Source organism: Mercenaria mercenaria, chromosome 13, assembly GCF_021730395.1.
Source record: "Mercenaria mercenaria strain notata chromosome 13, MADL_Memer_1, whole genome shotgun sequence".
Lineage (NCBI taxonomy): Eukaryota > Metazoa > Mollusca > Bivalvia > Venerida > Veneridae > Mercenaria > Mercenaria mercenaria.
This window is the reverse complement of record NC_069373.1, coordinates 76,773,378-77,053,466: the sequence shown is the minus strand read 5'-3', so window position 1 is coordinate 77,053,466 and position 280,089 is coordinate 76,773,378. Positions and strand designations below refer to the sequence as shown.

At 35.0% G+C, this 280,089-nt stretch overlaps 5 protein-coding genes across 6 annotated transcripts; 2 read left to right on the top strand and 3 right to left on the bottom strand.

The window, feature by feature from the left end:
• The first annotated feature begins 10,189 nt into the window (after positions 1 to 10,189).
• LOC123529272 (uncharacterized) lies at positions 10,190 to 14,385 on the top strand. Its single transcript, XM_045309530.2, has 2 exons — positions 10,190 to 10,325; positions 10,897 to 14,385. The coding sequence occupies exon 2, from the start codon at positions 10,924 to 10,926 to the stop codon at positions 13,978 to 13,980; it is 3,057 nt and encodes a 1,018-aa protein (XP_045165465.2). The 5' UTR covers positions 10,190 to 10,325; positions 10,897 to 10,923; the 3' UTR covers positions 13,981 to 14,385.
• Positions 14,386 to 44,555: 30,170 nt separating this feature from the next.
• Positions 44,556 to 55,357, top strand: LOC123528804 (uncharacterized). The gene is made up of 2 exons (XM_045308810.2): positions 44,556 to 44,803; positions 47,346 to 55,357. The coding sequence occupies exon 2, from the start codon at positions 47,376 to 47,378 to the stop codon at positions 50,463 to 50,465; it is 3,090 nt and encodes a 1,029-aa protein (XP_045164745.2). The 5' UTR covers positions 44,556 to 44,803; positions 47,346 to 47,375; the 3' UTR covers positions 50,466 to 55,357.
• Positions 55,358 to 56,324: 967 nt separating this feature from the next.
• Positions 56,325 to 60,182, bottom strand: LOC123530167 (uncharacterized). The gene is made up of 2 exons (XM_045310907.2): positions 58,541 to 60,182; positions 56,325 to 58,042 (listed from the first exon to the last, which is right to left on the bottom strand). The coding sequence occupies exons 1-2, from the start codon at positions 58,770 to 58,772 to the stop codon at positions 57,426 to 57,428; spliced, it is 849 nt and encodes a 282-aa protein (XP_045166842.1). The 5' UTR covers positions 58,773 to 60,182; the 3' UTR covers positions 56,325 to 57,425.
• A 2,468-nt stretch (positions 60,183 to 62,650) lies between these two features.
• LOC123530210 (uncharacterized) lies at positions 62,651 to 80,053 on the bottom strand. 2 transcript variants are annotated; one of them, XM_045310955.2, is made up of 9 exons: positions 77,709 to 78,273; positions 76,649 to 76,984; positions 72,592 to 72,717; positions 72,005 to 72,162; positions 71,595 to 71,741; positions 70,173 to 70,835; positions 67,728 to 69,206; positions 64,614 to 64,887; positions 62,651 to 64,115 (listed from the first exon to the last, which is right to left on the bottom strand). In XM_045310955.2, exons 1-9 carry the CDS (start codon positions 78,136 to 78,138, stop codon positions 63,286 to 63,288), a joined length of 4,443 nt encoding a protein of 1,480 aa, XP_045166890.2. In that variant the 5' UTR covers positions 78,139 to 78,273; the 3' UTR covers positions 62,651 to 63,285. The 2 variants fall into 2 exon arrangements, with proteins under 2 accessions (XP_045166890.2, XP_053378341.1); XM_053522366.1 differs by lacking the exons at positions 76,649 to 76,984; positions 77,709 to 78,273 and adding an exon at positions 78,970 to 80,053.
• Positions 80,054 to 88,536: 8,483 nt separating this feature from the next.
• LOC123529197 (plexin-A1-like) lies at positions 88,537 to 264,040 on the bottom strand. Its single transcript, XM_053520997.1, has 40 exons — positions 263,750 to 264,040; positions 227,865 to 227,961; positions 201,795 to 201,879; positions 194,937 to 195,046; positions 180,779 to 182,717; positions 176,497 to 176,691; positions 160,019 to 160,141; positions 149,682 to 149,782; positions 144,151 to 144,277; positions 142,359 to 142,506; positions 141,516 to 141,612; positions 140,873 to 140,984; positions 137,888 to 137,914; positions 135,117 to 135,248; positions 134,131 to 134,238; positions 129,039 to 129,135; positions 124,470 to 124,639; positions 123,800 to 124,057; positions 123,104 to 123,240; positions 122,208 to 122,387; positions 119,609 to 119,720; positions 116,588 to 116,728; positions 115,855 to 116,121; positions 114,096 to 114,269; positions 113,120 to 113,360; positions 110,053 to 110,201; positions 107,707 to 107,837; positions 107,043 to 107,102; positions 106,591 to 106,665; positions 105,689 to 105,755; positions 104,748 to 104,894; positions 104,179 to 104,326; positions 103,091 to 103,341; positions 99,734 to 99,817; positions 99,426 to 99,586; positions 98,960 to 99,107; positions 96,602 to 96,766; positions 95,970 to 95,987; positions 94,253 to 94,327; positions 88,537 to 92,395 (listed from the first exon to the last, which is right to left on the bottom strand). Exons 5-40 carry the CDS (start codon positions 182,003 to 182,005, stop codon positions 92,279 to 92,281), a joined length of 5,970 nt encoding a protein of 1,989 aa, XP_053376972.1. The 5' UTR covers positions 182,006 to 182,717; positions 194,937 to 195,046; positions 201,795 to 201,879; positions 227,865 to 227,961; positions 263,750 to 264,040; the 3' UTR covers positions 88,537 to 92,278.
• Positions 264,041 to 280,089: the final 16,049 nt, after the last annotated feature.

Genomic DNA, 280,089 nt, shown 5'->3' with positions numbered 1-280,089 from the left:
TTGAAAAGATGTTTTGAGAAAAACTGTGTAAAATTTATGTCATCTTACACGAGAGAAATCATCAAAAAATAGAAAAGATGATACTGGTGAGCAGTTTTGGTACACTGTTACCAATTATTCCTGAGGCATTTGTTTATTAGCGAGCTAAAATTAAACTTTAGTTGTGGCTAGATCTGGTGCTTTTTAGTTTACTACACATTTTCGCGTAGCGTGGCATACTCGGTTACCCGGCCGAGTAACATTTAAAATCCAAAAATATAAAAGGCTAAAAACTCCACAGAAGCAATTAAAAAAACTGACCAGGAGCGGGTATGGAGGTGGGGACAATGTCATAACATACGAGTATGTTGTTGTCTTGGTCCTTGACTTTGTTATAATTTTTGTGACGGCAGACTGTTGTTGCTCTTTTATCAAAATTTCTATCAAAATTTCTTTTTTTTTTCTTGCTCCACTTGCACTTGTTATTGTAAATACTTATTTAAATCTAAATAAATCTAAAATTCTAAATACATATATGATTTCAGATGCATATATACTACAGCTGTTATTGACCATAAGAACAATTTGCTTAATGGCAATTGTCCATCACTAGTAACATTTAGAAGGATAAACAACTGTGTCTGTAACAACTATGTATTCCCAAGCATTATTTCATAATTCGCCACGCTCAAACAAAAACATAAAAAAAATAAAAATAAATAAATAAAAACAAATTCAAGGGGAGCGGTGGTCTAGTAGATAAGGTGTCGGCCGCTCAATCCAGGGGTCGTGGGTTCGAGCCCGACTGGGGTCACGCCCATGACTTCTCATATGACACCAGTACTGGATTTTCCAGGAAGCGGACTCGAGAGTGGTTCCAATAAGCTTGAAACTTTCGTCACAATCGAGCTATTAAAACAAATTAGTATAAACTAAACAAAAATAAATTATCTGTCCCATAATCAAAGAGAATCAACGGGAGCAAAAAGAACAGAGTCAGAAATTAACATTTAGTCTTTGTTATCTGCATTGCCACTTCAGTCATATAAACTATCAATTCATTAATTTCTACGTGGGAAACATACGGTTATGAATATACTTTCCGCGTCATTATGCTGCGAGGCACCTACTCAGCCCTGCTTCATTCCGTCGTGGGAGGGGATAGTATAAACTTTTTTGCGAAACCAAGTTTCAACACCAGTCACCTTCTACGTATGCCCTGACACTCATTTCCAAAAATTTATTGTAATCAAAATTATTTAACGGTACGAAATAATTATACATCATACACTTCAATACCTTTGAAATACGGTAATACTTCGATTTCTTTAACCTAGGATACGCATATGTAAAAAAAAATACTCGTAACCAGCAAATATTTAATTACTAATGTCGTCTACAGTGATACGAGACTTTTAGAATTTTCTAAGAATTTTGAGAGAGCAATAAATGCCAGACTTAAGTCAAGAAATCCAAAATCTGTCATATTTGTATCTTTTGACGTGTTCAGATATGTATTTGGCTGTGAGACATTGATATTTTGTGGCGTTGAAAATATTGAAAAACTCAATCTTCCGTGTCACTGGTACTACGATATACAGAAAGACGGGACTGGTAGAAAAATCAAATTTCTAATAAAGATCACTGTTCGTCTCTGCCTAAGTAAAATGTACGTGAAACAGGATGGTGAGAGAACTACCTATTGAACGCTGTTAGTTTTTTCCTGCACTGAGGCTATATTGAAGTGATAAATGATTCATTAAGGCATATGAAATTACGCAGGAATGAAAACTTAGAAAGAAGGATTGCATTTGAATCTAACACTGCTGTAAGTTCCTATAGAAAGATTAAAGGGGGAAATAACAAAAACAAATTTGACTAAAAACTAAAGAAAATTGCAATATCCGAACTTGAATGATTTTGAGGAAAGTTCTATAGTTTTCACACCAGACAGGAATAAATCTGTGATGCGGATCGATAATTCCTCAATGGTACACCAGAAAAGACTAAAAATGCAATTGGAGGCAAATACCGAGAAGGCTCTCGATTTTGTAGAAACCTACGGGGTCATACCAAAAAAGGTAGTTTGTGAAACATTCAATGGTAAACCATGTGTACTTTAAATTCATTCTATAATAGTTCAATTACCTTTTTTTATTGAACATTATATAGATACTTTTATGTAAAGGAGTTATATGAAAAGAGTGCTATATAAATGTGGTATATAATAATAATAATAATAATAATGATAATAATAATAGAAGTATTAAAGCAGAGATACACATACTGGATGCAGTTATACTTAAAAGTATTTCTTACTGCAAAAGAGATTGTAATAGCTGTGCAATTACCGCAGTAAATGTTCTTTAAAACCAGACATAATGAAAAAAAATAAATAAATATTTACGCTGACAACGGTTTCAGATACCACGCCACTAATCTTTCAATCACTGTGTATCTTTGACAGTATATCTCCCGATTCAAAAACTTAACACGTGACGCTGTTTTTCAATCGATTTCTGTTGAACATCATGTTGTCAACAATTATAAATTGACTTTACGTATCACTAAACGTTACGTCAACGTTAATGTCGCGTGGATGATACACTAGCCGATGATCCGGGATATGTTAAAGTGTTATGTCTATTCTTTCTTTAAATGCATTTTTTCCCTGTCGATTCTAATGCACTAAACAAAACCACTCAATCGGCCAGTTTCAAATGTATAATCAAAGCTGTGAGAACAGTATGATCACCATACCTTAAGCCAAGATTTAAGCATTATATATAGTCTTAAGTTTTTAACTGTTTTTCATAATTTAAAATTTTAGGTACTATCTCTAATTGGTGTGTTACAAAATGTAATGAGTTTCCTTTGATATTTTGAAAAATTGATAAAAAATATTATAAATTTTGTGATCACAAATTAGAAAGCTTTTTGCCAGCTTATCATGCAGCTGCTTCTTAAACACCTGCGGTTTTGGGGAGTAGAACATAACATGTAATCGTATTAATGTGTGTGTAGCTGAGTTTTTTTTATACCCGCCGCCGGTTGATACCATACGGAACAACGCACTGCTGGCATCTGGAAGTCCTCATCCCATTCTCGACAAGTCCGGTCGGTAGCCCAGAAATGTTGCTCCAATGTTGATTCAGGGTTGTGTCAACCAGATCCCGACACCCGTGCCCCGGTTCCTGGAGAGATGTCGACATCAACGATACATCGGTGAAATAAAGCCCAGTCGGTGAATTTCCCCTTTTTAGGGTCACTCTTCTTGTTTTCGTCATGACGCTAACTAAGCCAGACGCTGACTTAATTAGGGCACTGACCCAGTTGGAGAAGCGTATTGATTTAAGTCACAGTCCCATTAACATATGTACAAGTAAACCATTAACACGTCCGTTTTCACATAGCTCTTCCTTTTTTAAACAGCTGTAGACATTGTTCTAGGACTCCAAGGTGTCCTGTTTGGGCATCGTGTTATCACTGTCACGTCAGGTACACGTGATATCACAGCAGTACGTTGATGACAACACATTACGACAGCACGATTGTGATAGTGCAAAGTCACGAAGACGCGACAGAAAGATGCTGCGACAGCAGGATGACATAAGACGCGATATTTCTATAATATAAAAATAAGCGCCTTCATCATCGTGCCTTTGCTCCGTGACAAGTATGTTGTCGTGCATTAACTCTGTACTGTTGTGTACGGCGTTCTATTTGGCCCATCGAGATTTTTATTCTTCAACTCCATACTTCGAATGTCGAAATCACAAAACTACGATGATGAAAGTCGAAACCACGATGGTGAAAGTCGAAATCACGACGGCTAAAACACGCCATACGATGGTGAAAGTCGAAATCATAAAACCACGATGATGAAAACGCGATATCATTTCGCACTTTCACCATCGTGGTTTCGTGTTTTCATCATTGTGGTTTCGATTTTCACCATCGAACTTTCAACTTTCGACTGTCATCATCCTAGTTTTTCGACTTTCATCATCATGCTTTCGACTTTCGACTTTGATCATAGTTGATGAAAGTCGAAAGCCCGATGGTGAAAGTCGAAACCACGATGATGAATGTTGAAAGTATATTTCTATGAAAATACATTAAACTACTGTTTTCTCTGTTTAAGCAAAAAAGATGAACGTAAAAATATAGTATTTCCAACATCCCGTGATGATGTACACACTTAATTGAACGTTTTCATGCATGTCCTTTTCTTAACAACATTTTCAAATGAAATCATTTACAAGAAAACCGAATCGCAAAATAAGATACAACTCAGCGTCCTTGAATCTATGCGCATAACAAAATTACCGTCTTAAATATGTATAGTGCAAAGCATGGATGTCGCGCCAACATGAACTTGAAATGAAATGAAAATCAAGTACCAAGACAAGATCATTCAGTCTCATACAATGGTCGCTAGTACCAAGAAATGATCTTTCTAAAGATTGGCTGTTAATACCTAGAAATGATCATTCAACATAACGGCTGCTAGTACCAAGAAATTATCATTCTACAGAATGGCCGCAAGTATGAAGAAATGATCAAAATATATCTGGAAATCACCTACCACAACCCAAACCCGCGTTCATTTTTGCATTACAACCTCATCCTCTGTTTGTGCTCTTTACCTCCATATTCAATAATTAATAAATATAGACATTTTACTTTCAACAATCCGATTTAATTGGAAAAGTTTGCAATTCTCAGAATTCAAACAAGGCTATTTCGCCTTTAATTCATTGTATATGTTCCGTTTGGACTATCGGTATTTTTATTTCTGAAACCCATATCTCGAAAGTCAAAATCACGAAACGACGGCGATGAAAGTCGAATCTACGATAGTGAAAGTCGAAATCACGACGGCGAAAACATGCCCTATGATGGTGAAGTCGAAATCACAAAATCACGATGATGAAAACGCGATATCATTTAGCATTTTCACCATCGTGGTTTCGTGTTTTCATCATTGTGGTTTCGACTTTCACCATCGAACTTTCGACTTTCGACTGTCATCATCCTAGTTTTTCGACTTTCATCATCATGCTTTCGACTTTTATCATAGTTGATGAAAGTCGAAAGCCCGATGGTGAAAGTCGAAACCACGATGATGAAAGTCGAAACTACGGTGTTGAAAGTCGAAAGAACGAGGATGAAAACACGAAACCATGATGGTGAAAATGCTAAATGATATCGCGTTTTCATCATCTTGGTTTCGTGATTTCGATTTTCATAGTTTCGAGTTTTCACCATCGTGATTTCGTCTTTCACGATAGTGTTTTCGACCTTCGTCACCGTCGTTTCGTGATTTTGACTTTCGAGATATGGGGTTCAGAAATAAAAATACCGATAGTCCAAACGGAATAATCACCTTATTGTCTGACAAGCGCAAACAAAAGACTCTAGTAGAAGACCGGTATTTAGACAGTATTTAGAAAATATCTAGACTACTAGGACTGGCAGTTTGAGACAAGTTCCGTTGTATGTTTACTATGAACATTAATTAAATAATATAATTGCGTTCCATTTTAAACCTAATACATACATAGTACTGTTGAAATGAAGGTTTATATATTAAATCAAAATGTTCATATTCTCAAATATGTAGCTTGAGGATGGTATACCTTAAAAATCCCATTTCGCATGATATACAAGAACATACAATGTACAATAAAATAATATCACATATATACAGTCATACAGACCTTTCTTCTCAGAAATGTGAGAGACTATAAGAATGTATAGCTAAATCAGTATTTATAATTATTTATTAACAGACTACATGATTAAAACTAAGAATGGGCGTATATTTATATGAAAATACATTTAACTACTGTTTTCTCAGTTTAAGCAAAGAAGATGAACGTAACAGTATAGTATTTCCAGCATCCGGTAATGATGTACACACTTAATTGAACGTTTTCATGCATGTCCTTTTCTTAACAGGTATTTATAGGTACTCATGTAATAAAAGGTGTTTATTATATACGTTACTATAAATAGTAACAAACAGCCGTTTAAAACAATCATTACGGCCTCTATTGACGAATCCATAATGGCGCAGTGCGCCTCACGCGCCATAATCATAATGGCCCCGGGTAACCGGAATGTCAGCGCGTTCTGACGTTGACGTCATGTAGCAACGTCAGTATGGCGGGTGAAAGGGTGCTGAATCATTTTCAGATATTTTGTCAAATACTGATGGCACTTTTGATGAAAAAAATAATACAAATGATGTTTAGACCATACAAGTTTACAAGTCTACAAGTTGAAAATACCAAGATGAATATGAAGCGAAGGTATATAATAAAAAGGTCAATAAACGGCGTGTTGTGCCTTCTAGCCATAATGGCACACTAAGTTTCATAATGGCCCTCGGGCTAAAGCCCTCGGGCAATTATGACACTAGGTGTGCCGTTATGGCAAGAAGGCACAACCAAGCCGTATATTAACCTCTTAATAATATAAATACATTTAGTCTGTTACAGAGACATAGATAATTGGCTCACTGGCAGAAATCGTTTTATTGAAACTTATCTTTGTTTTACTCAGTTTTTCTAATAAGAAAAAGAAAACAGTTTAGACTTCATTGGGGCTCGTTGGTTCAAGGTTAAGCTCAGCGTTACCAAAAATAACGCTTAAATAGCTGTATAGTTTGGACTGATACATTTATTAAAATGAACCCCGTCCCTTCGGTCACACTCATGTAAAATATTTTAATATTCAGAGCAGTTTCTTGATACATTGTTTCTCTTTTAACCCCTATGTTAATTTTCTTGAAGTTTCAGTTGAGTTATTCCTAAAATCTGTATGAAGGCTTCAATACATATGATGCAGAAACAAGCGCCTACAAATGTAGGCTTTAACATTAAATTTAGAGTTATTCATCCGAGAAAAAGTAATATGTATAATTATATACGTTCAGTAGACTAAGGAAGCACTGGAGGGCTGCTGATTACAGTTTAGTTATTCAGTTTTACTGCTCAGTCATTTTTTACACGTTTGACATTATTCGACACAGTTTGAATACTTTTAGACAGAATATGAAGTATCTTCTTTATGTTTTGTTAAGTAGGCCTACTGTGTTATGTACTAATTTGTCACAGAGACGTATTATTTTGTTAAACGACCATCCTCCTATTTTCTTTAAGCAACATCTTCTCAGAATGACGTACTATTTTGTTAAACGACCCTCCTATTTTCTCAAAGAAACATATTTTCATGTCCAGTGTATTTATTATCTTGTCAGAGTGACGTTCTATTTTGTTAAACGACCACCCTATACTATCACGGCCAATGTATATACTATCTTGTCAGGGTGACATACTATGTTGTTAAATGACCCTCATATTTTCTTAAAGTAACATGCTATCATGTGCAGTCACTCTGACCAGAGAGTATGTTCATTGGACATGATAGCAAGTTACTTTGAGAAAAGAGGACAACCGTTTAACAAAATGGTATACACACAAGACATGACAGCATATTACTTTAGTCGCTTAACAAAATAGTACGTCGTCTTGACAACAAAGCATGCTATTTTGAGAAAATAGGATGGTCGTTTAACAAAATGGTACGTCATTCTGACAAGAGAGTATGTTCACTGGACATGACAGCATCTTACTTTGAAATAGGATGGTCGTTTAACAAAGGACTTCGGACACTATCATATGCTTCTAGCCTATATTTTAAATGCAAATTTCTCCTTAAGTATTTAAACAATACCCAAAGCGTTTCGAGTCAGTGATAAACCAATGTATTAGTTAATTTATTAAGCAGAAATGATTTTATCTGTTCTATCAAGATGTTTTCTTATTTATCTGGCCAGGTATATTTTCTTGAAAAAATAAATGTTTAATTTCCGTAAAAATAAATCTCATCACTTTTACGGAAGTTTTAAATATTTGAATTCAGTCGAAAAAAGTGACAAATTCGTTTATTTAAGAAAAAATAACATTTTAAGATTAAATCCTATAAATAAATAAAAAGGGAACGATATTTTTGCAAAAAACCTGTACTTGATTTATCTATACACTGTTCATAATGTAAAGTTATTGACGCATTACATGTGTGAATAGGTATACATGTATAAGTGACCGGTCAGTTTTTTACAGTGGTTCAGGTAGTTATTTAAGTACATGTAATGTCTGTATAGCTCTGTTATAAGTGATGGCAGGTATTTGTGTGATGTATAACATTAAAATAAGAATAGTCAGTAATCTTATCAAGCCTTTAGGTGGGTTCTTGCTTAGGATAGGTACCAGTGGCACACATAATATTTGAGCCGCGCATGAGAAAAGCAACATAGTGCAATTGCCACCAGATTGATCGATCCTGACCAGCCTGCACATCTGCGCAGTCTAGTCAGGATCCATGCTGTTCGCTAACGGTTTGTCTTATTCCAGTAGGCTTTGAAAGCAAACAGCATGGATCCTGACCAGACTGCGCAGATGCTCAGGCTGGTCTGGATCCATGCTGGTCGCAAAGCCACTATGTTGGTTTTCTCATAGCACGGCTTATTTCGCTTAAACAATAAGAATGTAATAAAAATGTATCCGAAATGACAGTTCTTTCTGAGGCTTGCCTAAGGAAGCTGGATCGGAAAAAGTTAAATCCGGATAAGTCTGACAACAACCCATCTATAGATAATGTTGTCTATTCAGGGCTGAAGTTGTGGGCAAAACGTATTCGAAAAGTTGAAGCAGGTCGCTGCATAAAAATTCCACCTGAAACTCGGCTGGACCGTTTAGTTCCTTTTCGCGTCTAGCCGTATTTGTATATGCCATCTGCATGGAAAGCGACTTGACACATCACTTTCGTGGCTTCACACTGAATGTGAAACCGTCACTGATATGACCTGCCAAGAAGCTACTGTTCTTGACCTATGCATCACAGGCATATCAATGCCAAGCTTGTTTCTGTTGGATAGACTATAGTCAGGATCAGATTAACTGCTGTGCACATATTGCCCCTTTTTTGTTGTGTTTAGGCCTAGTCCGCCGCAAAGAACACTATTCAATTCAGTTTTTACTGAAGGAAGAACATGAAGTAATGAATGCGTGTCACATGTAGTATGTGTCTAAAAGAAATAAATATAAATGCACAGAAAAAGATGAAGAAATAAAGAAATGAAATATATATATAAAATACAAAATAAATAATAAAAACAAAATGGAAAACAAATTACATCCTCATCGCTAGTGGTGTGCGCGTCGCGAGGAGGGCATGCAGAAGATTACCTGGTGTGTTGCTAGTATTTTACAGCACACATTTGCCAATCTACTACAACAAACAAATAGGATATGCCAATGAAAATTTAACCCAATAAATAATAATGAATTAACAGTTTTTGCTTCTCTCACTACTCTACATGTATAACATGCCTATATGTGCCCATTCAAACATTTGTATAGTATTTTAGTTACAAACAGATGTAAAAATATGTGACTATCAAATTATTAAAAATGAATATAAAAAGTATTGGTTACTTTACATTTGGGAACACGCTGTAGTTATATTTTTTGTTTATAAGTACTGCTCCACCCCTTGCATCAACACAATAGTCACAGAAAATGTGTATAAATTAATATCTACATAAGCTGGCCAAATTTGGTTTTGATGCACGGGGGGCAACAATGTTCTTTAAAGCAAAATAGTTTATATATGTATATTACAGGGTACGTAATTCTATTTAGAGCAAAAATAACCATTTTATGAAACAAATATTGAAAAATTTGACTTTAAGAAATAATCTCAAATAAGTATTTTGATGGTATATGTAATTAAATACTTATTTCTTAGTGGTTTATTTTTCACTCTTGGAGTAGGCAAATTCATATAGAAAGTGTCCGAAGTCCTTAATACGTCACTCTGACGAAATAGTATGTATGTCAGACACGATAGCATTGCAAGTCAACATCAAGAACATGACAAAACAGTAATTAACACGACATGAAGAAGATACCTCGTATTCATCTGACATAAGACAGCTCCGTCGTTCCATACATTTAAGCTTAAATTTTCATGGAAATGTTCAAACCTAACACGCTTTTGCTTCATACTCATGAGTCTTTTACCAAAATATCCTAACAATGTCCCTGAAAGGCGTCCGTATATGTTATTATATGCCATAGTTGAGCACTCTTGTATATGAATGATTTTACAGCGGTTGAAACTGGTTGCAATTTAAAACCCGAATAAGAGTTTTTGGTGTGAATGTAAAGAGATCGCTCAGCGTAACTTCATATACTTTTATGATATCATTTTAAATTTGAATCGACTGGGGATAGAGAAGGAAGGAAAATTATATAAAGGACATTTTTCAATAGGTATGTAAATTTATCTATTTCAGCTTGTATCAGTTTCTTTAAAGTATGAACTTTGCAATAAGGTCTAATATTTCTGTCCTCGATTCAATGCTTTAAAAGTAACAGAACTGCTAGTACTGTATTTCTGTTTTCGAAAAGTCATTTCGTGATTTTTCATCGTCTTATGTAGTTCTTACTTTCAATAATAAATATAAAACTTTACTCTTAAATAACTGCCGTTTTTAACGTATAAACAGTTGTTTTCTTGTTGCTAAATAACACTTACTTCGTTTAGATACAACAATCAGTTGTGTTGTATCTGTTATTTCACTGAACTAGATTTCGAAGTTTTAACTTGAAGGCTTGGTGTTTAAAACAACAAAATATTGCTTAAACTGCTTGAAATTATTTCAATATCAATAACGTTTAAACCAAAACTACATAAAATTGGGGCGTTGTTCTACGTTCGAGCGGATTACCTTGATTCCTGCATACAGCCCGTACATCTAAAGAAAAAACACTCGCAATTCAATTTTCTTTTAACATGCGTGTATGTTTTGTTTTAATAAATTGAAGTTTGTCTACATTTCAGGCCACATGTCCTGCTAGAACATACAGGATGAAGACGTCACTGACATTGTTATTCCTTTTGCTGGCTAGGACCATCTCCTTGCCGACAAGGAATAGTGGTGATATTGTAACACAACCAAGTGCCAAACATACAAACACGTCTACCATTACAAAACCTGCGACGAAATCAGCTTTGTCTAAGACAGAAGACGAACTACTCGCACTAACAAACCTTACGCCAAAGGCCGCAGCTTCCATCAAACCGGATGTAAACGTTACACCACACAATACAACACTCACCAAACCGGAAGCAATGCCAGGGTTACCTACCGTAAAACCACTTACTCCGGATAATCAGTCAACGTTTGATGTACCTTATGTCGCTGCCTCAGTACTGAAAAACTGCCAGCTTATACCTGAAGATAAGGAAACAACATCGCTCATAAGTGAAGCTCTTATAAGCGGAACAAAGATGATCAAATTCCATCTACATATCAAGCGCCCAGAAAGGAAGTTCCATGGGTACAACGAAAGCAACTTATACAAACCGTTCTTTTGGGTTCGTTCCACAGGCCGCCACGGAACTGGATTGTTGCTTCTGAGACCGGCATACGACATGCTATCTTTAACAACTCTTGAACTTGGTGTAGAAACAATGCACGTGAATATTACTGAGCATCCAAGTTACTGCCTTAGCCAGCTGTCATATTCGGATATTGAGGTACTTGTCCGGGAACTGGTCATGAACGACTTTCAAAATACAAGCTCAGGGGTGATTGTGAAACTGAAACCAACAGATAATGTTTGTAACATGCACGTGACTGACGCCGATGGTGTTGCAGATTTTAGGTATCTGTGTTGCCAGAGAAGCGAAACCCATCATGTAAGGTGCAGTTATTTGCAATCTGACGCTTGGCTCAATGTATTATTTACTGTAATTGTAGTTTTGAAAGTTCTTGTGGTTTTGTTCAGTCCAAGATTAATACCAGATTCGTTTTATCGTCTGAAACATGTAGCTGCTCCATATATACACAGGTTGCAGCAGCCTCTGTCGGTGAAAGCTGTCGTCACAACAAATCCTGAACAATTTACAAATGTGAAGAACAAGTTTGAGTTAACAGAATTCAGAGAAATGAAAAAATTTAAGACAACATTGCAGAATATGACTCTTGATGTACCTTATACCCTTATAATGAAGCAAGTACATCTTCGTATTAAATATGGACGTCTGTTGCCAGAAGATTTCGCACCAGTTGGATTGTTTCGGACAATGTATGACTCATTCTTCAAATGCAAAATTCGCGAAAGAGTAGCTGTTGCAGAATGTTGTAAATCAAATTTCTTCTTGTTTTCAAAATGTCATTCTGAGACAATGTCCTGGTACACAGTTTTGAAGCGTTTTATGACAGCTATTCTACTTCTTCTACTAGCGACACCATGGATAATCCGAATTTATGTCTACTTTCAATACGAGCACTCTGAAATGCACATGCGCAAAGATGCTGCATACAGAAAATCTCTACGTTTCTACTTCCCTGGGAACTTCACGCTATTGCTTACACCGTTGCATGTTTTGTTTGTTTTAATTTATTTACTTTTGTCTTTCGAGTCGTGTGTCTTTGGTGTTATGAGCCGGAAGATGAAGGAACGTTTCAAATTTGTTCTCCGGAAGTGCTTTCGGGACATGCGCGAAACGAAGCAAATGGACGTGGTTGGCTGGGTAGTTAAAGTAGCAGTAAAACCATGTACCTTGTTCGGTGGCGTAGGAATTTGTATTGGACTTGTTACATGGACACTAGGTCTACCATTTCTGCTTCTTATCCTATCATTCTACATATTCCCGACTTTGAATATCACTTTACGCCTACTAGCTCATTTTGCGGTGTATCTTTTTCCCAGAAATGCTTGCAACGAAATAAGGATACTTGCCAAACTGTCCAGACTTGTAGACAACATTGAACAGAAGTTAGAAATGAAAGATATATCCAGAGCGGAATCATTAGAAAAGAAAGAATCCGTCTTAAATTCAGGCTCGAAAAGACTTCAGCAGTTAGTCGTTATATTACTATGCCTCTTATCCATGTATTCAGTTATATTTCTGATGACTGAGTTCGCATCATTCATTGTCGAAATATTCGTCTACACATTAATGGGGCTTATTCTAAATGCTTCAATGACATTAACTTATATTTCACTTATTTTTCTTCTAGGCGTTTACGGAAGTGACTGTTTTGGTATTGTCAGTAAAAAGTTTCTGGCTTTCAACAAAACAATGATATCGGCTATTCTACAACTCGGTAAAGACAAAGTTGAAAATGAAATTTATTGCGATGAAGAAAAGCAGGAAAACATTGCGTTTAGAATAAAGACGGAAAGAGCAGAGACAGTTGAAAATCCAGTGCAGCTTGCAACGAACGAGGACGGTCTTCCAAGGTGGCAAGTTTCTAGAGTAGTGCTTTTTCTGAGCAAGAATGACCGACCAATGATTCCAAAGAGTTTTTACTTCAAGTCATGTAAGATGCCATTTTACAGTGTTCCCGGAGAGTTGCTTGTTAATTACTTGAGAGCAACAGCGGAATTCGGGATGATATTGTTATTTCTAATGTTTGTTCTCGTTGTTGTTCTCGCATTTGGTGACACGTACGAGATTTCAGCAACAAATAAATTGTTGGCAACAGTCGCAGGTGGATTTTTACCATTTATACTGAAAAAGGCCGTTTTTAAATCCCACGAAGTTCCGGAAATAGATATAAAGAACATGAATTTCCAAGTTTGTTTGCACGAGTTGATGGAGGACTATCAGCAGACGTGGCCAATTTACGACATTGATGTGATTAACAAACAAATTTTGGATAATAACAGTAATTTGGATACTCCAGAGGAATTTAATGAAACTGAAATACCAGTTTTTGATGAAACAAACAGTGAACACAAAGATAGTGTCAAAACTAAAAATCAGCCAATTGATTTATTAATACATATTGCTGGAGAAATAGACAGCGATGATTTCCCTGGTATGTCCACGGAAAGACCTGGATACAATGGTTCTACCACTTTTCTAGAACCAGATGAAAATGAATTGAAAGAAATTCTGAATACTTCATAGGTAATGTGACACATTTCTGAAAATAATTGAAAGTTTATTAATGTATAGCAGTATCATTCATTTGAAGTACAAACATTTGTAGTGATTTGTTCTGGGGCTATAGCTAAAAATGTTACTGAAGTTTTCAAAACATTCTAAAACATTCAGATGAAAAACGATCCAAGACATAATTATATCTAAATTTCTTCGTAAATAGTTGCAAATTATCATTATTACAACAAACAAGGGGAACATAGATATCAGGAAATCAATGCTATTCTTGGTAAGAAAGTTTTGAAAGACTATATGTTATGGAAACACAGGCTGAGAATTAATTGTTTTCACTAATTTTTACACAGAAAATTGAAAAGCGTTTGTAAGACTTTACTCTAGCTAAACTGCTTTAATCATAAATATGTATATTTAGCGGTCGTTAAATACGTATTGCTCTGTGGTATACTGATAAAGACTGTGAGAAAGTTTTTATTGCCGCGGTGGCCCGTGTTCAATTCCCGACACGGGCATCGTTTTTTTTTTTTTTTTTTGACTTGGCATTTGCAAGATAGTTTAGAAACAAAAATTCATATTCTAATGTTCATAATATGACTTCAATTTTTAAGAAAGATCATTCAGCGCCTTTAAAAGAATGTTATACATTTATACTGGTATAATTACACAGCTTTAAAACTTTAATTAATGTCTTATTATCCCTCGCCTAAGGCTGAGGGAAATTGTTTTGGCGTTATCTGTCCGGCTATTCGTCCGGCTGTTCGTCCGTCCGTGCGTCCGTCCGTCCGAAATTGAAAATGCTTATACAATTGTAATGCAAAGTGTTTCAGCTAGAATCACCAAGCACCACATAATTATTGATTAGCACATGACCTTTGTTCGCTTTTAGTATTATCCCCCTTGACCCAGTAAAAGCAGCATTTTCCCCCTCAATTTTGTAAAAAAATAAGGATTTTTTGACTGCATCAAAGTAACCTTTTGATGGACCTTTGTGAAACTTTACACAGATGTAGATCCCTATAAGGCGTTGATGCACACGTAGCTGTTGTCAGGATCACTTTAGTAACCAAAGTTATTGCCCTTTAATTTCTTGCAATTCCACATAGCAAAGAAATCCGTGGATCTTCCTGAAATTCAACACAAATATAGATCACTATAAGGCAATGGTGCATGCACGTCTTTCATCAGGATCTCTGTAATTACTGCAGAATGATTTCCTTTTATTGTTTTAAAACTCATAAATTCCCATGAAACAAAGTAACCCATTGATGGATCTTCATGAAACTTAATTACAAATATAGATCACTATAAGGCAGAGTTTTTCGCCTTGATGTGGTAGAAAATAGGAACCAAGAAACCATGACACAGTCCTATTATACATAACCTACTTACATCTGGAAATAAATATAAATTCACTTTAAGCGCCGCAGTGCGAAAACCAACGTTAGGGTTTTGCAGCATCAGCCTGCCCATACTGCTTTTCAGTTCCATATAAGTGCTGAAATTGATATACAAACAGTATGAATGTGGGAATAAACAAGTAATAGATAAAGCGAAGAACTAACTCCAGAAATATACTTTTTACTTCAAAACTAACATGTTTCGTCCATTGGACTTCATCAGAGTATAATAACAAAATAGTATGACGTCACAGGAAAGTGCGACGTCAATGACGACGTCAAAAGACGTTACCCATTTTGGCGTAATATTCACATATAGTATAGGATCAAAAATAGATACTTATTCCCTGCAAAAATTGCAAAGCAAAAATAATATTAATACAGGCAAGGAAAACTAACTTATATGCAAAAATACATTAGGAAGAATCTGTGTGAAAAATGAAAGACTAAAATAATATTTTAGCATTCATGCCATGAGGCCAGGCTGTATTCAATGTATGAATCCAACGAGTCTCTTTCAAGAGCCTAAGCCAGTCATTTTTTACCAAGTCGATTGGCATGAAAGAAAAATCACTAACAGAGTGATTTTCAGAATTGAAATGTTCAGATACATTTGTAGGAGTATCAGGAAAATGTCTGATATCAAATTTATGGCTGTTCATTCTTTGAGAACATTTCTGATGTGTTTGTCCCACATATTGTAACTTACACTTTTTGCATGTGATTAAATAGATAACATTTTCAGACATGCAGTTAAGATTTTGTTTAACATCGTAAGTTTTTAAAGTTTGAGAGCTTGTAAACTGTACAGATTCAGTGATATTAGCGCAATGAGAACACCGTGTTCTATTACATTTAAGAACACCACCATTTACATCCGAAGACATCAGGCTACTGTGAACCAAGATATCACTAAGATTTGTAGGTCGCTTGTAAGCAATAATTGGTTTGCATTTAACCAGGTTGCGTACACTGCTTTTCTCAGATAGTTCAAAAAGCCCCCAATATTTATTAAGGATCTGACCAATGTTCGGTAGGGATGGGTTGTATACGCAAACAAAGGGGATAATATCATCTGTGTTCTGCCTGTGATTGATTCATAGCTTCTTCGGTTGACAATGCTGATGCTTTATCTAAAGCATCATCAAGGATATGACTTGGATAATTACGATTTTGGAAATACGTTCGCAATTTCTCACATTCATTTGTGAACAAATCATCATTAGAAGTGAGACGCCTGTATCGCTTAGCTTGGCTATACGGGATCCCTTTCTTGCATGAAAGAGGGTGACAGGATGAAAATTCAATGTATTGATGTGTATTGGTTGCTTTTTCATGAACAGAAAAATCAAAATTACCATCTCCTGTTCTACCAATATTAACATCAAGAAATGTAGCTGTATCTCTTGAATAACTGTGGGTGAATTTTATATTGGGATGGACATTGTTTAAACTGTCAATAAATTTAAGTAGGTCTGCTTCACTGTGTTCCCATATAAAGAAAATGTCATCGAGGAAACGTAACCAAAGCGATGGCTTAACAGTAGTATTAGCTAGGAAATCGCTTTCCAGTTTACCCATAAAAAGTGAAGCATAAGTAGGAGCCATACGTGTACCCATAGCAGTACCTAAAATTTGAACATAATTTTCATTATTGAACTGAAAATGGTTTTTAGTCAAGACTAGTTCAATAAGCTGGCAAATATCATTGACTGACTGATGTGACAAGTATGAATGAGCTTTGTCCAAATATTCCCGGCAAGCCTCTATCCCGTCATCATGCGGAATATTAGTGTATAAGGATGAAACATCCATAGTAACCCCAAAAATGCATTAGGGGAGATATTAGGCATAGACCCTAGCTTTTTAATGAAGTCAGTAGAGTCTTTAACATATGAGGGCAGGGCTTCCATGTGTGGCTTCAAGATATTATCAATGTATTCAGATATGCCTTCAGTAACAGAGTTATACCCAGTTACAATTGGCCGTCCCGGGTAACCAAGTGGTAGTTCTGAGTTAATATCTTTATGAATTTTGGGCAAGATGTAAAACTGTGGCGTTCTGGCATCACTAGGTACAACTAAAGTATCATTAGAATCACCATTAACATTCCTACAAATAACATCTAAAACATCAGTAACATCTTTTGAAAACTGTTCAACAGGGTTATGATCAAGTTTTTTGTAGTAAGCAGTATTATTCAGCTGTCTGTTGACTTCAGCAATATAATCAGTTCTGTTCATTACCACAATAACCGAGCCTTTGTCAGATTTCTTAAGGATTATACTATCATCATTTCGAAGATTTTTCAGGGCAGAAAGTTCATCAGTAGATAGGTTAGGTCGAAACCTGTACTTACTGTTCTTTTGAAGAAGTTCATGCGTTATAGCATCAATGTAAAAATCAAGTGTAGAGTCTCTTCCAGAAGGTGGAGTAAATATTGAATGTTTTTTCTTATATTTCTGTTTATTTTTCCCACCTTCAGCACTATCACAATCATTTTCGCCATCAGAATCCTCTTCCGGCATGTAAAATATTCTTTCAACCGTAAACGTCTCGTGAACTCAAAAATCTCTTGTTTTAACTGTATTCATTATGGTGCTTAGGTTTAAGACAAAATTTTAGTCCTTACCTAAAAGTCTGTACTCACAGTTTGTAAGTTCCCTTGAAGAAAGATTTTTCACTGTCTCCTTGCCCCTTTGTATTTCTTTCTGTATTTTCTTTTGTTGTTGCCATTTTCTCCTACTTTGAATTCGGATGAATCTCCTATTCCTTTTTATTTCTCCAGACACTTGATGAGGTGATCTATTGACTCCTTGAGGCAGCTCTGTGAATCCCGAGGTTTGATTCTCGGAGACTGATTCTCGTCTCTCTTCTGTTGTTTTTCCCCCATTTTGTGACATTCGCGTAGGTCATATTCTGTGCGTTGCCTGGGGGCATCCCGTTTTTTGACTGATTTAAGTTAGGGCGCGAAGAAATTGGATTTTTTTCTGCGTTTTCTTGATTTTTTCCAGATGATGTTTTTTGTTGTGTGGCAGCAGTAGTTTTCTCTGGATCATCTCGTCTCTTTTTCTCTCTATTTTTATTGTTGTTGTTTTTCTTTTTGTTGTTTTCCTTGTTGTTGTTTTTCTTCATGTTGTTGTTCTTCTTGTTCTGAATGTTATTTTCATTTATCTCAGGACAGGAAGTGTTGTTGACTGGAACATTTAACATCCTTTTCTGCAAAACTTCAATTTTGTTGTTTTGCTTTTGTAGAATTTTATTCTTTTTGGTTTCTGTTTTTTCAAAGATGTCCTGTGTGACAGTTATCCATCTTGTTTCATTCTTTAGTTTTGCCTTCAGCCTGTTTTCCTGTTCAGTCATTTTAGGTTTTGATTCATGCAGTTGCTGTCTATGTTCTTCACAAACCAGACGAGTTACTTCAATATGAAGAAACCATCCAGCTGGCTTACGGAAGGTCGTTGCTACTGCCCGGGTGTCCGCCCGTGATAAAATAATGCAAGGAGGAATAAACAAGTGTCTGTTGACGTTGTTTTTTTTGCGAAGTGGCGCTCAGATATATGTATCCATGGCATGGCTATTTATTACTATATATAGCGTATACATGAGGAAGAATTGACCTCATGACCGATATCGCAGAAAATCGATATCAGGGGAGACAACAGCTATATGGTATTGGTAACGGGTGACCGGCATTGCGATGTCGATATCTGTTGCCTCCGGCAGGGGCGTACCTGCATGATTTTGAACTGTTCGCCAGAAAGACGAACAGCATAACTATGAGCCAAACAGCGAAGCTGCGACTGGTACGGAGTATTCGATTGGATTGTGTTTACAAGGATGTTCTAGTTTTTCTTGTTATCGTTTTTGAAATCATCGTAATGTTTACATTTCATGCATGACTTCTGCATCCGCATTTTGACAGTTTTTCATAAATGCGTCTACCCATACATTGCGAAATGTCAGGTTTTATCCAAGAATCATTGATATATCTTTCTCACACGAAAGTAAACATTTTCTAGAAAACGTAAACAACATCTAATTTTTGCACACGAAAATTCAAACTGCGTAAAAGCGAGTTATTTCGGTATCCTGATCTGGATGTAGATTGATATATTTAATTGTGACCTCGGATGACTGAAGCATTTTTGTTCACCCTTTGCATGCTTGAGTACCAATGTTTTACTTGGGGCCTCTATGGCCGACTGGTTAAGGTCGCTAACATTGAACCACTTGCACCTCAACGATGTGGGTTCGAGCCTCGCTCAGTGCGTTGAATTTTTCATATGAAGAAACCATCCAGCTGGCTTACGGAAGGTCGTTGCTACTGCCCGGGTGTCCGCCCGTGATAAAATAATGCAAGGAGGAGCACCTGGGGAAAACAAACTAAATGAAATACTGCCAATAGGACCAGCTTTCTTCAAGAGCCTAAACCAGTCATTTTTTACCAAGTCGATTGGCATGAAAGAAAAATCACTAACAGAGTGATTTTCAGAATTGAAATGTTCAGATACATTTGTAGGAGTATCAGGAAAATGTCTGATATCAAATTTATGGCTGTTCATTCTTTGAGAACATTTCTGATGTGTTTGTCCCACATATTGTAACTTACACTTTTTGCATGTGATTAAATAGATAACAGTTTCAGACATGCAGTTAAGATTTTGTTTAACATCGTAAGTTTTTAAAGTTTGAGAGCTTGTAAACTGTACAGATTCAGTGATATTAGCGCAATGAGAACACCGTGTTCTATTACATTTAAGAACACCACCATTTACATCCGAAGACATCAGGCTACTGTGAACCAAGATATCACTAAGATTTGTAGGTCGCTTGTAAGCAATAATTGGTTTGCATTTAACCAGGTTGCGTACACTGCTTTTCTCAGATAGTTCAAAAAGCCCCCAATATTTATTAAGGATCTGACCAATGTTTGGTAGGGATGGGTTGTATACGCAAACAAAGGGGATAATATCATCTGTGTTCTGCCTGTGATTGATTCATAGCTTCTTCGGTTGACAATGCTGATGCTTTATCTAAAGCATCATCAAGGATATGACTTGGATAATTACGATTTTGGAAATACGTTCGCAATTTCTCACATTCATTTGTGAACAAATCATCATTAGAAGTGAGACGCCTGTATCGCTTAGCTTGGCTATACGGGATCCCTTTCTTGCATGAAAGAGGGTGACAGGATGAAAATTCAATGTATTGATGTGTATTGGTTGCTTTTTCATGAACAGAAAAATCAAAATTACCATCTCCTGTTCTACCAATATTAACATCAAGAAATGTAGCTGTATCTCTTGAATAACTGTGGGTGAATTTTATATTGGGATGGACATTGTTTAAACTGTCAATAAATTTAAGTAGGTCTGCTTCACTGTGTTCCCATATAAAGAAAATGTCATCGAGGAAACGTAACCAAAGCGATGGCTTAACAGTAGTATTAGCTAGGAAATCGCTTTCCAGTTTACCCATAAAAAGTGAAGCATAAGTAGGAGCCATACGTGTACCCATAGCAGTACCTAAAATTTGAACATAATTTTCATTATTGAACTGAAAATGGTTTTTAGTCAAGACTAGTTCAATAAGCTGGCAAATATCATTGGACTGACTGATGTGACAGATATGATGAGCTTTGTCCAAATATTCCCGGCAAGCCTCTATCCCGTCATCATGCGGAATATAGTGTATAAGGATGAAACATCCATAGTAACCAAAAATGCATTAGGGGAGATATTAGGCATAGACCCTAGCTTTTTAATGAAGTCAGTAGAGTCTTTAACATTATGAGGCAGGGCTTCCATGTGTGGCTTCAAGATATTATCAATGTATTCAGATATGCCTTCAGTAACAGAGTTATACCCAGTTACAATTGGCCGTCCCGGGTAACCAAGTGGTAGTTCTGAGTTAATTATCTTATGAATTTTGGGCAAGATGTAAAACTGTGGCGTTCTGGCATCACTAGGTACAACTAAAGTATCATTAGAATCACCATTAACATTCCTACAAATAACATCTAAAACATCAGTAACATCTTTTGAAAAACTGTTCAACAGGGTTATGATCAAGTTTTTTGTAGTAAGCAGTATTATTCAGCTGTCTGTTGACTTCAGCAATATAATCAGTTCTGTTCATTACCACAATAACCGAGCCTTTGTCAGATTTCTTAAGGATTATACTATCATCATTTCGAAGATTTTTCAGGGCAGAAAGTTCATCAGTAGATAGGTTAGGTCGAAACCTGTACTTACTGTTCTTTTGAAGAAGTTCATGCGTTATAGCATCAATGTAAAAATCAAGTGTAGAGTCTCTTCCAGAAGGTGGAGTAAATATTGAATGTTTTTTCTTATATTTCTGTTTATTTTTCCCACCTTCAGCACTATCACAATCATTTTCGCCATCAGAATCCTCTTCCGGCATGTAAAAATATTCTTTCAACCGTAAACGTCTCGTGAACTCAAAAATCTCTTGTTTTAACTGTATCTCATTATGGTGCTTAGGTTTAAGACAAAATTTTAGTCCCTTACCTAAAAGTCTGTACTCACAGTTTGTAAGTTCCCTTGAAGAAAGATTTTTCACTGTCTCCTTGCCCCTTTGTATTTCTTTCTGTATTTTCTTTTGGTTGTTGCCATTTTCTCCTACTTTGAATTCGGATGAATCTCCTATTCCTTTTATTTCCCCCAGACACTTGATGAGGTGATCTATTGACCCCTTGAGGCAGCTCTGTGAATCCCGAGGTTTGATTCTCGGAGACTGATTCTCGTCTCTCTTCTGTTGTTTTTTCCCCCATTTTGTGACATTCGCGTAGGTCATATTCTGTGCGTTGCCTGGGGGCATCCCGTTTTTTGACTGATTTAAGTTAGGGCGCGAAGAAATTGGATTTTTTTCTGCGTTTTCTTGATTTTTTCCAGATGATGTTTTTTGTTGTGTGGCAGCAGTAGTTTTCTCTGGATCATCTCGTCTCTTTTTCTCTCTATTTTTATTGTTGTTGTTTTTCTTTTTGTTGTTTTCCTTGTTGTTGTTTTTCTTCATGTTGTTGTTCTTCTTGTTCTGAATGTTATTTTCATTTATCTCAGGACAGGAAGTGTTGTTGACTGGAACATTTAACATCCTTTTCTGCAAAACTTCAATTTTGTTGTTTTGCTTTTGTAGAATTTTATTCTTTTTGGTTTCTGTTTTTTCAAAGATGTCCTGTGTGACAGTTATCCATCTTGTTTCATTCTTTAGTTTTGCCTTCAGCCTGTTTTCCTGTTCAGTCATTTTAGGTTTTGATTCATGCAGTTGCTGTCTATGTTCTTCACAAACCAGACGAGTTACTTCAATATGAAGAAACCATCCAGCTGGCTTACGGAAGGTCGTTGCTACTGCCCGGGTGTCCGCCCGTGATAAAATAATGCAAGGAGGAATAAACAAGTGTCTGTTGACGTTGTTTTTTTTGCGAAGTGGCGCTCAGATATATGTATCCATGGCATGGCTATTTATTACTATATATAGCGTATACATGAGGAAGAATTGACCTCATGACCGATATCGCAGAAAATCGATATCAGGGGAGACAACAGCTATATGGTATTGGTAACGGGTGACCGGCATTGCGATGTCGATATCTGTTGCCTCCGGCAGGGGCGTACCTGCATGATTTTGAACTGTTCGCCAGAAAGACGAACAGCATAACTATGAGCCAAACAGCGAAGCTGCGACTGGTACGGAGTATTCGATTGGATTGTGTTTACAAGGATGTTCTAGTTTTTCTTGTTATCGTTTTTGAAATCATCGTAATGTTTACATTTCATGCATGACTTCTGCATCCGCATTTTGACAGTTTTTCATAAATGCGTCTACCCATACATTGCGAAATGTCAGGTTTTATCCAAGAATCATTGATATATCTTTCTCACACGAAAGTAAACATTTTCTAGAAAACGTAAACAACATCTAATTTTTGCACACGAAAATTCAAACTGCGTAAAAGCGAGTTATTTCGGTATCCTGATCTGGATGTAGATTGATATATTTAATTGTGACCTCGGATGACTGAAGCATTTTTGTTCACCCTTTGCATGCTTGAGTACCAATGTTTTACTTGGGGCCTCTATGGCCGACTGGTTAAGGTCGCTAACATTGAACCACTTGCACCTCAACGATGTGGGTTCGAGCCTCGCTCAGTGCGTTGAATTTTTCATATGAAGAAACCATCCAGCTGGCTTACGGAAGGTCGTTGCTACTGCCCGGGTGTCTGCCCGTGATAAAATAATGCAAGGAGGAGCACCTGGGGAAAACAAACTAAATGAAATACTGCCAATAGGACCAGCTTTCATCAATAAAACTGTTTCTTTGGAAAAAATATACATGTATGATATAAAATGAAGAAAAATATCGAATGTGTTACCACTACCCGTTCCTGGGCGGTGCTAACAGTGTTTTTTTTTTGACATCGCTGTCTGTTTGTATGCGTGCGTACAGGAGTGCGTATGTGTTTCTACTTAAGGCGGGCCTGTTTGGCGATGAGTGGCTCTGGCTGTATTTGCCTTATGATTGCAAGGAATCTACCCGTACCTTTTCCAAGATAATTACAGGAACAAATAAATCTATTTCGAAAACGAATTTGATAAATCTCATGCAGATGATATTGTTAAACGAAGAACTTGAAATAGCCGCCTAACTCCCTTTAGGCTTTACATTTTATTGTTTTTTTTTCACACTTTAAGTAAGCTTTTTCATTTTCCCGGTGTTGAATTTGATTGTACGCACAGGCGTATCGGCGTATGCCCAGGTACGCCCCTGTCCGGGTATTATCACCTGGATGTTTATTTCAATTTCAAGAGGTTTTCCAAACTGGGCATGCACTTTTAGTTACAAGGTATGTTAAAGAAGCAGCTTTTCGTAAGAAATTAAAAAGTCATTTTTACCATTTCATTACTTAATATGTAGTTTCTTAAATGTTATTTTGTATTTTTGTCTTTCAAGTCACAAAATATCAATAAATAAAACAAATAAATTTTAGAATTGACATTGTAAAATCATGTCGATTTATAATAGTTAATACTGCTCTTTCTTTTCTGTGTGACATGTTGTATATGTTATCAAATGTTTCAGACCCCAGGTTAAAATCCTGATAATGACCTTGTTAGATTTTTAAAACCACGTCCATTTTTTAATCACAAAAGTACATATACACGATCTGTAAACACTGGCTCGTCCTCTTTGAGGAGATGAGTTGAAAAACGAGCCAATGATACTTCCGAGGAGGCGCTAATGACCGGAATTTTATGCAGAATGTAAACAAAGAAGAAGGGTGAGTTGATTGTTTCCTTTCTCAGATAAATGTAAGGCCCTATTTAAAAAAATAGCCAATGTAGTTCCACTCAGAAATGATTATACTTTTTATATATGCAGGCCATTTTGCAAGGTAAATGCATTCCTTGACGTGAGAACTTTTATATTTCGCCCCAGCTTCCACAAATAAGGGTAAACATACATTGTGCCATTTTTTCCCATAATGGTATGTTAAATCTGAATTATTTATGTGCTTTAACGGCGGGTTTTACCCCTCTATGCTCAATTTTGGCTAAGAGGAGGAGCCAAAGCCTTAGAGGAGGCGCAAAAGTCCAGAGTCGGAGCCACTGACCAGTTCTTTTCCTGGGTGATTAACACTCGTATAAAGCGTTTTCGTTCTCGCAATGTAATATCTATTTCGTTTTAATGTTTGTAATTTGATGCTTGAAATTGTATTATACTACCCAAATGCACATAATCTACCTAAAATAACAAGAGCTTTCCATAAGACAGCACACTCTACTTTTCTCAGTGCGTGACTCTGAATTAGAGCTTTGCCAGTAAAAACTTTATAAAACTTAAAAATCTAAGTTAAAAAGGGGCATAACTCTGTCAAAATTCAAATCAGAGTTATAGGGATTATTTCTCCTGGTGTAGACTTTGATAGTAAATAACTGTTTTAAGTTTCAAGTCAATAGCTTTGATAGTAACAACGATATTTGATGCTATCAAAAGGGTTAACCAAAAGAGTTAACCAAAAATTCCAAGTTAAAGAGGGGCATAATTCCATCAAAATTAAAATCAGAGTTATAGTGATTGATTCCCCTTTTGTAGACTTTGATATTAAATAACTATTTTAAGCTTTGATAGTAACAGAGATATTTGACTTTATAAAAAAATTAACCAACGGCGACGCCGACTACGACGCCGACGCCGGTGCGAGTGCAATAGCTCTACTTTTTCTTCGAAAAATCGAGCTAAAAATATATGTGTATGTATCAACGCAACGGCTACAAAGTTTAATGTTAAATGGTCAATTTTATTTTAAAGGAAAGAGAAAATGAACTGAAGTGTGCAATGAACTAATTTACTTGTAAGCTAAATGCAGCTGTATTTAATGTTATTTTTGTTGTGTTTTATATGTATTGATTTACGATTTTTATGTACAGAATGTGCATTGAACTACTTTGCTATTTGATATTTGAATACATGTAGTAAATATAAATATTTTAATGTGTTTCTCAAAGTTTCATTTTAACATAATGAAATGCATAGAGCCGTGAATCTCTTTAAAACTGTAGTTGATTTTTGTTAACACAGGTAAAATTCTTGCATTTAGATTTGAAGATTTCAAATATGAAATTACTCCATATTATCTGTGTAAAAATAAAATAAACAGACTGGTGTATATATAAACAATACTGTGTATTAGGTTGGTTTGTTTCTTTTGTTGGGTTTAACGTCGCACCGATACAGCAATAGGTCATATGGTGAATTTCTAACTTTACTGGTGGAGGAAAACCCCAGGTGTCCTCCATGCGCTGTTTCATCACGGGCGGGCACCTAGGTAGAACCACCGACCTTCTGTAAGCCAGCTGGATGACTAAGGCACATTAAGAATTCAGTTTATACTAATTTGTTTTAGCTCGATTGTGATGAAAGCTTCAAGCTTATTGGAACCACTCTCGAGTCCGCTTCCTTGAAAAACCAGTACTTGTGTCAGATGAGAAGTCATGGTCGTGACCCCAGTGGGGCTCGAACCCACGACCCATGGATTGAGCGGCCGACACCTTATCCACTAGAACACCGCTCTCCTTACATTAAGAATTCAACGACCAGGGTGAGGCTCGAACCTACATCAGTTAGGGGCAAGCGATTTGAAGTTAGCAACCTTATTCACTTGGCCGTGGAGGCCCCCTTTAAATAATACAACCTGATGCACACAGCCTGTAAACACTGGCTCCCTCTTTTTATGGAGGTGAGTTGAAGAAGAGCCAATGATATTTCCGAGGCGGCGCTAATGACCGGAACTATAAAAGAAATATGAACAAAGAAACATGCTGAGTTGATGGTTTACTTTCTGTAACAAATTTAAGACCTTATTTCAAAAAACGGGCAATGCAGTTCTATTTAGAAATAATTATACCGTGGCTTGTAGATATGCAGTTCGATTTGCAGAGCGAAATCATTTCTTGACGTGAAGACTTTTGAAAGTTGGGAAATTGGACGGGTTCAAATCAAAAATGCACATGTGTCTATATACTTGGCACTAACTAACAAAAATTAAAGATTTAAAAGTTACCATACGGATCTTTTTTGAAAGAATGTCTTAAATTTGTTACAGAAAGTAAAAAAATCAACCCACTCTCTTTTTTTGTTTACATTTCTCGTATAGTTCCAGTCTTTAGCGCAACCTCGGAAGTATCATTGGTTCTTTTTCCAACTCATCTCCAACAAAGAGAGGGAGCCAGTGTTTACAGGCCGTGAATACATGTATAGCAAACACAGTGGAAATATGTACGTCACAAAAAAAAACAACCTAAAGTACATTCATAAAGAAAAAAATCACGCGGCTGCATAAGTAAATATGGCTACAAACACGCATGTGGTAATAATTCTATGTTTTCTTTTTATTAATGATATTTTTAGCTATTTTACCATCTGATTTAGTCAAGTTGAAAAAGAAAATTTTTTAAATTTCTCAGTAAATTACGCAGACGGCAGAAAAATATATGGAAGCTTTAAATTGCCCCCCGGTTGACGTAAAAAATGACGAAAGTCAGGTAGTTTATTCAACTTCATGTAATTCGTGGCCATCGGATATTTTTAAGACGTCACGCCAGAACTGATTTGGTCTTGTTGAAAAGTTTCTACCAATTCAAAATTTTTGCTCGCTTACCTAAATTTACTATGTGGAGTCTTTAGTAGTCCCCCAGTAAGGGGGCTCCATTATGAAAGTATCTGTTACTTAAAATAAGTCGTTTGCCATTTTTTTAACATGGTTTTCCCTTCCCAAAAATTTTAAAACGGGGGAAAATTACAGTAAAAACGTAAAAAACCCTTACCAAACACAAAGGTAACATAAGTCGGTTTTTTTGAATCCGGGGGTTTTCCCAGGCGACGGCGTGTCTTTTTTGGGTACGTTTATACATTTTTATATAAATTGAAATAATAATTCCGATTTTTTTTATTAAATTTTAATTTTGTAACCATGTAGGAAAAATTAAACACTTAAGGGGGGTGTAGTTTAGTAACATTGGTATTTGTAAGAAAGCAGGGGCCCTTTTCCCTTTTGGTACGTATTCAGATTTCTGCCGGGGTTAAAAGGGGCGTTCCCGGACACTGGGCCCCCTACATGTATTTTTTCAAGTAGGCTTGTAGTTTGTTTATCTGATAAAATTGCACACCCTTTGTAAGTTCGGTGTGGGTTCGGGGGCCCCTTGGTGGGGCCCATGGTTCTCAGGTGGCACGTACGTACCAGCTGGTAGGAACTACTTTTTTGGACTATTTTTACTACGCTTGTTTATCAGTTTTTCCTCCCTTTGCAGACGTTTTCCTTTGATCGTGAGGGGAGAATGACGGTGGAAGGCCCTTGTGAAAATTTAGTAAAGGTTCTTGTGCTGAATTTAGAAAAACAGAGGTATATTTTCAGATTGTTTTGTGTTTTTATTTTGGGATAAAATTTAGAAATATATCTCTAAAAAAAGTGAAGTTATTGTAGTTAAATTTAATCCCTGAAAATGGGCGTTTGCATCCTCGGGTTTAAATGAATTGAATTTAGATTTTTAAATAAAATGGAGTGAAATAAAAACGTCAGTCGCCATAACAGATGAAAGTTATTTACGTGCAAACGCACCTGCCACAAGCTCTTTGCGACAAAAAAAGATATTCAGAAATATACTTTGGACGGGCTTATTTTACCCCCTGTTAAGTCCTTTAAAATGTGACTTTGGTAAAATTTTTTCTTTGGTCAAGCAAAAGGGATAGACCCCCACCCCCTATTTATACCCGACACTTCAACGAGCATTGAACATTGATCTTTTTTAATGAATAACCTCTTTTGAAAACAATTGTCATTTTTATTCAGACCACCTCGGAAGTGGGGAGAACTGTCAATGATGTACTAAAACGAGCCGGGGGAAAAAACAACTAGTCCGGGGGGAATTTCAAATTCTTATACATTTTCTTTGTAAAATAAATTAGATTGCTAAAAAAGCGTTAAAATAATTTGTGAGGAATTTTGTGGTTATTTTTTTTTAAACCCCTTTGATAAAATAAAAGGGGGAAAATGATTATTTTTATAAAAAATTTTATTTTGTATGAATTTTTTGTTGAAGCTTTGTGTTGATTTTTTGTTCAGGGATATTTTAATTACATTTTATTTTTTTTTTTTTTTTTTGTTTTCGGTTTTGTCTAAGCCTAATTGGCTTTGTTGAGAGCCTAAGGTTTTTTTTCTTCAATTTTACCTTCCCCTGTTCCTTGTACACTAGACCCGCGCTTAGCTCAGTGGGTAGGCGCGGGTCTACGGATCGCGGGGTTTGTGAGTTCGTTCGGGGGGGGCGTTTTTTCCCCGGGGGATATTTGAAAAAACGACTTGTGTCAAAAATCGTTATCCCCCCTCTGTTCTTGGGGGGAAGTTGGCGGTATTGCGGAGAAAGTTTGTATGGTACGAATCCAGGAACACTGGTTGGGTTAACTGCCCGCCTTTACATGAAAAAATACTGTTGAAAACGGCTTTTTTAACCCAAAAACAAACAAAAACCTTGTACACTAATGTTTTTAAAAAACAATGTAGGAAAAAATACCCTTAAATGTGGGGGTAAAATTGAAGCTGTCAGAAACTTTTACACTAGAAAGTATTTGATAATAAATAGAAATTTCTGACATGATTACAATCGGTAGTATTAAGAGGGGAAAAGCTTTTAAAGTTAAAACTGTTTATTCTTTCATTTGTAGGACCAATTGAAAATTTGATAACAGCTTCTTAAATTTTGAATATTAAAATCCACGCGTCTCTGAATTTTATTTATACTGTGAACAGTACTGGATAAAAAGGCAACATCAATGTTTAAGTTATGACATTCTTTTTGCTCGACTATTCGAAGAAAAGGGGAGCTGCCCCCCTCTCCCCCCGGCGTCGGGTGGCGTGCGTTGGGTTTTGCGTGAGCGTCCACAAATGTTAAGTTTGCGTACCCCCTAAAATATTTTAAAGTCCATTGGATATTGCTTTTATTTTGCAACTTGTTTACCATTTTGTCCCAGTCTGAAAAAGGAAAAGGAACTTTATCAAGCATTTTTGACTGATATGGTTTTTTCAAATTAGAAATAAATGTTAAAGCGGGTTACCCCCCCAAATATTTCAAAGTCCATTGAGATATTTTTTTTCATTTTTTGCATCTTGTTTACATCATGACCAGTCTGTAAAAGGGGTGGGCAACTCTATCGGCATTTTGATGAATTGGGCCCCCCTGTTCGATTGAATTGCTATTGAAATTGTTAAAGTTTTATCTTGCTTATATTAATAAGCATGAGAATAGTCAGGCCTGCCCCCTTGACAGCTCTTGTTATAAACGTTAAACCCAGTAAAAGTTCAACCATGGTACATTTGTTTTACAAAATTTCAGGACTTTTTTTCTTTGTTTATATTGTACATAGTGCCACGTACGGGAAAACCTGAAAAGAAAAATAAAAAGATTTGTATTTGTTTCAATATTTGCTGTATTAGGTAAGGCAATATCTATAATGTTAAGTTTTTTTTGTCATAATTATCGGGGAAACGAGAAAAAGTTGGGTAAAAGTTCCTGTAAGGACGTGGGTTTTGTTATTTTTTTGGGGCTTTTCGTCATTGAGAACTTCCCTTTTTCACTTTTAAAAGAATTTTTTAGCGGTGCTAGGAGATTAAGGGGAACTACCATTTCATTCTCTCCATAAACAAAAAAAAATGAAAAGTTTTGGGTTTTGTGATTTTCTAATTCTTAAATAGTTTTTAACCTAATTCATTAAAAAGTTGTTTGTTCTTATAAAAATTATAAAGAAATTAAATTGTTCATTTTCTGTCGGTGTTATACCTGTAGATTTTTGCCCTTTAAACATTTCCGTTCTTTTGTCTGTAAAGCACTGTTTCTTTGTAAGTAATATGCATACAATCAAAACCAAAAAAAATCCCTTTTTTATTTAAAATGAATTTTGTGAATTTCTGAAAAGGTTTTATGTGTATTTTTTTAATTAAACAGTTAACAAAAGAATAGTCCCCCCCTTCCCCAAACCGGTCAGATGCCGGACCCAGTTTCTTTTGGTTGTATTTTGTTGCAAAGCATTATAACCCATTACCTACGTAAATTTTTTTTATGGGGTTTTTTAACTTTAAATTATACAACAACAGAGATTATTCAGGGGAAAGTCATTTAAGCAAATGTGTTTTACTGCTTTTTGTTGCGGGATGGGGTTTCAAGGCTAAAAACTTTATCAAAAAAGGGTTGGGGTATTTCTTTTTGGTTTCCCCCAGTTATTACTTTTGGTAGGATAAGACCTTTCTAGGGGACACATATCAAAAATAGAAAATTCTTAAAACGAGTCTCCCTTGAACCGTTTAATGGTTTTTAAATTAAAACCTCATTATGCATCTTAAGGCCTCTCCATTTTTTTAAACGGTGAGCTTGGTTCTTTTTTTGGTAATGGTGCTAAAATAAAAATTTTTTCAAACGATTTCTCCCCTGAACGGCTTGTGGTTATTTTTCAAACTTGGTGAGATCATTGTACGGTCTTTCCAACATTTGCAACTGGTGGTCTATGCCCCTATTAAGGGGCAAGTTAAAGTAATATGAAATATCTTTGAAACTTCTTTGAATTTGCAGGATGCAGAGATAGTTTATAAAACCTTGGAAAAAAATAGGCCTAGCCCAATTATTGTGTGTAAATTTCCCCCAGTATTGTAAAGGCGAAGAAGTTTAAATTTCTACGGGAGTGCAGTCTAATCTCCCTTAATGACTATTTAAATTTCTCCCTTTTATTGATTTACGTAAAAAAAGTTTTGCGGCTATCTCAAAAACAAAAAAAGAGCTTGATAGAAATTTAACATTGAAGATAGAATGGGGTGATTGTCGAAAAAGCCCCGTGATCAGCTTTATTTACTTTTTGAAAAAAACTCCATTAGATATACCTCTTCTCCGAAAGTAATTGTAAAATTCTCCAAATGAATCACAGATGGGGAAAAATGATGTCAGACAAAATGTCTGTTCCCAAAATCTTTCCAGGATAAACCCCCCCCCGGGGATTTTTGCCCCCGCGTTCTGTATTACCTTTTTTTTGAATACTTGAGTGAAATAGCTTTAAAACTAACACAGGATTATTGAAATTTAAATTGGTTTGTTATGCCCTTTTTTATACTTAAGAACATCGAATTTTTTTTTCTGTTTTACTTCTCTATGTAATAATGAAAACATGTTTTAAATTTCCCACATCATCTTAGGGTTTTGCCGGACCCAAAACCCTGCGCAATTTTTTCGTTTTTAGGGTCTTTTCTGTCTATTTTTTAAAAATAATTTTTTTTACGTTCGATTGTGAAGGAAGTTCTAAAAAATTCTTAAATCATCCGACCCTCATTCCTGAGGAAGAGGGTAGAACCCCTTTTTCCCCTTTTCTTGCTTGCGAAAAGAAAGGGGGCTACGGAACGATTTTTCATGTTTTTGGGGAGGAGCGGCCGGGGGTCGGCCCGACCCCCCGCCCTGGTGTTGACGCTCTCCCCCGGTTATTGAATTTCCTAATTAAAACTTTTGTTTACGGGCTCTTTACTTTAATACATATGGATCATTGTTTAAAATGTTTCATTTTAGCATGTGCAGGCAAGAACATAAATTTTGTGGGAATTGTGCCTTTTTTTTTCAAAAAAAAAAAATTGGGAAAAATTTTTTAAAGGCTCACTTTTTTAATACTGTAATAGTTTGCGCTTTTAAATGTCTTTGCCTAAGCATAAGTGAAGAGGAATTTTATTTTCTTGCTAAAAAAAGAGGACTTTTTGGGAAAAGTTTCAAGAACGGCCCCCACAGTTGATTTTAAATCAATGCGTTTTTTTATTCATACACGGGCATATTTACTTGAAGTTTTTAGGAATTTTTTTTTTATATGTAATACCCGCTTTAATGATGCAATTGTTATTACCAATTGATCTGATTTTTCGTAAAGTTTTCATTAGGGGCTAATTACTCAAAAGCGTTTTTGCTATTTGGTGTAACTTTTTTTGAGTCATTTGTTCGATTTTTCAGTTCTGCTATATAATAAATCTGTAAAAAGTTAGCATTTTAAAACATTTTGGGGAGTTTTTAGCCTTTAATATTTACAAAGACAACTCTAAAATTTATAATTGATAAATTTATGTATTTTAAATTTTTCTCAATTTTTGTTTTTTAAAAAAATTGGGTGCAGTTGATGCCTAAAGACGGCCAAGGGTGCTCAAAATGTAGGTTGTTTAAGCTATTTTTTCGATTTTTGTAACTTGGGACAATAAGACATTGTAAAAAGCTCTCTTCTTAACAAAATTGAACGAAACATTTTCTTTTTTTCTTCCATTGAAACCCCTATTTAGTGAACTGAGAAAGCAAAATTCTATTTTTTATTTACTAAAAACATTTCAGTATAAGCGGTGGGTCTTTTTTTCTGCCTTATACAGTTTTGTGAACTGAACAAATTTTATTCAAGCCACATTTAAAGAAAAAAACAAAGCCATTTAAAAGGGATTCCGGATATTTTTTGCGCAAAAAATTTCTCGCTCCCCAACCCTCTTGGAAAAAAGAAGTGAAATAACTTTTTGAACAGTTACAAAAATCGTAAAAATGGGATCTTGAATAAAATAACTTTTTTTAAGTTTTTTCAGTAATCAAAGTTGATATGGTTAGGTATTGAAAAAATAAGCCGGGGGTGTTCTTGCATTTTTGAGGGTGTATTTTTACAGCGCATTTGTGCAAAGAAGTGCTGTTTATAGGCATCAACACTAAATAAAAATGGCGCGAAAAAAAAAATTGCATAATGGGGATTCGAATACTCCCCGTTTTTTTTGCTTTATAGAGTATTTTCCCTTTTTTTCTTTGAATTTTTTTGGTAAAATACATGCGATTTTGCTTGTGGATGCATTTTGTCATGAAAAAACACCCTGCAAAAATTTTTCATGGAAAATTTGATCATACACCCCGTAATTTTGGGGGTTTTTTATTATGATTTTTTCGTTTGTGTGTTTTTAGTGAAATTTTTTTTTTGCATCAAAAAAATGCCCCCCCTTTTCTTTTGTTTTTATTTAGCACTGACAATATTCTTCAAGAAAATGTAGTTTTCAGCATTTAAAAAGGGGCCCGATGTGTGCTGCGGCTTGGTTTATTTATTTATTTATTTGTTGGGTTTTTGTGCACCACACAAATTTTTGGTTATGGCGTTTCCAGTTTTTTGGTGGAGGAAAAACCCCCGGTGCCCCCCCGTGATATTTCTCACGGCGGGCACGGGTAGAACCCCGACTTCCCCAAGCCGTGGATGGCTTTCCCCCGTGAAGAATTCTAGCCCAAAAGAGGTTTCGAACCCAATCGAGGGGGGCAATGTTTGAGTCAACGATTAAACCCCTCGGCACGGAGGCCCCCCTGCGGCATGGAAAAAGGTCAATTTTATAAGAATAAAAAACAATAACTATTTTTGTGGTTTTTAAATTATTAAGTTGGCATTTAAGTTAATTTTGTATTGATGACAAAATCCCCTTCAGATTTTTCAGTATTTTTTATAGTAAAAATTTGGATTTTTTAAATTTCTTTAGTTTGGCAGATTCTGTAATCAATTTGTCAGGTTGCGTGAGGAGGCCATCCCCGCTGGTGACGGAAAGTCGGGGGTTCTACCCCGGTGCCCGTCCCGATGAAATAAGCTGGAGGGGCACTTGTGGGCTTCCCCCACTATTAAAGCTTGAAAGTGCCATAGACCTTCATGTGTCGGTGCGACGAAAAAAAATAACAAAAGACAATACTCGGTTCGCCATTTTTTGTCCCCAAAGGTGTTGATTCAAGCGGCCTTAACTAAATTTAGCCCCCCGGGGACCCCCAACCTTTTTTTCCCTTTTTTTTTCACAATTTTAAATTTTTTTTCACAATTAAAAAACAGGAAAAGAATTTTAGAAAAAGCTTTTTCAAAAAAAAAAAAATAGTTCTTTATAAGGTATTTTCCATTAAAAAAAATTACAAAAAATGAATATGGAACCAGATTTTTTTTTTTTTTTGTCGCTGATTTTGATATTGTATTAAAAATGACTTGATATGAAATAAGTTATAATGAAACTGAAAAGAAATTAACTTTTTTGTCTGTCTTTATCATTTTTGGGTTGGTTTAGAAAAACAAACAATCAGAAAAAAGTTGAAAAATCGCTATCAGTTTCTGCAAAAGGGGTGTTTTCAAAACTTTTTTACAAAAACAAGCTGGGGCCCTTTTTTTTATTTTTCATTTTTTTCGCACAAATTTTCTAATTATTGTGATTTGAAAAATTTTTGTGAAAGAAAAAAAATACCAACTTTCTTTTTACAAAAAAAACCCGTTTTTTATAATTAGATTTTTCACCTTTTTTTAATTTTTATTTGTTTGCATTCTTTTCAAGTTAGTGTAAGTGTTTAAGGAAAAAACTATTCGCACTAAACGGTTTTTCTTGATTTTCCCAAAAAAAGATTCATATATGTCTTTTTTACCATTAAAGGTACTTTTTTTGCACGAACAAATGTGTTACTTGGGCTATTTAAATTTTGTCCAAATGAATCCCCGTTTTTTTTCGCATTGCAAAAAGTATCCCCTTTTGTTCCTTTAGTATGTTAGGGGGTTTACCTGTGGATAATTTTATTTACATGTGTGTGATTGGGGTAAGGTGGGTAATCGGTTTTTTAAAACCCAAAAGGGTGGTTTTTACCCTGACAGTCCCAAAGGGGGTGCCCCATTGGTTCCCGATTTTTTTGTTTTGTCCTTGTGTGTTTATTTTTTTGTTTGAGTGTGGGTTTGGGGTGCGAGTGTTTTTCCCCTTTTTTTTGGTCTCCGTCTAAAATGCTGTTCTTTCCGAAATTCTTCACCTAAAATTTTTCTTAAAATCATTGAAAATCGGGGCAAAAACTGCACGAACAAACCTCGGAAATTAAAAGTATAGACTTAATTTGTAAGCCATCTTTGGCGGATTTTTTAAGATACTGTTCCTCAGAATTTTCTGACTTTATTATTGTATGAAAAAAAGCACTGAAATTCCAAAAGTTTAAATTTTGGTGATCGTCTAATGCATGTCATTTTAATTTTGTAGTCTGTGTAACAGACATTTTGAAATCCATCTATGTATCCATGGTCTTAAAAATATGCCTGGGTATTTTTTGCGATTTTTTCTCTGTTGATGAATTAAAAATGTTTTCCTTTTTATGCCATCTGTTGCAAAGCTTTTAAATTTTTTTTATTAATAGGGGAGTAACGCCTATTTCCCACCCCAAGGCGTCCGAAGTTTTTCTTGCATGCGAAGGTTTCCGATGTTTTGTGTAAAAAATAAAATAAATGTAATTTCCCAAATAAACATCAGCCGGAAAATATAAGTAACAAAAACATCTTTGAAACTTGTTTACACCAAACGGCAACACGCTTTTACAAAAAAAACAGGGAAAAAATAAATGAAATGACAAAACAGATTTTTTTTTTTTATCAATTTTAATAATTTTTCTTTTATATAAGGTACTTCTTGTACTTAGGGGGTGAAAAAAAAAGGAAGAACGCCTACCACGCGTTGTAAACTGGATAATAAACTAACCACTCAGCACTTTTTGCTTTAAACAGAAAAATTTCAAACGAATGGCAGTTTTACTTTAAAAAAAATGGCTTCAAAAGGAGGGAAAGTTTTTGTTTGTTTGTTTTTTTTTGGGTTTACACGTTTTAAAAAGTATTTCGTCTGTAAGGCGGGCAGGTAACCTAAAAAAGTGTTCCTGGGTTCTGTACCAGTACAAAAACCCGTTCTTGTAAGAAAATGCCACTTCCCTAGTGAATCAGAGGTGGAGGCTAATGATTTCAGCACAATGTCGTTTATTAAATGTCACGGGAACATAGGGGAAAGCCCGGGATCGAAATCGCGACCCCGCGATCCGTAGACCGCGTTACCCACTGAGTGGGGGGGAGCAGTTTCAAAATGTTATTACTTTTCGATGCCAGATGAAAAAAAAATCTCCCAATGTCAAAAAATCCTTCGTGAATAGCAATTTGACTAAATTGGTTATTTTGATTAACATTTTTCAAAAAACTTGAGAAATATCAAACTTTTTTTTTCATTTATTTTAAAAATAAAATCAAATTGGGGAATTCTTATTGGGGCAGCATTTTTTTTAGAAAAAACGTTGATTTCCAAACACTTTGGGCTTGAAAAGTATTCAAGAGACTAATATTTCTATATTCGAAAGTCTGAATTTTTAAATTTTTGGAACAATTTTCATAAAAATCGGATTACACAATTTTCAAATAAAAACTTTACGGGGGTCAGTGAATGCCAGCTGAAATTTGTTAGGGTATTGCCAACGAAAAACTGAAAAAGGGTGGCATTCCTGTTTAGTCAGAAGACTTATGAGAAATCAGAACATTGAAATAAAGAAAGATCGCCTTTAAAACTAGTCGCATCCTGCGGTATAGCCCTTTGCCAGAAACCCAAAAAAATTATTTAATGGGGGTTATGGTCTTTACAGCTTTGAATAAATTATAAAATGAAACTATGGGAATAAGAACTTAACAACAACAACGCAATAAACAACAAAAATAGTACAAGCATGAAAAATTACCGTAGTTTTTGCAGCCCTTTTTTCAACGAAAACGGCATAATTCCCGCTAAAAACAAAATACCGACTTTTTGCTTTTTTTTCTTTAAATAAACCCTTTAACGGCTCCTGTGTAAATTTTTTTACAAGAAAACAAAGGGTTCACAGTATTTTAAAATAAACTAGAAAATTTTTTCATTTCTCATAAATTTTTGGATGATGTCATTTGTTATGTAGCTGCCGTCCCATTTTTCCTGTGTGAAAAAATTTTGTATGACGCCCGTTAGTCAACAATCGAGTAAAAATTGGTAAGGTAGCTAATTTTAAAGAGGTTAAAAACTTTGTCAAAAACAAAACCGTTCTGGCGTGGGGTCTTAAAAATTTTCGAGATGCCCGTTTCACGTATGTGGGTTTCTTATCCTGCATGTCCCTCATTTTCACGTCAATCGGGGGTCAATTAACGCTTCCTACTTTTTGATGACGAGTGGTAATGCCCGACAGTACACTAGTAAATGACCGATGTTAATAGGGTGAAAACCCGATTTAGAGGGCGAAGGCACGATAGTGGGGTCACGGAGAAAAAAAAAGGTCTTTTGTGTTGTCGTGATATTGCTTTATATCGTATCATCATTTCCCCTTCCACCGCCATGTCTGCGATCACCCTCCCTTGTATCGGTATTCGTGTGATAAAACCCTGTACTGTTTTTAGTATTGACATTTTGGCGATACGAAACACCGAATGTACGTATAAAATTGTTTTGATGTGTCTATTTATGACAAATTTTCGCATGCGCAGCTTTTTCAGAAAATAAACTGTTTACACGTAAATCGCGTAAAATTAGATACAGCTAAGCAAGAGTCCTTGAACTTTTCTACTTGCTTTTTAAGCGCATATACATTACATGTACACACGGAAATAAAATTTTATTAAAGCTGCTAGCTCAAAGATGTGGTTGAAACTTTCAGTTGCACATTTGACATAACATTTATATTTTATTATGTGATAAAACATAATCCGGTATAAGTTTAGTTTAAAAAAAAATGGCACAGCCAAAATAAAAGTCATTTGACCTTGCATGCAACATGAAATATTTTATTTCATTCCTTAATATTTTTAAAGATTTACACGCGCAATGTCATGACGACAGTCACAATTATGCTATGTTCAAAATAGTTTTATACCAGCTGAATCATAATTAAGTTGCCGACGGAATTATTCATAAAATCAACATAATTCATAAATGTAATAACATTTTAAATAATTTGTCTAAAAAGATCTGCTAATCCGCAGATTAAAAGTTAAAACTTGGTCATAAAAATTGCACTAATACACTTACTTTTTATTAGACGAGCCAAAGAGCTATAAAAATATTTTATAAATACTTCCGTGGACAACTGGGGAACTATTTAGCTGGCGTCTCTTGGTAGCAACAAAACTGCAACTGACAGAGTAAATAAAACATAACAATTTTGATATCACTTATCGAAACTGAAAGATGGATATGAAGATAAAAGTCTCTGCTAAGGTATACAAACAGTTTTTAGTTGTATACTAAACAAAATTACATCGAAGGTAAGTATATTTGTTTCTTTATTTGAGTTTATCCTATGTACAATACAATATTACAACATATGAGATAACAATATGTACATAGCCATTCTTATGTTAGAATTATAAGAGATTTTTCACAGATACAAATATATACATGTTAAAAAACTCTCTATGTTTTAAATCATAAAATACCGTGTACATTATGTAATAGTCTTGTATATATAGACAACGACGTAAATTGACGTCTTGATATAGATTACCGCCCCTCATTGGAAATAAGTTGCAAAATTTTCGTGGACCATCCTTTCATTTAATTTGTATCAGCTATATCATGTCTAAAATGATAATTTGGCTTCATCTGTGATATCCTTTTCTGCTAATAAAGCAGAACAAAGCAAAATAGAACATTTTCTTCCTTTCAATACTTGACATGACATACTCTCAGAAAAAATCAAAGTACTGAGAGGACTGATGGGGGCAATGCTTTGCAGTTTCAAGACTTGATGTAACCCATTCATGTCAGGGAAGTACATGCAGGCATTATGTAATGCACTTGTGTGTGGAAAGAAATGGAGTGGTCACAACTTTAAGAGTGCACAACAATAAAATTTATTAACTTTGTGTTCAATACGCTTCTATATTTTGTTCAAAAGGTAAAGATAAAAAATCTAGTCTTGTTCAATGGCAGTTGTTCATCGACAAACAAAATTGCCAGGTTTGATAAATGAAAAAGATAAAGCTATACAATGTATTTCAATTTCTTCAATTACTTCTGTTTGCCCCTTTTATGTCCTGACATCATGTGTTCTTGAACTCTAACAAAAACAGGCAAACTTTGTAACACTTTATGAAAGTTTGGAAAGAAAGTCAAAATATTCCAATATGTGAAAGTTTAAAGGAACAGGATTTCCTTGAACTGACATTGAAAAAATCTGGCTATGTTTTCTAATGTGTACAATACTTATCAATTAAAGAGGTCAGGAATGTTTTTTGTTACAAATAAGCATCATTTTATTAAGGAGTCGTCATTAGGTAACACACAAACACCTGTAAAAAATATTTTTATAGATCTACCTTTTTTCCATTCCAACTATTGCTAAAATTCAGTAACTGTTTTCTTAAAAACATACATGATATATGATGATATTATTATTCATATTGTTTGTTATGTTTGTTGATCAAAATACATTGTCTTTTTCAATTTTAGGTTATTTAATGTACACCTGTATTTCAAACTATCAATATCATGATATAAGAAATACATTAAACACTATGAAAACCGTGATTCGTCATATCAATGAACCTACCGAACTGGCGTATACAGTTAGGTTCGAGTAAATTAGGATACGAAACGCCCGTGGAAAAAGGACAAGATTTCTGGTGTTCTGCCTTCGAATATAACCATCAGAAACCATTTGCATCCTCAGATAGATGAAATACATTAAACTGGTAACATAAATGTATATCTGCAGGGATAATTACCAAGAAAATGAGGCCAAAATATAACGGGCACCTCTGGCAAGTTATCATCGCGGAGTGGTGGATTACCTCCCATAGCAAAAATTACTCAGTCTAAAAAATGATGAAATACGTATATGTACGCGCAATTATAACAGTATTTAGCGCACTTTTTACGTTAAACGATAATTTTCCTGCAGATAAATACCAGTTTGATCAGCGTATATGGCGTTTTTTTTTTAAAAATCAAAATCTGGGAATGAATGTTTTCCTCGGTCCTTTTTCAAGGATTTCCCGAACATTATAATTATGTTAAACAAGTCATATACATAATGTTCTGATCTTTAGACTAAAGAATCGGGCACATGTTCAGTTTGGGATATGCTGTACTTTTCCAGAAAAAGCGTGTTTCTATTGGCCCTATTGTGAGGTCGGATTTCAGGAAAAAGTAAAAAAAAATATCTCTCCTGATTTGCGGTGGCGTGGTGGTTCCAATTGAAATTACTGCATGCCCGCAAGATTCTGATGCCATAACTTTTGACAACATACCATGGATTCAAACCTTCCCTAGATGACATGCATATTCTGGATGCTCTCTCCAATTCACAGTACATATCCATATCGATGCACTCTTTGCGAAATCTGCTATATCGACGGTTTCTCTGCGTCGGCACCGGCTATTTTTTGCTATAAACAGTGCCCAGGTTGGTATGGGAGGCGAAAAATCGAGCTGCCATCCATGATCATAGGTATGCTGCTCAAAATAAGTAGAGCACGGAACATTAGAATGTCTTTTCTATATTTTATAGTGTTTACTTTTTAATTAGCAGCGATTTTGCTCGCAACTCGATGACATTTGTTGATGGTGTACTGACATGGAACACTAGCTCGACTTTTTCCACAGTCTTTAACCAGTTTTTAATTTGATATCATAAATATCAAGCGCACTATTTGTATTCATTTATCAATATTCTTCTAAATAATAAAGATAAATAGGCCGAAATGTAAATGGAATTTTTCAAAACTACTTACTTTCGGTTTTGTCGTGGCACCGGCGGTCTCTCTGCATACCAGTTTTTTTTTTTTATGATGCACAGGCAGGCTTCTGCATTACGCACAGAGAGGCTCTAGGCTAATGACTATCTGGAAACATTATAGCTTAATTAATTTGGTGTGTTTATCTGACTTTTTATAACTGCCAACCTGTTTATAGCAAAGAATCGCCGGTGCCGACGCAAGAAACCGCCGATAAAGCATATTTCGCAAAGAGTCTGCCAATATGGATATGCACCGTGCAATTGTGTATTAAATTTTAGTAACTATTTGAAATTCAATTCATTTTTATGCAACTTCTGTGGACAAGACATTTTGATTAACGATTTACAGCTGATTTCGAGATCAAAATATATAATTATACATAATAAACAATCACGAATAAGGACGGTCCGACCAAGTACATAAATATGCCTTTAAGCTTTAAAATGTTCTTAATAGTTGGTGTAAAACAGAAGTAATCTGTTCATAGTTGATTTTACGAATTCGAAATGAGAGAAAAAAAATCTACTGACGCTTATTAGATTAGATTATAATTACAAAAAATCAAACTGTCAAATTAATCCCCCCACCCCCACCCCACGAACCAAATAAGTCATAAATTCAAACTGACGAATAAGTAATGAATTTTTTCTACCTATTCTATTTCAAGTAAACCACTGTTTTTTATTTTATTTTTATTATTATTATTTTTTATATAGTATTAATTTTTATAAATAACATATCTCTTGAAAATATTTTCTTAGACATGCGAAAAGTATTTCATTTCAGCACTCTATTTTCTGAAATAATATTTTAGAAATAACACCTGCACAGAAAAGATATTTTAACAGATTGCGAATCGGGATCTATAGGATGTTGCCGCATATTTATAGATTCGCCTAGCCTGGGAATCCAGTCTGACAATTTCTAATCTTTTATTTACCTGCAAATTGACACACACATGATAATATCAGAAACTCAATGATTGCCAATTAACACTAATTAGCGCACATTAGCAGCATCTATAATGCATAAATATTAAGTATGATTTCTTCTGACAAAGCACAAATATTATCAACGGCTTCCCAGGCTAAGATTCGCCTACTGATAAACGGTACTGATCGCCACAAACTGATAAAGTTTCTCCGTAATACACATCCACAACAGTGTCGAGGCACAGTGATGAAAAAATCAATAATCTGTCGGCTTATCAGTGGCGTTAGTAGTTGCTATTTTCACGCAGAATCATGAACACATTTTTTTGAGCGTATTGAAACTAGTTATTGGATTTCAGAATAGGTCACATGATCAAAACAAGTCTCGGTTTCAGAATCGATCACGTGATCAAATCAAGCGTCTTTATTATTCTTACGCTTAAGAAGATCTATTATAATTTATATTTACAATGCAGTTTAGTTTTCTTCACACACTGTTGTTGATATAAAATGTGTAGATCTATTTAATCATACCTGGATCAAAAATATAATTGCAAAATGCAATATGAAAGTTATGTTTGGTAAATACTTTGGAACTTGTTTTCTGTGTGTTGTGAATTTCTCTGTCATGTAATAAAACATTTATTGAATGGATTGCCGGTCAATAGTCAAAACTATTGTCCGAGCTTCTAATGTATAGTTTGGGCATGTTATTCAATAAGAGTACAATATATCAATTATATATTAATTTAAAAACGAATTAATAAAAAGGCTTTGATTAACAAAACAGGTTTCAAAAAAAAAAATGTCAAAAGCAATTAGCACGGTGATGCCTTTGGCTATATAACTTTTTTTACTCAAAAGCTGCCACAGACCCTTACCAAAATATCAGGCTTCCGGCGAACGTTGCGGCAAATTTGCCGCAAACGTTTTGGTGAATTTGCCGCAAACTTTCTTTTGGCAAACTTTTACCATGCAAATTAGTTTGCGGCAAATTTGCGGCAAACAATTTATGCAAATGAAGTTTGCAGCAAGTTTGCGGCAAACCTAATTTGCATGGTAAAAGTTTGCCGCAAGTTCGCCAAAACCTTTCTGGCGAACTTCTGGCAATGTTCTGCCGAGCTTTTGGCAAACTATTTATGCAAATTAGTTTGCGGTGACTTTGCAGCAAACAATTATGCAACATTGTTTGCCGCAAATTTGCTGCAAACTTTTGGCGCTAAAGTAACAGACCTTTCGTTTTTGAAGAACAAAGGATATATTTTCAAGAAAATTAAGAAAGGACTATTAAATTAGCAAAATATCATCTGCTAATAAATTAGATGATTTATCTTTTCTAAAGAATTATAAAGAAAATATACAAATGCACGAGATCATTATGATAAAGTATGTCGTTAGTAAATATATTTTATGCTTACATGTGTAAATGTCTTAATAAATTTGCAGATTCACTAAATTAATTATTGCAATCTATTGTATCTAATGGTCTTTAGGTGACACATGTCTGAAATAAACAAAGGCACCGTATAAAAATCATTCTGCTTTTGCATGCGTAAGAATGTGAAAACTAACCTTACATCGCATAACATTTATCCACGGAATTAAACACAGTATACTTCGGTGATTTATCCATCTTTTTGTGGAAGTTTTTGTTTAGTAAAGAAACAAATAATTCATGTTAATACAACTTTGTTCAACTACTGTTTGGCAGTTTGAAAATGGAGCCAAACACTATGCAGCCAATAAAAACAAAGAAAAAGTCATGTGATACTGTTCTGGCAATCCTCTGGCGAACTTTCACATCTGGTCAGATAATTGAAAGATCGTATGGCGAATGTTTTGGAGAAGAAAGTATAGATAAAAGATTCTGGTGACGTTTTGGTGAACAAAATTTCTGGCGATGTTATGGCAAACTCTTAATTCAGTAAAATCTGTGGTTAGTTTGCAGCAAAGTCACCGAAACGTTTGCCGAAAGTTCGCCGCTACCGGCGAACTCCTGCAAACATTTATTATTCTGTTCTGGTGAACTAAAATGTTTGCGGCAAATTTACCGCAACTTTGCCGCAAACTTTTCATTTCGATAAGGGGAGTCGCTTTAAAATGTGTTACCATTAAATGAATTTACTCATGCGCGTTATTTACATGCCAGATAATTGTAGTCAATGACAAAGTTCTCATGTCATACTTGAGTAATTGTTATTGTTAGGTATTAAAAGGGATAGAGTAAAAACTGGTAGTACCCTAGTTGAAATGTGTGTGTAAATCACTTGTTCACAACTTGTAATGTATTATTCTTTTATGATACAGTAGTTCGGTAGAAGAGGACGTAAACTTCAAACGGATCGATAAAAGTGAATACGAGGAAAAATACAAAGGGACACTTTTTTGCGACAGGTATGTAATCTTTCCTATTTCACTGTATCACTTATAGGATCTGCCCGACCGTGAGGGGTCACGACCATGGCTTTGTAACTGGTAACATAAGGCCAACTTTGTCCGTCAGTTTTAAGAGGAGGAGGACGTCCAACAATCCAGACGTGACGTTGGGCATGTGTGGTAGCTTCACTCATTCGGCTAATCGGTATAAATTATTTCATGATCTGATATTTCATATAGTCGCCATCCCGCTAGTCAAAAGTTATCACGCTGTCCTTAAACGTTATACTATGGGAACTACCGCTCCCTGAGCTATAAAGCTTTGTTGTTGTTGTTTTGTTTTTGTTTGAGGCCCCGTGTGGGGTAACCCCGTTTTATATCCCCTTAACTGGTATAACAGGCGTCGGAAAACCATCCGCCTATTAACCTTATAATATTCAAAGTTTTTTTTATATAAATAATAAAAACAACTACATGCATATGCAGTACCATACATAATATCTTATCAACATACAATTGGTGATATTTCAAATATTGAAAAAAAAAGAAAATAAACGAACCTCAAACAGCTTTAAAGTTAAGATTAAGAGTCTGGTGTAAGGGTGCTTTATAACTGGGGAAATCGAATACCTACTTGAATGAGTTTGACACCTGCTCGAACCCGCAGTGGTGTGAGGGGGACAAGCTATTTGAAGTTGACAAGCTCCCATATTTCTAGCTGCATGGATATTAAAGGGACAGTTAAAGCAGCATTTTGTAATGTTTTATATTATATCAGGTCAAAGAAATATTCATTTAGATAATGAATTGATTAACATAATATTGCAGCTTTGTTGAACAGTTGAAATAAACATGCAAATTAATTTTCTTATCTATCAGCAATATTCAGACACAGACCGCAACAGCTGTTTTTTAGCTCATCTGATTTTTTGAAAAAAAATGATGAGTTATTGTCATCACTTGAGCGGTTGTCGGTGTCGGCGTCGGCGTCGGCGTTGCCTGGTTAAGTTTTATGTTTAGGTCAGCTTTTCTCCTAAACTATCAAAGCTATTGCTTTGAAACTTGGAATACTTGTTCACCATCATAAGCTGACCCTGTATAGCAAGAAACATAACTTCATCTTGCTTTTTGCAAGATTTATGGCCCCTTTTGTACTTAGAAAATATCAGATTTCTTGGTTAAGTTTTATGTTTAGGTCAACTTTTCTCCTAAACTATCAAAGCTATTGCTTTGAAACTTGGAATACTTGTTCACCATCATAAGCAGACCCTGTACATCAAGAAACATAACTCCATCTTGCTTTTTGCAAGAATTATGGCCCCTTTTGGACTTAGAAAATCAGTTTTCTTGGTTAAGTTTTATGATTAGGTCAGCTTTTATCCTAAACTATCAAAGCTATTCATTTAAAACTTGCAACACTTGTTCACCATCATAAGCTGACCCTGTACAGCAAGAAACATAACTCCATCCTGCTTTTTGCAAGATTTATGGCCCCTTTTGAACTTAGAAAATATCAGATTTCTTGGTTAAGTTTTATGTTTAGGTCAACTTTTTCTCTTAAACTATCAAAGCTCTTGCTTTAAAACTTGCAACTCTTGTTCACCATCATAAGCTGACCCTGTACAGCAAGCAACTTAACTCCATCCTGCTTTTTGCAATAATTATTGCCCTTTTTGGACTTAGAAAAATCACTTTCTAGGTTGAATATTATGTTTAAGTCAACTTTTCTCATAAACTATCAAAGCTATTGCTTTAAAACTTGCAACAGTTTTTCACCATCATAAGTGGACACTGTACATCAAGAAACATAACTCTATCCTGCTTTTTGCAAGAGTGATGGCCCTTTTTAGACTTAGAAAATCATGGGTAGGACAATATTTCTATTATACAAAAAAAAATCAGATGAGCGTCAGCACCCGCAAGGCGGTGCTCTTGTTTCTATATTTTGTCGAGAGTGTCGATCTTTTGTCTTTTGTATTGTTTAAATTTTGCGCTGCAAAGGTTGATTCCTGCCATATTGTTCTGATGTGTTGGTGCGTGTGAAGGGTACCAAGGTGTGGATTTTCTACAGAGAATTTGGCATGTCGGCGCGCTTTTTTGTCGTCTCTGGCGTAGTTGATGCCTTTCAAATGCACCAAAACGGCAGGTCGAGAGGGCACAAATCAGCCACCATAGTAGTTTCATAAAAATGCCCGCCAATGACTGCAAACATGTCAGAAAGCAGCCTCTTGGGCTCTCCTGGTATTATATATACAGATATATAGTGCCTGCATTTCGGTTATCGGCTACGTTAAGTTATGACGACAGCGTGAATAATATGTGGTGAATATAATGGTGGTAGCCACACAGTTAATGACAGACCTACTTTTAATATTTTCATTGACCTAAGCTTTGTTCAGTATTGCTGCAAAGTAGTAAAAACGCTCCCAACAAAACTACATATTTTTGTCCGCAGTAATGTATTCTCCTTATTAATTATATAATCGGTGCATTGTTTTATTAGAGGTACTATACTATTGTTTCTTACATAAGTAATTATTGCATTTTGTCTATATTTCAGGACACATGTCAAACTACTAGAACGTACAGGATGAAAACTTCACTGACATTATTGTTGGTTTTGCTGGTGCGAACCGTCGCCCTGCCGACACTAAGTGGAGGCGATAATGTGACACAACCAAGTGTCACACAACCACGGACAGCTACCATCATTAAACTTCCAGCGGCACCAGCTTTGCCTACGGTTAAGAAAGACCTCCCTCCATTACCAACCATTAAAACAAGGACCTCAACCGTCATCAAAACTGAGTTGCCACCGGGAAATCGAGGTGCTTTACATACGAACAATATCACAAAATTTGTTCCACTCGAACATGCTGACAATCCGTCAAAATCTGATGTACCGTATGTTGCTGCTTCAGTACTGAAAAACTGCGAGATTATGCCAGAAGACAAGGGATTAACGTCTCGCATCGGTGCTGCTCTTAACAGTGGATCAAAAATGATAAAATTTCATCTGCATATCAAACGCCCAGAACGACAGTTTTACGGATATAACGAAAGCAACGTATACAAACCATTCTTTTGGGTTCGATCCACAGGTCGCCATGGAACAGGACTGTTGCTATTGAGGCCGGAATATGACGTGTTGTCTTTAACAACCCTTGAACTTGGTGTAGAAACAATGCACGTGAATATTACTGAGAATCCAAGTTACTGTCTTAGCCAGCTGTCATATTCGGATATTGAGGTACTTTTCCGGGAACTGGTTATGAATGATTTTCAAAATACAAGCTCAGGGGTGATTGTGAAACTGAAACCAACAGATCATGTTTGTAACATGCACGTGACGGATAACGATGGTGTTGCAGAGTTTAGGTTTCTGTGTTGCCAGAGAAGTGAAACTAATCATATAAGTTGCAGTTATTTGCAGTCCGACACTTGGCTGAATGTACTATTTGTTGTTATAGTAGTTTTAAAAGTTCTCGTAGTTTTGTTTAGTCCAAGATTAATACCAGATTCTTTTTATCGTCTGAAACATGTAGCTGCTCCATATATACACAGGTTGCAGCAGCCTCTATCGGTGAAAGCAGTCGCCACAACAAATCCTGAACAGTTCACAAATGTGAAGAACAAGTTTAAGTTAACGAAGTTTAGAGAAATGAAAAAGTTTAAAACAACACTACAAAATATGACTCTTGATGTACCTTATACTCTTACAATGAAGCAAGTGTTTCTACGAGTAAAATGTGGTCGTCTGCTGCCAGAAGATTCCGCTCCAGTTGGATTGTTTCGGACAATGTATGACTCATTCTTCAAGTGCAAAATCCGTGAAAGATCATCAGTTACAGAATGTTGCAACTCTAATTTCTTCACGTTTTCAACATTCCACAATAAGAGACTATCTTGGTACACAGTTTTAAAGCGTTTTATGATATCGATTCTACTAATACTGATAGCGACTCCTTGGATTATCCGGATTTATGTCTACTTTCAGTACGAACACGGTGAAATGCACATGCGCAAAGATGCTGCATACAGGAAATCTCTAGGTTTCTACTTCCCAGGGAATTTCACGTTATTGCTTACGCCGTTGCATGTTCTGTTCGTTTTAATCTACATACTTTTGTCTTTTGAGTCGTGTATCTTTGGTGTTATGAGCCGGAAGATGAAGGAACAGTTCAAATTTGTTCTCCGGAAGTGCTTTCGGGACATGCGCGAAATGAAACAAATGGACGTAATTGGCTGGGTAGTAAAGGTTGCAGTAAAACCATGTACTTTGTTCGGCGGAATAGGAATTTGTGTTGGACTTGTAACCTGGACATTAAGTCTGCCGTTTCTGCTCCTTATTCTATCGTTCTACTTGTTTCCGACTTTGAATGTAACTTTACGTCTACTAGCTCATTTTGCGGTGTATCTCTTCCCCAAAAACGCTTGTAGTGAAATAAGAATATTTGCCAGGCTCTCCAGAATTATAGACAGTATTGAACAGAAGTTGGAAATGCAAGATATCGCCAGATTGGAATCATTAGAAAAACATGATTCAGTCCTTATGTCGGGCTGGAAAAGACTTCAGCAGCTAGTCATTATTTCACTGTGCCTCCTGTCCATGTATTCAGTAATATTTCTGATGACTGAGTTTGTATCTTTCATTGTCGAAATATTCGTCTATACATTAATGGGGCTTATTCTCAATGCTTCAATGACATTAACATACGTTTCACTTATTTTCCTTCTTGGGGTCTACGGAAATGACTGTTTTGGTGTTGTCAGTAAGAAATTCCTTGCATTTAACAAAACAATGAATTCCGCTGTACTAGAACTTGGTAAAGAGAAAGTTGAAAATGAAATTTATTCTGATGACGAAAAACAAGAAAATATTGCATTCAGAGTAAAAACGGAAAGAGCAGAGACAGTTGAAAATCCTGTGCAACTTGCAAAGAATGCGGACGGTCTTCCACGGTGGCAAGTTTCTAGAATGGTGCTTTTTCTTAGTAAGAATGACCGACCAATGATTCCAAAGAGTTTTTACTTCAAGTCATGTAAGATGCCATTCTACAGTGTTCCCGGAGAATTGCTTGTTAATTACTTGAGAGCAGCAGTGGAATTCGGAATGATTTTGTTATTCCTAATGTTCGTTCTCGTTGTAGTTCTCGCATTTGGGGACACGTACGAGATTTCAGCAACCAATAAAATGCTTGCAACTATTGCTGGTGGATTTTTGCCATTCATGCTGAGAAACATTGTTTTTAAATCGCACGCGTTTCCAGTGGTGGATAAAAGCAACATGCATTTCCAGGTTTGTTTGCACGACTTGTTAGAGGACCACCAGCAGACATGGCCGATTTACGACATTGATGTCGTTAACAGACAGATGTCGATCGATGACAGTAATTCGGATACCCACAATGAACGTGAAAACGAAAATAAAAATGCAACAGAAATACCGGTATTTGAAGAGACAAATCCATTCCTAAACAACGGAGAGCGCAGGAATGGTGTTAAAACTAACAATGAAGTCATTGACTTATTAATTCATATTGCTGGAGATATAGACCATGAAGACTTTCCCGGAATGACTGCCGAAAAACATGGCAGAAATTACAACGGTTCTACCTCTTTACTAGACGATCTGGATCCAGAAGAAAAAGAAATGCAAGAAATTCTTAAATCTATTTAGATGTAATGAAATCTTTATGAAAACAGGAGAACTAACAATATGTATGTTTAGCAAAAACAAGCTGATTTTGATATTGTCACAGTAATTTAGCCTACAAGTAGGAGTATATTGTTCTACTGGCATATCAGAATTATTGCTGTTTTAAAGTCACATGCACATTTTAGACAATCCGGTGAAATGAGATAAAAGGGATTTTATACGTATATTCTTTATAAGGTATATGCCCATTTTAATATCAGTACATTTTTATGGAACTATATTTACAGGGTTTCTTTTTTATATTTTATCATGTATATAAGTTGTATTTTAACATGACTGTTTATTGTTTTTAAACGTTACGGACATGTTACACCATGTTAACTGATTTATTTAATTTATTTTTTTAACATTTCAGCACAATTTCAAGCATTTAATGCGTTTTCTCGAATTTTTAGCTTTAACATTTTAACAGTGCGTATGTATCATTCCGATGTAAACGCATGTAACATTTGTTTTAGTGTACCAAGGGCATGTAGAATATGAATCATTGTTTCTGTTAAAAGAGAAAGGCGGTGTTGATGTTGGGCAATATTAATGTTTTGTTTAGTTATACGCTTAGGTTTTTAGCCATTTAAAGCAGTGAAGGGATTTTTAAAATCGATATAAACATGCAAAATATACAGATATTTCAAAAGTAGATATCAAATTACTTATAGCTACACTAAATTCTTGCGTACATGTGCACACTATGAAATTTTTTGATCACCATTTTTCTTTCAAAACTTCTCTGTAAGATCACAAATATGGTTTTGTAAGATAGTAATTGAAAACAGTAAACACTTAAAGGTTGGACAAAGGTCGCTTTTTATGGTTCTTTTCAAGTCGTCTATCAAAAAGAATGGTCTTTTGCCATACTTTAGCTGTCTTAATACTATTTTTAGCTCGACTATTTGAAGAATAAGTAGAGCTATCCTACTCACCACGGCGTTGGCGTCGGCGTCACACCTTGGTTAAGTTTTTCGTACCAGTCCACATTTTGACAAAGTCTTTTGAGATAAGGCTTTGAAACTTTCAACACTTGTTTACCACCACCATGGCCAGTTATAGGCAAGAGCACATAACTTCATCAAGGATTTTGGCTGAATTATGGCCTCCTTTGACTTAGAAATCATGGTTAAGTTTTTCGTACCAGTTCATATTTTGACAAAGTTTTTTAAGATAAAGCTTTGAAACTTTCAACACTTGTTTACCATCACCATGGCCAGTTATAGGCAAGAGCACATAACTCCATCAAGGATTTTGGCTGAATTATGGCCCCTTTCGACTTAGAAATCTTGTTTAAGTTTTTCGTACCAGTTCGTATTTTGACAAAGTCTTTTGAGATAAAGCTTTGAAACTTTCAACACTTGTTTACCATCACCATGTCCAGTTATAAGCAAGAGCACATAACTCCATCAAGGATTTTGGCTGAATTTTGGCCCCTTTCGACTTAGAAATCTTGTTTAAGTTTTTCGTACCAGTTCGTATTTTGACAAAGTCTTTTGAGATAAAGGTTTGAAACTTTCAACACTTGTTTACTATCACCATATCCAGTTATAAGCAAGAGCACATAACTCCATCAAGGATTTTGGCTGAATTTTGGCCCTTTTTGACTTAGAAATCTGGGTTAATATTTCGTACCAGTTCATATTTTGACAAAGTCTTTTGAGATAAAGCTTTGAAACTTTCAACACCTGTTTACCATCACCATATCCAGTTATAGGCAAGAGTACATAACTCCATCATGGATTTTGGCTGAATTATGGCCCTTCTTGACTTAGAAATTTTGGTTAAGTTTTCGTACCAGTTCATATTTTTTGTAAAGTGTTTGACGTATGGCTTTGAAACATTTATCACTTGTTTAATATTATAGTCTCTATCTGTGGGAAAGAGTACATAACTCCATCATGGATTTTGGCTGAACTATGGCCCTTTTTGGACTTCGAAATTGGTTCTGTTTTCATACAAGTCCACGTTTTGTCAAAACTATTTGACATATGGCTTTTAAACTTTGAACACTTGTTTATCATTATGATTTCCATCTGTAGGCAAGAGTACATAACTATGTTGACTGAATTATGGCCCTTTTTAGACTTTGAAATTGGTTCATACATTGCCATTTAGTGCAAGACTTATCGAAATCAAAGAAATACAGGAACATTGTTTGTCTAATCTATTTATTTCTTTTGTCTGAATATCTGTGGAAATATTTTGACCCCATTCTTCAATCAATTCTTCGAATAGTCGAGCGCGCTGTCATCAGACAGCTCTTGTTGTAACATATCTTTATTTATTCCACAGCCATAAAGGCCAGTAGATCAAGATTGCCTGTGCGTTTTTATTCTTTATATCAAAAAGCTAAACTAATTCAAAGTTCTGCTATAAAGTCCCCACACGTTCGTATTTCGTGGGCTATTTTACACATTGCATTTCTAAAAAATACGTTATTAAAATATTATAAATGCTTATATGAGCCGCGCCAAGGGAAAACCAACATAATGGCATTGCGACCAGCAGGGATCCAGACCAGGGGAAGGGGCTATTCTACTCGCCCCGGCGTCGGCGTCGGCGTGACCTTTTTTGTTTAAGTTTTTCGGCAACCTTTGTTTTTCTTGTTACTAATGCTTATATCTTACTGTAACTTCACATAAACATTGTCCAGCATACAAACAAAGTATGTGCAGAGAATGGGCCCATTATACCCAAGGTCAAGGTCACCACAATCTGACTAAAGTACATCTCCTATTACGCTACGCTTAGGATCTTCGTTTAGAAGATCAAGTACTTTAGTCAGATTGAGGTCACCAAGGTGTTGCACTTAGGTAATTTTTAAGGTTTAAGTTTTTCGGCAACCCTTGTTTTTATGTCATATCTTTCTTACTATTGCTTATATCTTACTGTAACTTCACATAAACATTGTCCAGCATACAAACAAAGTATTGCAGGGGCTGGGCCCATTATACCCAACGTCAACGTCACCAAGGTGTTATACTTACGTTATTTTTAAGGTTTACATTTTTCGGCAACCTTTGTTTTTTTCTGTAATATCTTTGTTACTATTGCTTATATCCAACTGTAACTTCACATAAACATTGTCCAGCATACAAACAAAGTATGTACAGGGGCTGGGCCAATTATACCCAAAGTCAAGGTCACCAAGGAGTTATACTTGAAATTATTTTCATGTTAATTTTTCGAAAGCTTTATTTATAGACATATCTTTGGTGCTTTAAAAGATAATGACTTGAAATTAAAAATATTTCTTTGTAATCATCATCTGCATGTGTGGTTACAATCCCCAGAACTCTAATTGTATTTTTGATAGAATTATGCCCCTTTCATACTTAAAGTCTTTTTGGCAATCTTTACTTTGTGGATATAACTCTAGTACAATATAAGATAATGACTTGAAACTTAAAATGTATCTTTGTAATCATCATCTGCATGTGTGGTAACAATCCCCATAACTCTGATTTGTATTTTTGACCAAATTATACCCATTTAATACTTAAATTTTTTGACAAACTTCGTTTTTAGCTCATCTGATTTTTTGAAAAAAAATGATGAGTTATTGTCATCACTTGAGCGGTTGTCGGCGTCGGCGTCGGCGTCGGCGTCTGCGTCGGCGTTGCTTGGTTAAGTTTTATGTTTAGGTCAGTTTTTCTCCAAAACTATCAAAGCTATTGCTTTGAAACTTGGAATACTTGTTCACCATCATAAGCTGACCCTGTATAGCAAGAAACATAACTCCATCTTGCATTTTGCAAGATTTATGGCCCCTTTTGTACTTAGAAAATATCAGATTTCTTGGTTAAGTTTTATGTTTAGGTCAACTTTTCTCCTAAACTATCAAAGCTATTGCTTTGAAACTTGGGATACTTGGTCACCATCATAAGCAGACCCTGTACATCAAGAAACATAACTCCATCTTGCTTTTTGCAAGAATTATTGCCCCTTTTGGACTTAGAAAATCAGTTTTCTTGGTTAAATTTTATGTTTAGGTCAACTTTTATCCTAAACTATCAAAGCTATTGCTTTAAAACTTGCAACAGTTTTTCACCATCATAAGTGGACCCTGTACAGCAAGAAACATAACTCCATCCTGCTTTTTGCAAGAATGATGGCCCCTTTTGGACTTAGAAAATATCAGATTTCTTGGTTAAGTTTTATGTTTAGGTCAACTTCTTCTCTTAAACCATCAAAGCTATTGCTTTAAAACTTGCAACTGTTGTTCACCATCATAAGCTGACCCTGTAAAGCAAGCAACATAACTCCATCCTGCTTTTTGCAATAATTATTGCCCCTTTTGGACTTAGAAAAATCATTTTCTTGGTTGAAGATTATGTTTAAGTCAACTTTTCTCATAAACTATCAAAGCTATTGCTTTAAAACTTGCAACAGTTTTTCACCATCATAAGTGGACACTGTACATCAAGAAACATAACTCTATCCTGCTTTTTGCAAGAATGATGGCCCTTTTTAGACTTAGAAAATCATGGGTAGGACAATATTTCTATTATACAAAAAAAATCAGATGAGCGTCAGCACCCGCAAGGCGGTGCTCTTGTTTGGACATGACATTGGAACTATATAAGATAATGAATTGAAACTCAAAATATATCTTTACCATCATCATCATTACCCCTTCCATGCTTGACCTTTAACCCCTCTGAGTAGTAGGGTCTTTAAAGTAGAGGTCTTTTATTGAGACATAAATTCATTTTTCTGTCAAATCGCCGAATAGTGGAGCGCGCTGTCTTACGGACAGCTCTTGTTGTATTTTAAAATTGAAATACTTATTCTGTATTTTAAAATTAAACGAGCTATTTTTTTGCCAAATTTTACATTCAAAATAAATATGTATGTAAATATTATTGCCTTTATGTTTGTTTATTATCCCCGACGAAATCGTAGGGATTAGGGTTTGACGGGCGTTGGTTATGTGTCCGTTAGTCAGTCCGGCTTTTTGTCCGTGGCTCTATCTTTATAATAACTCGTGATCCCGTGTTGATATTTTGTGTGAGTGTCCGTATTCCTTTATTGCTATCACACTTTAAATGTTGTCAAAATAAACATAGGACGAGCAGAGTTATATATACGCAAAATTGTTCAGTATGAGTGTCTGCTCAATTACTACTGCATTTTTCTTTGAACTAAAAGGAATTTATACAGAATGTGCATCGGACATTAGATCGGATTCGTTTCTCTAGATTTATATCCTTAAAATTACTGTGACAAGATGAATAGTTCTACCTAAGTCTACCTAAGTATGCCTCACTTTGGTTGAGGTTTTTGCAATGTTCTAATATCTTCTTCATTACTTAATATAGTCAACGGAAACTTGCTGTTCTTGCTTATAGTGGCACTGTACATAGTGTGTCAAGACTCTTAACTGCATTTCTAGGGTTACGCCGTTTTTTAATTTGGATAAACCTTTACAGTTACTATATCAAAGCTATTCAGATCCATAAGCCATGATGAAAAGTGCATGTCCCGTAACTCTGCATTGTATTTTGGCAATGCTGTCCCCTTTTGGACTTGAAAATGCAGGTTAAAGTGTTGCACGAAAATTACTACATGTATCTCCAAAACTAATGCAGTTACTTGGCTAAAACTTCACACATATGTTGTATGCAACTGAAAACGATCGCAGCATCAAGTCGCATTTCATGACTTCGGACAACATATCTATTTCTTAGATGGAAAATAAATTTTACTGACAAGCCTTCGAATATTCGAGCATTTTGTCATGTGGCAGCTCTTGATATCGGATAATCTCCATAGAATATCAACACATTGCAATTCAATCATATTCAAGAAATCTTTTAAATAGTGATTTAATTATTCTTTTTTAATCGTTATGTATACATTATTATAATTTGCCTCTCGAAGCAATCGAATGCTGATATGACAAAAATGTTTAGGAGTTGTTTCCCTTACATAATGGATCAGTCGATTTCGTACAAATCACTGCACTGACTCCACGGAAAGAGAAATGTTTAGAAGAATAGCGCCAAAGCAATGTAACGAGTTCGAATCCCACTAAGAATGAACTCGAGATGAGTCCTCCCAAAATCACTTAAATAGTTTTAAAAGTTGTAAGAACATTCATAACAATGATTATAAAGAGTGCGAACAGTAAATTCAATAGTTATATTATTTTAATATATATAAAGCTATAATGTACTTTTAAATATTTCATAAAATACACAGAAACAATAACGGTAATAACAATTTATATAAATGTTATCATAAATCGTACAGAGTACAATAATATGGCAGTCAATCGGGACAGTGTTTTCAATCGCCGAGATACACAAACCTCGGTGTCCGTAGTGAACAATTTTATTTTCGACCCCAACACAAGGAGCAAAATACACTTAAAGACTGGCTGCAGTAGAATAGTTGGACACGAAGTCTTCAATATCTTTCAACATTTTCAAATACTATACAAGTGAGTCTTCTTTCTGCAAAAACTTATATATCACTTTGCAGTAGGAATATTATACGCAAGCATCAGGGTCTTCCATTATGAACACGTACTGCGTATAATGTCAGATGAGAAAAGCACATTTTAATGCCTTGTCAAGTTTTTTTTTTTTTGGTACGCACCGGGGTATCACCATTTATTGTTATCACATTCTAAACTCCTGTGATAAACTTTCACGTGACCAATCACAAAACACCTATAAAATGAGATTCATATTAATTAACCAGAATCTGTGTACTCTACACACGCGATATTTTTTCAATGGAACCTGCCAAATTTACCATATCTGGTGAAGCCATTTTAGAATCTGAGAAAGTCATATTCGCGGGAGACCCATTGTATTTTGAGCTGTCTGCATAATTTGTATCTCTGTACCGTGAGTTTTCACCCGTGGATGGGTTGTGTTTAAATGACGGTGGTGACACAGTCCTTCGCGGACTACTTCGGACTTTTCACACTTTTTCCTTTGGCACTGCTGAAGACAAATGGTCAAATTTGTCTGTAAACCCGTTTGGTCTTTGAGCATGCGCGCGCTGCTGTTCCGGGTCACGTGGCGGAAGTTCCGGTCTACAAGGAGGAACAGCAAGCTGAGTACGCGGCTGCTTTTTTATTTGGCCATTATGATTATAATCCGCGGGCTTTTTGAAACTGCTGTGAGATGTTAGTCCATAACTGCTGGAAGGAGGTCTATAAGTAGGTGAATCTGAAACTGAATTTAATTGATCTGAATTGGACACGTGTCCTCGCGGACTTGCACTGTAATTTCCTGATGAAGAACGTTGCAGATTTTCGTCGTCATCATGGGTCGCATGCAGATACATTTCACTGCCGACAAATCCTTGATTTATCACTCCACCGTTAGATTGTGAATACTTGCTATTCCCACCATATGGAACGTTTTGTGCTTTTCTCCATTCATTCATGGTATCACCACTGGGGCTTGTGTTTGCGAGTTTAAGGTCCGGGTAGGTTAACGACGTTGTGTTAGCATGTGAAAAAGCCGATCCATTGTGCAAAGCATAACTAGTCCTTATTTCATATTTTGTCTCCTTCAGCTGTCTTTCTAATTCTTGAAAAAGAAATAAACACTCATATAATATAACATTCTTCTGTCTCAATAACAAATCATTTAGTTAGTCCTTTATATCATGTTTTTAATATATGCTAAATTCAGCTAAATGTTTCAGAAAGTTTGAATGTCATAAAAAGCTGTTTAAGCAGACATATTTTGACATAACTATATCTAAATAGTGGCGCAAAATGTGTATTAGCTACTATTCAGGCCTATGCTAACACAGTAAAATGATTAGCTGCATTATTTCTCTGACCTGGAAAAATACAGTCAAACCTGTATTACGCAGCCAATCAAGGAAACAAAACTGTCTGCTTAAAGCATTTGGCTACTGAAGAAAAGTAAGACAGCTTAAAATTAGAACACGCAGTCAATTTAGGGAGTTACCAAACTGGTTACTTAAGGCAAGTGGCTGTTAGATATAGGTGGCCGCTAAAGCACGTTCAACTGTACTAGCTAAAGAAAGATCACGCGGTGGAAGAAAATGAAACCTACCCACTATTCGTCGTTTGAAGTAACAGATTATGATTATACTCATAACCATTATCACGACAAACAGAAACCCTAGGATCCCTATGATAGTATAGTCAGGAACCGAGAACTCCTCCGTCTCAGGGTGCATGTGTGTTGTTGTTGCTATGGTAACTGGTCGTGTGAAGGAGGAGTTTGTACAGTGTCCACAGAGAGAACTGGAGCAAGCACCGTCGATATTTTGATAAAATTTCATTTTGTCTACCTGTAGTGTCAGCTGACCTTCTTCGTAGGAACCAACCTAAGAACACAGAAAAGACGGAAGTCAAGAAACTAAAAATTTGGAAATATTTAAGTACTCACGTTGAAAGTGGCAATATTACTTTATACACTCATGTTTAAACTCTTCGTTTTGACAGTGTCTTACGTCTGATGGCGCTCTATTGGGCGATATGCTCGGTAGATAGATTGATTTTGGCTTCAAGTTCAGAAAAACGCCATTAAGACATGGTTCAAATTAATAATAAATCTATGAAATAAATATGTACGTGAGTAATAATCAGTGTCAGTTCCGTCAACACCAAGGATAACACAAAAATGGAAACATCTATTTTTACAATGCGGTATTAAAATACTACAATCAATTTATAACGAAGTATCTATGCTATATGGTGTTCGTATCGAGCGTATAAGAATGAGTTTTATTTTGTGATTTAAAATGATGATTTTAAAGTACATTTTGGTATCTTGTAACAGAACATGGAGACAAAATAACAAATAAACAACACCATAATTGTCGGCAGACATGTTTGACCATGTGTAGGCCGGAGAGTTGCCTTTATTTTCCAATGCTTTTGAGTCACAGGTTGAAATACAACGATTTATTTTTAATCTTGAAAAAAAATGTTCTCTGGAGAAAGGTGGCATGGCATTACTGCACAGGTAGGCTTTGATACAGGTCTGATTATACAAATGAAGCGGCATTTGAAACAGATCTGACTGTACAAATGAAGTGGCCTTTGATACAGGTGAAGCGGCCATTTAAACTGGTTTGATTTTGCGAATGGACAGATCAGACTCTACAAACGAAGTAGCCTTTAATACAGACATTACTAAATAAATGAAGTGACCTTTATAACAGGTTTGACTGTACAAGTGAAGCGGCCTTTGAAACAGGTTTGATTGTACAAATGACGCGGCCTTTGAAACAGGTTTGAGTAACAAAATGAAGCTGCCTATGATACAGGTTTGACAATACACAAAGCAGTCTTGGAATCAGGTTTGACTGTACAAATGAAGTGGCCTTTGAAACATGTTTGACTATACAGATGAAGTATTTGAGTAGTCATTTTACTGGTATTCTTTCAGTTTAGACAGAAATGTTATAGCACAGGGTTCAAGGGTATAAGACATGACCTGGAAACCAGTCTCAAAGGTCCAGCATCTGATTTGTTGATTGACGATGACTGTGCTGTATTACCAGCTCAGTTAAATATCTATTTGGGCCAAGAAAATATACTGATCATCTAAAACAGAGACTGCATGTAAACTTCTCCTTCGTTTGAGCAAAGCAAAGAGCTAACAAAAAAGTATGACATGAGAGAGCAAAGTCATGTCTGCATATGGTAACTAAAGTTTTAAACTGCAGTCCAAAGAAATGATGTTACTGCATACTCTTTTCTATCCCCCTCTTTCTTTCGCGGAAGAATATTGCGCTCCTAAAGTCGCGCATATCTCTATATAGCGCGTATGCTATCTACACATACGCCATTGGCTTTGCTAATTTCTTTCAGTTTCATCGCACTGTATCTCCCATAATCATCATCAGTAGTATGCACAACAGCAACGTAGGCCAGTCCAAGCTGATGAAGAAGCTTGGCTGTCGCCTGAAAATAAACATTCTTTTTTATATTTTATAATTAGCAGTTTGCAAGACCTTAAACTCAACTGTGGTCTCCATGGCGTTTTAACAACAGCCAATACGTCCGATGTTTTGGAAATGTAAACTGAACATGAAATCTTTTTTAAACGAAAATAAAAACACGTAAATCTTAGTTTTTCTTGTTACTAATGCTTATATCTTACTGTAACTTCACATAAACATTGTTCAGCATACAAAGTATTGCAGTGGCTGGGCCCATTATACCCAACGTCAAGGTCACCAAGGTGTTATACTTACGTTATTTTTAAGGTTAAAGTTTTTTGGCAACCTTTGTTTTTCTGTCATATCTTTGTTACTATTGCTTATATCTAACTGTAACTTGACATAAACATTGTCCAGCATACAAGCAAAGTATGTACAGGGGCTGGACCCATTATACCAAAGGTCAAGGTCACCAAGGATTATACTTGAAATTATTTTCATGCTAATTTTTCGAAAGCTTTATTTATAGACATATCTTTTGTGCTTTAAAAGATAATGACTTGAAATTAAAAGTATTTCTTTGTAATCGTCATCTGCATATGTGGTTACAATCCCCATAACTATTTTTGACAGAATTATGCCCCTTTCATAATTAAATTTTTTTGACAATCTTTACTTTCTGGATATAACTCTAGTACAATATAAGATAATGACTTGAAACTTAAAATGTATCTTTGTAATCATCATCTGCATGTGTGGTAACAATCCTTATACCTCTGATTTGTATTTTTGACTAAATTATACCCCTTTAATACTTAATTTTTTTGACAAACTTCGTTTTCTGGACATGACATTGGAACTATATAAGATAATGAATAGAAACTCAAAATATATCTTTACTATCATCATCATTACCCCTTCCATACTTATTCTGTATTTTAAAATTAAACGAGCTATATTTTTTGCCAAATTTTACATTCAAAATAAATATGTATGTAAATATTATTGCCTTTATGTTTGTTTATTATCCCCGACGAAATCGTAGGGGTAAAGGTTTGACGGGCGTTGGTTATGTGTCCGTTAGTCAGTCCGGCTTTTTGTCCGTGGCTCTATCTTTATAACAACTCGTGATCCCGTTTTGATATTTTGTGTGAGTGTCTGTATTCCTTTATTGCTCACACTTTAAATGTTGTCAAAGTCAACATAGGACGACCAGAGTTATATATAAGTTTATATATTATAGATTACGCAAAATTGTACAATATGAGCGTCTGCTCAATTACTACTGCATTTTTCTTTGAACTAAAAGGCATTTATACAGAATGTGCATCTAGGCAATTAGATCGGATTCGTTTCTCTAGATTTATATCCTTAAAATTACTGTGACAAGATGCGTAGTTCTACCTAAGTATGCCTCACTTTGGTTGAGGTTTTAGCAATCATTACTTAATATAGTCAACGGAAACTTGCTGTTCTTGCTTATAGTGGCACTGTACATAGTGTGTCAAGACTCTAACTGTATTTCTAGAGTTACGCCCTTTTTTAATTTGGATAAACCTTTACAGATACTATATCAAAGCTATTGAGATCCATAAGCCATGATGAAAAGTGCATGTCCCGTAACTCTGCACTGTATTTTGGCGATGCTATGTCCCCTTTTGGACTTGAAAATGCAGGTTAAAGTGTTGCACGAAAATTGCTACATGTATCTCTAAAACTAATGCAGATACTTGGCTAAAACTTCACACATATGTTGTATGCAACTGAAAACGATCGCAGCATCAAGTCGCAATTCTTGACTTCGGACAACATACCTATTTCTTAGATAGAAAATCAATTTTACTGACAAGTCTTCGAATATTCGAGCATTTTGTCACGTGGCAGCTCTTGATATCGGATAATCTCCATAGAATATAGACACATTGCAATTCTATCATATTCAAGAAATCTTTTTACATAGTGATTTAATCATTCATTTTTAATCGTTATGTATACATTATTGTAATTTGCCTCTCGAAGCAATCGAATGCCGATATGACAAAAATGTTTAGGAGTTGTTTCCCTTACATAATGGATCAGTCGATTTCGTACAAATCACTGCACTGACTACACGGAAAGAGAAATGTTTAGAAGAGTAGCGCCAAAGCAATGTAACGAGTTCGAATCCCACTAAGAATGAACTCGGAGTGCGTCCTCCCAAAATCACTTAAATATTTTTAAAAGTTGTAAGAACATTTATAACGATCATAATAAAGAGTGCGAACAGTAAATTCAGTAGTTATATTATTTTAATATATATAAAGCTATAATGTACTTTTAAATATTTCATAAAATACACAGAAACAATAACGGTAATAACAATTTATATAAATGTTATCATAAATCGTACAGAGTACAATAATATGGCAGTCAATCGGGACAGTGTTTTTATTCGCCGAGATACACAAACCTCGGTATGCGCTGTGAACATTTTTTACATCCCAACATTTAAAAACTGGCATTCTCATCCATTAGAGGCTCGTCAAAATCGCAGGAACCATGGAAGACCTCTGGTATGCAAGAATGGACGACTGGCTGCAGTAGAATAGTTGGACACGAAATCGTCAATATCTTTCAACCTTTTCAAATAAAAGTGAGTCTCCTTTCTGCACCAACTATAAAACACTTTGCAGTAGGAATATTATATGCAAGTATCAGGGTCTTTCATACGAACACGTACTGCGTACAATGTCAGATGAGAAAAGCACATTTTAATGCCTTATCAAGTTTTTTTTTTTTTGGTACGCACCGGGGTATCACCATTTATTGTTATCACATTCTAAACTCCTGTGATAAACTTTCACGTGACCAATCACAAAACACCTATAAAATGAGATTCATATTAATTAACCAGATACTGTGTACTCTACACACGCGATATTTTTTCAATGGAACCTGCCAAATTAGCCATATCTGGTGAAGCCATTTTAGAATCTGAGAAAGTCATATTCGCGGGAGACCCATTGTATTTTGAGCTGTCTGCAATGTTTGTATCCCTGTACCGTGAGTTTTCACCCGTGGATGGGTTGTGTTTAAATGACGGTGGTGACACAGTCCTTCGCGGACTACTTCGGACTTTTCGCACTTTTTCCTTTGGCACTGCTGAAGACAAATGGTCAAATTTGTCTGTAAACCCGTTTGGTCTTTGAGCATGCGCGCGCTGCTGTTCCGGGTCACGTGGCGGAAGTTCCGGTCTACAAGGAGGAACAGCAAGCTGAGTACGCGGCTGCTTTTTTATTTGGCCATTGTGATTATAATCCGCGGGCTTTTTGAAACTGCTGTGAGATGTTAATCCATAACTGCTGGAAGGAGGTCTATAAGTAGGTGAATCTGAAACTGAATTTAATTGATCTGAATTGGACACGTGTCCACGCGGACTTGCATTGTAATTTCCTGATGAAGAACTTTGCAGATTTTCGTCGTCATCATGGGTCGCATGCAGATACATTTCACTGCCGACAAATCCTTGATTTATAACTCCACCGTTAGATTGTGAATACTTGCTATTCCCACCATTTAGAACGTTTTGTGCTTTTCTCCATTCATACATGGTATCACCACTGGGGCTTGTGTTTGCGAATTTAAGGTCCGGGTAGGTTAACGACGTTGTGTTAGCATGTGAAAAAGCCGATCCATTGTGCAAAGCATAACCAGTCCTTATTTCATATTTTGTCTCCTTCAGCTGTCTTTCTAATTCTTGAAAAAGAAATAAACACTCATATAATATAACATTCTTCTGTCTTAATAACAAATCATTTAGTTAGTCCTTTATATCATGTTTTTAATATATGCTAAATTCAGCTAAATGTTTCAGAAAGTTTGAATGTCATAAAAAGCTTTTCAAGCAGACATATTTTGACATAACATTATCTAAATAGTGGCGCAAAATGTGAGTTAGATACTATTCAGGCCTATGCTAACACAGTAAAATGATTAGCTGCATTATTTCTCCGACCTGAAAAATACAGTCAAACCTGTATTACGCAGCCAATCAAGGAAACGAAACTGTCTGCTTAAAGCATGTGGCTGCTGGAGAAAAGTAAGACAGCTTAAAATTAGAACACAAAGTCAACTTAGGGAGTTACCAAACTGGTTACTTAAGGCAAGTGGCTGTTAAAATATAGGTGGCCGCTAAAGCACGTTCAACTGTACTAGCTAAAGAAAGATCACGCGGTGGAAGAAAATGAAACCTACCCACTATTCGTCGTTTGAAGTAACAGATTATGATTATACTCATAACCATTATCACGACAAACAGAAACCCTAGGATCCCTATGATAGTATAGTCAGGGACCGAGAACTCCTCCGTCTCAGGGTGCATGTGTGTTGTCGTTGCTATGGTAACTGGTCGTGTGAAGGAGGAGTTTGTACAGTGTCCACAGAGAGTACTGAAGCAAGCACCGTCGATATTTTGATAAAATTTCATTTTGTCTACCTGTAGTGTCAGCTGACCTTCGTAGGAACCAACCTAAAATCACAGAAAAGAAGAAAATAAAAAAAACCCCAACAAATTCAAGGTTTTAGAGATATTTAAGTACCCATGTTGAAAGTGGCAATTTTACGTAATTCGCTCATGTTTAAAATAGTTCATTTTGACCGTGTATTGCATATGGCGTTCTATTATAGCATCAAGTACATAAAATCGTCAATAAAATATGGTTCAAATTAAAAATAAAACTATGAAATAAATATGTACGTGAGTAATAATCAGTTTCGTCAATCAACACCAAGGATAACACAAAAATGGAAACATCAATTTTCCCATTGCGGTATGTAAAATACTACAATCAATTTATAACGTATTTTCTATGTTGTATAACGGTGTTAAGAATGAGTTTTATTTTGTGGTTTAAAATGATGATCTTAAAGTACATTTTGGTATCTTGTAACAGAACATGGAGACAAAATAACAAATAAACAACACCATAATTGTCGGCAGACATGTTTGACCATGTGTAGGCCGGAGAGTTGCCTTTATTTTCCAATGCTTTTGACTCACAGGTTGAAATACAACGATTTTTTTTAATCTTGAAATTTCTCTACAGAAAGGTGGCATGGCATTACTGCACAGGCAGGCTTTGATACAGGTTTGATTATACAAATGAAGCGGCACTTGAAACAGATCTTGTGGCCTTTGATACAGGTGAAGCGGCCATTTAAACTGGTTTGATTTTGCGAATGAAGCGGCCTTTGAAACAGATCAGACTCTACAAACGAAGTAGCCTTTAATACAGGTATTACTAAATAAATGAAGTGACCTTTATAACATGTTTGACTGTACAAGTGAAGCGGCCTTTGAAAAAGGTTTGATTGTACAAATGACGCGGCCTTTGAAACAGGTCTGAGTAACAAAATGAAGCTGCCTATGATACAGGTTTAACAATACATGAAGCAGTCTTGGAATCAGGTTTGACTGTACAAATGAAGTGGCCTTTGAAACATGTTTGACTATACAAATGAGGTATTTGAGTAGTCATTTTTATTGGTATTCTTTCAGTTTAGACAGAAATGTTATAGCACAGGGTTCAAGGGTATAAGACATTACCTGGAAACCAGTCTCAAAGGTCCAGCATCTGATTTGTTGATTGACGATGACTGTGCTGTATTACTGGACTGGTTTCCAGCTCAGTTAAATATGACTTTGGGCCAAGAAAATATACTGAGCATCTAAAACAGTCTACATGTAAACTTCCGCATTGTTTGAGCAAAGCACAAGCTAACAAAAAAGGATGACATGAGAGAGCAAAGTCATGTCTGCATAATTATGGTAACTAAAGTTTTAAACTGCGGCCCAAAGAAATGATATTATTACATACTCCTAAAGTCGCGCAATATTTCCGCTACAGAACTCGTGCATACTAGTATTTCCCGATACAAAGCTAACAAGAGCTCGTAAAACACGAAATGCCCCCCCCCCCCCCACCTTGATGTATTCAGTAATTGCACAAGGAACAGAAATTATTTGGTCACTGTACACAAAAGTTCTACTGTTCTGAGTCAATGTAACCTTGACCTTTGACCAATTGACCTCAAAATAAATAGGGGTCATCTGCTGGTCATGATCAAGTTCCCTATCAAGTTTCATGATCCTAGGCCCAAGCGTTCCAAGTTATCATCCGGAAACTGTTTAACTGTTCCGAGTCAATGTGACCTTGACCTTTGGCCTACTGATCTCAAAATCAATAGGGATCATTTGTTGGTCATGATCAACCTCCCTATCAACTTTCATGATCCTAGGCCCAAGCGTTCTTCAGTTATCTTTCGGGAACTGTTTAACTGTTCAAGGTCACTGTGACCTTGACCTTTGACCTACTTAGCTCAAAATCAGTAGGGGTCATCTGCTGATCATAACCAACCTCCTATCAAGTTTTGTGATCGTAGGCCAAAGCGTTCTCAAGTTATCGCCCAGAAACGATTTAACTGTTCCGGGTCACTGTGACCTTGATATTTGACCTACTGACCTCAAAATCAATAGGGGTCATTTGCTAGTCATGATCAACCTCCCTATTAAGTTTCGTGATCCCAAGCCCAAACGTTCTCAAGTTATTGTCCAGAAATCGTTTAACTGTTCCGAGTCACTGTGACCTTGACCTTTAACCTACTGAATTCAAAATCAATAAGAGTCATCTGCTGGTCACGATCAATCTCCCTATTAAGTTTCGTGATCCTAGGCCTAAGCGTTCTCAAGTTACTGTCCAGAAACCGTTTAACTATTCCGGGTCACTGTGCCCTTGATCGTTGACCTACTAATCTCAAAATAAATAGGGTTTATTTGCTGGTCATGATTAACCACCCTATTAAGTTTCGTGACCCTAGGCCCAAGCGTTCTCAAGGTATTGTCCAGAAACCGTTTAACTGTTCCGGGTCACTGTAACCTTGACCTTTAACCTACTAACCTCAAAATGTATAGGAATTATCTGCTGGTCATGACCAACACTCCTATTAAATTTCATGATTCTAGACCCAAGCGTTCTTGGGTTATCATCCCGAAGCCGTTTAACTGTTCCGGGATACTGTAACCTTGACCTTTGGTCTACTGACCTCAAAATCAATAGGGGTCATCTGCTGGTCATAACCTCTATATCAACTTTCATGATCCTAGGCCTAAGCGTTCTTGAGTTATCATCCGGAAACGGATTGGTCTACGGGCAGACCGACATACCGACCGACCGACATCTGCAAAATAATGTACCCCTCCTTCGAAACGGGGAGGGAGGGGGGGGCATAATAACCTATAGATACTAGTAATCAGAACATAAGCTTGAGTCAATACATAGAATAAGACTGTGAATCTGATGGCTACGATACCGTTTTATATTCCAGGTTGTTTTCAGACTCTTCTTGGACGTTGTTGATCTTAAAGCCAATGTTGCCATTTCCGTCATCTCTGAACACTCTGACATTACTTCCGGCACGTGGTATCTCAACTTCCCGGATGTATTTCACAACATCCGGTATATACTGGAAATATTTCTGACACGGAAATGTATTCCCTTGTGGTAAGTTCGGATTACAGAATTCCTCCTGGGACATTTTAAGTCCATGTGCTAACGCCTGAACAGCTACCACAGTATGAACTATCCTATGGTCTTCCACAAAGTCAGTTATATCGTCGTTTGAAAATTTGACTGTGTTGTCACATATCTTATTATATTTATGCCTAAAACTAAGTGGAAGATCACACTCAAAGTTTTCTTCCCAATATTCTACAAACCATGGATTTCTGTAGCTTGAAATGCTATCTGGACTTAAACTCCGTATGTGGTTTGCTAACGGTCCGTCTGCTAAACTTTCTACTTCATTCTTTAAAGTAACACTACCAAGAGTCCGGCGTTGTCCAATATTTAGGATGTACTGTCTATCGCCCCAGTCTTCACTTGCAAGAAAAATAAATTCATCCCTTTCATTTCTGCTATTCATCACTTTTAAAAAGTGTGCTATCCTAGATTCCGTTCCAAAATAAACTACGATGTCCGCCCTTTGATTTATCATCCTTGAAAACACACTTATAAGTTCACTGTCCGAATTGTCGTCGTTGACGTCACTAATTCCTTCCGGAGGATCAGCAATACAAATACCACTTTCATTTGCAAGTCTTACAAACACTTCTTTCCCTTTGCTACCGTAATTGTTCTCTACGTATAACAGACTGACATAACTCCAACCCATTCGTTTAATGATGCTTATCATAGCCCGGGCTTGTTCGACATCACTCGGAACTGTCCGTAGAAAATACGGAAAATTTATTCTATCGTCTAAATCCGGGGATGATGCTGAAGCAGAAATCACTGGAATTTTTTTCTCGGTCATGAGTAAACCGACTGGTATTGTGACAGAGCTGCTGACTGTCATAACCGCAGCAGCGATTCTTTCAACTTCAATTCTACTTCCGGTATAAGGGTTTGTTAGAGTTACTTCCCCTGATAATATCTGACTTAGAACCAGCTCAGTTTGCGCAGAGCTGTAACAATCATCGATAGCAATGGCACCAAACTTTATACCAGTGTCGTTTCGCATTTGTTGCACACTGTATAGAAACGATTCAATAATGACAACGTCCATTTGGGATGTGCGAAAATTGGAACACTTGAAAGGATCATTTGGGTCGGTCTCGTGGACGGCGAACACACCAAGTATGAACGTATCACCATCCAGGAAGGCGAAGGAGATGTCTGGTTTGTTCTCACATATTTCACATTCTGTGTTGCATATTGACGATGGCATCGTGTCTAAACTGTTCCTGTGTGAACTTCTCAAGCTAACAGAATTGTTGCGAAAATCCCCAATCTGCGAGGAAAAACAAAGAAATATTTAGTAAAGATTATTCATGTATGTGCTAAGAATACAGTGCATCATAACAAAAATAAGGCTACATATCCAACTCAAAGAACGCAGATCCTTCATATCATTCCTCATAGCAGCTTATGCTGCATGCATTGATATGAACATCATCAAAACATATACAAAAAGTGCAGAAGCAAACGGTAAAGCCATACACTAGAAACAACGAAAACAAACCAAACAAATGATAATTCACCAATTACTTAAAAATCAATATGATGCCATGTAAAGATGGAATATTAATAACGAAGTCAGTATATTAAGGCACTCGATATAAGCCACAAACATTCAAAATAATACACAGTCAAACTGTACTACTTTATTCAGTTAGTTCTAGAACTACTCTTAGGGTTGTAGTTAGGATGATCTTAAGCATTAGCTGATACCACAAACTTAGCATACTTTTCACACTGGTGTCAGCTGCCACTTGTGTCAGACTAGAAAAAAATGCCATTGCACATGATACCCTCTCCCACAGACAGACATAGTCTAGCCTATATATTTCAACCACGCATTTCTAGGGGACTTTGTACAAGAAAAATCTTTGAAGAAAACTTAAAACACGCGGAGTGTTTATAACATTGAGTAAGAATGTTTGAAAATAAACGACTGAAGATAAATGATCAGTTCTTCAGTATGCATAGTTCCCATTAACAGGAATGGGCTAGTATTTCTCCCAATACATGATCATGTCTATAATACTATAAATAGGGGTCTGGTACCGTGCACAACGAGATTTTATTTATGGTCTGGAGCCAGCGCCAGCCTCCACCGCAAACGGGTCCAAGAAACCGAAATATTGATATTCATCTCGGTCTTAAATACAGAGTTGTCGTTCGTATATATCCGCTTCAGGAATGATAACTCATTCTAACTAGTATTTGAAAAAAAGAAGCTTTGGAAAAAAAATACCTTTGTGTAATTATTCTGGCTTGCAACAAATATGATATCATACAATGACATTTCTTCATTTGGAAGAAAGTCCCCATTGTTATTAAAATTTGTCTGCCTGTCACCATCAGAGAACTCCTCCACTGTTATATTCACATTAATATCTTTGTACGTTACAGGGTAGCGCTGAACATCGTTTAATTTGAAATTTTCTCTTAAAACATCACAAATCGAACTTGTACAGTACAATTTGGTTTTTCTCTGCAGAGCTGAGGCAAACACAAACACGGAGTCAATAGTTGATGCAATGTCTTTATGAAAGACGTTAGGCACTTCCCTTTCCCCTGAACAGTTTATCAACCGTTCTAGATCGTCTGTCGGCTGTTTAGCTTTACTCCACTTATCTGCCAAATATTCATTTACAACTTGCACGTTATTTACTAAAGGCGATATTATGTATGTCCCGTTTTCTAGTCCGCTTGCTGAATCAAATGGCGTTGAAACGTCTTCTGGGTGTTCGACAACGATCCAGCTGATGTTGAACATCTCTGACTGCGAGTAGCTAAGCTCTATTTGCATACTGTGGTAGATGTCTCTTCTACCGAAATATACAACACGCAAAGAATTATGTTTTGTTTTCTTTCGTTGTTGTTTGAGCATGGATTGATTAATACGCCGTCCTTCCTGGAAAATAACAAAACCTTCATTCAAATCAACAATAATTACATGAGATTTAAAAAGTCTTGGTTATTTCTAACAACAAGCCATGGCCTTTGAAATCCTTATAAAAATTGCCGTAGTTTGTGGTATTGATCGGACTAGAGTTCAACACAGGTTTGCTTGGCTATAGTAAAAAAAAAAAAAACTGAGAAAAAATCTTCGAAACATATTTCTGCTGTAATGTTATAAAACACTTATTGAATTGCTTATCAGTCAAGACTCAAATCTATTTTCTGTCAGTCCTTCGAACCTAGGGCAATAGTTTTGACTACTGACCGACAAGACATACCGTAAGTGTAAACAATCTTGTAACTTAACAGGAAATTGTGGAACGCTTTAGAGAAGGTATCAAAAACTAAAGAGAAAATTGTGAAATGGTTTGTAGAAATTATCACAAAAAAATAAGTGGAACGAGGAATGCAGAAAAATCAAGAACTTAAAAGAAAACTGTGGAATATTTTGCAGATTTTGTCAAAAACTAATTAAAAAAAACATTGAGGAGTGATTTGGAGAAATTATTAAAAAGCCTATAAAATAACAAAAAATAATTAAAGAATATTGCGGTCTAATTAGCATGGAGGCATTGTAATCAAACCATAAATGAATACTATTCTAATTATGAGGAATGTTTTGCCAAAATTAATAAAAGCTAAAAATGATATGAAAATCTATGAAGAAACATATATACATTTGTATATAGCCTAGGTATACGCCTTTACTTACTGTTATCGCCTGTATGCTATCTACACATACGCCACTGGCTTTGCTAATTTCTTTCAGTTTCATCGCACTGTATCTCCCATAATCATCATCAGTATGCACAACAGCAACGTAGGTCAGTCCAAGCTGATGAAGAACCTTGGCTGTCGCCTGAAAATAAACATTCGTTTTTATATTTTATAAAAGCAGTTTGCAAGACTTTTAACTCAGCATCTGCGTGGCAAATGCGGTCTCCATGACGTTTTAACAACAGCCAATACGTCCGATGTTTTGGAAATGTAAACTGAACATGAAATTTCAAAGATATTCCCTATTTGCTTAAATGCAAATAAAAACATGTAGATTTAGTCTCGTTTTTTGAAATTACCACAAATTTAACTTTTTGATTAATTCTTAAAAACTTAGAAACAAACCTGAATTTGTTGAAGATCTGTAGGCACTGTCCTGTAGTAGTTAGAGTATCTCGTCAAGTTATAATAAGTTGCAAAAGGTCCAATGACAGGGAGCTGGCTTCCACGAAGGGCGTAAAGCATGGCTTCGGTCGTAATGCTGTTTGACGCTCCAATTATACCTGTAGTGGAAAATAAACAACGATTTTATTTATTTATCTACTGCTACTACTTGCGTGCTGTTAAATATATCAGTGGAAACTTTATGGAATGTATATGTTGTAAAAACAAGTCAAAATTTTTGGTTAAGAAGATACAAATGTAATTAACCTTTAAAAACTTGCACAGCACGGGATATAGGCTGCAAGTATCTTCATATAATACAAGGCATATTGCTGCCGATTATTCATACAATATTAAATATATCGTATTTCAATCATAGGCACCTATTTTTTAGTGTTGTTGAAAGTTTGTTGTAGCCAAAAGCGTGCGCGGCGTGTTTCTGACTTTATTTTCCTAGCGTAATATGCAAACCGTACACTTTTCTCCCTGCACGACATTTCTGTGCACGTGCGCAGTATCAGAAATTTAAAATGTTAAATTTAACTTACCGATATTGCATGTTGTTGTACGACTATTTTTACATTCTTCTGTACCGAGAATAGGCCCATCTAGGATATCTAGGGCCCGGGCCATCGTGTTTCTAGGGATACCACAGTCATCGAAAACATCGAAACCTGCAAAATATAACACAGATCTAGTCACATCAGAATTCCTAAAATCGCCTTGATATCATTATAAATACAGTAAATAAAGGTAGAAAGAGTACCAAAATCAAAGTCAATAAATGTAAAAGTCACTTATAACTAAAGCTTTGCTGCAAATAGATCGCAATCTATATGTGCGATATTCGTAAAGCGCGTGTATGGTTTATTTCATTGTGAGGTTGTATTTATATCTTTTCCTTCATTTTTCCTTCATCTCATACGTTCTTTCGTTTCTTTTCTTCAGATAAAATGTGTCAAGTGAAAAAAGTTTTAGTACGCAGTATTTTGTACAAGTGACAAACAAAGAGTACACTCACATTTTTCCGGAGTGAATTATTGCAAATAACAATGAAGTGTTTTGCAATACCGGTATGTGATATAAAGGTCAGATCCCCACCTTTAATGATGAGTATGAAATGTTAATATTTGTCTCCTCTTGACAAAACTAGTGACATATTACAAAATGAATGTATGATGTACAAGAAGCATTTATTGTTTATTGTGTTTTCAAATTCCTTATTAAGATATTAAATGAAAGATTTCAATCAAAAGTATTGTGCTTTTAAAATTACTTTATCGATATACGCCTTCGTTTTATATTGAGCACTACTACTCCAGAGCTTGCATAAATGCTGTTATTCTCTGCTTTATCCAACAGTAAACGAGTAGCATTAATGCAGGCAGGCAGTGACAGAAAAAAAACCCCTACAAAAATCCCAACCTACCAGCCTTTTCAAGGCTTTGATTTATTACAGAGAATTGTGAAGTCATTTTCTGTCCTATCATAGTGGGGTTTTTTGTAAATCGTTGTTAAATATACGTTTAACTATTGTTTCTCCATTCCGTTTTACGTCTAAAGATAGCAATCTAGTCAACAGGTAATGTGGTCCATCCGCTTCAGATATATTGTTAATTGACATTAAAAAATAGGGCTTGTCAAAAGTTATTTCATCAAGGGAAACTATTATTTAATGCTGATTGATATGGATTAATGTGTAATGCAGTTAATGTAATTCATTAACAAATAGCTACAACCTGTTATTTCTATGTCATTCATAAATTGCAAAATGATAAGAGTAACATATATTCTTTTGAAATAACAAACATATTTCCCCATTTTTAGAAGCTATTATAGATGAACAATATCATACTTCCCGTCTACTAAAATGTTATGAAATGGAGTCAGGTTATTCAAACTTCCCCTATATCAATAATTTTCAACTTTTTTTTCTAAACAAACAAAAGTTGTAATAGTTTTTCGTCTAGCAATTTCATGTCATAATAACAATGGTTTATTTATTAAGTACAACAAAACTGATGCACAAGGTTACATTATACACTAACATCCAATCACAAAGAAATATTTTATTTCATAAAAATAACAAGATAATGATCAGTCATAAAGAAATACCTTTATTCGTAAAATAATAAATGAGCAAGGCTATCAATGAAAACATTTATGAGCAGTTATGCATCAAACTGAACTAACATGTAATAATACTGAACATTTATTCATTAAAATGAAATATATTTGATGTCGGAATTGCTTATCTTTTTCCGATTGTTTTTCTTGGTCCGTTAATAAAAAACTTGGCATCAAAGCGGCTGGTTGCGAATGTTTGAAAGTATTTTACAGACTAAAAAATCTAATGTTAACATTCCCTTAACGACAGGGGCATACATACGTACATACAACTTTGGATAATTGTAATAACTATAATATTAAGTTATTTCCATTTTACATATTTTATCGCAAATACAGCAGTGTTTCTAGAACCGAACGAAGCAGTTGTGCGGGTCTAAATCCGACCTCTGCACAACACATACCTGTCGCAGGTAGTGGTCAACTATCCTCCCTTGCTGAAACACTGGTGCTGTCTGCTCACGGGCCAATATCATACGCAATACCACGCTGTTATAACTATGGCCACTCCGGTATTGCCCTGACCGGACAAGAGTCATACTTCAGAAGGTATACAGACAATATGTTTACAAGTTTCAAAATTTCCAAGTTTTATTATTAACATCTCAGTATGTATATAACATAAACATGAGATCACATTCCAATAATAATTACGACACAGGAAATGGCGCGACCATAATGGCGAACTCAAATTTTTTTTTTTTGCTCTGTAGAGCTTATTTTCTGATTTTGGCTGAAACCACATGACCGAATTATGCTTGATAATTAAGTAGCATTTTCAAATGAAATGGTCGTATTACAGAATTTGTCATGGAAACTTAGGCCACACACCACCACTACATTTTGGCTAATTTACTGTTGTTTGCTTAACTGAAAATATTTCCCTTGCATCAAAACATAACCCCCATTTTTTCTGATTCTCATTCAGCACTGAAATATTCTTCAAGAAAATGCAAGTTACAGAACATTTAAAATTGGCCCTGGTGTGCGCTGCAGCCACTGGAAGTTTCCCTAATTCATACAGAAAACAAAGACCAGCTATTTAGTGTGTTTATGCCTAGAATCATGCATGACATATGATCATCCCCTTCTACACAAGTATAGCTTTCGGTTTCTGCATACATTCCTGTCGTCTGCGTCAGTTTTCAAAGAACGCTTGTTTTGCCCTAATACATCGGAACATTTCGCCAAGCTAGGAAGAAGGCAGACCGGCACTGGATATATGCCTCCTTGGTCAACTCGAATGTAGTTCATGTCAGCATAAAGTGTACTTTTCCCACCTTGGAAAGGCCATTTTCATGCCAGGTATAAGGTTTGTTGCGGATTCTTGATTGTACAGAGGAATGTCTGTAAATGATTTTTAGCAACTTTTATATGATTGTAAGTTTGTGTTGTACTGGTGTAACATGGGAGGTCATACCACAGGTTTAAAACGCTGTGAAAAAACGACCGTTTATTTGTTAAGACCTAAGTTTAATCTGATGTCTTATTTCTGTTCAAACACATTTTACCTGATGTAAAGGGGTTTACTTTTCCTTAAAAAAGAGCAAATAAACCTGCTTAATGAGGTTTTATAATAGATAGACTCTATCTGAACTCTTAAAAAACCAACTGTTTGTTAAGTAAACACTCGCGCACGTACACTACGCTTAAATTGTTTGCCAAATATACTACAAAAATAAAAACACGATAATTGAATTTGCAACTTACCTGTGCAATACATTATAAAAACTAACCGTTTATAAATCAGCCCATTTCAACTGTGGGCATAATTTATACGTTCAAAACGTTTCGTCAATGAAAGAAAGTTTTTAGATAGCTAAAATGTATGGTAAATAGTAAAATGAGATACTATTATACAAGATGCGTGTCAGGAATGCGTAGAGGGTTTATCTTGATGAAAATCTATATAGCTTGTATTTCACAGCAGAGGATGGAAATTTGTCTTTATGTGATATATAATAACACTAGTGTGGTTGAGTAACAAAGAAATGAGAAATTTAAAGCCATATTTAAGGGGAAATATATGACAATAATTTGCGACATCCGGTCGCTAAATAACAAAATAAAATTGTCATGAAATTGGGGGAAATACAACTCCAATGTTACATAGCAATTATATCCTCAACTAACTAAGATTAAAAATCATATTTGATGTCTTCGGAGCAGAAAAAAACCCATACGAAACGGCCGGAATACATACACGTAGGCCATGGCTAAAACAGAAACCTAGAGAAAGTCCGACTCTTCACAATATTTCCGTATATTTTAACATTTTGCAATAGACATTTTGCTTTTATTTCAAACAATGTTTTCTTAAAAAGAAAGTATATTTTGCCCTCCATCCTTAACATCAACGGAATTCTAGCCTAAATTTTAGAATACCTCTTCTAAAACATGACACTTAGTACTTTCACTAAAACAGATAGTGTTCATTTAATAAAGATTCCATTAGAAACTCAGAATGGAGCAGTTTACCAGGCTTATATTTCGCAACAGCGCTGCACATTATCAAGGGAAGAAAATGTTCAATTCTTGGATGAGCTTTGTCCATATAAGGAGCCGTTTCTAAGCACGACAGAATTTTCTGTTTCCTTTCTTCAGCCGACAAACTACTACTTGTAAGTGTCTCATTTAACCATTCTTTAAACGTGGTTGCCCATCCAGGTGGAGGCGTGCCCGGTTTACCCCCCTTGTGTGTGGCGAAGCCGCTGCCGATGATGAGCACCCCTTGTTTACTAAGATCAGACAGAGATTCTGCAATCTGTAGATGTTCCTTCATATTCATGTTTTTCAGCAGAGAAAGTTGGCATACTGAAATAAAAAACAACAACACAGTGCAAGAGGATTACTAGTAGGTTTATCATTTGAATACTGCTTACAACGAAGATTTGAAATGACGATGTTTATATCAGAAAATTTCAACGTAGCCATGACTACTAAAGGCTAAGCTGACGCTATTTGTTTTATTTTCTGACGGCCGCGTCAATTAACAAGGATTCTCGTGACAGTATCATACATGCTTGCGCTGTTTTTAGATATTAGCCTAAGATCATAAACTCACTTTCAAAACTGCTACTTCTACTACTTTAATAAAAATGATGATAATAATAGTAATAATAATGACGATGATGATGATGATGATCATCATCATCATCATTATTATCATCACCATAATGTTTATAATAATAACAATAATGAAGATGATGATAATAATAATAATAATAATGATCATCATAATGTTAATAATAATAATGACGATGATGATGATGATGATGATGATGATAAAAACAATAATAGCAATAATAATAAATAATAATAGATTTTCTAATTGAGATAATAAACGCTTAACATGTATTTCATGAAGATTAAACATGCATATGAAGGCTGACACTATGGGCTTCAATTTATCAACAGTACTTAAAAAGGTCACTGGCAGAAGACACTAGACTATGTACCCTGACCACTGTCCCAAAGTTAGACTGAACTGACAAAATTTTGAAGGTCTAACGAAAAAATACGCGTGATTTTAACTAACCTGGAATGTCTGCTTCAGGATAAACCAGCTTTAATGGAACAAATACACCATGGTCTAGTCCTCTTTCAGAATTCTCTTTGCAAGTTATACCGCTCTCATGTAGGAGATATTTCACCTTTCTCGCTATTTCCGGTGCTCCTTTTGCTGGCCAAGAAAGTTTGTACATTTCTGGCGGGAAATTATAGTAATCATAGTAAAGCGAATGCTTGGAACTGGTATTCACTGTACACACTGATTCCTCCCAATGAGCGCTAATGACCAGGATCGTTTCCGGTTTCTTCAGGTCGAATGTTTTCACGAGAGTTCTTAGGAAATCAGCTGCTTTTGAGCCCTTGTCTAAACCCGCGAATACTGGCATGGCTTTAGAGTCAAGGTAATACGAAGGTCCGGCGCCATGTGATAGAAATATAATTGGCTGAGAGTGTTCCATATTGAAATGCACGAGCCCAATCCCAAACAGAAATCTGTTTCTGACAAAACTTTAGATTTTGAAAGTCTTTATAGTAAACAACGAAGGCATACGTCCTAGTTTATATCGTATTGTCATGAATAAAATATACTGAAAATTGTTTCGATATATTGACTTTTCTGTTTATATTGTGTGTCCTAAATGTTGACCTCATAGAGAACACATTTAAATATAGTTTTATAGGTTTAAGTTATATGATATTGTAAGATTAAAACAATCTGTACTACATTGTATCTTAAATACTTTGACAGTCTTCAAATGTACGTTACTTTTTGACAGCTTTTGTGCATGTTGTATTCCCTTATGTTTACCATATTTCTATAAACGTTACGAATATTATCGATCTGAAGAGATAAATCGATCAGTTTTGACGCTAAAACTGCCAGGCAAATACCTATCAGTCAATCATGCAGTTCTAACACAGAAAGCGTCAAATAGATCAATACAATTTTATGACAATAGGGGAATATTTTATTGTAATTACAAAATGTTATTTTGTATTAGTGTTACGTGACGCTCTACTTAGTCAAACAAAAACAAATGAACCCCATTCTTTATGTCACCAACAAACAAAAGATCAGTGAACATGTCAAAAGCGCAGGAAGATATCGTTCGTCTGGCTAGAATGTTAATACTGCACGGTTAGACTTTTAAATTCCTTCATGTAACAAAATATGCATTTGTGTACTGCTTTTGAATATAATAATATGCTCAAGGAGCCATAAAAAAGACACTATGACCTGTTGATGATTCTTGTACATGTATTACAGATGTAAATATATATGGACCTACCTATTTTGACTCCTTCTGTGAAATTGTTTGCGTTCATTCTATCAACTACCCACTTCATAGCGGCTATATTTTGAATTGCCGACGGTGAGATTTTACTGCCACATTTTTCTTCGACAGGTTGTCTTATTGTGATTATCACAGAGAATTTTACGTCGGCATCGGGATTTATAGACAAAGTCAATCCCGGGCACTGGTCGACGTCACCGTCGGCGGAAAAGCAATGTAACAGAAGTGAAACTACATAAATCCAAAAATTGTGAGAAGACATTTTTTTCCTGTCTTGCTGCAAGAAACGCGAATCACATGCTTTAAAGATGTGAAACTTCTAACAGCTATTTAAGAACGCCAATAAATTAGCAAGATCGCGGATATTTAACTATCCTTATTCGCACGTTTTGTAATTATTCATTGTCATACACATGTATATTTCCTCGAATTGCGTACATCTTTTTTTTGTGGTTCATACTTAAACGAACATCCATGTGTTTACCGTGTGAAACTACACGATTATTATCAAACTTCTTTTTAAAAAAAGTTCATGCTTATATGATCACGTATAAATCATAACCTTGAATATAAATCCAGCTTTGCACATCAAAACGAAAACATGCATAAAGTAGGTTTGTTTAACAAATCCCATTACAAATAATCCATGTCGAAAAGTATATACTAATCCGTCAACTTAATGACTTATTAACGAAAATACCTGTACACCATCTTATTATATTAACGTTAACCTCTTTTGTCCCTTTAATTCATGCAGCTTTATGTCCAACACTGTTTTCATACAACTATATACAGAGGATTGGCTTTATTTGGCCAAAATGTAAACAATTCGAAATTCCTTTTTACAGGTAAATTGAATAGGTAGAAGTTATTTAAGCCTATATTTTACCTAACTGATGTACTTATAACAAGCGCGTAAATCTCTACTCCGCTAGCATTTTTTCGCTTGTCAACTGTAGATATTTCATGCTTTTTATCTTATTTCCCGACCTTATTCTACCGTTTTTATTGAATTCTATTTTCATTTAATGAATGCGACAGTGCACACAGGTATGCTAGTACCTATTTAAACTTCTCATTAATGTTTTCGACGAGTTGTTTTCTGTGTATACACTTTATCTGTGTCAACCTCAAGATATCGCGGTGAATTTGGGACAAAATTAAAATTTCAAGTAGTTTAATGAATTTCAATGCATTGATACACGCATCTAGAGTTTACGCTTTTATTAGCCGGTCGCTGAACGAAATAACTAGGTATTTCACCCGTGATTATCTTTGTCAGTAGGATACTTTAACAAACTAATTGAAATCTTAAGGGCATTGTTTGCTTTATGGTTATAGTTAAATGCTACAATATTTGTACAAGACAATAATTTAAGACGAAACGCATCTTTATTTCAATAAAATTGTTGTCCTCTGTCTAAGTTTAGAGGTCAATACGAACACGTGTATATTCTTGTTTGGACATTCAAAGGATGCCGCCTTAGAATTCCTACTTTTAAACCACCCACTGAGAAGCAAAAGCACCGTACACATTAAAAGAAGTGAAAATGGGGAGGAAGTGGGGAAAGGTGCTAGCTAGTTTTGTAAAACATTTTGTCATATTTTTAATATCCATCAGAACAAGGATTTAAAATATCTAGTATCTTAACAAACTGTTTCCGTAAAAAGAAAAAAAAAAACTGCCATTTGTCCCGTCATCATCCAACAATATGGGAACCATACCACGCATCACAACTTACTAGCTAAATGGTAAAATAGTATGCGAGTGCGCACGTTTTCGTTGGGGGAGGGGGTGGGGGGGGGGGGGGGGGGGGTGGTGAGGTCTAGGTAGATAGAGGAAAATAATCTGAAAATGGTTGCAAGGAAATTCAAGACGACAGTAAGCTCGAAGCAACGTTCTGAACGTGCATTCAAGTAATTCAGTCAGTTGAGCATGGTAAAAATACGGCTGCACAAATTAGTTTAGCTCGGTGATGGCGGTAATACCGTATGATAGTGAAGGCGGACGTAGTGTATAAGTCCTGTGTATAGGTGCTTTACACCTGCACGTTAAACAGCCAGGACTGCTTCTGGAACTGGAGCGTCACGCTCCCATAACAAGTACCACAGAAGATGGTCTTTTCCCCGCGCATGCGAGACACGTGTCACATGTCAGCTTTTTTTATTGGAGTTATTTTTTCGACCCTCTTCAGAAAAGCACTATTGTTGGAGTAAACTAGAAAGGTGCACATAGGACACGAATCGCTTATCTCAGAATGCCGGCTACCCCAAAGACATTTCAAGTCCCGTCCCGAAAATACGTGCACAAAATAAATATCATTTTAAATCGAATATCGGCTATCTCAAAGGAATTCAAGATACCGTGTTTTAACTGTATTTCACCTTTAATTTAATGTCACCTCGTCTTGTTACGATAACTTCAAAGTTTGTACCAAGGTATTTGAATGCCCTTCTATGCATAATAAATGTATTGACCACTATGGAATATTTGAGACATGCATAAGGGGATACGCCAGTTATGATGGCTTCACGATTGAGCAGACCCTTAAATAAATTGAACTAAACAAAATGCAAAAACTGTGTTATTGACCTTAAGCCAAGGGTCAAAAGCTTGCACTTGACAGATCGTCTTATAGTAAATGCCTGTGTACAGTTATTTGAATATCCATTTATTTAGTTATAGCTTGGATAAGAGATGAGAAGTAAAACCTTCGACCTCTAAGTGTGAGCGTGACCTTTGAGTTTGGGATCTAGGTCTTGCAAGTGATAATTATCTGGTTATGATGCATGTTTGTACCAAGTTAAATGAATATCTATCCATTCATACTGAAGTTATAGACGTAAACTCTTTGACCTCTAAGGGTGACCTTTCACCTGCTAGCTAGGGATCTAGGTCTTGCATGCTACACATTGTTTAGTTAAGGTGAATGCTGTGTCAAATTAATTGAATATCAATCCATTAATACAAGTTGTAGACTTGACACTTAGTTGATGTAAAAGTTTAACCTCAGTGTGACCTTGACCTTTAAAGTAGGGGTATGGGTCTTGACCGTGCTGTTTGTCTTGTTATGGTGGATGATTCTGCAGTTATTTAAATAATAAATATCTCTGCATACATGAAATGAAGAATAACCTTTAAATTTTGACCTCTCAGTGTGACCTTGACCTTCAAGTTGGCATCTGGCTCTTGCACGCGGCAAGTTGACTTGTTAAATTTGTTATTTGTGCAATGTTATTTGAAAATCAGACAGTTATAGGCCAGAAACTATTTTGAGTGTTGATGTCTTCAGTGTAAAGGAACAAGTCAGACTGAGCTGAAATCTGCGGAGAAAGTGTATTTTAAACTCCTATATTTTGAAAAACACGGGAGGGGAACATTCTCCAGCCAGCCATGCAATTGGCAGGCACTCCACACTTTCAATGTTCTTCTACAACAATACACTGAAAATACTCCAGAGAATGGGTAAAAAACTAGAAGATGCTTTTGTAAAAAAGCGCATGTCTCCCCCAGTGCATAGTCGTATAGGCAATAGGTGACAGGAGCGAAAGTCAAAGAGACACTGATGGTTGGCTGCAATAGGGATCATCTACTTAGCATGTCCAATCATACCACTAAATTTCAACATTTTTCGACCTGGTGGTTCTCAAGTTATGAATTGGAAACAGTTTTCCATGTTCAGGCACCTGAGACCTTGACCTTTGATCGAGTGACCCCAATATCAGCAGTGGTCATCTGCCCTGCATGTCCAATCATCCTAATAAGTTTCAACATTCTGGGTCAAGTGGTTCTCAAGTTATTGATTGGAAAGAGTTTTCTATGTTCAGCCCTCTGTGGCCTTGACCTTCGATGGAGTGACCCCAAAGACATAAAGGGTCATCTACTCTGTAAGTCCTATCACCCTGTGAAGTTTGAAGGTTCTAGGTCAAATAGTTCTCAAGCTATTGACCGGAAATGGATTTCCATGTTCTGTCTGCTGCAACCTTGACCCTTAATAAAGTGACCCAAAATCAATAGGAATCATCTACTCTGCATGTCCAATCATCCTATGAAGTTTCAACATTCTTGGTCAAGTGGTTCTCAAGTTATTGATCCGATATAGTTTTCCATGTTCAAGCCCCTGTTACCTTGACCTTTAACAGAGATACCCCAAAAACAATAGGGGTCATCTACTCTGCATGTCCAATCATCTTATGAAGTTTCAACATTCTGGGTCAAGTGGTTCTCAAGTTATTGATCAGAAATGACTTTCCATGTTCAAGTCCCTGTGACCTTGACCTTTATCAGAGTGACTCCAAAATCAATAGGGGTCATCTACTCTGCATGTCCAATCATCCTATGAAGTTTCAACATTCTGGGTCAACTGGTTCTCATCTTATTGATTGGAAAGAGTTTTCTATGTTAAGGCCCCTGTGACCTTGACCTTTGACGGAGTGACCCCAAAAACATTTGGGGTCATCTACTCTGTAAGTCCTATCACCCTATAAAGTTTGAAGGTTCTAGGTCAAATAGTTCTCAAATTATTGACCGAAAATGAATTTCCATGTTCTGTACGCTGTGACCTTGACCTCTAATAGAGTGACCACAAAATCAATAGGAATCATCTACTCTGCATGTCCAATCATCCTATGAAGTTTCAACATTCTGGGTCAAGTGGTTCTCATGTTATTGATCGGAAATGGTTTTCAATGTTCCGACCTCTGTGACCTAGACCTTTAAAAAAGTGACCCCAAAAACAATAGGGGTCATCTACTCTGCATGACCAATCATCCTATGAAGTTTCAACATTCTGGGTCAAGTGGTTCTCAAGTTATTGATCGGAAATGGTTTTCCATGTTCAGGCTCCTGTGACCTTGACCTTTGATGGAGTGACCCCAAAAACAATAGCAGTCGTCTACTCCATAAGCCCTACCATCCTATGAAGTTTGAAGGTTCTAGGTCAAATGGTCCACCAGTTATTGACTGGAAATGAAGTGTGACGTACGGACGGACGGACAGGGCAAAAACAATATGATGTTTTTGGGGTCATCTACTCTGTAAGTCCTATCACCTTATGAAATTTGAAGGTTCTAGGTCAAATAGTTCTCAAATTATTGACCGAAAATGAATTTCCATGTTCTGTCCACTGTGACCTTGACCTCTAATGGAGTGACCACAAAATCAATAGGAATCATCTACTCTGCATGTCCGATCATCCTATGAAGTTTCAACATTCTTGGTCAAGTGGTTCTCATGTCATTGATCGTAAATGGTTTTCCATGTTCCGGCTCCTGTTACCTAGACCTTTAACAAAGTGACCCCAAAAACAATAGGGGTCATCTAATCTGCATGACCAATCATCCTATGAAGTTTCAACATTCTGGGTCAAGTGGTTCTTAAGTTATTGATCAGAAATGGTTTTCCATGTTCAGGCTCCTGTGACCTTGACCTTTGATGGAGTGACCCCAAAAACAATAGCAGCCGTCTACTCCATAAGCCCTACCATCCTATGAAGTTTGAAGGTTCTAGGTCAAATGGTTCTCCAGTTATTGACTGGAAATGAAGTGTGACGTACGGACGGACAGGCAAAAACAATATGTCTCCCCCAGAGGGTGTGGTGGGGTGGGGAGACATAACTAGAGCTATCACTAAAGGTGATGAATGTACCCCCCACATGCACTGACACAGTACATTGCAATTTTACGCACACAAGATTGCATAATTTATGTGGACTGTATGTATACAGTATAGTAACAAAAAACAAAGTCCCATAACTATGCAGAATATTTATCTAAAAGAACGTAACATGCACCATGCACAACTAGGGTTGGTACTGATCACTTGTGTGAAGTTTCATCAGATTGTGTGCAAGGGTTTGGAAGATTAGGCACGCACAAGATTGCATATTATGCAGACTGTATGTACATAGTATGTTAACAAGAAACAAAGTCCCATAACTCTGCAATTTTTGTTGTTGAAAGAACCTAACATGCCCCATGCACAACTACTGTTGTTACTGATCACTTGTGTGAAGTGTCATTAAATTGTGTCAAGAGGATGAGGAGAGATGGTGCGCACAAGATTGTGTCTGTGTATATAGTATAGTAACAAAAAACTAAGTCCCGTAACTCTGCAATTTTTTTTTCTGAAAAAACCTAACATGCTCCATGCACAACTACTGTTGTTACTAATCACTTGTGTGAAGTTTCATTAAATTGTGTCAAGGGGATGAGGAGAGATGGTGCGCACAAGATTGTGTTTATGTATATAGTATAGTAACAAAAAACAAAGTCCCGTAACTCTGCATTTTTTTTTCTGAAAGAACCTAACATGCTCCATGCACAGCTACTGTTGTTACTGATCACTTGTGTGAAGTTTCATTAAATTGTGTCAAGGGGATGAGGAGAGATAGTGCGCACAAGATTGTGTCTATGTATATAGTATAGTAACAAAAAACAAAGTCCCGTAACTCTGCATTTTTTTTTTCTGAAAGAACCTAACATACCCATGCACAACTACTATTGTTACTGATCACTTGTGTGAAGTTTCATTAAATTGTGTCAAGGGGATGAGGAGAGATGGTGCGCACAAGATTTTGTCTACGGACAGACAGACGGACGGACAGACAACCTGAAACCAGTATAACCCACTTACAACTTTGTTGTCCAGGGGTACAATTAACTCTTTCACTTGATGTGGAGTACATATCCAGTTTCAATATTGTATGTCATGCAGATATAATAAAGGAAGACTAGTTTGATTTAATATTTTATTTATATAATCTTGCGTCAGTGCATATTTCATTACAAATGTTTTCTATAGGCAACAGACAGGATGATGATGTGCATTCAAACAATAAATTTTCTCTCAACACATAAATATACTATGTATACTTTAACATACAAAAACAATTGCCATTATAAAACTCATTACAAAACTGACTTTTTTACAATAATTTCTAATGTACTAAGTGACAGTAATGTTTTTTCCCTTTTTACAAAAGAGGCATTCATTTTCTGTTTCTTTTTTCTACAAATACGGTACATGTAGTTTTAATTGATATATATGAAAATTGTGCTTTCTTCCTTAAATTTAACAAATTACTTTAAGGTATTAGATCACTAATAGAGAACCTCCTTTTTGAAGAGTATTCAATTCCTACCATAAGCCTACTTTTCCTGCAATTCTTAGGGGTGTGTAGGTTCAAGCCCTACTGGGACCAATTTTTTCTTCTTCTTATTTTCCTTTTTTTCTAGTAAGTTTTTACTTCTTTCAAGACTTATGACTGATTTCTTGTACAAAAATGGAAAAAGATGAATCTTATAAGCGATTTCTTGGTGTTAGAAGTGAATTTACTACTTAAACAGAAGGAGTAGAGTTACACATCTTTAAAAATATTGAGTTACATGCGGTGAAAGTTCTCTATTTTGCTTTCACTCTTAGATTATATATTGTGGAAGAAATTTAGGTAGGTTTTACTTCTACCCTAAGGTTATTTTTTAATGCAGTAAGCAAAATTCAAAACAGAAACACAGCATTCGACCTTATTTTTTCAATGTTGAAGTATGAATTCTGTCTCATTAAATCCGTTTACTTGAGGCACCATAGAAAAAAATGATATTTACATTCTTATTTTGTGTTTAATAATTGTTTACCAATAGTTTGATGTTTCTTTTATTAAAATTAATGGTAAAATCAGTTCTCTGCAAACGTTTTGGATAGTGGCCACCACTTTGAAATTTGTTTCTACTTGAGCTTGAGGAGATACCACAAGTTATACAAAATTTATAAAAAACAGCACGGAAAAAGTTGTTTAAAAATTGCAAAATAGTGCAAAACACGGTTACCTTTCAGAATATACCAAGCAAAGGCTATTTTGAAAACATTACTATTAGTGATCTAATACCTTAATGAGATGTAACGGAATTAGATTTCAGAACCAGCACAAAAAGTTCTGCCATATCAGATTTTCTAATGATTTTTGTTAATTCTTAAAATAATGTTTTCTTTTCTTTGGTGTTTATAATGGCCTTGTGATAACTTTACTTATCCCTAATCAAATCTCAGACAGAAGTCAAAGTTGTAGCGCAAATTTAGTTTTAAGCTTAGGCTAAACCTCAAAAATTAATTGTGTCTCTGGTCACCTTAGCAGTTGCAAAAATATGCTTTCTAACAAAATAAAGTTCAAAATAACTTGTAATAATGGTTTGAGATTTGAGACAAACCTGCATTATCTAACTCCTTCAAAAAATGAGCACATGGCATTTATAAAATATTCCCTAACAAAATTTATCTAAATATTTTTGTAAAAAATATTTTTGCTTACAAGTAAGATACAAAGCATCCTGAGACACCAGCGACTGTCTTTATGTATCCTAGTCGTAAAATAAAACACTTTTCCAAAATCTCCCTCAATAGTGTGAAAAGAGATTTTTATTATCTACCTTTGTACATTAATCTCTTATGCATATTGCACATATATATGTAATAAAAACATTTACCCAGGTGAAAAATGTACATGTACATATAATATAACAGATTAACAATATACTCTCAATTTCATTTTGCATATATACTAGGAAAAGAATGAATTTTAAATCATTTCGATTTAGGTGATTTCACATATACAGAATAATAAATCTTAAATATTGTTTCGGTTAGTTTTATTTGAGCTTTAACTTCTTAATTATATTGTTGGGATATATAGTAGTATTCATTTTTTAATGCGTAGCAAATTCAAACGAAAACAGTGCCATAATAAGTATGATTTGTCTCATTAAATCCGTACTACAATAGCAAAAAATGTACATTCTTATGGTTTTATACTTTCCATAGTTTGTGTCATTAATAATTATGAAAATATTTAACTATTGCACATTGTTTTTTAGCTTATGAGATGATACCAAAATTAAACGAATTTATAATAAACAGCACGGCAAAGTTTTTAAATATTCAAGATAGTCCCAAAACACGGTACGCTTTGATTACCGCAAGGCCATTTTGAAAACATTCTATTAGGGTTACTTAGAAATGTACGGTTGTTAAAAGCAAAAAGGCCAGACTAGATTTTCAATGATTTTTGAATTCATTAAAAAAGTCTTTTCTCTTGGTGTTTATAAGGCTGTAAACTATATGTCCCTAATCAAATCGACAAAGTCAATTGTACCAATTTGGGTTTTAAGTTTTAAAAAAAATTTACAATTGTTTGTCACCTACATCAAAAAAGCTCAAAAAATAAAGTCAAAAATGTAATACATGTTTAGACTTTGAACAAACCTGCTATTAATCCTGCATGAGCCCAGGTATTATATAATTTCCTAGTTATTAAATATTTATTGTAATAAACATTTTTGCAAACGTAGTATCAAGATGCCCTGCACACAGCATGCTATTTCCTAGTTAAATAAAACACTTTTAACAATTAACTAATATTGAAAAGGTTTTATTCTGCTTAGAATTAATACTCTATGCCATATGAACTTATTTTGTAAAAAATACATTTTACCGTGAAAATGTAATGATTTCATATAATATCAACGATTATCAATATTCAATATTCATATTCTTCCATCCTAATATATACAAATATTTACATGGAATCAATACAGCACAGAAATTAAATATTAATGACACACATATATTCCCTTTTTAATGTGCCCAATGGGGCATTTATAAGGCCCTATAACATTTTTAGTATATATGAATTATAAATCTAACTTCTAATGAATGAATTTTAGCAACTATAGCATTACCATAGTGCTGGTATCCACTTACAATTAACTTTAAAAAAATACTTCTTTTTAAAAAGAAAACATTATGTTCCTTTATTAAAGCTAGGGTATTAACTAGGGAATATACGGTAGTCATTATTCCACAGAAAGCAGCATGTGTACTTTTAACAGTCTCTGCATTACAATTATAACCCTACAATTATTCAACATTTTCTTATTTCTGCATAGCGAATCTCTATTTAGCACTGTCATTAGGCTTAAAAAACAAACTATTTGTTTCTGATTAGATACTTTAGTCAACAAACCATGTTTTTTAATAACGCAAGTCCAAAAGGAAAAGTTCACCTGATAGAAAAATGTTGTTTTTTTTATCTGCATTACTAAGACTGTATACCAGTTTAAAAATGTATCAATCACAGCCTGAAAGGACTATTTTATAATCTAAAATCTGTCCTTCTAACTTCAGTACATGTGTCTATGTACCATACAGATGCTTGGGTGTAACAGGCTTATCAGTGATTCAACAAAACAGTGAAAACAGTAGTGTGGCAGGGAGATCTTACATGATCCACAACAGTATCTGGGGGAGATCCAGTAACCAAAAACAAACAGTTTTTCATTTAAAGCCTTACTAAAGTCTAATGTACATTACCACTAGTCCTAACTTTTGAATTTACAAACACTAGAACAAATATTGTTTGTGTAAAATTTCCCCAAAAGTATGTTTTGCAAAATTTTCAAGGTTGCATTTTGCAAATATTTTAGGCGACATTTATGTTAAATTTTATAGACAATCTTACAGTATCAAATTAAATCCATAAAACATTATATATTCAAGAAACACACTGGCTGTATAAGTAAGAAACAGAAAGGAATGCCCTTATTTAAAAAAGAGTTCAGTAAGCAAGCTATCAATAAGTACACATTGTTTACTAAGTGTATTTTAAAACAGCCTGAAAATACTATAAATACTTAAACACATACTTAACACAGTTCAGTAAAACACATATAAAAAAAAATCAATAATACATACAAAAAACTTTGGTTTTTTAAATGAACACATGTTTATATCAATCAACACCTTATAAAGGCTAACTTCAAAAAATGACATGTCTGTTTTTCCTAAAATGAGTTTTAAGACCAAAACTCCAACAAGGAATTCTCTTTGGCCTGTCATTAACCAGTTTCTCTCTTTTTCATGGAACATAAAACACATAACCTCCTGCTAAAAAATGAAAATGTAGCTTCTTTTGTACAGTAAATCTGGTTGAAAAAAAAAAACATTGTGAAAACTGGTATATTCAAAGTTAAAATATGATATCTTTATTAGCTGATGCCTTATTTGAAATAAAATAACCCGGCATACCACAATTCAAGGTAGCTACCTGTCTGTGTACAAGTGTGGATATATAATACTGATGATTTTTTCATGACAATAAGAACAGCATTTCACAGATGTAAATTTTTCACTACGGTATACTATAGTATCGTACAGCTAAAATAATACCTACACAAACACTATATAAAAAATTATGAGTTACAGTATTGAACCACAGAATGATAAACCTGTGTGAGATGTGCATATACAGTATGAAACATAAATACAGTCAGACCTGTATATAAAGATCACCCCTGGGAAATGAAATTATGTGGTCTTTGTTGGAAGAATGATGGTCTTTCAAAACAAGTAAATCTACACCGAGTTAGACAGGAAGAGAAAATAGTGGCCTTAATAAACAGGTTTTATAGTAGTGGCCTTTATTCAGAGGTGATCTTTATCACAGGTTTTACTGTAATCTTAGTCCTACAGAGATCTTTTGGAAAGTGATGGAGATATGAGGTTGTGAAAACTCTCTCTTTGAAGGGAATTGTACAATTAATATTCAATTAAACCACATTAGTTAAACCAATTAGATATATTCATCTTAAAGTACAACCTCAGAAGAGTAAACTCTACAAGAGCAGATTTTTAATTCTTATTAAGTAATGGATTATGTTATTACTGATTCCTTATATAAATTGCTGGTCTGTAGATACAGACTTGTCTATAGTTCAACACTTAATTTTTCTGAGCTGAAGCCAAAAGGGGGAGAAAAATATATGAAAATTTATTTCTGATGTCATGTCATAAAACACTTCTTGATTGTTTTCGACCCATGGGTGATAATTTTTACTATTGACTGGCAGGCCATTCTATTGGTATATCAGTAAATTAAAGTCTCCAAAATAAATAAAAAACAAAAAAACAACTCCAGACAACAAACACATTCCAATGTTCCAAGCAGTGTTTGACACATGGTTTGTTCTTCCGAGGTTGCACTGTAAAGGCAAACTACACAGCTCCACTCATTGTTCTCAGTGTGGACAAAATCATAAATATCACTGTGTTTCCAATTTTCATCTTTTTTACATTTCATACTACAGATGAAACAGCATTGTATTGAAAATGAAAATAATAATGGACCCTTCTTTCCATGTATTTTACTTACTACAAGAAGAATACCTTACTGTGGTGAAGATTTTATACAGTATAGCACATAACCTGCAACATGACAACCTAATAACCATGTCTGCATTTTTTTCCATTGCTTAAAGCAAATTAAATTTCAAATAATTCTGCATAAAATGAAACCAAACTTGTAAATTAACTGGTAAAAATACACCAATATAAGTATAAAATTAATTGCACTTTTTCTACTCTGGAAACATTAGTTTGATTTCAGATCAAATGATAAAAATCTTTTTTCCATGATTGAATAGTTTCTAACTTGGAAATTTTCCTAGACCTCTGACCAAAACACTTGGCAGCAGACATATTAGTATCTGCCTTACACTACTGTGACATGAACACAATAATATTTTACCCTTTTGTATCAGTCTTTGATTGTCCTTTTATTTGCATGTTCAACACAAAAAGTGTTCAATGTTTTAGTACAACTTAGAGAGAAAGTCTTTGACCAATGTCTTGGAAAAAATCACACAGCACAGACCAGTTGTTTCATTAATCTGTTTTCAAAGGGATCAAATTACATAACTATCACATTTCATGTTATACGTTTGTGCATTTAAAGCACGACCGTCATGTGAAACACTTGGCAATTGGGGGGTGGGGGACTAGAGTATATTTTTCATGCTGTAGTAGACACATTTTCATTCTCTAGAGTACCGCACTTAAAATTTTCACACAGTATAAAACTGTTACTATGCATGGTTATGTAAGTCTGTATCACAAAGATGCTTGTTTTGCCGAAAATTATGTACATTTTTCATATCACACAAATGAGCATCTGCCTAACATGATCATCTGAATCATGCAAATGACTGTCAATCAGACAAAGGTCACCTGTAACACACAAATGCTTGCTTTCCATGAAGGTCTTGCAGATGATGGAAAAAATCTGTATTAACACAACTGTTTTCTGCAAAAAACTGGTCTTCTGTATCACTCAAATGCTCAAGTTCCAGAACTTTGTGATCTGTATCACACAAATGCTTAGTTTGTGGTCTGTTTCACACACTATTTGCATTTTCAGATTTGTGTGATATATATATTACACAAATACTTGTTGTTTTTTTCCAGACTTCTGTGATATCACACAAATGCTTGTCTGCCAGGTGTGGGACCTTCCATGGCTGTTATCACAGTACCTAGTTTGGCTGAAAGCTGCATGCGTATGCTGACTGGATCCTGTTCCAAAACTTCCAACAACTGAAAAACAGAACAGGAGAAAAAGTTTCATCAAAACTGATTAATGTCAAATGCAGAATATAATGGTAACATTGCTACTGCTTCACTTGTTTTACAGTCTTCTGGTATCTGGACCCCAAAGGCCATGCAGCAAAAATCAAACAAGAGCATAGGCAACTAGATGGTGATCAGTAACTGTAGCCCCTATACATAAAGGCTATACCATTTTCTGTCAAAGCATTAGATTATTAACTGTGCAACATGTGCTCTACCAATTAAGCTCGAACTTGCAGCCAGTGCTCTACCAATGAAGCTTGAGCTTGCAAACAGAGCTCTATCAATTCAGCTTGAACTTACAGCCAGTGTTCAACCAAGTAAGCTTGAATTTGCAATCAGTGTCCTACCAATTAATCTTGAACTTGCAATCAGTGCTCTACCAATTAAGATCAAACTTGCAATCAGTGCTCTACCAATTAAGCTTGAACTTGCAGCCAGTGTACGACAAATTAAGCTTGAATTTGCAATCAGTGCTTTACCAATTAAGCTTGAACTTACAAACAGTGCTCTATCAATTAAGCCTGAACTTGCAGTCAGTACTCTACCAGTTAAGATTGAACTTGCAATCAATGCTCTACAAATTAAGCTTGAACTTGCAGCTGGTATTCAACCAATTCAGCTTGAACTTGCAATCAGTGCTCTACCAATTAAGCTTGAACTTGCAAACAGTGCTCTACCAATTAAGCTTGAACTTGCAAACAGTGTTCTACCAATTCAGCTTGAGCTTGCAACACAGTGCTCTACCAATTCAGCTTAAACTTGCAAACTGTGCTCTACCAATTCAGCTTGAACTTGCAACACAGTGCTCTACCAGTTCAGCTTGAACTTGCAAACAGTGCTCTATCAATTAAGCTTGAACTTGCAAACAGTGTTTTACCAATTAAGCTGAACTTGCAAACAGTGCTCTACCAATTAAGGTTGAACTTGCAATCAGTGTTCTACTAATTAAGCTTGAACTTACAATCAGTACCCTACCAATTAAGCTTGAACTTGCAAACAGTGTTCTACCAATTAAGCTAGAACTTGCAATCAGTGTTCTACCAATTTTAAAAGCTTCAACTTGCAATCAATGTTCTACCAATTAAGCTTGAATTTGCAAACAGTACTCTACCAATTAAGCTTGACCTTGCAATCAAGAGTTCCACCAATTAAGCTTGAACTTGCAGTCAGAGCTCTACCAATTAAGATTGAACTTGCAGTCAGTGTTCTACAAATTAAGCTTGAACTTGCAATCAGTGCCCTACCAATTAAGCTTGAACTTGTAACTGGTGTTCAACCAATTAAGCTTGAACTTGCAATCACTGCTTTACCAATTAAGATTGAACTTGCAGTGTTCTACCAATTCAGCTTGAACTTGCAGTGCACTACCAATTAAGCTTGAACTTGCAGCCAGTGATCTTCCAATTAGGATTGAACTTGCAGCCAGTGCTCTACCAATTAAGCTTGAATTTGCAATTAGTGTTTTACCAATTAAGTTTGAACCTGCAGCCAGTGCTCTACCAATTAAGCCTGAACTTTCAATCAGTGTTCCACCAATTAAGCTTGAACTTGCAACCATTTTCTCTACCAATTAAGCTTGAACTTGCAACCATTTCTCTACCAATTAAGCTTGAAATTGCAATCAGTGCTCTACCTATTAAGCTTGAACATGAAGTCAGTGCTCTGCCAATTAAGCTTGAACTGCTTTCTATAATTTACTGATTAAGCTAACCAAGTGGGGGCTCATCATTAAAAAGAATGAAACAGTTCTACTTTTTCTTACTTCCAATATGAAATGGCTACAAAGTTATAGCATGAAACAAAAAAACACTTAAAGCTCACCTCAGTGCTGTACTTGTGTACATATGTATACAGTTCCTTCAATGCACTTGATTTGTACACCTTTCCGGGGTATGCCTGTAATATAAGAATTATTGTTAAATCTTTGGTTTTTGGAAGTTATACAAAAACACAGAATGAACAGACATGTATTTTTTTGTCTCAGAGTTTTTTATTAACGAACCAAACCGTGTCATATTTTTTACCTATTGCGATCATGTTATCAAAAAATGATGTAACAAGGAAAAGATTGCGTAAAAACCTTTTTACAAACAACCCATTGATCATAAAAAAACATGCAATTTTTGTTCTTTGTATGAATAAATGTTTTTATCCACTCTAATTTCAGTGCTCTTTACTGACTGCATATGCTTAATGAGGCAAAATGTCAAATACATAAAACAGAGAATGTCAATGATATATTATATATCAAGTCTATAACTCATTAGTAATAACTTTAGCATTCTGATAAGTCATATTTGCATTAGTATAGTTTTTTATTTTCATAAAAGTGCTTTCCATAGACATAACTAGAAATGTGTCATCTGACCTAGGTACCCCTTGAAATTAACAGTTTGCTGATAAAAGAGTTGTTAAGAAGAATTGAAGGGCCTTGAATTCTGGCCTGTTCAAAAGTATGGTTTTTATTTGTACATGTCATGGGTGAAAGTTTTAACCAATTCTGTCTATCTCTGATGACAAATAGGGTATGACAAACAAAGTTATGGACAAGGGTAAGGCAATGCTCCTCCCTAATTCCACTCTCTTACCCCACCTACTGCTCCTCCCTCTATACAAGACATCGTTCTTCCCTATCCAACCTCCATCTAAGACATTTCTCCTCCACCATCCAACGCCAACAAGGACACTGTCCCTCCCCACCTTAAGACATTGCACCGAACCTATCACACCACAGCCAAGACATTACCCCTCCTCAAAGATACTCCTTACTCCTGCACCCACCCCGCCCCCCTCTGCCCAACATAGCCCACATAGTCCAATCATCTTACGGAAATCACAAAGGAGATTTTTATCAGAGTACAGTTTTTCTCAAATCACTAAGTTTGAGTATCCATTAATAATTCTTAATATATGTGGTTTCACAGAGTGTTCCAAACTAATAAAACAGCCATTTTTCAAACAGAAATTTGTGCTTGAAATATTTTCAATTTTATATTTTTTGGTAATTTGATAACATTATTTCATTATAGAAGTAGAGAGTCATGTTACAATATACTGCAGTCAGTCATGCACATCATCTAAAATCACTACTTGATATTCAGGTCATTTAACTGTCCTACTGCTAGAAAACAGGCGTGACTAGAGTATATATAACATGCACATTCAATAAGGAGAAAGTAACTCTTGTTAGTATTCCTTTTTAGCCAAACATCTCACAGTGATTCCCTCCCCTAGCATTTGCATTTAATGTTAGGGGAGGCCACTGCACAAGAGACTGTCATTCAGCTTATGCAGAGTTACATTTTCTTACTAAAATGAACCGAGCATGAATTTGATAAAATGCACTGCAGTTTCATACACATAACCAAGAACTATGTTTAAATGATTCAGCACATTTGAAATATAAATTCTAAGAATGTGATTAACAGAAAGAAACTGCATTATCTCTGCACAATGAGTTTGCACAAAACCATTTAAATGCAGCCATTGCAAAACAAATAACAAACAAAGTTTGTATAAAGCAAGCTTGTAACTTTACCTTCCGATAAACTGCTTTCTGGGAAATTCATTAAAATTGAAAGTTTAATCAGTCAAGACTTACCATATGTGTCTGCAAATTATTTCTCATTTATACCGGAATGAAATTAATTTGAAAATAACTTGAACTCATCACAAAACCCTTTATTACTGGAAAATGTTTTACAAAGCAAAACATCTTACATTTAAAGTGAGCTTGTGTGACTACATTTGTGAAAGATACCATGTTTTGCATTATTCCACATCAAATGAACACTGACAACTTCCCTTTATAAAGCCAGACATATGACCCTTACATAATTATAATACCTTGGTCTATTAAATCAGGAGATCAAAAAGTCTCATTCAAGATCAAAGGCACGACCTCTGGATCTGAGTTCAAATTGTTTCAGAAATAACTGTCATCTTTATAGTTGTGGAAGTTATCAATCTAAGTTTGTCATGTGTGCAAATCTTAAGCATCCGGCAGTAGAACAAAAACCACTGGACAAGTAGCCTTTGAAATTGATTACATTACTGAAACACTTTTTAATTTGATAATTTTGCGTGTGCACATATTTAAAGACAACTATATATAGGAAAGTATGCTTGCTCATTACTGAAATGTGTTAGTAAACAAGCCCATGCACTTACTATGAAATAATTATCATGGCATACCCTCGACACAGCATTCAGGTAACTATTCAAATCCTGGTCGCTTATCGGCTTCATATCGTGTATCTCACGAAAATAACGGTCCACCATCTTGCGGTAATTCGGAATATCCTTGGCAAATAATAATTTGTTTGATGGTGAGTCCTGCAACAAAAATAATATGTTATTTACATGATAAACATGTTATACAGTTGTCCCCCCTGCCATTTTCCTTACATTTCCTATGTAACCTAGGATAGCTGTGCAATATTTTCATCCTCTTGCAACTTCTAGCAATCATTGTTTTACAGTAACTCTAAATTAAGCAACGTAACCACCATCTGCAGACTTACTTAAAATACAACATCATTCTGTTTTCCTTGTACATTTTTGTTTAGTTAATGCTGAATTTTTGTAAACCTGACTGTGAAAAGAAGTTTGAGGCCTACATTTTGACTAATTATCTAGGAAAATCTGGGATCATATATGAAGGTAATATCACAACCTCATCTGATTTCTAACACTCAACATTTGTGTTCAACAGCTCATTTCTTTTTTTGGTTGGGTTTACCGGTAACGTCGCAACAACACAATTATTGGTCATATGGGGGATTTCGAGCTATGATGGTGGAAGAAGACCCCAGGTGCCCCTCCATGCATTATTTCATCACGCATAGGCACCTGGGTAGAATCACCAACCTTCCATAAGCCAGCTGGATGGCTTCCTCACATGAAAAATTCTACGCCCCTAGGATGAGCTGGCTCCAACCCAACATCTGTGGGAGGCAAGTGATTCAGACTCAGTGACCTTAACCACTCAGCCATAGAGGCCATGCTCACCTTTTACAATTTTAGAACAAGATATAGTCAAAATGCATACAGCTGAGCATGTCTTAGTGGCCACTGATATTAAGCAGCCACTTGCCTTAAGAAGCCACTTGCCCTAAGAAGCCAGTCAGCTTCATCCCAAATTTACATCTGTTTCTTATTTCAACCTGCGTTAAGCAGTCATATTGTGTCACTCCCTTGACCGGCTGCTAAATAAAGGTTTGACCGTATTTAAACTACTGTATGTTTCTTGCTGAAGCTTAGTGACTTTATGATGACTTTACGACGACAATACATATATTTCAAGAGAAATAACATTTTGCCAATAACAGAAACATAATGTGGCAAACATAACGTGCCGAAAAGACATGTATTACTTGCATAAAAGAAGCAGTATCATATCTGTAAGTAAAATCTGTAATAAAAGTCTCTCGTAGAAAACTTACATGTTTTTATTGCTAATAAGTCTGCAGCAGAAGACAAGTTAAATGCTGTAGCTAACCCTTTAATTGCACATAAAATGTTCTTGAACATCGACTGAGCAAACACAACCATAAAAGATTCAATAAATCACTCTTGTGTACTTACTGTAAACTGTATTGTTTTTGTGTAACTTATTTTCAGTGTCCATATTTAGCATTGCAAACTTTATGTTACTGTAAACTGGACTGTTATTGTGTTACTTATTTTCAGTGTCCATATTTGGCATTGCAAACTTTATGTTACTGTAAACTGGACTGTTATTGTGTTACTTATTTTCAGTGTCCATATTTGGCATTGCAAACTTTATGTTACTGTAAACTGGACTGTTATTGTGTTACTTATTTTCAGTGTCCATATTTGGCATTGCAAACTTTGTTACTGTAAACTGGATTGTTTTTATGTTACTTATTTTCAGTGTCCATATTTGGCATTACAAACTTTATGTTACTGTAAACTGGATTGTTTAAGTATAACTTATTTTCAGTGTCCATATTTGGCATTGCAAACTTTAACTTATTTTTAATTTCCTTGCTAATGTGTTCACTGTAAACTGTACATTATTTGTTTCTTATATTTTAATGTACTTAATCCACAAAGCAAATAAGACAGTAAAAGCTTTAATAAATCACTTATGTGTAAATTATACATATTTTGCATCTCCTATTTCCTTATTTGGCAAAGAAAATTGGACCACAACATCTTCATTAAAACCACTTCTTCTGTCAGTTGAAATATTTTGCGAAACTTTTATTTCAGAACTTTTTATTGTGCAGCATTATTTACCCAATAAATAAATCATGCCATGCAGCTGGTTATATCATTTTGGCATTTTGAAATTTTGTGGTTCCAGATAAAATGGCCATTCCAAGGGAACACGAGTTCATGGATTACACACTAAAGATAAAATTTCATTTGGTTCAAATTCAGGAGTGTTCTAGTTGCCCCTTGGTTTCATCACAATATAACAGTTACACCATCACAATATTTATTCAGTTAACAGTAAAATCAACTCAAGAAATATAAAACAATAAATGAAATGGTGTATACCTTCCCAAGTCTGTGCTCCGATGTGGAACAACTGTCCATAAATGTCTGAGCAACGACAGACAAGCACGAGTCTACGATCAATGGCTTGTGGATATCAAACACAAAGTCTGGGTTCTTGATAATGTTCACCCAAAATCTCAGTGGCAGACTGTAAACAATATGAAAATGAAACTGAATTATACCGTAAAACAAGAAACAGGACATAAGAAATATGAAATAAGTGTGGTAAAATATATGATTTACCTGCTTTTGTTATGTGAATATTACTAAAATACTGTGTTTCAAAAAGACTACCAAAAATGAAGAAACAAAAATTAAGCCATTAACTGTGCAACAGAACCTAAAAAATTCCTCAGCATCTCAGTTTATTCTGCTTTACACATATGAAAAATGTCATAGATTCCAAAGTCAAATGTCGCTTCAATGAGATAGAATTATAGCAAATATACGAAACTGTATACAGTACCTGTTACATTTCCATGTATGAAGTACGTCAGGATCATGAATTCCATATTTGAATGCCGCTTCGTCGAGATAATCGAACAAGTACTTGATCACAGGGGGCATCATGGGATTCACCGACAAAATTGTGTGAAATAAATCATCTATATACTTTTGCAGCGTACCCTGAAACATTCAATAATGTTATCAAAACATAACCATCCAACAGTAGCTACTTATGCAACTTTTTATTGAAAAAATAAACGAATATATGACACATTAGTATTTATCAAATCAGTTTGCATGTCCTGCAAGAAGGATAGTAATTCATACCTTTGTTGCGAGCAATCGTGGAAGAAAGACCTCCGGTACCATCTTTACACCACCATCTTTGGTCTGTATATCATCATGTTTTACCTGTAATCACATTTAATTCAGTGTCATCTTTAATTTCTCTTTTATCACTGCTCAAATGTTTTTTGTTTTTTTATACATCAATGAACCTTACACAGACATCAAACGCAAAAGAAAGTCATTTCATTATTTCAAACTGAGAAATTAGAATATCACTTGAGGCAAATTGCTTTCTATGAGGAGTAAACTCGCATGCCCTTGATTGGTATACAGCCTATGTATCAAGTTTGTCCTTTTACATTAGCTGGATTAGTATGGTGGTTCTTAACTTTATTTTGTAATTTGATAGATGACGATCAGAAATATGAGCTTTGCCGTCCGATATACTTTTGGAAATGTTCTTGTTGAATAATCATGACTGTAGGGACAACATAAATCTATTTACATTAAAACATCGGCAGAATCCTGATGTATTAGTTGGTACCTGAACCCAAAACCTAGGTACTGCAAAGAATTCTACAGCTGGAACATACATGCGCTATTGCAATTCAAGCATAAAAACATGTAAAAAGCTAATAAAAAATACCATTTATATTGTCCATCAATGTCACTAAATATTCATGAAATGTGTAAGAATGTCAGCACTGCTTGACCACGTTGGCATCATTTCAGTTTTAATTACCGGTATCCATTACTGGGCCATAATATGCTTAGATTGGCCTTGGAACATGCTTATGTAAAAAGGTGTGTTAAGCGTGCACAAGTACAAAAACCTCCATGTTAAATGTTTACCCTCTGTTAAAATACCCCATGAAAACAACAGAAAAACAAGAGGACCATGATGGTCCTGAATCGCTCACCTCTTCCCACATGATCCAGTTTTGAGTATGACGTCGTTTTTTCTATTATTTGACATAGTGACCTAGTTTTTGAGCTCATGTGACCCAGTTTTGAACTTGACCTAGATATTATAAAGATAAAAATTCTGACCAATTTTCATGAAGATCCATTGAAAAATATGGTCTCTAGAGAGGTCACAAGGTTTTTCTATTATTTGACCTATTGACCTAGTTTTTTAAGGCACGTGACCCAGTTTCAAACTTGACCTAGATATCATCAAGGTGAACATTCTGACCAATTTTCATGAAGATCCATTCAAGGGTATGGCCTCTAGAGAGGTCACAAGGTTTTTCTATTTCAAGACCTACTGACCTAGTTTTTGATCACAGTTGACCCAGTTTCAAACTTGACCTAATTATCATCAAGATAAACATTCAGACCAACTTTCATACAGATCCCATGAAAAATATGGCCTTTAGAGAGGTCACAACGTTTTTTCATTATTTGACCTACTGACCTACTTTTTGAAGGCACGTGACCCACTTTCGAACTTGACTTAGATATCATCAAGGTGAACATTCTGACCAATTTTTATGAATATCCATTCACAAGTATGGCCTCTAGAGAGGTCACAAGGTTTTTCTATTTTTAGACCTACTGACCTAGTTTTTGACCGCACATGACCCTGTTTCGAATTTGACCTAGATATCATCAAGATGAACATTCAGACCATCTTTCATGAAGATCCATTGAAAAATATGGCCTTTAGAGAGGTCACAAGGTTTTTCTATTATTTGACCTACTGACCTAGTTTTTGACGGCACGTGACCCACTTTCAAATTTGACCTAGATATCATCAAGATGAACATTCAGACCAACTTTCATACAGATCCCATGGAAAATATGGCCTCTAGTTAGGTCACAAGGTTTCTCTATTATTTGACCTACTGACCTAGTTTTTGATGGCACGTGACCCACTTTCGAACTTGACTTAGATATCATCAAGGTGAACATTCTGACAAATTTTCATGAAGATTTCATGAAATATATGGCCTCTAGAGAGGTCACAAGGTTTTTCTATTTTTAGACCTACTGACCTAGTTTTTGACCGCACGTGACCCAGTTTCGAACTTGACCTAGATATCATCAAAATGACCATTCAGACCAACTTTCACACAGATCCCATGAAAAATATGGCCTTTAGAGAGGTCACAAGGTTTTTCTATTATTTGACCTACTGACCTAGTTTTTGACGGCACGTGACCCAGTTTCGAACTTGACCTAGATATCATCAAGGTGAACGTCCTGACCAATTTTCATGAAGATCTTGTGAAATATATGGCCTCTAGAAAGGTCACAAGGTTTTTCTATTTTTAGACCTACTGACCTAGTTTTTGATGGCACGTGACCCAGTTTCGAACTTGACCTAGAAATCATCAAGATGAACATTCAGACCAACTTTCATACAGATCCCATGAAAAATATGGCCTTTAGAGAGGTCACAAGGTTTTTCTATTATTTGACCTACTGACCTACTTTTTGAAGGCACGTGACCCAGTTTCGAACTTGATCTAGATATCATCAAGGTGAACGTTCTGACCAACTTTCATGAAGATCTTGTGAAATATATGGCCTCTAGAGAGGTCACAAGGTTTTTCTATTTTTAGACCTACTGACCTAGTTTTTGACCGCACGTGACCCAGTTTCAAACTTGACCTAGATATCATCAAGATGAACATTCTGACCAATTTTCATGAAGATCCATTGAAAATTATGGCCTCTAGAGAGGTCACAAGGTTTTTCTATTTTTAGACCTACTGACCTAGTTTTTGATGGCACGTGACCCAGTTTCGAACTTGACCTAGATATCATCAAGATGAACACTCTGACCAACTTTCATAAAGATCCCATGAAAAATGTGACCTCTAGAGTGGTCACAAGCAAAAGTTTACGGACGGACGGACGGACGCACGGATGGATGACGGACGACGGACACCGCGCGATCACAAAAGCTCACCTTGTCACTTTGTGACAGGTGAGCTAAAAACAAGTTATGCTAGAATGGTTTGAACATAGCATTTACTATTGGCAAATATATGCAAAAATAAAATCATTCCGAGTAGCACTCAATCTACAGAAACCCCTTCGGTGAAAGATTTTATCTTAGTCATTCTTCAAATATTCAAGAAATGTGCTAGCAAACAAATAGAAAGTGAGGACTGATTTATAACCTCCAGGAATTTACAAAATACTGTGTAATCATTTCATTTCATTGACATAAAATTTTGTTGTTTCTGTGAAAATGGCTCTATCACGGGGACTTAATTTCATGGATTTTAAATTCTAAAATTCAAAATAATTGGGAATTTTCTTTGTTTGTTGAGGAATAGTTTTGCAGATAAACACAACAATGATATCGACAAGAATTAAGATGAGAACAAATATTCATAATACTGTAAACAACATGATGTATGACTAGATAAGTAAAAGTTTTACCAGGTGAAAGAACTTTGTTCCGGTATCACTTTCTGACCGCAGTATAGGCATGGAAGAATTAACCGACACAACAGATGTGTCCAGTGACCCGTTTGGTGACTTTATAGTCTGATACCTCCGGACAAGAGCACACTCTGACCCATCAAATACCCGATAATGCTGTAACGTGTTGATTTTCTTCCAGCCTTCCCATTTCTGCGTCGAGGTGTCATCGTCTTGCAGAGTTACAGGAATACTCCCCTTTTTCCACTCTGAAATGCCACGAAAATTCTTTTGTTTTATTGATGCCTTAAGTCTAGCAGATTGATAGTTCACATTGCGTTACACAACATACGGAAAAGCCTTCCAAATTCCGTGATGATGTGCTATCTTTTCACAGGGTGGCCATAATATTGCTCTTTTCCAGTCTAAAATGTGGCGGAAGTTTTGTAATTGTGCTGCACAGTTTATGAGTTCAGTCTAGAACAATGATAGTTCACACAGTTGTAAGTAGCATATGCAATATTCATGAAAACTTGTTGCTTTATGTAGACAATAAAATATGACAGAACTGGACTGTTCTATTATCCATCATCTAAATGTCTGTCACCCTTAGAAAGGAAGCTATTATATTTTACATAAGGAAGTTTTCTGGTGTGTTCTTTAGAACATACTAGCATACTGGCTGCAAACATGTACAAGAACATTTTCTCTCTCAGACACAAGACACTTGCAACACATTCAGGGAAACTTTACTTATGGAATTCAATCGTACCAGCAACCACATAAGGAAACACATCAACCATACTTCAACAGAAACTTGCATGCAAGCCTTATTTTACTCCTTGCATAAAAACTAGAAATGCACCTGAAGAGAATATTCACATGATCTGTCCAGCCAAGCCCTGCTTCAGCTTTCTCTTTGAAGGCCGATAATCAGATAGAATAAAATTAAAAGTTACTAAAAAGGATGCAGATGCCCTGGGCTGGTCTGAATGTGGACTTTTAAATTGTCTACAAATTCAATTTATCAAAATCCAGGGCACATGACCAAGGTAAATTAGAAATTGATATACTTTTTTTAAAGCTGGTATAGAAACAAAAGTTACCTAAATCAAGGTCACACGCCCAGGGTCGGTTAGAAAATGGAATGTTTTTATAAAGCTGGTCTATAATTTTCTCCTTTGCTTGTGTTATTGTATCACAGTTCAACACTTTGCATTGCGTAACTTCTCCTTCGTAAAACACGTTCAACGTCTGAAAAATAACCGGAGAAAAATGAAAGTAAAATGCTAAGAACACTGAAATTTAAAAAAACACAAAAAAAACTCACAAAAACCTTAAATTTGTCTGTTTTTGAAAGATCATTTGATATAAGATTTGTATATTTAAAACTGAACATTATGTGATGGATAAACTTCCCAATACAAACAGCTATTAACCTTTAACCTGATGGCGGCAAGTGATTTTTCCTTTGCGATCAGTGCAGACCAAGATCAGCCTGCACATCATGGTCTGCACTGTTCGCTATTCAGTCAGTAAATTTTCAGTGAATGCCCCTTTGAATAATAAGTGGTACTGCTCAAATTGAATGATGGAACAGTCCATTTTAGAAATATAGCAGGGTAAAGGTTAAGTGCAAAAATAACTTTCTTCAAACAAAATGTAAAAAACATACCAGCAGTCTCGCTTCCACCTTATCCCTCAAAAGTTTATCTTCAGACAGCGTGTACCTCGCATCTCCAGTCATACAGTCGACCGGTCCCTTCTCTACATGTAATTTTAAAGCTCTGTATAATACATAGAGACTGGAACCTGCCAGATCCTGAAAAAAAATCATAGGGAATTAAATCCGTTAAAATGTGAATTAACAAACGTACATTTGAATTATGCAGAAAGTTGCAGATATTGATTACATTACAACTATATAGAGAAACATCCACTGTATATCCAGAAACACAGAAATGCGACAGTAACAGATCATTTGCAGGAAATGTAACACTTAGAATGCGTAACTAAATGACAAAAATTGGGACAATAGTAACCAATGGTCAGTGACTGGACAATATCTTTTGTGCAAAACAGTGATAAAACAATTGAATATAATATGTGCTAATGGCATTGTACTTTAATAGTCACTCAGTCGATGGTTTGGAAAATCTTTGATTTTCAAGATTATTTGTGTATGGAGACAGAAGAGGTTGTTGCTCTGGGGGAGGCTGATCCAGTCTGAACTGGTCTTTGCCATTAATAGGTGTTGTTTACAGATGAAACTGTACATTACATATGTTACAATTCAGAATGACATTAAAAAAAACTTTAGTATATTTCTTCTAATTCACAAACATATAACCAAACCTGCACTCAGCAGCCAGTCATAAAGTTTCATATCCTGGCTACTTAGGGCAAGTGCCTGCTTTACACAGGTGGTCATTAAAGTAGATTGAACTGTAGGTTTGATCAGCTGTCTTATAGGTACCCCCATATCTCCTTGCATAACTATTATAATTATCATTATCATTTCATACTGTAATCTCGCTTGATTTTGTGGATTGAAGCAACCATAAAATTCATGAAAGTTAGTCCCTAACAAATATTGACAACTTCACAGTAGCTTACCCTCAAATATTTGTACATGCATAAAGACATCCAGTTTGTCAACATCTTTTCAACCACTGACTCAGTTCTGTAAAACACATTAGAAATCATGATGTAAAATTCATATATTGTGAATATGCATTGTAACAGGATTTTAAAACAACAACATAAACTAATATCAAACACAAACTAAAAATCTGATTTTGGTAAAACCCCTTCTTTATTAAAAACTAATACATAGAGGATATTTGTTTGTTTCGAGTGAATATGGAATATATCTCACTGAAAAGTGAGAAAATTTTAAATATTTTCACGAGCGCGTATATTCCATATTCATGAAAAACAAAAAAAAATTCTTTTTAGTTGATGCTTAATTATGTTGAGATGTGCATTTTGCAACAAATTTTAATCTCAGCGTGGAAAACAGGTGCGCATAAACAGAATGATGTCAGACATGTTGTGACGTTAGAAAGACGCACACAACATACAGTTCCATTTTAATTTATTTTTTGCTGCCTAACGTTATGAAATTCTCATTAAGTAAAATAATTTGAATCGAGAAATACACTATAATGAACAAAGTGCGACTACAATTTTCATCCTGTTTTAAGCAAATAATTTAAAATTCATATACAATGTACAAGTAGATTTCATATTTTCACTGTGTGAGTGATGAGATATAAAAATATTTAACTGATAGAATACAGTATTTCATTTGTTAGCATAAAATAAAAGTGTATTTTACTGAAGAATAAGACTCACAGGCCTGGATTCTGTTAAAAATGAGAAACCTAAATTTTTTTTCCTCAAAAATATGAAGTTTTGTACAGGAAATTATAGCAGTGAACAGAGAAAACAAAGTGTTTTGTTAAAATATCAGACTGATTTATGACACTGATTTATGACACTGATTTACGACATACCTTCTCAACATCAATTTTGGATGTTTTCCTAATACTGACTTCTCCACAAGCTCATTCAATAAGGCCTTTAATATTCTGAAATACACAAAAGAATCTAGTGTCTTAATAGTCAAACACTACTTATTCATTATTCTTTAAAACTGCTGTATATATATATATATATATATATAGCCTTATTAATGACCCCTCCCTAATAAACAAACCCTCCCTATATTTTCCATAATAAGTTTTTTTCTATATATAGCCAACAGGTTAAACAGTTTACATTTTAGCACTTTAAGTCAACTGTAATGGGGAACATTTCCCTCATCTTGGGACCAAACAAATGACTTCTTGATTCCTTATCCACTACTTTACCAATTAAGCAGGTAGGGCAAGCACTTACGAAAACACTGACGTTAATTATTAATAATTCTAAACATCAAACTGTACAAAAGGTTATATATACTTACTCAGTTGCATATTCAAGATTATCTTGGTAGATCACCATTAATAACGATGCCACATTCACTCTGTAAAAAGAGATCCGTAACAATAATGGTACAATAAAAATGCTTAAAGTAACTTTTACTCATGAATAATTAATTTTCTGTAATTCATTAACGTCATTGATTCCACTATCTCCACAATAATGATGCTGAATACAAAGCTTAAATTGGAGCGTAGGTGCAAAAACTCTATTAAGTCACCTCCTCCTGAGAGTTGGCCTCTTTTATGCTATACTTTTAAAACAAAATGTCAAATGCTCTGAAATGTACATCTATAAATGGCAAGTAAATGTCAAACATTAACGTATATTGCCACTATTCTTGGAAACCTTGGATTTATCAGTTTTAACATAAAAAACTTTTGTCCACGTATTTCAATCAGAAACTCGATATATTATGCAAAATTAGTCGGAATACCTCTTTTTCTTATTTTACTGTTTCCAAAACAAAATAAAAAGAAATTGATAATTTACATTTTTGTATCGCTAAAAAAATGACTAAAGCAATTTCTGTAAAATATCAAAATATTGTCAAAATATTCAATTGGTACTTGCTAATATTTTGGTAATTTCTTTTAATCAAGGGAATTAACTCTAAAGCCCCATGCAGTAGGAGTTGCTTAACTTACTTGTCTCTGATACTAAATGTTTTCTGATGTTCCAGTGTTCTAATCAAGGTCAATAAGAAGTACTTGTGACTTAGCAGATGATAGAAATGTTGCAATCCATGTTCTGTAAAGCCCACACTACTGTGTTTCTGCTGAAATAACAAACAAAGCAAGGTAATTATAAGCATATCATTTTTTGCCGCAAGAACAAATAAGGATATTATAAGCTTAGTGTTTCTGTTGCAAGAACAAAGAGTATAGTGTTTTGCACAGTATTGAGAACTCAACATCAAACAAAGAATATTTATTATAAGCATGGTGTTTCTCTCTAGGTAAAAACAAAGGGAGGTTATTATAAACACTGTTCTGCTGCAGGAAGTAAAAAAAGGGAAGTTATTATAAGAAGTTCTATTTGTACATGCAAAGAGAGGTTATTCTAAACACAGTGCATCTGCTGCAACAACAAGGCGTTAATGATGAGTATCTCTAACAGAGTAATGATTAATTGCTGTAATCTAGATACTTTAAACAAGACACAACTGTGTTTCTGCTATATGAACAAACAAAAGGGAAGTAATTCTATATTCTGCAAATAAGACACAGCTCTGTTTCTGCTAGACTAACAAAAGGGACTTAAATCTGTAAACAAGACACAAGCGTTTCTGCTGCACCAACAATAAAAGGGAGATAATTCTGTGAACAAGACACGACTGTAAAAGGAAATCTTTGATGTTACAAAAATACATACATTTGAAGTAACAAAACAACAGTTGTGGAAGTCTCACAGAAAATTAATCACTGACAGTCAGGACAAAAGACCAGTAATGAGTTACAATTTATAAGAAAATCAGGAGAATACAAGTTTGAAATTAAATCTATGGCTGACAATCATATCAGATTGAATCTTATTTTACCCAGTATTTAAAACAAAAGGAAAATCCTGGGTAACATGCCAGCTTTTATTCTCCCATGAACATTTCATTTCTGGTATCATATTATCAGTTCCGTAATGGAAAGATTATTATAAAACCTGCTCTTAAACAAATACTAAACCTTGCAATCAATTCATAATAGCTGCAGGACACTGTTGTAAATTTGAGCCTGGATTTCATCTGAGACTGGAAAATCTTGATGAAAACCTGTAGCCGACAGCAGCTATCAAGTTGCAGACAATATGACAAAAAACAGATTAGCCAATATGGCATCTTAAATACTGTAAATTCGTTTAGTTTCACAGGCATCCAATCTGATTTTTTTGGTCAAAATGATTATTTCATGAATTTGTCAATTTTCAAATATTAAAGATAAATTAAATAAAACTAGAAATACATTCTGCATTCCCATGGGCAGAATGTCGAGCCCACCAGCACCTTTGGCCTCTAAGTGTGACCTTGACCTTAGACCTAAGGACCTGGTTCTTGCGCATGACATTCTGTCTCATAATGGTGAACATTCATGCCAAGTTACATCAAAATCCTACCATGCATGAAGAAGAAATGCTCCGGACAAACTTCAATTTGACCTTTGACCTCCAACTGTAACCTTGACCTTTGAGATAGGAACATGGAGTTTGGGCAGGACACTCCTTCTCATTGAGGTAAACATTCATGCCAAATATAAACAAGATTGGTCCATGCATGTCAAAGTTATGGTCCGGACAAAATCGGACGAACTGACGCATGCACATACATACACCGACCTGCCAAAAGTGATGACTATATCGAGCTCAACTCAAGCGGGCTCGACAAAAATATATTATAATTAGATTTCAACTTTGTAGACTGGCCAAGCAAAGGAGTCCACACAAATTAGTTCCCAATAATTATGAAATATTTCACAGTGCAAAGTATTAGACGTCAGTTTGTCTACCTCAGGCTATCACAAATTATTTCCAAGATTAAACCTCATCTTTGCTGCAGAGTATGGGCTTACAGCGACAGCTTTGTCAAGAGTTAATACATTTTTCCCACATCACATTATTGCTACTCTAACATCTCACTTCAGAAAAAAGTTTAAAGATGCTTTCAGCAAGCCAGATAATTATGCCCATCATGAAATGATGCAAGTTTTTCTGTAAATTTCAATATACCAACTGCTGGATTTAGAGAAATTTCAGTGTGGAGTACTTCACAGCCTTCTCAGATACATGTGATTTTTGAACTGCTAAAAACCCTCGATGACTCAAGCATTTTTCTCAATGCCTTGTGACCCAGAGTGAAGTGTTTTAATATATACGTATCTAGCCAAATCACTAAATTTTTAATTTTCATTTTTTTCACATATCTATTTATATACATGAAATGTTTAAGTTTACTTAAGTAGATAAAATGATACTCATATTAATGTTAGAGTACAATATCTGCTTACCTCAATGACAGGTGGGTGGAGTATCACATGATCAGAGAGGCCAGGAAACAGCACTTTAAATGTGTAAGTATGATAGTCCCAGAACGGTATTCCTCCGCCTTCTAAGTCTGTTGTCAGGTCAACAATGTCAGTTTGAAGCTCTGCAAAAGCTGTAATATATTCTCATTACTGTAAACCTAGAAATGTTCGCGGATACTATATTTCGCGTTTTTCAAAACATGAACATTTTCGCGGATACAGATCTTTGCGGAATCATATCCACCGCGAATCCCGCGAATATGAAGTCGCAAGTGAACATATTTAGTATAATAAGGTAAGTATCACTGCATAGTTGCATTTATACTATTCTCGAAAACATTCAGTTTTATTGTACACTTCAATTATAAATGCACCCTAATCCTTTTCATCAATATCAACGGTTATTCACACCCCCAATTATTGACAGTCAGTAAATTGCTGTTTTTACACTGTCATTTGTTTGCCATTTAAATAGGCGATTAATCTACACTTAGCAGAAATAGAAACAATATTTTACTTACAAATAATATATCGTACTGGCTACCGACTGCAAATAGCTGTTATATGCATATCGTTTTCGTTTTTATCCAATGTTTGCCTTACTGATCGATATTGAAAATGTTGTTGCTTCATAAACAAGTAAATTGTAAATCAAATAGAAATCATGTGGATTTGTTATACAATTACGGTAATAAAATGTGAATTATTAATATCCAGGTGTGTAAGCACAGAAACATTTTATATCGATCTATATAAGCTGAATCTAGAATCTTTCGCGTTTTTGTTAGAACAGTTTTTCGCGGCTATTTAATTTTACGGAAATATACTACCCGCGAAAGGCGCTAATTTAAAAAGCGCGAAAACAATTCTAGGTTTACAGTATATGAATTCAAAATAAATTCAATTCTGTCTTAAATGACATACCTTAGAAAATCCAAACATTAGTAGTACCGGTAGTTGCTACATGTAGGTGGTCTATCAACACAAATGAAGAACTAAAAGTTATTGTTTAAACAGGAGGAGAAATTTGTGACCCTTCAAAGAAGTTAAATATTTGTTGTCTTTATTATAAAAGTGATCTTTAGTACAAATCTGTCTGCAGATAAATCTTGTATTGTCACAGTCATAGACAAACCTCTCTATAGGGAACATCGAGAAGACAAAAATGACTTTGTTGTTAAAATGTTGTTGCCCTAAAGTAGATTATGAAAGCCTGTGTCTAATGTAGAATTAAATTTTTCTGGTGTTCATGTATTAGTAAACCCTATTGTATAATTCACACACAGAACAAAGCCCTGACGGCATGGTTTACACATTCATGAACACCAGAAAAAAATAATTTAGAAATTACAATTTCAGGTAAGCATGATTCTGCACCAATTTTTCATTTTTTTAATGATTTTGCTCCCTGCTCTTAAAATTTCTATGTGGCAAAATTTGAATTGAAACTACATAATCATATAGGAAATGATCAGTGATCACACAAATCTTTGTTCAGATATATAAAAAAAAGTTACAGCCATTTTTCCAGATACTGTTGCTGTCAGTTTTGGCATTGATGCAATGCTGAAGTTCATGCATAAATACAAAAATGATAAACAAAAGATTCCTTAATGTATGAACAACTTGGCTAATCCAATCAAACTGCTTGAATAAATAGATATTGAAATGACTGGGAAGTGAAACATGTGCCATTGTAAGGAAACATTCACTCTTTGTTAACACATGTTACATTGTATGTTGCAGCAATGACAGAAACTTGCATTTTATTCATTATCTGAGCCACGCCATGGGAAAACCAACATAGTGGCTTTGCGACCAGCATGGATCCAGACCAGCCTGCGCATCTGCGCAGTCTGGTCAGGATCCATGCTGTCCGCTATTAGTTTCTCTAATTCCATTAGGCTTTGAAAGCGAACAGCATGGATCCTGACCAGACTGCGCAGATGCGCAGGCTGGTCAGGATCCATGCTGTTCGCTATTAGTTTCTCTAATTCCATTAGACTTTGAAAGCGAACAGCATGGATCCTGACCAGACTGCGCAGATGCGCAGGCTGGTCTGGATCCATGCTGGTCGCAAAGCCACTATGTTGGTTTTCTCATGGCACGGCTCATCTATTATATCGTGCCTCATTCCCTGTTTATTGGTTTCCATCTAATTTTGCCAGGAATCAAAATGGTATTCTTTTAATGTCTTGTTTTGCATAAAGTGATAATGCTTACAATTCACCTTTCTCACTACCTGTTATAAATAACTTTATTTCTGACATTTGCTTACAACTGATATTCACATTCATCTAGGAATGGTAACATGTTGTTACCTAGAACAAACACGCTTCAAAATTCCAACTGAAGTTCAAGTTTCTGATATTAAAATATCATATTAACATTTATTTCTGACATTATATTTACAGGACCCTGTTTACATTAATTCCTGACATATTTTCTTGTTTATATTCATTCCTAACATTACATGACCTTGTTTACAGTCCTTCCTCACATTACAATTATTTGTATTCATTTCTGATATAATATCACAATTTTTTCACTTATATACATTCATTCCTGTCATAATGCATTTACTTGTTTTTGAGACATTCCAGACATTACATTGCCTTGTTTGCATTCATTCCTGACATTAGATTACTTTGTTTAATATTATTCTTGACATTACCTTGTTTGCATTCATTCCCAACATTACATTACAGTCCATAAAATAAACAAACGTGTTTGTAAACATGGACGGATTCAAACGGAAGGGTAAGAAGCATTTTATAGAAATATTTCGATGACAAAATACAATACATATCTGTAGCCCTGACCAACCTATAAACCGGGCCAGTCTACTTTATAAGTGCAACAACATGGTTGACCCATTTAAACAAGCTGTACAGGACCTTGTTTACACATTCTTTTCTGACATAATCTTCTTTATATTCATCCCTGACATTAAATTACCTTGTTTACATTCATTCCTGACATTACATCACTTTATATACATTCACTCCTGACATTAAATTACCTTGTTTACATTCATTTCTGACATTACCTTGTTTACATTCATTCCTGACATTACTCTCAAGGTTGTCGAGCAGAAGTTGCATCTTGCGGTAATTTCTCTCTGCCTTGTGACTTTGTCGTCGACAGATGATCAGAATCAGCAGAATTATCAGCAACATGAACCCGCCGCCAGCAGCTATACCCATAATGTACTCCGTCGGAAACTTCAGCATGGCTACACGCTCGTATTCCAGTCTCCCTACTTTGAATTCAAGGTTTCCAATCTTGACCTGTAATAAAACAGTACGGAATGACAACAGGATATGTAAGAAATGATAATAAAATATGGAAAATATTACCTTGACAACAGGACACAGAAATCTTTACCTTAAAATCAAGATATTTGAAAATCACTTTGACCACACTATACATAGAATGTTACCTTGGAAACAGGATAAATTGGATACTTCTTTGTACATAAGATATGGGAAATATTGCTTTGATAGCAGGATCTGTTAAAGATTACTTTAATAACAAGATATGGGACCTTATATTGACTAACAGGATAAATAAAGTATTACCTTTACAAAAGAATCTGTTATATAGCTTTACCAACAGGATATGTAAATCCCTTACCTATGCCACAGGATGTATGATTTATTTTATTTTATTTTGCTGGGTTTAACGTCGCACCGACCAATTATAGGTCATATGGCGACTTTCCAGCTTTGATGGTGGAGGAAGACCCCAGGTGCCCCTCCGTGCATTATTTCATCACGAGCGGGCACCTGGGTAGAACCACCGATCTTCCGTAAGCCAACTGGATGGCTTCCTCACATGAAGAATTCAACGCCCCGAGTGAGGCTCGAACCCACATCGATGAGGGGCAAGTGATTTGAAGTCAGCGACCTTAACCACTCGGCCATGGAGGCCCCTACAGGATGTATGAAGCAATAAAGTGACAACAGGGTATGAAAAAATATATTTTCCCCAACAGGATATGTGAACTATTACACAAATGTTACCTTGACAACAGGATAAGATGAATCTTCATTGCCATTTTCATCTCTACCATTGGGTTGGTTAGTGGGTGGGGTACAGAATATCTGTGAATCTGACAAATTGGTCACATTACAAATCTTGTCGCCAATAAATACTTGAATGTCCTCCTTAGTCGCTGCCAAGGTTAAACCTCTGCCCTGAAAACATAATATTATACTGTAAAATGAGAATGTCCACATGGTGTTAATTTTTGCTAATTTGTGGATTTAATTACTTCTAAAAAATTGTCTTCAGAAAAACTTAGATTCTGATTCCCATTTTTTTTTTTTTTGAAAAATGAACAGCTTATGTGAACACTAAACCTTCTTTCCAATGTTTCTGCCACACAAAAATATCGTGTATTACAATAACAGAAAATTAATAATTCAACAGAAGCACAAAAAACAACAATTTTATAGCTGCATAATGTCAGTATCCTCAACTCTCATAAATTCCCTTTGAAATTAAATGCATTTCCTCCTTTTAATAATGCCTCTATATGACTAGAAACACTTCCCCCAGTAGATCAAAAGGAAAATTTAATAACTATTGTTAACGTGAGTTTATGTTATTTCAGACCCTTTCCTACTCATTAAATGTGGTTTTAGCCTTTGTAACATGGCAACTTGTGATTTTGCTCTTAAATTATAGGTAATAGCTGTTTCTTGCAAGAAAAATATCTTGAAAGACAAAGAAATGACAAGTACATACACTAAATAACAAAATATATTTTGAAATATGGTAATGGTAAAATTGCGGGTTCAAAGAGTTGTCAAGGTTTTCACTATAAAAGAGAATTTTTCCAAGATATAAATGGTATTTGTAGATAAAATCATAAATTAGATATACCGGTACTATAATTCTTGGCCTTTTGTTGTCTCTTTGATCTTGAAATAGCTACAAAATTAATCACTGGATATAAGGTCATATGCCACAAGCTCAATAAGGTCTCTCATTCAGAGACAATTTCATACTGCGTCTGTGTGACTGAGATCATTCTGAGTCAATTTTATACTGTGTCTGTGTGACTGAGATCATTCTGAGTCAATTTTATACTGTGTCTGTGTGACTGAGATCATTCTGAGTCAATTTTATACTGCATCTGTGTGACTGAGATCATTCTGAGTCAATTTTATACCGCGTCTGTGTGGCTGGGATCATTCTGAGTCAATTTTATACTGCGTCTTTGTGACTGAGATCATTTTGAGTCAATTTTATACTGTGTCTGTGCGACTGAGATCATTCTGAGTCAATTTTATACTGCATCTGTGTGACTGAGATCATTCTGAGTCAATTTTATACCGCGTCTGCATGTTGACTTTTTGGATCATATTGAGTCAATTTTATAACTGCGTCTGTGTGGATTGAGTCATCATTTTGAGTCCAATTTTTACTATCTGTGTGACACATTATCATTTTTGGAATGTTAGATTTTATCATTACTGTGTGAAGGAGCTCCTTTTCTAAACAAGATACCTACTTTTCTTTTGATTTCTGTGTCATTTTAACATTTTCTTTCAACAAAATATTAGTAAAACACATGCAAATTGTAGCATGTAAAGCAAAAAAGGCAATTCCTGCATATACACAACGAAGGCAGATAGCATCATTTTTGCTTTTACACAATTAATTTAAGAGTAATCTTAGTGTGAATTTTGATCTTGCAAGTCATTTTTCTGCTATAAAACTTAAACAAAAGCAGTAATTTTTTCATGTGTTGCTCCCAAAAACTATTGAACTTACCTCAAAAATAAGAACTTCTCCCTTGAACTTTTTTATGGAATTTGGTTCAGAGAAATTATGGACAATAGGATCTGGATAGTACTGCATTCTATTGTTAACACTTGTGTTGGAAAGGTTCCTCACTGACTCCACATTGTCCATGATAAATCCAAGTTCCACTTCAAAATGGTCGCTTCTCCGTGTACGATGAAACATCCCATGTACTGTACGTTTGGAAATTTGAGGACTTGGACAAACCATTTCAATTTGACTGGTTATTTTGCAGACCTGGAATTAAAAAGGACTTAATGGTACACTCAGTATACTAGGTGTTAAAATTACATGCAATGAAAAAGAAAAACTTGGCAGGCAAGTTGTGAGTCTTAGTGTAACTATATTGTGACACGAGATAAACATAGAATAGTTTGTGAACGATCAGATTTCGATCAAAACAAAGTAACATGATGTCTGAATCGTTCACACTTCCCACTAGGGATCCATATACAAAGTGCGGTCAGATAAACCTTGATAAGTGCATAAATGCAATATTAACATACAAATAACACAATATTTCCACATAAACAATGCAGAATTTCTTTACATGTTACACAGTGCTTCTACATAAACTACACTGTATTTCTGCATAAACAATGCAGTATCTGCACAATTCTGCATAAATAATGCAAGAGTTCGACATTTATACAAAACAAACAAATATGAAGGATACAAACAGCAAAGCAAAGAAGCAACTAACCTCTTTCTCTGTAAATCTTTCCTCCCCAGTAGTGTCAGTATACACAGCATATAAATGTGGCTGTTGAATTGTGTGTAGATTGGTCCCTGATACTGTAATCCTACGACCACCACTACAGATAAAACATAGCTGTACAACAGACTAATGTGAAAATTGTCAGAAAATACTTCAGTTATTCACAATTCTATACACAATTCTATACATAAATATGTTATTCTAACTGTACATAAACTTGAAAATCGAAAAATTCTGATATAACAAAAAACTTAAATATCATGCAGAAACTATATGAACTGTCAAGTATGTTCAAGCCAGGTACCACATTGCAGACATATTGCAGTGTACTGGAAATTAAGTAAACTGTTCAATGATTTTCAAGCCAGGTACTTTCTTATAAAAACATAATGCAGTCACACACATGAATCTACGTCCTGGCTAATTTCGTTTAATTAAAATTCTATAAAGAAGTCAAGTTTATACATTTGATGCTTACTTCATCACACTATGGTATAATAACTAAACAACTTCTACAACAGTCATCATCTAAATGCATAGGTTGTTGTGCATAATATTGAGAAGTGAATTCAAACTACATGTCCCTTACAGCCTCTCTTGGAGTGTAGATTCATTCGAGGAAGCCAACCGCTGACTATGGAAACAAGAGGACCATGATGGTCCTGAATCGCTCACCTCTTCCCACATGATCCAGTTTTGAGTATGACATCGTTTTTTCTATTATTTGACATAGTGACCTAGTTTTTGAGCTCATGTGACCCAGTTTTGAACTTGACCTAGATATTATCAAGATAAAAATTCTGACCAATTTTCATGAAGATCCATTGAAAAATATGGTCTCTAGAGAGATCACAAGGTTTTTCTATTATTTGACCTATTGACCTAGTTTTTTAAGGCACGTGACCCAGTTTCAAACTTGACCTAGATAACATCAAGGTGAACATTCTGAACAATTTTCATGAAGATCCATTCAAGGGTATGGCCTCTAGAGAGGTCACAAGGTTTTTCTATTTCAAGACCTACTGACCTAGTTTTTGATCACAGTTGACTCAGTTTCGAACTTGACCTAGATATCATCAAGATAAACATTCAGACCAACTTTCATACAGATCCCATGAAAAAAATGGCTACTTCTTGATGGCACGTGACCCACTTTCGAACTTGACCTAGATATCATCAAGATGAACATTCTGACCAATTTTTATAGAGATCTATTCACAAGTATGGCCTCTAGAGAGGTCACAAGGTTTTTCTATTTTTAGACCTACTGACCTAGTTTTTGACCGCACATGACCCTGTTTCGAACTTGGCCTAGATATCATCAAGATGAACATTCAGACCAACTTTCATGAAGATCCGTTGAAAAATATGGCCTTTAGAGAGGTCACAAGGTTTTTCTATTATTTGACCTACTGACCTAGTTTTTGATGGCACGTGACCCACTTTCAAACTTGACTAGATGTCATCAAGATGAACATTCAGACCAACTTTCATACAGATCCCATGAAAAATATGGCCTCTAGAGAGGTCACAAGGTTTTTCTATTATTTGACCTACTGACCTACTTTTTGATGGCATGTGACCCACTTTCGAACTTGACCTAGATATCATCAAGGTGAACATTCTGACCAATTTTCATGAAGATTTCATGAAATATATGGCCTCTAGAGAGGTCACAAGGGTTTTCTATTTTTAGACCTACTGACCTAGTTTTTGACCGCAGTTGACCAAGTTTCGAACTTGACCTAGTTATCATCAAGATGAACATTCAGACCAACTTTCATACAGATCCCATGAAAAATTTGGCCTTTAGAGAGGTCACAAGGTTTTTCTATTATTTGACCTATTGACCTAGTTTTTGATGGCACGTGACCCAGTTTCGAACTTGACCTAGATATCATCAAGGTGAACGTTCTGACCAATTTTCATGAAGATCTTGTGAAATATATGGCCTCTAGAAAGGTCACAAGGTTTTTCTATTTTTAGACCTACTGACCTAGTTTTTGACCGCACGTGACCCAGTTTCGAACTTGACCTAGATATCATCAAGATGAACATTCAGAGCAACTTTCATACAGATCCCATGAAAAATATGGCCTTTAGAGAGGTCACAAGGTTTTTCTATTATTTGACCTACTGACCTAGTTTTTAATGGCACGTGACCCAGTTTCGAACTTGACCTAGATATCATCAAGGAGAACGTTCTGACCAACTTTCATGAAGATCTTGTGACATATATGGCCTCTAGAGAGGTCACAGGGTTTTTCTATTTTTAGACCTACTGACCTAGTTTTTGAAAGCAAGTGACCCAGTTTCGAACTTGACCTAGATATCATCAAGGTGAACATTCTGACCAATTTTCATGAAGATCCATTGAAAATTATGGCCTCTAGAGAGGTCACAAGGTTTTTCTATTTTTAGACCTACTGACCTAGTTTTTGATGGCACGTGACCCAGTTTCGAACTTGACCTAGATATCATCAAGATGAACATTCAGACCAACTTTTATAAAGATCCCACGAAAAATGTGACCTCTAGAGAGGTCACAAGCAAAAGTTTACGGACGCACGCACGCACGGACGCCGGACACTGCGCGATCACAAAAGCTCACCTTGTCACTTTGTGACAGGTGAGCTAAAAACCTTTAAAGTTCTCATATGCTACTGATCAGTAACAATTTCGGATGCTAAATCAAAAGTAATAACAACATTCTCAGGAATTAATACACATCCAGCATTATGGTGCTGCTAATATACAAAGTGCGGTCAGATAAACCTTGATAAGTGCATAAATGCAATATTAACATACAAATAACACAATATTTCCACATAAACAATGCAGAATTTCTTTACATGCTACACAGTGCTTCTACATGAACTACACTGTATTTCTGCATAAACAATGCAGTATCTGCACAATTCTGCATAAATAATGCAAGAGTTCGACATTTATACAAAAACAAACAAATATGAAGGATACAAACAGCAAAGCAAAGAAGCAACTAACCTCTTTCTCTGTAAATCTTTCCTCCCCAGTAGTGTCAGTATACACAGCATATAAATGTGGCTGTTGAATTGTGTGTAGATTGGTCCCTGATACTGTAATCCTACGACCACCACTACAGATAAAACATAGCTGTACAACAGACTGATGTGAAAATTGTCAGAAAATACTTCAGTTATTCACAATTCTATACGGGTCCACTAAATATGTTATTCTAAATGTACATAAACTTGAAAATCGAAAAATTCTGATATAACAAAAAACTTAAATATCATGCAGAAACTATATGAACTGTCAAGTATGTTCAAGCCAGGTACCACATTGCAGACATATTGCAGTGTACTGGAAATTAAGTAAACTGTTCAATGATTTTCAGGCCAGGTACTTTCTTATAAAAACATAATGCAGTCACACACATGAATCTACGTCCTGGCTAATTTCGTTTAATTAAAATTCTATAAAGAAGTCAAGTTTATACATTTGATGCTTACTTCATCACACTATGGTATAATAACTAAACAACTTCTACAACAGTCATCATCTAAATGCATAGGTTGTTGTGCATAATATTGAGAAGTGAATTCAAACTACATGTCCCTTACAGCCTCTCTTGGAGTGTAGAATTCATTCGAGGAAGCCAACCAGCTGACTATGGAAACAAGAGGACCATGATGGTCCTGAATCGCTCACCTCTTCCCACATGATCCAGTTTTGAGTATGACGTCTTTTTCTATTATTTGACATAGTGACCTAGTTTTTGAGCTCATGTAACCCAGTTTTGAACTTGACCTAGATATTATCAAGATAAAAATTCTGACCAATTTTCATGAAGATCCATTGAAAAATATGGTCTCTAGAGAGGTCACAACGTTTTTCTATTATTTGACCTATTGACCTAGTTTTTTAAGGCACGTGACCCAGTTTCAAACTTAACCTAGATATCATCAAGGTGAACATTCTGACCAATTTTCATGAAGATCCATTCAAGGGTATGGCCTCTAGAGAGGTCACAAGGTTTTTCTATTTCAAGACCTACTGACCTAGTTTTTGATCACAGTTGACCCAGTTTCAAACTTGACCTAGATATCATCAAGATAAACATTCAGACCAACTTTCATACAGATCCCATGAAAAATATAGCCTCTAGAGAGGTCACAACGTTTTTTTATTATTTGAACTACTGACCTATTTTTTGAAGGCACGTGACCCACTTTCGAACTTGATTTAGACATCATCAAGATGAACATTCTGACCAATTTTTATGGAGATCCATTCACAAGTATGGCCTCTAGAGAGGTCACAAGGTTTTTCTATTTTTAGACCTACTGACCTAGTTTTTGACCGCACATGACCCTGTTTCGAATCTGACCTAGATATCATCAAGATGAACATTCAGACCAACTTTCATGAAGATCCATTGAAAAATATGGCCTTTAGAGAGGTCACAAGGTTTTTCTATTATTTGACCTACTGACCTAGTTTTTGACCGCATGTGACCCACTTTCGAACTTGACCTAGATATCATCAAGATGAACATTCAGACCAACTTTCATACAGATCCCGTGGAAAATATGGCCTCTAGAGAGGTCACAAGGTTTTTCTGTTATTTGACCTACTGACCTAGTTTTTGAAGGCACGTGACCCAGTTTCGAACTTGACCTAGATATCATCAAGGTGAACATTCTGACCAATTTTCATGAAGATTCCATGAAATATATGGCCTCTAGAGAGGTCACAAGGTTTTTCTATTTTTAGACCTACTGACCTAGTTTTTGACCGCATGTGACCCAGTTTCAAACCTGACCTAGATATCATCAAGATGAACATTCAGACCAACTTTCATACAGATCCCATGAAAAATATGGCCTTTAGAGAGGTCACAAGGTTTTTCTATTATTTGACCTACTGACCCAGTTTTTGACGGCACGTGACCCAGTTTTGAGCTTTATCTAGATATCATCAAGGTGAACGTTCTGACCAATTTTCATGAAGATCTTGTGAAATATATGGCCTCTAGAGAGGTCACAAGGTTTTTCTATTTTAAGACCTACTGACCTAGTTTTTGAAGGCACGTGACCCAGTTTCGAACTTAACCTAGATGTCATCAAGGTGAACATTCTGACCAATTTTCATGAATATCCATTGAAAATTATGGCCTCTAGAGAGGTCACAAGGTTTTTCTATTTTTAGACCTACTGACCTAGTTTTTGATGGCACGTGACCCAGTTTCGAACTTGACCTAGATATCATCAAGGTGAACATTCTGACCAAATTTCATAAAGATCCCATGAAAAATGTGACCTCTAGAGTGGTCACAAGCAAAAGTTTACGGACGCACAGACGGACGGACGACGGACACCGCGCGATCACAAAAGCTCACCTTGTCACTTTGTGACAGGTGAGCTAAAAACAGTAGTTCTTACCCAGATGCAACCCATGTGGAATAAAACAATGCCATGTGGGGCATCTTGGTTCTTGCTCCAGCAACAAACGGTGGAAAGTTGCAACATGCAAATTTAACCTGTAATTCCTTGACATTCAACCTAAAACAAAAGCTATGATATATTTCATATCTTGGATGTCTCTTCAATATTTAACCTACCTGATATAGCTATGCAGAGGTCTGATATTAACCACGGTAGGATCAGGTAGGAACTGGAAGTTGACATTCATATTCTTCTCCTCATAACCATCAAAGAACATCCTGAATGACTGTGGTACCTCATCAGGGGAGAGAACTGGATTAGTCTCACAGAATGCTATATTGTTTGTCACCATATTCCTGATGAAAATAAAGCATATTGAAACAAAACATACATCAGCAATAAAAACATCAGCAGTTATAATCAAGTAATTAATTACTGAAAATGTTAAGTTCACACACAGTGATATTATTTAATTATGTAGGCTCAAAATTTTATGGTTTTAGGCTTTACCGAAAAGTTTATTTCCAGGGTACAGGGATCTGCAGATTTCAAATTCTGAAGATAAAATGGCAATTTCATTTGTTTACTAGGACTTAATTTTGTGCATTAATTCAACCATGAAAATGAATATTTATTATTTCACGGTACCATATCTTGTTAGGCTGGAGTTTAAAATGATAGCTTTGTTACTTTGATGTAAATATTGACAAATACAGTGAATTACATCACAAGGAATTCACTGAGACAGAACTGCTGGACTACAGCATTAACAGATAGTATTTAAGTTTCAGGAAATTAAAACTAAACAAGTGAATGTACCAGGAAATTACAATTCATTTTTTCAAACTGAACTTGAACGTTGTTCCATGTTGAAGAGTTTAAAGTCCTACTCTGTGAAGGAGAGCAGAATGTCGTAATTTCAGGGCAAATAGCAAATTACTGGGATATAAATACATGGATTCAAAATTTTTAAGTATTTTGCGGACTGACACAACCATAACAAAACAAGTGTTCCACAAATGATAATGATTTCCTAGTAACTCATGGGACTCTTTTTTAAACAAATCCTTACCTGAGAATAACACATTCTTGTTTGCCAATAGAAGCTGTGATCTCCCGGCCAGTATCCAGGTTTTCTCCATATATGGTAATCATGGAGCCGCCCGACACGGGCCCAATACTCGGCTTGATGCTCATGATAGTTGGATCCTAATGAAACAAACACTGACTTAATCAAAATCAAACTTCAAATAACATTTAAGCAAACTAACATGATTTTCAACATATACGCCCTATGCAAAAAGGTACCATGAGCATATGAATAAAGACGGCACTTGGTACCTTTTTGCATTAAGGGGGCGTTATGATACAGTAAAACCTAAAAACCTATCTTTAAAGACCACTCTTGGGAAATGAAAAAGTGTGGTCTTTGTCTCAATACAGGTAAATTCAAACTATAAATGGTTAAAAGTGGCTTTTATTTGAAAGTGGTCTTTAGAACAGGTTATAGATTGTATTTGATATTTTCATCAGCCAAATGACAAATCTCAGAGTGTATCTGACTTAAGTATTCCTCACAAGCCCTCCTTGTATCAAATTATTGATGCTATTAAACTATACTTCCAACAAACCTTTTAAATAAGTTTTTTTTACACTTTTTTAACAATGCGTTGCTTGTTTTTTAAAATAACATATTTTTATTCATAATCCAGTCTAACACTACATAAAAATCTTACTACCAACTTTGTAAATGTCATATGTTTGTTACCTTGTATGTGAACTTCTGGTGAAAGTTGACTGCAGGCCTGTTTGGTAATGCCACAGTTACAACCCCTGGTTTTGGCACCTGAATTGAACCCAGTCTACATACTATCCACTGTGAGGGCTGATACCTATCTCGTAATGGTGCACACCGGACACCAGCTATACTAACAGCATTCTGTACCTCTTCAAATTTGGATCCCAGATCTTTACCAGAAATGTTAACATATGTCCCGCCTCCGATAGGTCCGGATAGTGGGTGAACCTTTGAAAGATGATGCAATGAATATTTGAGCCATAAATTTTGATATCTAAAACTGCTACTTAGTGATGCAACATACAAAGACTTGATTTCTAGTTTCTGTAACAATTACCATGACAGACTTGTAACATTTTGGGTCTTGTTGTGACATTTAGAAACTTGACACCATTTACTATAATCTGAGATGTAAATTTATCTGACAGCATTTGAAACATTAAAAATTTGGCAGCCAGAGTTTGAATTCTAATATTAAAAGACTTCATTACCTGAATTTGTAACATTTACTGTACTAGATTTATAACATGTACTATATCGAGGTTGTAACATATAATATTTACTAACTAGTTAAGTGACAGTACCTGAAGACAGAATGTTGAAGTCATTTATGTTGTTTAGAGAGTCTAAATTTACTTACAATTTGTATCTGAGGTTTAGGACAGGGCTCTGGCTGTAGACTGTGACAGAATGACTGGTATTTGCAATTTTTATCACACCAGTTACACTGTAACTGAGGTAATGTGTGGTTTATATTGTGACACAGTCCACATTCTCCTTTCGCTAGCACCTCACATCGATATATTGTCACTGAAACAGAAATATACAAAAGCCTAAAGTAAAATTTCAAAGACAGCATGGGTCATAATGCCCGTGACAAATTAATCTGCAAAATAATTTCTTTTTTTTCCTTTCTTGAACAACAATTCATTGTCATTTCTGCAAGATAAATGTTGAACAAGAGGGCCATGAAGGCCCTGTATCGCTCACCTGACCTATTGACCTAAAGATCATCAAGATAGTTTCATTAAGATATGGTCATAAATGTGGACTCTAAAGTGTTAACTAACTTTTCCTTTGATCTGACTCAGTGACCTAGTTTTTGACTCCACATGACCCAGATTCGAACTTGACCTAAAGATCATCAAGATTAACATTCTGAATAAGTTTCATAAAGATACAGTCATAAATGTGGCCTCTAGAGTGTTAACAAGCTTTTCCTTTGATTTGACCTAGTGACCTAGTTTTTGATCCCACCTGACCCAGATTTGAACAAGGGTATAGATCCAGATTCAAACCGGATTTTGAGATCATCATGAGTAACATTCTGACCAAGTTTCATGCAGATACAGTCATAAATGTGGCCTCTAGAGTGTTAACAAGCTTTTCCTTTGATTTGACCCTGTGACCTAGTTTTTGACCCCACAATGACCCAGATTCGAACTTGACCTAAAGATCATCAAGATTAACATTCTGAATAAGTTTCATAAAGATACAGTCATAAATGTGGCCTCTAGAGTGTTAACAAGCTTTTCCTTTGATTTGACCCAGTGACCTAGTTTTTGACCCCACCTGACCCAGATTTGAACATGACCTATAGATCATCAAGATTAACATTCTGACCAAGTTTCATTAAGATATGGTCACAAATATGGCCTCTAGAGTGTTAACTAGCTTTTCCTTTAATTTGACCTGGTGACCTAGTTTTTGACCCTACATGACCCAGATTCAAACTGGACTTTGAGATCATCATGAGTAACATTCTGACCAAGTTTCATGAAGATACAGTTATAAATGTGGCCTCTACATTTTTAACAAGCTTTTCCTTTGATATGACCTGGTGACCTAGTTTTTGACCTCAAATGACCCAATATCAAACTCAGCCAAGATTTTATTAAGGGTAACATTCTGACCAAGTTTCACTAAGATTGGGCCAAAATTGTGACCTCTAGAGTGTTAACAAGTTTTTCCTCTGATTTGACCTGGTGACCTAGTTTTTGAACCCAGATGACCCAATATCGAATTTGTCCAAGATTTTATTAAGGGTAACATTTAGACCAAGTTTCATTAAGATTGGGCCAAAACTGTGACCTCTAGAGTGTTAACAAGCTTTTCCTTTGATTTGACCTGGTGACCAAGTTTTTGATCGCAGATGACCCAATATCGAACTCGTCCAAGATTTTTATGAGGGTAACATTCTGACCAAGTTTCATTAAGATTAGGCCAAAATTGTGACCTCTAGAGTGTTAACAGTCAAATTGTTGACGAGGGATGGAATGGATGACGGACACAGGGCGATCACAAAAGTTCACCTTGAGCACGAAGGTGAGCTTAAAATGGTGTCAAGACATTTAAAAGTTTTTGGTAGAAAACCTGTTTGTATGTTGTTTGTAGCACTAACCACTCAGCATTAATATGTACATGTAATTGTAAGTGATTCTATTTTTAAGAAAGGTATATCCAAGACAGTGATTATATTATTGAATAAAATCATCATTTGGTGTTCAGGTGTGAATTATATTCATCTGAACAACAATGATTATCGCTGTTTAAGAAATAATATTTCAGTTCTAACACAATATCAAGGATTACTACCTACATCCTTCACGGTAGCCATCGGAAAGTTGCTGTTATAACATTTGACAATATGATGTGAGAGTTGTGACGTACATTTTGTTGTATAATTACACCTTCCGTCTTTCTTATTCAAAAGGGAAAAATGTCAGGTGAATTTAGAATTTACAATAATTTCTTTTTGAAATTGATAAAATACAGCTCATTTTGGTAATATGTGATTTCTGCAAGGTACTTTTATTTGTGTACAAAGTTCCTGAACACACTGCAGTTACATTGCACTTCAAATGTTTTAAAGTAATAAATAAAACAGTAACAGGAAATATCAAGGTTTTTGCATTTAAAAAATTTTGAGTAATGTCGGCAATATGCATAAATAGAACATTGAGCATTTTAACAATTCACAGACATCTAAAAATTTACAGTATCTGACAATGTTAATAATTGTGTCTTTGTGCATGCATTTCTGCAGATCTTCAGACCGTCATGTTCAAATGCAATAATTCATCTGCCCAGGATTAGTCAGGCCTGCAGATCTTGCAACAAACGTTTCCAAAGCAATCAGTTCAGTTCACTGCAGAACATGTAAAAACTTGCTTTAATGTTGATATTAACTTGTGCAAATTACATTCCTCAAATCGAAACAGGGATTTTTTTTATTTAATAAACACTTTTCCTTAAACAAGAGGGCCAAGAAGGCCCTGTATCGCTCACCTGACCTCATGACCTGAATATCATCAAGATTAACATTCTGACCAAGTTAAGATATGGTCATAAATGTGGCCTCTGAAGTGTTAACTAGCTTTTCCTTTGATTTGACCCATTGACCTAGTTTTTGACTCCACATGACCCAGACTCAAACTAGACCTATAGATCATCAAGATTAACATTCTGACTAAGTTTCATGAAGATACAGTCATAAATGTGGCCTCTAGAGTGCTAACAAGCTTTTCCTTTGATTTGACCCGATGACCTAGTTTTTGACCCCACATGACCCAGATTCGCTCTTGACGTAAAGATCATCAAGATTAACATTCTAACCAAGTTTCATGAAGATACAGTCATAAATGTGGCCTCTAGAGTGTTAACAAGCTTTTCCTTTGACCTAGTGACCTAGTTTTTAACCCCAACTGACCTAGATTTGAAAGTGACCTATAGATCATCAAGATTAACATTCTGACCAAGTTTCATTAAGATACGGTCATAAATGTGGCGTCTACAGTGTTAATTAGCTTTTCCTTTGATATGAACTGGTGACCTAGTTTTTTATCCCAAATGACCCAGATTCAAACTGGACCTTGAGATCATCAAGATTAACATTCTGACCAGGTTTCATGAAGATACAGTCATAAATGTGGCCTCTACAGTGCTAATAAGCTTTTCATTTGATTTGACCTGGTGACCTAGTTTTTGACCCCAGATGACCCAATATCAAACTTGTCAAGATTTTATTGAGGGTAACATTCTGACCAAGTTTCATTAAGATTGGGCCAAAATTGTGACCTCTAGAGTGTTAACAAGCTTTTCCTTTGATATGACCTGGTGATCTAGTTTTTTACCCCAGTTAACCCAATATTAAATCTGTCCAAGACTTTACTGAGGGTAACATTCTGACCAAGTTTCATTAGGATTGGGCCAAAATTGCGTCCTCTAGAGTGTTAACAAGCTTTTCCTTTGATTTGACCTGGTGACCTAGTTTTTGAACCCAGATGACCCAATATTGAACTCATCCAAGATTTTATTGAGGGTAACATTCTTACTAAGTTTCATTAAGATTGGGCCAAAATTGTGACCTCTAGAGTCTTAACAACTTTTCCTTCGATCTGACCTGGTGACCTAGTTTTTGACCCTAGATGACCCAATATCGAACTCATCCAAGATTTTATTGAGAGTAACATTCTGACCAAGTTTCATTTAGATTTAGCCAAAATTGTGACCTCTAGAGTGTTAACAGTCCAATTGTTGATGATGACAGACTGACAGATGACTGACGGACACAGGGTGATCACAAAAGCTCACCTTTGAGCACTTTGTGCTCAGGTGAGCTAAAAACAAGGTTTTGTGACTGTGTTTCCCTCCACCCACTCACTGCGAACAAAACTTGTGGTTGCATTTTCCCCAAACAAGATTTTGTGGCTGTATTATCCGCCCCCATTCCCCTCTCCCCCCCCCCAAAAAAAAAAAAATTGCTGTTAAATTTTTAAATCTTGTCAGTGATGGAATTTGACTATGGTTCATCAGCATTGCAACTAAAGTTTGTCACTGTTGACTTAAGTTATCAACCCAAAGTGACTAATACCCCTTCAATACAGCTTTGTCAAAGGAAATGTAAGTCCTAGAAAATAAATGTCAGATACATCTATCTACCCTTCATGAAGTCCATGAGGTGTAACTGCATTCTCTTTTACAATATGGAAGAAGTTTACACCGTAAGTGTTGGTGACAAACAAACCAACTGTATGACCAGCAGCAAAACAGCTCCTAAATGTATGCCCTTTAAACCATGCTAGCAGGCTATAGAATTATTACACTAAAATCACCATTGCATCCATCTTTACTTTTACCTGAAAGGATTTTCAAGGGTAAAAAGATGATAATGAACTAGATCAAATAAACAATGTTGTGATCAACTCACCTTCTGAGTTTTTGACATCTTCAATTCTGTAGGTACCACCCCAGTATACGTGGATAGGTGCCATAAATATACCACTTGTATAGGAGGACGGAACCATCTGAAAATATAAAATTAAAGTTAAAACTAGAAATGTGTCCATGGGACACATGCCCCCACTACATGACATTAAAATGACAATTTTTTCCCAGGTCAGGGGCCACAACCTACAATACTGTATGAATCCGGATGCGAAACCCCAGGTGCACAACTGCACATGCTGACCAACATTTCTGTAAACTTTGGTGACTCTAGGTCAAATACTTTTGGAGCTACGCACAACACAACATTAAAATGACCAAGTTTTTACTAAGTCAGTGGCTATAACTCCTACAGGACTGAACGAATCCGGACGTGAAACCCCAGGTGCACAACTGCATACGGTGATCAACATTCCTGTAAACTTTGGTGACTCTAGGTCAAATACTTTTGGAGCTATGCGCGACACAACATTAAAATGACTAATTTTTTACCAAGTCTGGGGCCATAACTCCTACAAGACTGGATGAATCCGGACGCGAAACCCCAGGTGCACAACTGCACATGCTGACCAACATTCCTGTAAACTTTGGTGACTCTAGGTCAAATATTTTTGGAGCTATGCGCGACACAACATTAAAATGACCAATTTTTTACTAAGTCAGGGGACATAACTCCTACATGACTGGATGAATCCTGACGCGAAACCCCAGGTGCACAACTACACATGCTGACCAACATGCCTGTAAAGTTTTGTGACTCTATGTCATATACTTTTGGAGCTAGGCGCGACACAACACTAAAATGACCAATTTTTACAAAGTCAGGGGCCATAACTTCTACATGACTGAACGAATCCGGACGCGAAACCCCAGGTGCACAACTACACATGCTGACCAACATTCCTGTAAAGTTTGGTGACTCTACGTCAAATACTTTTGGAGCTATGCGCGACACAACATTCTCGGAAGGACGGACGGATGGACAAGGGCAAATCTATATGCCCCCCCCTTAAGTGGGGGCATAAAAATCGTTACTTTTTTGGTTTTCATCATAAATACTGTAAATGCTATTTGTATTATTTTAATTTCACAACATATGGTTGAAGATCCAGTTACTTCAGTGTGATTATTTTTCATTACTTTGTTAGGTTTTCAAATACTGTAAACACTATAAATTGGTGCAAAGCTTAATTTTTAGAATTTTCACTGCTTTGTTCAATATATATAATTTGGAAATGTTGATTTCGAGGGATGCATTTTTGGAGGTAGGGGGAGCACTTACCCTTGCCCTTGTCCGTCTGTCTGTCAAAATTTGTGTTTTAATTGGGGCTTCACACAACCAGACAGAGTTATGGCCCTTAACTTAGTCAAAAGTATGTCTGTCCATCAGAATTTGTGTTGTGCATATCTCAAAAGGTATTAGACCCACAGTCATGAAACCTTACAGGATTATCATTCAGCATCAGAAGTTGTGACCCTTGTGTTTTAATTGAGATTTCACACAGCCAAACTAGAATTATGACCCTTTGCTTGGTCAAAAATTTTGCATAACGGGCATACAAGTTTTATGCCCCATGTATCTCAAAATGTGTTTGACCTAGATTTTATGTATCATGTGAAGCACCTGGTGTTCTGTTTGTAAAGTCGTTCAGCCAGACAAGAGTTGTGGTCCTTGAGTTAGTGAAAAATACACATATGTGCTTAAAAGTTTGTGTTGCATATATCTTAGAACAAAAAAATCACCAAGAGTCATGGAACCATGTACAGTGACAGGTTGTGGTGGCACCAGTGTCCTATAGAAACTGTCTAGTTTCAGTAGTGTCATATTGTATAATGGCAGACTAACTTATTCTCATTGATGTTTTACTGAAATTAGTTCCATCTTAAGTTGTTTCAACATAAGAACCTTGCCCTACTTTCAGCAGTTTGATGTGATTTTATTCATCTCAGAAATCCAATTTAGAGTTTCTTGTACTACTTGAAGATACAGACTATCAACTTGTAAATTATATTGATCTGTTTCAAAACTGAAGTGAAATTAAATACAAAAGCTTCTTAAAGGAAATGTATTTTTTCAAAATAAAACAAGAGGGCCAAGATGGCCCTAGGTCGCTCACCAGAGAAACATACCATAACAGTGTAAACATGTCTGACCTAGTGATTTAATAGAAACAAATATTCTGGCCAATTTTCATTAAGATTGGACCAAAAATGTGGTCTCTTGAGTTTAAACAAGTATTTTCTTAGATATGACCTAATGACCTAGTTTTTGACTCCAGATGACCCATATTCAATCTTGACCTAGATTTTATCAAAGTAATCATTCTGACAAAATTTCATGAAGTTCAATTGAAAAATACAGTCTCTATTGCATACACAAGGATTTTCTTTGATTTGACCTAGTGACCTACTTTTTGACCCTAGATGACCCATATTCAAACTCGACCTAGATTTCATCAAGGCAATCATTCTGACCAAATTTCACATGGACCAGTTGAAAATAAAGTCTCCATCATATACACAAGGTTTTTCTTTGATTTGACCTAGTAACCTAGTTTTTGAACCTAGATGACCCATATTCGAACTTGACCTAGATTTCCTCAGGGTAATCAAACTGACTAAATTTCATGAAGATCAATTGAAAAATACAGCCTCTATCGCATACACAAGGTTTTTCTTTGATTTAACCTAGTGACCTAGTTTTTGATCCCAGATGACCCATTTTCGAATTTGGCCTATATTTTATCAAGGTAATCATTCTGACAAAATTTCATGAAGATCAGTTGAAAAATACAGTCTCTATTGCATACACAAGGTTTTTCTTTGATTTGACCTAGTGACCTAGTTTTTGCTCCCAGATAACCCATTTTCAATCTTGGCCTAGATTTCATCAAGGTAATTATTCTGACCAAAATTCATGAAGATCAATTGAAAAATACAGCCTCTATCGCATACACAAGGTTTTTCTTTGATTTGACCTAGTGACCTAGTTTTTGACCCCAGATGACCCATTTTTGAACTTGGCCTAGATTTTATCAAGGTAATCATTCTGACAAAATTTCATGAAGGTAAGTTGAAAAATACAGCCTCTATCGCATACACAAGCTATATGTTGACAGACAGACAAGTCAACAGACGCCGGACATCCAGCGATCACAAAAACTCACCTGAGCTAAAAAAGGAATTAGTATACCTGGAAACCTTGAGCACATTATTCAAACCCAACAAGAGCCATAACAATCAGAGCCTTAGCAACCAGAGCCATAGCAACCAGAGCCATAGCAACTAGAGACTTAGCAACCAGAGCCATAGCAACCAGAGCCTAAGCAGCCAGAGCAATAGCAACTGGAGCCATAGCAACTAGAGACTTAGCAACCAGAGCAATAGCAACCAGAGCCATAGCAACCACTTAGCAACCGCAACCAGAGCCTTAGTAACCAGAGCAATAGCAACCACACTTAGCAACCAGAGCCAAACACCATAAATTTCAGTCACTAACAAAATATGTTATTGAAACAATGAAATTTAATAGGGGGTAGGGGGTGCATCTTGAATATACAATAGGGCAGACTAAGCAGATTGAAAATAGGGGTCACTGCCTTGGAATAATCAGCTAAGTTTAGAAGATCCTGAAATGCTGTTATATACATTATAATTATGGTAAATTAAAGATTGAAAACTCACTCTGGTAACAGCTATATCTGATCATGGCATTTGCTGAATCATAGTTCTTACACAGTTTTATATAAATTTAATCGCCTATAGCCTTGAATATGTAATTAATATAATGGTACTTTCAGAGTTTATGATACAAAACCCTATTAAAGTTTACTTAATCCAGCATATAGTTTGCTTTGATGTTGACTTTTAGAGCATAATGATATAAATTTAGATGCAAAAAAATCTGAAAAGAGATATTTAAAAACTGATTTGATGATAACCTTTTTAAAATTTTACATAATTGTGGGGTATATTTAACCGGTACTTCTCACGTAATAAATCACGCCATATAAATAGACTGCTAGCTCTGGGACTTTGAACCCTTGCCTGTATCCGGAACATTAAAGCCTGAGAAGCCTGTATCACATTCAAGTGATACAATTTTATTTCCTGAATTCTAAACAAAACTGGCAAAAATATAGAAATTTAAGTACACTACAGATAAAATAAGCCATTAAATTTATTTTACTGCATTAAAAGCCATTATAACCCAGGAAATGAATTTTTCAGGAACAATTTTTTATGCTACATAATCTTTTTAAAATGATAAATTCGATTATTAAGTTTCAATCCAGTCTGTTATCTGCGGTTGTGATAATGGAATTGAAAAAAAGTAAACGGATACGATAGCATTTTTATATTGCATGCCAGAAAAGATATTTGATGGTTGCCGGTTATCATATTTAAGATGTGTAGTGGTAGCATTTCAGTGGGTTATCGTGTGAGGATATGGAGTGGTTGCGTTTACGTAATTCTATCAGCGTATGATGTGATAAAAGGGTGCATGTCAAAAGAGAATTATCATTAACAATCTGTCAGAACATTTAAAATGCCCATTAAATCTGACCTAAGTAATCTGCACTGGTAATCCATTTCCTGACTTGGAGTCACAAAAGCATATCTTTTTTAGCTAGACTATTCAAAGAATAGGTAGAGCTATTGGACTCACCCATGCTTCGGCATTGGCATCCGCATTGGCATCGGTGTCCCGATTTGGTTCAGTTTTTGCATGCAAGTTGGTATCCCAGTGACCACTCATGGGAATGGATTGAAACTTCACACACTTATTCACTGTGATAAACTGACTTACACTACACAGATTCCATAACTGCATTTTGCTTTTTAACAAAATTATGCCCCTTTTCTCTTTCATAATTGCTCTAAATCAACATTTCCAAATTATATATATAATTAAACAAAGCAGTGAAAATTCTCAAAAAAAAGCTTTGCACCAATTTATAGTGTTTACAGTATTTGAAAACCTAACAAAGTAACGAAAAATATTTGAATGAGGAAATTACTTCTTTAACTTTCATGACCACTTATAGTGGCATAGAGAATAAAATACAATGTACCATAGTTTTTAGTTCACAAACAAGACTGCCGTCATATCCGAGACTTCCATTGCTTTTGTACTCAATACCACCAACGCGTACATGACACGTGTATTTCAAATTTCCAGGCTGAAAATAGAAAATTATGATGATTAAGATGTTGTTATTGTTTAAACTGCCAGTGTAAACAATGGTTTCTGTTTTGTCCCTAACACAACATGGACAGAGCTAGAAGCTTAAAAACACCAAGGCAAGACCAATTCAGGGCATCAGAGATTTGATCCCTTGAATATATGACAGCTTTAAGCTGCTTTGAATTTTCAAAAAGCACAGAGGCATTCATCACCATTTATACATTACTGGACTAGACTGTAAAGGAAAGAATGCCTTAACATTACTTGTTTATATATGAAAGGCATTAAGCAGCCATCCATAAACTTTAAAACCTGACCACTATTGATTTGAAACTAAAGAAAACAGCTAAGGCGGAGGCAGCCATTTAATTGTTTATGATGTCATTTACACACTGATGAATTATTTATTTAGGAAATCTTGAGTTTAAGATGTCAAGGTTGATAATTTCTTTAGTTCTTGTTGATGAGTAGAGAAAGTTTTCAGTATCAGGATTACTATTATCATATCATGCTCTACAGTTCAAACAAATATGTGAAAATGAATAAAATCAGCCATTTGTTAAATGTTGCCATGGAAATAAAATGGCTACCCATTTTATTCAACTATTTAAATGTTCATAACTTTTTAATTTTAAGTCGATTTTGACCTCACTTAACATAAGAACAATGTTGCTATGACAACATCAACTTGCCACCCATCTTTATGAAATGAATTTTCATTAAACTGCCCAACTGCAACTCTTGACAATGTATCAGTAAAATTCAATAATCAGCTTCTTCTATAATGTAGATAAATGTATATAGTGGTAGCAAGAGAAAATTTGTGAATTTTGGTTAATATACTTTATAAATATAGAAATATATTAGTTTTACCTGTGGGAAGTTGATACCTCTGATGACCACATTTTTCTCTATCCCCTCGGGTACATAGATGGTTCCCGTTCTCTCACTGTCAATGCGGGGACAATGTAACGGCCCCTTCATTCCAGTGCGCGAAGAGATTCTCTGAAAATTTCAAAGAAAGTCATTTCAAAATGTTTTTTTCTTACAGATTTGGTGAGATACAGTCATCTCCAGAAAGAAAAGTGGGGAAAAAGTAATACAATGAAGTAAAATTCAAAGGATGCATGGTAAAGTGAATGAATTTCACGATGAGCACAGAAATAACTCTTCCGAAAATGACAGCAGACACAATGAATAATAATGTGGGAAAACAGAGTTTAAACTATTCAGATTGATGTGTACTACAAACCGCAGTAGTAATTGACCAATTTCATTCGTTTGTAATTTAAAATATCATTATTTCACTGTCAAATCAGTACAGCACATATCACAAGTGCACAATTTTCAGCGCATTCTCTTTGCATTTTGAGTGCATTGTCTTTGCATTGCCTGCAGAGCATAATGATATACAAGGCAATCATGATAAAATATAATGTTTGATGATGGTTATAATGCTTATCATGATGATGATTTTACCAATGTTGAAAGTGATGATGGTGATGCTGATGATGATGATGAACATGAAAATGAAAGCTTGTTCCTGCTGCTGATGATGAGGACCATGACACTGTTGGTGATGAAATTCAGAATGTTGCTGATGATGAAATGATGATAATGATGAATATACTGGTGATGATATGTAAGCACACCGCAATGTGAACAACGAGAACATACATGTGTAGAAAGTGTCAGAGACTGCGGCGGCCATTCTGTGTGTAACATTCAGTGTAAGAATGATACTGGTAAAGCAGAAATTTTCACATCCATATCAATGCAGTTACATCTATGTATGTGCATACCAACTTATGAAACCAATAAATATTATTTTCAAATTTCACATAAACAAGTATTTGAAAGTTTGCATGATATGACTTGGACCAAATACCTTAAAAAAAATTCAGTTTTCATTTTTGAGTTATCTATGATAAACTATAGTTGTCAGACTTTTCCAATTTAAAGATTTTTTTTTCAAACTTCAAACTTTCATACAAAATTAGTAACACACACATTGGCAACAAACTTAGGCCTCAAATCAAATACAGTCAAACTTGTTGTCAAACACCACCCTTGGAAAATGAAAAAGTGGCTTTGTTGATAGGTGGTCTCTAGAAACAAGTAAATTCACACTGTTTATGGTTAAACAGGTCTTTCAATAATGGCCTTATTCTTGAAGTGGTCTTTGGCACAGGCTTGACTGTCTAATCCTTTTTTATGCAATGATCACATCTTTTCTTGAAAATTTCTCCTTCAACAGTGCACAATTTCACAAATTCATATGACCATACTTTGTATATGTTGACACATACATAAAACACCTTCACATTTACATAATAATAGTCATTCTATATACAAACATGTTTTACATTTACATATAAATTTACCATATTACATTATATATTAATTAACAGACTAATTAATACAACAATATGACATTACAACAAAATTTGATTTTATTATATTACGTATAACAAGAATATTTGTTCTTGCGAAATTTCCGCAATTTAGGTCAATATTAGTAAGCAAGGCTTGCTGTTATGCGGTATGTATCTATTTTACGATGCAAAAATAAGCTAGAAATAAAACCTACTTCATTCTGGCAATAAAAATAGGGCACTAATTCTCTTAGAAATGAAAGTTTTGGAAATAAAACCTATCAATAACATCATGAAAATGTCTGATTATAGAAACAGCCATTAAAACAAGCTATCTTTGAAAACAAAAACGATGAGTAAAAAGCTGAAATATGTCTTTGCAGTCCATTAGTGTTAAAAGACGGCAGAAATAATACACAAGCGATAGATTATATCATGATCAGCTGCAAGAACATTGTATGCTTTAAGCATAGAGTGTGGAATTAGTGCTGAAACACTTTAAGAGACTTTTAGCATGTCAATATTCCTTTATTTACGAGTCCATGAGGCAACATTTTTTAGGTACTTTTAGCATACTTTTTCACCAAAACTATGTTTCGTTTTTACTCAAACAGAAAAGTGGGTATCAATTTTAGTCTTTTATTGCATACAAGAGTATTTGTTTTCCTTGCATATCAGACTGTGGTTTTCCAGTGATTTCACTGGTGTTGGAAAACTCCATCTTACACCTTGGGATGTAAGACCCTGAGTGTAAGATGACTCTCATGTTGTAAAAGATGTATAATGAACTACATCTATGTAGTAGTTTTGGGCAATAATTATTATTTCTTTTCATAAAACTGACTAAAAATCAAAAATACTGAAAGTTCCTCTTTGTTCCTAACAATAAATGTCAACATTCCATTTTTGGTTATTTCTTCAAAATTCTAAAGTTCAAGATGATACAGCTAATGTAACATATATTTCTGAAGGTTAAAACCTTGATATAATCATTCCAAAAATTGCTGAACTTTTAACTACTTTGACTAGATGTAAACATTCTGAATCTCAGTTTCTCAGGACTGGTTCTGTAAAGCTATTTTAAGACAAAATCTGACTGAGTAAAAATGTTGCCTCAATTACAAAACATTTCCCAAGGAAACTTTTTCAAATACACTTTCTATTATTATCTGCCCCTTTCATCAACCCTCAAAACACAGTGTTTCAGCACTAAACAGACTGTAAAGTATGATAGATATATATATACATTTATACCTACACCTATATTACCTGAGAGTTACGAGTAATGCCTGAATACTGCAAGGAAAATTTACGGGTCAAAGTTCAAAGACTAAAAAACACTACTGTAGCTAAATATAGCAAACTTGCAAAAAAATACCTGAGTTGTTGACACGACCTACAGGAGTTGAACATTTAATAAAAGATTTGCATTCAAAACATTATGGAAATCAATCTGTCTCGATAAGCATGCCACGTACAGAAAAATGCATATAACAGGAATATTAACAATCCAGAAAAGTTAACATCATCCTCTGAAGTTTTCACTTTAACTGACAGGCATAAGAACTGATTCTTACGAATACAAAACTTACAAAGATATATAAAAGACAAATATATAGGAATTTTATGCAGATACATAAAAATGCAATTTGCATTCCGAAAGTTATATTCACTAATTGAATATAGCGGCAAGCAATTCAATCATTTCGAGAGAAAGGAGAACTTTCACCATGGAATACAATCAACATTAATTTCTACGGATCTATCCCAGCTACCGAAATTAAGACAGTTTATCTGCAAGTAAGCTGTTCTGGACCAATAATTATTCCTGATCGAAATATTAATGTGTATGTTTAAATGAGAACAATATTTTGGAATGCAGTTACAGCTAAAGGCATTGGAAGGAATACACGTTAATGAATTCATCAAACTGGAGAGTTTGTTTTTATATTTTGTTGCATAAAATGCCGCTTTCAGTAGTATTTCAGTTTAATATATGAGCCGTGCCATGGGAAAACCAACATAGTGGGTTTGCGACCAGCATGGATCCAGACCAGCCTGCACATCCATGCAGTCTGGTCAGGATCCATGTTGTTCGCTAACGGTTTCTCTAATTGCAGTAGGCTTTAAAAGTGAACAGCATGGATCCTGACCAGACTGCGCGGATGCGCAGGCTGGTCTGGATCCATGCTGGTCGCAAACCCACTATGTTGGTTTTCTCATGGCACGGCTCAATTATTAAATTATGTGCGATTACTAAAAGAGCAAAGCAATGTTCCTGGGTCCAAGGTTAAAAAACAGAGGTTAGATAACCAGTCTCAGAACGAAGCCATTCTATTGGTCATTTTGAAAATAAATGAACCAATCAAAAGCATGAGTTTGAGACTGGTCTTCAAACTCATTTTTAGAAGCTTGGGACCAGCTTGCTAAAGCACTGCTCTTGTTCTCCTCATGTGACAGACAACTTTCCATACATCACTCAGATGGTGTTGGAGACTGGGGAGTGGCAAATCATTCAGGATATAATACTTCTGTCAAATGACGAAAATCTGTCAAGTGATAAGAATTTCAAGGAACAAGCACACTGATAGTTATAGTCTTTATAATGTTGTGTAACAGGGAAAAATAATGAATTGTGGCTTAACATACTTTGCTCTTAACAGAATAATTTTCATGTCCTTTTCACCACGGTTATTTTAGAAACACATTACACAGATAATGGATTTTAAAAAAAAAAACTGAATATTTTCTTGTCCTAGTTTTTGTCTTGTAGTATCGCGCAATTCTGCAAAGCAACTAAACTTTATAACTCATGAAAATGCATGAAACTGCACAAAATGCAAACATTCTTTAAAATGACATTGCTAGGAAGTTAATCAAAGATTTTTTTTGCCAGAAGCTATGCAATTGGCAAAAGATGAAAACCAATGACGTAAAACGACCATGGAAATTGATGTTGGAATATGAAAAAAAGTTTAATAAATATCATACAGGATGAGTGTCATGCAGTTTTCTTCCCATATTTAGAAGTAGCAATGTTGATGGTTTCAAAGACTGAAGGTCTTCACAAGAAGTACTTCAAAACAGCTAAACCAGCAAATAATTGTGCAAAACTTGGGCATATTCTGATTTACGATTATGCGAGGTAATGTAAAACCTGGGCATATTTATGGTTACACGAAGTTTTGCACAACTTGTAGGGCATATTGTGATTTATGGTTATATAAGACTGAGCAAAACTTGGGCTATTCTGATTTATTATTACACAAGGTTGTGCAAAATTTGGCCTATTCTGATTTATGTTTACACAAGGTTATGCAAAACTTGGGCTATTCTGATTTATGGTTACACAAGTGTTCAAAACTTGGGTACTTCATAAGAGTATTAACACCAAGTTGTGCAAAACTTGGGCTATTCTGATTTATGGATTACACAAGGTTGTGCAAAACCTGGGCTACTTCATTTATGGTTACACAAGGTTTTGCAAAACTTGGCCTATTCTGATTTATGGTTACACAAGGTTGTGGGAAATTTGGCCTATTCTGATTTATGGTTACACAAGGTTGTGCAAAACTTGGGCTACTCTCATTTATGGTTACACAAGGTTGTGCAAAACTTGGCCTATTCTGATTTATGGTTACACAAGGTTGTGCAAAACTTGGGCTATTCTCATTTATGGTTACACAAGGTTGTGCAAAACTTGGGCTATTCTGATTTATGGTTACACAAGGTTGTGCAAAACTTGGGCCTATACTGATTTATTGTTACACAAGGTTGTGCAAAACTTGGGCCTGTTCTGATTTATTGTCACACAAGGTTGTGCAAAACTTGGGCTATCTTAACCAAAGTTACAAAGATTTTAAAGAATTCAAACTTGAATAGAAGATTGAATTTAAATGTTTCTTGTGTGACAATACAGTAAGACGTTTGAGACATGGAGGGGACGTTAATACTACTGTATTTCTGGTAATATAATCAAATCTATTTCCTTAAACATGTTGCAAAGATGAAGCTCAGTGACAGAAGCACTTTAAACCCTCTGTTCTCTTAAAACATGGCTAAAATATTTATTATGACTTTATAAAATGGCTGACTTCTTCCAACTTAACTAGCATTACGTTTCTATATTCTCAGGAAATTCTGGTCCAAAACCAGCTAAACAAGCAGAAACTTCATTCAACATTTACAGACTTTATAAAAAGGAACTGTTAAGATAAGACTTTTATTTTTTATTAAGAAATTATTCTTTCATACCGATTTACTGAGGACAACTCCTGGTTGACAAAAGTTGATGGAATCATGTACACATCTGTTGTCATAGATACACCAGTCACATGACCAACTGTTGTTTGTACATTGGCTACAGCTAAAAATAGAAATGAAAACAAATTTACAGTATTAATTAAATACTATTTCATTCTGTACTGAAAGATAAAAGAGCAAAATGCATTTTCTACAGCGTACAACAAACTTGCTTCCTCAGAAGTGAAAAATCTTCATAAAATTTGATTATCAATAAATAAGCTGTGCATACTATATTGATTCAAGCACATGGAACTTCTGAGGTGCTCCCGAGTGTCTCCCATCCTAATAAGAAGCCAGGGAAAGAAGGCTTCGCATGTTATACACTGGGCATGTTAAAGAACCAGATAGGCAAAGTTAGCCAGACATGTCTGAATCTAAAAATTTTCTCTATCTCTTTTCTTGGGTTTTCTCTGGCTCTGTACATCTGTTAAGATCGCACTGTACCTGTACTGGCTGAGGATGAACTGGCGCCCCGAGTGGCTGCCGCTGTATGTAAGGCACCAAGTAAAGCATCATGAAAATAGCACTATATAAAACTGGTATAATATATACTGGTACATATAATAATATAATATGGTGATGGATGAAGTACCTTGTAAAACTGCTACAGTTGAAGTAGGTAAAGTTCTGCGCCAGGAAAAGTTTGCCAGTCTCGCTCGAGTTCAATGCTATAGTCATCACCTGGCTACCTGTATACACAGAGAAAAATATTTGTCATTATAATACATGAAAAACGCTTTCATCCTCAAAACATTTAATTTCATGGGCATGAAATATCAAGGTTAGGTTAAATGGCTATTTTGTTGGGGCATAATTTCTTAAATTTCAACTCTGAACGCAAGATGAATGAGAATTTCACTTGTCTCATCCACAAAAATTAGTCCCTCATGAATATTAATGATTTCACAGTATTTGTTAATTTCATTCTAATCATTTGAATGCCAACAGTTTACTTTAAAAAAAAAAAGGTGGTCTGTTAAAGGGACATGCATGCAGTTGAACATCCAAATTTCCAATTTTTAAAACAGAAAGCAAGTGATATTACATACCAGTATTGTTCCAAGAAGGTATTTAAATGCCTTTGATATAAAGAACAGCTAACTTTCTGTAATTACCTATTAAATTTCAATAGCATGGCAAACACTTTTGCAAGGTTTCTTTAAATTTTTTTTTCTTTTTCAGTATAAAAATGTTTTTATACATAAAAACTTGTGAAATGAAAGCAATTCCTAAATTTTGAAAAAGTTTCACATAAACATGGAGGTTACAAGTTTTACTTCTAAATGTATAGCTGAACATCAATTCACATTCTCTCCTAAAGTTAGTCACATCAATAATGAACAGCAAGACATTTTTCAAATACTCTCTGTACTGGTATACAGATTTAGCTCCACCTGTTGAGTAACAAACATAGGTGGTAAAAGGCAAAACCTACCTGCTACTGTAATTCCGGACCTACTGATGTCTGGAGCTTCACAGAATACACCGTAAGACCAGACCTGTGCCGGCGACGTTTTGTTCAACTCAGGAAACACACATGTATAGTTGCTGCCATCTGGTAGCTGATATATTGTCAGGTACAGCTGAAATTGTCAAAACATACTCTTTAAATACTGCATGTCAAGTGACACCTTCAAGCCTATTTATGCAACTAGTATTTAATTACTGTGAAATCATTTAATTTCGTCGGCAGGAAATTTCATGGTTTTGGCCAAAACGACTGTTTCGTAGGGACATAAATTTGTGGATTTTCAATTTAAAAAAAAAAAATTCATAATTTCTACAGGAATAGATCTAGTATATCATTTTGTTCTTACATGTGAAACCTACACGTGTCAAACCGTGCTACCATGGTTACCGAATTTGCAATCTATGCTGCGGGAGATTAGCGAGTGACCATGTGCCAATTAACGACCGCGTTATCTATAATTATACGACCCCTAATTTGCAAAACTTAATGAAACGGTGAAATATTCAGTAAGAAAATCGGCGCAAATTAAAAAGTGTCAAAACTAGACTTTCATCCAAATGAGTTTTGCGAAACGAATGCACGTCTGCATCTTAAGTTACAAGCTGTTGAACTTATGCATTTGTTATTTCCTGCCGAGTAACGTGTAATGTCAATTGGGTAATAATGTATCGCATGCAAATCTAGCAATTAATTTATAATATTTAATAGTCCCAAAGTAATGTAGTTTACTACGTGTCAGTAAAAATAAAGTCTAGTGTAAAACATTGCAGAGCGGGCCCGAAAAAAATTCAAATAACAGCCGCAGAATAGTGCGGTTGACACATGAAGCTACGTCAAACTTCTGTTTTTAGTATCTACTTTTACTTTGACGAGCATGTTGTAAACAAATCATGGGTAAATGTCTGAATGAAAGTAGCTTTTTATTCTGATGCATGTTTATCGTTGATGGAGCCTCCATAAACTACTAGTACACGAAAACTGCAGGTCAGTACTGCTGCATGCACACAACTATGGATTAGATCGTATGACTATAGAGTCTTTTTTGGCGACATTGCGCATTGTTGCGTACAATTTACATTATCATGGACACAATTTGTTCGTTAGGTCCACTACCTTAATATAAAGGTATAGGTAGTATTTCCAGCAGTTCCAACAGTACAAGTAACTTACAATTTCCTCATACTCCTATAGATGGAATGACCATTGCAGAGAATATTTCCTTCACCAAGGATCAAACATACAATCTAGTATTCAACTTACAGACCAAACTGGTAAACTGAATGCCAAGCCAGCAGACTGACCTTTAATATTTTATAATTTGTAGTATTTACTACTGTAGACTAGATCATATTCACAATGGTTTTATGTTCCCTAACATTAACAAATAATGACACTTGCAAAAGCACAAACATTCAGAATTCATGACTCTTAACCCTTAAAATGCTGGAACTATTGAGTCTGCCTTTGCAACCAGTGTAGATATGATCAGCCTGCACATTCATGCAGTCTGATCATGATCTACACTGTTGGCTATTCAGTCAGTATCTTTTTGATAAGCACCCCTTATAACAGTTGGTACTGTCCGAAGTGGGTGATGGACAAGTTCATTACAGAAATTTAGCAGGGTAAGGGCTAATGCCATGAATGAAGCTACTAACCATGAACTTGCTGAATAAAGCTTACACTAAAATTACTCAATCTATATGAAATATGAAAACACTTAATATTATACTTTCTAGAAAGACTTGTGACATACTGTAGCACTTGCTGACACTGACACTGTCCTCGGAGATACATCAGTGATAGCAACACAAGTCTGTCCAGGAGGTCCATACAACCAGCGGTCACTCGACGACACCCGACAATGCTGCTGTTGAGTGCATCTAGAAAACAAAATTTAGTAACCGTAATTGCGGTAGTGGACAGTAATCTCAATCACTTATTTCCTTGTGATTACATATTCTCGAATGGCATTCTGGTATTCTTCGGACGACAATATAGCTCATACTAGCACCAGGCTTTCTGTTCATATCGCAGAATACAGAAATTGCAAACAGTAGTTTGCACACAAAATATCAAACTAAATTTTATTGACTGTTGTGTTACTGCGCTAATAAGGGAATATATAGTTATGTGTCATGAGAAGTGCCTGAAAAAAAAATCTCTAAAAATTAACTTGTTTATATGCACTGCACATGTAAAGTTAATTCATTCTTTGATCTTTTGTGGCCATGAACAGTGTTCACAGTTAGCCACAATCAATAATCATCCATGAATAAAATTCCAATCATTTTCCAATCTATCTTCCTGTGAGAATACATCATCGTCCTGTTCAATATGCAAGGGAAGAAAAGACTTAATGGATATCCGACGCGATATCATTATTAATATTTCAAACAACCTCACGCACACTTTCGCAGGACAGTTGTGAAAAAAATTGTCAGATTTCTTTGAATCGGTGTCATGTTGGTGTCACATCAGCTGCTGACATTATATCGTCTTATAAATTCTTGATGGACTACTTTTTTCATTTATTCGGAATAAAAGAACGCGTATACACTCGATTGAATAATGTAATCAATTTGCAATATCAATCTGTTCTACATCGCAGCAATTTATTCTAAATTAAATTCTATTGCAATACTTAATTTGACACTTTTGTTTCTTCTCGATTTCACAGCATATTCTAATTTACGTGTCAAGAACGTGCTTACGTTTTTAAATGAAAAAAAAAATCAAGTCATCCATTTACCAGATACATCAATGAATGTACAATCGCAAGATTTAATTCAAAAAGCTTTTTTGACATCTTTTTCTTAGATCGTACAGGAATTGATAAATTGAATCTATTTTTCCTGAAATACTATCACTAAGCTTGTTTTGTTTTTTTCACTTGGATACCTTGTACCAGTGGTATCATAAACATTGCTGCTGTTGAATCTTTGCTTACTGTAAACATTAATTTATGATTCAATACGATTTTATTTCACAATTTTATACTTTGCAACCCCCCCAAATCAAAATTCCTTTGAATGTTTTTACATTATTTTATATCAAAAGTGGCTAAAATACAGTTACTGTATCACATATGTTGCAAACATATAAAAAAGAAGTGAAAAAATGTTAACACTTTCCCCTCAACATTGGTAGCTTCTTAAATTAAAGATTATTTTTCCCCATGAATTATTATATTGAACAACAAAACAATATCTACTCTGTGTGTAGCCTTGATGCAAATTATAATGCTATACACATACTAGGAAGAAATTATTCATCTGCAAAACAGACGCTGCAGACAATTTGTAACTTTTAGTGAAAACAGAAAATTGTGCCTATGTATTATAAGATGATTACTTCTATATAAAACAAAATACTGTAGAAAATCTTCCTTCCTATAATAAATGCAAGCTTAATAATTAATAAATGTAAATGTTGGGCTTAATTAAGCCTTATCAAAAATTCTAAGCAACACATCTTTTACAAATAATTATATATGTTGCAAGAACTGTTTATGCAAGAATTGTTTTTGTAGGCACATTTGATCAAATTCTAGTTATATCTACGAAGACCTCCATAAACATATTTCCTAGGCGGAAATCACATGTCTGCTGTCAAATAAATTATATATTCTGATTTTAAACTTATGTAAAAATCACATGTCTGCTATAAAGAATCAGTCTTTTGGCAGAATTTGGCACAGTTTTGTCAGATTTTTTAAGAATTTAGTGTACATATTTCTTGGAAATGTTGTAATATAGTTCACAAACGAAGTTCTGGGATCTATTTTCTTGTCAGACGCAATGGTGTAAGGTATAAATAACAACTTTGTTTATATTTCATATAATCATTCTTGACATAAAAATATCAGATATAATAAACTGAGGCTTTCAAAAAAACTGTTCATGGTGAGACTGCAAAACTCTAAGAAAATTATAACAGAAATGGAACAATTCCAAGTTAACCGAGTTTGACAATAGTGTGTGCTTGTTTGTCTAAGAGTTTGTGTAATTCTCAGGAAAATGTCAATTATTCACAAAAATAAACACTATGGAATTGTAAATATTAGATACAACAATGCAAGGTTCATACAAACTAACTTTAGCGAACAGAAGTCCATGAAAAACAATAGCATCCATGATGTTAATCAGAATGTCAATCCGTTATTCCACAAACCAGTTTGATATGAGTCGTTTTTTATCTATAGATTGATAATGAACCTATTTTTTGAGCTCATGTGCCGTTTTTTTGGGAACTTGACCAGGATATTATCAAATAAATGTGCTGTGACCATTTTGACTGAACCATTAGACAAACAATGTCTCTAAGAGTCACAAGTTTTCTACTATTGACCATACTAGTTTTTGAAGTACGTGACCCTGTTTTAAAGTTGTTCCTAGATAATCTAGTACACATTCTACATAAATGAAGGATCATGAAAAATTGCCCTCAAGGTCTACAAGGTTTTTTCTATTTTTATCACCTACTGGATAGTTTTAGCCCATTGTGAATCCAAAGTTTCAAAACTGACCTAATATCATCCAAGATGAACATTCAGATCAATTTTCAATGAAAATCCATGAAAAATATGGCCTCGTATGAGAGTCATAATTTTATAAAAATTTTAGGAAAACTGCCTATTTTAGAAATGCAGTTACACCAATTTTTCAAACTTGACTAATTACCTATAAAGATAACATCAACCAATCTTTTCAAACAATTCATAATATGTTGCACTTATGAGAGATCACAGTTTTTTAAATTTGATCGACACTATTTTTTACTACGCAAGACCCATCAAACTTGATCCTAGAATCACATCAGGTCAATAACATTCTGACCATTTTTTAATTGAAATCCATTCAAAAGTATCAGTCCTTAGAGGCACAATTGGATTTTTCTATTTTTAGATATTACTATGCTAGTTTTTTGAGTCACAACTGATCCTGTTTCGACTTGACCAGATTCAGTCAAGATAACAATTTCAACCAACTTTCATACAAAATCCAATAAAAAAAATGGACTGTTAGAAAGTACAAAGTTGACTTCATTATACCTTGACAATAGTTGTTTGATTGGCAGAGTGACCCACTTTCAAATTTTCCAAGAATAAACATTGCAATGATAAACAATCAGACCAACTTTCAACAGAATCCATGAAAAAAAAATGGCCTCTAAGAGATGTAAACAAGGTTCTTTATTATTAGTTTGACCTATGACCATTTTGAAGGCACTGACCATATTCGAATTTGACCAGATATCATCAAGGGAAAATTCGCCTGAAATTTTTCATGAGATCTCGTGATATATGGCCTACTATGAGTCACAGTGTTCGAGGTGATCATTTGACCTACTGAAACCTAAGGGTTTAGTGATACCGCAGTGGACACAATGAAGGTTCAAACCTTGATCTAGATGACCTCCATAGATGGACATGTCAGACCAAATTTCATACAATCCCTTGAAAACATTTGCCTTTTAAAAAGTCACAAGGGTTTTTCGATAATGACCTCAACTGACCTAGTTTATTGACTGGCACTGGTGACCCGTTTTCGAACTGACCTAATGATCAGTCAGAGTGATGTTCTGACCAATTTGTCATGAAATCCTTGTGAAATATAATGGCCTCATATGAAGGCACAACTTTTTCCTAATTGTTAGATCCTACTGACCTTGATGTTTTGAAGGCATGAGACAGTCAATCATGGACCGAATCAACAAGGTGAATCATTCTGACCAATTTTCATGAAATCTTGTAGAATATAGGCCACAATGGAGGTCACAAGTTTTCTCATTTGTTAGACCTACGACGCTGATATTTTGAAGGCACGTGACCCAGTTCGAACTTGAACTGATTCACAAGTGAACATTTGACCACTTCAAAGATTCCCATGAAAAATCCTCTAAGTGGTTTACAATATGCAAAATTTACGGACGCATGACGACGGACGGACGGAACGGACAGACGCGCAGATCCACAAAACTCACCTTGCCACTTTGTACAGGTGAGTAAAAAAAAACAAAAAAACAAACCCTAGAGCGTTTCCAATTACCAGAAATTGTTTTTTCAAATCACATCCTCAAAAGTTATCAGGGGGATGGAAATTGGTATTCATCGGACATTTTGCCATTTTAAAGATACTCAGAATACCACTTCATTCATCTTCTATAGTTTTGAATTAAAGCTATTTTTGATGTTGAAAATTCATAAACCAACACAGTTTTGTCAAAACATGTTTCACTTTAATAAGCTTCTTCAGTTGACAATAACATACACAATGATACGTGAAATACTTTTTTGAGAATTTTCCTGACTTTTCCATGATAAAACTGAAGCTTTGAAATCCATGATCTTTCCAGAAAATGCCTACATCTCAGCCTTGTGACTTAATTCATGACACTGTGAGTAATTACTGCGACTAGATTAAAACTAAACCCCTGTTCCAATCATTATAATGCATTGTTCCTAATGATTTAATAACATTTAACGCAATATTACAACAGGAAATAAAAAATACACATAATGTTCAGCAGTTAAAACGTTTGTTCCCATGTGTACATTACCTAAATTAGATCTACATGTTTACTTCTTAAATATACATTTATTATTGATATAAACATCTAACAGGTTGTCAAGGAAACAAGGCATTATGGGAAGAGATTAATACAAAATGTTTATATCAATTATGTAATGACCTATTTTTTTTTGAGAATTTAAGATAGTAATTAGAGAACTATTTTACAATAAATGTTATCTCAACAGGGTAAAATGTAAATTTCATATTAATTAAAATCTAAAAACAGATGTTTTTCATCTGCTCAATTTTTTGCATTTTAAATTAAAATTTTAGATAATTTTTTTACTCTTTTATTAACATATGAATACAGTGGAAAAAAGATTATGATATAGAGATTGGAAATATCACACGAGTCTCTGAATATTACAAAAAACGTATTTGATGATGTGTCAAAAACATATGAATGATCCAAGATTTAAAACGTGGGCAATTTGCATAATTTTACACGTTCTGCCGATAATTGATATTGGTTTTTTTTTTTTGAAAGATGGGTATTACTCTTTGTGTAATATTCAGTGTATTCAAATTCTAATAAAATCATTTTAGTCGTAATAATTATACCCTGCAGCCATTTCTGTTGTTGAAACCTGTGAACAAAGGCTGCAAAGATATGGCAAAATATCATCGATAAATCCTATTTTTTTCTGGATTTAAGTTCTTTTCAGTCTGACTGATTCTGTAATTTGACCTAGTTATTTTCCTAGATACCAACCTGTTGTCGAGAACGCACCAGCCACAGAACGGGTCGCCGTCTGCTAAACAGCTGCTACATGTCCCATGACTTTCACAACTGCTCAACATCAGTTTAGCAATCTGAAATTAGTCAAAACAACTTTATTACACATTCTGTAATCAAAACATACAGTCGTTACGATCTTGCGTTACAAAAAACAGAAGCAAAGTTTGTTTTCGCGATAACAGAATAACAGCAACAACCAAAATGTTTTGATGAAAATGTCACACTGCACATGTTACTCTGAATTGAGATATCTCTTGTTAAATGGAGATGACAAATTGACTGAAGGATCTTTGATATTGTCTGCTCACTTGAAAACTGCCATAAAATAGTTCCTGGAAACAGCTGCGTAGTCTGTTTACCAGCCTGGTTATGGTATATTTTCACAACAAAGGATGCCACAGAACATCCAGTGGTGCAGAAAAACTGTAATTGTGAACAGGTTGTTGACAGACCATTAAGCACACAGTTTCTCCTAGTCATTACTTTATTCCTTTGTTTTGTTTCTTCCAATTTTAGTCAACAGAGTGTGTACCAGATGGCCATTATAAGAATGTCTTATGGTATGACTGTAAATGCCGAAATATCTTCACAGTGAGATAAATATCTTCATAGTGAGTTAAATATTTTCATAGTAGGATTAAATATTTTCACTGTAGGATAAATATGTTCATAATGAGATAAATATCCCTACAACAAGGTAGATGGCAAAGTGGCCACTGTCAGAATGTCTTATGTTTCGAGTCAATGTCTAAATATCTTCACAGAGAGATAACAAGACAGCAAGATTGTTTTATGGTACAGCTGTCAATGTCTATAATTATGTCTTCGCACCGATGGGTGTAGTATGGTCAGAGAATGTCTTCACAACTTTAATAATAGTAGAAGTGTGAATGTCTTCACAGGGACAGGGTATAATGGTCAATATTAGAATGTCTTCACAATTAACAACTGTCCACACTGCCTCTGCTGTGAGAGTATGTGCGTTTTAATCGACCTGGTGGGGCGGGGTTTGGTGACAGACCACTGCATTATCGTGCAGGATATGTAGTATATTTGGCAACCTGACTTCTTATTCAGTGGCCATCTACCTTACATTGTAACCAATTATACTGCTCTACCTATTTTGCTCGTTTTTTGAGATTACCATTATTTGCATAAGTCAGAGATTAACTCTGTCATGCCAGGTCGAATAAAACTCACAGAACTGCATAGTGAATTTGTAGACATTTCAAAATCTGTACAATGTCATGTTATGAGTGACTAGGACAACATATAAGACTGAGGAATATGCCTGAAAAACAGCTGATCACATGCACTCTTACTACTCAGGAAAATTATTTTGCTGCAAAAAAAAACTTGCAGCAACGGAAAGTATGATATAAACATTCGGCTTGCATGTTGTGCACCCATTACATGGTGACAATGAGAATGAATTGCACATCCTGCCAGTACATTTTATTGATCATTTACAAATTAATTCTAAAACATGTGCCACCCTCACTCTCAACATGTCCTCCATTCATCATTGTAAAATATTAATTGTTTTCAACATTCAATGTTGGTATTGTTAACAGATTGAGAGCATTGTTGTATTCAAACATTGTATATAATTAATCTCTTAATACCATGTTCACACTAAGTCTCTGTAGTGCTATGTTCACACAAGGTTTTGTTCATACTGTGTCCACGTATTACTCACAATGCCTGTCAGGTGTGTTCAAACTAGATATCTGTATACTACATTCCCACTAAGATCCAGTGAGATATTCTGTTCAAACTATAGGCTTCTGTAGTGTTGTATTAAATTTAAACTCAGTTTCTGTAATGCATTACTTTAATCTCAGTTTTTATGTTTTGATCACTGCATACTTATGTAATACTGTGTTCATACTTGACATCTATAATACACTGTTCACACTAGGATTCTAAAATATACTGTTCACACCAAGCTTTTGCAATACACTGTTCGCACTAATCTTCTGTTATATGATATATTGTTCACACTAGACTAGGGTGTTAAGTGCTGTGTGGCGGCTGTAAAAAGTCGCCCCGACTTCATCTCAGTGTTGTTATATTTTCTGGTCCTTCGGGATCATTGATTTCAATTCATTTAGATTTGAAGATTGAATACTGCTTAAGCCGGTGCTAGGGGGCGTGGGCAGTGTTGCATTTTCCATTACTGCTCATGAACAGACTCAATCAAACCAAGTCTGCAATTTTACGTTTGCCTTGCTCTCGGTGCTTCCAAGGGATCTACTTTCCAGATTTTATTTCTTATATAACTAGCTTATGTAATACTCTGTTCACACTATGCTTCTGAAATCCACTATCCACAGCTAGCACTGTTCACATTATGCTTCTATAATACACTGTTCAAACAAGGTTCCATAGACACTGATTTAGACTACTATATAGGCTGTTGTAATAGTTCTGATACTCATTTAATACACAGTTCAAACTAGGCTTCTGTAATACACTGTTCACATACTGCTTCTGTAATACACTGTTCACATACTGCTTCTGTAATACACTGTTCACATGCTGCTTCTGTAATACACTGTTCACATTATGCTTCTATAATTCACTGTTCACATTACGTTTCTGTAATACACTGTTCAAACAAGGTTCCATACACTGATTTAGACTACTATATAGGCTGTTGTAACAGCTTTAATATTCATTTAATATACAGTTCAAACTAGGCTTCTGTAAAAGAGTGGTTAAACTGTAATACACTATTCACATGCTGCTTCTGTAATACTGTTCACATGCTGCTTCTGTAATACACTGTTCACATACTGCTTCTATAATACACTGTTCAAGCAAGACCTATTTTCAAACTAGATTTCTGATCAAACTAGGCTTCTGTGCCAACTAGGCCTCTGCAATACTTTGTTCAAACTTAAACCTGAATATAATCTCTATTTTGTTTTCTACTGAATCTGGCAAGAGAAGTTCAGTTAGAATGCAGGTTCAATCATGAGAGCAATCAATTACAAACTGCCTTGAAAATGTGTGTACTTTGATTGTGAAACTGTATTCCACTGAAAATATTTTATACCTACACCACCCAGCCTGGTTCAACTCCTGTATGTAATTAAATCATCAATGAAGAAATTTATGACCCTATAACTTTCAAAGTATTTCCAAAAAACTTGATCTCAATTTCTGGCACTTATGTTTACAACATTTTTTTATGACTTCAGGTTGTTGGCAAAAACTGCTCAGCTGGTTAGTTATTAAGAATTTGACTCTTAAATAAAACACTTTTCTTTCATTTTCTCACAACTGGAAACTCAACCTTATAAATTGAAAAGTAATTTCTGAATGAAGTGCTAATATTACTTATCTAAATGAAATTAAACTTTTGTGCTCACTTTGTTATTATGGTAATATATAATATAGACTGAAAAATGAATTCAAAAAGATGTGATTTGTTAAAATTCTACAGGATGTATAAATGCTTGATGGTAATTATTGATGGTAGATGGCCAGATGGTCTAGTGCTAACATGCTTGACTGTCAATCCAGAGGTCAGGGATTCGAATCCCGGTCCAGGCACTGCAAATTTCTGAGATGCTCTTGTGTGTCTCCCACCTAACTAAGAGTGCTAGTACTGGTTCTTCCCAGGAAAGACAGCTTCTTTTGTATTAGTGCTTTACACGAACCAGACTGTCTATTTTCAAAGAGCTAGGCTACGTTAGCTGGACAAGCCTGTATCTAAAAGCATTTGTCTCACTCTGTCTCTCTGGTCAGATCGCTCTGTGTCTGTACTAATAGAGGATAAATTTGGTGCCCTGAGTGGCTGCCTTTGCGCTTAGTAACGTAAAGCACCTTTAAATATGTTTATCATGAAAAAGTATATTACAAAGAACCTGATAATATTATACCGAACTCTTTTTTTTTTTAATTTCATGAGTTTGGTTAAATAATTCTGATTTAAAAAAGGAATGCATCAGTCTGTTTTGTTCATAGAACGATTCAGACAGATTCAGACAACTGGCATTTAACAGCCAGCCAAGGGAGCAATACAATGCGGCTTCATAAGGCAGAAGGTGCATAAGTCAGACTGAAATCAGCACAAAATTTAATTTAGCAAGTGGCTGCTTACTACAGGTGACCACTTAAAGGCAAGTTCAACTGTCCTTGCACATTTTCTGTTCTCCGTAATAATATGAGCGTCAAAGTTCTAAGATTTCAAGAAAAACACTTTGAAATTCAGATTGCGTGTTTTGCCTTGAATGTTATCTTGCAGTCTCAGTCCATGTAATAGCTGGAGTTGCCCGTTAATCTAAAGCTGTCTTGACAAAATACACTATTTTACAAGGATCATGAAAAAATGCTTCTGTCTGCCTGTCAAATAATAAACTCCTTGCGGGATTTCCATAGCTGTTACGCATTCCTAGGAAAAAATTTCATCTTGCTTGAATGAAACAATGTTTCTCGGAATATTACCATCTCAATAGCCTCTACATCTCCATCGAGTATCGAGCGTTGTGTTTGGATAGAAAAAGACACCAAATTGCTGGCAACATTTCATCACAGTAGCGAGAAATTGACAGATTCATTTTCATACAAGAAAAGTTAAATACTTTGCATGTCACGGCAAAATAAAGCATGCAAAATGTCAACCTGATCTTGATATAATCAGGCTTATATAGAAGAAGAGATACTTTTACGACTTAAAGGTGATAATAACCCCTGCAGACTACAAATAAAACCAAGTAGGTGACTTTAATACATCAATCTTTTTCATTAGCATTGCCTTCTTATAAAGTTAATAACAGAACCCGAGAGTTAAGAAAAAAGTATGAAATAAAATAAAAGCCCGATTATTGGTAAAAGGGATGTAATTTGGACCACACAAGTGTGCATCTTTACTGCAAAATCAATGTGGATGTAGAAAATTGTTGAAACTATCAACAAAAACCACAATCCACAGGATCCAAACCCTCAATCCCTCAGGAGATTAGCTTTATCCTGCAGACTTGTTACACTGTTTAAACATAAACATGCTCAGAAGGTAAGCCATGGTATATATGGTATCTTTGTCACAGCCAACGAACCATCTGACCACAGGCTCAAGCCCTGCTAATGACATAATTGTCAGACTTCAAAAGAAACTGGTAGGACAATAATACTAAATAATTAAATAGGGTTTACATTTTTGTAAGTTTTGTGAACAACAAATTAACAAGAGCACCGCAATGCGAAGCAATATAATTATGCCCAAAGGTATGACCTTTGACCCCCAAGTGTGACCTTGACCTTGGAGCGAGTCATCCAGAACATGTGCTCTGCACATCCTTTATGTGGTGAACATTTGTGCCAAGTCTTTTTAAAATCCTTCAAGCAGTTCAAGAGTTACAGAGGGGGCACAAAACATAACCATATGACCTTTGACCCCTAAGTGTGACCCTGACATTGAAGCTAGCCATCCAGAACATGCGCTCTGAACATTGTCTCGATGTGGTGAACATTTGTGTCAAGTGTCTTCGAAATCCTTCAAGGGGTTCAGGTATGACCTTTGACCCCTAAGTGTGACCTTGATCTTGAAGCAAGCCATCCAGAACATGGGCTCTGCATGTCGTCTTGATGTGGTGAACATTTGTGTCAAGTTTCTTCTAAATCCTTCAAGGGGTTCAAGAGTGGACCAAAAATTGCTAATGGACAGACAGACGGACACGGACACCGGGGGTATAACATAATACATCCCTTCAGGCATATAACTAGAGCTATCACTAAAGGTGATGAATGTATCCCCCGCATGCACTGACACAGTACATTGCAATTTGACGCACACAAGATTGCATAATAATGTGGACTGTATGTATATAGACTGTACTAATAGTATAGTAACAAAAAACAAAGTCCCATAACTATGCAGAATATTTATCTAAAAGAATGTAACATGCACCATGCACAACTAGGGTTGGTACTGATCACTTGTGTGAAGTTTCATTAAATTGTGTGCAAGGGTTTGGTAGATTAGGCACGCACAAGATTGCATATGCAGACTGTATGTACATAGTATGTTAACAAGAAACAAAGTCCCATAACTCTGCAATTTTTGTCGCTGAAAGAACCTAACATGCCCCGTGCACAACTACTGTTGTTACTGATCACTTGTGTGAAGTTTCATTAAATTGTGTCAAGGGGATGAGGAGAGATGGTGTGCACAAGATTGTGTCTATGTATATAGTATAGTAACAAAAAAACAAAGTCCCATAACTCTGCAAATTTTTTTTCCGAAAGGACCTAACATGTCCCATGCACAACTACTGTTGTTACTGATCACTTGTGTGAAGTTTTATTAAATTGTGTCAAGGGGATGAGGAGAGATGGTGCGCACAAGATTATGTCTATGTATATAGTATAGTAACAAAAAAACAAAGTCCCATAACTCTGCAAATTTTTTTTCTAAAAGAACCTAACATGCCCCATGCACAACTACTGTTGGTACTGATCACTTGTGTGAAGTTTCATTAAATTGTGTCAAGGGGATGAGGAGAGATGGTGCACACAAGATTGTGTCTATGTATATAGTATAATAACAAAAAAAACAAAGTCCCATAACTCTGCAAATTTTTTTTCTAAAAGAACCTAACATGCCCCATGCACAACTACTGTTGGTACTGATCACTTGTGTGAAGTTTCATTAAATTGTGTCAAGGGGATGAGGAGAGATGGTGCGCACAAGATTGTGTCTATGTATATAGTATAGTAACAAAAAACAAAGTCCCATAACTCTGCAAATTTTTTTTCTAAAAGAACCTAACATGCCCCATGCACAACTACTGTTGGTACTGATCACTTGTGTGAAGTTTCATTAAATTCTCTCAAGGGGTTAAGGAGAGATGGTGCGCACAAGATTGCGTCTATGGACTGACGGACAGACAGACAACCTGAAACCAGTATACCCCCCCTTACAACTTTGTTGCCAGGGGGTACAAAAAGGAGTAAACTCAACTAAAAATGTTCATGTTTGAGAAATTGTTAGGAGTTTCAAAGTTCAATCCACAGAATGCCTGTTATATTTCAAGGAAATCGTTCTTATATCACATACACGTTTTACATTGCAGTTAAGTTCCTCCTTGCAATGACTGGCTTCCTGTACATAATTCTAAGAAAACCGACTATGTCCACTTTATCAATATGAATTAACTTAAATTTTTCCAGACAAATTGTTCAAAATTGACTCTATTTATGGTCATATACATCTATCGTAAGTATGTTGGGAAATATCTCTTCAGCAAGTACAGACGGAATCATTTTCTATTAGAACCAAGCATGATATTGATAAAATAGGATAACTGTATATTAAAAAGAATAGTCTACAGGCAAATAAATGTACCCAGTCTGTATACATGCTTTTAAAACAGCACAAATTATCTCCCCTTGCTGCTATTTTGATGGTCATTCCTAACATGAAATCTGTTGTTGATAGACAAGGATTTCTCACAATGCCGTGAAATTCTGTTACTGTTAAAAATATTTTCTTGTATTGTAACCATTACATGTGTGAAAAATTATGGCAAGTGTCCTTACACCTTTTGTTGCCTTTACTATTTTTCTTGTTGATTTTGTTACCGTTCTGTCCAAGAATTATGCCCCTTTTGAACAACTGCTAGTTTCTTCAATGATACTGCAAAAATCAGGAACTATAGTGCCTTAGATAGATAGCTTCTCCCTGAAACTGATAATATTTGTATGTTTAAACTGTCCCATCAATGTTGACTGCTGCGTAACTGCCTTGGAAATCGATCAGTTCATATACTTGTATAACATTATAAATACAATATTAGCTACCTTATTTTGTTTCCGGTTTATTGCCATATATTACAGCAGTAATATAATTACCTAATAGCGATCAGTCAGGAATAGAAACCAATCTTTTGCTTTCAACAATTATTTCTGTAATGAATTCCATTATTTCCCAATTAAATAATTCCCAATATGGAACTTAACATCATAACTACATTATACAGCTGTAATATAACTGTATGACTAACATTATCAAGTGGTAATCTTATATTAGTCTGTATAACACACATATATTCTATATGTGTGCAATATTTATACATGTTTTGCTGTTAAAATGATATAAAACCTGCTATCAATTAGTCCGATGCTATATCTCACTCATGTTTTTGATGACAATAGAGAGTCATCTCCTAGTTTCACAGTTCTGCAGGGAATTCCGAGCTTATTTCATTGCTATGCATTTATGGAACGAGCTGTTTTTGCCTAGTTAGCAAATAGATAATTATCATCACTGTTTTGTTATAATGAATGTAAGACTTCAAATTTGAAAGCCCTGGGCGACATGATAGTTGGAACCCATAATATGTTAAATGCAATAAACTAGCATTCTCTATAAAATCAATTCATGAATTCTGAGAGGCATGCAATGCATGAAATCTCTGCATGCAAAACTTCTGTTAAGCTCCATAATAAAATTTCAGCAGGCAGGGAAATGTTTATTTCTTTGATTGTAAAGATTTGATTGATTCAAGAGCTCGGCTGCCACAGAGAAACAAACAAGATACTGCAGAAAAACACTAAACGCTAGAGATAATGTCTGAGTATAAAGTAGATTCAGAAAAATTACAAAATGTTTACTTTTATAATTCAGCATCGCTTTTCTCTCCAACATAGAATAAACTTCAATATGAACATATTTAAAATCCTTGTGGCCACACAGACACAATTCAGGTTATATGGCTACCTAGTTAAACTTTGAACAAAGTTAAAATCCTGATTGTTTGTCTCTGTTGTTAGGTTTTAAGTTAAGATCATGCGGCACATTTCAATCTATAATGGCCGCAGAAGATCCCAAGGGACGCAACCAATGTTATTTCAGGCAAGGGTTTGCACATAGGTATAAAAAGGACCTTCCAGAACCCAGCTGGATAGCTACACCACATGGTGATCCGAGCAGAGCTTGAACCAACGGAGGTGAGAGGAAAAGGGATATGAACCTTTACCACTTGGTCACAGATGCCCTATTATCAAAACTCCTGGCATCCATTTTTTTTTATGAAAAATCCTTTTTCCTATCCAGATAATTTCAAGCTGCTATGTGTATATTATATATCCAACATTGTTTTTCAGTTTCAAACATGCAGAACAATTCTTTACTTACTGTAATACAAAGAGTGCCTGCACATTTTTAAGCCAGTTCTTCTTTCTTTCAGAATTACATGTTCTATTGCATCCACTTACTGACTGCAGCAACCATTAGTTCTACTTTGTTACAATATTTGTTCATTTCTAAGACACTTGCCTTTGCTGCAGCATAATTTACAACTTGACATTTATTCAAGTCAGGTTGTTCGCTGAGGAAGTTTTTATTGAAATGCTCTCTTTGATTCTAATCACCACACATAATACAGTGAAGTACTTCTGAAAACAGCATTATTTCTTGATATTTATGAAGTTATGGTTAGGGGAGTAACTGCTTAGCACTGTTTATTTTCTTAAAAGATTAGACTGATTCAAATGTCAAAATCATGGAAAGAGTGTCAAGGTCAAGTAAGAAGTCAAGGTCATGTGAAAAGTCAATGTCACAGAAAGTGGGTCATTTTCATAAAAAGATGGTGTGAGCTCAAATGAAATTGAAAGCTGCAAGTTTTATGTAAAGGATAAGTTTCCAACTGTGTTATATATTGCTATGATGTTACGTAAAGGCAGAGTAGCGCTTGATACCTCATGTTGTCATATGAGCTACATGCATTTTACCAGATGTAACTTATGGAAAGCATGTGTTTTGATGAGATGTTGCAATGTATGTTATTCAGTAACAGTAATGATTATAAGACGATTTTGTTGTTACAGAGAATCTATAATTTAAGAAGTACTCGGGTATACAATGCTCAATCAATTTAAATAGTAAGAAAGAATGAGAAAAAAAACATGAATATAAGATATAAATCAGTTTAGTAAGTTCAATTTGGGTGTGAAATACATGTTTGAAATGAAGGTTTTCTGTCTGAAAATACTTTTAGACATACCCATATATTTCATACTCTGATGTAAACTACTAAACTAATACTTATTTCTTAACCTTTAGCCTGCTGGCGGCAAGTGATTCTGCCTTTGCCTGCCATGCAGGCTGATCATGGTCTGCACTGTTTGCTATTCAGTCAGTTAATTTTCAGTAATAATAAATGGTTTTGCCCAAACTGAATGATGGACCAGTCCATTTCAGAAATTTAGCAGGCTAAAGGTTAAGTATATAATTACAATACATTATGATGTGCTCATATGGAATCTTGGTTTTTTTATTTATTGAAAAGCCGTGGACAAACCTTTTGTTTACTCATGGCGAAGATATGGTTTCCATAGATGACTAAATCAGGGTTGATTGGAGAACCGAGATCTACCGCAACCTGGTCGTACTCCCGTGCCCTCTCATGCGTCTCCAAAACAATCTGGAAGTATAAAATTATAACAAAACTTACCACAAAAGGTTTCAAACCAGAGTAAGTTTGTTTAAGTAGCGGTCATGGTTATAGATAGCACAGCTACAAATTTTATTTTATTTTCACATATGTAAATGTTTCTTGTGTAACAGCAGAAGTCAACGAAAGTGACCACTTGTAACTTTTTTCTGTAAGAGCATACTGTAACAATTTACCTCTGCAGCATCCAGTCTGGGCAAATACTGCTGGAAACAGGGTATCCAGTAAAAGATACTTACCAGTCCTATACTTACTTTACCTCCTACTGAACAACCCTTTCAATTAAAGGCATTTTACACTTATTTGAGGTAGTGAGTTGGTAGTGAGTTGATGGCGAGTTGGTGGTGTGTTGGTGGTGAGTTGGTGGAGTGCTGGTTGTAAGTTGGTAGTAAGTTGGTGGTGAGTTGGTTGTGAGACAAAAAGATGTTCTTTATCAAAGGCTTTGCCTGTATCAACCCCAATCTTATGAAGAAACCATGGAAATTAATACCCTTTACTAAAAACAAATCCAAATGCTACTTATTTTATCTTATGAACTCTTGCCTCCCTGAGATATTCATTTTTTAAACTGAAACCCTGGAATTTTATGCTGATAAATTCAATTATTTTCCCCGGTGTTAGATCTGTTTCTTTTACCATTCCAATTTTTGTATTCTATCTTAAAATTATAGTGTCAATTCTTTTCAAAATTGAAATTTTCCAGACATATCTCTGTAGACATGACATAAAACTTGAAAATTACATTAAATTTCTATTGACTGATGCACAGCAAGTGAAAAAGCCAAGATAATAGAATTTATGATAGTCTAGACAGAGTTAATAGTCATGTCTATCTCACTTGGGTAATTGTTCTTCAGGGAGGTGTGTTGTCTATCTCATCTTGATAATGAAATTTAGTGTCTCCCCTCCTTTTAATAGTTTTCATTTATGTTTATGTAGAACATAAACTTAAAAAAAAAAAAAGTCAAAGACTCAGGCAGTAAAAAAGGGCAAGACTTATTCTTTGCAAACAACTAACTGTGGCAAGACTTCTTTTAAGGTAGCGGACCTGTAATGACAATCATCAATGTGATATTGGCATTTTCTGGTTAGTTTAAATTATACTAATTTATTTCAGCTGGATTGTGATGAAAGCTTCAAGCTTAATTGAACCTCTCTCGAGTCCACTTCCTGGAAAAACCAGTACTGGTGTCATATGAGAAGGCATGGTCGTGACCCCATTGGGGCTAGAACCCAAAACCCCTGGATCGAGCGGCCAACACCTTAACCACTAGACCATCACTCCCCAGCATTTTCTGGTTGCTATAGAAAAAAGTAATTTTTTGTTACGGCACGACAGAATACGAAAATACATAATTACACAGAAAATGGCGACTGTGACATTGGGGTCCACAACCTTAAAACATGTTATACATTAGGTAATGTCCTCGCCAGTTATATAATATTTCTAGCACAAAAATAAAAATGGTCATATCATAACCACTGGGTGTTGTTCTCGGTCAATATGGAATGGAAATTGTGAAACAAAACTGAACTTTATGCATGAAGAAATCAAAATTACAGAATTTGAGAGACTGAGAGACTGGAGTGTCTAATTTGGAGACAATTTCCATGTTCGCCTGCACCAGTTTCCTGGTGTAGTGTAATTGTCTCTATAGTTTGTATTCAGACCAGAGGATATTCAAATTTTCCCTTTTCATCCCAAAGCCAACAGGGAATTTGCTGAGTCAGCAAATATTAAAAAATAAAAATTTTAGGAAATTATGTTTTAAATGTATCTTGATCTAGTTTGTCATCTCAGACCAGAGCATCAGGATTGGGAATCCTTACAACCATAACCAAACTGTGTGAAGGTCTTATAATCTATTAGGAGACAGTGGTAATATAGTTGTGAAATTAGTCTGCTTCAATGACACTGAAAGAGAATAAGTGTTCAAGAAAGAAACAGAACCAAGAGAAATGCATTTATGTTATCTTTTGATGATTTAACTTTACAATGCCCTTTAAAGACAATTAAATTTTGTTTTAAATGTCACTGGAACCATACATTCTAATCTCTCTCCAATTTTATATTCTCCCAGGATTCTCAAAATCTTCCCAAATATTAGAGTATATAACTCAAGAATTGAAGTTTTCAATCACAGAAAATTCTGATACATGTTCTATCCCCATAAGAATAAAATATCTTAGAAATTTATTTCATTACCATCAATATCTTCCAAACATTTTATGGTTTGAACTTACCACTGTCAAATTATAAAGAAATTTGGATTTATTACTTTAACACAAGTAATTTCTGGTAATCACATTTTAGTGGCAATTACACAAATTAATGGAGGGTTAACTGTTAAACTAGAAATACAGTCCAACCTGTATTAAGCAGCTAGCCGATGGAGCGACACAATTTAGCTGCTTATGGCAAAATGCTGCTTAGGACAATTTGAACAAATTTGAACAATTTGAATTTAGAACAAAGAGGCAATGTCGAAAGTTGACCCACTGGCTGCTTCATGCAATTGAATGTTAAATACAAGGTGCCTGCTTTAAGGCATACTAGGGATATTTTCTTGCTGTAGTCATTTTATGCTTTAACAAAAGTTAAAGTGGGGAAATTGTGCCAACTGTGGTCATACTGAGCACAGGGCCTTTTGTCAGAATTTTAGTATAGCATCATTACAATAAACCATAGCACAATACACATGAAATGTTGACATCAAAATATTCCAGAAAATTATGGAGACAAGCAAACAGACTGATAAATTCAGGACAAATCTGCATTTTTAGTTTTAACGTCGCGCCGACGCAATTATAGGTCATATGGCGACTTTCCAGCTTTGATGGTGGAGGAAGACCACAGGTGCCCCTCCATGCATTATTTCATCAGCGGGCACCTGGGTAGAACCACCGACCTTCCGTAAGCCAGCTGGATGGCTTCCTCACATGAAGAATTCAACGCCCCGAGTGAGGCTCGAACCCACACTGGTGAGGGGCAAGTGATCTGAAGTCAGCGACCTTAACCACACACCCACGGAGGCCCCCTTTTTGCACATTTAATTTTACCTTACGAGTATATTTAATGTTATTTTATGAGTATACCTTTTTTTTTTAATGTCTTGAAATTTTGGTGCTATAAATTTACAGTATGAGAGACAAAGCTTGTTATGGAGTGTAAACCATTTTAAACAATACGTGTTCGTGTTACTCTACGATATTTCCACTTGAACCCTCTGGAGTGCTAAATGTACAACATTTTCTTACAAGTCAATATAACAGAAACAATTTCGACATCAAGGCTTTAACAGGAGGAAACTTAAGCTTGTTCTTATAAATAATTAAATAACTGCTTCTTGTGTTATGGAAAGAAGAAAAGACTTTTTTGCTCTCTGCTCTAAATCATTAAAAGTTCCGTAAGTGGTAAGGCAGGAACTACTTTATTACCATTTTGAAGTGTGGGTAAGACGGTGAACTTTTAGGTTTCAATATTATTAAAGGCATTACCTAAGGCTTAGTTAGACGAAGAAAAGCCTTTATTATGATTAATTAATCATCCATATTCTTAGAAAAAGCAATTACTTCAATTACAGAATAACCTAGTGGGCTGTTGCCACGGAAAAAAAGTGATTCCCATGCATGTATAAAGTGTAGAGGCATCGTTCTGTAGCCTAGATGCCGGGCTCCACGATGTAAAAAAGTTAATTAACTTACAGATGGATGAACACAAAAAATAGATATACTGGAAATTAAGCACGGATGACTTACTCTTTGCATCTATTTGATTCAACAGAGCCCTTAGGCCAAGTCTGTATCCTGGGAAATATATTCTTTCCTATAAATGAACACCGACAATGTACCGTAGATACCCGTGTATAATGCGCACCCGTTTATAATGCGCACCCCCGATCTTAGTCCAAAATCCTGGGGAAAAAAAAAAAAAAAATTTTTTGGTCAATTTTGAGGTGGATGGAAAACGAAAGTAGAGTTTACATCGACACCGGTAATAAATTTTATCTCCACGGCGGAGAGCAGCATCGGTCTCACGGTACTATCGATTTTTGTTTTCTCGAAAATAAAACCAGTAAATTATTGTTATATTTGTTGTTTTACCTTTTTTAATTCACTATTTTGAATAAATAAATAGCAGCTGATTCAATATTTCGGAATGGTATCTTTCAAAATGACATGAGCTTCTAGATTTAAAATGATAACAAAAGGTGTGATAGTCTTTTTGTCACGATCAAAAAGCCAGTAATTACCGGCAATCAACGTGTCACCTCGTGTCAATTATGTTGTTCACAGTTTGATCTCGGTTAAAGATAATTCTCGATCTTTAATTAGTAACATAATTTTTGTGATTTATAAACATTTCTTTCGTCAAAATATTTTTAAATTTATATGAAATTAATTTTGTTTGAAAGAAAAATAAACAATTCGATCTTTTACGGAACGTAACGGCAATCTTAGATTTTAGCGTGAACAGTAAGTGCGGGGAGTAGTTTCCCTTTAACAAAATGGCGAACATCGGTAACAAACTTGTTTTGTAGTTGGAAAATTGTCTATACCTGTGTATTATGCGCACCCACGATTCGGGGGTGGTCCTGGAGGTCAAAAAACTGCGCATTATACATGGGTATCTACGGTAACATTACATTGATAGAGCTCCCATGATTAGGGTAATATGCAGAAAGACAAATATGTAATTCATAATTATAAAGATAATCTGTTTAAACCTTATCATGCTGGACACGATCGATTCTGCCTTTGCGACCAGTGTAGATCATGATCAGCCTGCACATCCATGCAGTCTGATCAAGATCTGCACTGTTCACCATTAAGTCAGTATCTTCTTGGTAAGCACCCCTTTTAACAGTTAATGGTACTGTCTAAATTGAAAGATGGAAAAGTTAATATATCAAAATAAAATCATTGTTGTGGAAGGCTAATTTTCATGGATTTTCTGGTTTCATAAAACCACAACTTTATATCAAAACAAAAAAATAAAATTTAAATTCATTTCATGTCTGGAAATATGCAATCTTAAACTTAAATTCCCTATAAAACAGCTATGTTTTACCAAAACCACAAATTATTATCACCGTATGTTGTTTGGATTGTCTTCTTTTGTAGTAAAACATTTTAAAAACAAGAGCTGTCGGATGACAGCGCGCTCGACTATTCGAAGAATTGATTGAAGAATGGGGTCAAAATATTTCCACAGATTTTCAGACAAAAGAAAAAAAAATGGATTAAACAAAAAATGTTCCTGTATTTGTGGGTTTTGATTAGTCTTGCACTAAGTGGCAATGTGTGACCATGATGGCAAATATGTTATTAAGTTATATGTTAGGCAAACTATGGACTTGTATGAAAAATTTAACTAATTTCCAAGTCCAAAAAGGGTCATAATTCAGTCAAAATAGTTGACAGAGTTATGTACACTTGCCTACAGATGGAAATCATGTTGATATACTAGTGTTAAAAGTTTCAAAGCCACAGTTGAAATAGTTTTGACAAAAATTTCAAAGTCCAAAAAGGGCCATAATTCAGCCAAAATAGTTGTCAGAGTTATGTACTCTTGCCTACAGATGGAAATCATAATGATAAACAAGTGTTTAAAGTTTAAAAGCCATATGTCAAATAGTCTTGACAAAACATGGACATAAACAGAACCAATTTCCAAGTTCAAAAAGGGCCAAACTCAGCCAAAAAAGATGACAGAGTAATGTACTCTTGCCTATAGATAGAGACTATAATACTGAACAAGATATAAAAGTTTCAAAGCCATAGGTCAAATACTTTACACAAAATATAAACTGGTACGAAAAACTTAACCAAGATTTCTAAGTCAGAAGGGGCCATAATTCAGCCAAAATGCTTGATGGAGTTATGTACTCTTGCCTACAACTGGACATGGTGATGGTAAACAAGTGTTGAAAGTTTCAAAGCTTTATCTCAAAAAACTTTTTCAAAATGTAGACTGGTACGAAAAACTTAACCAAGATTTCTAAGTCAAAAAGGGGCAATAATTCAACCAAAATGCTTGATGGAGTTATGTACTCTTGCCTACAACAAGACATGGTGATGGTAAACAAGTGTTGAAAGTTTCAAAGCTTTATCTCAAAAGACTTTGTCAAAATGTAGACTGGTACGAAAAACTTAACCAAGATTTCTAAGTCAAAAAGGGGCAATAATTCAACCAAAATGCTTGATGGAGTTATGTACTCTTGCCTACAACAGGACATGGTGATGGTAAACAAGTGTTGAAAGTTTCAAAGCTTTATCTCAAAAGACTTTGTCAAAATGTAGACTGGTACGAAAAACTTCCACATCATCTCATTATGGTGAGCATTTATGCCCAGTTATTTTGAAATCCCTTTATGGATGGCAGAGTTACAGACCGGACAAGAATTTACATGGATGCACGGACACACTGAGAGACAGGCGGACGGACAGTGCGCTTTTAATATGCCCACCTTTGTGGGGTATACAAAAAAAAAAAAGGATTTAAAAACAAGAGGGCTATGAAGGCCCTGTATCGCTCACCTGACCTATTGACCTAAAGATCATCAAGATACTTTCATTAAGATATGGTCATAAATGTGGCCTCTAAAGTGTTAACTAACTTTTCCTTTGATTTGACCTGGTGACCTAGTTTTTGACCCCATATGACCCAGATTCGAACTTGACCTAAATATCATCAAGATTAACATTCTGACTATGTTTCATGAACATACAGTCATAAATGTGGCCTCTAGAGTATTAACAAGCTTTTCCTTTGATTTGACTAGGTGACCTAGTTTTTGACCCCACCTGACCCAGATTTGAACATGACCTATAGATCATCAAGATTAACATTCTGACCAAGTTTCATTAAGATATGGTCATAAATGTGGCCTCTAAAGTGTTAATTAGCTTTTCCTTTGATTTGACCTGGTGACCTAGTTTTTGACCCTACATGACCCAGATTCAAACTTGACTTTGAGATCATCATCAGTAACATTCTGACCAAGTTTCATGAAGATAAAGTCATAAATGTGGCCTCTACAGTGTTAACAAGCTTTTCTTTTGATATGGCCTGGTGACCTATTTTTTGATCCGAGATGACCCAATATCGAACTCATCTAAGATTTTATTAAGGGTAACATTCTGACCAAGTTTCATTAAGATTGGGCCAAAATTGTGAGCTCTAGAGTGTTCACAAGCTTTTACTTTGATTTGACCTGGTGACCTAGTTTTTAACCCCAGATGATCCAATATCAAACCTGTCATAGATTTTATTGAGGGTAACATTCTGACCAAGTTTCATTAAGATTGGGTCAAAATTGTGACCTCTAGAGTGTTAACAAGCTTTTCCTTTGATTTGACCTGGTGACCTAGTTTTTGACCCCAGATGACCCAGTATCAAATTCGTTGAAGATTTGTATGAGGGTAACATTCTGACCAAGTTTCATTAAGATTAGGCCAAAATTGTGACCTCTAGAGTGTTGACAGTCAAATTGTTGACGACGGACGGACGGACGACTGACGATGGACACAGGGCGATCACAAAAGCTCGTGCTCAGGTGAGCTAAAAAAAAACATGGAAAATGACAAAGGTCTCATTCAATAAAGCATTTTTAAATCATATATCAAGTGTTTATAAAACAAAATATCTACTGCAAAAACAAAAATTAATGGCAACAATTTGACATAGTATCATCACTGCCTGGCTGATTTATTAAATATTTCTTGTTTTTGCAATTATCATTCTACTTCATCAAATTCAATACAAAAAAGCATTTTAGAAATGTCTGATAATTTACAATAAAACAACAGGGTCTGTCAGAAATATTGCAAAATTTCTGGCATTGCCAAAGGTGCGGTAACAATCAGGTCATTCAAAGAAAGTTGGCAATCTTCCGAGATTTTTTTCACCAGGTTTCAATCTTCATGTCAAAAAATAAAAACCTGTTATCATTCTTCTATATAAAAAATTCTTTGCCTCAAAGAACAAACACATTTCTTTTTTTTCTTATATTTTTTTTGAAGCACTAAAATTTATCAACATTTAGGCTTAAACAAAAATCATTTTATTATTCTAATTTCCATTCAAACTGTTCATTTATCAACAAATCAAAATGTAAAATTGCATGAAAACATCACAAACTGTAATGGAATATTTTAATAAAATGTTCCGAAAATCAGTACATGTAGCAAGATATGATTTCATAAATTTTCAATGAAAATGTCTGTCTTATCAAACTCCAAGTGTGCTTTAACACGTTCCTACGTAACAATTTTAAAAACAGAAATTTCAAAGTGATTCTGTAAGAAAAGCATTTCTTATTTTTTCATAGTAAAGGGAAGTAATCAAATAGGTTCATAATAAAGGGAGGTAATCATAGCTTTATAATGGAGGGAGGTAATCATAAATTATTTTATTTAACCCTTATCATGCTGGATGCAATTGATTCTGCCTTTGCAACCAGTGTAGATCATGATCAGCCTGATGGTACTGTCCAAACAGAAAGATGGATAAGTTCATTACAGAAAATTAGCAGGGTAAGGGTTAATAAACTGTGATATCAGGGCTGATTCTTAAATTAATAATTTAGTATTTCAAACATAATGATCTTTGTTCATTTTTGTGTCGAAAAGCATTTTGCTTTTTTCGAAAACACTCGTAAATGTGTCATTATTTATAAAAATAAAACCCCACCTACCTCGATTTTGTACATACTGATGCGCAACACCAGCACCGGAAGTTGCGCAACCTATTTTAAGCGTATTCCCAATGGGAATTGGATTGCGCCTTTACCACCCGTGTCTTATACAACATTTAAAATTTGTTGAAAACGTCACTTTGCATGACCACAGTAAATGGGCGTTTTCCTGGGAAGTGGATTAGAGGAGGAAACCGATTCTGAAGTGACTAAAATTAGTGTGGTTTTTTAAAATCAAGGTAATATAGTTGAATATTAACTAGTTTGCTTAGATTTGACCAGAATCTCCTGAAATTGTTTTATTTTCTCCTTCTCCACTAATCAACATGAGGTAATCAGCTTGCTACACATGCCAAAAGCAACACAAAGCCACCATACTTGTAGCTCCTGGGAAAAATTTTATTAGCCATAACCTATGATTCCAAAAAAGATAAAATAAAAAAAAATGTTTCTTATCATCAGACCCTTGGATATATTTGTTATTGAAGATTTGGCAGTTTAATAACTTTTGTAAAGATAACATTTTTCACAATTTTACTGCCAAAAAAAACTGATAACTAGATAAGGAGGCTGCCATCACTAAACTCCTCATTAGCAAAACAACAAGTAGTCGAAATAATTTGTTGTCTAATGCAAAATGCAGCCTATTGTCTGAATTCTTAAATTTACAACGATTAAGCTTGTTATAACTTAATGGACAAAAAGATGAAAAATAATGTGCATTACAAAACAGATTCAATTATGACTTTGAGACTTCTAAATTACAGTGAAACCTTTGTAAAAAGACCATCCATTGAGAAACAATGCCCTTTATCTGTGTAGGTAAAGTTAAGATGAATTTAGAATTTGTACTAGTGGTCTTTTTAATGAGGTGCCCTTTGTTTTGAGGAGTAAAAAATGCAGACATGATTGTCTTTACTAATCCTAACTATGTAAAGACAATCAATTGATTCAAGAAAACAAAACTGATGCAAACAACAAAGTGATTAATAATTTCATTCATCAGCAGAACTTTACACATTTTTTTTAACAGAAATATAGAACTCTATTCGTCATTCCATTATTTTGTAAAAGCTACGATAAAAACAATGCTGGTGGGGAGTCACTATTTTTGGAATAAGTAAAAGGTTTTTAAAACGTAACAGATGAGGTAAAAAGAAAGGTATGACTGCACTAGATGACTAGATATATAAATGAAATTCATCCTCTAGTTATATATAACAGCATGGACAATTTTCACAGCACTTGATCTTATTAAGCCAGGTATGATGTTCTGGAGATTTCAGGTGCGAATGCCTGCTGGCCACATAATTATCTTAATAGAAGATGAAACATTTCCAACTTGCTAAACAACTTCCTTTCTGTTTCCTTCCTTTTTGTTACCTTCAAAACAGAAGAGTTCAAAACTGATTATCCCCTATGGTATAGAACAAACTGTTCCGTGAATATAAATAACTTATTAAAAAGCAGGGACAAAAAAAATCTATGTTCAAAAGGAGTTTTTTTAAAAAAACATTAATCTGATTAATGAAATAGAAAAGGCAACATACTATTGTCTGAATTTCAAAGCAACTGAGACAGGTGAAAATGAGTCCCTCATTGTTATCAACTGGATTTTTGATCTGTTTGAAAGGTTCAGATTTCACATGTATGAATGTGAAAGTATTATGTGCAGAATTTCAAGTGCCTATTGTAATTTATAAAAAAAATTGGATTATCAAAACAGTGAAAACATCAACACACACAGCCCCAATACAAGCAAATAGAACTCTGACATGTAAGACCTTCTTTTAATAATGCTTTTCTGAAAACAACTAAGCTAAAATGAAGGGAAGCAACTCATGTTAAACAAATATAACTATCAGTCGCATACAGAGATGCTGAATGATAAATTACCAGTAAAAACTTAAGTCAAAAGATAAAGCTCAGATATTTAAGTATATTATGACATTTACTTGAATTTTCAAACAAGTTTTAGTTGATTTTTACACTTGAACTATTTTAGTGAGAACAAAAACACATTAAAATGAAGTGCAAGCAGACAATAAATACATTCAGTTTTTTTTTCAAAAGCCACTCTCTTCTGCAGTTTGTCTGACAGAGATATAAAATAGTTCCATGTTTAAACAGCTTAAGACATAACTCTTCTGTCACAAAAAAGAAATCCAAGCCCAATAGTCGCCCAATTTGCATAATGTTTATTGCTTTAATAGAGACAAATGAATTTGAAACATCCTGTTTGAAATTACTCATTTTTCAAAACTGAAATTGCTTCGTTGGCAAATTAGCGCCATCTTTGTGGATTTTTTTGTCTTTGGCGCTCTTTTGACAACAAGATAAAATATCTGATTCATTGTTTCGGATCCACATTGTTGTTGTTTGCCATCATCATTAGCGACAAATTATACGGTCAATGCAACGATTTTGAGAAAATTTGTCTGGGAATCATGGAGGCTGACAAAACAAATATTTTAAGCAATCAATATTTTAAAATCAGAAAATGACTGAAGATTTTTACATTTTCTTTTTTTTTTTTTGAAAAAAATTCATGACATCAATGTTATATTTCTACACTAAATTGTTTTAGCTTGAATGTGAAACATACTCTATCAGGCCTATATTAATGAATTCTGACATCTCATTCCTGCTTGTATCTATGCCATGAGGGTATGAGAGAAGAGAAGCCAATTTCTCTTTCAATGTACTGATCAAGTGCAAAACAAGAGTCCTACTTAAGTCTTTGGCAAGGGAACAAATTCTGACCCTACACTCAAAGCAGGCCCTCTACCACTAGATTACAGAGGTGATGTTGTATCATCATAAAGGGTCTTTTAAAAGTGCTGGTATATAAAAGGTAGTATGCTATATTAGGCAGTCATAATTAGGAAATTTCAAAGTGTATGTGTTTGTGGTGGTGGGGCAGAGTAAAATGAGTTACTTTTGATAAACATTTTGATTTGGTCTGATATAAGCCATGAAGGACAAGCTCTCTTGTTGACTTTACATTTTTCCTGACTGGTTTCGTTCAGCAGCTGTGAACTTTTTCCCAGTAATTTACCATTAAGATTGCAGGGCAAGTTTTAATGTTTGTGCAAACAGAAGATGTAGTAGATAATTTTATTGGATCCACCAGCTCCACATTCTCCACCAGCTCCACACTCTCCACCAGCTCCACACTCTCCACCCAGAAGGGATCAATATTTCTGGTGGGAATACTTAGTTCTCAGCCATTTTACTTATAATTATTTTGAAAATGCTGGTGTGGAGACTTATTACTTATTATAACTGAAAACATCAAGACATATCTCACAATGTCCCAAAAATGTGCAAATTGCTTGAAAGCTCTGCTATGAGAAATATCAAAACTAAAATCCCCCTAACATGACCTTGACCTTAAGGAGACTGATAGCTACAACTCAGTGTTAAAACTATATCAACATCTTACTTTATCTAAAGTAAAAGAGTGGGAGGGGAGAACAACACATCCGAACACCAGAAAAGTTTAAGACTGATACTTTATCGTAAATTTAAATCTTCTTCAACTAGCACCTTTTATGGTCAGCGTTATAAAGTTTTAATGAAGGCAAGTAATAAAAAAGACCATTGATTGTATCTTATCTCAATGTAATTTTATCTTACTCTCACCCATTTATGACCAAACTTGCATTAAAATTGCTCATTTTGTGACATAAAAGATGATTACGGGACATGATATAACAATAAGAAAAAATCTTAACAGCGCCAAATGAGGTTGTATTTCTTCTAAAACAAGACAAAATAAAAAGAAATATGAGAAAAGTAGTATTGAATTTCAATATAATGGCAAATATTTCATCCAGTTTAATTGTCATGACAAATATTTCATCATGTTGTCTTCAACATCAAGTAGCCGAAGAAACATTTTAAACATCAGCAGATGTTTTTTTAAAGCAGCTGATGAAAATCATTTTCCATGCAGGGCCATGATAGAATCTTACATTGTGAAAATGGTGAAAATTGCACACAGCTGATTACGTTTTATTTCATTCAAATTGTATTAAACAGGAAAAACGTTGAGTAAATTGTTTAAATTGCAGCTGTTTCTGGGAGAAATTACCCTGTTGCAATTACATCATGAAACTTATTGGGTATTGTCTTTATTTTTTGTTAATTAGATGGATCATTAATTAAATTTAAGACATGCTACCATTCCACAAAATTGTGTATGTTTCTTTTTTTTGTTAGATTCACATGGTTTCAAGCAGTATTTTATAGTTATAAATTAAGCCTTCGGTTAAAATACCAGCTTTTTAAAACTGATTTACTCAATCTTTGCACGTAAATTACAACTTCCCCATAAAATACAACTTCCTCATAAATTACAACTTCCTCCTCAATAACAACTTTCTCATAAATTACAACTTCCTCATAAATTACATCTTACAACTTTCTCATAAATTACAACTTCCTCATATATGAGACAGTACTGAATGTGATTGAGAACCTATATCTGAGTCTCAGAAGTAACTAATAACAGAACCTGTCCATTTTTCTGGCTAGACAATCGGATTTGTGTCAATACTTTAAACCAGAACATGACCCTAATTCCAATTACTGTGTACTGAAGAAAAGAACTTTGAAAACATTAACAGCTTAGTTCAGTTGAGCCTAAAGTTGGCAAACTGTGTACCAGTCCTGTATCAGTTACAAATGGCTGTATCGGGGTAAGTTTACTCAAATTTTGCAGAACTTCCCCTCTTCAACGGTTTTCAGACATCATGAAACAATATACATTAAAACATTGCAAGCGGATGAGCAAAATTATTTTATTATTGAGGTATAAGAGCTATCAAATGTAGAAATGTAAGGAAAACAGCTGAGAATCATGTGAATTTCTCAAGTCAGACCACGTGCACCAGCCATCAATGCACTAGACTAGCTACTAGACTATGATATATCTGTTTTCATTTTTATGATTGAATGTGCATAGTGAACTGAGCCAGTCTATATCCTATGTCCAATATCATAGTCATCATCTCTAAAATAGACTGGCTTTTGTCTCTATGAAATGGAATTAAGACAAAAAAAGGGGTAAAATATAGAAACATATTTGTTATCAGTCTAGTGGCTAGTCTATCGATACACAAGTGAGTGGTGTTACATTGTAATTCATAACTGTAACATTTTAAACCATGTCACATGAAATAAACATTTTACTATACAAAGAATGCTAATTAAATTCTTTTTCAAAAAAACAAATTTTCAAGAATTTTAACAGCTTTTATTCTGTATCCAACTGTTACATGGTAAAGTGCAGTATGAAGACATCATATCCATTAGCTCAGTCCCCACCAGGCCTCATACAAACAAATGAATGCTTAGTTCATGTCCTCTATGAAAGAACAAAGAGAAGATACCTTTTAAGAATGTTTGCTTTTATCCAAGCATTTTCTATTGTATGATGGAAACCATTACTTTCGCATTTGTCTTCAGAGAGATATATGAGAAAATTATTAAATATAAATTACTTGCTTGAAAGATTCCTAATTAATTGGTAAATATTTCCTTCCTGCTTTTCCCTTTGAAACTTTTCCAGCACTGAAAATCATTGCTAATGACATTGAACAGAAGTATCAGAAGATCTTATTTAATATACTCAGACCTTGCTACACAATCATGAAATAAGTCAAAATATTACCTCTTTCCATTTCTCTGTTACCTTTTAAGGAATTGCAAATTTTGTTAAAAGTATAAACTCTCAAGAGAAGAGCAGGAAGTTGCAGATATCATAATTTTATACAGAAATAATTTCAACAATTTCAGCAATTAAACTTCCATTGGCTTAAATAGGTCTGTATAACACTATGCTCTGAGGTTGTAGACCAGTCTCAGGATGCAACAACATGATTGGTCTATTTTTAGGACTGTGCTTAGAATCAACCAGTCAGATGCTTGAATTTTTAGACTGGTCTCCAAACTAAGTTTATACCTTTTTATTGAAACACAGCTGAAAAAATGGAAATAAACGTACTAAACAAATACCTATAATGACCTAGTAACATATAGTAACATTTGATGGACCATACTTATAGTGTATAATACCAGATGATGTTTTATTAAATGTATGAAAAAAATCTACAATTTTAATCACAATTCACTATTTACATTTCTCGGAAAGTGTAGTACTGAATACCCTTTTATGTTCGGTAAATTAGTCAATTTACAAACAGTCAATGTACATTATGTTTATCTTTCCCCATTGTTAGAGAGATTATCTCCGAAGATTATTCTTGATATACAATATAACCTCTCCGCATAAAGGCGATAAATTCTGCAATCGGAATCAAGCAAAAAGACACATAGTTACAGTGTTACAACAATATAGCATGTTGACAGGCAATTCCGACAGCAGTTCAAATCTGCTTTCCAATATATCAATACATGGGTTCCCTACTTTATTTCCGAAGACATGAAATAAAACAGACATATTTCTTTCAACTTTTGGCATAGATGGCTCCTAGTTTGATGTATACAAAATGCTAGAATATCAAGAGCAATGTAAACAACAGGGAATATTTGAAGAGTTGAGACTTATGTAAAAACTCTGACCTCCATCGAAGAGTTAAGAAATACCAAGGAATATTACATTAAGGTACTGAAGATTGGGTGATTTTTGCATAGACTTTATTTAGTTATAACAGTGCTATACACTGGGCATGTTAAGAACCAGACTGTCAATTTGCAAAGATCTAGGCTAGCAAGACAGGCCTGTATCTAAAAAAGGATTTCTCTCCATCTGTTCTGGGGGCTTTATCTCACTTTGTCCCTCTGGTAAGATTGCTCTGTGTCTGTACTTTTCGCACTGTGCGGCTGTGTTTGCTATATGTAAAGCACCTTTCAATGTGTTTATCATGAAAAGACCGCTATATAAATCTGGTATAATAATAATAATAATTTCACCATTAGCTGTCTTAATTTATGTTGTTAAGGATTTAAAAAATACAAGTTTTTGTGTTTCAGGGCATCGATGATGCAGCTTAATAGTCACAAATATTTTGAATTTGTGAGCTGCAATTTATTTGGGACTACTATTAGCAAAAAGGAAATCCATCAAATATGATATAATCTATAGTATAACACTGGTTCAAAGTCTGACATAAGTACATTCACCAAACAGAAGAAAGTTAAAAAGAACTTAAAACTGTTAAGGAAAGTTAAGACTACTTTTATAAGTGATTAACCTTTACAAATGACCATTATTTAAAATAACAGGACTGGACTAGAGTGAAGCCAGTTGATAATCATATGATGTATAAAAAAAACCCTCTGTGGTGTAAGAAGAGCATGCTGATGATGATCAAATTTCCCTCAACTTTTTGACATTTTACATAAAAGATTTATAACTCTTGCCATTAGAGAAGATTGTAGATAAGGATTGAAGAACAGGTACATTGTTTTAAAATTTCAGATCAGTTTCCCTACAAATTTCAGAGATATACGACTACTCCCTACAGTCATGTTCCTGTATACATGTACATACCTTACACTCCACTTTTATGTTTTCCTTTCCACTGTCCAAACATCACATGTACAATAAAATCAATTAAATGCATCTCTGTTTTGAATCATTTTATCAAAAACTCCTACCTTTTTAATGTACCCATCTCCGGTACCAATAATGGCCACTGTATGGTCAGAGGTCATCGTCAGAGCAACAGAGGTCAACCAAGTATTTGTATATTCCAGGATAGGGTTGGTCTCTGCCGGGATGGTACCCACAATGTTTCCGATAGACTCAAGGTCACAGTTACACAAATATTCCTTGTCACGATAAAAAGGATCCTGAAATAAATGCATTAAAAATATTCATAGTTGTGTTCATAGTTTGAATTTATAGCTAGAATTCATAGCTTGTATTCATAGCTTGTATTTATAACTGTTTTCATATTTATAATATGTATATATAATTTTGTATTCATAGCTTGTATTTATAGCTAGTATTCATAATGGTAATAATATACATAGTTGTATTCATAGCTGGTATTCTGAATTTATTAACAAGAGCACCGCCTTGCGGGTGCTGACGCTCATCTGATTTTTTTTGTGTGATAGAAATATTGTCCTACCCGTGATTTTCTAAGTCTAAAAAGGGCCATCATTCTTGCAAAAAGCAGGATGGAGTTATGTTTTTTGATGTACAGTGTCCACTTATGATGGTGAAAAACTGTTGAAAGTTTTAAAGCAATAGCTTTGATAGTTTATGAGAAAAGTTGACTTAAACATAATACTCAACCAAGAAAATGATTTTCTAAGTCCAAAAGGGGCAATAATTATTGCAAAAATCAGGATGGAGTTACGCTGCTTGCTGTACAGGGTCAGCTTATGATGGTGAACAAGTGTTGCAAGTTTCAAAGCAATAGCTTTGATAGTTTAAGAGAAAAAGTTGACCTAAACATAAAACTTAACCAAGAAATCTGATATTTTCTAAGTCCAAAAGGGGCCATAAATCTTGCAAAAAGCAGGATGGAGTTATGTTTCTTGCTGTACAGGGTCAACTTATGATGGTGAACAAGTGCTGCAAGTTTTAAAGCAATAGCTTTGATAGTTTAGGATAAAAGCTGACCTAAACATAAAACTTAACCAAGAAAACTGATTTTCTAAGTCCAAAAGGGGCAATAAATCTTGCAAAAAGCAAGATGGAGTTATGTTTCTTGCTGTACAGGGTCAGCTTATGATGGTGAACAAGTATTCCAAGTTTCAAAGCAATAGCTTTGACAGTTTGGGAGAAAAGTTGACCTAAACATAAAACTTAACCAAGAAATCTGATATTTTCTAAGTACAAAAGGGGCCATAAATCTTGCAAAAAGCAAGATGGAGTTATGTTTCTTGCTATACAGGGTCAGCTTATGATGGTGAACAAGTATTCCAAGTTTCAAAGCAATAGCTTTGATAGTTTAGGAGAAAAGCTGACCTAAACATAAAACTTAACCAGGCAACGCCGACGCAGACGCCGACGCCGACGCCGACAACCGCTCAAGTGATGACAATAACTCATCATTTTTTTTCAAAAAATCAGATGAGCTAAAAAGCACATATTCATAGCTTGTTTTGAAAACTAGAATTCAAAGCTAGTATTCATAGCTTGTAACATAATATAGCCTGCAAATTATTGCAATGATTAAATCAACTGCCTGGTAGCATAATGGTAAAATAATAGGGACCACTTCAGATTATTGAGCAAGATATTAAAGTCTCCTTAAATTATTCAGTTTTATTCATAGTTTATACTACTTTAATGCAGCCCAACTGTGATGAAAGCTTTAAGCTTAAATGAATCATGCATCCAGTTGGCTATAGTTGAGGAAAATTGTATTTGTGTTGTATTAGGAAGCACTTTGCCATGACCCCAGTGGGGCTTGAACACTACCTCCCAGTTCAACGTTATTTCAGTTATTTTCAGCTTCGATTCAATTTACTATGGTTCCTGAATCCTGCACCAGTACATACTTGTAAGTAAATAACAACCTAACCACAGGCATGGAGACAGATAAATGACCAAAAGTTTTGCCTCACTAAGAGCAAAACTAATCTCCAAGGTCCAAAGTTAGTTCAGAAACCAGTCTCAGAAGTCTAGTATCTGATTGGTTGTTTCTCAGCACACTTCTGAAATTGACCGATGGCAAGAGTTCATTCTCAGACTGGTCTCCATGACCTTTGTAGCCTGGAATCAATACAGAGCCAACTTGGCAAGCTATGAATTGTCTTGAGTTTCCATTATAGTATGACACCAAAAAGCATATGAGGAACCCTAGACTTGTTCAATGTTTGTGGTACTGTAGGCAGAGAATAAATGAGAAATATAATTAGAAAATATTATAAGGCAGAGAGCTGGGGGGAATATAATAAAACATTACCATAAATCTATACAAGGCTTTAATGCTTGCACATACAATAACAATTCTGATTGTTTCCTTAAGAGCAGAACTATTTCTCATTTATTTGAGGGATTATTTATAACTGTCAACTGTAAGCATAATTATTATATTCTTTTTAACCAGAACTACCATCCTCCTAACATAAACTAGATGCCTACGGGCAACATGTCAAGCCCGCCAGCTGTCAAGATCTGACATGACTTTTGAACTCCAACAGTGACCTTGACCTTTTAGACAGGAACCTCAGGTTTCCGTCTCATTGGGGTTAACATTCATGCCAAATATGAACAAGATGTCTCCATGAATATCAAAGTTATGGTCTAGATAAAAAAAATCCGATGGACGCACACATGCATGCAAGCACATACACCGGACAGCCATTAGGACAACTGTGTCCTTGCTTCCGCAAGCGGGCTCGACAAAAATAAACAACTTCCTTACAGAAAACAGACAGAAAATGTTTGTTTTGGGTCGAGCACCATTTTTTCAACAGTTTTTCAGTTTGATATTGGGTAATGTCATACAGCTTACCTATATATAACCCATTTTCCTGGATTCTGTAACTTGTTTTCTGCAAAGTGCAGATTTCTTTACATGAATCAGTACGGTAGAAGACAAAAATGTTCAGACACAGTGTCTTTGACCAAACCCCAGGAATCAGCCCTCAACATCACAATCTCTGTATCTGCATTTGCAACACTGAGCTTAGTGGGTGGGTAGCAGGGAATATGATGTAAACCAAGACTATTCTCTCTGTTTCAGGAACATTTGTTTTAACTTGAAACAAGAGCACCGCCATGCGGGCGCTGACGCTCATCTGATTTTGTTTGTATAATAGAAATATTGTCCTACTCATGATTTTCTAAGTCTAAAAAGGGCCATCATTCTTGCAAAAAGCAGGATAGAGTTATGTTTCTTGATGTACAGTGTCCACTTATGATGGTGAAAAACTGTTGCAAGTTTTAAAGCAATAGCTTTGATAGTTTATCAGAAAAGTTGACTTAAACATAATATTCAACCAAGAAAATGATTTTTCTAAGTCCAAAAGGGGCAATAATTATTGCAAAAAGCAGGATGGAGTTATGTTGCTTGCTGTACAGGGTCAGCTTATGATGGTGAACAAGAGTTGCAAGTTTTAAAGCAATAGCTTTGATAGTTTAAGAGAAAAAGTTGACCTAAACATAAAACTTAACCAAGAAATCTGATATTTTCTAAGTCCAAAAGGGGCCATAAATCTTGCAAAAAGCAGGATGGAGTTATGTTTCTTGCTGTACAGGGTCAGCTTATGATGGTGAACAAGTGTTGCAAGTTTTAAAGCAATAGCTTTGATAGTTTAGGATAAATGCTGACCTCAACATAAAACTTAACCAAGAAAACTGATTTTCTAAGTCCAAAAGGGGCAATAATTCTTGCAAAAAGCAAGATGGAGTTATGTTTCTTGATGTACAGGGTCTGCTTATGATGGTGAACAAGTATACCAAGTTTCAAAGCAATAGCTTTGATAGTTTAGGAGAAAAGTTGACCTAAACATAAAACTTAACCAAGAAATCCAATATTTTCTAAGTACAAAAGGGGCCATAAATCTTGCAAAAAGCAAGATGGAGTTATGTTTCTTGCTATACAGGGTCAGCTTATGATGGTGAACAAGTATTCCAAGTTTCAAAGCAATAGCTTTGATAGTTTAGGAGAAAAGCTGACCTAAACATAAAACTTAACCAGGCAACGCCGACGCAGACGCCGACGCCGACAACCGCTCAAGTGATGACAATAACTCATCATTTTTTTTCAAAAATCAGATGAGCTAAAAATGATTTTTTTCATAATCTACAAAACTGAAAGAATTATACTGAACTTGAAAAATATCCTTCAAGAACACTGGCTGGCAATTTGCTCAAGAAGAGGAACACTTGAATTCAGATTTGTGACGTTTTTAACATTTATGAGTATGTGCTGGTACTTTTCAATATCTTATATACAAATCATTCAAATCTTACCACTTTTTGGCATTGCTTTTTGGTAAGGTAACCTCCCCCGCTTAAAGTCTCATCTCCACTGTAGCATTTCTGAACATTTTCCAGCAATTTTTTACGTATAAACTGCATTGTGAAAACACAAACTGCCGAGTTTGATTCAGGTCCACCCTCATCATCGGTAAATACTCCAATAAGAATATCTTCCGCAGATCTTAATCCAAAACTTAGCTGTAAATTTTTAGAAGCTTTTATCACCCTCGCCGCCTGCAAGTAGTTGTATTCTTTTTTAGTCGTTTGTGAGCGACAGACTAACGGCATATCAATATAGGAATAATAATACGTATCTTCTTGACATATTTGTATCACTTTTGAAATAATTTTTGAATCACTTTTGGTTGCTAGTGGCGACTCATACTGTTGGGTAAGAAAATAACTATATATGCTAGAACTAAAACCAGTTATATATTTTATCAAATAATCCGACCTGACATTCTTTTTTATATAAATTCCTGAGAGTTTCCCTTGGATACTGTCCGTTTTTTCAAATAACTGGAACCTATTTCGACCAAGACTTCTTGTACTGATAGCGGGGACCAGGCCTCGGAGTTGCTTGGTAATTACATCAGTATTTCGGCCAGAAAAAGTTGTAGCAACATAAAGGACTTCTGTCTGTAAGTCAGGGGGCCCAGGAGCGATAAAAGCAACAGTTGAAGATTTTGGATCATTTGCCGCCACTGCATAGTCTAACAGAGTGCCACTATCTGACTCATAATATGCATGTGAACGGGAAATGTTTTTTAGATTACGCGCTTCACATGCCCCTTGATAGACACTACCACATGTTAGTAGTTTTTCTTTGAGACCTTTGTAATGTATCAAAACCATGTTGTAATTATCAGTCATAGTTTTGAAAAAACTGCATTCGACCTCATTAAATCCTGGAAGACATTTTTGACTGTCATTAACGGGCCCTGTTTCTACTTCACTTAGAAGGCCTAAATTGGAATCAAATTCATATATCCTATTTACTGCACCTATGAAAACACGACCCCATTCTGTGACTACCATGTGATTGAGTTCAAATCTATGTGCTCTAACGTCACTTCCTAATATCCTTTCGTGCACTATCCCATCCATAAATACATCAGGGCGATAATGTGGAAAAACTCCTTCCGTGATAACGCTCCCACATATTGCTGCCAAACCTAGCACACCTAAAATGTGGAATATCTTATTCCTAAACCTCATTTTCACTGCTACTGATCCAATTTCAAATTATTCCGAATTTCTAAAATCTTCATTTTAATCCATCAACCTGTCATGAGATATTCCGTTTTTTCCTCCTTTCCATGCAATATCCTAGCTTTCAGCAGAGAGCAATTTCCACAATAATTATGACACAAAATGACCTATTTTCTCATAAACACAAAACACCATATTGATGCCTGCATTTGTATTGGAGTTCACATTACCAGACCCAGTAATTCTGAGTAATTCGGTTCCATTTTCTGCAACCAATTTCCCTCACACTCTTCCATGTGCTAGAGTACTACTAAAGTTTTCGGATAATTTAATTTGCTAACGTCAGTTTACAGTTCGAAAGTGCTGATATACTCTCATCAGAGAACAACAAAACAGCAAATGTAAAAAAAATCAAATAATTCTGATAATAAAGATTTTCTCCTCTAGTTAATCCGTTTTTTCTCGGAAACACATTTTTTTCATATACTGAATGCACCAACTGTTTATATTATCAATCTAGGACGTATACCTAACCAAAAGTCCACCATATGGCTTGAGTATGTTTAATCCCGTTCAAAACGCTTTTTTTTCTTCAGACTTTGTATATCTTATCCCCATAAACATAAGTAAGTGGTTCCACTTGCTTCCTAACAGGCATCCTCGCTTTCAAATCCCTTCCCGTTACTGGCAGAATCCTTCACGATATATTCTGGATTTTCTGGAAAGAGAAAAGGAGAAAGAACTGATCATTTATTTATAAGCACTCCCGAGGTCTGTTTCTCCTAATTTGAAACAAGATAAGTAAATAAATACAGCAGACCGGAGGTTTTAGCATTATAAGATTTGGTAAATAGGATATGTTAGAAATTATGCATAACATATGAGCCGTGCCATGAGAAAACCAACATGTGGCTTTGCGACCAGCATGGATCCAGACCAGCCTGCGCGTCCGCGCAGTCTGGTCAGGATCCATGCTGTTCGCTTTCAAAGCCTACTGCAATTAGAGAAACTGTTAGCGAACAGCATGGATCCTGACCAGACTGCGTGGATGTGCAGGCTGGTCTGGATCCATGCTGGTCGCAAAGCCACTATGTTGGTTTTCTCATGGCACGGCTCAATTATGAAGAAAGTCTGTTACTGTTTTAGCCAATTATACAGAATGTCGCATTCAAATGGGATCATATAAACTGTATAGAATTAAAGGGACATCATCGCAGCCTGTGGATAAACACATAATTTTTAAAAAGTCTAAAGGCTATATATTATTATTGAAATGTCATGGTAAAATATTATCAAAGTATGATTAAAAATTCAGCTTAACTCACAAAGCTTTTACAATGTACCATGACTAAAGGTTTTTACATAAATACACACATTTTTTTCCGGGTACTTGCACATTTTTTATGAATAAAATATTGCTTGAACTAATCAAATCTCTTTTTTCCCTAATTTCATTTACATTTACTATAGCATATAAAAATACTTCCAAAGTTTTGAAACATTTTATACAAGTCAGTTAGTTTGGACCTTTGAAAGTTGCATTTTTATACAATCCAGAAGTATCATTGGCTCTGTCTTCTAAACACATCCAAAAAGAGGTGGAGCCATTGTTTATAAGCTGTGCATATTAGCCTACCAAAATTAAAAAGAATTATCAAAAAAAAGTTTCAAATGTTGCTTCAAGAATGACTGGCAAATCCAATCTGATTTCTTAATAACCTTTCCTCTCCTTTCAACTAAAGTTCTTCTTGTTAATAAAAAAAATCATGATTGCAAAGAAAGACTTAAATTCTCAATATAATATGAGTTCAGCCAGTTATAATTTGAGGGGAAAAAAAGACTTTTTTTCACTGCAGCATTTAATTAAGCTTTATTAATATTTTGTTATTTTTCATTAAATGTCATAAATCTTGAAATTTTAATAAAAAATGGCACTTCAGCAGTAAAATTATATTGACATTTTTATATGAATTTTAAGACAGTCATTTACATAATGACAGATTTATCAGTGAGTTAAATCTTTAATATCTAGATCTTAAATGAAAAACTGTTTAATATCTCAAAGGCAAAAAATAATTAACAGCAGAATCATTATAGACTAAGATGGCCTTTTTCTTGGGAAACCACACATCAGCCAGAGAATTTATCAAATGCCTAAAAGTCTCCTCATTTGGTAACCCGATGAAATCTAATGAAATTTTGCCGTGTTCACATCTGTTTAATTTTAGACATGTGATATATCAGCCATTTTAACATATTCTAATTAAACCTTATAAGAAAATCTGCTTAATCAAATCAGATCTATTTTCCTTACAAAAATTCAAATACACAAGACAGCATGAGGAAGTTCAATGAAAATCAAACTAACAGTCTAGGTCTAAGTATTATATTTGTAGATTTAGTGCAGGTTTAATTTGAACTTGGCATGTACAAAGAACCTTAATCGCAACACAAAAGATCTGCAAAGTTTCAACAGTAAAGATACTTTGTAAACAAAGTTACGGTAAATTGAATATTTAATTATAATTGTCATCTTTGCACAAAAAGTGGAGTCGGCGCAGTTACCTAACTTTCTACGCTTTATGCGTAATATTTTTCTGACATAGATCATTGATGCATTTGGTCCCAGTAGTTTTGTCTTTAGTTTACATCAGCAAGATTCTACAAAGAAGCCAGTGTGTCTACAGTTGTGGGTAAATTTCCATAGCTACATTTAAAAGTCTAACAAGGCAAATTATTTACCAAGTATCATTTCCATATGAAGATCTGCTGAACTTTTACTAGTTGTGAAATCTTATGGCTTTTAATACAAAGGAGAAAATCTATAAATGCCATGTAAATTTTTCATTAATCACTTTGTTTGTAGGAAGAACATTTGCAGATTTACATAATCTAGCGATAAATTATTAACAAGTAAGGAAAAACATATTTCAGCTGCAATTACAGTAGGCCGTTTTTACCTCCAGTGAAAACTCTTCATAGCAAATTTTACAAGCATTAAAACAGACCAAATTTGTGTCTTATTAGTAATTATACAGAAATTATTTTTCAGTAAAATTACAATTAAATCAGTCTTTTTATTTCCATTAATAAATACTCACATACTATCGGCTCAAGTCTAGTAAAAATCCACCTTGTTGAAATTAATGTTTCAGACCAAAACCAGATTGGAACAATTATAAGCACTTTATCCTTAGTTTTCATTAAAGAGTGCTTGACATCAATGGTAAAAATAAATAGGTTTCCCACCCATTCCCCTTGTATTTCGCCCTATAGAAGTACTTCCAATTGTTACAAACACCTGATCAATCATTTGTGGAAGTGCAAGTAGTAAAATTAATAATTTATTACAAAAGAATATTAAAATTTCCTAAATCATTGGTTATCTTGTCATGTAGAATTATTTTTTTAAAAACAAATGTAGAAAACACACAATTACATCTTGTACACATTGTCAATATTGTAAAAAAAAATTGACATATTCATATCCTTTTCCGTGCACAACCAATTATGAAATGACAAAGTATGTGTAACAATCATTAATGTTGTGACACTCACTAAAGTACACAGTCTTTCATTTACACTAATTAAGATTTTCTGTTAACAAGCTAAGTGCTTGTCACAAAGTGCACTTGTCATGGAAAATTGTTGAACATCATAGTTTTTTGTGTGTGTGGAATTCATTTTTCTGCAAAAAAATAAAGTTGCGCATAAAATGCATAAATCGTGATTGCGAAATGCAGTATCATCAATAGCCAGAAATTCAGATGCAGAAAATGAAGTCAGCTGATTTGCACATTATCTGCAACTCGATTCAATAATGGAGTAAACATTCGAGAAGACACGATAATGGTGAAAACAGCCAGATTTTTTTTTTGCCCTATTTTTTTTTGTCCGAGTTTTTGCCATAAATCAAAAATGGCATAATAAACAAAGCGCCAAATCAATAGCTGCTACGACTTGGTGTGAGAATTAATTAAAGCATTTATCTTTATTCTGAAGAGAAATAAATAAATCGTGAAAAGAATACAAAATCAGTAAATCACGAGCTGTCAATTTACTTCCACGAAATATTGACTTCTATTCATTAGTAAGCAGTATTAGTGTCTGTTTCATAACTTTTTTTGATAATCTGAAAGAAACTTAATTTTTCAAATTGTTAGATAAAGATCTGTACAGAGTATATTGCAATGTTACCTCATAAGTAGCGATGACAAAAAGAGCTACAGCTGCAGGGCTGAACTCCACTACTCGCCTCTGGTAACAAATTCGCTTATTTTACTTATAACGTATGTACATTGGAAGATGAGATATGAAAAACATGATATAAAATTAATGCACCCTAAACAGTCAGGAACATATTACGGGTAGACAATTAATAAGACGTCATGACTGATACAGCAAAAAAATGCAGTTCTATAAACGGTACTATATATGTTTTTTTATTGTCTTTTTAAGGTTTAATTTACTCCTGTTGTAAACTGCTGTGTGATGTCATTTGAGCCGTGCCATGGGAAAACGAACATAGTGGCTTTGCGACCAGCATGGATCCAGACCAGCCTGCGCATCCGCGCAGTCTGGTCAGGATCCATACTGTTCGCTAACAGTTTCTCCAATTTCAATAGGCTTTAAAAGCGAACAGCATGGATCCTGAACAGACTGCGTGGATGCGCAGGCTGGTCTGGATCCATGCTGGTCGCAAACCCACTATGTTGGTTTTCTCATGGCATGGCTCCTTTTTCCTTTGTTACATAGTCATTACCACAAATTTTGTTAAATTATTAACTACAATAATGCAGTATTCAAAGTTAAATCATATTTTGAAATAAATACAATCATCAATGATGTTTTTTTAATCAGTTTTACATAATATTATGGTGACACGTCATGCAGTATAAGAAAATAGAAGCTGTTGTGCCCAAAATGGCCGCCATATGCCCATTAGGTAGCATTTTCAAAATAACTATACTCTAACATTTACTGTCCAATTTGGTTTTCATCTGTTTACATTTCAGAAACGTTCTGTGCAGTTTTGAAAAGTCAAAAATTCCCTTCAATCATCATTTTTACTGTGAGTGAATTTAATGAATCACAGTGAAATCAATCGTTAGTGAAATAATTTCTGATTATGAGTTTTTTATGACAACCAAAGTAATATTAGGTAACAACATCAGAAAATTGAAGTAACACATTTTCCCTGAAATGAATGTTCTTTTGTATTTTCCAGACAGATTAATTAGGATTTAAAATTTTGTCTAGAAAATTAAAGGAAAAACCAGTCCCACATTACAATGAGACAGCATCCATCCATCTTCCGATATTTTTTCTTGAAATTTTCTCTTTTTTTCGCAATAATTGTCTGTTTTTGGTATAAATTCGGTCGAAACATCCTATATGTAGCCAGGATTTCAGCTAATGAAGTAAATCAGATAAAACCAGTGCATACTTAAATATGGAATCAATATCGCCAAGAGGAATTCCGTCCGACAATCGACCAAATCAATGGTCCTGGATGGCAAGTATTTCTCAAAACCATAACATTATACCGATGCTGTCAATACCTTTTGTAGATACAATATGGTTTTAAGGAAAGTATTACTATTGCCAGGTATTTATTGTAATTTAATATTTCCCACCCAAATGATGTCACTTAGTTTCAGTTTTCATTTCAGAGACGTGTCGGGTTACTTTCCCATTAAAGTCCTTTAAATGTGTTTTTTCTTTTCTACATTAACTGACAAAGGGTGGAGTTTCTAACTTAAACTACCACAATGGACACCACAGTAATTTTAAGACTTTAACACATTGTAAAAATCATTTAATTTTTGGGGGATGAAATTCTTTGGTTTTGGCCAAAATGGTTATTATGTTGGGATTTGAAATTCTGAAGATAATTAAATTAAAAATAAGATAGGTGATTTTCTTTGGTTGTTAGGATTTCATTGTAGATATACACAAACACGAAATCCACAAAAATGAATACTACTATTTCACAGTAATCAGTCCTTCACCAGTCCTATGACTACATGAGAGGAAGTTGTTCATCAACTACAGATTAACATGTTCGAAAACATTATACACATTCTCTGATAACTCAAACATTTCTAAAGACAGAGATTATTCAAACTGTCAAAAAATGCTATTTAACATACAAACTGAATTGTCAATGAAAAAGAAACCTTAAAGGAACTTGTCTGCTAACCTGAGAGTCTGAAGCAGCTCAGCAGTTTTAAATCTCAGAGAAATTTCTACCTAAATTATGATACCTCTCCTGTGTCCATACAGTTAGTTTTTTACAAACTGAACATAATAAATTAACTTATGGGGCATGCCTCAAAGACTGTGAAGTCCAAGAAATATGCTTTTGTCTATTAGATACCTGAGCAACCTGTACAAATGTCAGGGCCTTTATACAGAGCTCAGCCTCAAAATGAACACACCACAAAATATAAAATTTTTGAGAACACTTTTAAGAAAATATCAAAAACCACTATGCAGGCTACTGCAAACGTTTTTTATGAAAACAATGTTACCTCGAACCTCACAGAATCATTTTGTTCTTTATTACTACGACTTCGCATTTTTCCAATTTTAAATTTATGATATAAGGTCTGGAGACATGCACCTTTAAATAATAATGTGCTAGGCACTTAACACCTAAAAAATGTGGAGACCTACCGCCATGTCCAGAGGCAAAATATTCCATGTTATAAGGGTGAAAACACATCCAATTACCATATTAGGTAAAACTTGACATATTATAGGAAGATTTTGGTAAATATCCAAAAATGGTAAATAAATAACTTTCCGCTCTAGTGCAAGGCATTAAAAATTTACAAAGACTGTAATTGGTCCACAGAAGTTATCGAGTAAGAGTCAATTAGCTGCTTGCCGAGATTTTTTCTCCGATTATTCAACGGATGTAGATTGCAAACTACTTGTATTTAAAAGGATTTTAGGAAATTAAGGCAAACTAAATATATGCATGCCAATTTTAACAGAAAAGGTCAAATGGTTAATGTAACGTTAACGAAACTTCAATTTAACAACATAATTTCCCATATGAACCAATAAAATGTAATTTTAAAACACTACTGAATTATGCATTGTAATATCAAACCATATTCACACATATCTCACTAAATTAAACTTATTTGTTGCTTTATTTCTTATTGCTATAATCTGTACAAAATTGTCACATATTCAATATACAACAAAAACTTTAAAAAAAAAGGACTTACTTTCTTTCTATCTCAGCTGTTGGTAAAACCAAAATAAACGAATCTACTAATACAGCGCAAATCCAATAAATTCCTCTGTGAATTTAAATTTTTTTTGAATTAAATTCAAAACATTTCAGGCGTGTTTACAAATTTAACGACATTTCAATCTAAATATTATCATTTAATTCCTTTCACAATGTTGATACAAGAAAAACACCGCATTTTCATCCACTATACATCTGCCTTATAATATCTCAGTCAACTGTGCGATAAATTGCCCCAATGATTTTTCCGCAATACCTTGCAAAAAGCAAAACTCGATAAAAATCTAGAATCGCTATTCGGTGAACTGCGATACTGCCATAAGAGGATTATACTGTCCTTTAGCCATTGTCCGTCAGATATAAAAATACTATCGAACAATACCCATGATGGTTTTAATATGAAACACATCAAGGAAAATTGTCTCAAACTGGGCAATAAACAGTAAAATAATCCCTTTTATTGTCAGTCCATGGGGAGATTTTTACATGATTTTCATACTTGACCCACTGAAAATGAATTTGTTCTATACGGAGTCAATTTACTGTGTTCAGTAAAAAGAACTGCTGACACGGCAATTTTTTTAACACATAATTATTTCTATAAAAATAAAATCATCAACTAATGAAATGTCATGTTTTTATTTTTGTTATGTACAAAAAAACAACTTAAATCTTTACAAGAAAAAGGAAAATAGAATAATTTATTATCAAAGCTTACATCATGTGAGTCATGGTGAGTAACCCCATATAGAGCCTGTCAGTTAAAGTTCAGTTGGAAGATACAAAAGATGCTCCCCAGAAACTCCCCTGATTCTGCAGCTTGCTAGGTGTAAAGCACCCATACACAGGACACTTATCTGAATTTTAGTCATCTATGAGCCTGGACTCACGACTCCTAGATTTTAGGTCCAACATGTTACCGCAACCAACTATATTCAAGCTCTAGTCAGTGCTGAAGTATTTTCAGTCTGTCAGGAGCAACTGTGATTTACAAAATAAGTTTATTTTTATCATCATATTAATAATTTTATATCATTTTAATGAGATATGCAGCTATAAACTACATACATAAGAAACACCCCAGGTTACACTGAACAAAAGCCGAACCAACAATTTTCGCAGATTTAGAGATGACCAACAAAGATTACCTTTGACCTGTTTACAGCTAGTCTATACAATATCCTTTTATAAATTATAAGTGCAAATTTACCAATGCAGAAACTTCATTAATATTTGCAGTTAAGCTATTTTTTTAACCTAAAGGCTTTAAAACTACATCTTTTGTTTTTGTAAATTATTTAGTTGATATGATAAATCTACTGAATTATTTTCATTATAAGAAACAAAATTTTAACTGTCAGAAAAGCACTTCCTTAATTTGATTTTGAATTACTGCAGAAATAAACATTTGGTAAAGGGAGGTAATAATTTTAGCAAAACTGTCCAATCTACTGGGTTAATATTTTTTATGCAGTACAGAAATTTTGAAAAACGAATAAAATGAAGTGATTTTATTAATAACAAGTAGGTATTGTAATTATCATCCCATTTACGTATCTAATACTTGTGCACCTTCATCACTCTTTCATGAAAAAACACCCAAGCTTCCGAGGTTTCTTCAAATTTGAGTTTGGAGACCAGTTTCAAAATGCAATGGACAATTTCGATACAAAAACACAGAATCAACCAATCACATACTGATGTTTTGAGACTGGTTTTCAATCTCAGTTTTATAGACTGGGCTCTGATCATTCTGATGTCTGGACTGTGACAACTATTTTTCTTGTACAATGTAACACATGCATGTTTTAATGCTCATTTATAGTCAGTTTTTATGGTGGCATGGTCTAATGCACCATTAAAACTCAATGAAAATCAATCTTCCTTTCTAAATTACATAAATCTAGTTTGAATTCTATCATTCAAGTTCATTAACTATACTGGTTCAACAGCATTTAACTCTTCCACTGTTAATACATCATTTCTCTTTATTACAAGAAAAAACCATCTCCCAGGAAACCAAACTAACTGAGCAAATCTAAACAATGCACCCTAATTCTATTAAATTTCACACTAAATTTAAACCAGCTTCTTTTTAACCAAATGAATAATCAAAGCTTTCAGGAAATTTCAAACACTCTAAACATTTAGTGATGCAAGACCTGTTTTTAAACCGTGTGAATATCTGGTGCAGAAGGTGGATGGGGCACGGTCTTCTATACAGAAATAAATTTTGCAGTCTTTAAATTGTTGCTCAAACTTATAACATAAAAATAGGTTAAAAGAAAAAAACATTTTAAACAGTATAAATTAAAAGTAAGACAGATTTTCATGAAAATGATGTTGTATCTTTAAGTATGCTAAAATCTTGGAATGTAAAAAATGTTTCAAAAATTGTCAGGTAATGACAGACAGTTCCGATCCCTAGTTAGTTAACTAAAGACTGGGAAAATATATGCTGCTACCATTGCAATAATTTAAAGCTTGAAACAAACAAAACACAACCTTTTTTTCTTACTTTTTGAAAATTTTGAATATCATTACAGAATCAAAGATTATAAAAATAAAGTATAAAAGAAAGTATTCACTAAAACTATCCATCTTATAAGCATATTATATCATTCAACTGCAAGTCATTTTTCTTTCATTATTTTTCAAAATCATCCTTTTATCTGCTACCAGTTTTGCTAAACATCTTAGATACATTTATGCCAAACTTAATTACACCATAGAAAACTTTTGAGAATGACAGTAACAAGATTATTTCCCTAACACCAGAATTCCAAAAATTACGAAAAAAGACATGAAAAAATGAACAAAAAACATGGCTGCAACATTTCATACACAGTGATCCATAGCAGTTATGCATTGACATACATTCCACATTACACTTTCAATCATCTGGCACGCTTTTCATCATCTGGCAAGAATATCATAATCGTAGTTCAAACAATGGTTCTCAGACTCCGAAATGATCCAGCTTTTTTCCAGACTTAAAACATTTCCGACTGTGCCGACTTTGTAATTAACACATGGTTCACATTCTGTTGTTCCGATTCCACAATTAAAATTGCATGTGCCCCCAGATTGCTCAGAATACGTGTAATAACATCCATGTGCTTCCCAATAAAATTGCTATAATTTTTTTCCGCAAAAAAATTGTTTTCCCAATACAGACTTCCTCTTAAAATTCATAAAAAACATAAAACCAGTCTAAGCAAGAGTATCTGATTTTTACGAGCAACGAGGGACCCCTTATTAATAACCAATAAAAATAACGATGAATAGTGGAGAACACGGAGATCCCTGGGAAACGGAAATGAACCAGTCTAGCTCTTAAAATGATATCAGGAAATTTCAGGATTAATAATTCATTCATAAAATATCACAATAAACTTTTGATGACTCTGAAAATTTTCTGCCGCAGAATAAAACACTAACAAAAACATCATGTACAAGATTTCCTGAAAGATGCTTCAAACTGGAGTTTTATTATTTTCTGTAACTGCTTTTCATTATTTTACCGTCCTTAATTGCCAAAAAAAAATTTTGAAGACTGCCAATTATTTAACAATGATGCATTTTTACAATTTTAATGAAATGAAATATATAATAAGGAATAACTCCAATGTTGCACTTTCTTTATTTGTAATAGATGACAGTATAACTAAAATGACCAATGAGTATTTTCTTGAAAAACATTAAACAAGAGGGCCATGATGGCCCTATATTGCTCACCTGTTATCATTGCACTTGAGGACAAGAAGGTCCTCAGAAAAAATATCGAAGTCCAAAGGACAGGAACAACTAAGGAAAGAAATTTAACCAATAAGAAAAAAAATTCTTACAAGGTACAGATATGTCAAAAAACACCTAAAAATTGGAGGTACCATCCATGTTGTACCACAGAAAAGTGGTCTTGGTTTTTCCCTATGGCCAATAATAAAAAAGTTACTAAAAATAAGCTATTTATAGTAATGTAAAAGGGAAGTAATTAAAAAGAAAATGATTGTAAGTGAACAAAAGAAGGATCTACCAAATAAATCTGTTGACATAAATGAAATTTCAGATAAGTATCTTCATTAGTTACGGAGATATACCCATTTTAATTTGAAATAAAGGGAGTTAACTTGACATAAAATCAGTCCATAGTTATCTACCCAGATTGACTCAGTCCAACTAATGACAATAATGAAAATTCAAATAAGTCCTATAAGTACTTACTGATATAAATCCATTTTGACTACAATCAGGGGAGGTAATCAGATATAAAATAACTCTGAAACCTACGATTGGATCTGATTTGTCATGGAATCCAAGATTTATTGTTGTTGAAGATATTTTGAAAGTTTGTATCAAATAAAACCATAAATGAAGTCTATATATGGCTGCAAAAGCCAAAATAGCCAACTTTGGACCTTTAAGGGGCCATAACTCTGGAACCCATAAAGGAATCTGGCCAGTTCAAGAAAGGAACCAAGATCTTGTGGTGATACAAGTTGTGTGCAAGTTTGGTTAAAATCAAATCAAAAATGAAGTTGCTATTGTGCAGACAAGGCCAACATAGCTAATTTTGACCCTTTTTGGGGCCATAACTCTGGAACCCACTATGGGATCTGGCCAGTTCAATAAAGGAACTGAGATCTTATGTCAACACAACTTTTGTGCAAGTCTGATTAAATTCAAATCATAAATGAAGCTGCTATTGTGCAGACAAGGTCAAAATAGCTAATTCTGGCCCTTTCAGGGGCCATAACTCTGGAACCCATAATGGAATCTAGCCAGTTCAAGAAAGGAACCAAGATCTTATAGTGATACAAGTTGTGTGCAGGTCTGGTTAAAATAAAATCATAAATGAAGCTGCTATTGTGCAGACAAGGTCAAAATAGCTAATTCTGGCCCTTTCAGGGGCCATAACTCTGGAACCCATAATGGAATCTGGCCAGTTCAAGAAAGGAACCAAGATCTTATGGTGATACAAGTTGTGTGCCAGTTTGGTAAAAATCAAATCATAAATGAAGCTGCTATTGTGCAGACAAGGTCAAAATAGCTGATTTTGGCCCTTTCAGGGGCCATAACTCTATAACCCATAATGGGATCTGGCCAGTGTAAGAAAAGAACCGAGATCTTATGGTGATACAAGTTGTGTGCAAGATTGGTTAAAATAAAATCATAAATGAAACCACTATCGTGCAGACAAGAAATTGTGGACAGACGACGGACGAAGGGCGATCACAAAAGCTCACCCTGTCACTACGTGACAGGTGAGCTAAAAAACTAGAGGTGCTTTTGAGAAAAGCGCATGTCTGAATAGTAAGTCTGTCTTTATATACTGTTTGCAGCAATTATGTTCAAGGGCCATAATTCTGAAGTGCCTGGGCCGAATTTGCTAGTTATCGAACTTGGCCAAGGACTTATTGGCAAACACATTTTGTTCAAGTTTGGTGAAGATCGGATTCAATTTTTGCAGATAACATTTACCCAGGCCAAGGTAACAGATTTCTTTATTTTTCCACATATTTTTGCTATTTACATAAGAAGTTTTGCCAGATGAAAACACTGAAAGATTAGGCAGTAAGAATTACTTAAATGATATACATGTGCAACATTATAACACAAAGAAGAAGCCCCCTTGGGGAAATCCCTTAAAAGCCCATTACAGCTGATTACCTGTAGCAGATGCCCACAAGGAACTAACAAATATCTTGGATTTCCTCATAAAAAATCTTCCTATACATGTATCAGATGTCACAGCTAGCAGATGTACATGAAACTTGAACCTGAAACATCAACAGGAAGCAATGTAATTAATTTTCAAAAAATATGTTTTTGTTATTTTGTATATCTCTGTAGGAGATAAATGGCTGGCAGAGATAAGGTCACAGAGATCTTGTTCATTATTGGATTAGTTATGTGGTGTGAAATAAAGTAAAGACCTTTCACATGTGTCTTTGTCTTTAGGGGAATTCAGAATGCTTTTTTCAATAGTATTTCTGTGAAGATACAGGGCATGTTGACTCCTTGAACCAGAACAACAACAAAATCTCCATATGAAATTGAAATAAACTGAAATAGAAGAAGAAACAGAAAACTGAGCAAATCAACAGCCAATATACACTTGATAGGAAACATAAATTCTATATATCTGCAGTAACTTTAATTTAGTTATTTTGATATGAAAGAAGCTAACAAACTCTCAAGGGACTTGAGCCATTCTATAGAATGCATACAAAATAACAGCTCCTGTCTGAATAAAAAATAACTGTGAACTGTATAATGTTCAATACCATATCTGCACACCAAATGTACAAAAAATGCTAAAGTTCACATATTGATCTGAATTTTCAAACAGTTTCTGCATTGTGTATGCCACATGGTTTTTCAAAAGCAAATCCAATCTTGTCAATAATAAATGCTTGAGACAATTTCATGCCAAAAAGTTATCCCTCACTGCTTAAAATGGCTCTGCCAGCACTTCTGCACGGCTTTCCCAATTACTGCTTCAGCATTTAATTTCAATAAAGCCAATTTCATCACATTCAATTGAAGGTTTTCACTAAAAATAACTCTTTGGGGACATTTTTCATAGCAAGCATGGACAGAATTCCAAAAGTATGCACTATTAGACAAAGACTTTTGTAATTGCTGATATTTATTGTTTCTCCAGAAGAGATCAATTCTGCATGTCTCCTTGGCTAGATGTGTGACCTTTTTGAATTCTGAAAGATTTGTTATGTCAGGGGGTAATTGGTTTTTCTTGGTTTAAAGAAACAGTGGCATTAGATATGCAACATTTATTGTGGTTACTCAGATATCTGTGCACAGTGCAGAATGTAAAAGGAAATTCAGTGTCAAAAAGGTTGCAAAAATAATATGTCTGACAGCAAGGCATGTCACTGAAGTTGTTTTGATCAAAACAAATCGAAGGAAAAGGTATTTAATGACTGCTTAATGCTGCAAGTGCCAAAAAAATCCAAATCACAAAACAGACTTTAAGCAATTAAGTGACACTTCAGATCTATTTCAAGTAAAAGTGCGTAGAACCTGATCTAATTAGGACATTATACTGCAGTACTATCAAACAACAACAAAAATAGATCAAGCAGTTCCATGACATTTCAAGTCTTTTTGACTGAGGAAGTGAAATACAACCCCAATGGCAGTGCAAGTAGTTCCGGAACATGCATCAAAGTAGTCCAAATGCGCCATGCCACAAACTTTTTTTTTGCTTAGTAACTGTTGGCGACTTTGGGGAAGTGACATTTACAAGATTTAAAGATATTTCAAGCTTTTGATGTCTCAACTTTTCTTATCCATCTCGATGGTTTCCTCACATATAACGGAGTCCTACACCCCAATGCTGAGTTTTGAACCCTTAGTAGTTAAGGGGCATGTTGTGTAAGCCAGCAAGCTTAATTACTTGTATTACCTCTTGCCCCACTACCATAAAGACTAAAAGACAATGTTAACTGTCAAAGTGCTACTATAAAAAAGTTCCTATGTAATTACTTTCCCTTTTCAATTTTTTTTTCAAATAACAGTCAGCATGAATGACGTCAACACCTAAATCACAATGTAAAAATAGCACTTTACAAATCAGAACATCTCCTTTTAAACTCAATTTCACGAAAAATTTAATGAGCGAGTGAGAACAAATTTGGCTTAGTTAGTAAACAAAGAAAAATAAAGGAGCTAGGCTGTGGACGCAATTGCTCTGTAATTTCTTTAGGTCTGAACATCAATAAATAGTTCCATTCTCCTCAAAAATTCATGAAGATTTAATGCTCTCCAGTGCTGAAAAGCATTTTTCTTCATTAAAAAAAAAGAATGTCTGGTACATGAGGATAGATTGTGATTATGACAGTAGAAATATGTAACTTTTTTTAAATAAGAGAAAGAAAAACCTGACAGCTGGGAATTTACGTTCGTAATTTGTATCATTATAACATTAGTTTAAGTAACTTTTTTAAATATGAGAAATGGGAATTGACAACACAGTATATGTGTGAAATATTAAAATTTGCTAGCATCCATATGTGATATTTTGGGAAAGCCTAACTTTTGGACAATTTTCTCAAAAATCTTATGGTTTTATTTCAACTTCAGTAATATTCACCGTTTGGCGAGTTTTACAGTTAATATCTGAATCATGCACCTAACATACGAATTTCCAAATCATTAATAAGAGGTGGCAGACCAAAGATTATCAAATCATCACTAGACCAGTCACCTTGCCAACTGGACAAAACTGATCACTGAACCCATTACACACTGCAAACCTTACTCAAGGTGTGAAGCAAAGAACTTACTATAAATTCAACCATGAAACATTACTCCCCACATGGCTTAACACCAAGGCTGACTTGAGCTATTCATGTGGTCACTGGACATTTTCAATTGGGATTACTTGAAAATCAAACATTTTGGTCATCCTCTAGTGACTCCGACCAACAAACTTTTTATTGTACAAGAATTGTCTCATTAAGTTCTTTATTACATGGTCTTAATCTGCATTAATATCTTTGTACAACTAAAATCACAGTGCACTGTCTTTTTCAAAATAATGTTTTCTCTCCTGCCAGAAAAGCATTATTCAAATATCAGGAAGCAGTTTTTGCATGATCATTTTAAAATCTTCCCCATCAATTCTGCATACTCAATTGCTTTGAAAGAGATATCAGACTATTTGAGTGCAAGATTTTCATATGCATGAAAGCGTACATAGTTTTTTGAAAAAAAAAAAAACAACAAGAAGCTGCGTTCAATAAATGCTTGATGCCCCCAGTGGCATACTTGTCAATACAAAGCAACCTAAGTCCAAAACGAGGTCATGTTCAAGGTCAAACTGAGGTCAGGTGATGTTTGAAGATGAGGAATGGTCACAAGTTACATCTGCATTAGTATCAAGTCATTCTAGTAAGGGGTATTGATGCTAGACGAAATGGTCCCATTTGGTTAACCAAGAGATGGCCCATATAAAGCAACCTAAGTCCAAAACGAGGTCAAGGTCAAGGTGAAACTGAGGTCAGGTGATGTTTGAAGATGAGGAATGGTCACAGGTTACATCTGCATTAGTATCAAGTCATTCTAGTAAGGGGTATTGATGCTAGATGAAACGGTCCCATTTGGTTAACCTCATACGGACGGACGAAACGGAAGGAAGGACAATCACTATATGTCTCCCGCATCAGTAGATGCCGGGGGCATAAAAAAACAACAGTGAGTGCCAAAAGCGATATACTGAGAATACACAATTTTCTGACTGTCATAACAGGTCCACTTCCTTCAGATCTGTCCAAAAGCTCGGTAGAACCTCGTTTTTAGATGAAGTCTGAACGTCTGTCTGGGATTTTCTTATTTACAACTCAAGGGCTTGGGTACTCGATTTACTTTATATCTACCCCTTTGCCAGATCATACCTCTGTTGATTAATTTGAGAAATTGAGAAATAATAATTTTATGACTGATACAGACAAAAGTAGCTAAACTATAACTGAAAAAAAAAAAGCGTTCATAATATAACTGTAATGACACATAATGGTTCATTTTCAATCCCGTTCAATCATATTTCTGGAAGAGTAAACTTGTCATAAGGCAACTTAAGCACAAGCATTATGGAAACCTATCCATAAATTCCATCTCAAATATGACAAACAATATTTCATAAATATTCAATATTCCCTATATCTATATCCAGATTTACATATTTTTCTGCGAGCACTCAATAAAAACATCCAATTTCAGTGTAGTTATCGATATAAAAAGGCAGTTAAGAGTATAGCATTGCATCCCTGTACAAATCCAGATGAAAACCTGATGCTTACATTTTGGCAGCTCAATTATTTACAGAAAATGATAAAAAATTGATTTACATGAAATAATTCCCAAAATTGTACAAGTTTGACAAGCGAGTTTTACACAATCTGACAAAAGGCAATCATCCATAAACCAGAGTTGCTATGCAAATCAATCAATCTTTTTATATGCAGGATAAGAACTATAGAATGATACATCATTCTGGAAGAAAACTGAAAATAGAAAAAATACATCAGATAAGAAAAGCTCCCAAGTGATGATGGCAAGTGACCCGACTGATATGTACAAAATGAACAGAATACTGATGCACTAAAGCCATTAATGACTGCAGAAACTGAAGGACAAAATGTTTTGACCTAGATTTTATCAAGGCAATCATTCTAACTAAATTTCATGAATATCAATTGAAAAATACAGCCTCTATCGCATACACAAGGTTTTTCTTTGATCTGACCTAGTGACCTAGTTTTTGACCCCAGATAACCCATATTCAAACTTGACCTAGATTTTATCAAGGCAATCATTCTGACCAAATTCATGAAAATCAATTGAAAAATACAGTCTCTATCGCATACACAAGATTTTTTTATAATTTGACCTAGTGACCTAGTTTTTTACCCCAGGTACCCAGATGACCCATTTTCAAAACTGGCCTAGATTTCATCAAGGCAATCATTCTGACAACATCCAGAAAAATCAATTGAAAAATACAGCCTCTATCGCATACACAAGGTTTTTCTTTGATTTGACCTAGTGACCTAGTTTTTGACCCAAGATGACCCATTTTCGAACTTGGCCTAGATTTCATCAAGGTAATCATTCTAACCAAAAGTCATGAAGATTAATTGAAAAATACAGCCTCTATCGCATACAAAAGGTTTTTCTTTGATTTGACCTACCCAAGATGACCCATTTTCGAACTTGGCCTAGATTTCATCAAGGTTATCATTCTGACAAAAAGTCATGAAGATTAATTGAAAAATACAGCCTCTATCGCATACACAAGGTTTTTCTTTGATTTGAACCCAGATGACCCATTTTCGAACTTGGCCTAGATTTCATCAAGGTAATCATTCTGACAAAATTTCATGAAGATCAGTTGAAAAATACAGCTTCTATTGCATACAAAAGCTAAATGTTTACAGACAGACGACAGACGCCAGACATCGAGCGATCACAAAAACTCACATTGCTCAGGTGAGCTAAAAATAATCTATAGCAATGAAAAGATTGGACAGTTTTAAGGGAAATTCAAATCTGAAATCTATTATGTGTGAAACAATAATAATGAATATAGAAGAGTCATTTAATAAGTCTATAGAACAATAGTCAAAACTATTGCCCCAGGTCAGAAAGGCCAATGGTCAACAGTTCTGACTACTGACCGACACCCCATTCAGTAAATGTTTTACTTTTCACTGATTTATTGTGCTTTATTTTCTTATTAGCCCTGTAAACATGCAAGGTGATTACCACACATCCATGGAATGGCAATTTACATAAAGCGTCACATAATAATAAAGATTACTCCGGACATAATAATTGTATTCCTCACATTCTCTAACAAACTTGCATTTTGCAGACAAGAGAAGTTTAAAGAAAGATGGAAAGACTAACCATCAGATAGCTGAATGACTTAATTATCATATGCCTGCAACCTTTGGTATAAGAAATCTTTCACTTTGACATTTGTTATGATAAGATCAGTAACAAGAGCACCGCCAAGCGGGGCAATATACGGCAAGCGGGGCAATATACGCCCGAAGGCTTACATCATAGGATGGGAGCAAAATTTTAAGAACTTGACTGTTGTAGCCCTAAAGGACTGGAACAACAAAAGGAAAACTTCAAAAAACAAATCTATGTCCACAAAAAAAATATTCAAAGTCTACAAAAAAATCCTTATCAGGTACAGGTATGTAAAAATACACCTTAAAATTGGAGGTACCATACATGTTGGACCACAGAAAAGTGGTCTCGGTTTTTCCCTACGGCCAATAATAAAAAAGTTTCAAAATAAGCTATTTATAGTAACATAAAAGGGAAGTAATTCAAAAAAAAATTATTGTAACTACAAAAAAGAGATCTGCCAAATAAAAACAAAAGCACTGCAATGCAGAGCAATATACACAAAGCAAAGTCATATATGACCTTTGATCCTTAAGTGTGACCTTGACCTTGAAGCGAGTCAACCAGAACATGCGCTCTGCACATCGTTACAATGTGGTGAACATTTCTGCCAAGTTTCTTTGAAATCCTTCCAGCAGTTCAAGAGTTACAGAGGGGACACAAAACAAACTGATATGACTTTTGACCCCTAAGTGTGACCTTGACCTTGAAGTAAGTCATCCGGAACATGCGCTCTGCACGTCGTCTTGGTGTGGTGAACATTTGTGTCAAGTTTCTTTGAAATCCTTCAAGGGGTTCAAGAGTTACAGAGCGGACACGAAACAAACAGATATGACCTTTGACTCCTGTGACCTTGACCTTGAAACGAGACGTCCTGAACATGCGCTCTGCACGTCGTCTTGGTGTGGTGAACATTTGTGTCAAGTTTCCTTGAAATCCTTCAAGGGGTTCAAGAGTTACAGAGCGGACACGAAATTGCTAACGGACAGACGGACGGACGCCAGCGTCATAACATACGTCATAACATAATACGTCCCTTTGGGCGTATAAAAATAGATACTGCACATCTTTTAAGATACATACCTTTAGTCTGTTGTCCCCTTATGCTGAAAATCTTTACCGAAGTCAGCAAATCTGAGTACTTTTATTTTTCAATTTAGTTTACAACCTGAAAATAAACAAATGTCTTCTTTATTTGCTTACCTTCTACATTCCTGTTACTTTTACTGTTGACAAAACATCATAATAAATTCCTTAAAACTCATATCATGCTAGCTAGTGTTGTATAGAGATAAGATTTCAATGGAATTATTCTTTCCGAGCCATCAGAACACAATATTGCCCGATATTCATTACAGATAAATGCCACTGCATGGTTTCTCAATATGTTCATTACATAGAACCCCATGAGGGAAATCGCCATATAATAGACAGTGTGAATATCACAGACTATCCCTCAAAAATATGAATTCTCCCCTTACACATTTCTGACATAGTTGCACTTACACTACATTTCTGACACAGTTGCACTTACAACACAATTCTGATACAGTAGCTCCTAAAATACATTTCTGACACAGTTGCACTTACACTACATTTCTGAAATAGTTGCACTTACAACACATTTGTGACACAATTGCACTTACAACACATTTCTGACACAGTTGCACTTAAAACACAATTCTGACACAGTACTAGCTCCTAAAGTACATTTCTGCCACTGCTGCACTTACGACAAATTTCTGACATAGCTACATTTACAACACATTTCTGACACAGTAGATCTACTAGATCCTTAATTTCTGACACTGCTGCACTTACAACACATTTCTGACACTGCTGCACTTACAATACATTTCTGACATAGCTGCATTTATAACACATTTCTGACAGCATTGCATTCACAATACATTCTGACACATTTCCACTAGCAATACATGTCACTGCCTTGAACAGAGTGACAGTATTAAACAAGTTCTTCAAGGTTTTCTCTACCAGCTAATCAGACTAAACTCACAAACTGTGATATATTACAACACTCAGAAAGATCCAATAACCTCTTTATTGACCAAGTCCTCCAGGGTATCTACAGACACAATCACAATAATGAAGCTGCCTTGGATAACAATCCAACATGATCAACAAAAGATTTACACAAATAACAATATAATGTATCCTTTTCTCTTTGCTAAATCCTCCAGTAAATAGCCTACACTAAATTAGACAGAAAGAAAAGAAATCAATTTGAAGTCCAGTCAATTTGAAATATTACCTCCATCAGAATTCTGTAAGAAGATTCCATATATATCCCTGACAATTAATTATCTTTTTGTTATTGAAATGTCTTCTGCAAACTGAAAGTGGTATATGAAGAGATACATTATCTCATCAACTGGAGATGTCCACAATCCATATGTCCAAGCAGACAAGACAGTTTAATGGTTGGTTCCAAGTCCAAAATAATCACTACTTCAAGTCTGGTAGTGACTTCGGACAGTTCATTTACTGTCTGGCAAAAACAAGCATGGTTCCAATGTTTGCATCCATTTGACAATAATGGCTGGTCCATAATAATCCAGACAAGGTGACAGTTGGTCCTAGACCACTTTGTGTGTATGCAACAATTGAAGGGTGCTGGCAGGAGGGGGCTAAATTGTTTATTTTCTGTCTGGATGAAACCAAAACTGGACTATAGGACCAACATCAAAACATATTAAGTATAGAATGTTTTGTTTCATTGAACAGTCAAATTCAGTCTGCTATTATTTTGCTTGGTTGCATTCTACACTTACAGGACCTTTTTATAGGGAAATACCACGTATTCCCTTATTACAGGACCCCGGGTGGGACTATTTTTTGCAAACTGGGGCATTTATTAAGGCTCTAGAATTCATTTTTTTCTTCTTTATTTTTGTAAATTCAACTTATAATGAATGAATTTTAACAAACATAGCACAATATTACCTATATAAACTAGTGGTGGGGGAGGGGGCATTAAATAGGGAATGTATGGTAGTCCAGAAGGTAACATTATTTATCTTCATGATCCACAGCAAAATGGTTTACATGTAAGCAATATTTCTCTTTTTTTTTTTACATAACCCCCCCCCCCCCAGTTTGCCCATATTTTTCCTAACAGCTCCCTGACAATTCTTAGAAAGACTTCATTACTCTTTAAAAATTCTTCTTCTTCTTCTTCTTATTTAAGTTTAATAAGGGTCCATCCGCCCGTAAGGGCACAGTATAGCATGAAAGCTATGTGGAGTATAGACCCCCGGCATGTCACCAGGCATGCCGTTAAAGATACTTTTTGAAGCCAAAGTGGTGAGAATTTACCTCTACGCAATTTCCGTAGAGTATATGCCAAAGATAAGTAATTTTGATGCCGAAAATGAGTCACTGTCGCGGCCAATGAGACCTAAATGACAGCTCCCCTGTGGTAGCCAATAGACAATATCCAAGAAGGTGTGGCAAGCATCGCCCTTAAAAGGGCGGTTGAGGCCTCTGGTCCAAGGTGTCTCCCGTGGTGTCGCTGCCCCTCCCCACTCGCCCCTCACGTTGAGCGTGAAGTTTGAGCGGCTCGGGGTCTTCTCTGCATGCCGTCTAAGTACTGGCAGGTCTTCTATCTGGTCAACACATCCGTGCCACGCAGAGTGTCCCGCGAAGATCTGTCGCAGCGTTCTGTTGTTGCTTGTCATCTATCGCCATGCAGGAGTTCCATCATTACCACCCGAGTTGAATGGAGCCGGGTGGCCGAAGCCTTTTTGTTAGATAAAACAACCGAAGTTGAGTAGTTTGGCTCCCCCGGGTAGAGTTGTTGGAAGTCTGCATGGCCCATCTCATCGTCCCAACCTTTGCAGGGCCACTCCCTCCGGAATTAGTCAGGACACCGACAGCTGTCTTGGCTCCACTTCTGTCGATGCCCTGTGCCTTCTCCGCGACGAGCACGCTCCTCTTTAAAAATTCTATTTCTTCTTTCCTTAAATAAATATAATGGTGCCTATACCAGTAATCCTTGTTAAAAACTTCCCATTATTTCTGGAAAATCATTCCATCATTCCATTCCTGGTTGTCTGGGTGCTTGGACAGGACTTTAATTAACTTTAGTTCTAAAGGACTTTTTATTGATACTTGTGCCACAGTTGCTATAAAATCTTAATTACATACAAACAGTTTTCTTAGCAAAAAAACAAAAAGGTACTGGTCAACCGGCAAATGAAGACAAAAATCACTATTGAAAAAAATCCCACATAAGCCTAAGGCTATTAAAAATGAACTGGTTGTTAATCTCTTTAATTTAATTAAACATCTTTCTTACTCAAATTTCAAAAATGAGCAGCTAGAATAATACTAGATAAACCATATGATACACCTTCTGAAGAACTCTTTCAACAACTTTGCTGGATGACTTTTTGAGAACGTGTAGCCTATAAAAAGCAATAACAGTCTTCAAATCCTTGCAAATAGAATCCCCACTATGTCCAGATAATTTAGGAAGCAAATGTCAATATGTTGACAATACAAGATTGAGATCATACTGCCAACAACTATTAAAGGTTCCAAAACCCAATGAAGAATGCTTTCGTAAATCTCTTGATTATGCTACGTTTACACTATGTTCCCGGCGGCCACGGCAATCACGGTTCAGAGCACCGTGGAGGAAACGGGATGAACGTGAGACAATGCTGGGGGACGGGATAGGCAAACGTAACAGACCGTAATTGCCGTGGATGCCGGGCCAGATTTTTAAACAGTCAAAAAATTTGCCACGGCAGCCACGGTGCGGATGAGAACCGTACTAGACCATAGTAAAACAGAAAAACGCTACAAAACGTGACAGTATGTAATAGGCCGTTACAAAACTGGGAAGTGGTCCGTAGTGGGGCGGGTATCATATGTATTCCCTGGCATCTGAAGTTTCTTTCCAGTTTTGTCACGTTGTGCACCAGTCATTCTTGGTTCTCACGGCAAGCTAGGGTGTATATTAGCCGTTTCATTAAGTTTGAATTACGGTGAGGCCTGGTGTGTGACGCTTTGCAGGCCGGTGTGTTACCGTACATTGAGCTCTGCTTCGGTCTGACACGGTGCACGCGGTCTTGAAAGGTGTATAAAAAGACCGCCGCAGGCAGGAGAGCTTCATTTGAGTCTGAGCAGCTGACGACGAAACATTGAATAACTTGATCAAGCGACGAACAAAGGCCCCCCGTCCTGCACAGGTAATACCATCTGAGGAGCGGTCTGAAAGTCCTCTTCCCTATTCACCGCCGCCAGATCAAGAGGAGGTTACTGCTCCTGCTGACCCGGTCCCTACCAATGAGACCGAGGAGGCAGAATAAGACGCATGTACTAGAAACAGGGCAGCCCCTAGGGTCGATACCAACTTTTCAGATGAAGAGAAGGAGATCATTATTGACTTCTTGCAGCAGAATCCAATCCTGTACTCCAAGAGGCTTGCTGGTTACAAAGACGCGGTGGCGAAAGACAGGCTGTGAGCGGAGCAGGCCAGTATTTTGATACAATGATGGCTATTAGTTGAGGGGTTTCCTTTATACCGTGGGCACAAACGTGCTCTAAAGCTCTCCGGCGTCCACGTTTGATCCGTAGGAGGCCTTTACAGAACGTGAAAAACACATCAGACCTGGAAGAAGTCGTGAACAACGTGAGGGATCCCATTAGAACGCGTCGGACCGGGAAGCAACGTACATGCATCCCTGGTAGACCGTGGCCCGAAACTTAGTCCGCCTTGGAGGAGCCGCTTCTTTACCCCAACGGCCCATCACGGATACCGTGATTATCCGTGATGAAACTTAGCACAACCTAACAAAACTTGGATATGGAGACAAAATTGGCCAAAATCCCACGGCGCAATATGTTTTGGGCAAATGGCGCTGCCGTGGCCGCCGGGAACATAGTGTAAACTTAGCATTACTCGGGTTCTAAAATTTGGAATGACATCGCTATTGATATCCATTCTGTAAATACATCAGAAGAATTTAAAGAAGGTATATACATAGGAAGTTCTCTGGTTGGAATGAACACTGCTAAACAAAATTGTTAATGTTTTAATTACTCAGTAGCTCAATTGTTCCTGTAAATGTATCTTTGTACTGTGTGTAAAAATAATTGTGTGTTCTGTGTAAATGTTTATATTGTTGTTTTTTATTGGGGGCGTGGGTTGATAATTTGTTGTAAATATTGTATGTAAATTGTGTTGTGAGGCTCATATGGAAGATTGGGCTTGCCCAAATACGTTGCGTCATTAAATAAAGATTTTATTATTATCATTATTATTATCTTATTTAAAAGTCCTGTATGACCAACCAACATGAAAATCAAGGGAATGTTGTAGTGACCAAATTGTGGTTATTTAAAGTAGGACTCGCACTTGACACAGGACTCCCATTGGACACCTTTGCTCATTTTGGTAGAACTCACATTTCACACCTTTGCTTATATAGGCAGGACTCACATTTGACACCTTTCCTCATTCTGGTAGGACTTGCACTGGACACCTTTGCTAATTTAAAGAAAGACTCGCATTTGACACTTTGAGTTCAGTATCCTGTCCTAGACTACAGCTATTAGATTGTAGCTGTATCTTTTCAGTTTATCTAGATTTAACTATTATTAAAGAGACAAAAATACTGCTGAACCATGTTTATTCACATGAAATTCCTTCAGGAGTTTCTGCTACAATATAACATGCACATTATATGTTAGAGGTGAGAATGTTTCTTCTCAAAATTCTGTTACAAGGCAATGTGCACATATTTAACACCCCCAATATTATGTTATACTCCATTTAAGGCATGATTTATTAAGCCAGGAAAATTGAAATGATTTCATGTCTGACACAGGATATTCCTAAAAAGACACATTACATCAGAAGCAGCTATCGCATGTTAGTTAGATGTCAACTAAACAAATACATTGTATATCACTTGATAACCAGTCAAAAGCAGTACTGCCTGTTAAAATCCATTTCTAACATAGATATCATGAGATAACTGACCAATCAAATTCAAGTATTACCAGTTTACCTGTCTAATGCATTTCACACAAACATAGACATCTCTTCATAATTGACATACCAGAAGTAAGTACTACCTATCATTAATTTCACATGGACATAGATATCACTTTGAACTGACCAATCAGAAGCAAGTATTACATGTCAAATCCATTTCACTGAGACATAGATATCACTTACCAGATAAATTACCAATCAGAAGTATTGCATGTCAAATCCATAATACCCAAGCACAGACACATGCTTTTATAATTGACAAATCAGAAGCAATGTTACATGTCAAAAAGCAATGTCACATGTAAATAACCAATTTCACCCTAGAATAGATGCAGTATTTGATAACTGACCACCAGTCAGCACCATTGAAGACTATAATAAACCTTAGCATTAATACTGGTATTTTCCCAGATCAATTTAAACTAGCTAAAATAACTCCAATATTCAAAAAAGGGTCTAAATCAGAAAAAGAAAACTATCGCCCAATATCAGTTTTGCCTGTATTATCAAAGGTCATTGAACGTCATGTCAGTGACAGTTTGAAAGCCTACCTTGAAAGCAATAAGTTTTTATATGAATATCAATCAGGATTTAGAAGTCACCATTCCTGTGAAACAGCCCTTACATCTATAGCTGATAAATGGATAAATGCAATTAACAATGGACAGCTAGTTGGTACAATATTCTTAGACTTGTCTAGTCAACCATTCGGTACTGCTGCAAAAACTAAAAATATATAACTTTAGTCAAGAATCACTAGATTGGTTTAAATCATATTTAAGTAATAGATTTCAAAAAGTATGTATTTCTGGAAAAATATCTGAATCAAAGCCAATAATGTCTGGTGTCCCTCAAGGCTCTGTGCTTGGCCCTCTGCTTTTTATTTTATATATTAATGATCTGCCCCAACATCTGAAAGACTGTTTCACTGATATTTTTGCAGATGATACAACCTTAACTGTTGTTGGAAACACCAAACAAGAAATCAGTTCTGAATTACAGTCTGTACTCTTTAAAATTGAGGACTGGTGCAAGCATAATTATATGACAGCTAATGTACAAAAAACTAAAGCAATGTTTATTTCATCAAGAGGAACTAATAAAGATACTTTGAACCCATCGCCTCTTACATTCAACAATGAAACTGTCGAATATACAGAATCAGAAAAACTGTTAGGTGTACATGTCAGTAATAACTTAAGCTGGAAAGATCATATTGATAACACACTAAAGAAATGCAATTCCTTACTTTCTTTATCTTTTACAACGAATAAAATGCTACCTAGATATTCCCCAGAGAAAACTTTTCTTTAATGCTTATATTTTACCCCACTTGGATTATTGCTGCACGATTTGGGGTAATTGCAACAGGGATTCAATGGAAAAAATTTCAAAATTTCAAAAAAGAGCAGCTCGAATCATCCTTGATAAATGTTTTGATTTTCCATCTGAAGATTTGTTTAAAGAGCTGAACTGGATGAAATTCAATGAACGACTGCATTATAAGAAAGCAATTTTAGTCTTTAAATCAATTAACAATCTCAGTCCATCCTATCTTCAAAGTAAATTTAAATTTGTACATAATCCTTACATTAATTTAAGATCAGAATCAAATAAATGTCTTGAAGTACCTAAACCAAACTTAGAACTGTACAGAAAATCCCTTGAATACTCGGGACCAAAAATCTGGAACACATTACCTCTTGAAGTAAAAAATTCTAACAGTCTTGAGCAGTTCAAAAGATCCTATTTAACAAACTGGAAAATGAACAACATAACATATGCTTAGAATGTTGTAATCATGCTATTGTCAAATTTGTATTTGAAATCTATTTGTAAATATTGTACATAATTTTGAGGCCCACTTGGAAGATTGGACATGCCTAATAGTGTTGCCTCAATAAATAAAGTCATTATTATAATCTGGAACCACAGTTATAAAGTCATGTTAAATGACATTGACATAGCATCTAATAACTGACCAATCAGAAGCAAGATTCACAATTCAAACAGAGGAGATTTTAAAATTTTAAATTAATTGTTAAGGAATTGCAACATATACATTTCAATGGAGTACCCATCTATTCCTACAAATCACCATCAGATAGGACCCACTTAAGCTAGAGGTATACAGAATTCAAGCTTCTTTAACACAGACCAGATTCAGAGCATGCATGAAAACAACCAACATTACTAATTACTAAATGGATGTAACTGTTTTCCTCATTATTTCTATGGTCAATTTGGTTATATTTCACTTTAAGTAAGTTCTGTGTAAACTATTACCCTGGAAACAACAGCATACCTTATGTCTTACTCAGAAAACCATTAATTCTACACAAAGGGCAAGATACTAAACTGTTTAATGATTGGTCTCTGGAAGATGAAACAAGTAAAGGAAAAGCTCATTAAAGCTTTGTACAGTACTCACTGTTTCTTCTCAGATACTGTATTTTTTCAAAATACTGAGAAAACAGTTCCCATACATGTAAAAAAAGAGAAATGAGTAAAACAAACGGTCAAAATTTGTATAAAACTGTTTAAAGTATGAACACAAGTCTTGCACATTCAATTTTTAATTGCTTAACCCTAGTCCTTAAACAGGCCCACTTTGCTCCTCACATAAACTTCCATATTGGCTTGTGAAATGTTCAGACCAAAGATCACAATGACCTTGGCCTTTGACATAGTGACTCACTAAAAATAGAGCTTACCTCATGTCCAAAGCAAATTTGTGGAGTGCAGACCGAGGCATTATTTAGATACTGCATGGAAACAATTTTCAGTCTTAATGTAACTATGACCTTGAACTTCGGCCCCAAAACAACAGAGGTCATTCACTGAACCCAAATCCTATAAGTTTTGAAGCAAATAGGCCAAAGGGTTCTTAAGTTACTGACGAAAGAACAGTTCCAGTCTCAAGGTCTTTATGTCCTTGACCTTTCACCTACTTAGGAGTCACCTAATGACCACACAGAATCATCACTGAAGTTTGATTACAGACGGCCACATGGTACTTATTGAGGAAAAAACGTTCTCTTGGTCACTGTTCACAATCACCTTCACCTTTTACCTACTGATTCACAAAATAATACAGGTATTCTACTAAACACAGGCTATCATCTATCAAGGGCAAAGCAGTCTTTAGTTATTGAGCGGAAACCATTGTCAGCCTCGATTACTGTATCCTTGACCTTTGACCTAATGACCAAAAAAAAGGGATCACCTACTGATTATCCTATGAAGGTTGAGTATTGTGCATAATTATCAGAAACCAAATTGCTCTATTATCAGCAAATCAATACAACATCTCTTCTTTAAAGGGTGGGTAGAGGACCCATTTTTCTTTGAAAGCAAGCTACCACCAAGAATGCCAGAAACCAGTGTTCAGTTACTGCAGCTTTTTTTGCAGAATAAAATAACCTTAATTATGTCTGTTCACAGCATAATGAGGTACAAGGGTACAATATTCTGGAAAATAGCAAAGTGCCCTCTATGTCTGTAATGTTGTATGTCAACATTCCCGCGGGAGATTAACGTACTAACTGCACTATCAGTTTTAATTCCATCACAACCTCTCTCTACGTTTTCCTATTATGCATCCTCATGTTTTGCCTGCTTCCTGCAATACTCAACAAAACCTCAGAGAAACAACATAGACACCAATAATGCATAATTTATAAATGAAACACTTTGTACAGATAAGGTCAATTAAGTCAGCACAGTGAGACATTATAAAGTCGTGGAACAAATCTCTTTATTTAGAAATCATGTTAATTATTCAAAAATTGTGGTTAGTATCTAAGGATTTATAACTTTTATGGAAAATTTTAATTAGTTTATACATCAAAACAAGAGCTATATATAAATGTAATTTTCTGATGCTTTTTATTATTATCGGAAAATTTACACAACTTTGGTGCAATTTATTTTTATTCTTGTCAGATTCCTTGTAATGGCTAGAGTTTGAAGTAAAGGGTGTAACGCGGAGGCCATTTTTATCAATTAGAGCAAAATTAGAAGTTTTCAGCTGCTTTGCCGAATAGAATTTTCCAAAAACATTAGTTTCATTACTTTCAAAAATAAAATTAATTGAGTATCAAGAAATATTTTGGCATGATCAACTTAAAATCTATTCGATTTTCTCTGAAAAGCAAATAAATAAGCGCTGCTATGGAAAACCTGCTCTGGAGGAATTTATCTAAACATTTTTTTGTTCTTTATTTGCAAAATTTGCCCTGTAGAATATGATTTTATGACTCATAAAGAAAAAGGCAATAGAGCTGGATCATATCTATGAATCCTGCAGCAATATGGCTATATTTATGCATTTAGGTTCACTTTTCAATCAAACAAGTAAAACAATCATATTTCTGCAAGAGTAAACCTGTCATAAGGCATCTCAAGCATAAGCAATATCGAAAACCATCAGTAAATTCCGTCTCAAATATGACAAAAAAATGTTTCATAAGTATTCAATTTCCCCTATATCTATATCCTGATTTACATATTTTTTCTGCAAGCTGTCTGAAAACTGTTCAATTTTGGTGCAGTTATCAATATAAAAGTTACACCAGATGAGAACCTGATGCTTACATATTGGCAGCTCAATTATTTATCAAAATGATAAAAAAATTGATTTACATGAAATAATCCCAGAAATTGTACAAGCTTCAACAGACAAGTAAACTTTATGCAATGTGACACAAGACAATCCATGGACTTAGGGTTGCCTTGCAAATCAATCAATCTTTTTAATTCAAGAAAAAAAACACAACAGAATAATATTCCATTCTAGAAGAAAATTGAAATAGATAAGAAAGTTCCCTACTGACAGTGCAATTGTCTCTGCAAAATTCACTGTATTTTAATAGTTAGCATGAGATGAAATCATGAGTTCCACATGTTACTTACAAGGAAATCTGATCATAAAACTGAAAACAATTCCACTCATAATTGTTCTAGTTTCTTTAACAATAACATGGTTTGTACTTTTAAAAAACTGCACGAGTTTGAAAAAAAAAATATGGAAAATTTGATGTCCAAAACTAGTTAATGTGTACTTTATTTTTACTCTTACATTTTACTACAATGATTAGGTCAAACATCCTCTAACTCATACTTTTAGTTTGTAATCACTCTGATTCTGACATAATTCCATTTACCATATATTTCAGATAATAAGAACTTCTACGTTTATTTTGTCATCAAATTTTCTTGGCTGACAAATCAGAGCTTATTCACAAATTGTGATATATTACAACACTCAGAAAGATCCAATAACCTAACACAATGTGTCCAGGGATACAATCACATTATGAAGCTGCTTATTATCACTTCTTCTAACCGGACAATCCAAAATGAACTACTATCTCATCCTTCTCTCTTTGTAAAAGTCTCCAGTAAATAGCCAATATAGATAGAAAGAAACGAAATGAGCCGTGCCATGAGAAAACCAACATAGTGGGTTTGCGACCAGCATGGATCCAGACCAGCCTGCGCATCCGCGCAGTCTGGTCAGGATCCATGCTGTTCGCTATTAGTTTCTCTAATTCCATTAGGCTTTGAAAGCGAACAGCATGGATCCTGACCAGACTGCGCAGATGCGCAGGCTGGTCTGGATCCATGCTGGTCGCAAACCCACTATGTTGGTTTTCTCATGGCACGGCTCAAATCAATTTGAAGTCCTCATTCATTGTGAAATATTACTTCCATTAGAATTCTGTAAGAAGATTCCATTTATATCCCTGCCAATTAATTATCGCTTTGTTATTGAAATGTCATGGATAAACTGGAAGCTATTTCAACAGAAACATTATCTAATCAACTCTAGCTGTCCTTCGATCCATCATTTGTCCAGGCAGACATGACAGCAATGGCCGATTCAAAGTCCAAACCAATCAGTTCCTGATGACATGGTTCATTTTTCTGTCTGGCTGACATTATCTGGGGGTCTTCCTCTACCATCAAAAGCTGGAAAGTCACAAAATGACCTATCATTGTGTCTGTGTGATGTTTGAAAAGAAACAAACCTTGCTCCAGGTCCACCATAATTCAGACCTCATGATAGTAATGGTTCATTCTAGGTCTAAAATAATCCAGATGAGGTGGTATAAACCATAATATTAATATAAGGTGATAGTAATGGTATTGTTTTAGGTCCACAATAATCGAGATGAGATAGTAATGGTTTGTTCTTGGAATGGTCAATGGCAAAAGCAGAACTATTGTCATAGAGTCCTCTTCCTGTTCCATCAGACAGAGGCAAAGAGGAAAGCATGATAGCTTCCAACGTAAAAGGGTTTGTTTTAAAGAGTGACATTATTGGTCAGATAGCCATTTCCTCTGAATCACTGTCTGTTTTAGGTTTGTGGTGATTTTCAGATTAACTGATACAGGAAGACCAAATGTTTCTGTAGTTTCAGGCCTTTTCAGGCCTTTTTGAAACAGCTGTTTATCTAACACATGAGGTATTTTTTCCTTATCAGGGCTTGAACACACTTCTTTGCATTGAAAGTGACTCTACTTATGGAGCTAGTTAACATTTCTAAACTAATTAATTATGCAGAAACACAGAGAATAAAACATTACTGGTACTGATGATAAACCCGGACAGATGATAAAGTCGAACACCTTGGAAATATTCGATTGCAATCGGTTATTTATAAAATTGAACACACCATCTAATAGTTTCCACTTACAACACCAACTGGTGTAAACAAAAACAAAATTGGTAAATATTCTGTATAAATAAATGACTTACATAAATTTGTATAAAAATATATATCCAAAATTACTGGGGAAGAGGGTGTTTTTTGCACATGCTCACTGTCGAAACATGACGGCCTGACATTTGTTAACTTTTCATTACTTGATCAGGAATGACTGTTGCAGCTTTTTGGGGAAAGTTTCAATATAATAATACCAAGAAAATTTTGTAAATGACAAAGGGTTCGAATTTATCATCAGTCAACGTTCATAAAGCCCCCTTTTTACATACCCCTTTCAGGCCCTCACTTCGTGTGAGTTTGCTTACTAAATATAAATTTGAATTATGTAAAGTTTTCAGCAAAGGTTAAGCTTTATTTTGATACTGACCATTGATTTCAGTTTGCAGAAATAAAAAAGTTACAGGTAAAAAACCTCATTTTCTGTTCCGGTTTATCATCAGTACCAGTATAAGTTTTACATAATAATTAGCACTTTGCTTTTCCACATACATTATTTGATGAACTACATCTTTTTATTTTCCTATTCAGACAATATGGCACCACTTGACACATTAGTAAATATTTTAACTGTAGACACCCTTGAAAAAAAAATAGTTCTGAATGACTAGGAAAAAATTAAATCTTAGAATGCCTTATAGCAATTATAAATGAGTTCATTAGACTTAGAGCTTAAAAAGGCGCAAAATTGATTGGTTGCATTGGAGAATATAATGATAACTTAATGTTTCTGGTACAAAGGTACAGTATTCTGGAATATACCAGAAAGAGCCCTTTATGTCTGTTACATGGTATGCCAGCAGTTCTGCAGAAGATTTCCGCACTGTAATATTGTATGCCAGCAGTTCCGCAGAAGATTTCCGCACTGTAATATTGTATGCCAGCATTCCCGCAGAAGATATCCGCACTGTAATATTGTATGCCAGCAGTTCAAAAAGATTTCTGCACTGTAATATTGTATGCCAGCAGTTCCGCAGAAGATTTCCGCATTGTAATATTGTATGCCATCAGTTCCACAGAAGATTTCTGCACTGTAATATTGTATGCCAGCATTCCTGCAGAAGATTTCCGCACTGTAATATTGTATGCCATCAGTTCCGCAGAAGATTTCCGCACTGTAATATTGTATGCCATCAGTTCCGCAGAAGATTTCCGCACTGTAATATTGTATGCCAGCATTCCCGCAGAAGATATCCGCACAATAATATTGTATGCCAGCATTCCCGCAGAAGATTTCTGCACTGTAATATTGTATGTCAGCATTCCCATGGGATATTAATACACCAACTTTACTATCAGTTTTAATTTGATCACAATGTTCTCTACTCTATTTTCCTTTTATGCACTCTTGTGTTTTGCATGCTTTCTGCAATACTCAACAAAACCTCAGAGAAACAATGTAGACATTTGTAATGCATAATTCATAAATATTACTCGGAAATTGCAACACTTTGCATGGATAAAGTCAATTAAGTCAGTACAGCAGTGTTTTAAAGCTCTTGAAATGAATTTTCTTATTATAAGATTTGTACCATTTATATTGATATTTATACTCACTACACTGGGTATATACAGATGTACTTTTAAGGCATTTTTTGTATACAGACAATTCATACATCATGCCGAAAGATTGTTCTGGTAGTAGAAGCTATTTATCATTAATATTCCATCAGCAGTTTGAACTCAAATGACTTAAATACACCACACACAAACTTTTAGAACCAATCAGTATAAAGAGGTGGCCATTTTAATGAATTAGATTGTATACAGTGTAATCTATTTGCTGAACAAATATCAAGATCTATCTTTTTCAAAACTTTTCTTCCACTGCTTCAAAAAAACATCTCTCAAACATAGAAAGCTTCTTCGTGCACTCATTTCAGAATCTTCCCTGTAATATTCTACACTTTAAATTGCTTTGAAATTATCAAAATTTTAAGTGCAATTATACAGAAACGTTCCATACACGATCTAACCATTCTTATGTGCTGCTTTCAGTAAAAGCCGCCTCTTCACCGCCGTCAGAACCAATTTATCTAAACGCTCTTTCCTACATTTTACTGAATTATACCCTTGTTGCATTTATTTGAGGGAATATAATTTTTTGCCTCATAAAAAGAAAATTTAAGTGATACGGAAACATTAGCATTACAATACAGTCATTTTTGCATTATGGTTCATTTTCAATCCGCCCGTAACTCTGATCATATTTCCGAAGAATAAACCTGTCATAAGATAACTTAAACTTAAGCAATATTGCAAATGATCAGTAAATTCCATCTTAAATATGACAAACAATATTTCATAAATATTCAATTTTCCCTGTATCTATATCCCTATTTCCATATTTTTCTGCGAGCTCTAGGAAAAAAACATCCAATTTCAGTGATGTTACCAATACAAAATGGCAATTTCGAATAAAAACATTGCATCACAGTACAATTTGCATGAAGAAAACCTGATGCCTACATGTTGGCAGCTCCAATATTTACAGAAAATGATAATAAAAAAAAAAAAATGATTTACATGTAATAATCCCAGAAATTGTACAATGTTGTACAAGTTTGACAGGCAGGATTTATGCAATTTGACATAACGCAATCATCTGTGGACTAGAATTGCCAAGCAATCAATCAATCTTTTGCAATGCAGGGAAAAAGTTACAGAACAATATTTCAAAAGAGGAAAATTAAAAAAAACAAAAAAAAAACAAGAGCTGTCTCCATAGGATGACACATGCCCCCGATGGCACTTTGAATGAATAGTTATGGTCGATGTAAGAGTTTAGGACCTTTGACCTATGGAGCTGGGTCTTGCACGCGACACGTCGTCTTACTTTGTCACACATTCATGCGTAGTTATTTTAAAATCCATGCATGAATGACAAAGATATGGACCGGACACGCCCATCAATGCACTATCACGAAAAATGACCTTTAACGTCTAAGTGTGACCTTGACCTTTGAGCTATGGACCTGGGTCTTGCGCACGACACGTCGTCTTACTGTGGTACACATTCATGCCAAGTTATTTGAAAATCCATCCATGGATGGCAAAGATATGGACCGGACACGCCCATCAATGCACTATCCTTTAACGTCTAAGTGTGACCTTGACCTTTGAGCTACGGACCTGGGTCTTGCGCGCGACACGTCGTCTTACTGTGGTACACATTCATGCCAAGTTATTTGAAAATCCATCCATCGATGACAAAGATATGGACCGGACACGAAAATTGCGGACAGACTGACAGATCGACAGACTGACGGACCGACAGACGGTTAAAAAACTATATGCCTCCCTTCGGGGGCATAAAAAAACATCTGATAAAAGAAACCCTTACTCATGTTGAAATTGTCTTTTAAGAATCACAGAAGAAGTTTAATTGATTCCCAGAGTACTTATTAATTGATGGAAGATATACAGCCACTGAGAAACAATTCATAACTTTCTCATGACATCACTGAACATAAGGGGTTCTAACTGACCAATCAGAGAGCTGCATTTTCAAGTACCTGCCAGTTTCCACTTGGGTATAACGAAGTATATTTACAATGAAAATATAGTGACTTAAGAAATAAATATCACACTACTTTAGAAACTAAATTTAGATTTTTCACTGCACAAGCCCCAGATGATGCTACAAACAACAAAACTTTGAAGTTTCATTAAAATAATATATCGATTTAATACCTTTATTTTAGTTTAAAGTTTGAGATTTTACAAAGGGAGTCTATGATAAAGTCCGAGTAAAATGTAATCAATACCCAAGTGAAATTAGTATCATTCCACAATGTTTTGGACATGTTAAAATTACGAATTCCAGACCAAAAACAAAGATATATATCCTGCTGGAAAAGGCAAAGTCCAAATTTGAATCACAGCTTTTTTAATACTAAACATTAAATGTTCATACTTTTTTCATGGCCTTAGGTACTGCAGAACAGCCTGTGCAGAGCCTGAAAAAAAAAGATTTATTTTTCTGAAAACTTTAAAATTTAAATTTAGATCTAAATCCAACTAGATCTAGATATACAAAAAATATATCTAATATTTAAAGGTAAAGATAATATTGTTTTTGTGTTAATTCCATCTTCTAGGGTTTCTGAAATCATTTAAAGAAGTGAAAGAATTTTCAAAATCAGTTTGAAAATGAGAAAGTCATGAGCATTTAAATATTTGATCAAAATGGTGGCCATTTTGTTTCCATGGCAACAAGATACAAAATGGCGGATTTATTGAATTTCCGGATACATGTTTCAACTGTATTTACTTATTTATGTAAAATAATTTCTCTCCTTTTTCAAGCTATATTATATGAATGAAAGAAATTACCATATTTTAAATCCTACACTGAGTAATCATATGAAATTAATCTATCTGAAAGGTTATTTGCTAAATAAAGAATTCAGCAGTGTGTAAATGACGTCATAACACACTAAAATGGCTGCCTCCATGATCAGTCATTTTCTTAAATTTCAAATTGCCATATCTTTTTCAATAATCGTCCGATTTAAAAAATTCTTTCAGCGTTAAGAAAGGTTTGATGATGGCTTTCATATAAAACTAACTTATTGTCAGGCTTTCCTTGCAACAACAAGCTAGTGGGAGAAAATATCTAAATCAAAACAAAAAATACCTGTCACAAATGAGCAAAAGTATTGTTTATTTTATTAAATTGGCCCAGGAGTTAAGTACATGATGGCTTGTTCTTTCAAGTGAATGTAGATACTGTTAAAAATTACGTCCAGGTCTTTTGGTCTCACTTATGTTGAACATGCAGTAGCATTATATACAGGCTGCTGACTAACTTTTTACAAACACCAAACCTTGTGCATAATTATATTATCATTATAGTCAGCCATGTCTTCTAGTCAGACAATATGGCACCATCTGAAAGGTAAGTATATATGAATTGTAGTTAACAACAAGTACACACCCTTGAAGCAAAGAAATATTCTTATAGCCATTATAACTGCTACATTGCAAAACACAAAATAGCAATTATAACAAGAGGGCCATGAAGGCCGGTATTGCTCACCTGACCTATTGACCTAAAGATCATCAAGATTAACATTCTGACCAAGTTTCATAAAGTCATGGTCATAAATGTGATCTCAAAAGTGTTAACTAGCTTTTCGGTGCCCTAGTTTTTGACCCCACATGACCCAGATTCGAACCTGACCTAAAGCCCATCAAGGTTAACATTCTGACCAAGTTTCATGAAGATACAGTCATAAATGTGGCCTCTAGAGTGTTAACAAGCTTTTCCTTTGATCTGGCCTGGTGACCTAGTTTTTGACCCCACCTGACCCAGATTTGAACTTGACCTATAGATCATCAAAATCAACATTCTGACCAAGTTCCATTAAGATATGGTCATAAAGGTGGCCTCTACAGTGTTAACTAGCTTTTCCTTTGATTTGACCTGGTGACCTAGTTTTTGACCCTACATGCCCCAGATTCAAACTGAATCTTGAGACCATCAAGATTAATATTCTGACCAAGATTCATGAAGATACAGTCATTAATGTGGCCTCTACAGTGTTAACTAGCTTTTCCTTTGATTTGACCTGGTAACCTAGTTTTTAACCCCAGATGACCCAATATCAAACTCGTCCAAGATTTTATATAGGATAACATTCTGCCCAAGTTTCATTAAGATTGGGCTAAAATTGTGACCTTTAGAGTGTTAACGAGCTTTTCCTTTGATTTAACCTGGTGACCTAGTTTTTGATCCCAGATGACCCAATATCAAACTCGTCAACGATTTTATTGCGAGTAATATTCTGACCAAGTTTCATTAAGATTGGGCCAAAATTGTGACCTCTAGAGTGTTAACAAGCTTTTCCTTTGATTGGACTTGGTGACCTAGTTTTTGACCCCATATGACCCATATCAAACTCGTCCAAGATTTTATTGAGGACATTCTTATCAAGTTTCATTAGGATTGGGCCCAAATTGTGACCTCTTAAGTGTTAACTAGCTTTTCCTTTGATTTGACCTGGTGACCTAGTTTTTGATCCCAGATAACCCAATATCAAACTCGTTCAAGATTTTATTGAGAGTAACATTCTGACCAAGTTCCATTAAGATTGGGCCAAAATTGTGATCTCTAGAGTGTTAACAAGCTTTTCCTTTGATTTGACCTGGTGACCTAGTTTTTGACCCCAGATGACCCAATATCAAATTCTTCCAAGATTTTATTAAAGATAACATTCTGACCAAGTTTCATTAAGATTAGGCCAAAATTGTGACCTCTAGAGTGTTAACAAGCTTTTCCTTTGATTTGACCTGGTGACCTAGTTTTTGACCCCAGATGACCCAATATCAAATTCTTCCAAGATTTTATTAAAGATAACATTCTGACCAAGTTTCATTAAGATTAGGCCAAAATTGTGACCTCTAGAGTGTTAACAAGCTTTTCCTTTGATTTGACCTGGTGACCTAGTTTTTGATCCCAGATGACCCAATATCAAACTCGTTCAAGATTTTATTGAGGGTAACATTCTGACCAAGTTTCATTAAGATTGGGCCAAAATTGTGACCTCTAGAGTGTTAACAGTGAAATTGTTGTTGACGGACGACTGACAGACGACGAAGGAAGACAATCACAAAAGCTCACATTTAGATAAAAACAGTCCATCTGACTTTCAATTTTCAGGCAAAATATATCTAATACTAGAGGTGCTTTTGAGAAAAGTGCATGTCTCCCACAACTGCCTAATCATCTGAATAGTTATGTATCTGAGTCAACCATGCACCAATACATGATTTTCGGTAGTTCAAGGGCTGTATTCTGAAGTGCCTTGACTGATTTGGCTAGTTATCGAACTTGGCTGAGGACTTTTAGGCAAACACATTTTGTTCAAGTTTGGTGAAGATCGAATGAGAAATGTTCAACTTAGAGTGCGGACAAGTGTGTACAGAGCGATTTTTCGGTAATTCAAGGGCCATAATTCTAAAGTGCCTGGGCCGATTTGGTTAGTTATCGAAATTAGCTGAGGACTTATTGGTAAACACATTTTGTTTAAGTTGAGTGAAGATTGGATGAGGACTGTTCAACTTAGAGCACCGACAAGATTTTTGACAGACACACACACGGACACACACGCAGACAGCAGTAAATCAATATATCTCCCACACCACTCTGTGGTGGGAGACATAATTAAAGTGCATTTTTTAAAAAACTTTTATGCAGTCAAATTAGTGACGCTCATTATGAATCTCTGAGGTGATATTCTTTGACCTTCATCTTTTCTTCTTCTGTAGACGACAGATGACAGACTCTAGTGTATCCCACTGCGGACATGAGACTACTACAAAATATCTGGCTTGTCATCTAAACATAAATGTTGGTAGCAATGCAGAGTTAGCAATAGGTTTGAGCAGGGGAAAAAACTTCTGTTATACCACCATAGCACAATGTTTCACATTCTGTAGAAAACCCCACCTCCCCCATTTTCTTCTTTTGGCTCTTTAACAATCTTAGAAAGACTTCATTACTCTTTGAAAACTCCTTTCCTTAAATAAAGATAATGATGTCTACACAAGTAGTTTGAATAAGTTGTCCTTGTTAAAAATTCCTCGTTATTTCTAGAAAATATTCAATCTTTCCGTCCCAGGTGGTCTAGGTGCTCGTTCCTGGATGTCTAGGTACTCATCCCAGGTTGTCTAGATGCTCGTTCCTGGATGTCTAGGTGCTCGTCCCAGGTTGTCTAGGTGCTTGGACTAGACATCAATTTAATTTAGTTCTACAGCAATTCATTGATACTTGTGTCACAGTTGCTTTAGAATAATTATTTCACAGAACACTGGGCCTGCATGCATTCATCAATGTTTAAATCTGACACTTCAGAATGGGAAGTATAGTAATTATTTAAAAGTTATCATAATTATGTAATATCCATACTAATGAAATTTTACAGTGCTTAAGCTACAGAATGAATATTCATTATGTTGCATTACTCTCTTTTGACAGAGCACAAAGAAAATTTAACATTTCTATATATAAACCTTGTCTTTTAAACAGTGATGGATATGGGTACCTGTGTGTGAAGACATAACAACCATCTAATGTAATCACAACAGGTCAAGGAAGAATAAGTTACTGGACAAGATCGCTGACAAAAACTGACAAAATTCCAGAATCAACACAACAGATTTATATAGGCAAAATCTAAGATATTAAAAAAACTGAATTTTACTTCTTTTTGTTGAAGTCAATCTGTTTAAATGTATGATATATCATTTTCTTGTTTCAAAGTCTGCTTTACATGACTTCATAAGAGAATATGGATATAATGGTCTAATTTTGCTCATGGGTAAAACTGTACATGGCGTCTTTGTATCTATCCTATAAGGCCGCAGCTACTGCAAATACTGCAGCACAAGTCTGACTCATGCTAAGGCACTTTATTTTCATCTATATACTTCAATACAGTTGCAATGATCCATATTCATTAATTGTTACATTCCTTAAGGAGTCTGTGTTAAGAAATAACAAGCACATTATCTGTTAGAGAGAATGTTACTTCCTACATACTGTTAAAAGTCTATATGTGCAGATATTTTACACCCTGGAGAATATTTCTCTATTTAAAAAATGATTAATAATGTGACATTAATCAGGAAATATGTCATACATAGGAAGATACAGAGGTTGAAAATTCTTAAGATATTTTTGTTGATGCATGACATCATAAATCATACAGATATCACATGTCATACACATGTCTCATAGAAACAGGAATAGAACTTGATAACTGATCAATCACAAGCAAGCAAGTGTTTAATTCATGTCATCTGGACATTGAGATGGCACAAAGGACATAGCTAAGTACAAGCAAACATCAACTGTCAAATCCATTCCACCCAGACACTGGTAAAACACAAATGCCAATAGCCAATCACAAGCAAACATCAACTGTCAAATCCATGCCATCCAGACACTGGTAAAGCACAAATGACAATAGTCAATCACAAGCAAACATCAACTGTCAAATCCATGCCACCCAGACACTGGTAAAGCACAAATGACAATAGTCAATCACAAGCAAACATCAACTGTCAAATCCATGACACCCAGACACTGGTAAAGCACAAATGACAATAGCCAATCACAAGCAAACATCAACTGTCAAATCCATGCCACCCAGACACTGGTAAAGCACAAATGACAATAGCCAATCACAAGCAAACATCAACTGTCAAATCAATGCTACCCAGACACTGGTAAAGCACAAATGACAATAGCCAGTCACAAGCAAACATCAGCTGTCAAATCCATGCCACCCAGACACTGGTAAAGCACAAATGACAACAGCCAATCACAAGCAAGCATCAGATATTAAATCCATGCCACCCAGACACTGGTAAAGCACTTATGACAATAGCCAATCACAAGCAAACATCAACTGTCAAGTTCATGCCACCCAGACACTGGTAAAGCACAAATGACAATAGCCAATCACAAGCAAACATCAACTGTCAAATCCATGCCACCCAGACACTGGTAAAGCACAAATGACAATAGCCAATCACAAGCAAGCATCAAATATTAAATCCATGCCACCCAGACACTGGTAAAGCACAAATGACAATAGCCAATCACAAGCAAACATCAACTGTCAAATCCATGCCACCCAGACACTGGTAAAGCACCCAGACACTGGTAAAGCACAAATAACAATAGCCAATCAAAAGCAAACATCAACTGTCAAATCCATGCCACCCAGACACTGGTAAAGCACAAATGACAATAGCCAATCACAAGCAAACATCAACTGTCAAATCCATGCCACCCAGACACTGGTAAAGCACAAATGACAATAGCCAATCACAAGCAAACATCAACTGTCAAATCCATGCCACCCAGACACTGGTAAAGCACAAATGACAATAGCTAATCACAAGCAAGCATCAAATATTAAATCCATGCCACCCAGACACTAGTAAAGCACAAATGACAATAGCCAATCACAAGCAAACATCAACTGTCAAATCAATGACACCCAGACACTGGTAAAGCACAAATGACAATAGTCAATCACAAGCAAACATCAGCTGTCAAATCCATGCCACCCAGACACTGGTAAAGTACAAATGACAATAGCCAATCACAAGCAAACATCAAATATTAAATCCATATCACTCAGACATTGAAAAAGCACAAATGACAATAGCTTAGGTCAAATGCAAGCCTCCAATTTCTTTTACACAAAATCCTACGGCAGTGACACAAGACATGGCAGAAGTGTCTAACTCCTTTGTGGAGTAAAAAGTCTATTCAAATCTCAGTTTCCTGTAATTCTGAATTCTAGTTTCTGGTGTAATTCCGACTGTTTAAGACATTCTGATTGATCAAAATGGTAATACTACAATAGTAGCAAGAGAAACTGAAATATATTCAGCCTAAAGTAGAAGCTTAATTCGCAGAAATTAATTCAAACCTTTTTGTTTCTTTAAACACAGAGCAAACTGAGAGCATGTATAACACCTTTAGATTTTTTCAATGCCTAATTAATAAATGGATGTAACTGTTTTCCTCATTATTTCTATGGTCAATTTGGTTATATTTCACTTTAAGTGAGTTCTGTGTAACCTAGGAAACAGCAGCACAGCTTATGTCTTACTCAGAAAACAACCTGTCTGGAACATGGAGATCATGAGTTGTCTGTTACAACAACAATTTTATACCGATCAAAGGATTTGAGGATTGAAGTCTGATAAGTAAAGGATTAATATGCAATATTGTTTTCAAACAAATGTCGTATTATTTAAAATTACTTTTGACCAGTCTTGGCAAGGACAAACTGTTGTATTCAATCAGACATCTTTCTCAAGTAATTGTGCATTTGATGGTATGTAAAACTATTCTGATGTTCTCCGGGGAAAATATCCTCACTGCTCAAAGCAAAGTCTCCACACTGCTTCAGCAAACGCTGCCTCCTCACTCCTCCAAGCAAAGTCTCCACATTGCTTCAGCAAACGCTGCCTCCTCACTCCTCCAAGCAAAGTCTCCACATTGCTTCAGCAAACGCTGCCTCCTCACTCCTCCAAGCAAAGTCTCCACATTGCTTCAGCAAACGCTGCCTCCTCACTCCTCCAAGCAAAGTCTCCACATTGCTTCAGCAAACGCTGCCTCCTCACTCCTCCAAGCAAAGTCTCCACATTGCTTCAGCAAACGCTGCCTCCTCACTGCTCCAAGCAAAGTCTCCACATTGCTTCAGCAAACGCTGCCTCCTCACTGCTCCAAGCAAAGTCTCCACATTGCTTCAGCAAATGCTGCCTCCTCACTGCTCCAAGCAAAGTCTCCACATTGCTTCAGCAAATGCTGCCTCCTCACTGCTCCAAGCAAAGTCTCCACATTGCTTCAGCAAATGCTGCCTCCTCACTGCTCCAAGCAAAGTCTCCACATTGCTTCAGCAAATGCTGCCTCCTCACTGCTCCAAGCAAAGTCTCCATTGTTCAGCAATTGCTCTCACTGTCCCAGCAAAGTCACATTGCTTCAGCAAATGCTGCCTCCTCACTGCTCAAAGCAAAGTCTCCACATTGCTTCAGCAAACGCTGCCTCCTCACTGCTGCTGGGATCAATTTATCTAAATACACTTTTTTTTACTTTGTTCTCCGAAATGTAGCCTTGTTGCATTTATCTGAGTGAATATAATTTTGTGACTCATAAAGAGAATCGTTCTATAACTAAATTATAACTGCAAAAACAGCATTAGCAAAAGGACGATATTAATGCATTAAGGTTCGTTTTCAATCACACACATGACTCAATCATATTTCTGGAAGAGTTAACCTGTCATAAGGCATCTTCAGAATAAGCAATATCGAAAATGATCAGTAAATTCCATCTCAAATACCACAAAAAAATGTTTCATAAATATTCAATTATCCCAGTATCTATATCCCCGATTTACATATTTTACTGGAAGTGCTCTGAGAAATCATTCCATTTCTATGTAGGTATCAGTATAAAAAATTGCGTCACATCAAAACCAGATGCTTACATTTTCGGAGCTCAATTATTTACCAAACGTGATTAAAAAAACTGATTTATAAATAATAATCCTCAATGTTATACCAGTTTTACAAGCAATTTTTATGCAATCTGACATAGGATAATCATCCATGGACCAGAAATTCCAAGTAAATCAATGGATCTTCTTCATGCAGCAAAAAAACCCACAATAGAATGTTGTTCCATTCTAGAAGAATGTTGAAATAAAACATAAGATGAAATGAAAATATTAACTGTACATTGTGATGTAATACCAAGCTCTTCTGTACTGATGAAAGATCCTCATAAAAAATACAATGCAGCATTCAAAGAGCTACTAGAAACAGTCTATTTGGTTACACTCTAACTTTTGCCGGAATACCCAATGCTAATATCCAAGCATGATGACCTAGTCCACCATTCAATAAATCTAATGCTACCTTGTACATAGTTGGGATAATTTGAAGGAAATTCAGTGTAAAAATTGTTATGGCATGTGAGTCATTGTGGCGATGTTTACGTGAAACAAATAGGTCAGAAAGCACAGAACACAAGTTTCAAGTGTTTATGCCAACACCGGAAACCCTTAAATCCCGAGTATAATCACTCATGCTGTAAATGACATCATAATGAACTGCGTTTATTTTATGTAGCAGATTCATGTATTTACTTAATTTTTTATGTAAAAACAGAATAAAAGTAAGGTACTTTGTTGCTTGTAGCATATTTCTTGATTCAAAGTAAGTTATTATACTAGAAATATGTAACAATAATAAGATAATAAGACTCCACCTGAACTCTATGCTGGGGGCCTCAGTGGCCAAGTGGTTGAGGTTGCTGACTTCAAATCACTTGCTCCTCACCAATATGGGTTCGAGCCTCACCGGGGTGAATTCTTCATGTGAGGAAGCCATCCAGCTGGCTTATGGCAGGTCGGTTGTTCTACCCAAGTGCCTGCCCATGATGAAATAATGCACGGAGGGGCACCTGCAGTCTTCATCCACCATCAAAGCTGGAAAGTCGCCATATGACCTAAACTGTGTCGGTGCAACGTTAAACCCAACAACAACAAAAAATTAAATAAAGTCTTATGTTGTTGTGGACCTCTGTGAAGTCATGACGTAATTTCTGCTTAGAATTTAACATTTTCCAAGTTTGTAAATAAACAGAGCAGCTGCTGTAAAGGATGTCTTTTATTTCATTCATGTATACGACATTATATGCAAGAAAAAGAATCTATCACTGGAAAAGAAGAAATGGCAGCTCCCTGATAACTTCTCTGGCAGTAATTCAGCAGAGCCTTGTTACCAACAAAACAGTGCTTCAAAATGGATACTCTCATCTCTACCTACAACAAGTGAAAGATCTTCTTCAACCCCTAACAAACATACCTTAGGTTTGTTACTTTCTCCAAGGATGAAGATTTCCTCCAAAGTCAACAACTCTTGATAACCTCTCAAACTTCAGTTGTCTGATCTAAATTACCACCTGAAAATAAACAAATGTCTTCATTATTCTCCTAACTACTCCATTCCGTCTTAATATTCCTGTAATTTCTACTGTAGACAAAACATCATAATAAATTCCTTTAAATTCATGTCATGCCCAGTGTTATACAGGGATAGGATTAACAGATCATTTTCTACTGATCTATTCTTCCCAAGATGATGGGAACACAATATCACTTGATACTCATTTCAGGGAAAAATGATAAATGTCACTGGTTTCTCAATATACTCATTACATAGAACCCCTGAGGGACATTGCCACATAATAGACAGTCCACAGTTATTGCAGACTACCCCTCAAAAACATGCTAGGTTTTTCATTTGCGATTGAGAAACCTAATGTGATTTATTGTTGATGATTCTGTTCAAATTGTCACTTAATTGTCAAGTGTAGCTATATTTGCAAAGTTAATGATGTTATAATATTCCGATTGCAATTGAAAGGTGAGCACCATACTAGTTTTAAGTAATTGATTATGAAAAATCTGACAATTTGGTAAATGTATATTTTGTCTCATAAACCTTTCATCTTCACACTACCAGGATTTCACAAAAAATTACAGAAATATTAGAACTCATGAGATTTGCCTGAGTTAGCCAAAGAAATTGTAGAACACTTGAGATGTACCTGAATTAGCTGATGAAATTGTAGAACACTTGAGATGTACCTGAATTAGCCAATGACATTGTAAGAATACTTGAGATGTACCTGAATTAGCTGATGAAATTGTAGAACACTTGAGATGTACCCGAATTAGCCAATGACATTGTAAGAATACTTGAGATTTGCAAGAAAGCTGTTGATTGTAGAATACTTGAGGTTTGCCTGAATTAGCCAATGAAATTGTAGATTATACCTGAGATTTGTTGTACCTTACATATTTCAGTTATAACAGTTTCATGTTCCACCATGACTGGTAATTCTACAGCTCACTAGGACTGAACTGCTTTGATATAATTTGTCTTCTGTCCAATGCTTTTTTTGGGCCCTTAAAAGAGTCTTGTTGTACTGCCTTTTTACACAGGCATTGAGAAAGTTTGTGTATTGTTTGTTAGATTCTTTTTATAATTATTTATACAAGCATTACTGTATTTCATATATCATGCCTTTCGTTATGGTTGTTAACACAGTCTTGTAGCTTTGGAATATGGCTGAGGTTTATGCACAATTAACCAGTTTAAACTCCACACAGGTGTTTTTACCATTGATTCCTTCAAGGCAACACCCAACTGTGTTCATTTGTTAAGTGCATTAACATTTTAAAATTAAATCAAATTAAAATTTTGCAAACTGCCATACATATTTCAGCAGTAACAGCCTCCAGTGCATTGCATATTTCAGCAGTAAATAGTTTCAACTGCTTTATATATTGCTACAGCAATTGTCACAAGTGCATCACTCATTTCAGCAGTAACAGTAGTAGCCTCAAATACATCACAGTTTCAACACACTTAGGGAAAGTCTAACCAAGTGCATTACATATTTCTAATGTAGCAGCCTCAAATGCTTTTTGTCTTTTACAAAGTGTAACAAAAATATAAAATTTAAATAAATATTTTGGCATCCTGTTTTAATTCACACTGACACAAAATTAGGTCATTTCACAACTTTCAAGCTTCTGATAGTTGAGTAAGGCCCAATTTCTCCTTCTTTGCATTATGTCAAGCCAAGGTTGGCTCTGGCTTTCTGTAAGCCAGTTGGATGGCTCTATTAACCTGTAAAATCCTCAAGTTCATTATCTGTTCCATCATTTACAAGTTTGAGTGCATTGCATATTTCACCACAGACAGGCTGCAATTTAGCAATAGACACTCAAGTGAGCTCTGTGTCCTAAGTTCAGACACTGAAACAGAATACTTAAAGTAATTGGATCAAAGCAAAAGTGACTGAAAGTATTGGTCAGTTTATACTTCTGTCTTATGTAATAGACTTGATGGTAATTACTGTGTTTTTGTGAGGAACTGGCCATTGACTAAGGGCACTTTTATGTCAATTTCAGAGGAATTCCTACTTTATCTGTCTGGCTGTATTTACAATATATGTCTCTGTTTTGATAGCCCAAGGCAAACCCATTGTATTACTGTCTGCCTGCTTTCTGTCTTGTCCAGTTCAAACAGTTTACTAACAGATAGAAATGTCTTGAATGTATTAATGATATGAGCTTGAACATTGAACACTGTTCCAACTGCCCTCTGTCAATTGTTTAAAATTATTTTAAAAGAGGTGTGGAATGATACAAATACTTAACTAACACTATACACATTTCTTTTAAATTTAGTATTTCCAATTATTGATTTCTTCCTTGTGTAAGTCTATTTAATGTCTGACATTACTTCCTCATGTCAGGCATGGCATATAATTTTTGTTTGATAATTTTACCTCAATAGAAATTCAAATTAAAATTTTTAAAAACTTGTAACTGCTTTAACAAGTATATAACAACCATGTTGACATGTTTAATTCACCTCGCCTGGTATTACAGGTGTTCTATCAATCAACAACAGACAGTTACTGTCCTACTGACCATACAGTTTTGGATAATACATAGTAGGTACTCTGAATGTAAATCTTCTTTTTCATACATATGAATTATATTATAATAATATATTAAACTGTAATGAAGGAAAAAGTAATTCCCCTACATATACTTTAAAAGTTCTCAATACAAGAGATCACAGAGTGATCTTGGCGCCCACCAATGTGCCATTTTTGAGTGTTCCAAATTTCAAGACTTACTGACTAGCTCAAGGTCAAATTTCATTTCCGTACACAACACTTTGCATGTGGTCCAAATTTGAAAGCTGTAGCTTGAGAAATGTGAAAGTAGGTCACTAGATCAATTTCAAGGACGAAATGTGAAAGTAGGTCACTAGGTCAAAATCAAGGTCAGATTACACTTCAGAACACAAATTTATGCATGTGGTCCAAATTTAAAGCCTGTACCTTCAAAAATGTGGAAGTAGGTCACTAGGTCAATGACAAGGTCAAAGTTTGTTTCGGTACACAATCCTATGCATGTGGTCTAAATTTGAAGCCTGTAGCTACAGAAATGTGAAAGTAGGTCACTAGGTCAATCTTAAGGTCAAAGTTCATTTTGGTACACAAAACTATGCATGTGGTCCAAATTTGAAGGCTGTAGCTCGAGAAATGTTAAAGTAGGTCACTAGGTCAAAATCAAGGTCAAATTTTATTTCAGAACACAGAACTATGCATGTGTTCAAAATTTGAAGCCTGTACCTTCAAAAATGTGAAAGTAGGTCACTAGGTCAATATAAAGGTCAAAGTTTGTTTCGGTAAACAAAACTATGCATGTGGTCCAAATTTGAAGGCTGTAGCTTGAGAAATGTGAAAGTAGGTCAGTAGGTCAAAATCAAGGTCAAATTCCAATTCGGAACACAAAACTATGCATGTGGTCCAAATTTGAAGCCTGTGCCTTCAAAAATGAGAAAGTAGGTCACTAGGTCAAAGTCAAGGTCAAAGTTTTTTTCAGTGCACAAAACTATGCAAGTGGTCCAAATTTGAAGGCTGTAGCTACAGAAATGTGAAAGTAGGTCACTAGGTCAAAATCAAGGTCAACTCATGTCAAGGTTCATCTTGCCACTCAAAACCATACATGTGGTCCAAATTTGAATGTTGTAGGTTATTGACAAGATTTTAAAATCTTTTCCCTATAAAAGTCTATATGAACCATGTGACCCCCCGGGGCGGAGCCATATTTGACCCTGGGGGGATAATTTGAACAATCTTAGTAGAAGACCACTAGATGATGTCATATACAAAATATCAAAGCCCTAGGCCCTGTGGTTTTGAACAAGAGGTTTTTCAAAGTTTTTCCCTATATAAATCTATATAAACCATGTGACCCCCGGGGCGGGGCCATATTAGACCCCAAGGAAATATTTTGAATCATCTTGGTAGAGGACCACTAGATGATGCTTCATAACAAATATCAAAGCCCTAGGCTCTGTGGTTTTGGACAAGAAGATTTTCAAAGTTTTTCCCTATATAAATCTATGTAAATTATAGAAATAAACAAAGGGCCATAACTTACTAAGAAATTGTTGAACCAGTCTGATTTTCAGGGGGACACAAGTAGGGTACCAATACATCATTCTGACAAAGTTTGGTCAAAATCCCCCAGGTAGTTTCTGAGGAGATGCGATAACGAGAAATTGTTAACGGACGGAAGGATGGACGGACGGACGGACGGAAGGACGACGGACCACAGACGCAGAGTGATTTGAATAGCCCACCATCTGATGATGGTGGGCTAAAAAGCATAATAATTTACATATATATTTATCTCAGATTTCCATTTTTAAAAACCAATTTCCATGAAAGTAATCTTTAGATAATAATCACGAATTTTGAATAATTAACCATAATTTTGGAATGAAGAGAATTGTTCCAAGACTTCAACATCACCGCAGTGCCACCTTAATTGACCTTATCCATACAAAGTGTTGTATTTTCCAAGTATGCATAATTACTGTCTATATTGTTTCTCTGAGGTTTTGTTGAGAATGGAAGAAAGCATGCAAAACACAAGAGTGCATAATGGGGAAATAGAATGATGGAATTAAAACCGAAGTGCAGTAAGTGCTTTAATCTCCTGCAGGAATGCCAACATACAATGTTACAGTTATGTTATATTCCAGAATATTGGACCCTTGTACCTCATTATGCTGTGTGCAGACATTTTTATTTTATCTTGCAGTAACTCAACACTGGTTTCTGGCATTCTAGGCAGTAGTTTGTTACTTGCTTCTTCAGGTCAGACACTGCTATTGTTATTTTCCACTGGATGCATTCAGCCAGATACTTGTAAAATATTCCAAATTTTACAGAAAACATTGTATTGCTTGATTTTGACACAAATTCTATGACTGCAAACATTTCAGCATATGTCTCATTTACTCTTGTGGGATTCCTACACTTTTTTTCAACCAATCCAAAGCCGTGTTTCAATTCCAATGGACATAAACTGGTTTCTAGCATTTTAGGCAGTGATTCAAGCTATTTCACTCCTCACTCGTTTCTGGCATTCTATGCAGTAGTTTGTTAATTGGCTCTTAATACAGGTGTGATACTTGCTTCTGAATGGTAAATTTAAAGTGATTTCTTTGTTCCTGTGAAATGAATTTGACATGAAATACTGGCTTGTGATTGGTCAACTTGTAGTGATATTTATGTCTAAGTGACATGTAATATCAGCTTCTGGCTGGTCAATTTAAAGTGATATCTGTGTGAAATAGATTTGACAAGCAGTACTTGTCTCTTACTGGTCAATTTAAAGTGATATGTATGTGAAATAGATTTGACAAGTAGTACTTGTCTCTTATTGGTCAATTTAAAGTAAATGTGTCATTGTGAAATGGATTTGGCAGGAAGTACTTGCTTCAAGTTGGTCATTATCAGGTGGTGTTATATATCTTTTCTTTTGTTAGGTTTAATGTCACATATCGACACAGTTACAGTCACATGGTGACTTTACAGCTTTTGATGGTAGTGGATGACCCTAGGTGCCCCTGTGAACATTGTGCCATCAGCTGGATGGCTTCCACACAGTGAAGAATTCAACACCCTAAGTGAAGCTTGAACCCACATATCAGTGAAGGGCAGTGCATGGTATTAAATGGATTAGACAGGTAATACTTGAATTTGACTCTGAGTTAGTTATCAAATGTTATCTCTGTCTGTGTGAAATGGAATTGACAGATGGTACCCACTTCTGATTGGTGAATTATAAGGTGATTTATTTGTCACGGTGACATGTACTTGACATGTTACAGCTGCTTCTAATGCAATGTGTTTACTTACAAATATCCTGCCTCCTTGTCAGACAAGAAATAATTTCAAATTTCCTATCATAATAGCATAATACATCAACCTTTAAATGGAGAATAATACAGCTTTGGGGAGTAAAGTATGTGCACACTGCATTGATACAGTATTTGGGAAGACGCATTCTCAGCTCTAACATATAACTTGTATGTTATATTCTAACACAAACTCCTTTAATAAACACAGCTCAGCAATATTTTTCCAAGTGAAATCTAGATGAACTAAAATGTTAAAAACCCCAATAGCTGTTGTCTAGGACAAAGTGCAGAAACATCTACCTTTGGTCACAAACTACCACAATCCTTTATCATGCCGGGCAAACAAGACTTTTATAATCATTAAATTAATAGGACCAACACTCAGTTTTTTTTATAAACTGGGACTATATTTGTAATAGTGACGGAATTTTGTCATTAGAGAGATTTGTCGGGTTTTTTTTGCCATTTTGTCCAATTATACTTTATTATGGCTGTTGGTGAGTCAAAACTGTATTCTACGTAATAAACATTTCATAGCAAATGTGACACAAGTATCAAGAAGAGTGTCTTTAGAACCAAATTAAATTAACATCTTGTCCAAGCACCCAGACGGTCAGAGATGGAATGACAGAACGATTTCTCAGAAATTAACAGGGACAACCTACTCAAATTACATGTGCAGACATCATTATCTACAATTCAGGAAAGGAGAAATAGAACTTTCAAAGAACAATGAAGTTGTCTTGAGCTATTAGGAATGACAAGAAGTTCCATAAAATAATAACAAAATGCAAATAAGTAGCATGGTTCTTGACCTCTTGATTCACTTAACGATGATAAACAAGGCTTACAAAGTTTCAAAATGGACGAAACAAAAACTTTTACTATCCCAATGACAAGGATCATGAGACAACAATACCTCTTAGATGTCCTTTTAATAATAAGAGTCATTAAAAATCAATGTGTAAAGAATATAGCCTCACAAATTTAGCAGAAAAGCCTTTACAGGTCAAGAAGGACAGATTTTCTTTTACTAAGAGTGGACCATAACTGTCACCTAATCCAGACTGTTTTAAAACAGAAGCAAGCATTGACTGTCAAATAGGTGAACACTTTGGTTGCATGTTTCAGCCAGACAGTTAATGAACTGTCCATGTCACTACACGACTTGGTAGACTGATTATTTTGGACTTGAAACCAGCCATTAAACTGTCTTGTCTGCCTGGACGTGATTGGTCTGGACATCTTTAGTTGATTAGATAATGATTTTCTTTAAATGACTTCCAGTTTGTCTATGACATTTCAATAACAAAAGGATATGGAATTGGAGGGGATATGTATATAATTCTAATAGGAACAATATCTTATAATAAATGAGAACTTCGCATTGATTTCGTCCTATCTAATTTGGTATTAGCTACATTTAATATTTACTGGAGAACTTAGAAAAAATTTATCTTTTGCAGTTCACTCAGGGATGTTTTAGAAAAAGATGCTAGCAGAAAGTTATCATTGTGAGATTGTGTGTGTGGAAACACTGGAGGACTAAGTGGTCCATAACAGGTTATTGATGCATCTTCCCAATTGCTGTAATATATCACAGTCAGTTTAGCAGGTAAGTGGTAAGTGTTGTAATATATCACAGTGAGTTCAGCTGGTAATTATTAAGTGGTAAGTATTGTAATATATCATAGTTTGTCAGTTTAGTCAGAACGAGGTGGCTCAATGTCTTTCCAAGCATTTTAATATATACCACTGTGACTTTAGTTCTGATAAGTTAGGACAAAGAAAATGGTGAAAATCTTAATGACAAAGTTGTTAATTCAAGTCAATTCAATGCCATGAAAGGTATTGTAAATGGAACTGTTTGGGGGAAAAGGCAGGAGAATAGCTCATTTGCAAATGGTGGTCTTTGCAGGTATATCTAGAGCTCTTTTGCAAAATCAATGTTCTCTGCATGTACATTTTAAGCTCATTGGCAAATGGTGTTCTTTGCTGGTATTTAATTCTGTGCTCTTTTAACAATGTATGTGTTACATCATCAAAAGCATGTCAAGGCATTATGTAGTTTTCTTTCCAATATGTTATTTTCGAAGTTAAAAATTCTGTAATATTTTCATAAAAAAAAACAACAACAGGGAGGTTTATGACAAAAATAGAATAATTACAAAGTAATCAGTTTTTCTGTGATCAATTATTAAAAACTCATATAGTTCACACCTTTCAAAAACACAAACAGCTAGATTGAATAAAACATCATTAACTTTGCAAATACAGAACCGAACAGAACAAAACAGAACAGAATTTTACTAAAGACTTGTACATGGTACATCGTCATGCATAATAAACAACATATTATTATAATACAATGTCACATTATCATGATCTTTTAAACAAATAATAATGATCATTCAACAAATAATAATGTTTAATGACAGAGGATGAACAGTTATTGTCCGTAAGTATTGACCTGGCACTCATTAATCTTCGCCAATATTTTCGGGCGTTTTCATCAATTTACGCAATATTAGTATCCTGAAAGTATCTACATTACTAAAGTAACATGTAATGACACGGTGGCGTAGAGGTAAGGTATCTGACTAGCACGCACGTTACCATGGGTTTGAAATCACTTACTGAATAGGTCTTTTTTTTCAATTTAATGCATTGTAAGGTTATCATTTACATTATTTTATGTGTCATATTTCATGAATTTTGATTGTTTTCTCTTGTAATAATTGTTTTTTACAGGAACGTTGGTGACAGGTAATTTGTCTTTTTATCTAAGATACTATTAAAACAATTTTATTCCATTATTTTACAATGGGAAATATGATTACTCTTTATAAATGAACCATAGATATCATGATACCTTTGATCAAATGAGTGGTAAGTCTTCATATAAAATTTGCGAAAAAAAATATATAGTCAGTCGTAGGACTCGAACCCGCAATCCTGATATTGGCAGGTAAACGCTTTGTCCGCACAGCTACCTGCAGATGCGACAGTATATCACTTTAGAACGATATATGTAATATTTAGTTATACCGCTATTTATATTCGGACACCGAAAATTAATTTACGGAAATACACGGAATATTCATGAGTGCCAGGTCAATACTTACGGACAATAAAATATAACATTCATACTGTATTTATATAATTATATCAACAAATAGGCTTGAAAATGTTGTTAAGTTTGGGACAAAATCTTGAAACAAAAATGTATACTTGTTTCCCCAATCACAAAAGAAAAATGTAGTAAGTTTTTTTAGGGTCGCAGTCTGCAATAACTGTGGAGTGTCTATTATGTGGCAATGTCCCTGGAGAGTTCTGTGTAATGAGTATATTGAGAAACCAGTGACATTTATCATTTTTCACCATAATGAATATTGGGCTATATTGTGTTCTGATCAGCTCAGGAAGAATGGATCAGTTGAAAATGATCTGTTAATCCCATTTCTGTACAGCACCAGGCATGACATGAATTTTAAGGAATTTATTCAATGTCTCATCAACTGTAGAAATTACAGGAACATTTGACTAGACCAGCAAATAATGAAGATGTTGATTATTTTTCAGATGGTAAATTGGACTCGGGAATATAAGTTTGAGAGGTTCTCAAGATTTTTGCTGACTTTGGAGAAGTTCTTCATCATTAGAGGAGGTAACCAACCAAACATAAGTTTGTAATAGAGGAGTGCTAATGGATGATGTTTGTGATGTGACAAATTGCCGACCTAGTCATCACAATCACATGACTGACATCCATGAACAGTCTCAATCAAACCAAGCCTGCAACAGTTTTATTTATGTTGTGTTAATCAATCTGTGGTGTTCAACTGTTTCTATTTTATCAACAATATCCCTTATTTTTCATTTTTCATAATCATTTGACACATACAGTGAAACATTGCTCCTCCAATATTGATGACTGGAGCACCTGGATTCATGTAGTCCCCAGCCATTTTTCTTATATTTTCTTTGGATCGCTATACCTTGATACCTCGTTCAGCACATGTGACTATTTTGTTGAACCCATTGCAACCTCGAGCAATTACGGTTTAAATCCAACTTATTTTGGAATTATGTCACTAAAACTGTCCAATTTATTTAGAACTATAGTTTGTTTTTAATTATTGGATGCAGACCTCATAAAACGAATAATGTATTAAAAAAAAAAGAATTTCTTTGAATTTCTGCTATCAGTAACAGCTTTAATGTATTTTGTGTTTGCAGTTCAGTAAAAACTTTGGAATGATTCAGCAATTATGAACTTTCTTATTGTTTTGTTTAATTTCAGTTTTCCCCTAGAAGTAATGATAATATTGTTCTGTATTATTCTTTCCCTGCATGAAAAAGATCCATTGATTTGCTTGGCAAGGTCTGGTCTATTGATGATTGTCTTATGTCAGACTGCATAAACTTGTACAACATTGGGAATTGTTTCATGTAAATCAATTTTTATCATTTTTGTAAATAATTGAGCTGCCAAAATGTAAGCCCATCAGGTTTTCATCTGGATTTATTATTAAAGGGATGCAATGCTACATTCTTAACTTCTATTTTGTATCATCAACAATACCAAAATTGATGTTTTTTCCTGAGCGCTCGCAGAAAAATATGGAAAACAGCTGGATATAGATATAGGGAATATTGAATATTTATGAAACATTTTTTGTCATATTTGAGATGGGATTTACTGATCGTTTTCGATATTGCTTAAGCTGAAGATGCATTATGACAGGTTTATTCTTCCAGAAATGTGTGTGATTGAAAAACAAACCTTGATGCATTATTATTTTTTTTTTTTGCTGTCATAACCCATCTTTTTTATGAGTCATAAAATAATGTTCCCTTAATATAAATGCAACTAGGGTATCACTGGGCAAAAAGGTATGTAAGAAAATTCAGATAAATATCCTGACAACAGTGAAGAGGCTGGGGTTTTCTTGAAGCAGAATACTTTCCTTGGACTGTTTGGAAAACATCGGAATTGTTACGTAATGCATTAGGTACTCAGAACTTAAATACGAACACTCAGAGGTCCCTGGGCTCTGGCTGAGGTCACTGAGTGTATATACTGTGTTGTCTTTTCATACAAAAATTAGTTACAGTTGAAAGAGCTTTGGATGACTTGCCCATAATACATTCCGTTTGATTCTTTTTCAGGATGTGAGACTACTATAGGAAGATGCTGAAGGTCTGTGGTAAATCATCCCAGATGAAATAATGAATACTGGGGTACTTAGAAATCCTCCTGGACATTTTTGTAATTTGTCAGTATTCTATCTATGCATGTGCTGCTATCTGAAACCCTGTTTTTAGTACTAAACAGAATTTAACTTTCCAGCTAAAACTAATGTCATGTCTATGCACCCAGACAGTTTAGGATGGAATGATTTTTCAGAAAACTTTCCAATTAAATTAAAAAGATGTCTTGTCTGTGTGACCAGACAGTTTGGGATGGAACGATGGAATAATTTTTTTTGAAATAACAAGGGATTTTTCACATGAAAAATTAAGTGTAGACATTATTATTTATATTTTCGGAAAGTAAGTATTCATTAGATACTTGATTGTTTACTTCAAGGGTGAGTCGACATTCAACTCACTCATATTTTCAATGGTGCCATATTGTCTGGAGGGAAAATGTAGGAAATAAATTTTAACAACATACGCAAGAGTAATGTCGTATAAGAATTGTTGTTCCTGTGTGCCATTCGATAAATTGTAAGATAAAAATGTTGGAGATCAGTGTGCCGGATCCTTGGACTGCACTTATGACAGGTCTCTGGATTATTTGGACATGTTATGTGATAATCACCCCCTATTAATGTTTGTTGATCTGAAGACAGGCTTTAGAAGGTCATGTTCAGACTACTATTCCACTAGCCAATCAGAGCCTTGCTTTCAACATTTTGAAAATGAAAGTAGAAGTTAAAAGTCTATACTGAAACAAGTCATCTGATTTGTTAGATTATAAAAATAGACTGATGGGAATAAAAAAATAGCAATACTGGAAATCCAATTATACAGAAAGATGAATTTGAATGGGTTGCCATCAGATGTAACATTTAGGTAGATCAAGTACTTTAGTTAGATTGGGACAATGTCAAATTTTTGAAAACATTAGTTGCATGTTTCAGACAGAAAGTAAATGAACTCTCCAAGCTACTTTAAGACTACATAGACTGTTTCATTTGAACATAGAACTGGCTAGGAATGTCCTGTCTGCTCCGATATGATTGGAAGGGGATGTCTAGAGATGATTAGATACAGTAATGTTTCTCTTCAAATAACTTCCAGTTTGTCAGTGACATTTCAATAATAAAAGGATAATTAATTGGCAGGAATATATATATGGAATCTTCTTATGGAATTCTAATGGAAATAATATTTCACGATGGATGAGGACCTCAAACTGATTACTTTTCTTTTTATCTAATTTAATGTACAGGCTTTTTATTGGAGAATTTAGCAAAGAAAATGTCATTATCTGTATAAACCTTTTGTAGTTCACCTTAGGTTGTTCAAGAAAGAAAATGAATCCATTGACAAGAAAAATCATTTTCAGAAGCATTTTGCTGAATATTATGGAAGAAATGAATTTAATAGCAATGTTGGAACATAAAACTAAATCCTGTCCTTATCCTAGAAATAAACAAGGGAGTGATCAGGAAAATAATGCAGTGCAGCTTCATTATGTGATTGTGTCTGTGGATACACTGGAGGACTTGGTCAATAAAGAAGTTATTGGATCTTTCTGAGTGTTGTAATATATCACAGTTAGTGAGTTTAGAACTGATTAACCAGCAGAGAAAATTTGATGAAAATCTAAACGAAGCAGTCCTTACCGTCTATTTTAGGCAATAAAAAGTGCTGTAAATGGACCTCTTAGAAAACACTATGGGAGAATATTAAGTGTTCTTTGAGGTGAGATTTTGAGCTCCTTTGAGAAAATGGTATTTTAATCTTATGTTTGTATATGCTGTCATTGTTTTTTCTAGGAGATTTGATACAATTTGTAAGGTCTATTTAAAAGAAAAATGAAATGATTGTGTGATATTCATGAAGTAATGGGAGATTTAAGAAACAATAAAATAAAATGATTATGGAATAATCAGTTTTTCTGTAATCAATCATTTGAAACTACTGCAGCTGTTGCCTGTCTAACATCAACTGAAATAATGATGATCACTTTGTTAATATATCATTACAGTTGGAATTTCAAGTGAAAATTTGAACAGAATCATGAACACTATATTATACTAGATTTTGCCAATCACAAATGAAAAAAGCGGTCATCTGTGATAACTGCGGACTGTCTATTATCTGGTGATCCCTCTGGGATTCTACGTAATGAATGTATTGGGAGACCAGTGACATTTATCATTTTTCCGCAGAAACGAATATCAGGTGACATTGTGGTCCAATCGGCACAAAAAAGAATGGATCAGCTGAAAATGATCTGTTAATCCCATTTCTGTACAAAACTAGGCATGATATGAATTTTAAGGAAATTATTTTTGTGTTTCATCATCTGTAGAAATTACAGAAATATTCTGCCGAGAATAAATTATGGTGAGGACGGAATAATACAGATGTTTGTTTTTTTCAGTTCGTCAAGATGACGGGAGGTTCTCCCGATTTGCTGACTTTGGAGAAGATTTTCATCATTAGAGGAGATACAAACTTTAATAATGTAAGTTTGTTTGAGGATGTGTAAGGTATATTGCTGATAATAATGTAATAGAATGTCACAGTGAAGACTCTATATGATATTATAAAGACTTAACAAACCTTCAATTATTTTTATTATTATCCGACTTCAAATTTCTTTTTTTTTGACAACTGTAACTATGTTGCTTTTACATTATTGGATACAGAACACCAGCATGTGATATATTAATAATTTGTTGAATTCTGTGGACATCATATAATCTATACAGTGTATATTTTCATATATGTGTTTCAGCAGAAACTTTGGATCATTCTCTTACAGACAATTCCATTGTCAGTTGGAAGTTTTCTTATCTGTTTCTAGTTAAACTTTCCTCCGGAATGAACCATTTGATAGGTTAGTGCGAGAAGGTAGTAAAGGAGGCACATACAACATGCTGGAATTAACAATAACAAATTGTTATGTTTAAGTTATATTCCAGCAGAAACAATACTGATAAACTAGCTTGACATTTCTAGTCCAAGGATAAAGGGCTTTACAACATGGGGATTATTTTTTGTTTCAATTTTTTTTATCATTTCTGTAAAATATAAGAATTAGGTTTTCATCTCTGCTTGTATGGTGATGCAATGCTTTATTCCTAAATGCCATTTTATATCAATAATTCATTGAAAATGGATTTTTTCTGAGCACTTTCTGGTGTACAGATAAAAGGAGTATGGAATATTTATGAAATACTGTTCCTCTGGAATTTACCGATAGGTTACTATATTGCTTAGGCTGAAGTTATCTAAATATCCTTCCAGAAATATGATTGAGTTGTATGCAGGATAGAAAAAAACCATAATGCATTAATATGGTCTTATTGCTAATGTTACTTTTGCTGTTGTAATTCAGCTATATCACTTTTCTCTTTGTGAGTCATAAAATTATCTTCGCTCATATAAATGCATCAAGGGTATAATTCAGCAAAACAGTTTAGATAAATTGATCCTGACAGCCATGAAGGGCAACCTTTTCCTGAAGCAGCAATCTTGAAGAACATCAGAATTGTTAGATCATGCTTATGAAACATTTTCAGTTTGGTCTTTAAATTATTTTTATATTTTCAAAGCAATTTAGAGTGTAGAATATTACAGGAATTTATTCTAAACCAACCATGCAAAAATATATTTAAATAGATGAAGAACATTAGAATTATTCTAAAACAAGCATGATTGAAAAATATGTTTAAGGAGACTAAAAATGTGACGCTTCTTCAGATCGGTAAATAATTATATCTTTATGTAGGCAACATGGATTTGACATGTGAAGCTGGTTTCTGATTGGTTGATGTGACTATCTTTGTAATACTTGCTTATCTCTTGCCTACTGCCTCGTTGTTTAAACAAGAAATAATTTCAAATTTCCAAGCAGTAATAAAACATGCTTTAAATGGAGTGTTACAGAATCTCCAGGGAACAGAAATATACTGGTTATAATGGCTTAAGTTATATTTAGCAAGAGGCATTAGCACCTTCTACAGAGAATGTGCATGTTATTTATTAGGGAAACTCCATCAGGGAATAGAATGGGATCAGCAGTTTTCTGTAACATTAAAATCTTGTAAAGAATGTCTAGATAAATTAAAGGATTTAATCATAAAGTTGGATTAGCAAGTTGTCTTTTGGGTGAATACTCAGAGCTTTTTGATTGCAAAACAAGTTCCTTTACAGCGATTTTGAGGGTTGAAACACCTGTCATTACTCACAGTAGTTAAAGGTGTTACAACAGTATTGCACCCAACACTTGCAATTTAATTCAATTTGTTTTATCTATTAAAGTGAATACAAGTCAACATCTTGGCTTAGGTCACTCAGCGGGCTAAGCGCATATGTGTTCATACAATTTTGTTCTGCTTTAGCTTCCTTGCCCTTCAAGAGTTACCGGTAGTCATGTAAAAATGCAGGGTATCTGATGAAATGCTGATTATTTATGGTAAATCTTCCTAGGTACATGCTAGTGTTTGAAATAACACAGTCTGTTCGTTTGTTTTTTGTAAAAGCTAGTAAGAGACCTATTTGTTATGCTAATGTTCAATGTAAGGGCCCAATGTCTCAGAAATAACAAAGGATTTTTAACAAGGGCACTCTTCACTAACTCATATTAAATGTGTAGACATAATTATCTATATATCTTACAACAAGTTGTATTCATACGCTTCAAGGGTGTGTTTAATATTCCTATGTTTTAAAGTGGTGCCATACTGTCTGAGTAGGGACATGTTATACATACAAAATGAAAATTTTAATGGTACTTCTAGAAACTAAAGTACTAATTATTAAAAGAGCTTTCTCATGACAGCATGCACATTCTATTTGAAGGCTTATTAATAAAATGGATTTTCTGTCTAAGAAAAAGTATATTACTGTCCAAGTTCAAACATGAGTTATGGGACTTCATAATGTAATCTTGTTCAATTGAACCCAACATCTGTTAGAAGTTTTAACCAAGTATGAGCTAGTAATTTCCATGCAAGACATGAACCTGCATTTTCCAAGTCCAAAGAGGGGCATAAATTTGCTATAAAACAATTCTGAGTTATGGGACATGCATTTTTCACCATGTTCTATCAACCTCCATAACTTTTATGAATTTCAAATTTAATATCTGCATTGACTTTGGTGAGAGCAATTTGTATGCAAAACTTCAACCTAAATTTTCTAAGTCCAATTAAGAATGGGGATAAATTTGTTACAATTTATGTAAGAGTTATTGGACTTGATGCCATAACCTTGTATCATTACCTGAAAGGTGAGTGTGAAGTTCTAACATAGCACCTGCAATGGTTAAAAACACTGTATTGTACTCTGGAAATATCGTAGATACAGGTACACAACTAGTCATACCAACTGAGCATGTACAACAAGTTTTAACTGAATATCAAGTTTTGACGACAATATTGGACTTCATAAAAAACTTTAACCAATGAGGAAACCACTGCCAGGGCGAGTCCAACAGCCCTCCTTTTTCTTCAAATAGTTGAGCTAAAATTTTTAATTTGGTTTGCCCTCTGTGGCTTATTAACTGGATAATTTAGTAACAAACATAAGTGGAGTATGTCATTACAAGTGGTCTAGAATATGTTATTTAGACTTTACAGTGAACCATTTCTGTCACCTTGTCTGGATTACTTAAATTTGGACCTTGAGCAAGCTATGATTGTCATAAGAGTGCAAACATTGGTGGCATGTTTTTGGTGGCACGTTTTTTTTCAGACAAAATATGAACTCTTTCAGCCACTACCAGACTTCAAGTATTGATTATTTTGGACTTGAAACTGGCTAGAATCTGTCAAAGGGATGCAAACATTAGTTGCATGTTTTTGCCAGATGTCCCAGCCACTACCAGCCTGCAAGTTTTAATTATTATTGTACTTGGAACTGACTATTACTGTGAAATAGATGCCTGTTTTTGCCAGATGTCCCAGCCACTACCAGACTGCAAGTTTTAAATATTTTGGACTTGGAACTGACTATTATTGTCAAATAGATGCAAACACTGGTGGCATTTTTTTTGCCAGACAGTAAATGTACTGTCCTAGCCACTACAAAACATGGTGAACGGATTATTTTGGACTTGGAACCGGTCATTAAATTGTCTTGTCTGCTTGGACATGATTGATCGTGGACATCTCAAGTTGATTAGATAATGTTTCTCTTCAAATGACTTCAGTTTGTATAAGACATTTCAATAATAAAAGGATAATTAATTGGCGGGGATATGTATGGAATCTTCATACAGAATTTCTAATGGAGGTAATATTTCACAATAAATGAGATCTTCAAATTGACTTCTTTCTATCTTATTTAGTATAAGGCTATTTACTGGAGACTATTAACAAAGAGAAAAGGATAGAAAAATGTTTCCTCTGACCATATTGATGTTCTAAATAATGGATCTATGCAAATATTTTTAGTTCTTCCTCTTGGAGTGTTTAAATGGACTGTGATGATGCAAGTTATATCAATTTGTAACTACATGTAACATGAAACAGTCCTTGATGGAAATGCCTTAAGAATATTGATACTATATCTGTATTTGCTTTAATTATAATGTTTCTTTTTTCTGCCACCTACTGTCCCTGAAGTGCCATGTAATACATCCTGAAACAATCTCCAGTGAAATATGAACTGCACTGTGTCTTCCTTTGAATTAATTAGTCTGTCTATTCAGTGATATATCCAAACATCTGTTAAGAGTGCATCTGACAGTTATAATTCTAAACCTACCATCTAGTAGTATGATCTACAGATAAAATATTTTTATAATTCAGACTGCATGTCAATATTAGTGATATATTATAGTGCCAGTTTGTTTTACTTTTTGTGTGTGTCTTATTCAGTTTGCATTTAAGAAATAATATAAAGCATTACCATGTTTTAACATATTTAAACATGATCAACAGGAAAATATATGCCTGCTGAATAATTTCATGAGGCGGCAGACTTAGTGAATTATTGTACTGAGCAACATATGATTGATTCAGATCTGGAGTGTTTGAAGATAATTATCAAAACATGCTTAATTCTGTTATAAATCATAGTATGTCTTAGATGAAATAGTGAAGCATTATTTACTATTGCATGTATGGCATTGAATAGTTGCAGGTCAATGTGATGATAACCTTACTGTGTTTCAATAACATTAAAGCATGGAGCCCCAGGTTTGTCTTAGTTATTAGTCTCATACACTTTAGTGTAATAGCCTTATTAAAATTTTGGCACTCCCACCCTTCCATAGTAGCAAAAAACATTTATTGCACATTCAATAATTGCTTGCACTGTATCCACATTTCCATAGCAGCCAATATTTATTGCACAGTCAATATTGGCTATCACAGTGTAAATAAAACCTGTACTTTGTACTGAGAAAAATTTGTTCCCAGAAAACAAATTAAAATGACTTTGAACACCAATTTTCAGTCTGAAAGGTTATTGAATTTTGCCACTTAAGGAATGTCAAACTGCTTAACTGATATTGAAATTGTGTAACTGTGAATTTTAACAAAATGTATAAGTTATTAATATTAGGCTAATTTCATTGACGATTCCAATTAATAAACCACTGAAATAAATGTGTAATGAACTTGACAAAGATATCACTATAATTTTGATTCATCCTACTCGTATAATTTATAAATTTATTTTGTGTTTATTTTTCCAATTCTGAACATTATACTTTCAAGAAATTTGAATATTTCTCCTGCAGTGTGCGTATCAATTTAGTCTTGAGACTTACTTAACATGAGATAAATGTTAGCACCATTGTTAAATGTTCATCTAAACTTGTAATTAGGAAATTTCTAAGAAATATCTTTTAATACTTTGTCTAGACCATGCTTAATAATAGACTAAGGATTCCCATGGCTTATTTGTGACAAAATTTATCTTGCCACCAAGGAAAATGAATAATTCTGAACTCTGAGAATATGTCTATACCAAAACATGTCAACAGTAAGAAGATTATGTCTTTCCAAGGGTACAATACCCAAAATATTGCAAAAAAATGAAATACATCCTTTGGAGCATTTTTTCTGATACTGCATTAATTTACTAAGGATGCTTGTAATACAGTGCTGATTATCATTCAAGAAAGAGAACACTTTTTTATGTGAAAGGCATGCATTACTTAATAAGTGAAAAGCATTACCGTACTTTAAAAGTGAAAATCATTGTTTAAGAAGTGAAAAGCATTGTTAAATTAGTGAAAAACATTATTCAATACTTAATAAGTGAAAAGCAATACATTTAGTAAGTGAAAAGCATTGTTTAATCAGTGAAAATCATTGTTTAATTAGTGAAAAATTTTATTCAATAGGTGAAAAGCATTACTTAATAGGTGAAAATTATTGTTTAAGAAGTGAAAAGCATTATGTAATATGTGAAAGGAACTCAAAATGTTTAACAATCTTTAAAAATGCACTATCAAACTTTACAAAAAAATTATAAAGACAAATATTTTGACAAGGTACTGGTGTCAGAAACCTCACAGTTTATTTAAAGACTTTCAAGTTATTCACATTTGTGGGTTTGTTTGTTTGGAAAGATTTCCATCTAAGTTTGTTTAAACTTGTTTCCCTGGTGTTTGCTTGATAAATGGGTTGTCATTTCTTAGTAGACAGAAGGTAAATTAAGCATTGCACCTGACAAAGAAACAATGTCTGCCAGCACAGTATACATGAAATGATAAAGGAAGGAAGCCTAAAAGGCCTTTAACCTGGTGATTTTCTTAGAGTAAAATGCTCCGAGGGCAGAGAATGCAAACAAGAAATAGCCCATGTTATTCTACTTTAATACGTTTAATATGCTCGATTTAACAATAATGAAAGGCAGCGGATACAGTAGAAATCCTAAAGTTAAATTCTAAATAGATTTAAATTTGGTTTATTGACATCTAAAATGCTTCTTTTGCAACCACAATTCCATTTCAGACAGAAATTTCCTCCAATAGATCTTTACTTAACAAGTCATGAATATTCCAAAATCCCAAAGGAACTCAAAAGTTGTTCTAAATTATCCATGCACTACAAAACTAAGTAAGAAATATGAAAACAAATATTTTGACAAGGCACTGGTATCAGAAGCCAAAATGTGTTTATTTTCAGATTTTCAAGTTACCCAAGTTCACCAATTTGTTTGTTTGGAAAGCTTTCCCCTATGTTGTTGCTGTAGAGATTTTTCTCTGCAGCCTGCCTGATAAATGGGTTGCCATTTGTTAGTAGACATAAGCTATGAACATTGCACCTGATACAGAAACAAAACTCTGCCAAAATAACAAATATCTTATGCTAATTGAACAAAAATCATAAAGGCCTACAACCTGAAAGATGTTCTTGGTGTAAACAAATTGGGAGTGAACGTAAATCTGGAAGCTGTAATATAATTGCTATGTTGTGTACAAGTCTAGCATTCAAAGTGAATTTGGTGCTAGGGTGAGAGGTGTCGCATGTTTCATTACCTCTCATGAACAGACTCAATCAAACTGAGTCTGCTAGTATTCTTCTTGGTTGCATTCTTTGCTTCCAAATGATCTTTTAACAGATTTTATTATATGGAGCTCGGATAAACCAGGAATACATCAATGTTCCCTGACTTACTGCAAGCCACATTTAGATTAACCTTTATCCTGCTAAATTTCTAAAATGGACTGGTCTGTCATTCAATTTGGGAAGTACCATTTAGTATTCATAAGGGTGGGCACCGTGTAAAATATGGAGTGGAGTCGTGGAGTGGAGTGGTGGAGTGGAGTCTGGAGTCGATTTTGGAGTCAAATTTGGAGTCGCTTTTGGAGTCAAATTTGGAGTGGAGTCTTTTTTGGAGTCAAATTTGGAGTCGATTTTGGAGTGGAGTCTTTTTTGGAGTCAAATTTGGAGTCTATTTTGGAGTTAAATTTGGAGTGGAGTCTTTTTGGAGTCAGATTTCGAGTCAGTTTTGTAGTCGATTTTGGAGTCAAATTTGGAGTGGAGTCTTTTTTTGGAGTCAAATGTGGAGTCGATTTTGGAGTCAATTTGGAGTAGAGTCTATTTTGGAGCTATTTTTGGATTGGAGGCATGGGGTAATTTCTCCCAGGCCTGTAGTCACTAAATATATGAAATTATCTCTTAATGAAACAGTCTTAATTGATAAAATGGGTCTTAAGACAAATAGTCTCTAATTTTATGCGGCCTCTCAAGCAGGATTTTTTTTAAATGTTAAAGGATTTTGTGAGTGGAGTTTCATTGGATCTTAATGTTACTGAAGTGTTTGGTCTATATTAATTATTATTGTCATTTTTGTGGTGCATTTAGGAATGGAATTCCTTAATTTTATTGTCGAAGAAAAACACAACAACACTAGTTATAACTGTTTTCATCATGGTTTCCCTAGTTATAAAATTTCTGTTAGAGTCTGTGTGTGTGTGTGTGTGTGTGTGTGTTCGGGTTTAACGTCTTTTCCAACAATTTTTCATGTTAGAGTCTGTGTTTTAAGACAATAGTCATGTAATATTACGGTTTACCAAGGGTATTAAAGTCACAGAAACACTTTGGATATTATAATTTCAAGTAGCATTTATTTCACGAAGATAGAAATAAAAATATCAGCTCTCTTCAAATCTTGTTCGGTCTTTAGTATTGGTTTCATAAGAATGTCTGTGAATCTGAGCAACCATTAAATAATGCATAGAGTTTCCAAACTATGAAACAACGAGGGTTATTTGCAGGCCTAACGGAAAGGAAGAATGTAATAATCTAAATAATCTCTTAAAACTTTCGATATGGTCTATATGTCTTTGGGTTATTATTTTTAAACCAATGTTATTTAGAGATTTGACATTTACTTTCTCAACTGATCGTTTCAGGTTGTTGAAAAGGGATAATTATGTGATTTGGTTGTTTTAGGTGAAATGGCTGATCTATTGAATTACTAAAAAATTACTGTATTTAAAAAAATCTCTTTTAGTTACGTTGCAGAAAGGCATATTGTTTCATGCATTTGGTACTAAAAATACATTATTAATGATTAATATAAAAGCAAACAAAAAGAGAAACATGGTTTACGTTACATACATAATGTTACATTGTGTTTTATTTAAAAAAAAATATTTGGTGAAATTATCTGTACCAAACATTACCTGGTATATGAAAGGTCTGTTTAAATCTTTAGGCATCATAACAAATTTAATATTTGACAGCAAAGACAATGGCTGGTTCAGGGCAAACCATTTATGTGTTTATATTACATGGTCTGATTCATTTTAAAAATTTCCCAAATTTTAAAAACTGTCTGGTGTTTGTTGTCTTTATTCATTGTTGAGCACATGAGGAAATTACATTGTTACTGCATTTGCATAGAATAGGTCAGCTGCACTATCACATTCATCGATGTTGAATGGTACGAGGAACCGTGCTAAGGCCTTGTATGCGGATAATTGGCCTGCAGAGGCAATCAAGTGATATAATTTTCATTATGGGTTTATATCATTAGCTTATCGGAATAAGTGGTTAAGTAAACAATATTTTTGTATGGAATGTAAAGAGATTCATTGAACCAGACTTTGCAACAGAAAATTTTCGTGAATTGTTACAAGTCTATATTAAAATCATGGAATCAAAGTTTTCTTATCCTGCATATAAATTCATAAGAAATATGAAACATGCTTTTATGTGTATTCATTATATATGCTTTTTGTATTGTAGTCAGATTTTAATTACCTTACAGTTGTTTTTTTTCTTGTTTTCTGTTTATTTCTGATTCTTTTAAATTTTAACATACTTCTATATTAAATTTCAAGTTTGAAATAGTTATAATTCCTCTGAGTAATTCAGGAACAATCTGCCAAACATAAAAAATACTATGTAGGATAGGGGTCAAAGTCTGATAAAATGGTATCATGCTGAGGTGCTTCTGGTCTCTTCAGCGGAAATTGTAGATGAATCTGTAAAGTAGGAGGTGTGTTATTAACCTCCAATGTTGATGACAAGTTAATTCTAAAATTGATAAGGTAATTTGAGGAAACTCAGTATGTTTGTATTTCTAGCATGGTTTATTGATTTCATAAGTTCAAGTAAATGTAGTGTAATATTGTATGTGGTATTATTTGTGGTACAATATGTGAATCTTTTAAGAATGTTTAGTTTTATTAATGGGACTCGATAAACCAATGACTCAATTTAGACTCAAACTTTGCATCCACTCCAATTTGATCTAAAATGATCCTAAAGGACTCCAAATTTGACTCAAAATTGACTCAGACTTCCCATCAATCCATGGAGTACCATTTTAACTGGTGCTAAGGGTGTTCACTGAAAATTTACTAACTGAATAGTGAACAGTACAGACCATGACTGATCTGCACTGGTAGGTTAAACAGTATCTATTTCCTATTATGGGTGACAGACACATCACAGAACAGAGCAGTTAGCTACGAGGCTTGTATTCAATCCTCTTTGTTCTAGGGTTTAAGTTTTCAAGTTTTGACATGCTGGGTTTTAAGTAACTCTTTCTGGTACAAACAATGCAAGTATGAAGGTGATTAATCAGCTGGCCAAGGCAACCACACAATCTGGCAGCTTCCAGTTGGTAACTGATGCGCAAACATACTATGGATTAGTTGGCATCTTTTATGTAACAAAAAAAGAGGTTATTATGGCAGATACCAGATTTCCATCTGCTCAACCCTTAAGTCCGCCCCTGGAAAAGCATTTCAAAATTAAATTAATTCTCCCACATTGGTTGTACGCACCCACTGAATGTACACCATTAAACCTATGTTAATCCTAACCTACCCTTTAGTAAGTATATTTTTTACTCAATATGTGCATACATCCAATAGTTGGCACACTCCTCGTACCCTGAACACAATTCCTTCTGCTCAGTTTGGCAGACAATATTATGTAAAAGCAGTAGAACTTGCAACAGTATTTGAAATATATCTCATGCCTTTTGAGCATCATACAATTAATGTAATGTTCTTCACCTGTGGGAAATCTTAGCAGCCTGAAAGTGTTATGTCAAGCCTCTAAATTCATACTCCTTGGAAATCAGCACCAGTTCTTAATTCTGCTATTAATCCTACAGTGATCATAAACTGACATCATTAGCACAATAACAATATAGAAACCAATTTAGAATGCAGGAAATCTTATGAAACATTTTAATCATATGCATCATATTATCTGTAATCACAAAAACAACATGCGCTGTAACATGTTCCTGATTATGTAATTCCCCAACGAAATGCTTTTTTTATCTTGCCATGATTAACCAGGGGAAATCTTCTTTGATGCTTGTTTAACTGCACTGCAACTTTCTCTGCAAACATTTCATGTGTATATCATTGGATTACAAATTATGATTTATTGCAAGCCAGGCTTCATCATATTTCATAAAGACAGATTGAGAAAATGTTTTTTTTACTACTATCATAGAATATTGCAAAGATAATTTTGAGAGGTCAAAACTGATATGTTAAAAATGCATGGTAGAATATTCTGGCATAATGCATTTTCATGTGCAGTGAGAATGTCCCCCACTCAAATCTGTGCTTGACTTGGAGCTCTCTGTAAGTGTGATCAAAGTTCAGTACAATACTCCATTCCTATATCTCAGCAAACTTAAGATTTTGGTTGTATATGCGAGAAAGATTATCAATATTGCTGTGGTGCAGCTCCCAGTAAACAAAAGATGGTTAAGCAAACGCATATTGGCAGCTCCACATTCTTCAATGAAGATCTCAAGGTTTGGGTGATCCTCCTCGGTACGCAGTACGAGTGCCTCCGAAACATTTGCTCCCGTTCTTAAAACAAATTCTTTTCGCCTATCCTGTCGTCTTTTGTTACATTTTTCCATGAGAAAGTGTGTAATATGGACAGCCTTTTGAGATTTTGCCTTCAGAGTCAATAACGCATTAGGGGACATGTAATTTACCGGTTTGTTTGGTGTGTCCTGGTTCAGAATTGGGCAGTAATATGATTTTCTGTAAGCAGCAAATTATCAAGTGTATACGGGACTCTTATCCCAATGTTAGTAATTTTTAATTAGAGAAGCGGGGACTCGAACTCACAACCCCTGGTTTCGTAGTCGAACAGTGTTACCACTGGACCACTGCATCCGCTCTCCCATTAGTTGAAATCAGCTCTCACTTATGAACCACTAAAAATTGTCAAAAAGTAAAAAATGACATAACTGCAAAATAGAACTCTGTAACCTGTGCATTGCATGTCACATAGTGAACAGGTGTGTGAAGTTTCAATCCATTCCCACAGGTGGTTACTGAGATACCAACTTACATACGACATAGGACTCCAACACTGGCATTTGAGTGAGTGCCTTAGTTCTACCTAATCTTTAAAATCCCCCCCCCCCCCCGCAGTCACACCACAGTTATATCTGGACAGAAATCATTGACACCGTCTTCTAGTTAAGTTAAGGTTTGTTGTAAGAGCTTGTTCAGTGATCAATAAAAAATAAATAGGTTTGTACTAAAAGTTGTGAAATTGCTGTCTGGCGACTAATCTTGTCTCGTGCAATTTCCTGAACTTTAAAAGAAGATTGAAAATGTTCCAAACGTCCTGAACAATTTTCTGATAACACGTTCTTATGGCAATTTACCACGTAAACTTTCCGTGTTTTTTTCCACTCGAAAAATGTAAGTTCACACTGATTGGACGTAATACACATTATTGGATACACTTAGCTTACGTTTCCTGGGAAAATGAGATTTTCAGATGGATGGCTTCTAATGTTCTTGAAAGACAGAATCTATGAAAATCTGGGCAACAAAACTTGAGTGAAAACATTATGTCGGAGAGAAAACATTATTTTGTGACAGGGAACAAAATCATGAACATTTCTAATAGTCTGAAAGCAGAGTTTCCATGATAAAAGCTATCTTGTGGTGACAAATCTGGATAAAAAAAATAAAATTTTCTTGAGCACTGTGATTAACAGGCAGTTGGGTGAATAATGTTGCCAGATCAGAAGCCATTATAATGTGGCAAGTAGGAGATGAATTTTGCTATAAGACTTTTCAGTGTGCCACTTAGTCACTGAAAATCTGTAAAAACCAGCTTATTTCAAGTGTTCAGATAGGGCGTTATGTAGTTTTCTCAATTTAGAATGACTGACAAAGTGTGATTGTATATGCAAACACGGTCAAATGATTAAACAAAACAATATGTCTTATAATTAGACAATTTTACAGAACAATTAATCAGGTGCCTGTTTCACTAAGCCCAATAAGGACAAAGAACTTAGGTGTAAGGTGTTTCACGAACATCACTTTCATTTTTTTTAGCTATAAGGTTGCTTCTATGACCTAAACAGAATATAAATGATATATAGTTTAGCAAGAATTAAGGACATCTTTTTTAAAATGATATTTATAGTTATATGTGATAAAGCAAATTTAATGCAATTTAAAAGTTCATACTTAGGAGAGAACTTTGGATAAAACTTGAGAACTTTCATGAAACAGGGTCACATGACCAGTTTAGACCAATAACAAGCTATGTAACAGAAATGTCAGGAATAATTAAATTGGTATACATACAAACATGTACTTACTGTTTCAATCAGACAGAAAATGCTTTCATTGCATGACATAATTATTATGTAAATGTTTCATGTATATAGCAATTTTCCTATATATATTTTTTTATATATACATACATTTGCAATATTGATGTGTATAATGCAACACTGGCAGATTACATTGCTACAGGAAGATTGATGAGTGTGGTTTAATCTATCAGCCACTGCATTAAGAATATGTGTTGATTAACAAATTCTTATTGATGCTGTTTTATACATTATGGTCTGTGGGATAGGTAATATGATACCCCAGATAGCATCCAGTGCATCATTATGCAGTGTCAGATCATTCCTGGCTCTCTACAAATAAAACTTGTTTATGTTTGTGCTGAAACTCTAGAAGGATCAGTTCCATACTGCTTATCATATATTGTACAGGCTGTGAGAATAAGCTGCCTTTTCCACTGAAAATAACTGTGTCCAAGGTTATAAAATTCAGTTTTGAGAGCAGTCCCAAAATGCACCATTGTCATAAGTTAATTTCAAAATCTGAGCTCAAAATCAGCCAATCAGGTTCTGGAATTTGAGACTGGTGCTACAGAACAACCCCTGCTACAGTACTGCTTGGAGGCCAAAAAGTTCTTTGTTGTTTCTCAAAAGTATTTACAATGAAAATGGTTTTGTTGAAAAGAAAACAAGATTTCAACTGTAGTGAGGTATTTGCTATTCAAAGGTGTTTTTTCACACATAAAAATATTATAAGCTCAATCAATATATTGTAATAAAAGTCAACTACCTAAAGCTTTAAAGAAATCTGAAACTAACAACACTGATATAATTATTTTTTATGATTTTTTATAATTTCACAAAGGCTGCAAGAAGAAAATTCAGAAATTTTGGTAACATCCTAACCCAAAGACATAAAAAAGATCCTAATGATCCTAAATGAACCCAACTTAAGTGAACCATATCAACAGAAATCCCTATAGCAATCAATTTTTCATCTCTATGCCAGAAAAAGAGAGATCATTATTATCAATGACCTTTATTCCAATTGAATCTTCACTGATAATAAAACGTTTTTGCATGATATATGTGGCAAGAAAAATGACGAAATTGACAACCTTTTATCTAGCAGTGATACATGGGATATAAATATCAGCCTTTCTAGTAGCAATACTACTTTTTAACTTCAAAATTAGCACCATAAACAAATTTAAACATTATTCAGTGCCAATTTTGTGCAAAATCAAAATTAATTTAGAGATATGTGTAGTGAATGTATTACAAAAACATTACATTATATGGTACATAACTATGGGCAGTGAGGCAGCAAAATTCAATGCCAGAAAAATTCAATGCAGCAGACGGAAAAATTCAATGCAGTAGGCAGAAAAATTCAATGCAGTAGGTGGAAAAATTCAATGCAGCCAACAGAAAGATTCAATGCAGATGACTGATGGACATATCAATGCAGCAGATGGAGAAGTTAAAATTGCAGAATAAAATGCCGGTGAATTCAATACAGCAGACGGATATATCAATGCAGCATATGGAAATTTTACTGCAGCAGACAGAAAATTCAATGCTGCAGACGGTTTTAACAGATAAAGTTTGAGAAGGGCTTCAAAGATCTGCATCTGTCTCAGGAAATGACAAAAACTATTACAAATTGAAGCAATTACGTCGCCAGACATGCCAATTTTAAAAGCTGGTCCAAAAGATTTTCTTTGCAAAATAAGGGTAATCAGTGAAAAACTTGGCTGCCTTTTGTGATGCACTGCTCGTATACACTGAGCCAGCAAAATTTAAAAGGAAGAGTCTCCAGAGTTGTCTTTTAAAGCAATTTTTTCGACAGTACTTGCATATAGAAAAAGGTAATTTAAAGTAAAAAAGAAGTGATTCTTTGACATGTATAATATTATCAACAATATGATGTATTTGTCTCATCTGATGTGGTGAACATTTGTGCCAAGTTTCTTTAAAATCCTTCAAGCAGTTCAAGAGTTACAGAGCGGACAAGAAACAAAGTCATATGACCTTTGACCCCTAAGTGTGACCTTGACCTTGAAGTGAGCCATCCAAAACAAGTGCTCTGCATGTCGTCTCGATGTGGTGAACATTTGTATCAATTTTCTTCGAAATCCTTCAAGGTGTTCAAGAGTACTGTTACAGAGCAGACACGAAATTGCTAATGGACAGGCAGACAGACGGACATGGTATCATAACATAATACGTCCCTTTTAGGCATATAAAAATGGTCTGAATTGAATTCACTATATTGGTTGTTTTGATTATGTAGATATTTTCAGTATAAAAATAGTGCGTAAAATAATGAAAACGCATGAAAATATTGGCAAACAAGTTTTAATGTAAGCATTTAGAATCTTATAACAGCAAAAATGTATGTTTTCTTTCAAACAGGATAAAATAGAATTCATAAGATCTAGGTGGCGGTCGCCCTATGACTCAGTAAAATTCATGTCTGTATACTTAATTCACAAAATTAACAGTTGTGAAAACATTTCATTTTGTCTGCATGAAATTTTGTAATCTGGCTAAAACAGCTATTTGAGGGGATATGAATTTGTGAGTACATAAAATGAATGGGAATTTTAATTCTTCCCTGCAACTGGCTAAACCAGGAAACCAGTGAAAATTAATCCACACATGGTATCATTTCTTTTACATTATGGTGTAGGTATGGAGAGTATCCCCTTTTAAAGCTTTCAAAATTCAATTAATGCAGTACAGAATGTGAATGGGATAAACTGCAAATTAATTAAAAGTTTACAGCATGTGGTGATTGGGGATGAATGGTCAGTAATTACAGAATGTAAACAAATTGTTCACCGAGACCACTTAAACTCTCATTGGTTTAATCGCCTGTCAATCACAATTAGCCAAACATTTCATGGCTGTTAGACCAGGCACAAAGATAGTTCAATGTTTTGAACAAGTGTATCCTTTATGCTAAAAGGTGAGTAAAATGAATATTTATATTCTGCCACACAACACCTGTTGCCTGTAGGTCTTTGATCTATCAGGCAGAACAGGCAAAATCAAATGAAAATGAAGAACTTGGTCCACATCCAAGTGTGTACTAATTCGGACAATTGGAAACAAAGGATCCTTAGTTTACTTATCAGATTCTGCCATACCCTGTCAATCTGTTTTACACTCTTTCTGGCGAAGATTTATTGATAACTTGGAGATACAAAAGAAGATGGGTTTTTCATAAATCTTCCAATAAAGTTTTAAATAAAGTCCCTTTGTAAACAAGCAGTTGAATAAATCAGTGGTTGAAATAATACAGTCAGGTCATGCAAATTTGGGTCTTTTTCTCACAAACCAAGGTGGCAGAATCTAAATCATCAATATCTAATGTCTTAGGTGTCAAATTTATCACTCCCTTCAGCTCAAATATTTAATCATATTCAATCAATAAAACACCACCTTCTATTATCAATTTATCTGCATTGCACACTGCATGTGGCATGGGAAAATCTAGTTATGATGTAAATATCAGACTTAATAAAACACAAAAAATTCATTCTGGTGTCTGCTGGTTATAATCTTTATCTCAATATTTGATGAATTATTAAGATATGAAACTATTCTGAGAACTATTTTCTAATAAATTCAGGAAGAATTTTCTTGCTGTTTAATTTTCCCCCCCTAAAAATTCTGATATAATAATTGATCTTGAAATTTTTGACGGAGAAATGCAGCATTCAGGTCACGTCGCCGAACTTCGAACTTCGCGAAGCAGAATGCTGTATAATTAAAGCAACCACAAGTCACTCAAATCTCTGATGCTTTAAAGACAAGTAATTAAGTCAGTGACTGAGTTCCAATGGTTCCCTGCGATGGCCATCTGCTTACTCAGTGCTGATACCATGAACCCATCCATCAATGTCACACAGGGGGAAAGACGTTACAAACATCATTTCTCCGCTTAATCAATCATATTTCAATCCAGTTCCGAGAATGTATCACAATTACATTCCTACAATATAAACCAACAAATCTAAATGAAAAGGAACTATCAAATGCATACAATAAGAGGATACAGAATGATCACAGCAGAATTGTCATTTCTGCCATACTATACAGGAATCATAAAACACCTTTCCAATGTCATTAATCATCTTAATGATACGGAGCATGCAATTTCAAGCAACATGCGTTTTTATCAGCAACCTTGTGGAAACAATGAGAAATTTTACACACTACAACAATGATTCTGGAGATACTACTACTTGAAAAAATATCTTCCATTGAAAATGTCATTCAAGCGACAATAAATGGAAGCCTGTCTAAAGCAAGTATGAAATTTAAAGCAAGTTCTGAAATTTAATGCCCACTCTAAATGAACCAGTCTCAGTCTAAATATGGCATCTAAGAATCATGTGACTTGTTGCCTAGCTATCAGCAATCTGTTGCCTCCAGGAGCTTGCAGGTTCAATAGTCAAACAACAAAATTGTGTAATTATCAAACGCCTAATTAACCCAGATCAAATAGCAGACACAATGTGCATAAGCTTTCATGATTAATGGGAAAATTTTGAAAACAGCTGTGTTTGGGAGCAATGACAACATTGTAAAAAGGTTCTTTTGTTCTGATAACTTGTCAATTTCATAAAGTTAACATAAAAATGGGATCAAGATAATAGCACAAAGATAAAACTGTCATGAAAGAGCAACATCTGTCACTTAAAACACATTCAATCATCGGCAATGTGGTAACTGAACACCAATCATAACTACTTTGCAGACTATCATCTATTAATGGGTTGGCCCATAACAAAAGCCTTTTGTTGTCATAATTTTCGAGACCACCCCAGTTTAAGCACTATGACATGGTCAGTAAAGTACAGCTTCGTGTACTATCTCAACTTCCGTGAATGATTCAAACATGGCAATGGACACCCCTCCATACCCCCTAACAACGCCCCCTGTCACCCCCCTCCCCCCAAAAAAAAGCTTAAGGGTATGGTCATATATCTAAGTCCTGCATGGGGTTCATGGGGCACAATATCAGCAACATGTCTGGAACATTTTAAAATCATTTAAAAGAAATGACATAATCTCATATATTTTTTTAGTTTAAAAAAAAAAAACAACAAAAAAAACCCCCCAAAAAACAATAGACTTCATCTACATTTACAATGAGAGCCTTGAGCTGTCAGGCTTGACACTTGAAATGGACAAATAAAATCTGGGGAAAGCAACAAAAATTTTCAAGAAAAAAATATATAAAAATACCTCCATGAAATTCTTTTTCATCCACTTTTTATCTCTGATTAAATCAGCCACATGAAAATGTTTCCAACTGACACAAAACAAAGCCCAATTTTACCTATGATAATCAGGTTTTTTGAAAGTAATCCTACATCTCAGAGATATGATCTAATCTTTCCCTTCAATTATTCCAGGTGTTTTTATCACCACATTGTATCAGTGTACATCACAGTTTCCAACATTTTCTATAAACATTAATGTCATGATTGTACCATTCCAACATCTTTCTATATCTAATCTAAGGCAACATTTATGAGTCTATTTCAGAAAAGCAAAAATATAATTAATATTGTAATGTCAAATCCTTAGATTTCTTTGAAAATGTAATCAAATAAGACATGCATCTTGTGACCTATGCCAGCAGAAAATGCGTTCCCTAGAGATGACTTTGTGACTGGAAAATGTGAAAATGCCATTGCGGATATTAAAACTCTTACAAAGGATATTAAAGGACATAAACATTCCCTTGCAAAACAGTCTTGTATAATTCCGCTTTAATCTCAGGGATTTGCCTATGGAATTAAATGCTCTTGCTTCAAAGATCAACTAAACATTTGATCTTAGGAGCACAAAGCAAGCCATCATACAGTAAAACCTCTCACTTCAGCTCAAATCTTCAAATCTCAGAAACAGTTTGGTGATTTATTTCATGAAATTTAGCAACATCAAAACAATGCCAATAAAAACTGAAATTGATAATTTTTCTTATAAATGAGGTGAAAAGATACCTGCTACTCAAAAGAAATTGCTAGTTTGGGCATCAAAAGAATAACAAACTTAAGAACTGGAGACCAGTCTCAAATTTCCAGCATCTGATCGGTTGTTTGGGAAACTGACCAATGGTAGAGTGTCATTCATAGACTGGTCTCCATTCTTAGTTTTATGAGTGACAGAGTCACAGTCTCGAGTTAGAGAAGGCACATTAAGATACCATACAAACTGATTGTAACAACAAAATTCTTTTATTAATATTCATTTTTTGGTTCTTGTCCTATTTCCAGCAGATATTTCAGCAAGGTAAACTAAGAAAGCTGTAAACAACAAATATTTCGTTACTCTACAACCCGAAGTTAATTAGGTCAAGAGCATTATGACGATAAGGAGACATCAGCAATGAAATTAAGTTACAGCACTCATACATTTCTAATAAAATATAATCTAATCATGTATTTTAATCCCCAACATCCTTCAAAAAACCAACAGGAGGGCTCATAAAATATATATATAAAAAACTTTTAAGTTGGAGCCATAAATCAACAAATTAGGGACCTTCTTTATTTCTTTCCAGAGACTACCGAGCAAAGTGAATGCAGATTCAATTATTTTCTCCTGTGTTTAAGTTAAGGCAAATTACTGTAAAATTCTTTAATTTCATATAGGCAAAAAAATTCATGGTTTCCAAAAAATCAATATAGAATGAATGGAAAATATGCATGGACGTGCGCGCACTGGTCCCAAAGGCAGAATCACTTGCTGCCAACAGGCTAAAGGTTAACTATAGATGAAACAGAGTAAGAAAAGCCCGATTAATATTGTTAATAGAACCTAACAGATTTAAATAGATAATGAACTCCATGTGAGACTAAGTTTTATTTAGCACAGTATGACTTTAACAGTTTTCATTTATCTCCAATTAAGGTAGTTAGCAAGCTGCCTGCCTGTCTTCTTTTCATCGGCAGTTTATTAAACAACCTCTAGTAAGTTCATTGTGAATCACTGGTATTTTAACAAGCAGTCAGGTGTTCAACAATTTCACACAAAATATTGAAATCCTAGCAATCAACAGTGAAGCTGACCAATAATGACAACTGTCATAATTCCAATGTGATTATGACTGTATTCTCCATAAGCACTGCTTACAATTATGAATTTATTTATTTTATTTTGTTGGGTTTAACGTCGCACCGACACAATTTTAGGTCATATGGCGACTTTCCAGCTTTAATGGTGGAGGAAGACCCCAGGTGCCCCTCCGTGCACTATTTCATCACGAGCGGGCACCTGGGTAGAACCACCGACCTTCCGTAAGCCAGCTGGATGGCTTCCTCACGTGAAGAATTCTACGCCCCAAATGAGGTTTCGAACCCACATCGATGAGGGGCAAATGGTTTGAAGTCAACGACTCTAACCACTCGGCCACGGAGGCCCCCACAATTATGAAAGAAAATGCTAAAATCACATAATATTATGGAGAATATAATAGTCAATAGGAAAATGCTGTTTGTCATCACATGACAATCACTTTAAGAAAGTATAAGTGGAAAAAAAGGTCTGGGACTTTAACTTACCTACATGCACTTACACCCTATTATGTACTTAAGACTCCTTATTTTGTGTAAAAAAAAAAAGATTGAATTAAATTTTCCATTTGTCCAAACAGAGAAATTATTATAAATTTTAAAGAAGTAAGAAATGACTTTGTACCACATATTTTGCTTTATCTACTGGAAGATTTGACAAACTGTATCTGGAGTGTCATTAAATGCCGACAGTTTAAGTAAATGATACTATATAATGTTTAATAATTAGTATGTTTTTATTGTGACCTATTATTAAAGCACAAAAGCAGTAATGCATGCCAATTAGCTAGATGCAGCAACATCAATAAAAGACTTTTTGGGAACAAGTATAATTAAGTTGAAACCAAATTGCTCCGAAAAAAAAATGTCTTAGAAATATTTTAATGCGCAACTAAGCCCTGTATTATACTACAAACTAACTTTTAATTAAATTAATTCAATAACAACGAATATCGCCCCCTTAAATACAATAACTATGTCATTTTTTCTAAAAATTTATGACATCATTATTATTAGTATGAATACGGGAACAATTAAATAAATTCATTTCCTGGTCTCATGTATTCAAACTGTTGGTAGAATTCAACCACTTAACGCTCATTTTCACATTTTAATCAATTTTCTGTATAATTTTCGGTATTTTGCACATCAATCAATATCGCCGCACAGAAATCGCTTACGATTCATTTCATTCGTAAAGCTATAATCCTCTCGCTCTGACAGCCTGCTACCACGGTGAGAGGAAATTAATTTTTTTCCATCTAAAATCTCTCGATTTAAGTATTTTCCCTCTAACAATGATCCTGTACTTCACCGTATATAAATATCATTCGCATTACCACTTTACGTATGTGGGAAAATAATGTAAAATTACACAGACTGTCAGCAGTTTTCTCCCAAACTGACAAAACGCGTGTTTTAATTTGGATATATTGTAATAGCCTTGTCGATATAATGTGAAAAGCATTATTTTGCTTTGTCTGCCTTTTCCTAACTTTATTCCTGTGACACAGTAACTTTTGTTTTACAACTGAATAAAATAACATATACAGAAAAAGATATTTTTTAACTACAAATATTTCAAGTTTCATACACTTTCATTTCATCATTAGTCCAACATTCAGATGTAAAATGTAATTTATCTTTTTTTTTTTTTGCTTTCTTTTGTTCATATAAATATTTCAAGCTCTATTAACAATTACTAACAAACCACTTTTACTAACAAACCAGTTTATTATAAGCCTTTATTTAGTTAATTAGGAACTATTTTCATTGTATTTAAGGATTACTGCATGTTTTCTGAAGTAAATTTCTACATAATGGATGTTACACTATGATGTTTCACTATATGATTGCTATGTCTGGGGGAAAGTAGGGAAAAGGTGTATGATTTACAATACTTTAAGACTCAGTTAAATGTGTTCAGACTGTAAAAGGTCTTAAATGTTCTGGCTTTCATTACTGTCAAAAATTCTTTTTGCCATTTTTGCTTTACTATGAACTTATGATGTAATATCAAATGAATATTTAAAGCAGATGAAATTAATTAACAGCACCCATAGTACTTAAAAAACAACAACAATATTTCTGTGAATAAAGATTTACCTAGCAGAGCAGCAAGAACCATCCAATATACTCAGCTATAATATTCCTTTAATCCTGAAAGTTAGATATAAATGTCCGTCAGATATCCGCAATGTAAACAACACGCATACAAAAAAAAGTTCACAGTTAAATCATTAAGAAATCCCATATATTGCATTAAAGCAATTATTTTGACAATAATTTTAAAATTTATAATTTCGTATTCTCCTTCACAGTTGTCACAGTTAGTTTCCAACACAGAGAATATTGTACACCAACGTCCCTACTAGAACAATTCAGCCTTACTGATAACGGCAGTCCAATATCTCAGGCTGCTATAACAGTAGCCACACTGCTAGATCATATTGGGAAAAACAACTGCTCCTATAGCAAGCTAACCAAAACATTTCTATTATTTTTTTCTGCATTACGGTTGTGTCTAAAATCATAAATATTTTTAATTCAATAGATACTTATATAGTTTTATATTTTATTTACAATTTTATAATTTCATACATGATAAAGTTTTATAATCTGATTCATATTTCTATGATTTTATATTACAGATTTATAATTTCATAGATATTTTATAGTTCATAAGCACTGTATTTTTATAACCTCATAGGTATTTTAATTGCTTCATAATTTCATACTATAAATATAGTTCCATTATAATGTCACGCAAATCATAATTTCAAAGATATTATAGTCACAGATATTTGTATAGCTGAAAAGACATTATAGTTTGAATTCTTCAAATACTATATGTCATGAGTTCCTGTATGTTGTAGAATTTACTGAATGTTTGTAGAATAGACCCTTTATTCAATAAAAAAGGTAACACATCCTATTTTGATTTCATAAAAAAATCAACACCAAATAAAGATAGTTTGTTTTACAGTTTTTGTTTTAAACAACTGTAACTGTTCTATTCTAATTATTGAACCAAATTTTACAAACTGCTGCTTTTCGTAATGCTACAGCATAACTTTTGTTTTGTTCTGGATACAAGAATTTTAACACATTATTGTAACCCTTGCATCGAAGTAAATTGTGAGGCTTTTCTTTTGAAATCAATCATGTTGTGACTAAAACCAGTAGCGGCTGAGACCGTAGGAATGTCAATAGCTATAAAAGCCCGGGTACATGAATTATGCATGGTGCACGAAAACATCAACGCTACTAACGATTCCAAAATAATTCCAATAGTCCCACTTCAGCTACAATTGTTCAAATTAATAGTTACCATCATGTCTCAGTCTGCGACATGGAGGTGGTATGTACGTAACAGCAATGACATTTCATGTACTTTAAAAAAATAAATAAAAGATTGCTTCTACTGTTGATAATGCTCACTTGGAAATCTGGGTTTCAGTACAAAAAATTCTCAAAACTTTCCTCAGTCTTATGTCTATGTTACCTTCATTTTGCTTGAATATTGATTTCTGAAGAACAAGTGAAAATCAAATAATATCAGAGAATCGACTGCCGTTAAGATACAACACACAAATTAATATAGGGGCATGCTGACAGCTGAATCACAGCGAAATTTTAAACAGTATCAGTATTTCCAAACAGAATTGGTTTCTTCAAGCCAAGTTTAAGTATGCATAAAGAAAAAACTTTAAATTGATAATTGATCATTGCGATTGTGACCAAAGAAATCTGTATTTTTTTGTAAATCTAAATTGTTTTGTTAGCTTAAAACTTAAGTGCAAATCTGATTGAAAAAAAATCAATCTTCAGAACTTCCATTGATTGTAAACCAGCCTGTACAGGATTAGAGATTATCCTGTTGCCCTTTATTGCCTGACAGAATCCATGTCATTATCTAAACACATTCTATGACCATTAACATGCAAAACCACATAAAACTCAAATCAGATAATTCTTTTTATGGCATTCTGATACAGTATGGGGGGGTGGGACAAACAGGAGGCTCTTGTTGCTATATCACTGTGGTGATGGCCAGTTTAGCCTGGTAAAAGAACAGGGAATGCCATTGAAGTGCTTGATTTTTTAGCGAATTAAACCTACATTCTAGCAAAAAACTGCTGTTATTGTCATTTTTCGAGGGGGGGTGGGGGGGGGGGGGGGGGGGGGGGCGTTTAATATGAGAGAAAAACGTGTGTTAACAGAGAGATTCTTGCGCTCACATGCTGTTATAACACCTTTTTATATATGTGCATTCCGTGGCAAAGGGAAAACGTATTACGGCCCCAAAACGTATGATTCAAAAAGGAAATGACGTCAAGGTGAAAAAACAATGTAGATTTTACCGCACATTTCTTGGAAATTTAATTATGTTGAGGGACAAAGTATCTATTTACTTGTTTTTTTACGCGATTCATGCTAGGATAGCGTTAGCCCATGTTCTTTTCGTGTTATTACATCTTCAGAATCCCTTGGGAATCACTGGTACCCTCGTCCTACTGGACTTGGGTACCAACCAATCCCTCGGGGTTCTGCAGATGTTATAACACAAAAATACATGCGTTATCCCTACAAAAGAACACAAGTTACAACATAATCATTCTTTTTTAAATTGTGTTTAAAAATTCAATTTCAAATGTATTGCAAAATCACATTTATATCATATGGTAAGTTTAAACTAGGTACTACCTTACATGAAAACATCTGAAAATGATTCCTACATTGGTCCAACAATTGGAACATATTCTATTAGGTTTAGATAGCAGTTGACAGTGCACCCAAGAATATCCCTTCTTCTATGAGAAGTATTTTATACGAAAATAACTGCAACAATTACAAAAACAACTATGCTATATACACCCTAACTTAATGCAAAGTATAAAATCATGCTTTTAACAGGTTTTGTTACTTGCACAATGTACTTCAACATAACAAGATTTACCCTTTGAGCTACTTAAAACAAGTTCATTCAGTAACAGCATATTTTTTCCTCCTCCATCATGCAAGGTTTCCTGGTTTAATCTGCTTTATGACAGTACTTAGCTTTAATGCTTTTTTCCCAGATATTTATAAAAGACCCAATTTCATGAAAAATGAATGTTTACTGAAACAGAAATGGTCCCCTGGGTTTATGCAAAGATCGCCAAAGTGCTTTTAAGATATTCCTTATTGTCTCAGCATGAACCTTAAAAAGAAACGTAGGTACTCATATAACCTATACCATTACAGGAAACCAGACATCGTCCCGCATGGTAAGATTATTTTTAAAATGTTTCTCAGTTGACAAATCTATGAATTAAATTCTTCCAATAGACAGCTGAACACCTACGCATGCACTGCGGGTTCTTTTCAGGGAACAATAAATATCAGTTATTAGAATTTATATTCTATCTGATAACTTCATATCTAGGGAATCATATTTAAAACTTGGCTAACATGATTTGACACAGCTTTGATCAAAACTTTAGAAGGAAAACCAGATGCATACATACTGATATGATCATTCCTCAAAAAGGTTAAAAGGTTCAAGCCCCTGCAGGGATTAATTGTAACCATGCCATCTTAAACACCCCTCCTATATGGTTGAGGCAGAAATTTATTTATTTGTTTTGTTGGGTTTAACGTTGGCACCGACACAATTATAGGTCATATGGCGACTTTCCAGCTTTGATGGTGGAGGAAGGTCCCAGGTGCCCCTCTGTGCATTATTTAATCACGAGCAGGCACCCGGGTAGAATCACCGACCTTCTGTAAGCCAGCTGGATTGCTTCCTCACATGAAACATGAAGAATTCAACGCTCCAAGTGAGGCTCGAACCCACATCAATGAGGGGCAAGTGATTTAAGTCAGCGACCTTAACTACTAATGGCCATGGAGGCCCCCTGAGGCAGAAAATAAACATACAGAGGGAGCTGGAAGAGCATCAACAAAATATTCAGAAAATACAAATTTTAGATAAATAAAATCAGCTTTACATGGTAATACTTTGCTTTCATTTTTACCGTTAGCGCAGTTGACATACCCTCGAGTAACCTCAAATCGTGATACCTTTCATTTCGTGATATCAGAAATTTTACATGTAGCTTACGTGCTGTTTTGTTTACTGACGTCTTAACCCAGAAGCCAACTTCAGAATCGTCGAGTCATCTTCTGCACCCAAATATGCTACGTGTAGTAACATTTTACGTAAAAATAGGTGTTTAATCAAATAAAACAGTTTTAAAACAGTTTAAGTGTAGTACTTGAAAGTGGAAGAAAACAGATTTACTTCCCATACTAACGTAAAATAGTATAAACATGTTAATGCAATAATGCACATTACTTTGTCCACTTAATTTTATATAATACATCGTGGTTTCCTTAAAATGACATATTGCAGCTGATTGTTTACATTTTCTGCCTTGGGCGACTGGTTCAAAAGCTTTAGTTGATTTTATAAATTAACGAAATGAAGAGAAAATGCACTTCCTTATAATTTGGCTAGAGACTCAAAAAGACTTTTGTACAATGTAAAAATTCCTAAAGTAATGTTGTTGGTTGATTTAGAAGGTCGTGGTCATTTGTTTCAATTAAAGTATTTATCAATACACAGGCAACAGTCATAAAAATTGCAAGATGGATTGTTTACTGTAAACTTCTTTGTAATTTATTTTGTAAGTTTATAGAAGCCCACCCCCATCAAAACGATAACACAGGCAGTATTCGCCAACTATCCTTGGCAATGCATACTGGAGTGTTAATTTGTGTATGCTAATAAAGTCATAACAGTACATTTGTGTCAAAAGTGATAGAAAACGAATAAACTTTTAATGTTTTAGTGTCTCCGTTATTGCAGTACTTTTCATTCCGTTTATTTCAACCATTTCGCAAAGGTTACGAAAACTGTTGTACCAGTCTAAATGGAAGTCAGTTTCGGTTGATGTTTCAAAATGTCAGTGCCCATCAGTTAGCAACATAAAATACTTTTTGACACTTTTGGAATAAAACAAGGTATGTTTTTCACTTTATTTCTATGTAAAATAGTTAGAGTTTTTAAATTATTTTTTACGAATTGCATGCTGTTTCATTCCTTACTATCATGGAAACTGGTTACTCGAGGGTAATAAAAGTTTAGATGATGATAACCTGCTTTGGAATGAAGTGTATTTTGGTTTATACTAATTTATCAAGCTCGATTGTGATGAAAGCCTAAAGCTTTTTTGAAGTTCTCTTGAGTCTGCTTCCTGAAAAAATTAGTATTAAGGTCATATGAGAAAGTGTGGCCGTGATCCCAGTGGGGTTTGAACATACATGTGTGTTCATGAGAACTAGATGTGTGGGAGAGCTGACTTGCAGAAACCTACAGTTGATGAGATCACCATGCCCCAATACTCTTCAGGAGACTGTGACTAATTATTCTTTGGGCAATACACAACTGTAAGGTCATTGTATTAGTTCCAGTCAATCAGATCACAGTGAGGCCAAGGAATCAATTAGAGACAATTTAAACATCTATCAACTACTATAGACCATTACAGGCACACAAACAGGTCAATAATGAACAATTAGCAATAATTAGTTACACATCACATACAATGAATGAGACAGAGTTTGTTATTTATTCTGAAGGTCAGTATTAAGAATGCCAAGAATATATTTTTTTAATCCTGTCTTCTTTCTATGGTCACCAGTACTGATATCTAACCTCAGCCTGAGGAAGCAGACCTTAGGGCAACTCAGCTACATAAAATAAAAATTTATTTGGAGTTAATACAACAGCTCTGTCCAATCAGTTTTTGCCATGCTTTAACTATCAAACCACCTGAAATGCTAAAAAGGCAACCTTAAGGTTTAGCAGTATCCATCACAAAACAACAGAAATTATTAGTAAACAAACAACATCTTGACAAACAACTTATCTGACCAATACATGTTTTACTGTCCTGTCCCATAGAATTGGATACTTACAATATTCTAAAGGAGTTGTCCCCCTTTAAAAAAGAATGTCATTTGTAAAGAAATAAATGTAAACAATTGTCAAAAACGATGTTTTACCTAGTTATGTTAAGTTTAAACACTGGTTACATTGTTGCAAATGCATCAAAGTGAAGACATGTAACAGCTTTTAAATCTGGTGATTTTTTAAAGGTGCTGAACTGTCCAGAGGTGTGGCCCCTTCATGCAGTCCCAGTTCCAGAATTCAATGCATATATGAGTAAACCAGGTTTTGTAGAATAATATATATGTTTTATATGCTGTTTAATTTCCATGTAAAACAATGCTTTCTTTCTATGATTTAGTGATGTTCGAATCTTAAGGAATATCCCAAAGAAGAACAAAACAGTTTTGAAATGCTACGTATCATTTGAAGAGCAAGGTCTCCTGGTAAAAATTCTGACATTTTCTAGTATAAAAGGGAATCCCTCATAAGCAAATAATTTATTTTTCAGAAATTTAAAAAATTGATACAAGACATGGGGTAGAAAATCGCAGATTCTGCGTAATAGAGTAGTTTCACTGTCTATATGGTGCCTTGCATCTGCCAAAAATAAAGTTCCACATAATCTAATCTTCATCAAGCTTTACAGATGCAATATTTTGTCTATTATTCTTGCCTCATCAATCATATGAAAGTTTCAGCAAGATCTGACAAAACTCAAAGGGAGGTAGTGCAAGTAGCAATTGTTAGACAATTGTAAAATACCCGAATATAAATAACATCTCTACTTAAAGCACTTACTGAAATGCTTTTACAATTATCGTTGGTAATTTTCTGAGAGAAATTCCTGATTTATAATACCAGAAGAAAACATTCTTTTTGGAAATAGGAAATCTTTCTGAGGTCGTGGTGAACTAATGCATATTGCATAAGGGCTGCTGAAACACCCATTAATCATAGCATCTGAAAAATGCTGAAACAATGAGGAAGACTGGTGGGGGACATAAAACTAGGTAAATACTGGGAACAGAAGAAGGAAATGAAATGAGAAATACATATGAAATATGTGACAATATCTCTGAAAGCTGTAGGAACATTATTACAGCTAGATTCAAGAGGAAAGTTATTTCAGGGGAATCCAATAGTGACGGTACTTGAGGGACACTCAACTGGAAAGTTCCTCCAGGAATATTCAGCAGGAAAGGTATTCCAGGGACTATCAAAAGAAGTCCCCTATGGACATTCAACTGGAAAGGTCTTGTAGAAACAAGAGCACCGCCTTGCGGGTGCTGACGCTCATCTGATTTTTTTTGTGTAATAGAAATATTGTCCTACCCATGATTTTCTAAGTCTAAAAAGGGTCATCATCTTGCAAAAAGCAGGATAGAGTTATGTTTCTGATGTACATGTTCACTTATGATGGTGAAAAACTGTTGCATTTTAAAGAATAGCTTTGATAGTTTATGAGAATAGTTGACTTAAACATAAACTCAACCAAGAAATGATTTTCTAAGTCCAAAAGGGGCAATATTATTGCAAAAGCAGATGAGTTTGTTGCTTGCTGTACAGGTCACTTATGATGGTGAACAAGTGTTGCAAGTTCAAAGCAATAGCTTTGATAGTTTAAGAGAAAAAGTTGACCTAAACATAAAACTTAACCAAGAAATCTGATATTTCTAATGTCCAAAAGGGGCCATAAATCTTGCAAAGCAGACGGAGTTATGTTTCTTGCTGTAAGGGTCACTTATGATGGTGAACAATGTTGCAAGTTTTAAAGCAATAGCTTTGATAGTTTAGGATAAAAGCTGACCTAAACATAAAACTTAACCAAGAAAACTGATTTTCTAAGGTCAAAAGGGGCAATAATCTTGCAAAAAGCAGATGGAGTTATGTTTCATGATGTTATCAGGGTCAGCTTACGATGGTGAACAAGTATTCCAAGTTTCAAAGCAATAGCTTTGATAGTTTAGGAAAAAGTTGACCTAAACATATAACTTAACCAAGAATCTGATATTTTCTAAAGTCAAAGGGCCAAAAATCTGCAAAAAGCAAGATGGAGTTATGTTTCTTGCTATACAGGGTCAGCTTATGATGGGGAACAAGTATTCCAAGTTTCAAAGCATAGCTTTGATAGTTAGGAGAAAAGCTGACCTAAACATAAACTTAACCAGCACGCCGACGCAGACGCCGACGCCGACGCAGACGCGACGCGACAACCGCTCAAGTGATGACAATAACTCATCATTTTTTTTCAAAAAATCATGAGCTAAAAATCAGATCTTTCAAGGGCAGTGAAAACAGGAAAGGTCCTTATGTTAAGGAACATTCAACAAAAAGGACATTCAGATACAATAAACAAGAGGGTCATGATGACCCTGGATCGCTCAACAGAATAATATGAGCTACATGTTTCAAATGTCAAACTGATGATTTTTAGGAATTTTTTGGAAGATTTTTCCGATGTACAATCAAGTAACCCCTGGGGTGGGGCCAATTTTACCCCGGGGGTCATGATTTGAACAAAGTTTGTAGAAGTCTACTAGGAAATGTTACATATCAAATATCTAAGATCTAGGCCTTCTGGTTTATTTTTAGAAAATTTATGAAGATTTCCCTATGTACAATCAAGTAACCCCTGGGGCGGGGTCAATTTTGATCCCGGGGTCATGATTTGAATAAAATTGGTAGAGGTCCACCAGGCAATGCTTCACACCAAATATCTAAGCTCTAGGGCTTCTGGTTTTTGAAAAGAAGATTTTTAAAGTTTTTCCTTTCGGTTGCCAGAGTTCTGCATGGAATTCAATTCTTTGAACAATTTTTGTAGAGCTTCACCCAAGGAACATTCCTGTGAAGTTTGGATGAAATTTGCCTAGCTGTTAATGAGGAGATGTCGTTTGAAGTAAAAGTTTAAGGACGCCGGACGCCGGACAGTGACCCATCCTAATAGCTCACCCTGAGCCTTTGGCTCTGGTGAGCTAAAAAGAACAGCTAGCTTAGTCCTCCAGGACTCAATAGGGATGGCCCATAGATGCAGGGAAATGAACCAGCAAAAAACTTCAATCACATTTAAACAATGATTCATGACAAAAAAGCCACTATCTTGTTAGTTTAAATTATTTTCAATTAAAATATTCCCACTTAAAAGTGCAGCTAGACAAATTTACAAAATTGTAACTTATCACTTACAGTAGATGCCCAGCATGCGACTAGCTGGAGACAGATAAAGAAAACAAATAATTAAAGAATGCACATGTCAATAATTAGTCCAAGTCAAACAGGGTAATATAATTAACCTCATCAGAAGAAACAGGGAGAAATACTGCTTCATTTACCTTTTCAGCAATTAGCAAAAACCTGTCTGCAATTAACCTCGGAGGCTTCAAAATAATTGAGAAGTTTTTAGATGTGCACCTTCTTATAGACTAAGAACTTAAACAATGGAATGTAAAACTTCAGAAGTTGTAACTACATGTAACTGGAACTTGCTCAGACTTAGATCTCACTCAGGTGTAAAAACTGGGAGAATTAGTTTGGAAATTAGGACAATAAGTTTGTGGTTGTTTTTCTTTTCTTTTCTTCTTTTTTTCTTTTTTGGCAGTCCACAGACCTTGTGTTAGAATAGTCCAGTGCATATCTTCTGATACATACCTCTTTCATTTTAACTTCAGTTCTGCTACATGGAAGTTTTGGGAGGGAGCTATGAGTTACACCAGTTTTTTGCAAGTAAATATTTTTTCAACAGAAATGGAAATTCTGCAAAATGGTCTTCGGTGTGAAGAACCTTTACTAAAGCTTTACTAGCCAAAAAAATATTCAACAGACCATTAATTACTATGATGTTTCATGACATTTATCATTCTAGATTGCCTCCCTTCATTGCATTAAAATGATGTGAAAGAAATATTTTTCTGACAAGATTATAATGAAAATTTTGCAATTGAGAAAAAGGTCTACCTCAATGAAACATGAAATTAAAAACAGAATGGGACTTAACCTTCAAGTAACCAACTATCTGACTTGAGTGCTAATACCCTACACTATCACCCATCTTAATTAAACTCATCTTGTCTGATGAATCTGTTATGGGCATGTAATTCCCTCCCCTAATCCTTCTTCAGTCAAGTGGCAAAAATTACAAGGATTAAATAAGATTGACATGGTATCCTATGGTGACCCAGTGGACAGACATCTGGACATAATATTCAACTAAATGTGAAAATAATCTCTTTTAAATCCTAGAAAACCACAAGCTTTCATTTCCACAAAGAAGTTTTTCCCATGAATTTCTCTAGAACAATGCCTCTATAAATTACCTGAATATTGGAAAAACAGATTCATTATTTGACATCATGTGTTTGTTCTATCATGAAAAAGTTAAATACTTCTACTTTTGCTTAAGACTCAGTGATACTCATTATAAGTCACATGAATGATACAAAAAGAGAATGTTTGGGGACAATTTAATAGCTTGCGACATAACTAGTTATATTCAGTATCAATAAATATATGTCAAACAAGAGCTGTCACTAATGGTGACAAATGCCCCCCCACTCCACCCCTGCAGCACCCTGACCTTTGACCTGGTGACCCCAAAGTTAATAGGGGTCGTGTACTCAATAAGTACTATATTAGAATGTGAAGTTTGAAGGTCCTGGATGCAGTGGTTCGCGAGTAAAGTGCCTTCATGCAAAAAGTTAACATTGGCCCCTGTGACCTTGACCTTTGACCTGGTGGCTCCAAAGTCAGTATGGGTCGTTTACTCAATAAGTACTATCAGCACGTGAAGTTTGAAGGTCCTGGGTGCAGTGGTTCGCAAGTAAAGTGCCTTCATGCAAAAAGTTAACATTGGCCCTTGTGACCTTTTATTTGGTGACCCCAAAGTCAGTAGGGGTCGTGTACTCAATGAGTACTATCAGCATGTGAAGTTTGAAGGTCCTGGGTGCAGTGGTTCGCGAGTTAAATGCCTTCATGCAAAAAGTTAACATTGGCCCCTGTGACCTTGACCTTTGACCCCAAAGTCAGTAGGGGGTCGTGTACTCAATAAGTACTATCAGCATGTGAAGTTTAAAGGTTCTGGGTGCAGTGGTTCGCGTGTAAAGTGCCTTCATGCAAAAAGTTAATGTTGTGACGAACGAACGAACGGATGGACAGTTGAAAATTAATATGCCTCCCTTTGGGAGCATAAAAATTGTTGTTGAAACTGAAAAATATGTCTAAAAACTAGAATCCATTGAACTTGCTACCTTTCAGTATATTTTGGTCGGAACATATTTTCATGATGGGTGTGAAAGAAATACAGCTGGTAATTAATTAGTGAGAACTGAAAAGTCCAGTCTCACCACCCCTAGAACACCCTGACCAGTTAATTAAAGTAATTGGCTGAGTCTGAACCATAGTACAGTTTACAGGTGCATACAAGAAAACAACTTGTGAAAACAGCCCCCTCTAATTTATTTCTTGTTCCAAACAGAAGTCTTTGATTAATGCAGTGGGGGCTTTCTGCTAATAAAGTATCAGTTGCAAGTTTGATAACTGAATTATGTCTTTAAAGCTCAGTTTATTACTTCCCTTGGTGTTTCAAGCACCTCTTCTTGTACAAACTGGTCAGAAATAAATTCATAATACATTCATAGTCAGCTGTGATTGGAGACATGACTGACAAAACTCCTGAAGATCAGTATGATGCCAAACATCAAGAAAGTTCAGGAAAGATTAAAGGAAATTCTGATCAGAACAAAGTTTTTCATCTACTCTTCAAAAAAGAAAAAACAAAGTCTAGCTATCCTTCCTGTATAAGAAAATAACACGAAAACAACTTTTTTTCAACATTAACAGAATCTGATTACAAAATGTTACAAAATAAATAAAGGAAATACTTTTAATCTTGAGACATTCCAAAAATCCATCTGTTTCCCATTTTTATGTTCCCACTGAAGCTTATTTAGTAAACAAACACCAAGATTTAGTTCAGAGAAATTACTGAAAATCCCATAAATCAACAACCCTTTATGACTGTTCAGAAGGCACAAGCACCCTGGCTAGGATGTTAGATACTTGTGAGAACCCCACAGAGACTTCCACCTCCCATTACTTACCAATGTAAACATAATCCCTACCAGAACATGTGTACATCACATGTACAAGATTAGTGCACGAGATAACAGAGATTATTGCACGAGATATCAAGAGATTCTGGAGTTTATCCTTCATGTATTTTCATTCCACCTGTAATGTTGACCTGATAGATGGCAGATATCTCATGTATCAATTTCTATATCTGATGGGAAACATTTTGTGCTATTGAAATTACAAGAAATAAATCATTCAATTAATGAGCCAGGCCATATTTTTTTTTCTGAATTATGGAAAGTGTAGTAAAAATGTTGCATTTGCACTATATGTTATACTGTCCTGTGCCAAAGCACTAGACCTTCATATGATAAGAAAGTACCATAATTAACAACGACTATGTATTATCATATAAATCACCAAATTTAGCCGTTACCCCACCCCACCTCAAACTTTTTGCCATAAGAAAAAAAAAAGGAAAAAAAATTATTGGGTTAGTAAAATTGTCCCCAGTGGCACAATGGTTAATTTGAAATAATTGCCTGCTATCACTGTACCATGAGCAAGTCCAGTTTTTTCATGTGTATGCTTTAGTATCATTTTTCTGTTTACGTTTCTATAGTTTTGTCTGATGGGTTTACCTGTCTGTCTGTCTGTCTGTCTGTCTGTTTTGTGCCCTACTGTCTTAAAACTCTGGCTAAAATGTCAACACTGTCTGTCAGCTCTGCTATTCTATACCCACACACATATTTTTAATACTATTTATAGCATACAGATAAAGAATCTTTATTTTAGAAATAAATATTTCACAATTCTGAAGAAAAACCTTTCATCAGATGTCAGTTTTAACCTATAATAAACAAGAACATGTCTTGTTATCAATTATTATCATAAAGAAAAGGTTATAACAGGACATGAAAAGTTCTAAACTCCTGAAACAGTACAGATTTCCAGTGGAAACCACCCGGCTTATCAAAAAACTTAATCATTATTACTAATGGAGCATCTCCGAGCCAGCCGGCAAATGTCTGCTGTTTATCCTGGAATGTTGGTAAACCTTGATAATCCATTCATCATGCATTTAGTTGGGGATGTGCTAAATCAAAATATTACATGCAATGAAGAAAACACATCTTTGATGTTAATCTGGTAATATACCAGCTTAATGATCAATCAAAATGAAGAATATGATTGTACTAATAGATCTAACAACAGTATCAAGAATTCAGTGAATTTCAAAAAAAGTATAGTCACATTTTGTAGAATCATTATTATATTATTTTCTGCTAGATCTGATGATTGAGGCTAAAGTGAGCATATTCCACTGCATCTGTCACTGTACAAGCATTCTTACAATTTTCTCTCTCTTTCTTTCAATTGAAACAAATGTAATGAAATTCTGCAGAAATTTAAACTTCTAATTTCAAGTTTTATGTCAATTTCAGTATTACTGAAACCATTCCAAACAAAATTTCCGATTTTCGTTTCAATTGCTATTATCGTTCTATTAAGAGCTTCAAGATGAGAACCATCAAAATTTTAATCTATTTCACACTTAATGTGCAGATAAAAATTAAAATGTGAATATTTATTGAAGTACAAGTCCTAATGGTTACAGACAATGTTTCACCTGTTCTATTTTTATCCAATCAAAGTCTTATCTGTTAATTATGAGCATTTTCTTTAAAGGTGGATATAGTCACATTTTAAACAACAATTTTTATAACACTTTTCACTTTTTGTATGTTCTGTTACAAATTTATTCATGGAACAAAAACTCATAACATAAAGCTAGATCCTCATTAGAAACACATGATTTATTGATTTTAATACATTTTTGTCATTACACCCCTTTAATTATAAGAGTATTTAAAAATCTGAGTTTTTCTTTTTATCTTAATTTAATTTTTAGTTTTACATTTTCATTTGATAGATATTGGGACATTTCAACACCATGAACTGAAAGGCAGGTTTTTACTGTGTGTAGGTTCTAGCCGACTTCATTTTTTCCATTGTGCAACAAAACAGGCAAATTTTCAAACTTGCATTTCAAATGGTTCCATTACATAATATATACTTGTTTATGCAAATTCTTTACAAATACGATACAAAAGATCTTATATTACATCCTAAAGCATGTTTAATAAATTTTAACTTACAGTAAATATATATATATAACTCTATCTTGGTAGGAAAATCCAACTCTAACCTCTTATTTCGAATTTTATGTCAATTTCAATATTACTGGAACCATTCCAAACAAAATTTCTGATTTTTAGCTCGACTATACGAAGTATAAGGAGAGCTATCCTACTCGCCGCGGCGTCGGCGTTGGCGTCTTTCCGCGTCCCCACCTTGGTTAAAGTTTTGGTGCACTTTCTCTTTTTTCAACTTATCTCTGTAATTACTTGATGGATTTGATTCAAACTTGAAATACTTATTCCTTATCATCATCCACATCATCTGACATAAGGGTCATAACTCTGGCACCAATATTTCATGAATTATCCCCCCTTTTCACTTAGATTTTCAGGTTAAAGTTTTGATGCACTTTCACTCTATCTCTGTTATTACTGAATGGATTTGATTCAAACTTAAAATAGTTGTTCAACATCATCACCAACATCATATGACACAAGGTGCATAACTCTCGCACCATTTTTTCATGAATTATTCCCCTTTTTACTTAGAATTTTAGGTTAAAGTTTTGATGCACTTTCACTCTGTCTCTGTTATTACTGAATGGATTTGATTCAAACTTGAAATAGTTGTTCAACATCATCACCCACACCATATGATGCAAGGTGCATAACTCTGGCACCAATTTTTCATTAATTATTCCCCCTTTTTACTTAGAATTTTAGGTTAAAGTTTTGATGCACTTTCACTCTGTCTCTGTTATTACTGAATGGATTTGATTCAAACTTAAAATAGTTGATCAACATCAACACCCACACTATATGACACAAGCTGCATAACTCTGGCACCAATATTTAATGGATTATGACCCTTTTTGCTTAGAATATACTTATATAGTGTTTTGATACATTTTATCTTTACCTCTCTTATTACTTTAAGTTGATATTTTTGACATAGACTCGGGCTATTGTGCAATATCTTCATCCACAATTGGAGTCATTAAACACTCCAGTGACAGCTCTAGTTTCCTCAGATGTGCCCAATTTCACTATCCAGCATCGAAATAGTCGAGCGCGCTGTCTCCTATGACAGCTCTTGTCTTTTTAATTGTTATTATTGATCTATGCACTTTAAGATGAGACATTTAAACTGAGAATCTTCAAGAAATGAATCTTTTTCATGCTTAATGTTCAGATAAAAATCAAAATGTGCATATACCTCCTGATGGTAATGTGATAATGTTTCACCTGTTATGCTTTATTACATCTTTCATAAGTATGAGCATTTTTTAAAGTAAAACAATTACAAGGTATCAAACACTATTATTTATTTTGTTGAGTTTTACATCAAATGACACAATTTTGATGGTGAAGGAATATATCGCAAGGTACCCTTCCTTGCATTATTATAGACATGGGCTGGCACCAGGGTAGAACCACTCACCTCCCATAAGCCAGCTGGATGACTTCCTCACATGAAAGAATTCTACTCCCCAAGTGAAGATTTGAACCCACAGCAGTAAGGGGCAAGTAAACCCAAGTCAGTGATCTTAACCACTCAACTACAGAGTAATCTTTTTACAACTTACCAATTTGTGCCAGAGTAAAACTATCAATTTTGTATCACTTACAGTGCTAGCCCTTTACATATTAATAAACCACTTATGAGTTCTCCTTACTAAATGTACTTTAAGGAGTTACTGCCCTTTTGAAATAATCCTATATATATATAACATATTATAAATATATAATTTAATTCAGTGTACATCATATCCTTTAAAACATAATTAAATCCATCAAGTATATCCCTCTGGCTTTAGTACTTAAAAAATGATCAGTCAGTCAGTTATTCCCCTTGCATCTGCTATATAGCAAAATCATGCACAGCTAAGGGAGGTAATAAAAAAAATGAATTGAAAAGTACTTTCTACCATGTGAATCAATATTCAGACCTTAGATATACACACAAGAAAAAATTTATTGAAAATAACATTTAACATTTAGTAATGGACCTATTTTATGTTCGCAACAAAATTGTGTAACAATGGCATTTTCAGCCTTTCAGTAAGTACATGCATAGAAATTGTCTTGAGATCTTGCAAGATTTTATTCTACCTTTTCTTTCAGTACTTTGTTGTGTGGTTTTACAACACTTCCAAAAACATAGAAAATTCCGATAAATAAGCACTAGTATGGGAATGTATTTTAGGATGACATTCATCTATTAGAGAAAACATTTGGCAAGAACAGGCAGGAACCAGTATAATTAGCAGTGAGAATTCCTGGCTATTAACATTTCAACG

Coding starts and splice junctions, on each gene's coding strand:
- LOC123529272 (XM_045309530.2), top strand. CDS start 10,924: ATGAAGACGTCACTGACATTGTTATTCCTTTTGCTGGCTAGGACCATC.
- LOC123528804 (XM_045308810.2), top strand. CDS start 47,376: ATGAAAACTTCACTGACATTATTGTTGGTTTTGCTGGTGCGAACCGTC.
- LOC123530167 (XM_045310907.2), bottom strand. CDS start 58,772: ATGAAATTTTATCAAAATATCGACGGTGCTTGCTCCAGTTCTCTCTGT. Junction 58,043..58,540: donor CTTCAAACGACGAATAGTGG/GTAGGTTTCATT, acceptor TTCTTTTTCAAG/AATTAGAAAGACAGCTGAAG.
- LOC123530210 (XM_045310955.2), bottom strand. CDS start 78,138: ATGGAACACTCTCAGCCAATTATATTTCTATCACATGGCGCCGGACCT. Junction 76,985..77,708: donor TCCTGAAGCAGACATTCCAG/GTTAGTTAAAAT, acceptor TTTTTATTTCAG/TATGCCAACTTTCTCTGCTG. Junction 72,163..72,591: donor TACAACAACATGCAATATCG/GTAAGTTAAATT, acceptor TTTCCACTACAG/GTATAATTGGAGCGTCAAAC.
- LOC123529197 (XM_053520997.1), bottom strand. CDS start 182,005: ATGAGGTTTAGGAATAAGATATTCCACATTTTAGGTGTGCTAGGTTTG. Junction 160,142..176,496: donor GAGATGGGTACATTAAAAAG/GTAGGAGTTTTT, acceptor TTATACTTCCAG/ATTGTTTTGGAGACGCATGA. Junction 104,895..105,688: donor GCATGTACAAATATTTGAGG/GTAAGCTACTGT, acceptor ATTTTTTTTCAG/GATCTGGCAGGTTCCAGTCT.